The sequence below is a fragment of the Sarcophilus harrisii genome, chromosome 3, assembly GCF_902635505.1.
Source record: "Sarcophilus harrisii chromosome 3, mSarHar1.11, whole genome shotgun sequence".
Lineage (NCBI taxonomy): Eukaryota > Metazoa > Chordata > Mammalia > Dasyuromorphia > Dasyuridae > Sarcophilus > Sarcophilus harrisii.
Genome location: NC_045428.1, coordinates 245,634,314 through 245,922,671, shown reverse-complemented (window position 1 = coordinate 245,922,671; position 288,358 = coordinate 245,634,314). Strand labels below are relative to the sequence as shown.

The 288,358-nt window shown below is 34.6% G+C and overlaps 3 protein-coding genes across 3 annotated transcripts in view; 1 reads left to right on the top strand and 2 right to left on the bottom strand.

Moving 5' to 3' along the window:
- The window catches only part of LOC100929393 (glutamine amidotransferase-like class 1 domain-containing protein 3B, mitochondrial), a 25,004-nt gene extending 5,035 nt beyond the window's left edge, over window positions 1–19,969 (bottom strand). Inside the window, exons 1-5 of the mRNA XM_031959364.1 lie at window positions 19,625–19,969; window positions 17,647–17,699; window positions 16,048–16,161; window positions 10,017–10,136; window positions 5,848–5,940 (exon numbers count right to left, since the gene is read on the bottom strand). Coding sequence (XP_031815224.1) covers window positions 5,848–5,940; window positions 10,017–10,136; window positions 16,048–16,161; window positions 17,647–17,699; window positions 19,625–19,954 — 710 coding nt within the window. The 5' untranslated portion in view covers window positions 19,955–19,969. The remainder of the gene's footprint in view (window positions 1–5,847; window positions 5,941–10,016; window positions 10,137–16,047; window positions 16,162–17,646; window positions 17,700–19,624) is intronic.
- A 10,065-nt stretch (window positions 19,970–30,034) lies between these two features.
- PWP2 (PWP2 small subunit processome component) lies at window positions 30,035–65,251 on the bottom strand. The gene is made up of 21 exons (XM_031959362.1): window positions 65,143–65,251; window positions 63,617–63,729; window positions 61,107–61,201; window positions 59,723–59,822; window positions 55,703–55,846; window positions 53,722–53,857; window positions 50,032–50,267; window positions 48,552–48,695; window positions 47,097–47,167; window positions 43,946–44,082; window positions 42,832–42,980; window positions 41,604–41,748; window positions 40,839–40,989; window positions 39,562–39,742; window positions 38,379–38,526; window positions 36,509–36,617; window positions 34,887–34,952; window positions 33,062–33,280; window positions 32,499–32,649; window positions 30,900–30,974; window positions 30,035–30,467 (listed from the first exon to the last, which is right to left on the bottom strand). The coding sequence occupies exons 1-21, from the start codon at window positions 65,158–65,160 to the stop codon at window positions 30,311–30,313; spliced, it is 2,745 nt and encodes a 914-aa protein (XP_031815222.1). The 5' UTR covers window positions 65,161–65,251; the 3' UTR covers window positions 30,035–30,310.
- A 60,040-nt stretch (window positions 65,252–125,291) lies between these two features.
- Window positions 125,292–254,259, top strand: HUNK (hormonally up-regulated Neu-associated kinase). The gene is made up of 10 exons (XM_031959361.1): window positions 125,292–125,598; window positions 177,719–178,011; window positions 197,056–197,111; window positions 209,985–210,120; window positions 220,376–220,503; window positions 228,634–228,769; window positions 232,430–232,598; window positions 237,704–237,787; window positions 247,913–248,090; window positions 252,489–254,259. Exons 1-10 carry the CDS (start codon window positions 125,326–125,328, stop codon window positions 253,154–253,156), a joined length of 2,121 nt encoding a protein of 706 aa, XP_031815221.1. The 5' UTR covers window positions 125,292–125,325; the 3' UTR covers window positions 253,157–254,259.
- The last annotated feature ends 34,099 nt before the right edge of the window (window positions 254,260–288,358 follow it).

The window sequence follows — 288,358 nt, the reverse complement described above, 5'->3', positions numbered from 1 at the left end:
TTGCCTAGGGTCATATATCTATGAAATGGCAGAACCAGTATTTGAACTTAGGTCCAAATTTATCATCACACTGGCTGGCCACTCCCCAATAAAGCAATTATTGTTGCTATTTGTTTCAGTCAGTCATTAGAAAAGTTTATTTAAATTCCCTCCTCTGAAATCAGAGAATTTGAGTCCTTTAAAGAGGAGCTGACAATTCCCTTCCACGGATATAATCACACAAAACAATTTGCTTTCTAGGTCAAAAATTTTTGCTCCTCATAACTTTCCTTTTACTGTATCTTACCATGATCCACAATTAAGCTTTCAATGAGATCTCATGTTTTCAAAAAAAGTACATAAGGTCAGAAAGGGGATTTTTAAACTCCCTTGCAATTTCACTTCTGGATTTCTCCTTCAAACCCATTTTTGGTCTTTGAGAAGCAAGAAAGTGGGCAAAGCATGTGGTTTTCATTTCAACATCACTTTCTTCTCTATACCAGCAAAGTCCACAGTCAATTTATCAAATTATCAAGTTTTATCAAAATTAACATCAAGTTATACAATAAATCTAATCATGAAAGATATACTAAAGACTCAATGTTTCAAATTATATTAGAATGTCTTGTTCTATGAGCATAAAAAAGATGCTAATGGGAAAATCTTGATAAGTTGAGAAATGGTATATGATATTTTTGAATATTTATAAAAAAGTTTTATTACCATTCCTTACATTATTCTCCAAACACAAAATGACACACTATATCATTCTAGATGACTAAAAACTTAATACAGTTTATAATTTAAGAAATAACAAAACTTCGTTATGCTGATTCATAGGTTCATCTTCAAAGGCTATATAGCAAGTATTTTTCATTACAGTGGATATTATACAAAAGATTCCATACCAAAAAATTTTATTTTGGCTTTTTCAAAGATTCAATCACTAGACCTCTCTGACAACACCAAGAAAACAAGTTTACTTCTTGGCATAAGATTATAATGCATAAAATTCCATACCTACCCAAGACATTCAAATTGCATGCACATTCATGGAATAGAATGAAATTCCACAGTCATAGAATTAATTCCTAAGAAATTTTAAGGTTTAGCCAAATAAGACTAGCAAAAAATGAATGAAAAAGGAAAAAAGTCTTCTACTACACAGTCAATAAACATTTACTAAATGCTAACGAACTTTGAGAAACAGTAATAAGCAATAATACAATAAAACAAACATAAAAACCTCAATATGTGTCATCAAAGACAATTTGCAATCTATAAAAAGGGATTCAAGGTACACAAATATGTGTAACAGAATAGAAAATGAACAGGCCAAAGGCAAAGGAGAGATCCAGACAAAGTACCAAAGGAAATTTTGAGAAAGGAGAGAATACTTATAGCTGGGGACAATCAGGGCTTCAAACAAGTGGACCTTAATTTGAGATTTAAAGGAAAAGAGGCACTTCAAGAGGCATCAAGAAGGAAAAAATGGATCCCAGGCATAAAGTATGTAGCTGTACAAATGTCAAGTCACAAGAAATAGCAAGTTGAGGCAAGAGAACAGCTATTTATCCAATTGTGCTGGAATACAGAATGCATAAGGGAATAAATGAAACTAATAAACCAGAATCTAACACTAACAAAGAACTAATCTCCAACTTAGGGCTAAACTCTTTTTGGAAGATCTAGAAAAAAATGCTAGACTAAGGTGTATATTGTCCAATAGGTCACAGAGAGGCACTGAGGCCAGAATTATGAGTAGTAAGGAATTGCTATAGCAAATTTTTTTTGCCCCTAGACCTGGTAAGTATGTGTGTAAGACACAACAAATATTTATTAGGCATTTGTTTGTATAAACTATCAAGAACCTTTGCTTAAAGAAACCTTAAAGTACATTTAGTCTAAAGCTGTTTTATAACCAGAGGAAACTGAGGCCTAGGCAAGTGAGGTACAAACACTTATAACATAAGTAGCAATCAAAACTAGAAGTCAAGTATCTACCTTCATAATCCCCTGCTCTTTCAACAACTCTCAGCTTCTTATTTGGTCTAGGTATCAGAAAACAAACTCCACATATAGCAGCTTTGACCTAATGGGATCCAAGAAGTGATTACAGGGAGATATACAACTGAGAATTCAGCATGTCCAAATGGGGCAAGGCCCTCAACTAGTGCAGTACAGTGAATTCCCTGTATTGAGGTTTGTGGGAATATGAAATATAAGAAAAAGTAGGTAAACAGCTTAGGATAGGTTCAAGAATGAATAAAAAACAAGTGACACAAAAGTCAAAGTAAGAAGATACTAGGACCGGGGTATATATTTAAAATGAGGGTAGATGGCTAAAACATATGAGGTGCACAATAAGAGCAGAATGAGATGTATCTACTTCAATACTTCAAGTATTATATAGGCAATATTTTAACCAATTCAAACACAACAAACTCTAACACCATCTTAGTTAACTGTCTAAACAATTTACTGCAGTCAAAAAAGGTAATTATGTAGCAATCTACCCATTGACACCAAAGGGTAGGCTACTATATAATTATATAACTATAATCTGACTATATAATCTGACTATAAATATGATGGAATTAGCTTTGTTTCCAGAGAAAACAAATAAATTATCTTTTCCTGTATTACTCTGAATTCTACATGTGCAGCAGTTCTACAGCACAGTAATTTGTTTAGCCCTTCCCAATTAATGTACATCTACTTTGTTTCAAGTTCTTTGCTACTATAGTACAAATTGCTATGAATATGCTGGTATATATCATATGATGGCAAAACTTCACCAAATTAGGCAAACTGATATAAATGTAACATAAACAGACAGAACATGAGTTTTCCCTTTCTGATTGGTTGAACTTTCTAGAACCTCCATACAAATGATATAGTAAGAATCCTTTAAGGTTAGTTCACATCTTCTCTCTTTTCTGTTAAGGTTATATAAAAAGAGGAAGGGGAAATCAATCATACAATCATTTTATGACTAGAAAATTATCTCTGATTTAAATAATCGTAGCAATAAAATGAATATGAGGGGAGGTCATCTGGTCTAACCCATTCCTGAAGAATACACTCTATAGCAACCTTGGTAAGTGGTCATCCAAACTTTACTTTAAGTCTTGAAGGAATGAATAGCCACTACCACTCAACATAATCAGTCTACTTTTGAACAGGTTAATGGATTTTAAAATTTAACTTTTAATAAGTTTTTCCTTACACTGAACTAAAATCAGTCACTCTACACTCTCTACCCACTCCACGTTCTGTTCTCAAGGGCACCATACAAAACAAGGCTAATTTCTCTTCCATAAATGAATTCTTCAAATGCTTAGGGAACAAAAAAAACAAATTTTTCATGAACCTATCTGTTCCGACTCACATTTTCTCTTCTCCAAACTAAACATTTTTAGTTCTTTCCATAGAGATCTGACTCCAGTCTAGGCATTATTTGCTATCATGATCTGGTTCACACTGTCTCCTTCTTCTATCTAGAAAAATCTCAGTCAGAGTACCATGGATAGAACTAAGATGGCAAAGCCTGAGCTCTCCCAAATTTTGCTCCTAATAGCTTTAATTCTAGAGCAACAGAATCCACAAAAGTTTGTGGTGAAACAATTCTCCAGTTCAAGACAACTTAGAAGGTCAGCACAAAAACTCTGTCACATAGGGGTGAGAATGGAATGCAGTCTAGTGCAGATTCAACTAACACAAACCAGGTCCTAGAAAACAGGCAATGAGAGCAAATGAAGCGACAGTGGCAGCAGCTGCTTCCACAGTTGTCAGCCTTCAGACAATAAGGAGGTCAGATCACTGGTGAGAAGACTAACCTTTGCTGCCATTGGGGGCACAACTCTGTTCCATTGCCCATACTTGGATCCAGACTAGAGTCCCCAAGAAAGAGGAATACTAGCACATCTAGTGTGACACAGGGAAGCAAGGACCAGGATCAAAGTTTCAGGACATGAAAGAGAACATGAGTTTACTCACAGACCAAAGCATGGACCAGGAAAGTAATAAACACATTTCTCCTTAGATCATACCACCCTGGAATAACTAAAAGCTTTTACAGACTCCCAACCCAGAGAGTTATCTCTGAAAACTGCTGCACAAAAACTCTAAAGCAGGGGTCCGCAAACTACGGCCGCAGGCAAGATATGACAGCTGAGGACGATTATCCCCCTCACCCAGGGCTATGAAGTTTCTTTATTTAAAGGCCCACAAAACAAAGTTTTTGTTTTTACTATAGTCCAGCCCTCCAACAGTCTGAGGGACAATGAACTGGCCCCCTAGTTAAAAAGTTTGAGGGCCCCTGCCCTAAAGTTTCATCTCAGAAGCAGAGTCCCATCTTAGCATATTATTCAATTCAAAAAATAGGGAAAAACAAGCAAAAAAACAGAAAAAAAATCTCACTATTGAAGTTAATATGGAAACAAGGAAGATCAAAATACAAATTCAGACGAAAACAGCAAAGTCAAAATTGCTACATCCAAAGCCTCAAAGAAAAATGTGAATTGATCTCAGGCCATGGAAGAACTCAAAAAGGACAACTTTTTAAAAAAGGATTTTAAAAATCAAATAAGAGACACAGAGGTAAAATTGGTAAGAGAAATGAGAGTGATACAAGAAAATCATGAAAAAAGAGTCAACAGCTTGGTAAAGGAAGAACAAAAAAAAAAAAAAATACTGATAAAAATAACACCTTAAGAAAAAAAAAAAAAAAACAGGCCAAAAAAGTAATAAGTAAAAAAATCCATTGAAAAAAAGAATGCCTGAAAAAGCAAAATTGGCCAAATAGAAAAAGATATAAAAAATTTCACTGAAGAGAAGAGCGTCTTAAAGAAGCAGAAATGGCCAAATGGATAAATAGGTTTAAAAAATTCACTGGACAAAAAAAACTCCTTAAAAAGTAGACCAGCCACATGGAAAAGGAAGCACAAAAATCTCACTAAAAAAATAATTCCTTAAACATTAGAATTGGCCAAGTGGAAACTAATGACTTTATGAGATATCAAAAAACAATAAAATGAAATCAAAAAAATAAAAAATAGAAGAAAATGTGGTATCTCACTGGAAAAACAACTAACCTGAAAAAAAAGAGCCAGAAGAATTTTAAAATAATTAGACTAGCTGAAAGCCATTGATCAAAAAAAAAGAGCCTAGACAGAGCCTAGACATCATCTTTCAAAAATTTATCAAGAGAAACTTCTTTGATCTTCTAGAATCAGAGGGTAAAATAAAATTTGAAAGAATCCACTGATTAGTTCCTGAAAGACATCTCAAAACAAAAACTCCCAGGAATACTATAGTCAAAATCCAGAGCTCCCAGGTCAAGGAGAAAATATTGCAAGCAACCAGAAAAAAATTCAAATATCAATGGTGCCACAGACAGGAAAACACAAGATTTAGTAGTTTCCACATTAAAGGATCAGAGACTTTATAATATTCTGGAAGGCAAAGGACCTACGATTACAACCAAGAATCACTCAACCAGCAAAAGTGATTATAATTCTTCAAGAGAAAAAAAACAGATATTCAATGAAATAGGAGGCTTTCAAGCATTCCTGATGAAAAGGACAGGGCTGAAAGAGAAGTTTTGTCTTTCAAATATAAAACTCAAGAGAATCATGAAAAGGTAAACAGGAAAGATAAATCATAAGGCTTTTAATAATGTTCCTACATGGGAAAAATGATACTTGTAATTCCTAAAAAATTTTCTCATTACTAAGGCAGTTAGAAAGAATTTATATAGAGAACACTAGTATGAGTTGAACATGATGGGAATTAAACCAGGCCTCCATTCTCACCTCTAAAATAAAATTTTAAAATCCATTAACCTGTCATTAATTACATACATACCCAATTGGTTTCCCTTCTTTATGGAACTGACTTAAGATTCGTTCAACATCTTTATTGACTTTACAATCCTTTCCATCGACTGCAAATGTAGACCTGCCAAAACCAAAAGCATTCCATGAGTACAGTGATGAATATTTATTTTGTAAATCTATGAAGTCAATTTATTCCAGAAATCTCAAGACACTATGCCATAATTTTTTTTTAATTTTTTTTCACAAATTGAATGGTTGCCCATCAATTGGAGAATGGCTGGGTAAATTGTGTTATATAAATGTTATGGAATATTATTGTTCTGTAAGAAATGACCAGCAGGATGAATACAGAGACACTTGGAGAGACTTACATGAACTGATGCTAAGTGAAATGAGCAGAACCAGGAGCTCATTAAACACTTCAACAATACTATATGAGGATCGATTCTGATAGAAGTCGCTATCTTCGGCAATGAGAGGATCCAATTCAGTTCCAATAGATAAGTGATGAACAGAACCAGCTACATCCAGTGAAAGAACACTGGGAAATGAATGTGGACTACTTGCATTTCTGTTTTTCTTCCCAGGTTATTTTTACCTTTCTAAATCCAATTTTTCTGGTGCAACAAGAGAACTATATAAATATGTACACATATATTGTATTTAAGATATACTTTAACATGTTTAACATGTATGATATTGCCTGCCATCTAGAAGAGGGGGTGGAAGGAAGGAGAGGAAAAGTTGGAACAGAAGTGATTGCAAGGGTCAATTTTGAAAAATTACCCCTGCATATGTTCTGTCAATAAAAAGCTATAATTAAAAAAAAAAAAGAAAAGTGAAAAAAAAAATTTTTTTCACATCTTTATTTCCAAATAAGTCCCTCCCCTCCCTTCTTATAATTTAAAAAGAAAATAGGGGGAAAGGGAAAGTAGTTCAGCAAAATTAATTAACATATCCAGAGTCTGACAACACATTCTGGGGGTTGTAAACTTATGGGTTTTTTTTTTCCATATTTTGAGAACTATATTCCAATGCAATTGGTATCCTTCACAATTTCATGTAATTTTGTGTATTTAAAAATTTTCTGAGAATGAGCCCATGAGATTCACCTGATTGCCCAAAGAGTTCTGTTACACAAAAGGGCTAAAAAAAAAAAAAAAAAAAAAAAAAAAAAAAACCCTAAATATAAAAATCCCTTTACCTCTACAAAAGAAAGAGAGTGAGAGGTTCATTTGCTTGATTCTTCCTCAGGACCAAATTCAGGCTTTTAGTTTTATTTCTGTTTCTTGGTTCTATTTATGCTACTTCCCAATTCACATTAAGTCTTATCTAAATGCTATATACACATATGCATCATTTCTTACAGCACGGTTACTTATTTAGTGCTTTCCCAATCAAAGTGCATCTTTTTTTGTTTCAAATTCTTTGCTACCACAAAATGTGTTACTATGAATATAATGGTATTTATGGAATCTTTTTTTTCACTCTCTGACCTCCTTCAAGAACATATAAGAGTAGGATTTCTTGGCCAAAGGGTATAGACATTGTAGTTACTTTTTAAAAATAATTTCAATTCTTTTCTGAACAGCTGTGTTAATGCACTTGTTTTTGACAGTCCCTCCAACATTGACTATTACCATCTTAATCAATTTACTGTGAGGCAAAACCTTAGAATTGTACTGATTTGCATTTCTCTTATATTAGTGATTCAGAGAAAGTTTTCATTTCATCGTTAATGGTAAGCAATTATTTTGAGAACTCTTCATTCATATCATCTGACCACTTGTTCTACAAAGAATGACTCCTGGTCTAATATATTCTTGTTAAATGATCACTGAAAAAATAATTCCTTAAACATTAGAATTGGCCAAGTGGAAACTAAGGACTTAATGAGATATCAAGAAACAATAAAACAAAATCAAAAAAATCAAAAATAGAAAAAAATATGGTATCTCACTGGAAAAACAACTAACCTGAAAAAAACAGATCCAGGAGAGAGAATTTTTAAATTATTGGACTATCTGAAAGCCATGATCAAAAAAAAAAAAAAAAAAAAAAGCCTAGATGTCATCTTTCAAAAATTTATCAAGGGAAACTGCTTTGATATTCTAGAATCAGGGGGTAAAATAAAAATTGAAAGAATCCACTGATCAGTTCCTGAAAGACATCTCAAAACAAAAACTCCCAGGAATACTATAGTTAAATTCCAGAGCTTCCAGACTTTGATATCAGACTTTTATTAGAAATACATGATGCAAAATTTTTTCCTCATCATAAATTTCCAATCATTACCTACCTCTCCCAGTTGCACTAATCTTAATACAAAAGCTTTTCATTTTAATGTAATCAAAATTACTTATTTTATTTAGTTGTCATCTCTGTTCCATCGTTTAGTTATAAACTCCCCTCAGCCAAGTGAAATGTATCTAATCTGATTCTCTTGTAATTTTTCATTTGTGGTATGACTTTTAAAATTCATTCAATGTATACTCATTTTTGACCTTACTGCACTGCAAAAAGGCTTGGCTCTGAAATCAGAGGACCTGATTAACATGGATTTAAATCCTGCCTCTAATGCCTACTACCAGCATGATTTTAGGAAAGTTATTTTATTTTCCTGGGCCTTAATTTCTGTAGCTGTAAAATGAGAGGTTGAACTGGATAACCAGTGAAGTCCCTTCAAACTCTAGAACTAGGATGTATATTCTTCTAAAACTAATTTCTGCCAAACTTCTTCCGATTTTCCCTAGTATCATCAATTTTTAAATCCAAATGTATTCTAAAAGAAATATGATTTTAGGATGCCAAAGCTTATTAGAATGTAAGTTCTTCTATGCCCAAAGGGATATAAAACTATGCATACCTTTTGATTCAGCAATACCAGTTAGTTCTATATTCCAAAGATATTTTTTTAAAAAGGGAAAAGGACCTATTTGTACCAAAAAAAACTTTTTTTTTGGCTGAGGTAATTGGAGTTAAGTGACTTGCCCAGGGTCACACAGCTAGGAAGTGTTAAGTGTCTGAAGTCACATTTGAATTCAGGTCCTCCTGACTTCAGGACTGGTGTTCTATCCACTACGCCACCTAATTGCCCCTGGACAAAAATATTTATACTAGCTCTTTTTGTGAAGACAAAGAATTGGAAATCGAAGGGATGCCCTTTAATAGGGAAATGGCTACACAAGCTGAGGTATATGATTGTGATGAAATATTATTGTGCTAAAAGAAATTACAAGCAGGATGATTTCAGAAAAAAATTGGAAAAATTTACATGAACTGATGCAAAGTAAAGTGAACAGAACCAGGACAATGTTGTACACAGTAGCAGCAATGCTGTTTGATGAAGATCTGTGAACAACTTAGCTAATCTTAGCAATACATCCAAAACCATCCCAAAGGATTAATTGATGAAGCATATTATCTGTCACCAGAGAAATAATTGAATTGTTTGAACAGACGGAAGCATACTATTTTTCACTTTCTTTTTTTTCTTTTATTAGTCTTCTTATATAGAATGACTAATATAGAAATGTTTTACATGATTACACATAGATAAAATACCTATATCAAATTATTTGCCATTTGAGGGAAGAAGAAGAGAGAGGAAGAAAGGAATAGAATTTGGAACTCAAAACGTTAAAAAAAAAAAAAAAGCTTAAAAATTGTTTTAACATGTGATTGGGGAAAAATTATATATGGAAGTGTGTATTTTGAGAAGAAGTCAAAAGAAGTCAAGCTCTCTATAAAGGTAGGGACTTTCTTACTTTTCTATGTGTTTCTACAACACTTAGCAAAGTATTTAGCTCATAAAAAGCATTTAATAAATGCTTTTTGTTCATTCATTTTATTTATCTGATTGGCTCTACTGTACTCTCCACAATAGCTATGCCACTTTTTCTCTTCAAGCTCCCCAAACATTGTTCCACCCTCAGCAGATTTCCTCACTTCCTATTGAGAAAAATAAGTCCATGTTGTCATAAGTTCCCTCATCTCCCCAATCCCATCTTTTTCTCCATTTACCTCATTTTGTCTTAGTTCTCCTTTGCTCCATAACACTTTTCCTTGTATCACATTAACAAGGGGTACATATAGTTTACCTCCTTTGAAATATAAACCCAAGAGAGAGAGAGAGAGCAAGGGCTGATTTTTTTGTCATTCTAACCCCAGTGCCCCCCAAATCAGCAAAATACTCACAGGTTTTTGGCAACTCCAAATCCCCCAGGAAAGATAACAGCATCATAGTCCTTTGAATTAAGTTTTGACAAGTCAGTAACCTTGCCTCGAGCAATCCTTGCTGATTCAACCAAAACATTCCTTGGGGGAAAAAAAAAAAATCACATACAGAAAGAGGTCTGGAAAGTGGCATGATATAAGAAAAATGTCTTATCTATAAATTCCTTTTTCTTAAAAAAAAAAAAATGACAAAAGAACATTATTTTAAACCTAATTTTCCCTGGAAATGCTACCCTAAAAGAAAGAGAGCACTATAAAGAAAACAAAATTTTAATAAAGCCTAAGTGATATATATCTTATTCTAAAAAAAACAAAACAAAAAAACCCCAAACATACAGAAACAATCAGTGTCTGAGGAATTTCTGTAAAAGCAAAATTAGCTAATAATTTAGGTTAAAAACTTCCATTTAATCAATTTCCGATCCCATCTAAAAACAGTTACAAACCAGAGCTGCCTCCATTAAAGTACTCTTCCAAAACCTCACTGTGGCATACATAAAACTGTTTTCTTAAAGGCTAACCAGGCTATCTCCAAGTAAAAACGAAAGATGATTATCAGAGAACCAGTTTAACTAAACACAGACAGGTTGATCACCAATCAGTCACAAGGCTTTTATAAAGCACTTGATATGATCCAGACACAGTAAGTGTTTGGGATATAAATAAAAATTAAAAAGGCATAAATATCCCCTGTCCTAAACAGTAGCTTACAGATACAAACAAGATATCTATAAGGTAGATGGTTAGTAACTTTATCTCCAAAAGCTAGAAGTCCTGGATAGGCTCCTTTAAGCTTATTCTTAAAGGACGTCAGGGATTTTGAGAGATGAAGATGAGGGAAAACATTCCAGTTAACTGGGAAAAGCCAGTAAAGATAGATAAACAGAGAGTCAGATAGATAGACAGACAGACAGACAGACAGACAGATAGATAGATAGATAGATAGCAACAGATAGCAACAGATAAACTAGAAAGGCAGAAAGGAGTCAGGTTGTAAAGTGCTCTGAATGGCAAAAGACTTAAATATATTTGATCCTAAAGGTAGAAGGGAGTCACCAAAGTCTATAGAATAGCATATTTCTAACAATCCTTCAGCAAAGTCATTTTGGCAGATGTGTAAAGGATTGATTAAAGAGAGAAAAGACCAACTAGAAAGCTACTACAAACAGTACAATGTGAATGGCAGTTGTCAGAGTGGAAATGGATGTAGGTGAAAAATGCTGTGAAAGTAGAAATGACAGACTGGCAGCAAACTGGTATGTGGGGAGAGTGAGAGTGGGAAGTCAAGGGTGATGACAAGGTTACAAATCTACGTAACTGAGAGGACAGTGGTTTCCTCAACAGTAACAGGGAAGTTTAGAAAAGGAGTAGCTTACACGCAGCTAAAGAAGTCTGGGAGATGACTATGAACCACTACATAGAATTCCCAATCCCTCTATTTTTGTCCGCCTGCATTTTTGATTTCCTTCTCACAGGCTAAATGTATGTTATTTCAAAGTCCGACTCTTTTTGTACAGCAAAATAACTGTATGGACATGTATACATATATTGTACTTAATTTACATATTTAACATATATTGGTCAATCTGCCATCTGGGGGAGGCGGTAGAAGGAAGCAGGGGAAAAGTTGGAACAAAAGGTTTTACAACTGTCAATGCTGAAAAATTACCCAAGAATATATCTTATAAATAAAAAGCTACAATAAAAAAAAAGAAAGAAAGAAAAGGGGTAGCTTTGGGGAAACATAAGTTCAGTTTTGAAAATGCTGAATTTGAGATACATATGAGACATACAGTTCAAAATGTACAACAGACAGGTGTCAGTCAATAAGCATTTATTAAGCATCTATTACATATCACTCAATAAACATTTATTAAACATCTACTATGTTCCAGGCATTATGCTAACTGCTAGGGATAGAAAAAGAAGCAAAAGACAGTTCCTTCCCTGCTAGGAATTTACAATCTAATGGGAGAAGACAACATGCAAACAAATATATACAAAGTAAACTATATAGAGGATAAATAGGAGGAAAAAATTAACAGGAAGATGACACTATAATTATAAGGAATTGGGAAAAACTTACTGCGGAAGGTGGGATTTTAGTTAGAACTTAAAGCCAGAAAAGTCTAGTGGCACAAGCCTCCTGGCTATCCCATAAGCAAGCTCCAGGTATTTCCTGCATCCCTCATCCTTACTCTACTCTGATCTCAATTTTTTTCCCCTATTTATCCTCAACAGAGATTAAAGGGGGGAAGAGGAGGTAGGAGGGTACAGTTTGGAAGCTTTAACATGATTAGACCTAAGCTTTAGGAAAATCATTTTAGTGGCTGAAAGTAGGACAGATTGCAGTGGGAAGAGACTTAAGGCAGACAGACCTCCTGCTTTTCCTCCTACCCAAGTTAATTATAGCAATTTTCCAGACATAGGTTGATAAGGGCCTGTACAGGCATGATGTCAGTGTCAGAGATAAAAAGAGAACATAAAAGGCACTGTAGAGATAAGAAGAGAGATTAGAGCTAGGTATACTGATCAAAAAATTATCTGCTATAAATATTATCAAGTGAGAGAATATAAAGGAAAAATAAAAGAGAACCAAGGACAAAGGTTTGAGAGACATCCATAGTTAGGTGATATAAAAAGTTTAAAAATAAATAAAAGAAAATTAAGACATTTATTATTCAGATAGGAGAAGAAGCAAAAGAAAGTAATGTCAGAAAAATCCAAAAAATATATGGGAAGAGGTAATCATCAGGGTCAATTTCAGCAGAGTGGTCAAAAAATACAAGGTAAGTGAGAGAGTCTGATAATCAAGGCATTTTGCTAGAAAAGACAGAAAGGAATGGGATCAAGAGTAAAGGACTAGCACCAATTAAAACAGTCCATCTCTTTGTCAGAGACTATAGTGGAAGAGGAGAGAATGAGGGAAGATATCAGAGTGATAAAAGGAAGGAAAAAGAGGAAGCTCTCATTAAATTGCCTTATTTATTTTTGGTGAAGTATAAAGCCCTCAGCTGAGAAAAATTCACGAAGACTTTCAGTCTTTTCAAGATATAGAATTGCTAATGTGGTGAGGAGAATAGCAAATTGATTGGGGAGTATAAAAGGACTGCCTTCCTGCAGGAAGAGCTCAATTGAGATTATATTACATAAATTTTTAACAAGTCAATGAGCAGTGTTGTGATTTTTCTCCAGCTCTGTTCAGCAATACATGAATAAGAGTTGAGAGTGAGAGTAATTCAAGGTTAAGGTTTGGTAACAGCAAGAAGCCAAGGGATTCAAGAGCAGAAGTTAGCATAGAGTTGAAAGGGTCCATAACACAATCAAGATCAGAAAGGGAAGAAAGTGCAGTTGGTGCAGAGATGGTAGCCCAGGAAAGAGCTAAGAGGAAAAGAGATTGGAAGTCCTGGTTGAGGACAAAAAATAGTCAGCAGTCATAAGACATAGGGAAAGATAGAATGATAAAAAGATTATGATCATATAAAAAATTTCTAAAATTTGTGAACATGAAGGAAAACATTTGTGGTAACAGCAAAATTAAAGGTATCATCACCTCTTTGAGTAGCAGAAGTGGAGTGAAAGAGGAAGTCATAGGAATTTTATTAGACAGAGGAACTGGGAAGTTGTAGTATTTGAAGGAATATCAATGTATATGCAGAATTCTCCTGTATTAGGGTAGGAGCTGAGGTAAAGAAAAAGAATATCAAGCACTGAACTCACTGAGAAAAGGGAAAATAACTTGGAAATGAATAGATAATAGCTGCCAGGATTTGGATTAAGTAATAAATCTGGATATAAATATAATATACATATAAATATAATAATAAATATAAATAAATCTGGCAATAAAACTCAAAGAGGGTTAAGGCTGCTTATCTGGAGTCAGAGGTTCAGAATCACTAGGAAGGAGAGAATATAAGGTTCGTTAAGTGTTGGAATCCTAGTGTCAACTCAACTTGAAACAAGGTGAAAACTCAAGGGTGATGTCAGAATCCTGGTGTTAACTCAATAGAATTGATACAGTGCTTATTGGTTCACACCTTAGAGTGAATCCTTACAAGGTGATAAATTGCTAATGCTGATGGAAACAATGCTTGTGTTCATACCTTTAGAGAGCTCATAAGTATCTAAGTACTCAATGGAGTTCACACGTTTGGAAGAGTTAAGGGTTTAGAAAGAAACACCGAATTCACACCTCCCTTAGGGCCAGAGAGCACTCTGGGAGATAACCCAGAATCCCTCTCCCTCCAGAAGGTGGAGTTAACGTTTGGGAGATCATATATATGCAGGAAGCTCATAGAGTTTGGGGTTAGTTACTTGAGAGAGGTTTCTTGGGAGTTTTTCCTGGGAGCTTGAGAGAGTTTTACTTGGAGTCAGAGAGAGCTCTTGGAACCCACAAGCCCTATCTTCGAGGCAAGAGAGATTGCATTGCATCTTCCAACTTGGTGCTGGCTGGAAGCTGAAGAAAGCAGAGGCAGAAGCCAAGGACAAAGCTGCAAGATCTCTTGGAGCCAGGCAGAGAGATAGGCCTGAGCTAACCGGGCTATATTGAAGGACACAATAAAAGATGTAAACTTTTATCACCTGGCTGTGTTTTGGGAAAAGAAACACCAACAATTAAGAAAGACAGGTGATTAGATAGCTCAAGGTTGCTCTAATAAGTCTGATCTATCCTATAAGAGCCAGAAGAGAATAACAAGAAGTGGTGTACACTGTAGAGATGGGAAGCTAGTCAAGAAGCAGGGGATAGCAAAGCAAGTAAGATGTTTGAGAGGCTAATATAAGCAAGACTAGGACTAGGCATGCAGATGAGTCAGGGATCTGCGGGAAACCAGGCTGTTCTGTCTTTAAGGCCTATATCTGCTTGCATTGAAGCAGTCTTTCAACACTAGAAAATTGGCTTATGAAGTAATAACTTTTTGTGGGCACTGCAGCTCTAGAGAGATCCTAATCTACACCTCTGGAGGCCATATGGAGACAATGTCATGGAGTGGAAGGGGCTGAACTTGGCCATCACTGGACCAGAATTCAAACCTTGACTGCCACTTACTCCTGTGACATGCTCAGCAAGCTCTCTAGTTTTAAGTGCCTTCTTTGTAAAATGAAAGGACTTGCTAAGGAACCTTCTAACTTTAGGTTATGATTCTATAACTAGTTTACAAAACAGCTACAAAGTCAAATAGTTTCAATTATTAATACCTTCCTTAAATGCCACAGTGCCACTGCATCATATCCACAAACAAAGCCCCTAGAAATTCTCTAATAATTAGCTACTCTAATGTTTGGAAACATGGTATCCCATGTTTATTGCACCAAGACGTTGGTCAAAGCATCTTTAACAAAACACCTCACAAATCTATACCAAGACTTGAAGAGCAGCAAATCCAGAGATTAAAAGAGATCAGTAGAGAAGACTGGGATTATTAAAATAGAAAACATTAGGAAGATGAAGTAAAACCTCAAGAATGGACAGGAGGAATCTTTGACAACCCAGAGTGAGGGGGGCTCCAGCCTCCATTGGCTGGGGATCTGGCTGCAGCATCATTCATCTTCCCAACAATCCAAAAAAACAGGAGAAAGTGACTCAGGTCTCCCACCTCTGGCTCTGGTCAAGGCACCACTACCTCTCAATCTCATTATCCATATGTTAACCCCAACCATTCTTAGAACTACCAATATCCTACCATGTGTTACTCTTTCCTTTTTCAGTAAATCCAACACCAAGCTCATAATCACATAATCAACCTTTCCTTTTCAACTTCTGCCCTTATATAATAAGGAACTTCTATCCCTAGGGAAATGTTCCTTTCAATTTCCCAACTTCCAAATTCTTCAGTCTCCTTAAATTCCAAAACCTCCTCCCTCCCTCCTTCAGCCAAACACAGGGATAGGCAAACACTGCATCTCATCATAAAGCACAAATGTTTCATCTCCTTAATCAAAAATTCTGATACTTCTCCATATAACCATAACTTTCACTCTCCCTACTTACCGTTTTTCATTCTCTGTTGGTTGCCCCTTGGTATGGTCAATAACATGCATTTGAGAAATATCAGGTGCATACATCTTAACTTCAGCACCTTCACGACTCAAGTGAACCAATATCCTGTGAGAGAGAAACTTGAATAAAGCTAAAAGCCTTAAAAAAAAAAAAATCCTAATATTTACATCTAAGTTTAAACAGTATAGTCAAAAGAGCATAGGACTTAAAAGTCAAGAAGACCTGAATACAAATCAGCTCTGTGACCATGAACATTTTCCTCCCCCACTTTCTGGACTTTGTTATGATACCCAACTGTCATCTCATCCCTAAAACATCCTTCTACCATGCCAGTCTCTTTCTTTCATTGGTGAATTCTCCCCAGGTCCACCATGGGGGGAAATGGGGTTGCTGAGCTATCAAATCTACATTTTCCTCCTCTAGTTTTCCAGAATTAAATACCATGCTCCTAACTCAGGGATCTTCCCAACTGCCACCTCACTTTTTCATATCTTTTTTTAATGCTCTTTGAGGACATGGATTATATTTTTATGCTTTTTTTTTTGTATTCTCCATTCTTAATACAATGCACATTCTTAATAAATGATTGTTGTCTTGTCTTAACTCTCTAAATCTCAGCTTCCTTATCTGTAAAATGAATATGGTACCTATAGTACCTCATAAGCTTGTTCTGAGAATTAAATGATATAACACTTATAAAAGCATTTTTCAAATCTAGAAGTGCTATATAAATGACATTTACCATTATTGTTTTTAAAATTGGCTTTTCACCATATGCTAAGTATGAGTTCTGGAGGCAAACTACTCATCTACTTTGTTTTACTTTTGCTTTCAAAAACATCCTTGCTGAATATATGACTATTTACCTAAGAATGTTCTAACTCTAACAATAATTAGGATTAAGGCTGAGTTTACTAGTAACAATACAAATCCTCACTATCCTAGTCTCTTGAGAAGAAAACCAATGGACACTACAGCTAAACTGAAAATTTATTTGTCCCAGGGTTCTCTAACATTGCATTCATCAAGCAGTACAGGGTAACTAGAAAGTACTTAAGTCATGTGTGTTATGTTAAGTAAGGCTTTTCCCTAATTTTTCCCTTTCCACTCTTCCCACTCACAGATCTGACATATTTTGTACCTATAGTGACCTTTAAGTCACTACTAAACTAGTTCAGCTTTTCTAAATAAGCAGTCTAGTTCTAGACTTTGAAAGTTATTGAAACAGAAGAAAATAATATTGTTTCTGGACTTGGATTATAGTAATAACAACAGCTATAAGTATATAGGGCTTTACAGTCTGCAAAGTACTACAAACTGCACATATACAACATACACATTAGAATATGTACATATATATACCCATATACATACAACCTCTTAGAGTCATATGACATACCTGTAAAGTAGTTATTATTACCACCTAACAAGTGAAGATATTAAAAGTTTACAAAAGTGATTTGTCGATGGCCATAATAAATATTAGAGGCAGGATCTGAAGCTGTGTTTCTTAACTTAGGTCCAGCCCTCTAACCACTCTACCACAGTATTTATTGTCACAAAGAAATTTTATATATAAAGGGGGCTTACGCTGAGGCCTCATGAATTTCTGTGCCATCATAGACACCAGATCCAGACAAAATCTGGAAAGAGAAAAGAAAAGTATTCATTCTACAGAATTTTTTTGACCATCTACTATAGCCAAGAAAGTGGATGTGAAAGTAGTAAGAAAGTTCTTTGGTTTGAGTGTCTTATGGAAATGAAAGGTTGTGAAAGTTACCTTTAATATTTAGAGGGAGAAGAAGATAGGAAAGCAGGCTGGTGTAGTGGAAAGGGCACTAGAAGTAGAACTGAGAAAATCCCTCAATTATAAAAAGGGTTCTGCCACTAGCTTTGTGATTCTCTCTTTTCCCATCAGTAGATTGGCAACCTTTAACCTTACAAAGCCAAGTGGAAAACACTCAACAAAATCCATGCTTGTTATTTTGAGTTGAACATCAATGATTAACAACTGCCAAGCTGCAAATATGTGGGAAGTTAATTAATTTTTCCTTTCTAAACTACATCACTTGGCAAGACTTACATGAACTGATGCTGAGCGAAATGAGCAGAACCAGGAGATCATTATATACCTCAACAACGATACTGTATGAGGATGTATTCTGATCAAAGTGGATTTCTTCAACAAAGAGAAGATCTAACTTAGTTTTAATTGATCAAGGATGGACAGAAGCAGCTACACCCAAAGAAAGAACACTAGGAAATGGATGTAAACTGCTTGCATTTTTGTTCCTTCTTCCCCAGTTATTTATACCTTCTAAATCTAATTCTCCCTGAGCAACAAGAGAACTGTTCAGTTCTGCACACATATATTGTATCCAAGATCTACTGTAACCTATTTAACATGTATAGGACTGCTTGCCATCTGGGGGAGGGAGTGGAGGGAGGAAGGGGAAAAATCGGAACAGAAGTGAGTGCAAGGGATAATGTTGTAAAAAATTACCCTGGCATGGGCTCTGTCAATAAAAAGTTATTATTTAAAAAAAAAAAGTAAAAAATAAAAAATAAAAATAAATAAAAAACTACATCACTGCTCTTCCTGGAACATCAATTCTCCTTGAGGAGAAATAGGGATGTTATACTCAGAAAGTTTACAATTCTCTTCTGCAGCGCTAGTTTTGTTGTTGTTCTTTTCTTTTCATATACCCAGGACTCAGCACAGTAAAGACTGTTGACTTGTTTGGCACTTGGGATCAACACTAAGCTTTTTTTTTTAAACAAGCTATTGCCACTAATTCTGGAGTGGGTGACTTTAAAAATTAACATTTCCTATTGTGCAAAAAAGTTCTCCATTTCACTCATTTCTGCACTTGGCCCCATCTGGTCACATCTGACCATCTTTTATCTCTGGCCATAGCTGATGGTCCTTTGTCTTCGACGACCAGTGACTTGACATTTTTACCTTAGCAAAGGCGCCATAGCGCACACAGTGCTGACCCTGGAGTCAAGGAAGGTTCCTCTTTCAGAATTCAAACCTGACTTCAAAGGCTTAATAGCTGTGTGACCCTGGGCAAGTCACTTAACCCCGTTTCCCTCAGTTTCTTCATCTGTAAAAGGAGCAGGCCAAGGAAATGACAAACCCCTCCAGTATCTTTGCCAAGAAAAGCCCCGAGGGAGTCGGGCACAGCTCAGTGACTGTCCTCCTTTACTTTTGTAAACTGGCGACTCTGAGCGCGATGGCAAGGGAGAACACACCAAAAAGGGCACGGGGGCCGCGCAGGGACTTCGGGGATCCAAGTCTAACTTTGACTCTCACTCACGGGATGGCAGGGAGGCTCAAGGAAGAGAAACGTTTGGCCCGAGTCCAAAGCGCGGCCCAAGGCGGGCCCGAGCCCCGCGTCCTCCCGCGTCCTCCCGCCCACGAAACCCTCGTTTCTGCTCTCTCTACTGCGGGTCCCAGCGCAAGCGCGCCCCCTGCCGAGAAGCCGAGGCGGCGCGCCAGCCTCCCCAATCGGGGACAGCCAGTGAGTGCCCCGGGGCCCGCAGCTCCTCTCTCAGCCTTACTCACTACAGCGACTTTGGCCTTGGCACGCTGCGCGGAGCCGTGAAAGGCGGCCAGGGAAAGGAGCTGCTGTCCGCCGGACCTCAACCAAGGCCGACAGCCGGCGAACACAGGCCCGGAGGCCGCCGCGGACCGCACAGCAAACATTGCCGCGTCTGCTGTCGCAGGAAAGACGGAAGACCAGTAAGTAGGTAGCGGTGACGGCGGTTCCAGAAGGTGTTGAGGAGAGGAGCACCACGTGACCTTTACTTCCGCCCCGACCCTCCCTTCGGGCGAATGAGTAACTAGAGCATAGCCAACTTGGGGCCAGAATCGCTCTCCCTTTAGTTGATTCATAGGCCCAGAAGGCACTTCCTTTCCGGCAGGGAGGCGGGATTAGCACTTTTGAGTGGCAGGGAGGAGAGAAAAGAGAAAACTACCTGTTGGGTGCCCTCTATTGGATGGAAGAACCATAGCAAAGAAAATATTGCAGCTCCCAATATCCGTCCCTAGAGACTAATGTGCAAAATTCCCTTTGTATTAATTGCCTAAAACAATTCCCTCCCACCCCGATAAAACTTTTTGCAAGTTTTATTTCTGTTTTTTCTAATATTACAAACATATACAGATCACTTCCACTCCGTAAAAAGCCTCTTGTAAATAAATAAATAAACAAGCAAACAAACAAGCAAACAAACAAATAAACAAATAAATAAATGAATAAATGAAACTAACAAGTGACTTCTTTGGACAGTACGAGCAACATGCATAGTTTAATCTAAGCATGGGGTTTAAAACTTGAATGACTATGGTGATGATGAAGATTTCCAAATTTGTACGAACAGGTATGGGGACAAAGAGCAACGTTCCATGCTTTGGATAGGCAGAAAGCAAATGGAGATTTGGGGCTGGAGTTCAGGGAAGTGATGAAAACTGGATGTGTAGATTTTGAATCCGTTGGAGTCGATGAGAACACTAGGAGAAAAGGAAGACCCAGAGGAGTGCTTTGGGGGAATGCTAAGCTTTAGGGAGCAAAAAATGTATCATGAACCAGAGCAAAGGAAACTGAATGATCGGGGTTAAAGGAAAAGTCCTGGAAGACAAAAGAATGCTCAGAACAAGATGGTATCAACAATGTCAAAAATTACAAAAGGGGCAGAGAATGAGAAAATGCAATTAGAAAGTAATCAATTAAGAAGTAATTCAATTCTTCATTAGATATAAACACTTCTCAAAGAATTGCAAACTATAAATAATCATATGGGGAAATCCTCTACATCACTAATAAGAAAAAGTGAAATCAAAGTAATTATTGAGGTCTCTCATAGAGAATTGGCTAAGATTGAGAAACAATGTGAATAGTTAATGTTGAAAGAAGTATGAAAAGATGAAATACAATAATGCATTGTTGGTGGAGCTGTGAATTAGTCCATACATTCTAGAAAGCAATTTAGAATGATGCAAAGCAGTTGAAATGTCCACTCAGATCATTATACACGGCAACAAGACTACACGATGTTCAATTCTGATGAATGTAGCTCTTTTCAACAATGAGATGATTCAAACCATTTCCAATTGTGCTGTGATGAAGAGAGCCAGCTACACCCAGAGAGAGGACTATGAGAGCAGAGTGTGGACCACAACATAGCATTTTCATTCTTTCTGTTGTTGTTTGCTTGCATTTTGTTTTCTTTCTCCGATTTTTTTCCTTCTTGATCCGATTTTTCTTGTGTAACAACTCTATAAATATGTATACATATATTGTATTTAACATATATTTTAACATTTTTAACATGTATTGGACTACCTACCATCTAGGGGAGGGAGTGGAGGAAAGGAGGGGATAATTTGGAACAGAAGGCTTTGCAAGGGTCACTGTTGAAAAATTATCCATGCATATGTTTTGTAAATAAAAAGCTTTAATAAAAGAAAAAAAGAAAAAAAAATGTCCACTCAGCTGTTAGCCAGAGGCCATTGATAAGTTCTCACACCAAAATATTTACAGCAACTTTTTTTTGCAATAGCATAGAACTGGAAACAAAGTAGATACCCATCAGCTAGGGATGTCTAAACAAATTGTGTCACATAAATGTAGTGGAATATTAATGGGCTGAGAAATTATGTATTTAATGAATACAGAGCACAGAAAGATATATACGAATGGATACAAGGTAAAGTAAGCAGAGCCAAGAAAATATATACAGTAAATACAACAATGTAAATGGAAAGAACTACATACACAAACCAAAAGTCAATGTTGCCAAAATTATAAAGAATAAGCATGAATTAAAAGAGATGTAAGAACATTCCCAACCCATTTCTTCAAGCTATAACTGTTGTATATTGCATGTTTCCAGACCTTTTCAGTGTTTTTATATAAAAGTTATGCTAAATTTTTCCTTTTATTTTCTTTTTTTTAAGTACTATTACATAGGATGGTTCTACATATATATAACATGCACTTATTTATTATTTAGGAAAGGGGGAAGAATTTTAGAGAAAATTATGGTGATATAAAAATCATCAATAAAAGTTTATTATTTTAAAAAAGAAAAAACCATAAAATAACTCTTCTCCCCAAAACACTAATGTATGAAATTATGACCAAACATGGCCCAAAATTAGAACTATAAAATAACCTCCTTCTCATGGGACCTTGTGCTCAGAGCATTTTTCTTTTTTTGCTAGTTTTGCTGGACTTTTTCCCTCCCTTAATTCTTTATATAGGATAGTGTTCTAGGAGGGGAAAAAAAAGATACTTTGAGAAAAATAGGTAATATGAAAAAGGTATTTTTTTATTTTTTTAAAGAGATGCTTGATAATTTTTAACTATGTCGTTTCACTGGTGTTGCATTTAGAAGTCAGATTGTAAGGTATTGGAATGGATGTTAAGGTATTGGCTGCAACTCATCCAGACTTTCTAAGAGTTTTACAGCAAAGTTAGAATAGATATAGTATGATAGTTTGAGGAAACAACCCTGAGGGGTTTGGGGTTTTTTTTAAGGATAAAGAAGACTTGAGCAACCTTGCAGATATCAGAGAAGAAACTGAAGATAAGGGAGGTGTGAGTGTTAATCAAAAACGAAACAAGTTTCTATATACATGGATGGAGTGAATGTCAAAGAGAAGGATGCCAAGTGACGCTGGTGGAAGGCTAATTGTGATATATAAAGAGTGTGGTGATTCTATGTTGTCAATGATTAAAGAGACTCCTACTGGAGCAGTGGGGTTTGGCACAGTACAATTCAAAAGAGCTAGGTTACAATTCTAGCTCTACCACCCAATATGACCTTGGATACATTACTTAATATTCTATACCAATTTCTTCATGTGCAGAGTAAGACATTTGAAAATAAATGATTTTCAACTGTGAAAGATCAAGTATTCTGATCAAGAAAATTATCCAAAATAATAACAAAGGGTTCAGGATGAAAAAAGGCTAGCCATGTCCAGCAAGAGAACTGATAAATGCTGAATGCAGATCAAGGAATACTTTTTTTTTTTTTTTTACTTTATTTTCCTTGGACTTTTTTATGGTTTTTCTTTTGCAACGTGGCTAATATGGAAATATATTTTGCATGACTTTGTATATATAATTGATATCAATATTGGTTTGCCTTCCCAAGAGGAAAGGGAGAGAAAGGAAGGAGAGAATTTGGAACTCAACATTTACTTTGGGATCTCTTTTTTGAGATGATCAATAGATTCTTTGAATGCCTATTTTGCCCTCTGATTCTAGGATATCATGGCAGTTATCCTTGACAACTTCTTGAAAGATGCTGTCCAGGTCCTCCTTTTAATTATGGCTTTCAGGTACATTTTGTTCATTTTTTTCATTCTTTTGAATTAGACTGATTCTTGATGTTCACAGGCATTGACTTCTACTTGTCCAATTCTAACTTTTAAGGAGTTGTTTTCCTCAGCTAACTTTTGTACTTCCTTTTCCATTTAGCCAATTTTACTTTTTAAGAAGATATCTTTTTCATTAGATTTTTGCATTTTCTTTTCCACTTGGCCAGTACTACTTTTTAAGCAGTTGTTTTCTTTTTCCAAGTATTTCACTCTTTTTTTTTCCTGTTAAGTCTCTTGCATCAGATCCTTATTTCTTTTTTCCATTTTTCTTCTACTTCTTTTAGGTTATTTTTATGCTCCTTTTTGAACTCTTCCATTAGTTCTTTCTGGGCTTGGGACTACTTTCTGTTTTTGAGATTTTGCCCATAAGTTTGTCTTTTTGTGTCTTTGATCTTCCCTATCATCATAACTTTCTATGGTCAGAATTTTTTTTTTTGCTCATCTTTTTTGGCCTTTTTTTTTTTTTTTTTTAATGTGAGCTCCCCTTTTAATAACTGAGACAGATCTTTCTTTCCTAAAGACTGTTTTACCATAGTATGATAGAAACTAGGCATTGACCAATATCTAACACCTAATCAAGATAAGGTTAAAATGGGTTCATGATTTAAACATAAAAGGTGATATATAAGCAAATTAGGAGAACATGGTTTGGTTTACCTTTCAGATCTGTTAGGAAGGAAGGAATTTATGGCCAAAGGAAAATTAGAGAACATTATGAAAGGAAAATGGTCAATTTTGGTTAAATTTAAAAGGTTTTGTACAAACAAAACCAATGCAGCCAAGATTAGAAGGGAAGCAGTAAACTAGGGGGAAAAAATTATATACAAGGGTTAAGGTAAAGTCCTCATTTCTAAAATAGAGAATTAACTCAAATTTATAATACAAGCTATTCTTCCACTGATAGTCAAAGGATATGAACAATTTTCAGAAGAAAAGTTGTTTCTAGTCATATGAAAAAATGTTCTAAATCACTGTTGATTAAAGAAATGCAAATTAACACAACTCTGAGGTACCATTTCATACCTCTTAGACTGGCTAAGATGACAGGAAAACTGGAACACTAATATATTGTTGGTAGAACTGTGAATTGATCCAACCATTCTGGAGAGCAGCAATGTGGAACCCCAAAGGGCTATCATACTGTGCTTATATTTTGATCCAGCAGTGATTCTACTGGGTCTATATCCCAAAGAAATCTTAAAGAAGGGAAAAGGACCCACATGTGCAAAAATGTTTATAGCAGCACTTTTTGTAATATCAGGGAACTGGAAACTGAGTAAATGTCCATCAGTTGGAAAATAGCTGAATAAGTTATGGTATATAAATATTATGGAATATTATTGTTCTATAAGAAACAATCAGCAGGATAATTTCAGAAAGACTTACATGAGAGACTTACATGAACTGATGCTAAGTGAAGTGAATAGAACCAGGAGATCATTGTATATGGCAACAGCAAGATTACACAATGATCAACTGTGATGGATTTGGCTCTTTTCAACAATGAGATTCAAGACTTGTGAAGGAGAGAGCCATCTGCATCCAGAAAGAAGACTATGAACATTGAATGTGAATCATAACATAGTATTTTAACTTTTTTTGTTTGCTTACTTGTTTTTTTCTCATGTTTTTTCCCTTTTGATCTGATTTTTCCTGTGCAGCATGATAAATGTGGAAATATGTTTAGAATTGCACATGGATGTTACACAATCCAATCTGTATTAGATTACTTGGCTATCTAGAAGGGAAAGATGGGGAGTGAGGGAGAAAAATATGGAACACAAGGTTTTGCAAGAGTGAATGTTGAAAACTATCTTTGCATATATTTTAAAAAATAAAAAGCTATTATTAAAAAAATAAACTGTTTCAACCCATCTTTTTGCTGGTTCTGCTATACCAGGATTTGTTTTAGGGTTCTATTTTACGGTTGTTTGGAGTGATTATGGGAGAGTTATGGCAGTTGGCTCCTGGAAATCTAACTGGAACTCAACATTTTTAAAAAGAGATGATGTTAAAATTTTTTTCAAATGTAACTGGGAAATATTTAACAAAATGACAAAAAAAAGTTAATGATCCTCCAGTAAGCTTCTATAAGTCTGTAATTCCTCAAAGTTAAATAAAAGCAGGAAAAAAAAAACCAATATGGAATTCTCCATCTATAATTGTTGCAATCCAGCTGGCAATAGGAAGACCCACCACCATGGAAAGCATCCTAATCTTCCTTCCCTTCCTTTCCTGCCCCCTTTCCCAGGGATAGCTACGATGTGAGAAGATTTACCACCATCCTCCTAATCTATCCCCACTGTCTAGCTACTTTACTAGATTAGTCAACAACTCTATTCCCTCCATCAAATGTCCAAAATTATTTTCCCCAGTTTTTTTACATTTTTCTTGTTTGTCTTGTTTATAGTCATCCCCCAATTTTCATCCTTGAGTGCCCTTGGAATGGCCTTGCTTAGCAGGTTATCTTGGCAAGTTTTCTTTAAACTGGTTTTACCTCCCACAACAGGACCAGTAACCTCTTTCCTTCCTCATAAGATTTTACAAAGGCACATTCTAAACTAGTGTTCTTCTTTCTCCTAAAGAACTTTCTGGACCCCTTTGGTCTCCACTGATTAAACTTATGGATAAAATTATTATGATTGGTATTTATGTAATTTTGGTTGCCCATTTCCCATTTATTTAAAGTATTAGCAGTCAAAATGAAATCTAATAGTATAATACTGTGATGACCCCTGGCCTACCTTCTTTTTTCTTTTCTTTTTGCTGAGGCAATTGGTATTAAGTGACTTGCCCAAGGTCACACAGCTAGGAAGTGTTAAGTGTCTGAGGCCAGATTTGAATTCAGGTCCTCCTGACTTCAGGCTGGTACTCTATCCACTGCGCCACCCAGCTGCCCCGAAGTATCTTTCATTTATAGGATTCCTTGCCATATAGTACTCTGTCTATACTTAGTACAAAATATAACTCAAAAAAGGACATAACTAACTGCCTCTAGTTTAGTAAGGACTGGGACACACTGCACTACAGACAATAGAACAAATATTGTAATTTCATTATGGAATTCTTTTAAAAAAATTTTATTTTGCAACTTCTCACTTAAATATTTTGTCATTCAAATAAAAATCATGTTTAGTCAACTGTACAGGGATTAATTCGGCAGTAGATATTAAATAAGGTGAGAAAGTCCCTGCTACCAAATACCTCCCCTATCTGTTATCTCATCCCTGAAAGTCTATAATTACAGTATATGGGAAGAGGGAGGGGAGTAAGGTTGAGGAGGGGGGGGGGGGAAAGAGGAGAGAAGACAGACACATTGTAGATTTATCCCTTTAAAATAACAAATTGCCTAGGAAGGGCAAAAATATTATCTTGGAGAGGACTTCTGGAGTCATCTGGTTGAACAAAGATGCTTTTCAAACACAAGTTTTGAAAGTGAGGAATATGGAAGACCTGAAAGTGAAAGATAGAGATTAGACTTCATACCACCAGCTCTCTTACATTTTTAATCTTCCTTGATTAAAAAAACAAGGTTTTTTTTTTTTATTATATTCAAATAATTAAGATTTAACAAACACAGACTTTCCTTTCATATTTTAGATTAATCCAGTTAATGTGCTTATAGACTGACATCTCAATTAATTCTCAAAATGTTTCTAGAACCATAGAATCTTCAACACTGAAAGAGACTTCAGAGGTCAACACCATCAACTTTCTAATCATAATAGATGTCACCTCTACAACACAGAATTTAAAATTTCAAAGCTCTAATGGAACTGACATCTTGCCCAACCTTATCTGACACACACACAAAAAAAACAAGGCCTACATAAGAATTGAATTTTTTGCTTAATTTAATTAGTTGATGACATCCATCTAGCTTCTCCTTCAATAATTTCAATGACAGGTTATAGATTTGGAGCATAAGAAATTAATCTTGTCTAAATTCCTTATTTTAAAGATAATAAAACTGAAAACCAGAGAAGTTACTTGCACAAGTTCATAGGTAGCAAATCAGCATCCAGCTTTCTTTACTCGTTCTTTTACACCATGATACTATGGGGAACTCATTACTTAATAAGGTAGTTCATTTTATTTCAAATGTGTAATTTGTTGAATTCCATTGTTAGAAAGCTCTTTCTTAAACTTTCCTATCATTATTTCTTCCCTGAAGAATATGGAAACCATCTTCCACAAAAAGTCAATCCTCAATATATCTTTGAAAACAGTTGTTATGTTACTTCTAAAATATACCTAGTTCCTTGTTGTTTTTCATGCCACATAATATACGAACCCTTATCATTTTCCCCCCCTTTGGATGAGTTCCATTTAATAATAGCATTTAATTAATTAATAAATACCACAAGAGATTTTAAAAAGGGAAAAAAAAAGACCTATATATACAAAAACATTTGTAGCAGCTCTCTTCCCAGGACAAAGAACTGGAAATTGAGAAGATGACCATCAATTGGAAAATGGCTGAATAAACTGTGATTGTCATGGAATTTGTTTTGTGGGAAAAGATGAGCAGGCTGCTTTTGGAAAAAAAATCTATAAAGTCCTCATGAACTCAAGCAAAGTAAAATGTACTTGTACAAAGTAATAAGCAATGTTCTGGGATGACCAGCTGGAAATGACTTTGCTATTCTCAACAGAACAATGATCACAACTATTCTGAAGAACTTATGATGAAAAATCTTATCCATATCCAGAGAAGAAACTGGTTGTGTTTGAATAAAGATTGACTCATTTTTTTTTTTAACATTATTTTTCTTGAGGTATTTTAAAATATTATTAGGGTGAGAGATCCGTTTTTTCTTTCATATTACTTTTATGGAAATGTTTTAAATTATACATGTATTTCTTAATGGGGACTGGCAGTAGGGATAAGGAAGAGAATCTGGAACTCAAAAGTTTAAAAAAAAAATGTAAAAAAATTGTTTTAAATGTAACTGAGGAAAATATTAAATAAATAAATAAGAAAAAAGGGGTTGGGGGGAAGCAGATCTTTCCAAAGCACTTGATATACATCATCTCATTTGAGCCTTAAATCATCATACAGTAGATAACTACCATTCCCATTTTACAACTGAAAAAACTAAGTCTCAGAAAAATTAAGTAATTTGTCCAGGCATACATGGCTACAAAATTTTAGAATTTAAACCCAAATTTTCCTAAGTCCAACATAAGAAATATTTTAAAAAATAAATAAATAAAAGACTCAGAAAATGGCTGATAACTTCAAGCAACTCTGCCTCACTGAAATCCAATTTACAAGAAATGAGTCAAAAAAAAGAAGGCCTAGGTCCAACACTATATCTACTAGGCTATGATCCTTTTTATAAAGTAGCACCCAAAACTATAAGAATATACCACGTCTAGTTGATAGCACAGATTACAGTGAAATTATTACCTCTCTTAATCTACATTTGTATTCATCTATACTAAGCTTGCATTTCAGTCACAATATATTATTAGTTGACTTTACATTCACAGTATAAAGAAAACTAGATAATTATAAAGTCCTCTCAGAAGTAACATGTGATTCCAATAAACTAAAATGACCTCTCAAGTTCACTAGCCTACTACTTCCTTCAGGATATTACTTAACAGATTTTATTTAGTGCTTTAGTTTGCAAAATTTCTGGTCACAAAAATCACTGATCAGCTTTCTGAGAGGTGCTGTGCTATTAGTTACATAGAATAAGCCAAGAAACATCTAAAACAATGATAGATTTTTTTCTTCCTGACCTCACCTCTAAAGAGATATCACCACTCTTAATTCTGATTATCTGGTATTCCCTTCAGCCTGTCAATTTGATTCTGCTTCCTCCCCCCACATACACACTATGAAATAATTAAGTTAAAATTTTTAACTTAATTCTATAATTTTTTTTAACACGAGTAATCTAAAAATATAGCTCTAATACATCTTAAATAACAACACTGAAGAATCAAATTCTAATAAGTTTGAAAAGAAAAACATATATGTATAAAGGCAGATTTTGCAAAGACACAGTTCCAATATTTGGAGGGCAATTGTTTTCAGGGGACTTAATGGTCACTGAGTCAATTTAGAATCTTATTAGAGTTGGATGGAATCTTTAAAATAATCCAGCCCAACCTTTTCATTTTACCATTAATTGTTAAGTGACCTGCTGAAGTCAGAGAGGCAGTAACAATCAATATTCTAATCCAGATCTTCTGGCTCCAAATCCAGTGTTCTTTTTACTACATCACAATTTCTTCGTACTCTCCACTTTCTGATCTTAAGTTTCCAAATTAACCAATTTCTAGCTTAAAAAGACCCCAAACTTCCCAAGTTTGGCTACATATCAAAAAGTATTATCAGGTTTAATGATGTAGGTCCGTGATAAAAATGAAAACTGAATCAAAACTACATTCTTGTAGTTTCAATAATAAACATTCCCAGAAATGTAAAATAGATTTTTGGAAAACAGTATAAGATAGATATGTCTCATATCAAACCCTATATCATAATCTTCTGGACCCTAATTTTCTAATAAAGAGTTAGTCTCTTTTAGTTCTTAAAAAAAAAAAAAAAAAAAAAAAATTAGTCCAAAATTTCAACTATCATAATGTGATTTTATTTCCAGAATGAGAGACTCACGATGATTCTTCTGTCAAGAGTAGCAATCAGACAATATTCCCAAAGCCCTCAAGTTTTATTCCTCATGTCCAGTAAATTTTGATATTGGGATACAAACAAAATGAAGCCACTATAAGGGCCATGTAGTGCCAGTGAAAAATCACTACAAAATCATTTCTTCTTCTCTTTTGGGTGGGTCTTACCCAAAACAGGAAGAATTAAATATGACACAGCTGTACAAAATGCTGCTGCTATATTTGCATCTCTTTTTCTTCCTTCATCAGCTGTAAACTTTCAGTTTCCAAGTCTGAGTCTTCATTACTTCCCAGGGACTCCAAAGGCCGTTTCACACCCTGTTGTTGGGAAACTCCTAAAGCATATTTTATATTATAGCGATTCCAGTCACAGCTGTTGAAAGAAATGATATAGTTATAATCCTATAGGAAATCCGAGCAATCCCTCAAGATCCATATCCTTAACCATTTCTGACAGATGGTTTTTATTTTTAAAACATCCCAGGAAAAAAACAACACATACAGATTTCATTTAGTCCCCTACCAGTATCTTGTTGGACTTCATAGAAAAACAGAAATTAAATCATGAAAACATGACAGGGAAAGGTAATGCATTTAGCATGGAACAGCAACTATCACCTTAATTTAAAGAAAATTAATATGACCTCTGACCCCACATCTCTTAAGACCAAGGATGAGAATTCTAGGTGTTTCAGATTTCCACTTTCCAGAAAGATAGGGTTCCCTATCTTTCTAATCATCTTCATTAAAAGAAAAAAAAAAAAAAAAAAAAGACTCAGTAAAAATAGTAGAAATATGTACATACAGTTTAGAAACATCATCGAAGTGACGCTGAATACTCTTTTGAAGAAACTGAATCAGGGCCAATAACTTTCCTGCTCTAAAAAAGAAGAAACCACTGGATGTGAACAAATACTCCAGGTAACCCTTAATTTTTTTTCCTATTATTTTTTTCTTTATTAAATCTTTTTATTTTTCAACACATAAGCGTGGACAATTCTTCAACATTAGCCCTTGCAAAACCTTGTGCAGGTAATCCTTAATTTAAGTAATTTTTTACTTACAAGTAAAGTTTTTGTTTTTCTGTGTACTTTTATAGATAAATGGAACAAATGCAACAGCTTATTAACTTTCACTAATAAATCTCAGGAATTCTGAGCAATTTTACCACAATATTACAAATAACAATAGCTGACATTTATAGAACTCTATAAAAGTGGTGGTTAAATAGAAACTGGGGCCATTAAACTATACATAAGGATTCCAGCAGACTACAAACATATTAACTTCAAATAACATTATCTATGACATCATATTTTTCATATTTTTGTTAAATATTCCCCAATTAAATCTTAATCCGGTTCAGGCCATATTCAGGAATACTGCAAGGCAAATGTGTTCTATATACTTCTATTCTATAATATACATCTCATTTGATCCTCACATCTACCCATGGAGGGGGGTACTGTTATCATTGCCCCCACTTTATAGCTGCGGACAGTGAGGTTAATTAACTTGCCCAGGGACTCAAAACTTGCTTCAGTCTATGATTAAATTCAAAATTAGATCTTTCTGATTCCAAGGCCAGAGCTCTCTCCATTATATTAGTTGTCTCTCTAGATATAATCAAAAAACAGTTTTTAAGTAATTAACTATATGCCAGGTTCTAGGCTAAGTGCTGAGGATATTTTTAAAAAGTGAAAACAAAGGCCTTCCAAGAAGCTTATGTGCTAATGGAAGAGACAATACCTATGTAAATAGGCTTTATAAGATATAGACAGAACAGATGGAAGATGATCTTAGAGGGGAAAGCAATGGCAGTTCACAGTACCAGGAAAAGATCTGTAGAAAGGGGGATTTTTGAGCTTAGTCTTAAAAAAGGCCAGAAATTCTAAGAGGCTGAGAGAGGAAGGAGAGCATTCTAGGATTGGGAGACAAGTCAATACAAAGGCGCAAAGATAAAGATGGAGCAATATGTGTGAGTAATATGCTATATATATATAACATACATAACAATATATATTACATACATATATAGTTGTGTAACTATATAAAATAAATTACATTAGGCTATGGATACAGAAGGGCAGTAATATGAAAGAAGATTGGACAGGAAGGCATAAGGCTTTGAAGAGTTTACATAGAGTGTATCTATATCAACATATGTAGCCAAACGGAGTTTAACAGGGAGTCACTAGGGTTTACTGAGTAGAGTAGCAAAGGGAACAAGATTTGATTTATTCATTTTGGTAGCAGTGCAAAGGAAAGATTGTCATAGAGAGACATGAAAAAGGAAGACTAATTAATAGGCTATTATAATAATCCAAGTGAGAAATGATAAAGGTCTGAATTAGGATGGTGGTATGTTTGAGCAGAGAAATATTATGGAGATACAGATACTTACCTCAATTTTAATTTTGGACCATGCAACATGAGTAATCGCTGGCTCCAAATGAGGTAAAACTCTAAGTGATGGGATATCTCAAAGGCTGAGGCTAAAAATTCAAGTACTTTTTCTACATATAATTCAGGAAGTGATGATGCAACAACTTCAACTGTAAAAAGAAGGAAAAAAACCTAGTATTAATTCTCTGAAAAACTCAGATTAGAAGAAAATAATCATCCATTTCAATTCCTCATTCTAAAGAAAACCAAGTGTTAGTTATGGTAATTTATGGTTTAGCAAACATTCATTAAATTTAATTTTTTACATCAACTGAAAAGCAAAAAACTGAAGAATTTTTTTTAATTTAGTACAGCTCATTTTTTCCCCTCAACATAAATAAATTACTGCAATGACTGCTTATCTTGACATTACCCAAACAAGTTAAACAGAAGAGTCCAGAAGTAACAATTGTTTTAGGCTTACACAATTTTCTATGCCTTATGAGTGACACTATAGCATTCTGCAAATTTTTAGTAAAAGCATTTAATGACAAGAACTGTGAATTTAAGCTTGTTACTTACTTTCATGACTGGGGACTGATTCAAGGACCTCTTGTATCAACTTCTTCTCATTTAATCGAAAGGCCATCATTATAGCCTTTGTGAATTCTTTCTGTCTCAGTGTTGCACGTACACTGCTGGGAGTGATGCTGATATCCAATTCAAATGGATCAAAGACTAGCCCAGAGTCAAGAGAGAAAATAAGAAGGCCTTCAGTGGTAGTGGCTGCCCAGCATCGCCCTAGGGAAAAAGGAGTCCATTAAATTCCCAAAGAGAAAACAGTTCAGAGAGATTCAGTAGTACAAAGCATAAGCCTTGATGACAGGCACTATCCCCATATAATTTATGACAACTTAGAAGAGGGAAGACTTTTCAGATTCTAAAATGAAAAGGCCTCAAGAGGTATACTTATGCTAGACTACATCTTTTGTCTACTATCCCATAACAAACCAAGGTTGGCTGCCTTGATGAATTTGCCTCTAAATATATGCAAATATAACATGCTGTTATTAGCCTTAAAACTACAACCAAGAATGTCTATCAGCAAATATTTATTTCATAAAAGCCTACAATCCAGATTAAAAAGGGCCACAGGAATTTTCAAAGATCACCTAAGTTCCAGAAGTATTGAATTTTCAGAGGATATACACTGATAAAAATCAAAGAGCTTTGAAGTAAAGTCCAAAACACACATTGGTCACTCAATATCCTGAAAGTCCACTCTCTGTGATACTGCATTTAGGTATGGCAAAAATGAAAACAAAAGTGCCCATCACCCAATGCGTACCATTGGATGAATGTGAATATCCTGTTATATACTAATGTAGTCATAAAAAAAGAAAAATTATCTCAATGAATACATTACTAAGGTGTGCAGAAGGAAGTATTTATTAACAATTATGTAAATTAGTAGCCAAAATTTATAAGATTAAAAAAAATTCCAGCCTCTTTCCTTCAAGAAGGTACCAAAATAAAATCAATAGGCACCCTTATTTATTGAACTCTAATATCTTCTTGGTATAAGAGTGAAGAGGTTGACAAAAAAGCTGAAATCTTGTGGAAAACCAACAAATTCAGAGGAGGCCTTATACAGGAGAGAACATTTAAGCTAGACAGGAATTTAGGAATTCTCTAAGAGGCCGAAGTGAAAAATAAGTACCTGACAGTTTTGGAAAGGGAACAACAAAATTGGAAGAAGATTAAGGAACAGTCCATTTTGGCTGGAATATAGAGTATGTGAAAAGAGAATGAAAGGGTAGGCCTAGCTTTGTACTTTCTCCAAGAGGGGAAGTGGAGTCACTCTTGACTCCATCTGTCCTTTCTAGACTTTTTATAAAATACTGTCCATTACACACACTACAATCCTGCCAAACTGGCCACCTTCTTGTTCTATGTTCCCATCAATATCCAAACAATTTCCAATGGTTTCCAATATCCTCTTTTACAATCTTATTTCATAATATTTTTCCATCACTCTGTATTTGTCCCACTTCCTCCCAGATTCCCAAGGCAATTCCCCATGTTTAAGGATAGACTTTTTCCCACATTTATGTCTCTGCTCATATAACTCCCATAATTCCACCTTCCAAAATCCTGATCAACCAGATCAAAGGCTATTCATGAAGCCTCCTCATCCTATTTAGTAATGATCAAACTCTTTCCCTCATCCCAAATCTTGCTTACCATTTTATTTGTAACTCTCTTATACAATTAACGGGTTTTAGTTTATATTGTCTATGTACCAGTCATATTAGTTTGTGAGTTCCAAAAGTGCAGAGAAAAATTAATCTAATTTCTAACATCTAGTACACTGTTTTGTACATAGGAGGTGCTTTTAAATTCCTACCTGTGGGAGAAAAATGAAGTGAGGTCACCCTAATTTCAGGCTTAAAGCGCCGAGAACTCATATCACCTGCAAAGAAAATAAAATCATTTCAGTTACTGAGCAACACTCCCAATTACTGCATATTCTCATAATACTATATCAGGCCAGGTAAGAATTGACTTGAATGACTTCATTAGTCTGATTACAGGCTCCATTTTCCTCTCAAATGTGGATGGCATAAGGCACAAGTGTGCAGCTAAGTGGCACCATGGATAAAGTATGCTGTGCCTGGAATCAGAAAGACCTGAGTGCAAATCCTGCCTCAAGCACTTACTAGCTGTGTAACCCTGAGCAAGTCACTTAACCCTGGTTGTTTCAGTTTCCTTATCTGTAAAATGGGCTGAAAAAGGAAAGGGCAAAGTGTCTTTTCCAGGAAAATCCCAAATGGAGTGACGAGTTAGCCACGACTAATCTACAAGCATGAGTAATGCCTGCAAGCACAATCTCTACAGTAAAGACACAGTTTAAGCCTCATTGTTGTAGCAACCCCACCAAATTCTGAGTCAGTCTGTCAGAGGTCCTTGCTGTGGCTGCCAAGTGATGGTTTCAGATCCTTCTCATTTCAGTTCCAAGTGACTTTCTCTCTCTCTCCCTGAAACACAGTTAGAACTTTGGAACTAACACCAACATTCATACACTTCTTCTTTGATCCCTTTCCTCTAAGAGTATGTACTTTCTTTCCAGCCCAGGCCTTTGTTCTTATTTTTATTTTTATAAACAAAGGACCCATAGCTGACATTAATATTTTGAGTCAGGCAGCTCACTGTCTTGGAATGAAATGTGTAAAGGAGGCAGAAGCAGTTGATAACAGGGAGTGATGGAGCAAATAAAGATGGGGACAATGATAAATGAGAATGGCCTCTGTTAAGTTTCTCAGCTGGAGTAAGTTCAAATTTCCACATTGGTTTGTCATTCTCAATTTTCCTACTAGTTTTTACTTTAATTATGTAGAGGAAAAATTTACTTTGCCTTTGGGGGAGAAAAAGGTTTCCAAAATAGATTTTAATTTCAGCTAAGATTGGAAAGATATTTAGAAAACAGCCTTCTGTTTCTGTTCAAGTAAAATGTTTAGAGAGCATTGTCAAGATGATGGAAAGCCAAGGTTTGATTATAATTTTGGAGCAGATCACTGAACTTTTAGAAACTGTTAAGAACATATGCCCATCTCAGCACTATATTAAGCACGATAATTGGATAAAATGAAACTGTTTGAAAGCTTTAAAACATTCTATAAATGTCAATGCAATAGCATGGGGAACTCGTGGTGTGGAAACTTGTTTACATCATTAAAGATGGCAACTGTCTATGATTTAATAGCTAAATTTCTAGAGTCATAACAAGGTTAAGTAACTTGGCCAAATTCAGAGATAGGACTTGAATGTGGGTCTCTCTTGACTCCAAACTTCTAGTCCAGGACTATTCACAAAGCCATGCTGCCTCTAAATATATGCAAATATAACATGCTGTTATTAGCCTTAAAACTACAACCAAGAATGTCTATCAGCAAATATTTATTTCATAAAAGCCTACAATCCAGATTAAAAAGGATATCTTCAGAAATCTTAGGTTCCCAAAATTTTTACCTTTTCTTACACCTGGCAATGATATAGCAATGCCTTCTTCGTCCCCAGCATCTTGATCAATCAAAGCCAAATTGCCAAATTCAGTTATTCTCCTTCGATCCAAAAATTCCTTTAAGGAAAAGAAATAAAAGCCATCAAGTCTCAAGTCACAGTAATAGGAAATAAGCATACAATGATGAATAGAATTCCTAAAAGAAATGTGTCTCAGAATCATTCCTTAGTGGAAAGAGACATCAGAGGTCGTCTAGTCACATTTAGTGAGAATCTTCTCTCTGCTTATTCAAAATTAGTGGTCATTTTAGTCTCTGAAGAATTTCTCAGTGGAAAACAAAGTACTTCTCTAAATTTACAGGATCTCCTGACCCGTTGACTCCACTCCTAATTTGTCCAACAAAGCACATTTTCATTCCACTTATTTTAAACTCTATAGATGTTTAATTTTACTCTAAAGGCTTATTCTAATGCCTTATCTTATCACGGAGGTAACCTGGCTTACAAAAGCTTCACCAGTGAAGGACACAGTCTGGTAAGACTTCATAAGCTATAAAGACTCCAAGTATGGGACTTGTGTCAAAATGTAGGTCTGTTGATCAAGAGCCCAGTTACCAAAATTCTGAAAGACACATCACCATATGGCTTTATTTGGATCATGGCAATTCAGGCAAACAAAAGTATGAAATGGATGAAATCACAAATTTTTTGTTAAATATTCCCCAAGTATATTTTAATCTGGTTTGGGCCACACTCAGGAGTGAGGTAGGCCACATGTGTAAAACATCTACTCTTAAGGATGGAAAAATATGTTACATCCATTATTTCATTTGATTCTCACATATCCAGAGAGGTAGTCTCTGCGCTGATTGGTCTCCTTGCCTCAAATTTATCCACAGCAGCCCATCCTCCACTTAGCTGTCAAACTAATCTTCCTAAAGCACAGGTCTGACTTATTTTACCTTCACTCCCACATTATTCAATAAACTCCATATAAAACACAAAATCCCTGTTCCCTAACTTTCCAATCTTCTTTTGCCATCTCCCAACTCTGGACATTTCCACTGACTATACCCTTATGCCCAGAATGTTCTCCCCACTAGTCTAACTCCTTATCTTGAAGGAAAATTCAAGCCTCAGATAAAATACCATCTTCTGCAAGAAGCATTTCCCTTAATGTCATGACATCTCTGAGATTATTTCCAACTTGTCATGTATAAATCTTATTTGTACATAGTTCTTTCCATGTTTTCTTCCCTATTATATTCTAAGAGAGTCCTTGAGCATAAGGAGTAGTTTTGCTTTTCTTTGTATCCCCAGTACTTAACCCAGTGTCTGAGACTTGGAAGTAGCTTGATAAATGTTGATTTGATTTAACTATGCCATGTATATGGTATTTTAAAGTTTTCAAAGCATTTTTAAAAAAAAATGCTATGAGGTAGATAGCATAGGCATCATTAATTATATTTATGAAAAAAAAAAAAAGCACATTTAAGTAAGTTAACAAATCACATAGAAGAGATGTTCAACAATTATGCCAAACTTAATATTCTTCCATTTCACCTTCCCCATCCAGGCACCTTATCTATAAGTAACCAGAAAGAAAAAAGCATGACTTAGCATGACACTACGCTTGTGGTGGTGCTCCAATGGAATTGGGACACTATGTATGTGACATTTATAATCCAGAGTATACTGTGCAGCATTCTTTACTAAACCAACAATTTATTTTCAAACTTATCTGGCAAAGCATCACTTGAATACTCCCTGTAAATCTAGGTCTAAATGATTTTTGTCACCACACAGGGTGAATTTACCTAACTATAATAACCATAACAGGAACAATGAAGACAACAGCATTTTTCCCACTCTGGCTTACCTCCATTGCATCCAAGGAATAATTACAGGATATTTCAAATTTCTTCATGAGAATTTGTTCCTTAATGTGATAAATACAAACAAACTTGGACATTCCTCCTGCCAGAATACACTGGCCATCTGCTGAATAACACAGAGTGGTAAAAGACCTAAATAAAGAAGAGGCAAGTTCTTTAAAATGTTGTACTGTTCCTTCCTCTGGACCAGTGGAACCTTTTGAAAAATGAAACTTTTAGAAAATACATGGGTCACAAATCAAGGCTTTTAAAAGTAAATGTCGAAATCCATTACCCAAATATGCACCATGCTTTGCCCCTTTTGAGGGTTTGTTCATGCCATTCCTTGAGCATGTGCTGCCCTCACTTTCACCTTTATCAGTCCTTCAAGGTTCCTTCAAGATTTCTCTATCATCCAACCTTCTCTCTATCCTTCTCTCTCTTCCTCAAAGGTATCTGTCTATCTGTCTCTCTATCTCTCTTTTATCTCTCTTTTTGCCCACCCCACCCCTTCCATTGTCATGCCTCTGCATATCACCTAGTCAAACCACTGCCTCCCCTTTAAGAGGAGAAAACTAAAAGCCAGAAGTGCAAGTGATTGACCAAATTCATTCAGTTAGTTACAGAACCAGAACTAAGACCCAGGTCCTTTGACTGCAAATCCAAAGATTTTTCACTCTATCATATTTAACATAAAAAAGACTGTAATTTCAGAATACCCCAAAGAATCAAGCAGCACTTTTTTTATCCCCCACAAGGCAAATTTGTATTTTCAAAGTAAAATCATATTTTTTCTTTCTAGTATTAATTGCTCTCAGAAATAAAAGAATGGCTAACAATAAATAAGTTGGCCATTGGGAGCCATTATTTTAAAGCCATTTATCACAAATAAAAAGCCACTTTTACATAGTATTTTAAGACCAGCAAAGTACTTTTCTCACAAAATTGTGAGGTAGATGTTACACATATTATCCCCATTTTACAGATGAGGAAATAAAAGTTCAGCAAAGTTAAGTGGCTTCTGCCCAGTCATGTAACAATTATTAATTCCACCCCAGGTCATTCCGCGACTCTAAGTTTAATCCTCTTTCCATTAGATGAACATTGCCTCCCATAAACCAGCACATCAGGACATTCACTGCATCCCAGTGTTTCCATTCTTCACTCTCCAGGGGAGGATACACTTACTTTCCCTTGGCTGCATGCTTGGCTGTTATCTTGTCCAGCTCTTTTCTACCCACTTTTAGGTCATGCCTGCACTCAATAGACCCTGTCTGCACAGCATTTTCATGATCCCAGAAAGAGATCTGTGAATTCAATGTGGCCACTGCCAATTCAACACCATCTGGCCGAAAAGTCACAGCTAGAGCTGCAAAGAGAAAGAACATAAACTCAGAACAAGGATCCATGCTAATCACACTCTCTGCTGAGAAAAAACAGTCTGTTACGATCTGTTTATCTGTCAGCCTCAAATACTCTACTTCTGGTTATGTGGTAGTAAAGAACTTGTAAGCAAATTCTTGGCCTTTAACTGGGAATTGCCAAACAAATGGTGACAAATGTATTGAAACGTCTATTGTTTTATAACAAATATATATATATATATATATATATATATATATATATATATATATATATATATATTTCAATAAAGATCAGCACAAAAGACATGCAAATTGAAGTAAACTAAAAGAGAATCAGGAAAATAATACACACAATGACCACAAAAATGCAAACAGAGAGGGAAAGATCCCTGCGTGCTAGATAATTATAATGACCAAACTTGGCCCTAATTAAAAGCTATGGGAATGTGCTTCCTTTCCTTCTTTGCAAGGGAGAATGTTGTATATAAAGTTGGATTTGGAACAGTTTTGCTGAACTTTTTTCTCTCTTAAATACCAAAGTGCAGGAAAAATGGAAGCAGGAAACTAGACAAAGAGGATAAATTAGATGTTGGTATGATCAGAGCCTGGAGGCATTGATAACAGACTAGTTATAAGAGATGAAGGTGCTTAGATGATTCTCACCAAGAGTGCTACATTTAAGTGATACTTCAGTATCCAAAGCAAAATTGATTATAATATCCAAAAGCAGAGATCATTACAAATTGTCACTTGTGGTGACTTTCTTCTCACTGCTGCTCAAATATGGAACAGAAAAGCAAGAAAAGCAATGACCAAAACCTAAAACTAAAAAACAGCCTACATTTAGACAGTACTGGCCTCCCTGACCACCATCAACTTTTATTTCTAAAAGGCATTTAAAGCAGAGATAAGCGTATGGTCTCAGCTTTCACTGACCTCTCTGAAATACTATCACCTCAAAAAAAATAAAAATAAAGAAAAGCATAGTCTGATAAAAATATGATCAGTGAAAAAAAATTACAAATTAACACTGTAAATCTGAATCTCCTCCCATGATATACTCTTGTAGTTTATTAAGAAGTAATATAAGATAAAACTTACCATCTGAGGTTAAATTTAATGTTTCCTTGGTTCTCCAACTATCAAACATGTCCCATAATCTTACTGTCTTATCCCAAGAAGCACTAGCAAGGATGGACTTCATTGGATTAAAACACAGACTGCTGATGGGGCCCTCATGGCCTGACAAAACCTAAAGAATTTTTTATTTACAAAGAAATGGGAAGCAAATAGTAAGAGAAGGTAATATGACAAACAAATTTAATCCCACTCCTCTGTGACAAACATAATTTTACCATGGAAATATTCAGATTTTAAAAGATAATTCTTTTTGGCTTTCAGGGAAGCCACACAATTTCTTCTATTATATACTTTTTTCTATTTTTTATCCTCTTTCTCCCTTCTCTCTCCTCCCCCTTGTCCTTGTCCTCTTCCTCAACTTTCTCTTTGTCCTTCATCCTCTAGAATGATAAAAGGTCCTAATTCCATCTGGTGAAGATTCACAGAAAATTAGGTGGTTAATAAAAATAAAGTATACTGTGTTTACCTACAGATTAGGAGCTATTAAAAACATCAGAATTGTCTAAATTTTTGCCTTTTCCATACTACTAGCCAAAATGAATGAGAGAGCAAAAAGTTCCCTCTTGCCATTCTAATGTTATTCTTTCTGTTGTAAATGAGGAAATATTAACGAGACAGGTATGTTATTTTTTATTTACAACAACCACCCCTCCTCAAAAGCCTACACAATATTTACATTGTGCTTCAGTACCAAGTGTTTGATATATGTTAAGTTTTGTTCCTTACATCTAAGAGTCTACCAGTCTGCATAGACCATATAAAGATCTCAAAGGAATCTTGGGACCCAGCAGTAACAATTTCACCACAATCCACAGCCACACAGGAAAACTGGGTTGGGCGTGGAGATGTAAACGTGCGAAAATTTCGGTATCTACAAGAGAGGAAAAAAAAGAAACAGGAGAGGGTGGTATTTAATGGTATTGTTAATTTACAGCTGCATTTTCACAAAAACGAGGTAGGCATCACTATTAGGGATATCAAACATGATATGTAACTGTCAGTATCTAAAGAGGTCTCAACAGGTTAGAAAAGTTGATATTATATAAAATTTAATAGGGGTAGATAGTAAACCCACAAGTGTTCAAAAAAATCAACTTCACAAGTTCAAAAGGGAAGAGAAAAGCCTAGGCAAATTTGTGAGACAAAGATGTAGGGGATTAGTGCTAAAATCATGTAAAATAGTATTCAAAAAGCCCAACTTGACATGGGCATTAAAAGAAGCATAGTATCCCAGAGCAAAGGTTGAAACAGTCCCATTGTACCCTGGGTCATTCACTCCACACTAGCCATACTGTACCCAGCTGTGGAAGCCATGAATAGATAAGGATCAACATCCAAGATAGGGCAATAAAGACAATGAAAGAAAAGAATGAGGATGAGCTGAAGAAACTAGAGCAACAGAATAGTTGCATTCAGGTATTCCTAGGACTTCCACAGAATTATTCTTTTTGTTATAATTTAATTGTTCTATTTGGCCCCAGAAAACAAAACTAGGAATGATATATGATAATCGTAGAGAAGCAAATTTTAGCTTAATATGGAAAAACTTCTCAAAAGGGGCATGTAAACATGAAATAGACTTCCCCAGGAAGTCCTCTTCCATACTGATTTTTCTAATATAGAATGGATGTTCTAGAGGGGATTCCTGTGCTGATATGGAGCAGACGTCCTCTCAAATTTCTTCCAATTCTGAGATTCTATGATATTCTTCTGGCTCTATTCTCAAAGAACTTGTGTTTCAGAAATGATATTTGAGTACCCAAGAATAGTGACAACTTACGGTTTTTTTTCCATCCTAAATTTTAGTCAATGAATAGATAGAATAATTCAGAAAAGATATTCTGGGCCTTGTTTACTTCATCTGTAAAATGAGAGCTAGACGAGGTCACCTTAAGATACCTTCTAGTTCTAAAATTCTGGATCTACATTTTAACATAACATAAGCATTTACTACCTGTGGAGGTCAAAGGCTCGCACTGTTCCATCCAGAGAAGCACTAACAATAACATAGCCTGTGGAGGTAAATGTCACAGCTGTGACTCCACTGGTGTGCTCTGTGAATGTGACAAAGCAGAACCCACTCAAGGTGTTCCATACTTTCACCTGCAACAGAAAGGATTTAAGGAATTATCTCAGTGGACTTTATAATATTCCCACAAGTTCCACTCACACTTCCAAAAAAGCAATTAATATTTAATACTTATTTTAATTAAAATTGGTTACCACATATTTACTATATAGTTAGCTATAACTGCTGTTTAAAAGGAAGCTGAATTCTGTACCTTTATAATCCAATTTCAGAAGACTTCTTTTACATCAGAGTAGAGGAAACAAGCTAGAGAGCATTGAAGAAATGAGTTGACTGAAATAAATTCTCAAATTTCTGTGGCATTAATGTTTTCACACCTCATTCTCTCAAGCTAGTGGCAAGGATTAAAGATGCCCCCTACCATGGACTTCAAGTCAATCAAAATCAGAGCTGACAAAATAGAGTAATATTGTTCCTGACCTCAAACCCCAACTATCTTGTCCTCAGAATCAAATAAAACAGAGAAATAATGGCCAAAAGGTTTAAAAAAAAAAATAGGCATGAGTTTGTTCACATAAATAAAACCCTCCATAATGTTCAGTCTGGAAGCACAAACTATACTTTACCAGTATTGTAGTGTCTTAAATGGTGATGCTGATCATACATAATTAAACACAACAAACACTGATACATAACAAGACTGAATTTTAACAGAAACAAAAATTTCAAAATATATAAATACTTAGTTAAGTTGTTAAATTGTTTCTTTTTTAGAGGGAAGAAAATATAAGGAGTTACTTAATTCTGTGTATGAATTAAACTAAGCTATATGATTTCAGATTCATGAAATGATGGAAGACTATACAAATATTCTCCCTAAGGAGTATCTGTTAATTAGTTATCTATAAATTAGTTAAGGGTCTATGAATTAAATAATAAGAAGTGAAACATTTCTTTCAGAGAAAACATTACCCTGGGGTCTTATAAAAGCAAGTTAATATTTGTTTTAACTACAGTTAATAATAAATCCCCAGCTTACTTTTCCATCAATACCACCAGTCACTATGTACTGTCCATCAGGAGAATAGGCCAAAGACACCATGCTGTTGAAATGACCTTGCTGCTTCAGTACGTAGGACTCACTTTGCCATTCCCACACCAGTAGCTGACCTAGACCTGGGGACCAATACAACATTAGGAAAAAATAAGTATGTGAGTGAATCTACTGTAGTAAAGTATTCCCAATCCCCTACATACTCAAGCACTATTATCATGTACCAGACCTATATGTTTATTCAATACATGCATTCCAAAGGAGACAGGTGCTATACTCTGGGTTACTGAGATGCTGCTTTACTTTAAGTTCTCATAGAAAACATTCTATGGCTGTAAGTGGGGTCTAGGAGCAATTAGAAATATGGAGAATGACCTCACAAAGATAACTGTAGAATTTCCTCCTTTAAAAGAGGGTAGTCCTTAAGAACCATTACATAGAATTCCCAATCTCTATATTTTTGTCCACCTGCATTTTTGATTTCCTTCACAGGATAATTGTATACTATTTCAGAGTCCGATTCTTTTTGTACAGCAAAATAATGGTTTGGACATGTATACTTATTTTGTATTTAATTTATACTTTAACATATTTAACATGTATTGGTCATCCTGCCATTTAGGGGAGAGGGTGGGGGGAAGGAAGAGAAAAATTGGAAGAAAAGGTTTGGCAATTGTCAATGCTGTAAAATTATCCATGCATATAACTTGTAAATAAAAAGCTATTAATAAAAAAAAAATAATAATATAAAAAAAAAGAGGGTAGTCTTCACTTAGTTGACCCCTAAACTGTTGTACCCACTAAAAAGCATGAAGACATAACTATGGAGTAATGATCATCTACTCAACAAAAATTCTTAGGGAAACTGTAAAGCAGTCTGGAAGAAAGTAGGCATAAGTTTAAACAAACAATCTTATAATATGTACCATCAATAATGACAAAATGGCTACATAACATATATGAAAGATCACAAGCATGAATTAGAGAAGGAAAAAAGATATAGCAAAAACGGCAGTTTTCAGTACATAAAACTGAAAAGCTTTTGCATAAAGAAAATCAATGAAAGGGGAAAAAGGTGAAAAATCTCTGAAGCAAATTTCTGAAAGAAATGAAAATAAAAATTGAGGTTCCACTCTCATCTATCATATTGACAAAGATGACAGAAAAGGAAAATGACAAATGTTAGAAAGATTCTGGGAAAACAAGTACACAGATGATAGAATTGGGATTAATTCATCCACTCTGGAAAGCCATTTGGATTCAAAAAGTTGTATATATCCTTTGACTCAAGGTTACCATTGCAAAAGTACAATCCTTATACAGAGAAAAAAGTCCCATACATACAAAAATATTTACGGAAATACTTTTTATTGTTTCAATGACTGAAAACAAAGTAGGCATCCATCAACTGGGGAATGACTAAATTAATTATGATAATATGAATGTAGTAGAATATTATTACTTTTAGAGAATCAAGAAAAAAGGCTACAAATAGGATAGAAAGGGGGAAGCTTTTAGTTCCAAAATGTTTTCCAGAATAGCTAGATTAATTCACAGCTTCACCATCGATGAAATTGTGGGCCTGTTCTCCTGTCTTTGCAATTTCTGCCATTTTCCTTTTTTGTAATGGTTGCTTATCTGATGGTATGATCATATTTTTTTAAACTTTCATTTTTAATATATATATATATATATATGTAATCACACACTCACAATTTAATGTGGTAGTTACAAAACTGCCCTGCTTATCTATCTCCTCTCCTGAACTTCCTTTCTAATTTCTGTATATTTTCAAAATGTTTCAAAGATCTTTCATATTTAATACAACTATTACTACTTTCTTCCACCAATCTCCAATAATTATTTCTTTCTTTAACATATAAATAGATTCTCTCTTTTGCAATCAGTAAGTACAATCAAGAAAAATCATTTCACTCACTATTTGAAAACATGTATGTCATTTAAACTACTCTAGTCTCACTCTCCTAAGAAGTGAGAAACATCATGAGTCTTCTGCAGTTGTGATTAGTTCATGATTTGGTTATTTTTATTTCTAAACTAACATTTCATAATTTTTCTGTGGTTTTTGACTTGATCATGCCACAAATAAGCATATGCCCCAATGAAGTAAAAGAAAAGGACTCGTAAGTACAAAAATATAGCAGCATTTTTTAATTGTAGCAAAGAACTGTTAAAATAGGTGCCCATCAATTGGGGGAATATAAGAGATTATTATATATTCAATGAAACCAAGGAAAATATTTATGAACCCATGGAGAGATGGGCAAAACCAGGAAAACAATTTATATAATAACCATAATAATTTTTTAAAAAAAAATACTACGCTGAAAGAGCTAATTCTGATCAATACAATACCACAAGATTGATGTTAGGAAGCAAGCCTCTTAACTCTTGAAAAGAGGTGATGGAGCAGAGGTGCTGAATGAGATATCAGTCATTGGCAGAACTGGCCCATGTCTATTTTGTTTAACTGTACCTATCATAAGAAAGAACTTTGATTGAGGTTTGGGAGGGACAGGACCATGTAAATGATGCAGGAATTGTGGGTAATGATAGTGATGAAAAGAAAGAAAAGACATCAATGAAACATTTTTTTAAATAGCCAGAAGACAGCCAAAGTCAGAAGTGAACACAGACAAAGGGGGGAGGTCATGTATTAGCATGTAAAATTTACTATATAATGAAAAAACTATAAAATGTACATTAAAAAATTTCAGTTTCACATAAGATCCTCTTTTTTTTCTGTATTTCTTTGTATACTGAATCGTGTTGATATGTTAAGTTGATAACAAAAAAATAATTCTCAAAAGTAACAAAAAAGACAAAACTTAAAACTCTGATTTATGTTCTGTCATATAAAAAACCTCCTATCTAAAGTCAGACACAACTCCCTTCAAGTCCTGTTGCAAAAGAAAGATGGGAAAAGAAGTCACGGGCACCTCTTGGATATTACCTTAATAGTAAGGGGTTTGTAATTTGGCTCATGGTGCGCAAGAAACTACTCTAGCTTCAGTGACCATCTAACTAGAAGCTGCCTCAGCAGTTAAGACCAAGTCTGCTGGGGACAAGAATTAAGTGAATTTTCTGTGTGTTGCTTGACTCGAGAGTCACACACCTGGACATCCAAAGGCGATCCAGTCTCCTGTGCTGTTGATAGAAATAGATGCAATCTTCTGATCTGAAATACTAAAGGAAAGACCAAAATCAAGATAAACAGAGAGAAAAAAGAACAAAGGATAATGCTAACTGAAGTTTTCTGAAATTACTTTTATGGACTGTATACTTTACAAGGCATTTGAGTGGTATAATAGAAAGAACACTGGACCTAGAAAAAGCAAAGCCTGAGTTCCAATCTAGCCTCAGATACTTACCCAGCTGTAAGACACTGGATAAGCAAGTCACTTTACCAGTTCCTTTCTCAGTTTTCTCATTTAAAAATGGGGATACAATCCCTATATTCATGCCCACCTGCATTTTTGATTTCCTTCACAAGCTAATTGTACAATATTTCAGAGTCCGATTCTTTTTGTACAGCAAAATAACAGTTTGGTCATGTATACTTATTGTGTATCTAATTTATATATTAATATATTTAACATCTACTGGTCATCCTGCCATCTGGGGGAGGGGATGGGGGGGGGGGTAAGAGGTGAAAAATTGGAACAAGAGGTCTGGCAATTGTTAATGCTGTAAAGTTACCCATACATATAACCTGTAAATAAAAAGCTATTAAATTAAAAAAAAAAAAAAAATGGGGATAACAAGAGCACTTTCTTCCCAGGGGTTGTGTTAGGATAAAATGATATTATAAAGCACTATGCAAACCTTAAAGTGCTAAATAAATACTAGTTAAACTAATGATAATGATGAGAATTTTGCTACCCCCATATTATTAAATTCAGCAATGATTCAATGAGCATTCAAAAGCAAAATGAATGAGTTGCCATATTGCAATTTGCTTCAGAACCGTCTCCCACCAACAAAAATTTACTAAAAAAGATTTAAGGGGAAAAAATTTTAACTCACTGAAAGACAGTGAGTAAATTTACCAATAAATATTTCTCATCAAACTTCTAAGTCAAAGACCACCTATACCACTTTCACTGTATAAAATAGATGCTCTAACATGGGACATTTTGATTAAAAAAAAAAAAAAAAAAAAGTTACGCAACCTAACAATGTGCAAGCTTTGAAATCTTAATCCTCTTTGGATTTTGCTATAAAATGAAAAATTTGTATATATATATATATATATATATATACACACACACACACACACACATATACATACATACACCCACACACACACACAAACATGCTCACATGTATATGGATTTCATTTTTTTTTTTCATTTCATGGACTAAACAAGCTGGCTTTATTCCCTAATAGTTTCATTAGAGATGTATTCCTTACTAAAGAAATTCTGTCACAGAGAAAAAGGAAAAACACCAATACCAGAACTCTTTCTTTGGACTGAGTACCCAAAGTTCTTTGACTTTACCAATAATGAAGATCGTCACTATAGTAGACTTGCCAATATATACCACCACAGACAGCAAATGAACTCACCTGAGGGAGTGGATCAGATTGAACTCAGGTAGTTCATGCAGATGAAAGATTCCAGAAGCAAAGCCAGTAACTAGAAGATGAATTTTCTTGTGATATGCAGCAGATGTAAGATTATTAAAATCTCCCTCTTTGTTGAAAAAGTATCTAAATAAATGTGAAGGTAAAAAAAAAACCATGGTTTAGTTAGGAAAAATATCAAGTGGCCATGAACACATATAAAAATCCCCAATATAATTGCCTCAATTATTTGGGCATTTCAAATAGAAGTAATTTTTTAATGGATAGAACCCAATAAAACAGTTCAATTTAACAGAAGATGAAAACAATTCTTATGACCAGGCCAAACTACCCTCATTTGTTATTTTCTTCTATACTGTTCATATTTTAAGTGCCGTACTAATGAGATTTCAAATGAATCTGACATCCTATTACAATGTTCATTATATCTCTCATTAGCACCACCACTACGTTATAGCTCAGGTTCAACATGTGACATCAACTTAAAACTAATCTTCCCAGACAAATGCCAGAAACACAAGAAAAAGCATTTCTAATGCCAGGACACCATGACTTCTGGGAGAAGTGAAGTTTCCATTATTGCAAGAAAACATAAGTAAATTGTCTTTTTTTAATAGTAAGGAACTGGAAACTAAGGGGACGCCCATCAGTTTGGGAATGGCTAAATAAAGTTATGGTATATGAATGTAATAAGATATTATTGTTCTATAAGAAATAATTGGCAGAATGATTTCAGAAAGGAGAGACTTACATGAACTGATGCTAAGTGAAGTGAGTAGAATCAAGAGAATTTTGTACACAGCAACAGCAAGATTATACAATGATCAACTGTGATGGACTCAGCTCTTTCCGACAATGAGGTGATTCAGGGCAATTCTAATAAACTTGTGATAGAGAAAGCTATCTGAATCCAGAGAGAGTATTTTCACCTTTTTTGTTGTTTTTTTCTTTATCACTTTTTTTTTTTTGCCTTTTGATCTGATTTTTCTTGTACAGCATGACAAATGTGTAAATGTTTACAAAAATTATACATGTTTCAGCTATACTGGATTACTTACTGTCTAGGAGAGGGGGAGGGTGTAAAAGGTGAAAGAAAAATTTGGAATACAAGATTTTGCAAGGAAGAATATTGAAAACTATGCATGTATTTTGAAAAATAAAAAGTTATTCTTTTTCTAAAAGAAAGAAAACAAAAGTGAAAAACATTTTATTAGGAATAGAATGGAAGTTCCATATGGGACAATGGAAGGGAAGGACAGAGGCTTAATGTTGTACTGAAGTCACCATATGTAAAAAGAACTGAGATATAAGTTACTCCATCCTGGTCTCAGAATATGAAAACCATTAGAAGGCAACCCTCACAAGAGGTGCCTCATATACCAAAGTATTTAACATCTGCTTGAAATATAATTATGGAATTTAATTCTTTAAATAAGAACATGGAAGAAAGAAGATCACCTACTTTGCCACAAGTGAGTATCTCACTTTATCATTTTTTTTCTCATCATCTGGAATGGTTTTTCCATGAATAGTATTGTTCTCTTTTTCAATGTCTTCATCATCGTCATTGTCCTCCTCCTCCTTATCCTTCTGTAGCACATCTGCCTGCCAACCTTTAGGAGCCTTCAACTTCAGGTCATCTAGCTCAGTATCACATTGCCAGACACAGAGCGCCCCATCTTGGCTCAAAGTGTACAGCTGTCAGACCAAAGCATACAGATTAGCAAAAAGATAATGCCTTCCCGCTAGCTGCTTGCTTCCTCCATGGAATACACAAAGAAAGAAAGTAATTATAATAAAAAATCAATTCAATTTATCAAAAATTAAGTGTCTTATTATTAAGTGTATTGCTTTCAATATGTAATGTTGTTTTGTTTTTTTGTTTTTTTAAAGAAATAGTAAAAAGAGAACCTAATCAATTGACACAACAAAACCTTTCCTTGGTAAATAGAATGGCCAGGGAAAACAATGTCTTGAAAACAATTTCATCAACAAAATTTTTGACAATGCTGTTTATATCATAGTAACTTTAGAAACTAAATAACAAAATATAGAAGTATTTGCCCCGAGAAACTATTTTCCACCTTTTTGTCTCTTTCTCACATTGCTTTCATAAATTAGGAATCTGACATTAACATTCTCTCCACACAGGGCAGCTAATTGGTGTAGTGGATAGAGCACCACTCTAAATGTCTGGCCTCACACACTTAACACTTCCTAGTTGTGTGACTTTGGGTAAGTCACTTGACAACAACTGTCTCAGCAAAAAAAATTTCTCTACAATTACAAAACTTTGCAAAACAGGGAGTATCTAAGAATAAAATGAAATACAATTTCCTTTTAGGAGAAAAAGATAAGTTTGAACAGATATTATGGAGAATGGACAGAATAAATAATTGAGGACTAGAAAACAGTATGGCCAAAACTAGGTACAGACCAACATCTTAGTATACCAAATCATAGTAGAACCAAGAGAACATTGTACACAGCAACAAGATTATGTGATGATCAATTTTCTAATGGACATGGCTTTTAAACAATGAGGTGATTCAGGCCAGTTCCAATAGATTTGTGATGGAGAGAGCCATCTGCTCTCAGAGAGAGGTCTGTGGAGAGTGAATCATGAAGCACGATATAGTTTTTTCACCTTTTTTGTTGTTGTTAGTTACTTTTTGTTTTCTTTCTCATTCTTTCTTCCTTTGTGATCTCATTTTGTGTGTGTGTGTGTGTGTGTGTGTGTGTGTGCAGCATGATAAATATAGAAATATGTATAGAAGAGTTGTACATGTTTAACCTATATTGGATGATTTGCTGTCTAAGGGAGGGGGTGAGGAAAAGGGAGGAAGAAAAAATTTGGAATACAAGGTTTTACAAGGATGAATATTGAAAATTATCAAACTATCTTTGCATGTATTTTGAAAATAAAAAACTATTATTTAAAAGAAAAAGAATTCAAGTCACTCCCTAAATGATAAATGGTCAAAGAATATGAACAGGCAGTTTCAGAAAAAGAAAGCAAAGCTATCTGTAGTGATATGAAAAAAATGCCTTAAATCACTATTGATTAGAAAAATTCAAATTAAAACAATCTATCATATTGAATAATATGATAGAATAGAAAAATGACAAATGTTGGAGGGGATGGGGTAAAACTGAGCACTGTTGGCAGAGTTGTGAAATGATCTAATAATTCTGTAGAGCAATATGGAACTATGCACAAAGGGTTATAAAGTCTTTAATCCAACTAGTAATACTGCTATTAATTCTGCATCCCAAAGAGATTTTAAAAAAAAATGAAAACAACCTATTTGTACAAAAATTTTTATAGCAGATCTTTTTGTGGCTAAGAATTGGAAATTGAGGGAATGCCCATCAATTGGGGAATGGCTAAACAAATTGTGGCATATGAATGTAATGGAATGCTATTATGCTAAAAGAAATGATGAGAAGGCAGATTTCAAAAAGATGCATAAAGACTTAGATGAAGTGATACAAAGTAAAGTGAACAGAATGAGGAGAATTATACACAGTAACAGCAGTATTGGGCAAAAAAAAACTGTGAATGACTTAGCTATTCTCAACAATTATCCAAGACAATCTAAAAAGACTCACAATAAAAAATACTATCTGCCCCCAGAGAAAGAACTGATGTCATCTAAATGCAGACCTAAGCATACTATTTTTCATTATTTTCTTTCTTTTTTGTGTTATTTTCCTGTAAAATGCCTATATAAATAGACTATTTACCATTTCAGGGAGAGGGGATGAAGAGAGGGTCAGAATTTGGAATTCAAATTAAAAAAAAAAAGTTTAAATTGTTTTTATGTAACTGAGAAAAATAAAATATTTTTAAAAATAACTGAGAAGGTGGCACAGTGGAGAGAGAACCAGCCCTGAAGTCAGGAGGAACTGAGTTCAAATCTGGACACAGACATTTAACACTTCCTAGGCAAGTCATTTAACCCCTATTGCCTCAGCAAAAAAAACAAAAATAAACTATAAAATAACTGAGAAGTAAAAGATTTGGCAAGGTCTCTTTGAACACAATCTAATAAACTATCTGAGATTTTTGTCAAGGCCAGATTAAATTAGCTTTTGCCTATGTGTGAAATTCTCTTTTTTGGATCCATGCAGTCATGTATTTATCCTTCATGCCTGGAGTTATACTATACTCCTTACCACCTTCCATCTCAGGTTCTATTTACTTTTTGAAGACTTCTTGGTTCCCCTATAGTAATGGAAGCAGTCTCCCTTTCAAAATTACAGGTAATAACAATTTGGAATATCTGAAAAGGCTTCACAGAGGAAGTAGAAACTGAGCTAGATTTTGCAGGAAGTTAAAGATTCTGAGATTCCATTACTCATATCTATGCATTCAAAAGTATCCTTCTTACCGCTTCAAATTAAGAGATGAAGGAATGGATAGATGTAGATAGAAAGACAAAGACATATGTAAACAGATATAAGTATATATAGGCACATATAACTATCAGGGAGAAGGAGATAAAGCAAAGCAGGTAGCTATTACGAAAAAGGATGAGAGATATTCTACCCAACAGTTGAAATATTGACTAGAAAGTCGTTTGACCTTTTTCTACTCCCCTGCTTTTCTAGATCACAATTTTTTCTTTTCTTTTTGTTTTTGAATTAAAGCTTTTCATTTTACAAAACAAATGCAAACATAATTTTTTCAATACTGACTCTTGAAAAACCTTCTGTTCCAAATTTTCCCCTCCTTCCCCCATCCCTCCCCTAGATGGTCCAATACATGTTAAAATATATGTTAAATCCAATTGTATATGTAATATGTATATATAATATACATGTTATGTATAATATACATATTATATGTAATATGTAATGTGTATGAATATTTATAAAGTTATCTTGCTGCAAAAGAAAAATCAGATCAAGAAGGAAAAAAAAACCTGAGAAAGAAAACAAAATGCAAGAAAACAACAACAGAAAGAGTAAAAATGCTATGTTGTGGTTCACACTCCACAGTTCCCACAGCTCTGGGTGTAGATGGCTCTCTTCATCACTGAACAATTGGAACTGGTTTGACTCTAGACCACAATTCTTTAACAAAGGCATTATCTGCATCTATGATTTGAATCAAACTTTTCCAATGAATATTTGTTAGTCTACATACATCCAAACTTGCAGCTTCAAAGAAACAGGCAACAATAGCATCCTTGTGACCTCCTAGTGAATAGTAGATCAAATTATCCCATCGTTCTGCTCCAAACACCCAGGTTGTCATGTCCTTGCTTCCAATCACAAAGCACCTATAAACACAAGAAAACACAATTCAATAGTCTTCTTTTATGATCCCACCACTAAAACTTTTGATCACCACATTACCACAAATAAAATCTCAAGGAAATTTAGAGAGCACAAAAGTCACCATGTTCACATAAGAATGAACATCTCTTCTAGAACCTACCTGAGAAGTGATTATCCAACTCTAGCTTGAAGATTTTAGTGAGAGAGAACTCACCAAAGAAGTCCATTCTACTTTTAGAGAGTTCTACTAGTCAGGAAATTACATGAATCCTAAATTAACATATCTGCAACTGACAACTACTATTCCTATTTCTGCCCTAGTCCCACTATCATATTTGAAGACCTCTGTCATGTTTCCCCTAAGTCTTGTCTTCTCTGTATCACAAAAAACTTTCATATGGCATGACCATAAGGCTCTTTATCATCATGGCTACACTTCTCTGGGTTGTTTCTAATTTATCAGCAATTTTCCTAGAATGAGTAGGGGAAGAAAAAGAAGGTAATAGTGATGTAATGGTGCAAATAAATAAGTTGGGTTTTTTTCTTTTTTTTAAGTCTGAGTAAGTATAAGAAGATTCCAAGGTCAGTATAAAGCAGGAAAAAAAAAACTGAGATAATTTTAGGCTGTAGTAAGAAAGGTGTAGTAACCAAAATAAGGAAGATAGTTAAAAGTGACCAAAGTCACACAGTTAATGTGTAAGGAACAAGATTTGAACTCAACTCTTTCAGATTCCAAGGCCAGTTCACTAACACAACTCTATTTGCTACCCGTCACTTTTTAACATATTGAAAATATACTATCACATAAACCAGCTTCCAACTAAATCAAGAATTAATGTTGACAAACTACATTTGAACATCTCCCTCAAATCTGTAGACTCTGCTGCCCGAAAACTATTATATTACTATATTTAGAAATAAAATATATGTGAAGGTGCAGGTATTGTTTTAAGATCTACATGCCTCTTTTTGTTTTTCTTCCCAGGTTATTTTTACTTTCTGAATCCAATTTTCTCTGTGAAACAAGAGAACCATTCGGTTCTGCACACATATATTGTATCTAGGATATACTATAACATATTTAACATGTATAAGACTGCTTGCCACCTAGGGGAGGGAATGGAGGGAGGGAAGGGAAAAGTGAGAACGGAAGTGAGTGCAAGGGATAATGTTGAAAAAAATTACCTAGACATATGTTCTGTCAATAAAAAGTTATTTAAAAAAAAAAATCTGCATGCCTCATTCTGTATGCTGTACAACACACCTCACTGAAAAATGCTCACACCTCTATGACATGATCTGAACTTGAACAGTATCTGTGTAACACTAGGCAAATCATAACAGCTTTCAGCACCTCAGCTTCTTCATGAGTAAAATAAACAGGTCTTTTCCAATTTTTTAATCTATGTTCTTGTGAAATGTTATTTATAGTATCAATATTTTGAAAGCAACTTTATGACACTTGGGCAACATTTAAATTACAAAACTTATCTAAACATTTCAGGAACCATTCCTGTTGGTCAAACTGCATAGTACCACGTGTAAAATGCAAAGAAAAAGATTCAGGTTTAAATTATATCTATAACCACAAGAGATTAGTTTTTTCCTTACCTAATGCAAAAAAAATTTTTTTCAAGAAAAAATATTGCTGTAACCTACATGTGCTAATTAATTTAATTAGATCCAGATTATTACAGTTTACTTGCTAGGACATTTGCCATCAAAATAAGACTTATAAAGCAACAAATGGAGTGCTAAATAATATATCCTAATCTTCCATCTTTCTTCACCCAACACAAGGTCTCTATCAAATGCATCACCAAAAAACAATACACAAAAATACTTACTTAGAATCATCAGTCCAATCAACGAATGTAGTTTCATCATATGGCCCAAAATAAGTTTTGTCCAAGACAAAAGCATTAAATTCTCGCTTCTTTCCAGGAGCATAATACATTTGGGCAAGGTTGTCTTTTGCCACCACAAATCTCCTGCCAAATGAACAGCAAAAAAGTGATTCAGCAAGTTTAAAACAAAAACCTCAAAGTTACTGCTACTGTTGAGAGGGTTAGAATAGATAACTCAAAAATTTTACCCAATGACTTCAAACGCTTATCAAAATAAGCGTTACATATTTGAATTACTTGACATCTAGGGGAGGATGTGAGGGAAAGGGAGGGGAAAATTTTAGAATACAAGGTTTTGCAAGGATGAATGTTGAAAATTATGGGGGCAACTAGGTGGCGCAATGGATGGAGCACCAGCCCTGAAGCCAGGAGTCTGACTCAAACACTGGCTATGTGACACTGAGCAAGTCACTTAACCCCAATTGCTTCAGTCAAAAAGAAAGAAAGAAAGAAAAAGAAAATTATCTATGCATATGTTTTGAAAATAAAAAGCTTTAATAAAAAAATATTTTTTTTAAATAAGCATGTTACGTATAAGACTATGTGCCATCTAGGGGAGGGGGTGGAGGGAAGGAGGGGAAAAATTGGAATAGAAGTTTTTGCAAGGGTCAGTGTTGAAAAATTATCCATGCATATGTTTTGTCAATAAAAAGCTATTTTTAAAAAAAGGCAGAAGCAAAATAAATAAATAAACATGTTAGTCATAACTAAGAACACAAATAACTTGTTATCAACCATTCCCCAATTCTGTCTATAATCCAGTGCTGACTGACAATGATACAATTTAAAGATATGAAATAAAGCAGAAAAAAATGATAATTCAAACTATTTGATCAATTCCTGAAATACCTGAGTGTACTATATAAAATCAGCACACAAAACCCTCTGAAAGGTGCTTTAAAGTTAGATCATCTGCCTCAATCCCTGTTTTCTTGACTCCACAGACATTACTGGATAGGACATCCTTAATTCTTCTAACATGTTAAGCAACTTGACCTTCTAAGTTATTATTGATGAATACTTCTCTAGATAGTAGACCTACCAACACCAAAGGTAAAACTATACTAAACAGGAGAAAAAGAATTACCAAAGTCATTGAAAATTGGTTAAAATAATAAAAAGTTCATCAGTGGAACAGATCAGCACACTATAGAAGCAAATAAAAATAAGACATAGTATTACATAAACCCAAACACTCAGCTCCTGGGGTAAGAACCCAAAATTGAGAATGGGGGGAGAGGAGTAGGAGGAGAGACACTAAGAAAACCAGAAAATTAGTCATTCAGAAATTAATTTTAGACCAACAGCTCATACCATATTCTACAATAAATTCCAAAGACTCACATGACCTCCATATTAAAGATCATATCACAATCAAACTACAAACAGAGAAGAAGATATCTTTTAGAACTAAGGATAAAGAAAGCGTTCTTGACCAAAGGACAGGGATGATAGATCCTTTTTAGCAATTGATATTTTGATCATCAGTTTAAGAGTTCCTTCCAAGAATGCAGATCATAACTAATCCATTTTTTGCACCTCCAGTCAGATTCTTGTCTATATCCTCTCAAAAGTTCATCTCAGGAAGTCCCTCCAACATAATGGAGAGCTTCCTCAATTTTTACTAAACTCTTGAAGGCCTCCATGGAGCATTCAGTCACATTGCCTCTCCCTCTAACCATGTGAATAGCCAATCTTCTCCTTCTGTCATACAATTCTTAGTGACATCCTTTATTCATGCTCTTTGGAGTTCTTCACTGGTCACACATTGTAAATGGCTCACATCCATTACATACCTTTCCACTGCCTTACAGGATGCTCATTTTTAATTCTTCTGAAGCAGTGGTATTCAGGTCTCACTTACATATCACATAGTGATGTTGTTAATGTATTAAATTGTGTTAACGTATTAAAAATATGGGCTGAGGACTTCTAGCAACAAAATTTACCTGGAAGCAGTCTATAAAGCAGTCTTACAACTCCCCGTCACCTATTATAATAAACACCTGAAATTCAAATCAGACCAAAAAATGATCAAGAAGTCTAACAGGACATTACAGTGACTTTTTCAACCCCAGAACTACACCAAAAGTCAATCATCAGTCCAAGGGCAACAGGTAAAGGGACCACTAAAAAAAGCAGCTTCAGAGCAAGCATAAGACATATAGCTTTCCAATACAACCAGAAAAGGGCTCTTCTCTGTCCTGAGCAGAGGATTCTACAGAGAAAGTCCCAGAGAGAAGTGGCAATCAGTAGCCAGCACAGATCAGACCAGGTCACCCCCCCAGAGCTCCAAAGTCCCTACTACTATGTCATGACATAGTCCTGAGGGTCCTTAAGATTCAGAACTTTAAATTTCAAAGATCCACAGGTGCCTACCCCTAAGAAGTAGAGGGAATTCATTATAGGAACCTAGATCTCTCAAGGCAGTATCAAACAGTACTATTTTATCCAAAAAATCACATCAAGGAAAGCTGTTTAGGAACTAAGGCTAGAAAAATAAACCAAAGAAAACTGACCCCTTTAAAACAAAATCATCATCAAAAAACTATTGCAAATCTAAACATTCCAAAAAGGAAAGTAACTGTAGCAACTATAAGCAGAGACTCAAAGGAAAAAATGCATTTTCCAGGAGGACTACATGGTTACTAAGAAGAAATTAAGCAAGATATTTTTTAAATGAAATAAAAGTTCCAGAGCAGAAGTACTGAAAGAATAAACACGTTATTCGAGAGCTAGTAATAAACCTTTCCAGAAATGGAATCCATGAAAACTAGAACAGATATAATAGAAACCAAAGACTTCTTGAGACAAGAAGTAAGAGCAGAACAAAATAAAAAAATTGAAAAAATAGAAAAAAAAGATCCAAGAAAAGTGGTAACAATAACAATTAACCTGGAAATCAGGGCCTGAAGAGATAATTTAAAGATCTTTGGACTCCCTGATAATCATAATAAAAATAAAACCCAGACATCATATTTTAAAGAAGCCTAAATGAAACTGCCCATATCTTTTACAGCTAGAAGATAGAAAGGATTCACTAATCATTTCCTAAAAAGGAGTCAAGAAAACTCCAGTGTTGTAAAAAGGAGACATTATGGAAATTGGAGTTGTGCCAAAAAAGTCACTGAAGTGTGACCCAAAGTTACTACTATAAGACATATATATTACAAAAATTGAAAGCTGATAAAAGGACCATATGTACAAAAATATTTATGTAAGCACTTTTTGTCATAGCAAAGAATTGTATTCAAAGCACTTGCTTTTCAATTGGGCTAAAAAATTAATAGTATAGGAATATAATGCACTATTATTGAACCAAACCTGAGAAAAAAGAGTAACTTAAAATTTGTATGAATGAATGCAGAATGAATTGAATAGAACAAGGACCACAATATGTTTACTGACTGAAACACCATAAAGGATTAATAACCCTGATCAATACTTCTATCTGATATATGAGGTGATAGAAATGATGACAAGGATGGTTTCAGAAAAACCTGAGAAGACTTATACAAAGTGAAGCAAAGTGAAATGAGCAGAACTAGGAAAATATCATACATATTAACAGCAATATTGTAACAATGATCAACTGCGAAAGACTTAGCTAATCTGACCAATACAATTATCCAAGACAATTTCAAAGAACACATGATGAAAAAATGCTTTTCCTCTCCAGAAAGAGAATTAATGAACTCTGAGGGCAAATTGAAATATAATTTTTTCTTGCCTTTTTTTCTTTTGCAAATGGTTAATATGGAAACAAGTTTTGAATGTTTTCACATGTATAAATGATCTCATTACTTGGAGATGTAAAGTATTTGAAACTCAAAAAAAATTTTTAATGAATGTTTAAAATAATGATTTCTTTTAAAAAGAATATAATAATTTTTAAATATCCAAAGAATAACAAAGAACATATCTTTCTTCCTCGTTCCAAAAAATCTAGCATCTCCTTACCTGCCATCTGGAGAAAAGGAGACACAGTGAACAGAGCCATTGAAGTGGAAATGATGCAGCACAGATTTGCAAACCAAACTGACAAGCAAGGCTGCTCCTTCTGAAATTAAAACAAAGACTAGATGACAGACAGAATATGGAAAAAGAGAATCACAGAAATCTAAAGAGTGGAAAAGAACTCCATAGTCATATCCAATCCACACACAAAATTAATCCCCACTATAACATACCAGACAAATGGTTCAACCATCTTTAAAGATCTCTAAGGACCGCTCCCCCTGCCCCCTCCCCCCCCACCTCTTGAAGCAGCACATTCCACTTTGAGGCAACTCTAATTTTTAGAAAGTTTTTCTTAAAAATCAAACCTAAATTTACCCCCTGTCTAACTTATATCTATTCATCCAATTACATCTTCTATTAATAAAGAACAATCTGATCCCTTCTTCACATTATAAACCTTTCTTCAAATAATGATGTTGATTTTGATGATATGATACAAGCATTTATAGCACTTTAAGGTTTCAAAGCATTTCATAAATATCTCATTTAATACCCTTGGAGATAAGTGTTATTTTTATCGCCATTTTATGAGGAAACTGAGGCAAGCAAAGTGTTTTGCCCAGGGTCATATGACTAGAAATGTCTGGGGAAGGATTTGAATTTAGGTCTTCCTGACTAAAGATATACATCCCAAAGAAGTCAAATAATTTCTCAGTGCCCCCAGGTAAGTTTCAAAGAAACTAATTTGCACATGTGCCAATTTATACTAGTAAAGAAAGTTTTATGTTTAATTTATATCAACAGAATCATATGCCCCGCCCCAAAAAATAGAAGACTTCAAAAATTAACTTTTTCCCTCAACTCCTTTCAAATAAAAGGATATAGCTAATTTTATCAAAGGATAGTGCTCCATGTGGTAATAGATCAAGGAAGGTGTCAATGACATACCATTCTTCTTTATGACATCCACTAGATACTGAAGCCCAAAGCACTATTTAAATGGGATACCCATTGTGTGAAAAAGATAATAACTGAGATACAGAATACTTCCCTGTAATGTGGCACCATGGTACAATAGTAAAAGCTAAGCCACTCCTAGCAGTGTGACCCTAGAAAAGGATTTTTCATCTTTCTGAACCCCAGTTTTCTCAGTTGTAACATGGGTATAATAATTTGCCCTATAGATTTGCTATGAAGTATTTTGTAAACTAATATGTATATAATTATAATATTTATTATAGAAGGACTTTATTTACATATTTCAACTAAGTGTCAAATTACCACAAAGGACAAATGTGGAGTATAAAAGCTTCATCCTAAGACTGGATTTACCAACATTAACTTTCACTGTTTTAAGAAACTGAAACATATACTAAAAGATTACCTTCATCAATGATGATGGCAAAGCAGCCATCTGGAGAAAGTCCCACACATTTAATGTTATACTTGGTCGCCAAAGGCAGGGTTTCAGACTTGTTGCTATAAAAAAGGAGAGAAAGAATACAAGCTTTCTTTAAAGGTCATTATAGAGGTAAATATCAATTAAATATTATTTTCTTTGATTCCAATCCAGAATCTGATCTGAAAGCCTAACCATGTCAATCAAATCAATCAACAAACAATTCTTGAGTAACTTGCATCTACCAGGCACCATGGTAGGTACTAGAGACATCAAACAAAAAGACAACAGTTCCTGTTCTCAAGGACTTTACATTCTCTGGAGAAAGACAACACAATGTACATACAAACAAAACGTATACATGGGTCATTCTGCAGAAAGGACCAAGAAAAGGGTTTAAGGAATTAAGTGATACTTGAAAAGAGTTTGTAAAGAACACAGGGAATATAAGAGGTGGGAAAGGAAATGCATGGGAGCCTATACAAAGGCTAAGATAGAAAATGGGTTGTTGTTGATGAGGAACTGCAAGAAGGCCAATTTGGTTAGTCTGAAAAGTTTGTAAAATGGAACAATGTACAACAAGGCTATAAAATTAGCATGAAACTAAATTGTGAAAGACATTAAATGCCAAATGGAAGGGTCTGGATTTGATCCTGAAGTATTAGAGGGCACTACTTAACAAGACATATAGGAGAGCAAAGATTCTTAAACTGTGGGTTATGACCCCACATGGGGTCACAAAATTGAATGTGGGAGGAAGTGGGAGATCATGAAAAATTTGACAGTAGAAAAGGTATCAAATTTCCCCCCAAGATTTAATTTTTTATGTAAAAATAAAGCAAATCTTCTTTCATCTTTAATAAATGTAAAATTATATGAATACCAAAGAACTGTTTAAAAATAAATTTCTTTACAATTTATAATCAGTAAATGTTTGATTTGTATACCTATTTTAAATTCCTATATACCCAGGGTCATGTAAAATTTCTTGGGTGAAAAAGGGTCAGGAGTGGAAAAAGTTTAAGAAACCCTGGATAAAGCAATCATAAAGATCAAGTTTATAGAATGTTAACTTTAGATATCATTTTATTTATTTTCTTTCCTTTATGGAATAGAAAATTAAGTACAGAACAACTTGGAAGAAAAATGAGACATCAGTCATACCAAAAAATGAATTCCAGTTAATAAATTAAGAGAGGGAAATGTCTTTGAATGAGAATTCAACTATATTTAAAGTTGGGAAAGAAAGAAAGAAAAGAAAGAAGGAAAGGAAAAAGGAAGGGAAAAAGGAAGGGAAAAAGGAAGGGAAAAAGGAAGGGAAAAAGGAAAGGAAAAAGGAAAGGAAAAAGGAAAGGAAAAAGGAAAAAAAAGGAAAAAGGAAAAAGGAAAAAGGAAAGGAAAGGAAAGGGAAGAAAGAAAAACTAGTGACTTCCACAGTAACAGAATTTGGACAAGAATCCAGCTATCAACTCCCTCTGCAACGTGCTTCTGACCACAAAAGGGGATCCTGAATTTCTTTAATTTTAATCTCTATTCCCTATTACAATAAAGTTGTAACTTGGTCCCAGTTGCATGTAACAATACCATGTTGCTTCATCCAATTCACTACCTATTCTGTAACCTTACTTTCTCTCATTTAGCCATAATAAAAGTCAAGTCTAATTAAGTTGCCTCTTTCCTTGCTATATCATCAAGTCTAAATTACCATCCCTATGTGTTTCCCTAAAATTATATATAATGTCCTGCTTTGTATATTCCAAGATCAATACAAAATTACTTTATAAGATGGAATTTTAGTCAAGAGATTAGAATTAGAGGTGCAGTTTAACCTATATTGGATTACTTGTTATCTTGAAGAGGAAGGGGGGAGGAGAAAAAATTGGAACACAAGAGTTTGCAAAGATAAATGTTGACAGCTATTTTTGCATATATTTGGGAAAATAAAATACAATTAAGAATTAAAGGGATGCGAATTCTACTGCCAATTCTGCCCCGAACTTGCTGAACACTGCTCTAAATTTGTGTTGTGTAAAACGCAGGTGAAATATGCTCAGTTCACAACTATGCTGCAAATTAAAGGGAAGACAGCCAAAGAATACTGGGAAATGAATGTGAACCACAACATAACATAGACTCTTTCTGTTATTGTTTGCTTGCATTTTTGTTTTTCTTCCCAGGTTATTTTTACCTTCTTTCTAAATCAGATTTTTCTTGGGCAACAAGATAATTGTATAAATATGTATAAATAAATTGTATTTAACATATACTTTAACATATTTAACATATATGGGACTACCTGCCATCTAGAGGAGAGGGTAGAGGGAAGGAGGGGAAAAGCTGGAACATTAGTTTTTGCAAGGGTCAATGTTGAAAAATTATCCACGCATATGTTTTGTCAATAAAAAGCTATAATAAATAAAAATTAAAGGAAAGAAAAATAGCTTTGAAATCCAGCTATGCCAACAGGTGTTATAGAGGTTTTTCAACATACTCACTTCTTTAGATCAAAGATGGTAACTCTATTTCCCACTGGGCTGATGACGGAATTTCCATCAGGAGTAAAATTCAAGTTCCCACAGCGATAGACCGTACCCAGCAAATTTGAAAACTAAAGGAAACAAAATACATTTCCCTTAAAACCAAGATTATTATCTTGTTACTCCTAAGAGGCAATTGAAATCTTAAGTATTCCAGAAAACAGCAATGAAAAGCCCTGGTACCTTTTAAACACTGGTCTAGCTCACAGAGAAGTTTCTCACTGTCATATCTTCTAAGGATTGGCCCAGTTTAGAAGGTACCACGATGACTGCTGCTGCTATGTATCTAGCATTTATGTTAGATACTGTGCTTTGCAGATTTTACCTCATTTTATCCTCACTGCGACCCTGACAGAAAGATGTCACTATTATCCCCATTTTTTAGGGTCACACAGCTACCAAGTATTTGAGGCCGGATTGTAACACAGATCTTCCGGATTTCCAGTACTTAACACAATATCTGACACAGAGTAGATGCTCAGCCCGTTTCTGATTGATTATTGCAGACCCAGCACCGCCACCCATTTCCTAACGTCCAGATTGCAAGCCATTAGCGCAAACATCTTGACACACAGCAGTATTCCCCAAATTAAAAGAAACTGCAAACTTATCCCCCCCCCCAAAAAAAAAAAAAAAAAAAAAAACAAGAATTTGACCCAAACGCGAGGCTGGGACCGGGACTTTCAGCTTCCCACAGGCCGGCCCTCCCCCTCCTTCGAGACGTGGGGGAGAAGCCTCCGAGCCTCGGACCCTGCCAGCCCGTGGCTCCAATTCCGCGGTTCCGGGCTCCGCAAACCCCAGCAGCCCGATCCCAGCCGCTCTCCAGCACGACCCACGCGCCGTGAGGGGCCACGCTACAGAGTCCCGGGAGTCTCGGATTTCGGTCCCGGATTCCCAACCAGGGGGCCTGGGGTTCCGGTCCTGGGGGCCAATAATTCCTGACCCAGCGGCCTCGGATTCCGGATCCCACGGCCTCTGTTTACGATCACCGGGGCCATTAATTTCTGACCCCGGGGCCAATAATTCCGGACCCGGGGCCCATTAATTTCTGACCCCGGAGCCAATAATTTCTGACCCCGGAGCCAATAATTTCTGACCCCGGGGCCAATAATTCCGGACCCCGGGGCCAATAATTCCGGACCCGGGGCCCGTTAATTTCTGACCCCGGAGCCAATAATTCCGGACCCCGGAGCCAATAATTCCGGACCCGAGGCCCATTAATTTCTGACCCCGGAGCCAATAATTTCGGACCCCGGAGCCAATAATTCCGGACCCGGGGCCCATTAATTTCTGACCCCGGAGCCAATAATTCCGGACCCCGGGGCCAACAATTTCTGACCCCGGAGCCAATAATTCTGGACCCCGGGGCCAACAATTTCTGACCCCGGAGCCAATAATTTCTGACCCCGGGGCCAATAATTCCGCATCAAAGGGCCAACAATTCCGGACCCCGGAGTCAATAATTCCAGCCCTTCCAAGTTTACCCGGTAATTGAACTTCATCTCCGCGGCGTCCACATGGGAGACCCACTGTCACACAGTTCAGCAAGGCTCGCGGAGACTCCGACTTCCAGGGAAGCGGAAAGGAAGGCAATAGAGCAAATGAGTATCCGATTGAGAAAGTGATGCTCCCCCTGTTGGCTTGGAGGAGAGAATGCTCCGTTCCAAATTAAAGGGATGCGCGTCAAGGGGATGGGCAAAAGGGATGCTGAATAAATATAGTGAATATAATATATATAAAGGAATACTGTGCTATGATAATGAACAGGCGGATTTCAGAAAAACCTGGAAAGACATGAATTGATGCAAAATGAAGTGAGCAAAACCAGGTGAACATTGTACACAGTAACAGCAACATGGTATGATGATCAACTATGATAGTCTTTTTGCTCTTCTGAGCAATACAATGATTCAAGACAATTCCAAAAGACTCATGATGTCATTGTGCTCATTCTTCTTTCACAACATGATTAATGGAGAAATATGTTAATATGATTTTACATGTGGAACATATATCAGATTGCCTGCTGTCTTGGGAAGAAGGGAGAGAAGGAGGGAGAAAAAAAATTTGGAACTAAAAATTCTTTTAAGAGTGAAAATCGATATTGTTCTGTAAGAAATGACCAACAGGATGATTTCAGAAAGGCCTGGAGAGACTTACACGAACTGATGCTGAGTGAAACGAGCAGGACCAGGAGATCATTATATACTTCAACAACAATACTATATGATGACCAGTTCTGATGGACCTGGCCATCCTCAGCAAGGAGATCAACCAAATCATTTCCAATGGAGCAGTAATGAACTGAACCAGCTACGCCCAGAGAAAGAACTCTGGGTAATGACTAAAAACCATTACATTGAATTCCCAATCCCTATATTTATGCCCACATGCATTTTTGATTTCCTTCACAAGCTAATTGTACAATATTTCAGAGTCTGATTCTTTTTGTACAGCAAAATAACGTTTTGGTCATGTATACTTATTGTGTATCTAATTTATATTTTAATATATTTAACATCTACTGGTCATCCTGCCATCTGGGGGAGAGGGTGGGGGAAAGAGGGGAAAAATTGGAACAAGAGGTTTGGCAATTGTTAATGCTGTAAAGTTACCCATGCATATATCCTGTAAATAAAAGGCTATTAAAAAAATAAATTTTAAAAAAAGAGTGAAAATTGAAAACTATCTTTACAAGTATTGGAAAAAATAAAATGCTATTAAATGGGGGGGAGGGGAGACAAGAGTGCTCCATTCTTCTCAGTTATTCAACAAAGATGCCAAGAAAGCACTGTGTAAACCTAGGTGCTCTCTCTAAAGAGTTTAAAGCATTTAATAATCACACAAGTTTATTTTTAAGATTTGCAATTCTAATTTGATCCTCACCACAACCCTGGAAGGTAGGAGTTATTGAAACCATTCATGGAATCAGAAAGATTTCAGTTCAAATTCTGTCCTTACTAACTAGCTTATTCCCATTTTACAGATGAGGAAAGGTAAAAAGTTAAATGATTTGCTTAGTCACACTAGTTATGTAGAATTTGAATTCAGATCTTCCTAATTCTATGTCCAGGTTCACTGTGCCATCTAGCTGTCTAATAAGGAAAATAATATATAAAAGCATATCTTCTTTTTAGATCCATCATGATTGTAGTCTTGCTTCTATAAAGGACAGTCCTCAAACTTTTTGGTCTTATACCTATAAAAATTATTGAGAACCTTATGTAGGTTATATTTATTGACATTTACTGCATTTTGGATTGAAATTGTATCTTGTTCTGGTCAATCTGACTCTTTCCCCTTCTAGTTAGTTTAGCAAGTTTATAAGAAGCCAGTCTAAAGTAATAATTGCTATAAATAAGATTGCAAAGGGGAACATAATAATCACTTATAGATTGTGCAATAGATCAAAGGAACATATTTGTAGACTGTAACATGTATTAACTAAAAATCACATCCTAAGATTATGTGCTAAATCAACTAGATCTTGCTGTAAGAACCTTTTGGTCCTGCTAGCTGCCTCTGTAAACCTCAGATAAGTTCCCATTATCTGCAGATAAATCAGTAAAACACCAAATATTGCTGATGACTTTAAGGTGATATGACTATGCTAATGAATTCACCTTAAAGTTGCATGTATAGAGTCTGTATGCCACCAAAAATAACCTATAAAAATGAAATTCCTGGTCCTCCATCCCCTCTGTATCCATCTAGATCCACACTACCAAGTGCTCCCAACTCCATGGTTACATAAGTGACTCCCCACCTTATTCTCTTCCCCACCCTGCCTGCCTTTCTCCACCATCTTATCCTCATCTTCCTCTACTACCCCCCCCAAGCCATTTGTCTCTGTATATTCAATGCCATTTACCTCATATTCTCTGGGTTGTATTAAAGTGTGACTGAAGCATTATTCTCTGCCCCCATAGTTTTTACCAGCAAAAACCCAAAAAACAAGGCATGCTTGCCCCCATGTAATAATTCCATAAATGATAGCAATTCAATTCTAGATAAAAAACTGATGCATTTTAAAATATGTATTAATTCATTTTAAAATGACAATAAGCCCATTAAATTTTAACATTACATGTTTTTATGAAAATTAACTGTTTTACAAAGCAAAAACTGAAAAGAATGGCATTGTTTTACATATTTTTGCAAATCATAATGTCTTACTTAACAGAAGACAGCTGGATTCTCATTTCTGTTACTACATTCAATTTTTTATTGTTATAGCTTTTTATTGACAAAACATATGCATAGGTAATTTTTAAACTTTAACTCTTGCAAAAACTTCTGTTTCCAACTTTTCCCCTCTCCCCCCCCACCTCCTCCCCTAGATGATAAGTAGTCTAATACATGCTACATTCAATCTTGAATCTGTTGTATTACTTCAAGTATATAAAGAAAATCTAGTCTCATGCTGGTATTTAATTGAAATAGAGGAGTATTTTAATAGGCAAGTGATGTCAATTTTATTATGAAAATAGTTTTGACCTAGGGGACCTCCTTAAAGGGTTTCAGGGAATCCCCAGAATCCAAACTTTGAAAGCTATCAGTCTAGGGCATCTTAAAATCTTGGCATAGCCAGTATTAATTGTTTTCTCCAAAGCATAATAGTCTACATATATTTGTGTTTTTCAATTCTTCTTCAATACAACCACTACAAAAGTTCTATAGTGATGGACTCTATGATGATGCCATTAACCAAAAGATTCTTGAAATGATGTCTATCATCTATAAAAAGAATTTCTTAGATGTCTCTCTGAATGTCAATCAATGACCTGTGCCTATGCATTGCTTCTCTAGTATATTCAAAATCTTTGCTGTAATGAGAACATACTTGTCTTTTTGATTTCACTAAAACTTAGGACTCTATTGACACAGGATGATCTGGACACATGAGAACTAGGATGTCCTCTGCTTTGACATTTGTAATTTCTTTCTGAATTTTCTAAATTACTACAATGTATACCAAGGATGGATCATTTGAAACATTTATTCCTCTAAGACCAAATTCTTCTAGCGGCTGTAATGGCACTTTTAAAAAATATCTCCCATTTTAAAAAAAAAAAAGTCTGGAACATAATGTTTACTTGTATTCAACTATATAGGATAATCCCACAGACCACATGCTCAGTATCTTATGTCACCTCTATACAAGATTCTACTAATACAAATAGAAAAGAATTACTGGGAATTGCTGATGTGATCATATTCTTGGGTTGCAAGGAAGAGATAGAAAGAAAAATTCCATTTAAAATACCTATGTACAATATAAAAAACTTGGGGGTCTACTTTCCAAGACACACACAAGAACCATATGAACATAATTACAAAACATTCTTCACACAATTAAAAGAAATCAAAACTAAAAACAAAATAATATTGAATTTTTAAAATGCTTAGCATAAGCATTATATTGTACAAGAGGTCTTTCCTGTTCCTCTTGTGCCTCTCTTGGAATTTTACCTTGTATCTACTTTGTATATGTTTTATATAAGATGTAGGAGTATACAGTGTTTCCCCCACTAGAATGTAAACTCCTTGAAAAGAGGGACAGTTTTGTTTTGTTTTGTTTTGTTTCTTTTGTAGCCTCAGCACTTATCACAGTACTTAGCACTTAGTAAGCTTTTAACAGGGCAGCAAATTGGGCGTGGAGTTAGGAAGATCTGAGTTAAAAATCCAGTCTCAAACAGATATGTGACTCTGGACAAGTCACTTAACTGTGTTTGCTTGGATTTCTTCATCTTTAAAATGAGCAGGAGGGGGAAATGGCAAATCTGTCCAGTATCTTTGCCAAGAAATCCACATATGGGATCACAAAGACTCTGACATTACTAAACAGCAACAACAGTAAACACTTAACAAATATTTGTTGTTTGATTGATTGATTGACAGATTGTTATGAGCCACAATTTGAGTTTGAAATTATCATTAGATACAAAGGAAAATGTATCATCTGAATTTCTCTCTTGGGGTAAAGGTGGAGACTTGCTTGTAGCAAGTGGGAAGTAAGAGGGGCAAACAATGATATTTCTGAAGATGCACACATGCCCAGAAAGATTCAGGTAGTCTACAGACTCTGCTTCATCCTGATCTTTTTGGAAAAGTTTCTAGCTTTATTCCCATTATTCTTGGGGTAAGTATTTGCTCTTGGTTTTAGGTAGTTACTATTTATCATTTTAAGGAAAGCTTTTATCATTTAAGAAAAGAATTTAACTATACTTTCGGGTGGTACATATATTTTGTTAAAAGCTTTTAATGGAAAAGAAAAAGCTTTAATGCATCTATTGAAATAATCAAATGATTGCTGGGGTTTTTGTTAATATAATCAATTATCCTTATAGTTTTTCAAATATTGGACTAGTTTTGCATTTCTGGTATAAAACTAACCTGATCTTAATATATGATCTTTGTGATACATTGCTGTACTCTCCTATCTAGAATTTTATTTAATTTTTGCATCAATATTCATTATAGAAATTGGTCAATGGTTTTTCTTTCTCTGTTTTGACTCTCCCTGGTTTACATACCAAGATCATATTTGTATTATAGAAGGAGAAAGGATCTCTTCTTTACTCATTTACAAAACCAGTTTATATAGTGTTGGAATTAATTATTCTTTAAATGTTTGTTAGAATTCACTTGTCCAACTAAGGTTTTTTTTCCTTTGGGAGTTAACTCCCAAAGTTTGTTCAATTTCTTTTTCTAATATAGTGTTATTTAAGTATTCTATTCCCCATTCTGTTAAATTGGGAAATTTGTATTTTTGTACATATTCATTCATTTCATTTAGATTATCAAGATTTTTATTTGCCTAGTCTTGAGTCATAAAGTTCCAGATAATTGTTTCTTCATTAGTTATGAATTCACCTTTTTCAAATTTTATGCTGGAAATTTGGTTTTCTTCTTGATTTTTCTTAATCAATTTGCTAATGGCTTATCTTTTTTATTGGTTTTTTTCCAAAAAAAAAAAAAAAGCTTCTGATTTTATTTATTATTTCTATTTTTAACTTTCAGTTTTGCTAACTTCTCCTTGGATTTTCAGGATATCCATTTCTCCATTGTTAACTTTTGGTTTTATTTATTTGAATCTGAGAAGAGTAAATTAAGATCCCTAATATAATTGTCTGGCAACCTATTACTTTCTTTTTCTTATTTAACTTTTCTCTAAGAATTTAAATACTCTGCCTTTTGCTAATATATGTCAGTATTGATATTAATAGTTTGGCTATTTTCCAAAGTATGGGCACCTTTTCAATTTCAAATTCTTTTGTCACTAAAAATTGCTATGAGTACTTTTGTGTATTTGGGGTCCTTTAAATTTTTCCTCTCCAGATAGTACTCCAGATCCTCTCTATCTTGCCTCAGAGACAATCCAGGTAACTTCTCTAGTCCTTTTCCACTTCTTATATACTGTCTTCCCCCTATATAAATTCCTTGAGGACAGAAACTACATGTATTTCTGTATTCCCAGCTTAGCATAATGCCTGGTACAATAGTCAGCATTTAATAAAATCTGGTTGACTGATTCAACAGCTTTTTAAGCTAGAGTATAGAAAAATAATCAGAAGTACAACTCTTGTCATTGTTTAAACAAAGGGCAAGGAAAAAATAAAACTGGAGCTCTTAATATAACAAAATCTGGGGATGGAGAAGAGTCAGTTCTTAGCAACAGTCCTTCATCAGGGATAAAGATAGGCATATTGCACCTCACACCACATAAAATGACTAAAGGATGGACTAAATCTAGAAGCTCTTAAGACATATTGCATCACTATGGTTGGATATAGATAATCACAAATATACATCAGCAGGAAAAACAGTAGTGGGAAAAGTTGTGAGAAAACCACTAGGTTTGGAGTGAGAAGATAGATTTGCCACTATTGTGGGCAAATCATTTAGCCTATTTCCCACTGCTTCATCTGTAAAATGAGAAAATTGAAATAGATGGCCTCTTAAATTCCTCCTGACTCTAAATCTATAATCCCAGGAATGCCTGCAATTAAGAAAATAAGGAAACAGCAATCCCTGGGCTAAGAGGAGAAGAAAATACCCTCCCTCCCCATCCCTAAGGATAAAAAGGAACAAGATTAAAGCTATCAAAAGCATCAGAGAAGAAGTAAAGTCAGGACTACAACTCCTAGAATCTTCTTGTAACAATCTGTTCAGGTTTTATTCTAACCAAAATGTTTACCTGACTTGTAGACAAATCACCCAACACACACACACACACACACACACACAGCCATATATATACCTAGTCCAGCAAAACCCTGAAGTTTATACCAGACTAAATAATATCAAGATCCAATGATTAATTACAATAAGTTATTTTTCTATCTTAAAACTGTACCGAGTTCAGTCAGAAGCCCAAGGGCAATAGGAAAAAAGGCTACCAGCAAAACCAGTGCTTAACCCATGGTAAATTTTCCCAATATAACCAAATCAAAGCAAAGGTGATAGGGGATGACCTGGAAGGAACCTGTTCCTCCCCTTTTCCAAAGGGTGAAAGTCATTCTCAGTCAATCGTTGTCCTCTACAAATGTAATCCTGCTGATTACATCTGAGAAGGAATAGAAAAAAAAAAAAAAAAAACAACTACAACTCCCAGCCTGACTTGGTTCAGGAAAAGAGGCATACAGTACCAGTGCTCCCAACAGTCATACAAATAAGTAATTAGCTCCCACAGATTTTTGGGAGTTGTAGTTCTACTTCTATTTTCCCACTTTGCCTAGAAACTTCTAGGAGTTGCTGTCCTTACAGTGGTATATATAGGTAAATGGTGCCATGGATACAGTACTATACCTTCAGTTAGAAATACTCATCTTCTTGAGTTCAAACCTGGCCTCAGACACTATACTTATATGACCCTGGGTAAGTCACTTAATAACTTTGCTGACCTCAGTTTCCTTACCTGTATAAAATGTGCAAGAGAAGTAAATGGCAAACCACAAGAAAAGTCCTCATACCATGTAAGCAGAATACTGAGAATTGTAGTCTTGGTCCTATTTCCCTCTTTTGGTTAACTTTTTACTTTTTTTTTTTGAAAGTTTAAAAATGGATTTTATTTTTATTTTTAGTAATAAATATAATCTTTTTCTTGGCATCTAGATAGGACAAGCTATGTCACTTTGAATTGATGGGAGGAAAAGAAAATTACTTAACTCAAAAGACTAACAAATTGGTTCACGTTCCAGAGCAATCCTTATTCTGCAGCATTTCTGATCCTTCATCACATCTTCAGGACCCAATAGGACTCCTAGCCCTAACCTTCCAACTCAGTATGAACCTTTAAATCAACATGACCTGCATTCTTTCCCCTAAAAGGGCTTTATTCTTTGCTTACCTGGTCAGCCTGAGAGGTGCTGCCACCATTACAAAACACTGAGTGTCTCCTTTTTTACTGCCCTGCCTCCATCAGCTACAGAATCAAATTCAAACTCTGAACTTAACCCTTAAAAAGCTGGAGAAGTCCTCAGAGCTACCCAAAGCTATGCCTGATGATTGCTGAAAATTAACCAATTTATTGACATTAACGGAATCAGCCATCTCAGGATGTCCTTATTTCAAAATGTCCAAATGCTTCTCCCTCCAGGTCAGGATTAATACACAGGACACAGTGGCTTACACTGCTACAATCCATATTGTATTTGTTGTCCACCATTTCTCCAATAACTTTGACCTTCCTCATTTTGTCTAGTCAATAAGTGAGATAACAAGCATTTGTTAAATGCTTATTATGTGCCAATAACTGTGCTAAATTCAGAGGATACAAAAGCAAAAATAGCCCCTGTTCTTAAGGGACTCACATTTTAATAGGGGATACAATACATAAATAACAAGGTATACACAAGCTATATACAGAGTAAATGAGAGACAATCTGGGAGGGAACATTTGCAACTGAAGGAAACTAGGAAAGGACTTTTGAAGAAGTTGGTATTTGAGTTGAAGGAAGCCAGAGAAAATTAGAAGGTAAAGATGGAAAGCATTTTAGGCAATGGATACAAAGACAAGAGATGGAGAGTTTCATATTTGAGGAACTGAAAATAGGACAGAATAATTGGAACATGAGAGGAAGGAAATAAAATATCAAAAGACTGAAATTGTAGGAAAGGACTAAACTATGAAGAGCTTTAAATTCCTAAATGAGCATTTTATATTTAATTGTGAAGGTAATAAAGAGTCACTAAAATTTAATCAGCAGGGGAGTAGGGAGGTAAAGTAACATGGTCAGGCCTTTGTTTCAGAAAAAAAAATCACTTTTTCTAAATCACAATCTAAATTAAAACAACTCTGAGGTACCATTTCACACTTCTCAGATTGACTAAAATAACAGGAAAAGGTAATAGCAAATATTGAAGGGAATCTGGGACACTAATACATTGTTGGTGAAGTTGCAAATTGACTCAAACATTCTGGAGAGTAATTTGGAACTATGACCAAAGACTTTCACACTGTATATACCCTTCGATCCAACAGTGTCTACTGAGTCTGTATCTCAAATAAATCATAAAAAAGGGGAAAAGATCCACATGTACAAAAATATTTGGATCAGCTCTTTTTGTAGTAGTAAGGAACTAGAAACTGAGTGGATGTTCATCTGTTAGAGAATGTTTCAATAAGTTTTGGTATATGAATGTAATGGAATTTTATTGTTCTATAAGAAATGATAAACAAGGGCATCTAGGTAGCGCAATGGCGCAGGAGCACCAGCCCTGAAGTTAGGAGGACCTGAGTTTAAATCTGGTCTCACAACACTCCCTTGCTGTGAAACCCTTAGCAAGTCACTTAACTCCAATTGCCTCAACAAAAGAAAAAAAGAAATGATGAACAAACTGATTTCAGAAAAATCTGGAAAGACTTAGATGAACTGATGCTAAGTAAGAAGAACCAAGAGAACATTGTACACAGTAACAATAAGATGTAATGATCAATTGTAATGGGCTTGGCTCTTTTCAATAATGAGGTAATTCAAGACAATTAATGGACTTGTGATGAAGAGTCACCTGCATCAAGAATGAGATTTGTGGAAATTGAAATGTGGATCAAAGCATAGTATTCTTACCTTTTGGTTGTTATTGTTGTTTGTTTGCTTGGTTTTTTATTTCCTTTATCCTGTTTTTTTCCCCACACCCCATCAGTTTCATTTGCCCATCCAACGGGAAAGTCTTCACACCTTTGGAGTAGACACCCCACTCCATCCCAACTCTCAACCTGGTTTAGCTCATTTACCAAGATGGTTTACTGGGGTGTGGATGCTACATATGCTTCAGCTTTTTGGAGCCACAGGTGTGAGTTGAGGGTTATTTTGTGTGGGGCACTCAAAGTGGAATAATATTTTTAGTATAATTGTCAAGCCCTTTTCAGGGCTACTCAATCCACTTTGTGTCTCTATCTGGCACTCTAGAAGCACCTAAAGTAATGAAAATTCCACCTAAAGGAGGAATTTTCCACTCCTTCTTCTATATATTAGTCAACAACCTGGCACAGGGATAGTCTCAGAGCCTAGTGTAGTTCCTGGCACATAAGAAATATTTAATAAATACTTAATGATTGAGAAAGTAAGGCAATTCTCAGTCAGTCCTCATGATGGCAATAGAACCTTGATTATAGTGGCCTAGTTTGTCCTAAGATTATATCTCCTAGTAAATATGAGGCAAGGATAAAGTCAAGACTACAATTTTCAGTAGCTCTTTGTATTTGGAAAGAGAACAGATAATACTTTCAAGCAGCCCTTGTAAGGATGTTATTGCTGTTGTTGAATCATTGTTCAGTTGTGTCTGACTTTTTGAGACCCCATTTGGGGTTTTCTTGGCAAAGATACTGAAATAGTTTGCCATTTGCTTCTCCAGTTCATTTTGCATATGAGGAACTGAGGTAAAGAGAGCAGAGTGATTTTTCCAGTGTCACACAGCTAGTAAAATGTTTGAAGCCAGATTTGAACTGAGAAAAATGAGTCTTTTTGACTCCAAGCCCAGCGCTCTATATGACAAGGTTAGCACCAAGATTATCTCTTCCAACAATTTTTAATTCAGGAATAGACCCAAGAAGGATGTTTTTTAGTACTCTTTAAATGGCACAACTTCCCAAAATACAGCTTGCAGCAACATTTGGCTGGCAAAGAGGCAGAAGACTACAGGCTTCAGAAGCCCTGAGGTTTCTATGGAGTCAGGACCATATACCTCCAGAACTCTGATTCGATATAGCCCCTTAAAAATTCTATGGGGACTGAAATGAATACTAGTGTAATTTTTTTTTATTTATTGCCTTGTATATTTTCATTTCTAAATAGTAGGATCTGCTTTAAGTTCATTAGTACTTAAACGATTTTTTTTCCTAGCTCCCATTTTTTCTTTTCAAAATCTCCTGCCCTAAACTAGCCAGTATTAATGACATAATTTGTATCACAATAGAGCTAAAAAGAACAATTTATTTAAAATAGAAATACCGGTGTAACTTTTTGGTCCCTGGACTATAGCCCAGTTGTCATAGAAACATCAGACTCCAAAAATGGCTAAATCGCCCCAGCACTAGTTTGGTGATGTTTTTGAACTTGATATGAAGACTTCTAAGTAGGAGAAACATGAACAAAGTATTGAGGCAAAAAATAACCCAACAACATTAGGCTCCCCAGGTCATTGTCATGGGAATGGCAAAAAATTCACAACCTAAGTTTGTTTTTAAGTAGGAGAAGCATGAAGAAAGTATTGAGGCAATTGAGGCAAAAGATACCCCAACAATATTAGGATCCCCAAGTCTGTCATGGGAATGGCAAAAGAATTCACAATCCTAGTTTGCCCCTTAGTTAAAGATTTATTATGCTGCTGATAGGACTAAGTTCCAAGGGAATTTTAGCAAAGAATCAGAAGCAAGAAGATAATTTTATAAGAAAAAGAAAGATTAGGTGTGGTGTTCTCTTCTTTTATATAATATAATCGTTCTCTTTTGTATGATATAATCGTTCTCTCTAGAAGCAGGTTTCTTGAGGCAGCCTTAGTTTGGTTCAGAGTAATAATCACCCCAAAAGCAGCCAGCTGTTAAAATCCAAACGTTTATTTTCTCCTTCCAAGTTTTATCTCTTTCCTTGGGCCCAGGTAGCTTTCTTAGAGGCCTATCTCACTCCTTAGTTCCAAGAGCTCTTGTCTGCCAGCTTCTGCCTCCAGTGCTCTCTGAATCTTCTCAACTGATGCCTCCATTCACTCCTGGCTCTCAATCTCTCAGAGTGCTCTTTGGCCTTGAGAGCTTCTTGCTTATACGCTGTATACTTGAGTACACACCAATCATTATATCATTGGGAAACCATTATTTGTTGTAGGATTAAATCAATTCTAAACTAGATTTAAACATTGTCTCCTCAATTCCATTTAGTACCTTGTTTCAAGTTCTGCCCCTTAATATCTCCTTGTAGGATCAGATAAATCATATTGAACCATGCTAAATTAGATAATTATTGTCTCTATCAATTCTAATGACTTAACACTTTGTAAGGATTCCAATAATCAGGTTTTTTAAAGTCACTGATTTCCTACTTTTATGGCTTAGAGGTAAAATTGAGGAATGATCTCTCAGATCACTATTAGATTCTATGGCTTACCCTTTGACCCAGCAGTGCTACTACTGGGCTTATACCCCAAGGAGATAATAAAGAAGTGAAAGGGACCTGTATGTGCCAAAATGTTTGTGGCAGCCCTGTTTATAGTGGCTAGAAGCTGAAAAATGAATGGATGCCCTTCAATTGGAGAATGGTTGGGTAAATTGTGGTATATGAATGGTATGGAATATTATTGTTCTGTAAGAAATGACCAGCAGGATGAATACAGAGAGTCTTGGAGAGACTTACATGAACTGATGCTAAGTGAAATGAGCAGAACCAGGAGATCATTATATACTTCAACAATGATACTGTATGAAGATGGATTCTGATGGAAATGGATTTCTTTGACAAAGAGACCTAATTCAGTTTCAATTAGATCAATGATGGACAGAAGCAGCTACACCCAAAGAAAGAACACTGGGAAATGAATGTAAACTGTTTGCATTTTTGTCTTTCTTCCCAGGTTATTTTTACCTTTTAAATCCAGTTCTTCCTGTGCAACAAGAGAACTGTTTGGTTCTGCACACATACATTGTATCTAGGACATACTGCAACATATTCAGCATATATAGGACTGCTTGCCATCTAGGGGAGGGGGTGGAGGGAGAGAGGGGAAAAATCGGAAAAGAGGTGAATGCAAGGGATAATGTTGTAAAAAATTATCCTGGCATGGGTTCTGTCAATAAAAAGTTATTATTAAAAAAAAGATTCTATGGCTTAGACATGGTGTTGCACCCCACTATTGAATTCTCAAAAACTTTGTTCTTACTGACCAACAGATTCTTATCTCACAGTCAGAATCGTTTGTGGCATTCCCAAGACTGGGTAGCCTTAGGATTATTGCTATATCCTCCCTAAGATCTAAACCCCATCATTCCTTCCCTCAAGCAATTGGAACCCAAAATCATTTAGAGCAAAGGGACAGAAGTCTTACCTTATGGAGCTGCTTCAGGTTGATCAAAGCCTGCCTAACTGAATCTAGACTGAGGTGGGGAGACTTGATGATGATGGCAGAGGCATCCAGGGGGTGTTGAGTCTCAGGTTGGAAAGGTCATGGCCTGAAGTCTGGAAGATGTAAAGCTTACAAGTAGTATGGGAGAAGAAATTTATGTTGGAGAAAGTGGAGGATAACAACAACAACAAAAGGACAAGATGAGGAAAAGAATGACATAGAGACAAGTTCACTTTTCTCCATCTAGTACATTTCCAATATTTCCAGGAGTTTCTGTGGAACAGTGTTTTCAGATCCTCTATGGGTTCACAGGAATATCCTGTACTTTTAATTCTAGAAACATTAGTCTTGCAGGGAAGGCCCTAAAGTTTAATTGAAGTTGGAGTAGTCAGAATGACCCTATATGGTCCTCTCCATTTTATACCCATAGAGTCAGTATCTTGCGCCTTCCAAGATTTCAAGTACATCCTGTTCCCTGAATTTACTGGGATGACAGTCTGGGCTGAATAACTGTGGGCTTAGGGAGATGTTTATTTGCATTTTCAGAAAGAGCTTTCCAAACTGTGCCAAGCTGTGTGGCAAACTGAGTGACCAGATGCTCTTCTGGATATACAAGAATGTCAGAGGTTAAGAAGAGCCTCCATACAGAAGTTTAAAAGGGCTAAATTTAATGTTCTCCTAAAGGGTTCAGCTGAATGTTTTCCTAAGACTCTAAGTAATGCTAATTGGAGATTCTTCTCCCAGTCTGCAGGAGTCTCCAGGCACAGTTTAGTAAGGACTCCCTTGAAGGTGTGATTTATTTTCTCCACCTTTCCAGAAGACTGAGACTGTCAGGCAGAGTAGAGATAAGTAAACTTAACTGCCTCAGCCACAGCATGGGTTATTTGAGAAGTGAAGGTTGGGCCACTGTCACTCTGTAAAAAGCTGGACAAGCCAACATGAGGTATGATGTCCTTTAGCAAAGATTTTGATACCCTCTGGGCTTTTTTAGTTCTACAAGTGAAGGCTTCTACCCAATTAGTACAGGTGTCAACAAAAACCAAAAGTAGTTTTGAAGTAAATTGTGCAAGGGAGGCCCTGAAACTGTGTTCCATTTAATCTGTAAAAGAAGTGTAATTCAGGTCTCAAGCTCTCCGCTGGGAAAAGCATACCTTTCCCATATAACACCCAGTTAAGTGATCTTATTCATTTGGAGATCTCAGCCTGATAGTCCTACTGAGTAATTCAAACTCCCAAGATAAATAATCTCTTTTCAATTGGAGGTCTAGGCTGGAGGCATTGTCAAAAATTGAGTAATCTTATTCAATTTTAAATTGAATTGAAGCTTCAGACAGCTAATAAAAGACAACTCTGAACCCCAATCTTTGCAGAAGTCCTAAACAGGATTATGCTTGCCAAGGAAGCTCTCTTCTTGGCAAGCTGCCCTGCCAGGACTTTTGCACACTGGCAAAGATATTCTCTTCTCAGTGTTAACCTTTGTTATCTTCCTACCAGGACCTTTTTTACCCACTAAGAAGTCTGTCTTTCTAGAAGGCTGGCTTCTCAGTCCCAATAAATCCCTTTTTGTCACACAGATTTCGGGTTTGAACAGTCTTTTTTACATAAGACCTGCACCTCCAACCAGAGGGGATTTTCCATCCCAATTCTTGCACCTCCTCACTACTACCACTAACCTCATCATTTGTACCTCTTCAGTTTGAAGCCCCTGCAAGGAGGCATCTGTGCAAAATCTATCTTCCAGCCCTCCCCTGGATATGTACCCCTCCTCTGGATGGGCTTTAGAGAGAGGGGGCGGGGTTTGACAGCCCCTTCAATAAATAAATAAATAAATCCTTCAGGATTTATTTGGGCATAAACCAAGCAGACCTGATAGATACGTTGAATTGTTTCTCCCAGCTTGTGACAAGTAAAAATAAATTTCACAAGGGATTGGAGGGCATTTTCTCCCAAGTGAGCAATAGGCCAAAGAGAAGTTTCCCCTGATTTACCTTTGGGATAAGGAAAATTTAACCTTAGGGACATGACTGGGATTTCTATAGGATTTGGCCTGAAGGATTTGAAACCACCAGAAGGAGAAAGTGTCTATCCCCTTTCTTTAGCAAGGGCCTGTTCCTGGGAGCCATATGAAAATGTATTGGAGGATCAAAGGTGCCATGGTCAGGGACAAATGGACAGCATTAAGGACAGCTAAATCTGCAAACTTGTATCCTTTGACCTAAAGTGAGTCCCCCTTTTCTGGTATCCCTTACAAAACATAACAGAAACCTCTCTAGATCCATGGACAGCTAGAATTACTCCTACATACTTAATGAGAGAATTTTGGCTGCCAAAAATCCTCTTTCCTTCTATTTAGCCCCATGAGCATGACCCAGTGGAGACTGGCAGCCATGGGATGGCCCAGAAGTAGGTTTTATAGGGAAAATTCGTTAGACAAGGATGGGCCTCAGTAGAGAAAAAGAACAAACTAGGTCTAGAGAGATTGGAGACTGAGAACAAGATGAATGAGGAAATGTATCAGAATGGTATGAGAGGTTTTCAAAGGATAATGAATAAAAGAGGAAAGATTGTGTAGAATTAACTAAGTGAACATGTTGTCATGGGAATATAGCTTTTTTTTTTTTATTGTAACTTTTTTGTTGACAAAACATATGCCGGGGTAATTTTTTACATTATCCCTTGCATTCACTTCTGTTCTGACTTTTCCCTTCCCTCCCTCCACCCTGTCCCCAGATGGCAAGCTGTCCTATACATGTTAAATATGTCATAGTATATCCTAGATACAATATATGTGTACAGCACCGAACAGTTCTCTTGTTGCACAGGAAGAATTGGATTCAGAAGGTAAAAATAACCTGCAAACAGTTTACACTCATTTCCCAGTGTTCTTTCTTTGGGTATAGCTGCTTCTGTCCATCCTTGATCAATTGGAACTGAATTAGATTTTCTCTTTGTTGAAGAAATCCACTTCCATCAGAATACATCCTCATACAGTATCATTTTTGAATTATATAATGATCTGCTGGTTCTGTTCATTTCACTTAGCATCAGTTCATGTAAGTCTCTCCAAGCCTCTCTGTATTCATCCTGCTGGTCATTTCTTACAAAACAAAAATATTCCATAATATTCATATACCACAATTTACCCAACCATTCTCGAATTGATGGGCATCCATTCATTTTCCAGTTTCTAGTCACTACAAACGGGGCTGCCACAAACATTTTGGCACATACAGGTCCCTTTCCCTTCTTTAGTATCTCCTTGGGGTATAAGCCCAGTAGTAGCACTGCTGGGTCAAAGGGTATGCACAGTTTGATAACTTTTGGGGCATAGTTCCAGATCGTTCTCCAGAATGGTTGGATTCGTTCACAACTCCACTAACAATGCATCAATGTCCCAGTTTTCCCACCTCCCCTCCAACATTCATTATTATTTTTTCCTATCATCTTAGCCAATCTGACAGGTGTGTAGTGGTATCTCAGATTTATCTTAATTTGCATTTCTCTGATCAATAGTGATTTGGAATACTCTTTCATATGAGTAGAAATAGTTTCAATTTCATCATCTGAAAATTATCTGTTCATATCCTTTGACCATTTATCAATTGGAGAATGGCTTGATTTCTTATAGAGTCAATTCTCTCTATATTTTGGCCTTTATCAAAATCTTTAACTGTAAAAATGTTTTCCCAGTTTGTTGCTTCCCTTCTAATTTTGTTTGCATTAGTTTTGTTTGTACAATGGCTTTTTAATTTGATGTAATCAAAATTTTCTATTTTGTGATCAGTAATGATCTCTAGTTCTTGTTTAGTCACAAAGGGAATATAGCTTTAAACTATACCTTAATTGTGACTTGAGACTTTATAATAACAAATAGAGCTATAGCCAAAAAAAGTTGCAGATATTTGTCCCCTCCTGTTTCCTACCATCTTTTAAATAGCATTTAAGTACCTCTTTTAAAGGCAATTTGTTCTTTTATTTCTGGGAAAGATTTCTTTCATTAGGACATAAGCCCAGGATCGCCTAAACCAAGGGAGAAAAGGGCAGGGGGAGGTTTCTGCATTCAACCTATTTAATCTTGTGTTTTGCAGTTTTTATTTTGCACTTCTTTTACTGACAAATACTTTGTCAGATGGGAGATGCCCTTTCTCATGAGATCATAATAAATACCTTTTTTGCTTTGAGAGTCTCTGATTATTTTTGTGGCTGATATTGTTCTATACAACCCTAATTATTTCACTTTGAGAGTCTGTAATCAGACTCCAAAACTCCACAAAAAAAAAAAAAATCAGACACCAAAGATACTAGAAGAATCAGTTCTCTAATTCAGCACCTCAATTAGAAGGGGTTTTGAATCAAGATCATGAGGGAGAGAAAAAGGGATCTGCTTACTTGTATCAGAGGGACTGAGGAATGTGGACCAGAAGGTTTCAGAATCTAGCTTAAGAGGTAAAGGTCCAGGGGACCCATGGGAAGAGGACTGAGTTGAAGAAACATTTTTGGACATAAGGTCCAGACCTTGATAAGGGGTGATACTGGTAGGGATCTTCAGACCTTCTGATAAGGACTGCCTGAAGAAACAGGCCGGTAGAAGGGTAGAAGTGGATTTAAGGGTAGAAGTAGATTGTCCTATCTTTGCCTTAAGGGTAGAAGTGGATTGTCCTATCTTTGCCACAAGCCTTAGAATTCCTAGTTCTATAGTACCTTACCTCCTCTAGCATCCCAGGGAAGAAGAAAAGGTAGCAAAGATTCCCTAGTCAAGAAGGAACTATGCTGAGAATTGCAAGAAATTCCAAGTCCAGAAAAGTTTACTGAGCATGGGGCTCCTAACAACCCAACAAGCCTTCTTAGGTGATGTGATCTATGATGTGGGATTTGTCCCCAAATGATGGCAGGCACCAAAAGTAGGGGTTCAGTCATGAGAAGAATTCACAATGGCCATTCTCTTTGGCAAAAGGTAGATTTATTTAGGGAAAAAGTTACAGATAAAATGAAGGGATACAATAGATACCAGGAATGGTAAATATGAGATAGAGTTGGAGAGCATATGACAAACAAGTTCCTCAGTGGAACTCACAATTACCCAGTAGAAGGGAGCCCTATGAGGTTGGAGCATGCCCTTAGCTGGCAGTCTAAATCCTGAAAGGCTCTTAGTAACTAAAAGAGTTAGTTAGCTGTAAGGAAGAGAAGTAGGATCAAAGAGCATAGTGGAGTTAGGGGAGATACCATGTGGTCTGGGGGAAGAGGAAGGGGAGGCAGAGTCCTAGTGGCTGGTGGGCTGACTCAAAAGAAGGTAGTAGTCATGGGATAGCCCACAAGTAGGTTTTATAAGGAAAATTTAACCTTAGGGACATGACTGGGATTTCTATAGAGGATAGATCTCAGGAATTTGACAGAATTTGGATTTCAGACTGAACCACTTCCCCAAAGGGTGGAGTTATGGAGCTAAACTGATCTCTATCAGAGCCTTCTGCTTGCTTGCTTCAGGAATCAATTTTTATGAATTCCTCTGCTAACCAATCTCTAACATTGAAGATCTCATCACTAGGTGCTTGGAGTATCCCAGCTATGGGATAGGAGTGAAAAGGGGCTTACTTTAACAAGAAGAACATAAAATTTGGGGCTCTCCATATAGGCTACCAATGTTGAGGCAGAAAATACCCCACAATATTAGAGTCCCCAGGTTAGTGTCATGAGTATGGCAAAAGAATTCACAACCTTAGTTTGTCTCTAAGCTAAGGAGCAATGATTTAATATGCTATGCTGTTGATAGGGCTAAGTTTCAAGGGAATTTAGCAAAAAAAAAAAAAAAAATAGGAGCAAGAAAATAATTTAATAGGAAAAAGAAAGATCAAGTTCTTCAAGTCACTGATATACTAATTTTATATCTTAGAGGTAAAATTGAAGAGTGGTTGCATCCATGATTGAATTCTATAGCTTAGAAGTGGAATTGTACCCCACTACTGAATTCTCAGAAACTTTGTTATTAGTGAAATTACTGAAAAATTGTTATCTAATAGCCAGAATTGTTTGTGGCACTCCCAAGACTAGGTAGCCTTAGTGTGATTGCTACCTCCTCTCTAAGAGTTACACCACATCAAGAATACATGAAAAAAACAAAATATTTTACCAAAAACTCCACTGATTCACTTTTTAGTGAGTTAAGAAAAGATTTACTTTACCTTCTTGCAAGAATGGGTGCTAGGTTAGTAAACATACTTTTGGAACTGCAAAGGCAGTGTTTTATTTCCTATCCTGAAGGCCATGTCCCTCCTCCATTTTTCCATTCTCCAAGGGTGTTACAGAAATTACAGAATGTAAATCTACACCTCTCCTTACATAGCCAGTCCCTGCCTCAAAGGAACTTCTATTCTACAAGGGGGAAGGTAACAGGAGGGCTAAGGGCAAAGAACAAAAGATTCTTTTCAAATCTCAGGTCACCCCCTCTCCCCCCCATTACAAAAGCCAGTCCCTGTCTTCAAGGAGCTTATATTCTTTTTTTTTTTCTTTTGTTGTTTTTTTCTTGTGATATATATTTTTTTTCTCTTTCAACATGATTCATAAAGAAATGTATATTTTAAAAATTAATGTTATGAATCATGTTGGAAGAGAAAAATCATGATTATAACTTGCAAAAATGGTATTGACTTGCACTGATAGGAGTTTTCTCACATATGAATTTTATATCTAGTCTTATTCTTATCCCCCTCTCAACTCCAAAAGTTAAGATAAAACCAGGAAGGTATATCTTAAGGGATTCTAGGTCAGCACAGAGCTAGGCATCCTGCTTATATCTGCCCATGGACAAAGATAAAGCCAGGATTACAACATGAAATAGATTGAGGATTAAAAAGAGCCAGGACTAAGTCAGAACTGTACTTCTCAGTAGCCCTTGGGGAGACAGTGGAATAAACCCAGAACTACAGCTTCTAGCTAGCTTTTTTAGCAAGAATGGAGACATGCCCAGAACAAATCCCTCAGGGTTTCTCCATGTTGGGCAATCTGAACCTGTTCTAAAGACAAAGCCCTATTACACAAGGCAAAGCAAGCCCCCATTCTACGATTATTGGCTTCAACACAGGAATGCTGGCATGACAACTGATTTCTAAAGCTCCCCACATGAAATGGGGCAGTTAATTAAAAAACCTCCAGCTCCTAGTGTTAAGGTTGAGAAAGGAGGACCCCAAGAGTCCCAGACCCGTGTTATGCGGTGTCTCAAAATAATTTGCAGATGGGCTTGAACCCATCTCCTAGTCAAGGGGCAAAGTTTTATTGAAAGTAATGTGATGCCATTACTGAGCAGACTGAATTCTAAGAGAATCCAGTAAAGAAACAGAACCAAGGAGACACATTTATACAGTTTTCAATCACAGATATGTTAATTCTATGGCTCAAGGGTAAGGCTAGGAAGTAATCTCCAGATGAATTGAGGGTGGTCTCAGAAATTTGATTATCACTGACCAGATCATCAGTCAACAATGAACTGAAAAGTAGTCTATTCAGAATCAGACAGATTGGGTGTAGGAGTTTCCTGAAGCCAGAAGCTCTCTGACTAAGGAGTGGTTAGAGCCACTTTGCAGCAAACTCTAAAACCAAAAAGTTTTAGGGTTTCATATTACATCACTAGTATCATCTAAAATAGGAATATATATAACCAAAACTTCCAAGAGCTCTAGAATACATATAAAAATACCACTGGAGCTATAGAAGTCAACAGAAAAATAAAGAACTAGGACTCTAGAATTCCAGGAAGAAGATCTATATTTTCTGGTCAGATTTAGATCTGGCCTGCCAAGCCTAGAGCTCCCAAGAGTTGTAGGTAGTCCCTAATGTGTGGGATGAGGTGCTAGAACCCTCCTTCCCCAAAGTGACTACTCAGAGGTATCTCCAGGTACAAATAGAAAATCTTTATTCTTTCTTGCAAGAAGAGGGCCAACACACTCACTAGGCATTGTATAGAAGCAGAAGGTGTGTTATATAGCTGAAAAGCTGCAGATCCCTCTTCTTACCCTGTTAATTTTTAAATTTATTAGTTGGATTGACTTCTTTAGGAACATGGGAGGGACTATTGACTGGGTGGAATTAGCTGAGTGAAGACCTCTCTTGGGAATATAGCCTTAAACCATATCTTAATTGTGACTTGAGACTATATAATAACAAGTAGAGCTATAGCTAAAAAAAAAAGTTGCAGGTGTTTATCCCCTCCTGTTGCCCACCATCTCTTAATCAGCATTTAAGTACCTCTTTTAAAGACAATTTATTCTTTTATTTCTGAGTTAAATTTCCTGCATTAGAATATAAACTTGCGCTCCCCAAACAGTGGAAGAAAAGGTCAGGTCGGGAGGGAGGGTGAGGGGATTTTCTATGTTCTGTTTTGCAGTTTTTACTTTGCACTCCTTTTACTGACAAACACCTTGTCAGATAGGAGATGCCCTTTCTTGCAAGATCATAATAAGCCCTATTTTGCTTTTTCTTACTCTGAGAGTCTCTGATTATTTTTGTGGTCGATACTGTACCACACATTGATCAATGTACAACAATGCATCCTTATTTGTCATGAGCAGTGCTGATGTGGTAGAGGAGATTCCATTATTGGTCACTTGACTTCTAGGAACCCGAAACTTAGGCCTAGGGTCTGATCTATTTTACCCTACAATCTCTGAGAAATCTTCACTTGTCCTACTCACCAACTAGACAAGGCAGAGGTCAGCCATAGATTTAATATTTAAATATCAATCAGATGGCTAAGATGACAGGAAAAAATAATGATGATTGTTGGAGGGGATGCGGGAAAACTGGGACAATAATGCATTGTTGGTGGAGTTGTGAACGAATCCAACCATTTTGGAGAGTAGTTTGGAACTATGCTCAAAAAGTTATCAAACTGTGCATACCCTTTGATCCAGCAGTGTTACTACTGGGATTATATCCCAAAGAGATTATAAAGAAGGGAAAGGGACCTGTATGTGCACGAATGTTTGTGGCAGCCCTTTTTGTAGTGGCTAGAAACTGGAAACTGAATGGATGTCCATCAGTTGGAGAATGGCTGAATAAATTGTGGTATATGAAAATTATGGAATATTACTGTTCTGTAAGAAATGACCAACAGGATGATTTCAGAAAGGCCTGGAGAGACTTACACGAACTGATGCTGAGTGAAATGAGCAGGACCAGGAGATCATTATATACTTCAACAACAATACTATATGATGACCAGTTCTGATGGATCGGGCCACCCTCAGCAATGAGATCAACCAAATCATTTCTAATGGAGCAGTAATGAACTGAACTAGCTTTGCCCAGAAAAAGAACTCTGGTAGATGACTAAAAACCATTACATTGAATTCCCAATCCCTATATTTATGCACACCTGCATTTTTGATTTCCTTCACAAGCTAATTGTACAATATTTCAGAGTCTGATTCTTTTTCTACAGCAAAATAATATTTTGGTCAGGTATACTTATTGTGTATCTAATTTATATTTTAATATATTTAACATCTACTGGTCATCCTGCCATCTAGGGGAGGGGGTGGGGGGGGGTAAGAGGTGAAAAATTGGAACAAGAGGTTTGGCAATTGTTAATGCTGTAAAGTTACCCATGTATATATCCTGTAAATAAAAGGCTATTAAATAAAAAAAATATATATATCAATCAGAACCAGGAGCAGAGAGAGGGAAAGAACTTGGACTACAATGCCAGTATCTCTCAGCAAGAACCAGGGCTATACCTTCCTTGTCCCCAGGACAATTCAATCATACAGAATTCTGGGCTTAGAGTCCAGAAGACCAAAGTTCAAATCCATCTTTAGACATTTAATTGCTATGTGAACCTTGGTCAGTCACTTTCTGTTTATCTCAGTTATAAAATGAGGATAATAAATAGTACCTATCTGCTGGGTTTGTTATAAGCATCAACAAGATAATATTTGTAAAGAACTTAACATGCTGTCTGGCATCAAAGGAGATATATAAATTCTTATTTCTTTCTTCCCTTGCCCACTTTCCTATGGTAAGGACAGAGATAAGACTGGAACTCGTCTATTCCTGAGGTTGGAATAGAGCTCAAAGATCTCTGAGCTAAGGAAATAACTAGAACTAAAGATTCCCTTAAATATTTCAAGTAGGGATATGGTCAGATTAAGGATTATGGTTCCCCAGTAACTACAGTAGGAAGGATAATTCTAGGTCAAAGATAAAGGGAACCTGGACAGGGAAAAGGAAGTAATCTTTTGCTTCTCATCTAGCCAGGGAGAGACTCAGGAATCTAGATTTATTTGATGGACAACATTTATCATGAGGTCATGAGAATGGTAATTTTGAAATAAGATTCTGGGTGAGTGTGGGGTTATTAGAGAAGTTTACCGGGCATAATACACCCTTCACTTCAAACTGAGACCCCTACACTAGCTCTTGTAGACAATGGTGATTTGAACTTGAGAGTTAATCTCCTCCTTCCCCTCCACTCCCACTAGGATCTATGGAAGCAGCTGAGAGTGTGATGAATAGGCAAATTATGCACCCACACTTGACATCTTCCTTTTCCCCTTCCTTTATCCTGGAACTGGCCAGTTGGAAAACTCCTTCCTATCTTTTTACCTCCTTCTTTCCTTCCTTCATTTCCTCCCTCCCTCCTCTTCCTTCATTTCTTCCCACCCTCTCTCCCTTCCTTCATTCCTTCCTTCCTTGTTCCCTTTCTTCTTTCCATCTTCCCATCTTTTCTTCTTCCTTCCTTTTCTTCCTCCTTTCCTTCTTTCCTCTCTTACTCCGTTTTTTCTTTTCCTTCCTTGTCTGCCCTCCCTCTGTTAAGGACCATGCCTAAGTGTAAAGGGACAGATTGATTCTCCAAAAGCCCCCACAGCTGTGAATCATAACACACTTGAAGGAATTGCAAATCAGCCTTTACTGACTCAGACGTTGCTTGAGAATTGGGAATGAAATAAAATGGAGGCAAGAGGGAAGAGAATGCAACTGCCTATCAGTCTCCTTGTATTGTTATCATCCTCTCACATGAAGAGAGCTATTCTGTGGGTCAGAAGTAGACCCCCAGCAACCACAAGCAGGTGGCTCCCCTAACACTTATGTCCACATAGGGTATCATACCCTAACCTATAAGTGTTCTTTAAAGCTTTTTTTTCCCTTTTGGATCATTTGGATCCTCCCAAAATATCTTAAGGTTTACTGGCTAGATTTTTTCTTAAGGACATTGCCTTAAACTAAAAATATAGGGATTCTCATTGATTGGCCACCTATAGGTCCTAGGCCAAGCCTCATTTTGTTATTACTTGGGTATTGATGGACTCATATTGAATGTGACTAGCAATAATTTCTGCTTTGGCCAGAAACTCTTGAGAATCTACCCTTCTTAGATTTATTGATTTAAATATTTAGACTTTTTTTGACTAGATAAGAGAGGACATTCTTTGCTTCAATTACTACCCAGTCTTGATCACCGAATGGGTGCTGCCTCAGTCAAACTGAGACCTGTTGAAGATCTTAGTTTAAAATGACCAAGGCCTCCCATTGCATTCAAGGCCTTCTACAATCCTGATCTATATCTGGTTACTGGACCCAGATGTCCCTGGAGGGGATGACTTTGTATAGCCCTCCTTCTCTGTGAGGAGTATGAAAAGTTAGGTTTCCACAGATATTGTCAAAATAGGATGAAGAGAGGGGTGAAATATCTTGTTAAGATATCTCCAATGAATCACCTTGTGAGTAAAGAAACTGGCTAAACAACAAAGTTCCTGATAAAGGACTTGGCCCAACAGCTATGCAAGACATTGTGAGAGATGTAGAAGACCCTTACCCAAAATGACTGCTCGGAGATCACTCAGTAAAAGGCAGAAAAGTTGTTTATTGAAAACCTCCAGAGGATGAGCCCTTCCATCAAGAAATAAGAAAGAGAAAGCTCGAGGTAGGAGGGCTAAAGAAGTAGTAAAGATATATAGCTTTTATACAAGAAATTACATCACAAGTAAGAGAGCATTGAGAAGGGGAGCGAGAGGCATATAATTGGTTGTTGCTATTTGGGGAGACTGGAATGGAAGGTTTCTGTTTCTCCTAAATCTCCTGATTTCTAGGAAACAGAAAATCGGGCCTTCAGGCTTAATCAAGCAGATAGTGGTCAAGCTAATAGACTAAATATGGATAAATGTCAAATACCAATAAATGTCATCATCTCAGGTTAAGTAAATATGTTTCTAGCTGGCCAAGGCTCAAGTAAATATGGGTCCGCACATATTATACAGGTCATAGGGGAAACACAGAAATAATGAAAATAAAATACAGAAAAAGAATTTAAACATTCCTGTAAGTTCTTCACTTTATCTCTCCATTCCACACATCAACTACCAGAACAGAAAATCTGCAGTTTGAGTGAGAGAATAGAAAAGCTCTTCTCTCCTAACCCAATCCCCTGACCCTGTCAGTCTTGTCATTGGCTGACAAGATTGGCTCACAATTTCCTGTGAGAAGCTAGCTAATTGAAACAAAATGATCCCAGTCCTTCATTTTCATGATTATTCATAATGCCTTTAGTCCATTCATGAAGTGGAGAATTTCCAATCCCTCATTACATATATCCCTATACCATATTTAGAAATATCCAATGAGAAGAAGTCAATGTTATGTATCTTCCTATAGAGACTTATCAGGAAAATGGAGGCCTTAACAAAGAGCCCTTCCTCTCTTACATGGCTAGGATCAGTGACAGGGCAAAACCTTTTTGCAAGTACACATGCTTAATAAAACTCATATATATTAACTGACATACCAAGTGGAAGAAATAGTCAGGATTTCTGACATATGGAATAGGTGAATAAAGGAGGATTGTAACTCTGATTGTAACTCTGAAATCTATCCAATTCTAACTCAGATTGTAAATCTAACCAATTGTAACTCAGAATGTAAATTCAACCAATCCAAATCTTGAAAGGGGGAGAGGTAAAAGAGCAGCACTCACAGTATAAAGCTTGCTCTCATTTCTATATTTGGTATGTGGCTCATTCAGGAGCACACCTGCTTCTCATGAAAATCACTGAATAAAGGATTCTTCTCTTACTTTAAAAGGGCACTGGTTGTATTTCTACTCCTGAATTAGCTTGCAACTGGGGAAGCAGTAGGCAGCAGTAGCTCATCCCAGGTTTACTCCCCAATCCTGCTGAGTTTCATGAGATCTTTTGATAATAATCACTTAAACCCAACTCATTTGCATGTCGTGGTAACATTTCTCTGATATCATGGACTTCTTTGAGAATGAAGGACAAACAATCTTTACTTTTGGTTATCAACCTGACTGTCTCCTTTCCGTCCATCCTCACTTCTGAGTATAGAAAAGGGTTATCAAAGTCTGTAAGACCGGGCTACATTGATTACCCACTTTAAATTATCTAATTAATTATCTTGTTAGGTAATAATACTTTTTATACAGTCAATCAAAGCTGCATGTGAACAAGTCCATACATCTCTCTTAATTAATAAAAGCCACTGTGTGAGAAAGTTGGCTTTAAGAATTGACCTAAAAAGAAGGAACTATCTCAGAACTGGGTAAAGATTCTGAGGAATGGCATTCTAGCACACCTCTGAGGACTAAAAGAAGAAATAAACTATGGACAGAGCTAAAGATACAAGCTAGAGAAAATCTCAAGAAATTAATTTGCCCTTTCTCCAAATTCCGTTTCTTTACAGACATTATACTATAATCTCCTGTCTCATTACTCAAACATTTCTAATAAATTGAATTTCACCTCAACCATAAAGAGGATAAAAGGTAACTAGAGATAGATATAAATGTAAAGTTAGAGAGCCCAACTTCTGTCTAAATATAGACATTTTTCTAACAGGCATTTTGAAGTGATTGTGATTTTACCTAAAATAAATTCCCTGGAACTGAAAAGGAAAGAACCAGGTGGCTCTTGGAGACCATTGTTTTGCTTCCTAGAATTTAAACAAGCTAATTATCCTAGCAAGGTGTTACAGATAAAAAGTTTCATATATTCCTTACTGGCTACAGCATTTCCCCCACTCTAAAGCAGCCCTTGTTCGAGATGAACCATTTTCTCCATAGCTATTATCTTTGTGTGTTACTATGAACTTATTCCTTTTATTTGTATAAAAATATCTAAAATAGCACTAAAAGGTAGAGATAAGGGAATGGAGTTCCTTTTGCTTTTAAAGAGATAGAATGTGGATTTTTTTTCCTAGGAGGGTAATGACTGGGAGTAGAAGGAACCCTTTCTGGACACTCACAAGACAGAAACACCATACCAATCTAAACCGTCCCTTAGACTAGATAGAAAAGGTAATGAAACATATACAAGTGCATTAAGGGAAAAAAAAAAAAAAAAAAAAAAAAAAAAAAACCTTACTCACACTGCTGAGAATGTTAACATTAAAACTGCTGGTGTTCCTTTTATCCACTACCCAGCTGCTAGATATTTTTCCTGCCTTTGTAGCCTGGGGCATATGTGTTGCAATTGCTAAAAGCATTGAGGCTGTGGAGGTGCTGTTTAGTGCACCTGTTCACTAGTTAAGCTCTCCCTACACTTACACAAATGTATATAATTTAGCTCTATTTTGTCTTTACATAAGCTCACATTGCTATCTGTAGAGACTCATCTCTCATGCCACATTTACATGAGAGTTCATTTTATCATTTAAGAAGGAATAATTATAACTCTGAAATAGAACTATAAACACAATTCCCAGTAGTCACTAGGTCAGATTTAAGGAGAGGAAGAGTTACAGCTCTCATTTGTATCTCTTCGAGGCTAGTAGGTGAAGATAAAACTGTATCTACAAATATTGTAAAGTCAAATAATTTTGAAATGCTTACGAACTCTGAGCAGCCACAAGTCTAGACTACAATGAAATATGTTGCCCATTTACTGAGAAGTAAAGAATTTAAAGTGTAGAATTATATACACACATACATACATATATATATATGTGTGTGTGTGTATATATATATTATATATGAATATGTATTGTACAAAGCCAATTTTTTTTCTTAACTATACATGCTTTTAATAGAGTTTTGTTTTTCTTTCTCAATTGAGTGGGGGGAGTAAAAGAGAAAGAAGACAGATATTTGGTGATTTTTTTAAATAAAGGTTTATTTTTTTTTAATCTATACATGTGAGTAAACAACCCATGAGGTGCAAGAACTATAACTCTCAAAAGCACATAGAATTAAGATGCCCAGAAAATTACAAAATATGAGTGGCTTTCTAGACCAACCCACAAACTAAAGGAAACCCCATAATGTAATACTAGAGAAACTGAGGCAAGTAGAACTGATTTAATTTTTTAATTTTTAAAGTGGAGTGTTTAATAAGCTAGCTGACCGATAGGAATATCATCCAAATCATTCGGAGAAGAATAACGAGGCACAGAGCTTATATAGGATTGTAACTAGCAAAGCAAGCAGGTGATAACAGAAGCAAAGGAAGGCAGTTAGGTAATTTCCTTACTTATCATCAGTCAGCTGTTATACAAGAAATATATGACTTTCATAGCCTAAAGCAATAACAGGGTGCATACAATGGTGGGAATAGGCTTGGGCTATATACAATGGTGGGAATGGGCTTAAGGGGACTTTCCAAGGTCAGTATTTTCAGAGAACAATAACTGTTTTTATCTGTAGATGAAGAAGTACCTTACAGTTGTGATGCCCAAGTAAGCAAAAGAACAAAATAGGCAAGGTCACTATGGTCATGCTTGTCACTTTGATCTACTATGTCAGGCTAAGTTCAGGTTATCATGAGAAACTTGAAGGGTCCTTTTTTGATTCAACATTATATCATACATGACAACACATGATTTTCCAGTCTTTGCTTAAAGATCTCTCAGTAAAGGAAATCCATAGGATGTTGAGGCCGGCCATTCCACTTTTTGGACAATTTTAATTGTTAGAAATTTTTCCAGCCATCAGTCTAAAATTTTCCCCTTTCAACTTCCTAGGATCAAACAGATTAATCTCTTCTCTATAGGAGAGCCCTTCAAATACTTGAAGATAGCAAACATGTTTTTAATGTCTTCTCTTCTCTTCTCTAAGCTAAATATCAAATATCACCTGTTCTTTCAACTAATTTTCATCTGACACGTATTTGTGATCCTTCAACATCTTTGTTGCCCTCCAGATACTCTATCTAGATATGGCTCACAAGGAGACATTAGTAAATATTTCTCCCATTTCCTCCCCTTCTCTAAGCAACAGATTAGAGCCAGAGTTTGGCCATTCTGCTTTCCTCAGATCCATGAGTTACTAGTTAATAATTAAATCTATTTAGTGTTATAAATATTATTAGTCTGGGGGAAATAATTTTTAGCTTCAGGCTACGTTTCTGACTACTGTCAGAAACAGAGAAACTCAAGCTATATAGGCAAAGATCTGGCTCCTTTCCCACCAAATATCAGTCTATTAAGTGTTTCCATACTTCTCTGTATTCATCAAATTCATTTCTTATAGGATTTTTTAATCTTATTTTCCTGTTTCTTACAGGACAATAATTTTGCTTTAAATTCATTTGCCACAATTTATTTAGCCATTTTTGGACACCTATATCATTTGCATATTAAGATGAGTATAAATTCAGATAATCCTAAGATTTCACTTTTCACCCAACAAATTGGCAAAAGAGACAAAATACTTAATGTGGGAAAGATTGTGAAAAGATAGGCATTCTAAGACATTATTGATGGTATTATGAACTAGAACTAATACCAAGTGGAATTATGAAAATGAAGTGACCAAAATGTTCGTGCCCTTTGACTCTGAGATTCTGTTGAGGTCAGGAACCGAATGTTGAGGTGTAGACCACATGTTGAGGTCTACATTTGGGGTACCTAAATTAGGGTTTAGTTAAGGTCTAGTGGCAGGTTTGGGGTACAGGGAGTCAAATAGAGTTCCCCTGCAACCCCCTTGGATTCGGCGCAAGGATACGGCGGTATATGAGGTCTAGTAGCGGCGCAGATTCCCAATAAAAGCATTTATTGGCCCAGAGAGCTAGATTAATAAAAGAGGTTTATTACTGAGTTTAGAAGTAGGAGATAGGTGAAGGTAGTGATAAGGAGGGCACTGGACAGAGGGTCCAGTGGACAGAGGGTCCTCACATGGCGACCATGTTTGGAATCTCTGCAAAGAGGGGTTCCCAGTGTGGTCCTTTTAAGTCGGAGACTTAGCTCGAGGGGCTTTGGGGTGTAGCCCCAAAGTTGGCTCAGATCCGGGTGAGGCTGGGACAGGTCTGGACCTTCTATTGGAATTCAAAGGGACCAGGATTTGTGAGTCAAAGGGTAATTTACATTAGCTAGGGGGGTTGGGAATCAAAGATTGGAATCTTTCCCGCATCAATTCCACTACTAGTAATATAACCAAAGGAGGTCATTGACAAAAAGAAATGTTCCATATACACCAAAATGTTCATATAAGTATTTTGGGGGATAGCAAAGAATTGAAAACAATGTAGATGTCAGAAAATGACTAAATAAATTGTGGCAAATGAGTGTAATGCAATATTATTGTCCTGAAAAAAAACAGAAAAATAAAAAGGAACAAGGAAAGGAGAGAGAAGAGTTAAGAGGGAAAATATGTTTGGAGAAGGAATAGTTAGAAGCAAAACAAATTTCACCTTTGGATGATCATAAAGGACGATTAAAAAAAAAAGAAATGGAAGAAAAATGACTGAAGTATATGTAAGGGAAATCAAGAGGATAGTATAATAGAAGCAGAATGTTTCAATTACAAATTCCTGATTGTTAGAGAAGGACTAATGTGATCTTCAATTCTGTTACAAAGTAAGGCACTTCTAAATTATTGTAGAGTTAATAGAAAAGAAGCTTACTTTGTCCTATCAGAGTAAGTACAAGCAATGAGGATACAATTGTAATGTGTTTGTGATACAGCACCAAATGTTGAGATGAATATAGGTTCCAAATATTGGGGTTCAGTCAATTGAAGAATTCACAATGTCATTCTCTTTGCCAAAAGGTCGATTTATTTAAGAGAAGAGATCACAGAAAAAAAAAAAAAAAGAGAGAGAGAGATAACAATAGACACCAGGAATGGTAAGTTAGTAAGGAAATAGTTTCCTTAGAGTTGGTAAGGAAAGAGTTTTTGCAATTAACAATGGAAAAGACAAGTTCCCAACGGAACTTGGAACGCTTAATTAAGCAGGAGAAAAGAAATACTCCATGTGGTGGAATTATACCACTGACAAGCAAGCTAAATCCTAAAAGGGATTAGTTAGCTATAACTAACTAAAAGAGTTAGTTATAAGAAGGAGATACCATGAGGCATGAATGATAGGAGGATGAAAGACCATGAGACAAGAGTGCTATGGTGAATTAACCCAAAAAGACTTCAGCAAAAATGGCAAAGGCCATAGACAGATTTATAGGGGAAATTTAACCTTGGCATTTGACATAACCTGGAATTCTGACTGGATATAGAAAGGTGAGACTACCCACAATTTCCACAGAGCGGTGGGACTATAAGATTAACTTCCCTGCTTGCCTCAAGGAGTAATTTTATCAGTACTTCAGACTTTCTCTTCCAATTCCAGGACCTCCTCAGTAGTACCTATCTTCCCACTTTGGTAGATGAGGCTTCTCTTATTTCTTACTTGTCAGATGTCAACAGGGCAGGTTATGGGTGGCTCACCTGGTCTCAGGCACCCACTAAGACTAAGAGGCAGAATTTCACATGTGAAATTTTTAGTTGACTAGGAAGAACTGGTCAGGGAAGCAGGAGCTAATCAGGTCTCCTTTTTAGGATAAGGACAGAGGGAAGGAAGGAGATCTACACTTAACCTAGGTTGGGAGGAGGGCAGAGCCATAGCCTTAACCCATGTCATAGGAAATACTGGTAGATATTAGCTTTATCACACTAATATTTTTTATATTCCTTTTCCTCTGCCATCTTCTTCTTTTTGGGTAAAGGGTGGCACAAACAGAGAAAAAGGTATAAAAGATTATGATGGAGAGAATTAAATAGTTCACAATCACATCAATGAAGAATACATCAACAAAATGGAAGAGTATAACACAACAGGGAAACTAGATGGCATAGTGGTTTGAGTGCCAGGCCTGGAATGGAGAAGACTCATCTTTCTCAGTTAAAATCTGGCTTCAGATATATATTACTTGTGTGACCCTGGGAAAATTTTAACCTTGTTTGACTCGGGCTCTTCATTTATAATGTGAATTGAAGAATGAAATGAAGAAAGATACTACTCCAGTATCTTTGCCTAAAAAAGCCCCAAGATGAGGTCATACAGAATCAAACATAGCTGAAAATGACTGGACTATAACATAGAGTAGATTGGAAAGCAGAACCCAACAATATGTTGCTTACAAGAAACAAACCTGAAACATAATATTTCACAAAGAGTTAAAATAAAGGACGGAACTGAATTTATTATGCTTTAAATAAAAATTTTAAAAGTGTCTCAGACTGTCATGATCTCAGATAAAGCAACAGTAAAAAGTTAAAAAAAAGAAACTACATTATGCTTGAATAGACATGCACAAAAGACAATGAAATAATCAGTAGTTAATATGTTTGCATTGAATGGTATGAAAATAACCAATAAAAAGGAAAGTTAATTGAATTATAGGGAGAAATAGTAAAAACTATAGTAGTTGGGGTACTCAGTGTACCACTTGAAAAAACTAGGAAGCTCATTGTATAGAGTACTGGGTCCCAAGTCAGAAAGATGCAATTTCAAAACCACCCTCATAAACTTAAAACTGTGTGACACTGGCTAGATCACTTAATCTCTCCCTCAGTTTCCTCAACTGTAAAATGGGGATAATAATAGGACCTTCCTCCCAGGGTTGTTGTGGAAATCAGATTAGATTCCCTTGCCAAAGGAAATTCTTCACATGACCAAACCCCAACATTGATTTCTTTCCTATATCTTATCGTCTGCTGACTACAAACCACATCATTTGCTACCTACCACAACCATATGACTTATTTTCTTCTCTTCTCTCTTTCAGACCTAGATAAACCCAGTAATTTAAATATATTAAGGACCTACATAGAATTTGAGAAAAGCTAGATATGATAAATATCTAGAGATTATTGAATTGGAATAGAAAGGAACTCATATATTTCTAAGATATATTCATATCATGGCTCTTTTGCAACACTTTATCTTGGACTGCAGCATAAGAACTTCATAAACAAAGCCAGGGTGCATAGCTTACACATTGAAGACAACATCAGAACTAAAACTATATAAACAGCTTTAAACTTTGAGTCATATCTAATAAGATAAAATGGGATGAAGATAAATGTAAAGTCCTTCATTTTTTTTTAAACATCAAATTCAGAAATATATAATGGGGAAATTGTAACTAGATAATTTATCTGGTAAAAAAATTGGCTTTTAGTAGACTGCAATTTCAATCAGTCATTATTGTGATATAGCAGTCAAGATGGCTAATTCAATTTTAGGCTGCATTAAAAGAAGACTAGAGTCTAGAACAATAGAAATGAAGACCTATTGAATTCTGGTCAGAATATTTCTAGACTATAGGATTGACTTCTATGGTATGAGTACCGCCACATTTTTGGAAGGCCACTGATCAGCTAATGAGTGTATAAAAAAGGACAATCAGAAGGACTAAGGACCGTGAAATCATGGAGTACAGGCTGAATAGAAAATAAAAATTCCTGAAAATAGGGAAATAAAAATAAAAAAGTATAGACAATAGGGTCTAGGTTTAGGGAACCAAAATGAGATTAGGGTTTCTGGTGGTCAGGGAGTTAAATGATAAGGTCTAATGGCAGGTTCAGGATTCAGGGAACCAAATGGAGAGGTTTGGCTCCCCTGTACCCCCTTGGGACTCAGCACAAGGAATTTTGGGGATTTTCTTCTGGCAGTGCAGAAATTCCCTGTAAAGGAATTTACAGACCTAAAAACCTAGATTGATTTTTAAAAAAGTTTATTATAGGAATTGGGAAATAAAGTTAGAAATCCTGACAGAGAGGCATGAAGTCTGGTTAGGGAAATAGGTGAGGGTAAAGAGAGGGTGGCGCTGAAAAAGAATATCCAGTGGGCAGAGGCCTCCTTGGCATAGCAAGCATGGCATAGCTGGCATGTTTGGAACCTCTGTGAAGAGAGGATTTTAGATTGGCTCTTTTATAATAGGAGTTTCAGCCACAAGCTGAAGGGAACTCATGGGTGGAATTCTACAATCTGGGATTCAGCTTGAGCTGAATTTGAATAGAATTTAATGAGTTTTAGGACTGAACCAACCTGGTAGATAACAAGGGGTCCCTCACTGAGGTAGAGTTGAAGGGATTTTCTCCTTTAAGGATTTTTAGAGTTTCGGGCTCCCCTCTTCATAGATTTGATCCTCAGAAGCTAATATGGGAGCTTGGAGCTATTAAGGTAAAGGGAAAAAGATGTTATTAGAATATGCAAGCCTGGTATATGAATTCAATGCTCACATACCCTAGAAATAAAAAGAAAAGTCATTGAGGCAAACCATACTGACTTAGCTGACTTACATATCTGAACTAATGGTAAGGCATTCTTGGAGGCTACGTTCCCGTTCCTTTCTTCTCCTCAAGAAAGCTGAGAGAAAACATACTTACTGGGAAGAGAGTGTATTGACTGCTTAGGTTGCTTTTATCAGTTTTCCACCCTAGATAAACTATATCTATAACATTTCCCTGATCTACTATAATCTACTAACCCAGTCCAAAAATAAATTATATCAAGGTTACTTTGATCTGCCCAATTCCAGATGAAATCATACTTTATGATCATGTCCTTTCATCTTTGGGTGGAGAAGACCTATAGCCAAAAAGTTTTACTGGGCCATATATATCTGAAAGCTCTGGAAAGCAGTGAGATTGGAGAAAGACAAATATGATCTTTTTATCATTTGTATGAGAAAGCAAACAGATTCTAGATTTAAGAAACTGGTTGGTTTTAAACTCAGAAAGCTGTAAGAAGTTTGCTGCAAGCTTAGACTTAAAAGGATGTTGGATAGATGTAGTTTATCTTATGAAATTAAATTGGTCATTGCATTACTTTTGACATATAGTCAAACAGACTCTCTTAGGAAAGACCTTGTCCTTGTGGACTAAGGAATTAGAAGTGGGAAAAAATGGATTTAAAATTCAAGGCCCCAGAGCTGGACACAACTCAACTCTATGTTCTAAGGAGTTCTAAGGAGTTTAGCACCTGGAGAGAGGAGTTTCCTGGAAAGAAAAGACCATTCTAACTAAAGGTCTTAGAAACTGAAATCCTTATAAAAACAACCCAAGTAGGTTTTTTCCCTTAGTCTGATGACTGGGTGTATTAAGGATTTGACTTTCTAGAAGAACTGTGGCAAAAGGGAAAAAAAATCTTGTGTGCATTTAGTTTTAAGCTAAAAGAGCAATGGCAGATACCAGATATCCTCTTATATCAAGGAATAGGTCTCCAACTGGGGATCCCAAGTAAAGCAAAAAAAAAAAAAAAAAAAAAAAAAATTCCACAACTTTCTATTCAGTGGAACCATCCTGTTAGTGATTATCAGGAACTACCTGCAAAGGAACAGTCATATTTTTTTTTGAATTGATAAATAAAACTAAGTTAGTTTTATTTTTTTTCTTTTTCTTTTTTTTATTAAATAATTTTTTATTGACAGAACCCATGCCAGGGTAATTTTTTACAACATTATCCCTTGCACTCACTTCTGTTCCGATTTTTCCCCTCCCTCCCTCTACCCTCTCCCCAAGATGGCAAGCAGTCCTATACATGTTAAATAGATTACAGTAGATCTTGGATACAATATATGTGTGCAGAACCGAACAGTTTTCTTGTTGCTCAGGGAGAATTGAATTTAGAAGGTATAAATAACCTAGGAAGAAGAACGAAAATGCAAGCAGTTTACATTCATTTCCTAGTGTTCTTTCTTTGGGTGTAGCTGCTTCTGTCCATCCTTGATCAATTGAAACTAAGTTAGATCTTGTCTTTGTTGAAGAAATCCACTTCCTTCAGAATATATCCTCATACAGTATCATTGTTGAGGTATATAATGATTTCTGCTTCTGCTCATTTCGCTCAGCATCAGTTCATGTAAGTCTCGCTAATCCTCTCTGTATTTGTCCTGCTGGTCATTTCTTACAGAACAATAATATTCCATAACATTCATATACCACAATTTACTCAACCATTCTCCAATTGATGGGCATCCATTCATTTTCCAGCTTCTGGCCACTACAAACAGGGCTGCCACAAACATTTTGGCACATACAGGTCCCTTTCTCTTTTTTAGTATCTCTTTGGGGTATAAGCCCAGTAGAGACACTGCTGGATCAAAGGGTATGCACAGTTTGATAACTTTTTGGGCATAGGAACAGTCATATTTGACCAGCAAATAGTGCAAGTCTCACAGATACTGCACTCCTGACAGAAAATGAAGGTACTCAAAATTAGTATTCTACCCAGTGGGAGTAGTGGGATGATAGGACAAGCCATTGGCAATGTAAATATTCCTACTTTGTATGTGGATGGAAAGTCAAGATGTTTGAGCCTTTTCTGCCACTATCTTTGAGTAAATTAGTGACCCTTCTTTTGCCTCAATTTCCTTGTCTGTAAAGTGAGAGTTTGACTAAATGATTCCATCTAGTTCTTAAATTCTATGAATCGGTTCTTTTAGGCAACTGTTACTTGATCATGTGAGCAACCAGGTTATGAGTTGAATGAACACAGATAACAGGAAGCTGGAAATCTGTGTAACTATGAAAGGAAGATCTCTGTTTGGTCACACCAGCTGCCCCCTCTTCCGTTCATATTACCCATCTCCTTTCTCCATATGTTGGAAGACAGAATGTCTTCCTCAACACTAAGTGAACCCAGCTGGAAGCAGTCAGAGACAATTAAATCTAATCATACTGTCATGACCAAAAAATAAGGGCAGGAGGCAGAGTCTGCAAAAGAGCTAAACTGTTTAGAAACCTTGTGGGTCGTGGAGGAGGGACTCCTAAAAAATGAGACTTAGAGAAGGGACATAGTATTATAAAGATATGGAGGGAAAAGCAGAATTGAAGGCTGTAAACCCAGTCTAAAGGAAATTTTATGAACCTTTACAGCACTTATTCTTGGGATAACTTTCTGTGCTATTTACTCATGTATTGTCTTAAAACATCTAATTTTTACTCCTTTCTGTCTCCATTCAATTTTCTCCAAAGATCTACATACCTAACTTTTCTAGTATTCTATTTACCTCCTTAACTTCTTTCTTATTTATTTTGTGGTTTGATTTCTCTAGTTCTGAGAGAGCAAGGTAGAAGAGATCTCTCACTATTATAGTTTTGCTGTCTATTTCTTCTTGCAACTCTCTTAATTTCTCCTTTAGGAATTTAGATGCTATACCACTTAATGCATATATGTTTAATATTGATATTATTTCATTATCTATGGTACCCTTTAGCAAGATATAGCTTCTTTCCTTATCTCTTTTAATTAGATCAATTTTTGCTTTTGCTTGATCTGAGATCAGGATGGCTACCCCTGCTTTTTTTTTTTTACTTCACCTGAAGCATAATAGATTCTGTTCCAGCCTTTTGCCTTTATTCTGAATGTATTGCTCTGCTTTAAATGTATTTCTTGTAAACAGCATATGTAGGATTTTGGCTTTTAATTAATTAAATAAATTATTTTATAGAGCTAGGAAAAATAGTAATAAAATTCTCTGGAAGAACAAAAGGTCAAAAATGTCAAGAAAATCAATGAAAAAAATGAAGGAATGTGGCTTAGCAATACCAGATATCAAATTGTATTACAAAGTGAAAATCATCAAAACAATCTAGTACAAACTAAAAAATAAAATGATAAATCAGTGAAATAGATTAGTCACACAATACATACACACACAATATAATGGCATAGTAATCTAAGGTTTGAAAAAACCAAAGATCCAAGATTTTAGGACAATACATAATTACTTGAGAAAAATTGCTGGGAAAACTGGGAAAAAATTTGGCAGAAACTAGATCTAGAACAACATCTCATACCATATACTGAGATAAGGTAAAAATGGGTACATGATTTAGATATAAAGTGATAATATAAACAAGTTAAGTAAGCATGGAATATTTTACTTGTTAGATTTGTAGATAAAAGAAGAATTTATGAGCAAATAAAGTGATGAGAGTATAATGAGATGTAAAAATGTATAATTTTTATTACACTGTGTTTAAAAGTTTTTTGCACAAATAAAACCTAAGCAGCCAAAATTAAAGGAAGATAGGAAGTTGGGGGAAATTTTGTTCAGCAAATTTCTCTAATAAAGGCTTCATTTATCAAATATATAGAGAATTGAGCCAAATTTATAAGAACATGTGTCATTCCCCAATTGATAGTCAAGGGATATGAACAGGAAGTTTTCAGAAGAAATCAAAGCTGTCTGTATTCATATGAAAAAATGCTCTAAATCACTATTGATCATGAAAATGTAAATTAAAATAACTCTTTAGTTACTTTAGTACTATCTCACACCCATCAGATTGGCTAATATGACAGAAAAGGAAAATGACAATTGTTGCAGGGAATGTGAGAAAATTGGGACATTGATGCATTATTGGTAGAGTTGCAACCTAATCCCATCATTCTGAAGAGCAATTTGTAGCTATACCCAAAGGGCTAATTGCATCTCCCCTTTGTCCCAGAAATACCACTGCTAGATCTGTACCCCAAAGATATTAGAGAAAAAGAAAAAGGACCAAATAAACAAAAATATAGCAACTCTTTTTATGATGACTAAGAATTGGAAATAAAATAGATGCTCATCAATTGAGGAATAGCTGAACAAATTGTAGTTTATGATGATGGTGGAATACTATTGTACTGTGAGAAATAGCAAACAGGATACTTTCAGAAAAAATTTTAAAAGACTTAAATAAAATGATGCAAAGTGAAATGAGCAGAATCAGGTGAACAATGAAACGCTAGGATAATCAACTGTGAATGATTTACCATTCTCAGCAATATAGTAATCTAAGAAAAGTCTGAAGGACTTAGGATAAAAGAATGCTATCCACCTTTCCTTTGGTGCTTTTCATCTTCCTTCCTGAGAAGTCTGGGGGGGGGGGCGGGGAGGGAGTGTGATCACCTCCTTTTCAGTGTTTTCACCTCCTTTCTTGAGAAGTCAGGGAGGGTGTGATCACCTCCCCCTGGGGGCTCTCACCTCCCTGAGAGGTCAGGGATGGCGTGACCACCTGTGTTCTAAAACAAAAGAAAGTGGGAGATGTAATGGGCTGAAGCTAAGTTGATGCACTGAGGTCCAGTCCGAGCACTTATGGCTAATTACCAATTGGACAATATTCTATTAGTATATGCTTGGAGAAAGAATGGACCTGCCCACCACTCTGCAGGCTTGGTGTGTTGTATAGGAGATTGGGTGGAGGATTTGGTGGGTGGAATGAGAAAGCCAGACTCACTCCTGGCCAGATTCATGTTCACCTCCACAAAGAATAAAGATCAAGGACTTTCACTTATCCTGACTCCGGCTGATTCTAAAATATCCTAGGTACTAACCAGGTTTTCACATTCTCCAGAGAAAGAAGTGATGGAGTCTGATTGCATATTGAAACACACTTTTTAAAAACTTTTAAAAAATTATTCTTGCATTTGTTTTTTCTGTTTGTGTTTTCTTTTATAACATGGCTAATAAGGAACTGTTTTGAACTCAGGTCAAAGGGGCAGCTAGGTGGTGCAGTGGATAGACCACCAACATTGAAGTCAGGATGGAGCATCCTCTACCTGATGAAGCCTGAAAAATGAGAGCTACTAGCTCAATCCCACCAGTTTTCAAAATGAAGGAAGCTACTCCATCCCTGTGGTGGGAGATTCATAGGGTCCTGTCTTAAACAAACTGAATATGCTCAAAAATTGGAATGGAGGGAGAGACAGACAGACAGACTGATAAAGACAGAGAGAGACACAGTATATGTACCACACACACACACACACACACATATACACACACACGTGTATGTGTGTGATATGTAATATTCACTATGCCATACTTGCAGAGGCTAAAAACCATTTCCTGTAGAATCCTCACAAGGCTTTCTGCTCAAAAGGTTGCTCATTTGTGTTCTTAGGGTTTTGACTTTTTTTTGTATCTCAGCTCTCAACTATTCTTTTGAGTCTACAGAGGGTTCTGTTTTCTGTTTCCAGGTATTATCTCCTTGAATTGTTTCCAGCCTTTAGTGACTTCATATCTGTATCCATGTCTGTCTAGAATGTACATTTCTACTCCCTTAATTATGCCTCAAATTGACTCTTCAACTATTGATTGTAGTGTCTCTTTTTGGTGTTGTAGATCATGGCTGATAGGGGTGGGGAGAAAGGTGGTATTGGAGGAGGGGGAATGAGGAAATGGGGAAGGTAGAGGAACTAGGGAGAAATTTCCCTTCTTCCAAGTTTTCTCTGCAGTAAATCTACCCTGAATTAACATTCTAGGATTTAGCAATGTATAAAAATCTTTCAAAGATTATTTTTCAAAAGTCTATTTTTTGTTTGTCCAATGAATTGCTCCTTCAGATTCAGAAAAATATTCATATTTTATAAAGAGATAGCAAGATATTAGCATATTGTTACTATGGTAAAACTTCATCTATGAATATACCATGATACTACATCAGTTGAGGTGAGGAGGAGCCTTCCTTACAGTAGTATAATTATTAGAAATGCATTTTATATTATTTTAGTTTGGATTTTTCTTTGTATATCTTTCTCTTAGAGTTTTTTTAACTTTCTCAAATTTTTAATTAATTAATTTTATTTTTAATAGTATTTTATCTTTTCCTACTACATGAAAAGATAATTTTCAATATTCACTTTTTTAAAGATTTTAAATTCTATATTTTTTCCTCCTGCTCTTTCTCCCTCCCTTCCCTCTCTCCTCCCTAAGATGGCAAGCAATCTGATCAGATTATGCATGTACAATCATATTAAACATATTTCTATATTAGTAATATTGTGAAAGAAGAATCAACATAAGAGAAAAACCACAAGAAAGAAAAAAAAGTGAAACTTCTATGCATTGACCTGCAATCAGACTCCATAGTTCTTCCTCTGATTGTAGAAAACATTAGGTTTCTTGGAATTGTCTTTTATTGTTGCATTGCTGAGAACTAAGTCTATCATAGTTGGTTATTGTACAATATTGTTGTTACTATACACAGTGTTCTTCTGCTCACTTGACTCAGCATCAGTTCATATAAGTCTTTCCAGGTTTTTCCAAAATCCAAGGCTTGTCCATTTTACCTTTATATTTTTTCTCCATCTCCTGATACTGGCATTACCCTGATATAACCCTTCATCACTTCACACCTGTTTAGATCTGCCTGCCTTAAATCTTAATCCAGTCTTTCCAATCAATCCCCAAATCAGCCACCAAAGTGATTTTCCCTAAAAGTGCACATCTGATCATGTTATTTCTCTCTGCCTAATGAACTCTAATGATGTCTTTTGGACTCAAGGATCAACTACAAAATCCTCTATTTGGAGTTCAAATCCTTCCATTCATCCTGCCTTTTCAGGTTTCTTATCCATTATGCCTTATCTTTGAATGAGTGATGTTGACCTTCTAACAGTGCTTCAAACAAGATGCTCCATCTCTTGACTACAGGCATTTTCTCTAGCTGTTCCTTATGCCTAGAATGCTCTCTTTTCCCACCTCTACTTTCTGACTTCCTTGGCTTCCTTTAAGTCCCATTTAAAATCTTAACTTTTACAGGAAGCTTTTCCCAAGTCTTCTTAATTCTCTTTTAAATTTTTTCCTATATATAGTTTCCTTATACATATTTATTTACTTATTATAAGGTTTAGATTGTGCCTTTTTTTGTAACCCTGGCATTTATCACAGTGCATGACACATGGTAAGTGCTTAATTAATGTTTGTTAACTGATTGACTAACTTAAATAACCCCAAATTTTCTCCCAGAAACCAAAATTCTGCCAGTGTTTTTGTATTACTGTGAGATTGAAATAATGAGTCTTTGAACAATTAAAATGGAGAAAAACATAGTTATAACAAGGTATGTGGTGGGTATGAGTAGGTTGCAACAAATAATGAGGAATTTCAAAGACTACAGGAATAAAAGATGTCATGAGGGAAATATATGATTAGAAGAGAAAATGATCTAGTTATGTGATAAAGGTAAAGAATGACATAGTTTGGAGAATAATTATGAGCAAATTATTCCAAATACTATAAATATCCAAATCCACTATAAAGGACCTATGAAGGAAGATGCTATCCACTTCCACAGAAAGAACTGAAAAACAGAAGTATACATAGCATGGTTTTACATAAATTTATAAATCTGTGGCAAATGAGGCCTCCCTTTGGAGGGAAAGAGGGACATAATCTGGAATATAAAATGTAACAAAAAAATAAATTAATTTAATTTTTAAAAGGTAAAGAATGATCTTCATCAAGTAAGGGGAAAGCAAGTAAAGTCTCCAGGATAATGGGTGGATTCTCTTTGATGAAGTTATGGGAGTTTAGAGACAAGAGTTACACAGAATAAGTAGACATGGATGGGTAATAAATTATACTGTTGTAGAAATATCCAAATGGACAAGATTAGAGATTTATGACTATTTGAATTATATTTTTTAAATAGCATTTTTACTATTGTATCAAATAATCATGCAATCACAGAATCCCAGAATTGGAAGGGACTTCAAAGGCCATCTGGCCAAACCCCTACCTGAAAAACAATCAGCTCAATAATATTCTAAAAAATGGTTATCCAATCTTTCTTAAAGATTTCTAGTGAAGGATAACTTTAGTTTCCAAAGCAGTCCATTCTTTATAATTGTAAAGTATTTCTTTAAATTCAGACAACAGGGGGCATCCTTGCTTCATCCCTGAATGTAGTGGAAGCATTTCCATGTTCTCTGAAAAATTATGCTGGCTATTGTTTGTAAATAAATGCTTTTTATTATGTTAAGAAAAGGTCATTCCATTCTTGTGTTTTTAAGGTTTTTAGTGTAAATGAGTACTACTTTTTGTTGAAGACTCTGCAATCCATTAATATAATCATATTTTTGTTATTTTTTAAAATAATTAACATACTCTGTTGCTATCTTAAAGTTGAATCATGCGTATATACCTAGTATTGGGCCAATTTGGTCATAATGAATGACCGACTTTTTTGTCTATATGATTCTAGTCTCTTTTCTAAGAATTTGCTTAAAATTTTTGCATCACTGTTTAATGATATTGGGCTAAAATTCATCTTTATATTTTTCTGCTTTTATTCCTAATAAAAGGAATTTAATAGTTTGTCTTCTTTCTCCATTTTTGAGAGATAGGGATTAAATGCTCTTTAAATATTTGATACAATCCAAATGTAAATTTATTTGTTTTAAGAGGTTGTTGTTCCAACAGTTTATATATGGCCTCTGAGTCCCTTAAGAAAAGTATTAACGAAATGCAGATACAAGGCTGCTGTCTTTAGCCTTAATTTTCTCATCTCCCAATATCCCCCTTTGCTTTGGAGTCACTGAGAATTAATGTATATGTTGATTTAATTTAGAGTCCTATTTATTCATTAGATTTGTTTCCTATTTCCTTATCATCTGTGCATAAATGAAAATTATGTGCATGGTTTGCTTCTTTTAATAATACCATGGTCAAGTTTTTTTCCTCTATTAAGTGATGTTTTTGTTATCTAGACTGAAGACAGTATTTATTATGCAGAATTATTTACTTCAAAGAATTTATCAATCAGTACTTGTTGAGTGTTTATAATGTAGACAGCACTGCTCTGACTGTTTCCATTCATTTTAGCCCCAGCAACCAAATACAGTTGCTATGGGTCATCCACTATAACAGAAGCAGCTTTGTTATACAGATTTTTTTTTTTTGTAATATCCACTGTACTAGCAAGCTATATGAATGAAGCTTCGAATGCTATAGATAGTCATAGCTATCAAGTGTGGAGTAGGGGTAAGAGGAGTGGAGTAAAGGAGGGAGACAGACTGAAATAGTAGAGATAATCTCAAAATCTTATTTTAGCACAACCTCAATGACCTTCTGAGGTCCTTTCTCAGCTTTCCAATTCTGCTACCAATTTGGTTTAGATTTAATCTCTTCCTTACTTTCTACCAAATGATATTAAATAACAAAGAATAAAAAGAAAATGCTTCTTGCATTTAATCTGTTTGCTGTCTCCTAATCCATTCAATGAGAGAACAATAGAGCTAGGTAGCTAGAGTTCATCAAAAAAAAAAAAAACAAAAACAAAAAAAAAAAACTACTAAATCAATTACAACATGACAGATATGTATAAAAACGTAGAAATCTAGATAGAAAATCATTTAAAACATAAAAGACTCAGAATGAATACTATAAAGCTAGAAACGTGTATATATATAAAGTAATTTTAGAACTTGAGGCATTTGTGAGTTCCTCAGAAATAGAACTTTGGCCCCTGATTCAAGATATTCTCAGTTCAGCACATACATTGGTCAAACACCAATATGCTGGACATAGTTCAAACAAAAATAATTTTCTCAAAGAGTATAGCAAACAAAGTGACAGGAAATGATCCTTCCCCCCCAGAGCCCTCACTACATACTCTCCCAGAGGTTATCACACAACCAATGTGGAGTTCACATATATACAGAACACACATAACCATGAAGGGTATGTGCATAAGTAACAAATGAGACAAGAGATCCTGGAAGACTCAAATATAGGATTACATGTGACAAGGAAACTTGGGCATGAGACAAATGCCCTGATCCACTGTACTCAGGTCACACACATGGAAGCCATACCCATTGAGCCAGGGCATCTCCCACTTCTGATCCTATAGGGTTGCTGCTAATATACTCTCTGATGCTGTCATCCTGATGATCTTTGTGGAGCACTGAATCTTTGTTCTCCTCTGGTCCCATGGTCACTATTGGGAATGGGGGTTTTGATGAGCATTGTTCTATTGATCTTGTGATTCCTGCTGCTGATAATCCCTGTCACTATTATCTAGGTTTATCTCTTTGGGACTACCAGTAAACCATTTTAGCTTTTATCTGATAGAGAGCAAGCAAAAAAAAAAAAAAAGTCAAATAAAGTCCAAAATAGAGAGATAGCTTTGAACCAGGAAACTCAAACAGGAGAGGCCAGAACTCTCTAGAGATGATAAACCTCAGAATTAAGTCTCCAAAGGAGTTAAGGAGGAGAGGGCTTCTGTCAATCTTAGTCTAGGTTTGTTCCTGTCGAAAGAGCTCTGATACATTCTAGTCAAAAAGGGTACTATAACATTCATCAGAGGCAGAGGTTCAAGGTGATAGAAATTACAGCTATCCATTAAAAAAGGAGTATGGTAAATCAATTCTTAACAGCTACCTCCCAGTGGCCAAATGGCATGCTTAACCCAGTTCAACAGCAGCTTCCTTGTGGCTAAAAAAAGCTATCTATCCTAGTCCTATCTATTCTAACCTATCACAATAGCCCAGCAAGTAACCTACCTGGCCCACCTTCTAGCAAATGAACTGTAGAAGGCCCCTGCTCAGTATCTAAGCTATCTGCTTGACCCAACCTAGTAGAGCATTTACCAGTCCAGTCAATGAAAGGAGCTTGTAAAGCTGAGCTACCTCTCCATTAGAGGTGCCGAGCCCACTGAAAATCCCAACTCATCCTATCAGTAGAACAACTATTCCATGACTAAAACTAATATCCCACCTGCAGGGAACTTCATGAAAATTCTCCAGAGGAAACAAAACAAACAAACAAACAAAAAAAGGACAATGCCCTGATATTTTATTTACCATTGCAAGCTATGTTGTTCATATGTTTTCCTTACATATGTGCCTATCATTATACTTTAAGTTCATGCTTACTCTTTCCCTCACAGACTGTGCTTGTGGGAGAGTATATCTCAGGTATTAAGGGAAATGCTTTGTATTGACTCTTCTTACTCTTCCATTTGAGTGAATGCCTTTTCTAAAAATCTAATTAGGTCTACTGGCTGATTGTTAAGGGGAAGCACATTAATGAAGGCTGATGAACTATACTGCTAAAAGAAAAGCCATCAGCTCTTTCTGTAGTGGCAAGAGATTGGAAACTGAGTGGATGCCCATCAATTGGAGAATGGCTGAATAAGTTATGGTATATGAATGTTATGGACTATTATTGTTCTATAAGAAATGATCAGTAGGATGATTTCAGAGAAACTTGAAAAGATCTACATGAACTGATGCTAAGTGAAATGAGCAGAATCAGGAGATTATTGTCCATGGCAATAACAAGATTGTATGATGATCAATTCTGATGGGACATGGCTCTTTTCAGCAATGAGATGATTCAGATCAGTTACAATGATCTTGTGATGAAGAGAATCATCTACACTCAGAGAGAACTGGGAACTGAATGTGGATCACACTATAGCATTTTCACTTCTGTTGTTTGCTTCATTTTATTTTCTTTTTCATTTTTTCCTTTTTGATTTGATTTTTCTAGTACAGCAAGATAATTGTATAAATATGTATGCATATATTGGATTCAACATGTATTTTTACCATGTTTAACATATATTGAATTACTTGCTATCTAGGGAAGGAGGTGGGAAGAAGGAGGAGAAATTTGAACACGAGGTTTTGCAAGGATTAATGTTGAGAAATTATCCATTCATATCTTTTGAAAATTAAAAACCTTTGATTAAAAAAAAAAAAAAGAAAGGAAAAGCCACTCAGAGGGTTACTCTCAGATCCCAGAGTATAGTAGCAGCTGCCTCTCTTGGGATCTAGCTGCTGGTGCCAATTGGGGGAGTGAGAACAGAGAATTTTATGTTAGCAACTCTTCATTGGTAATATGATACAAGTGACTCCTGACCATAATACAATCTTTATTATCTTTTAAGTGACCCACAATTCTAATTCTTCAAATATTTTCACATTCTGTGCTTTTCATGTGGAAAAAAGCATCACTAAAAAGATATTGGTATTTAAAAGATGAGTCTTTCAGGGAGAAGTTTGGTGTTATTAAAATCCATAAACATTTTTCAAATGCATTAACTTCCATATTCAATTCTGGATCCAATTCATTGTCCCTCTGGTTTGCCTGTCCAAGAGACATGACTGGTGAACTATCTCAGAAGACTGTCTATCCAATTGTGTATATTTGGACAATAAGTATAAGAATAAGAAGAACATTCTTCCACTTGATTTTTCCTATGTGCATAGGAAGAACACATATGATTATGGATCCTATATCAGAATTTTAAAAAACATTTTTTATTGCCAAACTTGATGCAAGCAATACAATATCATTCACAAACATGAGTGTCTTTAGTACCTTTCCATTTTTAGAGAATTACTCTTCCATTCAGACTTTGTGCTGGGCATCACTTAAAATGGTAGCAAATAACTTTGGTGAGCATCTGTCTCTGTTTTATGTCTCTCTTGATATTTAAAGTCAGAGTTGAAAATAAAGTTATCTTTATAGGATTGTTCAATGAATATTATAGAAAGTTAACATATATATATGGGATACACCATGTTGAAAGACAGCCTTTAATGTGAAATTTTGCTTTATTGAATGAAATATTTTTTTTAAGGATTTAAACTGGTATGTATCTTAACATCTTTCAGTCAAATTTCTGCTACAAAAAATATAACCATTTCTTTCTTACATCTTTATCAAGAATGGCCTCAATATATATGTATGTATGTATATATACACATTATTCCCATAAAGAATTTGCAAAGATGGCAAATGATTCATACAGACTTATAATTATTGATGCTTTCTAAATTGCCTTAGTTGTAGTAGCTTCCATATTATTTTCAAGTATTTGAAATACTCTTTTAATATATCTTGAATATTTATTCTCCAACATTCCTTTGGGTTGATGACAATCAACAATAACAAGAATAAAAATATTTCATTCCTTAATAAAATGAATAATGACATAATAAATAAGAAAAACAATTTTAACATTGCAGTGTTAAATATAATTGGATTAAATCCTCTAATAAAGAAGGAAAGAGTTAAAATGTATTTAAAAAACAGAATCTAATGGTAGATTGTTTGTAGAAATTTAGTCTCAAAAGATCTGCATAGATTTAAACTCAATAGATTAAATAAAGTTAAATAAAGATCAACCTAATACAAATTTGGATCTCAAGTTTATCATGAGACATCTAACTCGTGAAAAGCAGGAGTAGCACTGATGTTAGACAAGTCAAATTTAAGACAGAGCCATTAAAAGATTAACAAGGACATTATATTGTACTAAAACATTCTATTCAAAATGAAAGTGTCTTAACTTTAAACATACCTATCTAATAATTCTATAATACAATTTGTAAAGCAAAAAATACAGCCTTGAGAAAAGAAATAGATTTTTAAAATCAACCATACTAGGATATTTTAGCAGCTCTATCAGAATATGACAAATTAAAGAAAAAGATAAATCTAAAATAGTATTGAGTAAATTGTTAAAATCAATCAACAATTGATATTTAATAATATTTATTATTAAATTAAACTTAACACATCAGTTTTTGTCTGCTAGAGATATAGAGATAGTAACGAAATTCAGTATTATTCTCGTCTACTTCTTAGTAGAAGATTCAATATAAAAACAGCTAAATAAATACAAGATAATTTGTGTATAGACCAAACACTAGTGCCTAGGAATATCAGAAAGAGGCAAAATATGTCTGTGAGGCAAATATAGCTTGATATCTAACCATAGACTAATAGAATTACTAATATCAGTAATTAATATTTAGATCAAAACATTAAACTAAATATTTCCTAATATTAAATAGATCATTTTAAAATGATCCATTATGAGCAAGTAAAATTTATAACTAGAAGCAAAGAACCAGGGGGATAAATCAATATGCCAAGTTATACATAAAGTCATTGGCTCAAACTAATTATATGGGACCTCTCATTGATGCAGAGTAGTGTCTTGAACTTATATAAAGGGCAGGGCAGAGTTGGTGAGAATGGAACACAAAAGTCCAATAGTCTCTTCTGCCTTCCAGAGTCAAGAAAAAAGACATGTAGAATTCCAACATCTCTTCAGAGCTATGAAGGGAGATTTTAGGGAGAACATGACATGTTGAAATTCAATTGTGTCTTTACTATCTGCTTATTATATAAGAGACTTTGGAGAATTTCCTTTTGGATGAGATCTAAGGACTCTCTCAGTTGAGCTGAGATGCCTTGCTCCAAATAGGAATCCTCCTTTAATTTGTATTGTCTAGGAGAGTTTCATATGTATAATTACTCTTATTTCTGCTTTCCTATCAACTCAAATGAGTTTCTTTGTTATTTGCTATATGGGTTCATTGTAGTATTTGTATTGTTGAAAAAGGAGTTAAGTTTTGGATATATTGAGCTATCCTTTTACCCATTAATGAATATCAATCAGGAGATTAGCTTAAACCCAAAAAATTAAATCCCCTAGATTATTAATATTTAAAGGAGTAGATAGATTTCATTTTAACTTGATATCCCATCTCTCTGAGGAGAGCAGAGGAGCCAACCTCTGCCCTCAACCTCCTGCTTTCCTTCCTTGCAAGAATTTAAGTTTCCTTTAGAAGAAGAGTCGAATGGGGTAGGGGAGGAGAACATGCTGGAGATGTCTATCTTGCCCCTTTGAGCCACATTAAGGCACATTACATATATTAACAAGATAAATTTAAACTATCTCATTTAATGGCAATAAAATCTTTGATAAAATATTGCATGTATCTGTGATTTTTAAAAAAAATCTGAAGTATTTTCCTGAACATGATTTTTTTTAAAGTATATGTTTTGAATCAGAAAATAGTCTCTTCTGCTTAAAAATTCCCACTTTAAAAAAAAAAGTTGTAAAGCAAAAATGGCCAGTCTTTCCATTCCTATTTGAGGCAGGTAGGAAAATTAGCGAAAGTAATATGACATATCTAGTACTTGTGTATGTTGGAGATAATGTTCAGTTATTGAGGAGATGACTAGTTACTTCTTTTTGGTGCTCAACTCTCTAGTGAGCAGTACCATTCTTTCTAGTTCTTCCCTGTGGCATCCCTTTTCTCTCTCGTTACTTCCTGGGCTTTATTTTTTAAAAGGGAAAGGCTTTCCTTTCTAGTCATCTGTAGAAAAGAGACTATTGGTAGAGATAGAGGCTGCCTCAGCAATACCAACTCCCTACTTGAAATTCAACTAAATTTCTAGTTTGTCTGGGACCAATTCAGATCTATATTTTTTCTTCTGCATACAGATAAACTATAAAAACAAAATCAATACAATTTCTTTTGTTTAAAGCTTTGATAATCTATTGTTCCAGGAAAGATCCCAGAAACAAGGTTTACATTTCATGTATCTCATAGCCTCTGCCCTAGCTAATTTTAACAGTTGAACAGTTTTTAACATTGAACAATAATGCAGTGGCTAGCCACTGTTTTATCTTTGTATTAGCTTAAAAGACTAAATGAATAAGAATTTAAATGATGAAAAAAATAGATAAATTTTGGAACAAACATATACTCTCCCAGAGAGGGAAAAGGGAGAGGAAAAAAGAAATCATCCTGGATCTCAATGGGTGAATTTAGCAATATGAAGGTCTGACCAAAATGTGTATGAAAGTGTATCTCTTGGCCCTGGAATCTGTTACTGGTAACTTCATTTCTGCAACTTTGTTTCTAATTATATCACAACTTCTTTTTTGCTGCTGCTTCTTTCTCCATATTCCATTCTGCTGGTTTTTGGAACTATTGTTTTGGTTGCATCTTGGTCCATGCCACGGTGGTGGCAGCTGCAAGAGTGGCGATAGTGGCAGTTATGGCAGTTTTCATGTCTCTGTCTTTGCTTGTTTTGAAGGAGGCAAAAACCCTGGCTCCATTCCAGGTCCCCCTGGAGACTCACTACAGTATCCCATGCTTATTTCAGCTCTATGCTCTCAGGTCTTGTATTTTCTCACTTCTGGTGTCCCCTATCCCTTAGGATGGGAGACAGACTAGCCTTACAGTCACAGTCTCCATAGTTCTCCAGGGGTTTAATCAGTTAGACAATGGGTAATTTTCTAGTTACCATCTGTTTTTGTATCTTGTTACACATGGTAGAAACTAATATATATGGCACTGGCAATGCCAAAATTAAAACATCTGTTCTCAAATAAAATTATTTTGTAACTTAAAAACTAAGTATATTCAACCAAAAAAATAAAGAGGGAGTAAGATCTTTTTTTAAGTTTGGGGAATAAGATAAATGTACACAAATCATCTGTATTTCTATAGTGTTACCAACAAGAATCAACGGAAATAGATATTTAGAAAGAGAAATACAACTACAATAATGAAAAATTAATAAAATATCTGGCCACTAATCTATACAAATATACAAGAGAATGTATGAATACTTCAAAACAATTTTTTAAAGCAGAAATCAAGGAAAGATTGAACAAGGGGGAAGTAATAATAATAATGTCCTAACATTTACATATTATTTTAAGTTTTATAAAATACTTTACATAAATGATGTCCTTCATTTCTTATAACAACTTTGTTAATTAGATATTGCTAGTATTATTATTCTCAGGAAAGGAGGGATATTATTCTCATTAAACCAAGGCTCAGAAACGCTGAGTTAGTCACAGTCTGAAAAGAATATTCAGTATGGATGCATTCCTGGTTGAGGAAGATGTAATCCCATTTGTTTCCATAAAGAAACACATTGGATCAGCAGGGTGTGTTAATTCACAAGTCAGTGGAACATCCATTTAAATCTCCAGTGACCAGGATGATCATGTCATTGGCTTGAGCCATAGTTCCTTAGAATAATGAATTCCTTAAAGACTGTTTCCCTGCCTTTTAGGAAAAAACTAACTCAGCATTTGTGTCAGGAACCCTAGTAAATATAACCATACTTCTTGGCAGCTCTTCTATCTAGTCGTCCTTCTATTAAATAGCCAGACAGTCATTATTGGACAAATCTAGCCTCAAGAATGTGAGAAACATAGAATAGGCACCATAGGAGGAGAATTGTCATGCAGGTAAAAGAAAGACTATGCAAGAAAGCTAAAGACAGAGGGAAAAAAAGCAAGTAATAAGATCATCTCCTGAAGGAATGTAGTAGTATGATGATTGACTATAGAAGAGAATAAAGATTAGAAAACTCAAGTTTCACTTATTTTTTATAACTTTTTATTTTTCAAAATACATACAAAGATAGCTTCCAACATTCACCCTCGCAAAATCTTGTGTTCCAAATTTTCTTCCTCTTTCCCTTCCTCTCCTCTAGACAGCAAGTAATCCAATACAGGTTAAATATGTGCAATTCTTCTAAACATATTTCCACATTTATCATGCTGCATAAGAAAAATCAAATCAAAAAGGAAAAAAATGAAAAAGAAAAAAGCAAGCAAATAAACAACAACAAAGGTAAAAATACTATGTTGTGATCTGCAGACAGTCCCCATAATCTTCTCTCTGGAGGCAGATGGCTCTCCTCCATCACAAGTCCATTGGAATTGTCAGGCTTCATTTATGTACTTTGGAAGCATCAAGTCCCAGATCTTTGATGAGATGGGAAACTGATCTAATGATATATAGAGCATCAAGGATGGGACATCCCATCAGCCATGTCACTTTTAGCAGATTTAAACTATCCAGTAGTTTAAGAATCTGTTGGTTCAAGAGAGCTTGAGATATAATTCAGGAAGATATACATTCCAGACCAGGGACTTTTAATGCAAAGTCACTGAACTTGTGTTAAAAACAAACAAAAAATTTTTCTGATAACTTTGATAACTATTTTATTATCTTTTTTGTTTCCTTTGTAATCTATTTTGTTTCTTTTGTAATCCTACATATTTAATTTTATGCTTTAAAAAACACTATTCTGGAAAGATAACTCCTGCTCTAGACATATGTGGATATGGAAAGGCAGCATTAAAATCAACTAATTTTTTTTTTAAAGAGCATTTATTATACAAACTTTTTGGAAAATACTGTTGATAAAAATAGAAAAGTAAGACAGTTCCTATTCTCAAGGAATTCGTGTTCTAGTGGGGGAGAATATATGTGAAGAAGGGATGCACTTTTCTTATCCTCACCAACACTAATTTTGTACCAACTACCATTGATAGGCAGGAAAGCCCAAGAGTTGGTATGAAGATTTTAGTGTTGGTGGTGATAAGAAAGGTAAGTCCCTTCTTCACAGTAATTTTTCCATTCTGAAATGACTCTGAGTCCCAGAAGAAAGTAGGAGCAATAATCTTGTAGGTACTACTATTCCTGAGGCATTAGAGTTCAGTTTTGGATTATTTCTGCTGTAATATGAGGGGAGGTTGTGGGTGAGATGGTAGTAATGTAGTGAGTCACATAGCAAAAATGTTCCTGTATCCTCAGTATACCCTGTTGCTTCATCTAGAGTGACTTGACTGTCATTTAGATGTTGGTTGATGGGAATAACTGGCCTCCTTTCTACAGAGGAAAAACTTCATGGAATGGTGCCTGGCAACAGGGAAGAGTGCTAGCAATGGTAAATAGCAGAACATAGAGCTGAATAAGATTCCCAGAAGACAACTTACACCTAAGAGGAGCTTTATGAAGAAAAGACTTCTAGGTCCTGAGCAGCTAGCACAATGGATAGATAGTTGGTCCTGGAATTAGGAAAACCTGAGTTCAAATTCAGCTTTAGACACTTACTGGCAAATTATTTAACCTGTTTCCCTCTTCTTCTCTCCCCCCATCCCTGCCATGTGTATATTATGAATGTGCTTTCCATGAACACTCAGTAGAAAAGAATACTCTAGATTTATGGGGGAAAATTTTTGGAAGCTATTTTCTTACCATGCCTTTGCTAAGAGCCAATTGGGTTTACTGGTTGATTGTTAATGAGACTTGTGAGATATAACTTTCTAAGTGGGTATCCACAGAGTACCTCCTCTAAGGCCCAAGATAGCAGCCACTCTCTGGGAACCAACTTGTAAATGTGAATACAAGTTGGGGAAATAGTTGGGGAATTGTGGGGAGTTGTTTATACTTCCTTTTCTGTTCATAAGAGTTTTCAAGAAAGATATTTTATAGGTGGGTTTGTTTGCAATATTATAATCATTGTAATAATATTTTAAAATATTTTCCAGTATACTGGATGGGGGAAGGATAGTCCTCAGATCATGCACGGCTGGTGGGCCTATGCCTTCGCCGTTTCTGGTGGTTTACATGTGCTCTGGCCTCTTAATAAGGTACATATGTGACTAGACGTTCCTTGTTGGTTCTCATGGTTCCTGTTACTGGGGGCTGTGTTCCAGATGATTGTCATATGAGCAAATATACTCTGTGTGCTTTAAAAAAAGAAATAATTTTTTCACTCTTTCCTTCTCTTTTGATGGTATGGCTTGAGGCTCTCATTGCTCTCCCTTGGATTTCCAGCTAGGGGAGAGGATTCCTATTCTTTCCTTAGCACTCTCTCTGACAGGCATACTCATAATTGCATTAAGTACATGCATTTGTCCAGGTGAGCTTGAAGCTGGCTCTCAATTTCCTAACTAAATCTTCTGCTTTGTATTTCTTTCCCTAAGCATAAGTGACTGAAAAGGAATCCTTAAAATGATATTTCTAGTTTTTATGAGTTTCTCTTGAGTTCAAGAAGTCATGAGTTTCCTGGGTGCAGAATGGAAGCAGGAGATGGCTTCTGAAGTGACACCCTTTTTAGTAAAAAAAGTAAAAAAAAAAAAGTTTTTAGTTAAAAAAAACTGGCTACTTACTTGCAGGAAGATCAGCCAAGCATGATTAAATGACAAGAAGATATAGACCGTGGATTGCTCCTTGGACAGTACAGATCTGAAGTGAATGTGAAATCTATTTGACAGTTCCACAATTCTCCTGAAAGTTTTTATTTCTTGGAAATGATTAGTTATAATTTATGGTCTTAATTTACGTGTGTGTGTGTGTGTGTGTGTGTGTGTGTGTTCATTTAAAGCACTTATTTTGTAGAAGAGAAAATATAAAGGGCAGCTAGGTAGCACAGGGAATAGAGTGCCAGGCTTGGAGTCAGGAAGACTCCTCATCCTGAATTCAAATCTGGACTCACATACCTAATAGCTGTGAGATGCTGAGCAATCTCTTTAACCCTATTTATCTGTAAAAATGAACTAGAGAAAGAAATGGCAAACAACTCCATTATCTGCCAAGAAAACCCCAAATTGGATCATGAAGAGTTGGATATGATTGAAATGAGTGAACAACAAAGAAGAAACATATAGCTGTCCTATTGTAACCCTAATCTGCTCTAGGTATGCCCAGTTCCAGTACCCATGGAAGTGCCTTTGAGAGGACTTTTAAAGTGTATCCCAGTGGCATCTATAGTTCTCTGCATCTCTTACCACAAGGGTGGGGATAACCTTTGATTGTATTCATCTGGTGAGCCCGGGACCAATTATTCTTTTCCACTATCTTTTGCTTGTACTCTTTAGTAACTCCTAGCTGCTGCACTCATGGACAACAAACCTGTGGGAGAAAAAGGGCTTGTTTTCCATTGTTCTTTCTCTTTTACCCAACTTCCAAGAAAATAGTCTAGTGGTGGTTGTTTCATTCCTATACCATTCAGGTACAGGAAGTAATCCTAACAAGACAAGGAGTTTGAACCCCAACTTTGGAGCCAAGAATGCAATGGGGATGGTCAAGTCAATTAGACAGCATGGAAGCCCTAAGAAGCCAGGTTGTCTGGGAGGGTTTTGAGCCCAAAGGTGAGTTTTGGACTTGAAACAGGACTTTATAAAAACTGAACTAAGCTATCAATGACTAATTCCATTCCTCTTCCCAGAGACTAAGGTGCAGTGTATGGGAAGATGGTGAAGGGTTATACCTCCCTAGTATTAGAGTAAGGTTATATATTTGTGATTATACTTTTCAAAGTGAATTTTTTGGGTAAAAGCTCATCGAATTATTAGTGGTTAATGGATCAAAAGTAGTTACTCAAGGAGTACAGGATGCAAAAGTTTCCATGATAGGCAATTTGGACATGTTCTAAAGGCCCCACAAGGGCATCTCCAGGTTACTCAAACTGGACAGGGCCAGACCAACCTGGCCAGATCAGGGTTACATGTACATTTAGTAACTTTCTAGAAGTAATACTGTCAATCCTTTTGGGGAAGATTCTAGACACTTGTTGTTCAGGCATATCCAACTCTTCAGCTCCTCATGAATCATAGCATGTCAGGACTCTCTGTCCAGCACTGTTTCCTGAAATCTGTCCAAGCTTATGTTTGCTTCTTCCATGACACTAGTCAATATTAAACTTTAAGAGAGATCCTTTGAAGTATGGAACTAATGAGTCAGAGAGTTCTAGAAAAAGTTATCTTTTGAAGGTCAGGCTTCTCAGTACTGAACCTAGTCCTGATGACACCAAAACTAGGGTCCCTTGTGGAGGTGATGGGGTGAATCCTGAAACTGTCCTTGAATTTTGGGGTGAGCCCTGAAACTCTCCTGACAGGGATTCACCCTTCAGAGCACTTAAGTGGTTTCATTAAGATTAGCTCAGGACCATTCCCTACTTAGCTCCAATTTAGCTGATCTCATTTCAATGGCGATCCAGACCAATATTTCTATTGAGTAGCTGGCTATACCTTCTATTGAGCTGAAAATTAGTCCAGGACCGATCCTACTTAGCTTAAGTGATCTTATTCAACTGGGAATCTAGGCCTGGGGGCAGAGACATTGATACAATTTCATTCAATTAAAAACTTCAATCTCAGATTTTCTATTAAAGGGCAATTTTGGGCTCATTTCTTTGTAGAGACCCAAAGCAGGACCATGCCTTGTCAAGGAATCTCCCTTTTTGTCATAGCTGCCTGTCAGGACCCTTCCCTGCTGTGTCTCTTCTAAATGGCACCTCTATTTATCTCTCTGTCAGGATTTCTCTGCTAAGACCTTTATCTCTTTGTGAGGACCTTGTCACTCGGAAGTCAGTCTTTCTAGCAAAAACTGACTTCTGTAGTGCCAACAATAAACTTCCTTTTGCCAGTCTAATATTTAGGCTTTGTGAATTCTTTCATGTTGGACCTGCATCGACCAAAGAGGGGTTCCCACGACTCTCTGCCCTTCCCCTAACCGCATAATTTGGTTCCCTAACCGCATCAGAGGGACCTGAACACTTTGCAAAATAGGATCAGCTTCAAAATGTGAACTCCTCCTGAAAGTTAAACTACAATGGTTTTGATAGTAAAATACAGATCAGTCTAGCAAAAGGTAAGAATAAAACTATCCCACTGCTCCTGGAGAAATTAATGTAATAAACATGTGTATTTACATGATACTTTTACCACACATGATATACTTTCATATCCATGGAAACCAAGTATGGTAGTCATGTGATGTATGAAGTAGTCAAATGATGTATTATTATTCTACTTAACAGACATGAAACTGAGGCTGATTATAGATTACTTTGCCAAAGTTAACTCACACAGCTAATATCTTTAGAATGCAGATTTCTTGATTCCTCACAATAATATATGACTTTGTGGAGGTTATCCCTTAATGGAAAGCAAGAAGAAATTTCAAAATTGAATTTAAAAAATAGGAATGTGAAAAAAGTAACTAGATTATTAAGTGAAAAGGGTATGCTTAATTAGTGCCACGTTAATAATATCTAATTATTTATAATTATAATCAGCGATTGATATGGGCATATAAAATGGGCTGCACACTTAAAATTGTTGTAAATTGCGTCCCCTTTGACTTTTGGAGAGCCCTGAGGCTTTGTGCCCTTTTTTTGGGGGGAAGTTCCTGAGTCTCAAACTCTCCTCTGAAAGAGGCCCACCATCAGGGAGCCCAGTTGGGTGGTCTCATTCAGTTAGAGAACAAGACCAGGGCTATGGTGGAACCCTCTATTGAGTTGAAGATTAGTCTGGAACCACTCTCAGTAGCTCAAACTCCCAAGTAATCTCTTTTCAATTCAAGATCGAGGCCCCAGGCCATTGTCAACAATTGAGGGAATTTTTTTCAATTTTGAATGGAAGCCCAACTTCAGATGACTAATAAAAGACAACTCTGAACCCCCAATCTTCACAGAAGTCCTAAACAGGATTAAGCTTGCCAAAGAATATGTCTTTTTGGCAAATTGTCCTTCTAGGACTTTTGCCCACTGGTGAAGATATTCTCTTCTCAGTGTTAACCTTTGCTATCTTCTTAACAGAACTTTGCCCACTAAAGAAGTCTGTCTTTCTAGCAAGCTGGCTTCTCAGTGTCAATAAGTGCCTTTTTTGCCACACAGATTTCAGGTTTGCGAATCTTTTGCATAGGAGGTCTGTGCCTCAGACCAGAGGGGATTTCCCACCCCAATTCTTACCCCTCATCACAACTACCACTGACATCAATATAACAGTGTACTCATTTTTAAGTCTGGGTTACCTTTCAGGTCAAGTAGGTTCCTGAAAAATTGGGTTAATTGATGATGATAATTATTCCGCACTGTGCTCACGTGATAGTACTTTTAGAACTGAAAGGGACCTTAGAAATTATCCAGCCATCTCCTTCATTTTATGTGTGAGGAAAGAAGGGGTTCCAAAATCACACATAGCTAGGCTGTAAGCAGAACCAGGAAACAAATCCAATTCTTTTTACTCCTAACTCAGTGTAGTGGGAATTGGAGCTTCACTTGGTCCTAAGGAAAAGAATAGGAAGACTCACACCTCAATTGTATGTTTGTTTACATTTTGAGTTTTAAGATAACAGAAACATACTACAATCACCTTTGCTTTTCCACTCTTCTTTCCAACCCTTCAGCTCCCTCCAGATCTATGAATCTCTCGGTGCCCTCTGTGCACGCCCAACCCAATCCAGTGTCACAATCGCACGGTTTCTGAGGTTTTCCTCCTTAAGGGTGTGTGAGGCAATCGATATGCGTTCTTAGGTAGTTAGGGTAAGAAAGCAGTACTAAAAAACACAAACAAACCACCAAAAACAAACCAAAACAAAACACTATCACGATCAAAGGACAGAACAGGAAAATCAAATCCTTTGTAAAAAGCAATCACGCCTTGTCTCTCGGTTCTTGAGATAAGAATGTGTAGTCTAATTATAGAGACGTCTCCCCCCCCCCCCCCCACACACACACACCTCTTCCTCTCAAGGTTTTTCTGTCCTGCGTGATTGGGTTTTTGAATGTAAAGCACGAAGTGGAAGGAGGGGCTGGCTACATTTGAAAATGCTCTGGCTGCTGAGTTTAGATCACATTTGTTCCCGCCGACTGGGATCGGATTAAATTACTGCAAATTCCAAAAAAAAAAAAAAAAAAAATCCCTCCCCCTTCCCCCCTTCCTCTTTTTTCTTCTCTGAGAAAGCCTCAGTCAAGCAAACCTCTCAGCACCCCAGCATGGTAGAGGTAGTGGGAGGGGGGAAAAGGTAGACAGAGCCAATACCGAGAGTACCCGGGAAGCAGAGGGAGTTGGGGTGGGGGGAGACCCTGAATAAAAAAGAGAGCAACAACTCTGGCTACTCCGAGGCAGAAAGAAAATCAGTCTAGAGCTGGTTTCTCTGTTTTCTTCTGAATGACAAGCAATTCCTGGCGCGCTGGAGCCAGTGGATTATTGTTGTGACCCAGCCTGTAGGGAAGCCCGGGAGGGGGAATCCTATTCCAGGGAAACAAAACCAGAAAAACCATGAGACCTTCGAAACAGGAACTTAACTGGGGGAAGGGGTAAGAGAGAGGTAATTGAGGTTTGTGTCTTTTCCACCTTGGTCACCAGACTCTGGAGTAGAAGAGACAAGGATTTGGGGTGGGGCCAACTAATCTTTTCATTACGCCCCTATTGTCTCTTTTACTGGGGAGGGGGGTAGACCAAGGGGAGGGGGATCTGGGGGAGGATAGGGTGCATACGTGCTTAGCAGGAGGCTTCCCCGCTGGATGAGTGAAACGCAGGAGGAGCTGGAGAAGCTAGCCTGGGACTGGACAGCTCTGCGGCTAGGGGTTGGGGTGGGAGTCGAGGCCAATAGGAAAGTGTCAGAGGCTGCTGGGTCCCACCCGGGCAGGGGGGAGGAGAAGGGGGAGGAGAAAGAGGAGAGGCGGGGAAAGCCTCGGCGGGCGACGGCGGCGGCGGCGGCGGCGGCAGCAGTAACAGCAGCAGCTGGAACAAGAGAAGGAGAAGGATGCCGGCCGCGGCTGGGGACGGGCTCTTGAGCGAGCCGCCCGCGCCAGGCTCGGCTCTGGGAGGAGGAGACGGCGGCGGGGAAGACGCGAAACCTCCTCTGGCCTCGGCGGGAAGTTTCCTCCCGGCATGGGTGAGCGCGGTATCCAGGGAGCAGCTCCGCGACTTCCAGCACAACAAACGGGTCGGTAACTACCTCATCGGTAGCAGGAAGCTGGGGGAAGGCTCCTTCGCCAAAGTGAGAGAGGGACTGCATGTGCTGACTGGAGAAAAGGTAAGGAGATCCGGTCCGAAAGTTGAAAGGTGGGGTTCCCTACTCCCCAGAAGCTTCCCATTGCCCAGACGTGGAGACAGGTGGTGGACCTAGAGATTGGAGTCGAAAGTTAGGACCACTCACCTCCCTAATAAGGCTGGGGGGTGGGGGTGGGGGGAGGGGGAGAGGAGGCAGGATTCCCTGTACTTTGAATCACAGAGTTGGGCGTCCCTGTATCATAGGTTAACCTGATGGAGCACATAGGGTTAATATAACCCTTGCCTTGCAGCTAATCTTCATTCATTCTTGTCCCTAACTACTGATTTAGGAATCTGAATTGAAAAGGGGTGACTAGGCCGGTGGCTTTAAATAATTTACTAGAGCACCGATTAGAGATGATTTATCTTCCAGCCTTACCCTATGCACCCTAACCCTAACTACCTTGTGGCAGATTGAGCTGGCTTTTTGAGTTGGTGGATCTTTCTACCAAATGATTGGTGAAATTCTCTTTCCCATCCTGTCCCCCTTTTGCTGGGAAAGCTGAGTAGAGGAGGTGGTTGGAGTTCTGGGGAGGGGTAGGGTCCTCTGCTGGACTGGCTAGGGGATTAAACAGATTATCTAAACATTAAGGCTTTCTGAACCTGACACCTCTCTCGGGTAGTAGGAACTGCGGGGTGGGGCGAAGTGGGAATGGTGGCGGAATTGGGGGAAAGCTCCTGGACAGGAAGGAACTATTTCCTTTCTCCACTAGACTGTGTTCTTAGAGAGTCTGAAGACTGGCTCTGAATGTCGTCGAGATAAATTACCAAGACTGGTACTTTATCCTCTCTACTCCCTTTCCCAATCCTCTCAGCCTTGTCCTTGTGAGTTCCATTAGACTGCTTTTTAAGAGGTATTAAGGCTCTGCCTTAACGGTGTTCAACCCCCCCATTCATTCAATATGTGGATATTCTCCATCCCATTTAAGGAGTTATAGAAAAATTTTACTCCAGAACTATTGCAACTCTTCCAGGTAAGGTCTCTTTTGGCTGATATAAGGAGGTAATGACTCACTTAAAAGTGAATTCCAAGTTAGGAGATCGGTTTGGTTCTCCTAAGATTTTTGCTAAATCGGGATCTTTAGAAAAGGAAAAGACTGAGAATCTCAGAAGATCCTTTTCATTACTTCCTGATAGCCAATATATCCTGAATAAAAATCTTCTAGACATCGGAGGTAGTTCCATGAGCAATTTGCTAAAGAAATTCCTGACATATATCGGGGTTTCTGGTCTTGTTGGAGTACTATCCTATAGAAAGTTGAGCTACCCTTTTCCGTTAAAGCATATTAACAATGGTAATTTTTTAAAGCAGTCCAAGGATTCACCCTTGCTTATTTCCATCCCTGCTTTTCAAAACAATCCAATTCCAATTTACTTTGATCTTGTGCCCACTCCATCCAAGTTAATAAAGGTATCTCTGTGGTGCCTGTTGTCTTGCTGAATTCTTATGAGGGATGCCCATTTCTTTTGTGCAGACTAGGCTGGAGTAAGTAATTATTTTAATAGTGGCATTGTGTTCATTGTCCATGCCAAAAAAAAATGTTGAATGATGAGTAACTGAAATGACTATTCCAACAAAAGCAAGAAAAAAAGATTCCAAACCTCATTCTAGTCCTTTCAGAAGTGTGCTAGTTTGTAGTGGGTTTTGTGCTTTATAAATTACAATCTATTTAGCTTAAAGTATACAAATGAATGAAAGTATGCTCTTCCCTAATTATAAGTGGGGATACTTTTGTTGCTCTGGCCAGGGATGTCATCATTTCTTTACAAATTCCTATTTTCAATCTAGTAGTAGGCTTTCTACTTTCTAAATATAGAAAAAAGTAATGAGATTTTTCTATTGATAACAATAGAAGGCACTGCAAGTACACACCTTCCCTGCCACCCACCCTAGTTTTTTGTGTGTGTGTTCTATTTTTACCTGTTTAGCTAGATCTCATTATGACAACCATTAAATACTTGTTGCAGATATACTCTTTTGACTTTTGCACACCTATACAAGATCATAACAAAAACAAGATTATAACAAAAAAAAGTATTTGTGTTCTTGAAATTTGCCATGAGAACAGAAGAGATAGTATGCCAAAAACAGTGTGTATCTATCATTGCATCCCCCTCATCGCTCCTTCCATCCAAGCTAATCATTTTTTTAAATGAAAAATGAATTTCATTCATTTAAATGAAAAATGAAAAAAAATTCAAATGAAAATGTAGTTTTAAAATATTAGGAGTCATAAGACTTGGAGATTAATTAGGCTGTTAAAAATGAAAAATCATTTCATTTTCTCTAGAGACTACTATTCTGATTTTGAGATTTAATACCCTCACTTGTTGACTATAAAGAAATATCTAGTTATTCTATTCATAGGTATTGTCTTCTAAATCTAGCACTTCTGAGGACTTGTCTAATCAATGAAGACTTTGCAGATTTCTCCAGGATCAAAATCGGTGGCTCAGTGGATAGAGCACCAGCCCTGAAGTCTGGAGGATCTAAGTTCACATCTGGTCTCAGACACTTAACACTTCCTAGCTATGTGACCCTGGGCAAGTCACAACCCCAATTGTCTCAGCAAAAAAAAAAAAAAGAAAAGAAAAGAAAAAGAAAAAAAAAAGACAAATCTCACAAATGTATTTAGGACTCTCTCTGAGAATATTAATGAGATTCTTCACTCAAACCTCTCTTTATCAAGGTCCAATCTGAGGCAATTTGTGTCTTAATTTGTCCTTTCCTTCTCCAGAAAACTGAGACAAACATTATTAAGTAAGACAAACTAAGTGACTTGCCCAGGATCACACAACTATCAAGTGTCTGAAGTGTCAAGATTTGAAATCAGGAAGACTCATCTTCCTGATTTCCTGAACTCTCTATCTACTTCACTACTTAGCTGGGTACTAAAGTCACATGTAATATGGTTCCTTAAGCACTGGAAGATGTTTTTAATTTTTCTATTAGAGCCCCTAAATTAGGAGAAGGAAAAAAAAGAGAAAAGGACTTAGAAAAAAGGATGAGTAGAGGGATTAGAGAGTTCATGGGGATAAGCAGGGCTGGGTACACATATCAATTTGAGGAGCGCAAGGAAAATCACTACCCCCATGTATCTCTTCAACCCTTAGCACTTGAAATGACAAAATTGGAGATTATTTTACTTGGGTTCAATATTACTATTTGTCTTTGATCTTTTAAAATTCAGACACTTTATAGAGTATAGGCGTAACTTGAGATTAAATCAATGATGTAGGAGAACCCCTTGGGAGGGGGGAATGTGTGTGTGTGTGTGTGTGTGTGTACATATATATATATATATATATATATATATATATATCTTAAACTATTTATTTGAGTAATTAACTATTTGTCACCAAAGTCCTTTGGTTGGCACTGTCAACTGGTTCAATATCAAAAACTGATATTATTGGTGGAAATGACATTAAAGAAGAAGTATTGATTTTTATTTGTTTTTTGTACTCTAAGGATGATTGCATCTTTGTGTTAGCCCAACTGAAATGTAAGCTTTTTGAAAGTAAGGGTTGTCTTATTTTTTCTATTTGTGTATTTAGTGCACATAATAAGTGCTTAATAAATGCTTTATTCATTCATTCATTCAAGTAAGACACATCGTAGAAGAAATTTATTCAGAAAGAGCTTCCTTGTTCCTTATTCAGAAGGAGCTTTTCTGAAGATCTTTTCCCATGTATTAAAGAATATATTATACTACTATGACATTCAAATTTTAGCTCCTTTTCCAGTCTTCTTATACCTTAAACTTCTTGTAAGATCCAATATCTGGTCTCCATGCTATTCCTTCAATACGAAACTCCAACTCTGGACTCTGAACTATTTAACTGACTGTTAAATACCTGTAATGGGCCTCAATATATATAATTCTCTCTTTATCATTGTCTTCTATATGAAGCCTTACCTTATCCCCCCCATGATAATTAGTGCTGTTCCATCTGTTGATTATTATCTTGTTTTTAGCTTATGTGTACTAGTCTTCAAGCTCCGTGAGAGCAAGACCTTTTGGGGGGAAATATCCTTAGCACTCAGTACAATGCCTGATGTGCAGTAGGCATTTAATATATATTGACTGACTAGTTGAACAACTGTAAGAGAAAGAAGGCTTAATATAATTTTCTTAATAACATAAGTGTTCAGAATCAAATAATGGTAGGGCTAAAAAGTGTCCAGAGGTGTCAAGCAGATGGCTGCTAACACTTCTTTATGTGGGTGGAACCAGATTAAAATATAGTTGGGAAATATTTAGTAAAATAAATAAAAATACAAAGGAACATAGATATTGTTAGCATGTGGTTTTCTAAGTCATCATGTGGCCTGCAGGTAAACATATGTATAGTTTAGTGACCCTCTTTTCTATTTGAGTTATACTGCTGATATGGTTCAATCTCCCTCAGTTGAAGAAACTTAAGGTCAGACTTGGCTGTCTTCAACAATGAGATGATTCAAACCAGTTCTAATTGTTCAGAGAACACAGAGAAGACTGTGGGAACTGAATGTGGTTCATAACGTAGCATTTTCATTCTTTTTGTTATTTGCTTGCTTCTTTTTTTTTTCTTGTGCAGCACAATAATTGTATATTGCATATATTGGATTTAACATATATTTCTACAATTTTTAACATATATTGGACTATTTGCCATCTAGAGGAGAGTGTGAGAGAAGGGGGGAGAAATTAGAACGCAAGATTTTGCATATGTTTTGAAAAATAAAAAGCTTTAATAAAAAAGAAAGAAAGAAAGAAACTAAAGGTCAGAGTGATGAAGTTACTTGCCTAATACCTACCACCAATGAATGTCAGTGCCTCTATTCACATTCAGGTCTTTGGACTCTCAAGTCTGATCGATGTTTAGTTTACCATTTTCTTCACCTATGGTCTGTTAATTCTTCAGGGACAAAGCTGCAAAAAAGACCAAAATTTAAAATCGCCTATATTTTCATTTATGATTAAGCTAGGATAGGGTATAAAGTTGGCCACACGTGTATAGTATGTAGCATGGTTTATTTGAACAAGCACTGGGATTGAAGGCAGAAAGCCTGGGTTTGAATCTGGACTCTGCCACTTTGACCAATCCACAAGCCTTTATTAAACATCAAGTACTGGAATACAAATTAAAGAATGAAACATACCTTATTCTGTTAGCTGACTTTGGGGCAATTCTTTCTTTCTCTTTGCCTCAGTATTCTCATTAGTGACAAAAGATTTTGGGACAGCAAGATGGTGCAGTGGATAGAATGCTGAAACTGGAGTCAGGAAAATTCAACTTCCTGAGTTCAAATCTAACCCCATGCACTTACTATCTATATTATCCTAGGCAAGTCACTTTACCCGGTTTCCCTCAGTTTTCTCATATGTAAAATGAGCTGGAGAAGGAAATGGCAACTCACTCCAATAATAAAGTATCAAATCCAAGTAAAGAACAAAAAATAAGAGGACCGGACCAAATGATCTCAAAAGTCCCTTCCAGTTTTATATTCCCTGAGATATTGATAAAGCAGTTGCTAAAAATTAGTCTTTGTTTAAAAATAAATCTGTTTTCACTTTTTTTACTGCTATTGTTGAACTAAAAAAAGAGTTGCCTGGATTAGTAAATTGCTAGTAGTCATAGATTTGACAAGATAGTGCCAAATACCTGGTGTGAAGAACTTACTAAAAATACAATTTACTATGCTTTGTAATGAAGGAAATGACTAATTTTAGAAGTGACCTTTTGAAAAATCTGTTTTTAGAAAGTATTTCTGGAACAAACAGGTGCTAAATTCTGTATTTGAAAGTGCCAGAAATCCAGGGGTATGATTGCTATGGGAAACAAGTAATCTTTGGAGAACTGGAAATTCCTATTAGTCCTCTGCAGGAACTTCTCATATGTCTGCAAAAGTATTTTGAAAAAGCACCTGCCCAGTGTGCAATGTATAATATGTCAGTGCATATACTTTCCACGATTACATGCAATTGTGGTTGTTGGCAAATTCCTTCCTTTAAATTTCCTCCCCTGCCTCACCTTTTGAGGTACTTGTGAATGATTCAAATAGCACTTGGGGCTGCCTTCTACAATCTTCATTGACATAGCTCCCATTGATTTAAAAGAGCTCTCAGAGACAACCGAACAGAGCTGTGCCTACATAGAGAAGTATAACCTTAAATCTTCTCTGCAGGTATTGAGTGACAGGAACTAGGCTTAGCATCTATGTAGATTGACTATGGAGTTCCATACATGGCTAGACTATTCCAGGGTAGCCTAACTGATCAGCTGTCACAGCAATTTTCCAAACTGAAAGCTTTTTGAGTTGACAGCCATAGAGTGGGGCTGTCACAGAGCTCTCTGAAGCCTGTGAGTTGGGACAGTCATTTCATTAGTTATGTAGCTTATATGGGATTATAAAATCTAACAAACATTTCTTAAGCCTTTATTGAATTTGAGGTCCTGGGCTAAATACTGGCAATATAAAGACAAAAGAAAAATAGTGCCTTCACTCAAAGAGTTTGCTACTGGGGAGATAGAACATGTAAAAAGGAAATTACAAAAGCTTTCCCATAGGAGGTAATACATGGCTTGAGCCTTAAAGGAAGCTAGGGTTTTAAAAGAGGAGGTGAGAAGGCACTGCACAAGGACACAGGTGAAAGAAATGGAATGATGACTAAGGCAACAGCTAGTAGAACAGTTAGACTAAAACAAAAGTCCATAAAGATGTGTAATGCATATGCAATAAGCCCAGAAATGTAGAATGAAGTCAAATTGTATAGGGCTTTAAATTCCAAGCACTGGATTTTATCATAGAGACAATAAAGAGCCACTGAAGATGCTTGAGCAGGGGAATAATAAGATCAGACCTTCACTTAGGAATATCAATTTAATAATTGTAATGGAGGATGGACAATTAGATTCAACTCAGTTCTCTATTTTTGAATAATGAGGTCTTTATCAGAGACACTTGCTGAAAAATATTGTTTCTGAGTTTTCTGCTTTCATTCTAATCTTGGTTGCATTGGTTTTGTTCATGCAAAGAAGTTTTAACTTAATATAATTAAAATTAGAATGGATGATTAAAGAAGTAAAAAACTGGAATTGGGAAACTATGGCAATAGTCTTCTTGGGTTCTCAATAGGGTGTTGGTTACATGATTGAAAAAGGAAAACTTAACCAGTTCTATCCCACGATTTTCCCTTTTTCTTCTTTCCTTTAAAAACTTTTCTTTAAAAAAATATAAGGAGAGAGAGATTTAGTTGGTGAGGGGAGGGATTATATAGAAAATGAAGGTAAATACAAAATCAAATTTTTTAAAGAGAAACTAGCATTCCTCATCTTAACCATTATTTCCTATCATCCATCTCTCCCCGTAAGCTTATTCTTTGCTCTCATCAAGATTTTCATGCTTCTACCCTTCATTACCTTTTCAGATCATTATCTCCACTCTGATTTCATTTTCTCCTTCCAGTCTTGATCATATAGTTAGTCATTTCAACTCTTTTCTCTGACCTCTTTTCTCAAATCTGATCTCTTCATCCTATAGCCACTCATCTTTTGTCAAATATCAGCCTTGGATTACTCCCACCATCAGACTCTTCTAATTCTAGGAGCTGAATGGAGCTGGAAGAAGTCATACAGTGATGTTAACTGGAGAAATTATAAATTCATGTTATCTAACTTCAACTGGGCCATTACTTCATCAAGGCGGTCTTTTTTATTGCTCCCTAGTTAATTCTCTATGTCATTCCCCTCAGAAGCTATTCCAAAATTTCTCTTTTCTGAAATCTCACATTTCTTCCTCCCTCCTCTCAAATTAAGAAAGGGGACAGTATGACTAATTGAAATCCAAAAATAATCCCCAAATTTCCTTTTAGCCAAAGGTTTCAACTCCAGTTTATTTTTTAATTTAGTTATTTCCAAATTCTAAATCAAGTTGATTTAGTTTTATTCCATCAAAAGATGCAAAAGAACAGTTAAATAATAATAAAATTAAGGAGAAAAATGGCACTTAATTTTTATTTAAAAATAACAACAAAAACAACAGTAACAACAACTAAAACTAAACTGGAGTAATAGCATCTGTATAATTGATTAATTTGTAATCACACCATGTTAATTGGGTCAACTACAAATTTATGTATCTGACTTCAGTTGTACCGTTATTACTGCCATGCAATATTTTTATTCCTCCTTAATTGAATCTTTTTATCCTATTCCCTACTGCATCTTTTCCAAACTTTTTTGTCATAGAGTAGATGCTTAATCAGTAGTTATTGATTCTCTCTCACTGACCTTCTCCATATTGTCAGTTTAAGGACTTCATAACATACTTTACCAGAAAGTTGAGTGGACATTCACCATGAGCTCCCTCTTTCCCCCACATCATCAATCTCTAATATCTGTTTACTCAGTAAACATTTATTAAATCCCATTCCAGGCCCTGATTTTAGAGCCAGGGAGACAAAGCAAGACATGACAGCCCTTCCTCTCAAGGAGGAATAGTTTTGAGAGAGACAATATCCAGACAACTGTGTATAGAAAAGAAGTGTGTGTGTGTGTGTGTGTGTGTGTGTGTGTGTGTGTGTGTGTGTGAATGTGTGTGAATGTGTGTGTGTGTGTGTGAATGTGTGTGTATGTGTGTGTATGTATGTGTATGTAGGTGTGTGTAGTGGTGATGGTGGGTGGGGTATCAAGAAAGGCTTTGAATGTAAAACCAGATTTTGTTTCTGAGCCTATAGGTGAAAGAGCAACTGGAATTTATGGAGTAGGAAGGATGATGTGCTTGGACTTATGTTTTAAAAAGATCACTTTGAAAGTTTAGTGGAGGGTGGACTACAGTAGGGAAAGACCTGTAGCAGAAAAAACAACTAGCAGGCTATTAACATAGTCCAGGTGTCATATTTAGGTTCTAGTCTGAGTGACTAGAAGGATGCTAGGAAAAGGGAAGAGTTTAGGATGAAAATTGAATTCAGTTGGACATAATGTGTTTAATATATCTATGGGACATCCAGTTTGAGATGTCCAAAAGGCAAATGGTGATTTTAAAAATATTGTTTTGTTTCATTTTTTTGTGATGGGGGAGACATGGACATGTTTGTAGACAGTGGGAAAGCAGCCAGTGGACAGATTAAAGATAAGTGAGAGAGTGGGGATAATAGGGTAATCTGCTGAAGACAGGATAAAGCGGGATCACTTGTACATGTAGGAGAATTGGCCTTGGCAAGGAGAAGACCTACCTATTCACTTTAGACAGAATTGAAGAAGGAAATAGTGGTAGAAGGCATCTGGGTGATGTAAAATGAGGATGAGAGGGGGAAATGGAATCTTGGCAAATAAGTCTCACTTTTTAAATTTTTTTTTTTTTAGCAAAATATAAGTCACAGTTCTTAACTCAGAGGGTGTGGAAAAGGGAAACTATATTTGAGGAGGGATGAAAAGGGTTTGGAAGGGCTACTTTGGAAAGTAGGATAATTAGTCAATTAGGAAAGTGTAGAAAGATTGCCTTGCTGGAGCTAGGGCACAAGTGATATTACATAAAATAAATTTTCAGTGGATCCAGTCGGCACAGTTCTGTGATTTTTTTTCTCAAACTTCATTTCATTCTCAAACTCAAACTACATGAGTAGGAGTGGAGATCAGTGATAGTACAAGGGAGTAAGGAACTCTAGAGAAAAGGACAATTCACCAAGATGAGGCAAGGAGGACAGTGTTGTAGGTGCAGGAATGATAGCTAGGGAAAACACTGAAGACTAAAGGTCCCTGTGGAGATAATAAACAAGATTTATTACAAGGCAGAAAGAAAGGTGGAATGACAACAGATTGTGATTAGACAGGGCCATTTTTAGAGTTTACAAAGATTGAAGGGGTACATTTGTGGATGCTGAAGGCAAGATCTAGGGTATGATCATCTAGGTAGCTTAGGGGAATGGAGGGAGTAGGTTGTGAGAAATTAGAGTTGAAGAATTGGAAAGATAAGGTGTTTAGGAGAGTATGGAGATATAGATCTGGCAATCATCTACATGGAAATGATATTTGAACCCTTGGGAACTGATGAGATAACCAAGTGAGATAATGCTCTAGAAGAACTGAGACAACCTTGGACACACCTGTGGAACCTAGTAATCAGGATGGATCCCCTAGTTTTGCCTTAGTGTTGAATTTGTATCCTCTGCCCCTGTGGCAGAGATAGCAGTTTTGTCTTAAGACATTTATCCCTTCTACCTCCTGGCCATATCAGGTGCAAAAATAACTAATTGTTTCTATGAACCTAGGACACAAATCCCAAATGCACACTGTCATATATTGGAAAGAAAACCTATTTCCTGGCTAAGAAAAAATACAGAAGGGAAACACCTGTGTGTGATCACTGTGATCTTGAGTTTTATTGGTCATGAGGAGACTCGCCAGGGTTCAAGAGTGTAGTTGACTTTTTTTCCCTCAATAACTGTTTTAATCTCTCCATATGATGCTCATGTTTTTCCTTATATACCTGATATACTTCTAGGTATCATAATGTGATAAGTGAATAACCTAGACTTTTGAAAAATATTTTATATCATTATAGGAATTTTAAAAGGCTTTTGGTTTTGGAAAGTGATCAGTAATGCAACAGATGGGAGAAGTTTGTTATTTGCAAACAGTACATTTTTTTTCTTTTTGCCGTTTCCCATAGCAATAGTAAGGTTTGATTTTTGGTGCTTTGAATATACTCTCCATCATAAGTACATCAGTATCTAAAGCCAAATCAGAGTTTTCCATAATTCTTGTTCTCTTCTCTTGCTTGAAACTTTTGGGGTTTATTTTTTCTAGTGATTCTACCTTGCTTGCCTTTTCTTTTTTATATCCCAATTTTTAAATTATTTGTCAGGCTCTCTTCCTGCTTCCTTCAAGACATTCTTGCTACTGAATCCTTTTAAGTTGATTTCTCCCTGCCTTTTTGGAGAAGCCTATCTATAGAATGTGTTTCCACAGAGTTGTACAACATTGATTGGACATTCACTATGTACAGATCACTAGATTAAGTGGAGAGATATAGAGAAATAGAAAATATAGCATCTCTTCCTGAGGAAAAGAATTACTCTGTTTTACAGATGACTAAAATCAAAGCCCTTAGCAGCTTTGGAAGGCAGCAGGCTAATCTCTTAAATTTGTGCTAGAATTAATGAATGCATACTGTTATGGCATTAATTTTACCTCTATTCTGTATGTTAGTCTCTTGAAAGAACCTCTGCTGAAATGTGATTCTGAGGCTTCATTACAGCATAGAACCAACCAGCCCTGGACTGTCTGAGATTTCTGTCAGCCTAGTGTCTATTTTGTCCAATCTTGACAAACAAAGAGGGTAGGAATTGTTTCATTCTTTGTATCCATATCCCTAGCACCTAGCACCTGGTGCTGAAACATAGGAGGCATTTAATAAGTACTCATTAACTAATGTGCTATAAGAAATAATGACCAGAATGCTTGCAGAAAAAAAACTGGGAGCACTTACAAGAACTTCTGAAAAGGTAAAATGAGCAGAAGCAGGAGAACAATATTGTACAATGATCAAGTATCAATGACTTGGCTATTCTCAGTAATACAGTGATCTAAGACAATCCTGAAGGACTTGTAATGAAAAATGCTATTCACCTCCAGAGAAATAACAGATGATGTATAAATGTGGATTGAAGCATACTGTTTTTAATTTTTAAAAAAGTTGTTATTCTTGGGGTTAGGGGTGGGCTTATTTTCTTTTGTAACATAGCTAATATGGAGATGTTTTGCATGACCACCCATGTAATTACTTGTCAATCTAAGTCAAATTACTTGGCCTTCTCAAGGACTGGGAGGAGAGGAAGAGAACTTGGAACTCAAATTAAAAAAAAAAATGCTAAAAATTTTTTGTATACATGTAATTGAGAAAAAATATTAAATAGAAAACAAAAAAAGTACTCATTACCTGATTACATATGGACTACAGTGACAGATTGTATGTTTGGCACAGTTTATAAAACTCAGATTTACTTAATCTCTGTACAGGTTGTATCCCTCCCAGTAGAATGTTTGCTTCTTGACAACAAGAGCCATTTATCATCTTTTGTATCTCCAGTGACTATATAGTGCCTTGCACACTTATTTATAGAAATCCATTATAAAAATGAAAAAAAAAAAAAAAAACGTACATGATCTGCCTTGAGGAGGGGGAGAGATCAGCCACATTGACCAGTCAAAAATATTACAAGTAAACAAAATGTGGGAAAAGGAACTAATAAACATTAAAGTCAATTAATATATTTTTTCTCTTTGTTAAAACTTTGTTAAAATAAAAAATATTGTTTCTCTTTGTTAAATTACATACTTATGATTAACATTCTTGTGGTCAATTTCCCTTGCATTTCATATGTTAAAGAAATATTGAACTCTATTTTGTACATTCACAATTTTTCACCTATTGTGAAAAGATTTGGAAAGTTTTATAAAGTTTGGCATGGGACATCAGATCACCGCTGTAACCCCTGATGTAGCTCAATCAAATAGATAAATGTTAATGTGTGGGTCATTTACAGAGCTTAATTTTTTACTTGGAACTGCTGGTTATATTATGGAAGAAATCTAGATTTTGAAATAATGCTATTTGTGCTATAATTTAAAAAAATTAAATTAGAAGAACTCATTATGACTCAGTTCTCAATTGAACACTTAAATTTTGCTTGAAAATAAAGCTTCTTTCCAAAACACTTCTCTAAATTTGTACTGTCTGTCCCCTAGGATGACATCTTATATAAAAAGACTGTGAGAAATGTTGCTATTCCAAGCCTTATTTGTTGTAATGAAACTTGAATTGTACTCTGATGGGACTGTACCATGTTCTTAATGTACTCTTCTTTCTGCAGGATGATTTTTCCTAGACATTGTGAAAAATATTTTTAATTATAACTTCTGAAATGCTGAACAAGTACCTAGGAGATGTATGAAAAGAAATCATTTCTGTCCAATAATTGGACTTAGAATAATGATTTCCAGATTTGAAGTTAGTTATGAGTAGACCTCCCCTGAGCTCCAGATTGTAGCAGGCATTTTTTATGAATTACTAGTAATCCTATCTTTCTTTTTTGGGGGGGAAGAGAAATGTGGAATACATTGTTGGCAGAATTTAATGTTATGTGTATAAATATAGATATATAGCACACAAATATATGTGAAAGTTTTTTTTTTTTTAACAATTTTAATTACGTCATGGTGTAATGGAAAGAGCCTTGACTTGTAATCAAAGAATCTAAATTTCAGTGTAACTTTGACATTTACTGGCTGTGTGACTGTCTCAAATAACAACTTTAATTTCTTTAGCTGTGAAATTGGATCAATAACATTTGCAGTCAATCTTGCAAAGTTGTTTTGAAAAAAATAATTTGTAAATTAAGAAACACTATTTAAATGTGCCTAAAGTACATAAGATTATAAGCTACAGAGCAGAAGCTGGTCAATAATCTATCAATAAGCATTTTTAAACATTTACCATATGCTAAGCACTGAACATAACAGTTCCAAGGATGAAAAAAATCTACATCATTAATGGAGTTTCCTCACTGGAAGTTCCCTATATTAATGAAATCTTAGGTCTGGTTGAATTCCAGTGAAGTATGAGATATTGCATGTGTAACATGTAAAGCCTTTTGTAAACTTTAAAGCCCTATATATCACTATTGTTCAGTCATGTTTGATTCTTCCTGATCTCATGGACCACAGAGCCCCAGGCTTTCTGTCTTTTACTATCTCGTAAAGTCTGTCCAAGTTTAAAGTTTGTTGTTCCCATGACACTTTCTATTTATCTCATTCTCTGCTATCCCCTTTTCCTTTTGCCTTCAATCATTTTCAATATTAGGGCCTTTTCCAAGTATATATGTATAGATAGATATGCATACACACATACATGTATAACTTTAATTCTATCAACCAATTGCTATAAGTATGACACACATATATCACTAAAAATGGTTTTTTATATGGAGTGATAGATTTGAATTCTTACCCTGCAGCTTAGTTCTATGGGATCTAAAAGAAGTCATTTGGCTTTTTTGTGCTTTTAATTTCATCAAATAAAAGAAATGCACTGTATCCCAGCTTCTTAAACTGTGGGTCATTACCCCATATGGGATCTCATAACTGAAGGGGGGGGTCACAAAATTGTGATTTATTTAATTTGTATACCTATTTTATATACTTGGGGTCATGTAAACATTTTTCTGGGGAAAATGGGTTATGAATGGGAAAAGTTTAAGAAGAGTTAGGCTAGAGGATTTCTCCAGTCCCTTCTTGCTCTAAAATCTTAGATATGTATAGATAGGTAAAGTTATGATGGCCAGCGAGCAGATTTTCAAAAGAATGTTTTTGCACTATTCTCAAGTTGGTGTAGTGGATTTAGCACTGGATTTAGTTGCGAGCTGAATTTGAATTCTGATTTTAATATCTTCCAGCTGTGTAATCTTGAAGAAATATGTTAACCATTCTGGGTATCAATTTACTCATCTGTAAAATGGATGTGAGATTATAAGGTCCTTTCTACTTCTAAATTCTGTGATCTCTATGAGTTTGAAAATTCTATAAGCTAGTTTAGTCATGGAGCACTTAAAAAGTTTGCTACATTGTTTTAACCTCAATTATTATGTATCTACTATATGCTAGACATTGTGCTACAAAATATCTAAGTACAAGGAGTGGAAGAATATTTATATTATAATGAAAAAGACAACAAGTACATATGGAAAGTATAAATATAAGAGTAAATATAAATATACTCAAAGTAGTTAATTATAAGGTATTTGAGAAGGAGCAACTAGCAATTTAGTGAGGACCAAGAAAGACTTTGGAGAGAAGATGGTACTCTGGATTCATCTTATAAAAAAAAAGAGGGACCCTATGACAGAGAGGAAAGGAGAGGAGGGAGGATATTCTGTTCAGATGGGATAGCCTAAATAATATAAATCATGATAAACTCTGTAATATTGATGTGTAGTTTTCTCTGAGTCATTTCCAATATAATTATTTCTTCTCTGCTATTCGTGATCTATTCGTGATCAAGTAACCAAAAAAAAAAAAAGTTTCAGTGAGGCATGTATAGCTCTAGTATTCAATAGATATCCTTTATAATAGTGTTAAATTGAATAATATTGTAAATATATCAAGACAGGAAATCAACTAAAATGTCAAGTAAAGGCAAAATGACTCCTTGTATTAAAAATCTTTGATTAAAGCCACTATGATTAGTTATATTAATTTGTTACTTTTATGTGCTAAATTTAAAAAAAATTTCATACTTGTCTTAAAACTCAAATATGCTATAAGTCAAATTAAATCTCCAAATTTACTATCTTCAGATGCAATGCATTTATTTGTAATAGAAAAAAAATTCAGTTTTTAAAAGCATCTGCAAAGGAATTATATCAATTATACCTGTACCTTGTAACTCAGAACTCTCAAAACTTTTTAATGAAATATTTGTAGACACATTTTTGTTCATTCATGGACACCGAACAATTTGACCTATACATTCAAGAAAGCTACATTTATATACATACATACATACATATATATGTGTGTTATATGGAAAGTTGGTGCAACACATCAGTATAAGCATGAAGTATATTTTTTCTGCACTTCCATTTGCCATTATATTTCAGATATTATAGTAGATTCCAACTTATGGTTTCTCTGTAATATAAAAGATTGAAAATCTTCCATATGTGGGAAAGTTTATTTACTTTTTAAAGTAGTCTTTGGAAATACTTGGAATTGATTGATCATAGTTAAATTTGGCATCCAGTTTAACAGACAGAATTCACCAGCCTCTTTCAAAATACAAAATATCTTCTTTGATTTATTCCAGGGAGAGATAACTGATATTCATTCTTGAGAATTCCAGTTAGCTGGTTTATAAAGAAACTGTACAAGATTAATTTTTTTCTAATAGTACACATAAGAATCAAGAAATTTCTTGGTTAAATCTGCTTAGAGTGTAATAATTATCTGGCATTTTTTAGGTGTCTAGCATATGCCAGGTTACGTGCTGGCCTAACCCACCATTCTTTCTTGGCGTATTTATCAAAGTAAGGGGTTCTCTATGAATATCATCATATTCACTAACAAAAGTGATAATTTTGTTTCCTCTTTATTTATGCTTATTCTGTTTCATTTTTTGATCTTATTGTTACTGCTTGCATTTCAAACATGTTAATTAATATTATTAGCAAAATTATTACTGCTTTATCTCACATCATAATATATAATGTTATTGAAGGGTTATTGTAGCCTCTTGGGAAATATTTAAATGTTTGAATTGGTATTCATTAAGGATATTGGACTATAGTTTTCTTGCTCTGATTTGCTTTTCTCTGTTAGCTATCAATCTGAGTGTCATAAAAGGATGTGGGTAAGATCCGTTTTCTAATTTTAGCCAACACTTTATATACAATTAATTGTTTTTTGAAGGTTTCATAGAATTCATTTGTAAATCCTAGAATTTTTTTTTAATTTGGGAATTAATTTATGATTTGTTTAATGTCTTTTTCTGATATTTTTATTAATATTTTCATTTAAAATTTTATTCAAATTTCTATTACTTCTAATAATTTTCCATTACAGAATTTTATGTTTGGTTGACATTTGTCTATTCTGTTAAAATAATCATTTCTGTTGCTATTTAGTTGGGCAAAATCATTATTGATAGTATCAACAAATAAAGAAAAAAATTAACTGATTTTTTTTTTAATTTCAGGATATTACTAAGTTGATTTTCCATTTATTTCCCACCATCTCCTTCCCAGCTAAAACCTTGGCTGATCTTTTTGGATTTTGAATTCCTCTCCACTTGTTACTCTGGCTAAACTTGGACTGCTACATAGTTTTATGGGGTTCTCTTCTCCTTTCTTGACCTAATTGTGTCAGTTTTTCAGTGAGATCCTTTGTGCTCTATTTTTAGATTTAAGACTAAAGTCTGGTGTTTTGTTCACTCATTCCAAATTATTCTCTTGTTTTCTGTTTCCTAGGAGGCTAGCTGGGCTTTTTCCCCTTCATATTTTTCTCTCTGGTTTTTCTCCTTTTCAGTCTTCTAGCTTCTTGCTTTCTGCGTGACTTTATAGATTATATCATCACCTGCTGAAATTTGTAATGAATTCTTGGGATTGAAGTTTTCAAAGAGAACATGAAGTCATCCCTAAGCAGAAAGAGGGTATCAAGTTGAAAGTTTAACATAAAATTTATTGCATGCAAAAAAAATTTCCTGATAAATTCATTAAATTAAATTAAATTCATTAAAAGAGACAAAAGGGCTAGAGAAGACATTGTATAACCAATTCCAAAACTCTTGTTAGGCCAGAAGGAGGGAGTACAGTTAAGCAAAACCTGCAGAATCTGGCATACATTTCTGATGAAATATTGAAATTTCATTCTGCACAGAACAGGCATAATGAAGATTTTTTTTTTTTTACAAAGAGCACATTCAGTTGTCTTTGTGTAATTACTGAGGAGATAGAAGACAGGCACAGTCATATGTAACAATTACAGTCTTGGGAAAACACCCTTTCCCTTGGGCCTCAGAAACTGTAAACTTTCTGTCTCCTAAGTCATAATTCAATAGGGCTAAAAGTATCAGGACTCAGATTTCCTGTGTATCCAGAATAGCAGTTGCCTTGGTATGTTAACCGTATGGTCTAATGGAACTATGGAATTATAAACCCAGAGAGACAATTCACACTCACTGATTTTTCTATATCTCACACTATACGTTTTATCACCTAAATGGGTAAAGTCTGAGACAATATAAGAGTTAGCATGTTATATGTAAGTGGAGAAAAAGTAGAGTGGAGAAAAGAAAAAGATCAGGATTTGTTAGAAAAGCGACTTGCTTGTTTGGGCTATCTGCTCTGTATGTTTTAAGTATCTTATGTAATATGAGACCCTCATCCATCTTAGTGTGACAGAAGAAAATTTTAGCATTAGAAAAGCAATTTTTGTTTTATCAGAAACATCTGGGTGAGATATGGCTCATTTGGATCCAGGAATAAGTCATAGTTTCAACTCTTTTAACTCTTCTTTCTCTTTGTAAGGTACTTGAATGTGAAAGTTGTTAAGTTGGTGTCTTTTGTTTTGTGGTAGTTGCTACTGCTTTTTCATCAGTCATTTGCCAATGTGACCTGTTGGGAATGGGAGAGGAATGCTTGTCCCAATTGGTCTGAACTTTGGTCAAAGGCTTAACATATTGCAGTGAGTTAGAATCTCATTTTCACCCAGAGTGAGAACCACAGAGTTGTGCTATGGAATCCTTGATAGATAGATAGACAGACAGATAGATAAATGGGTTAATCTATCTTTAGGAATAGAAAGATTTTCTTTCTTACAAATTTTCCCCTTCCCTTCTTCCCCTCCCCTCTTCTGAAACTGGTCAGTAATTTGATATAGGTTATATATGTGCTATCATGTAAAACATATTTCCATGTTAGTCACTGTTGTGAAAGACAGATAAAAATGTTAAAAAAAAAAAGGAAAAAGAATAAAGTAAGTGGAAAAATATGTTTCAGTCTGTATTCAGAGTCCATTAGTTAGTTTTCAGGATGTGGATAGCATTTTTCATCATGAATACTTTCTACTTGTGTTGGATCATTGTGTTACTGAGATAAGCTGAGCCATCTATAATTGATCATTACTGAGCACTGCTGATACTATGTGCAGTGTTTCCTTGGTTCTGCTCATTTCACTTTGCATCAGTTTCAACAAGTCTTTCCAGGTTTTTTTGAAATCTGCTTGTTCATTATTTTTTACAGTGAAATAGTATTTAATTTACATTCATATACCACAGCTTGTTCAACCATTCCCTACTTGATGGGCATCCTTTTAATTTCCAATATTTTGTCACCACAAAAAAGGACTGCTATAAATATTTATGCATATGTAAGTCCTTTTCCCCTTTTTAAAATGATCTCTTTGGGATACAAACTTAGCAATGGTATTGCTAAATTAAAGGGTATGCACAGTTTGGTTGCCCTTTGGGCATTGTTACAAATTGCTCTAGAATGGTTGGTTCAGTTCACAATTTTATCAACAGTGTGTTAATGTTCCAATTTATCCACATCTTCAATATTTATCATTTTACTTTTTTGTTATTAGCCAATCTGACAGATGAGTTGGTATTTCCCAATTGCTTTAATTTGCATTTCTCCACTCAGAAGTGATTTAGAGCACTTTATATGCCTTTATATTTGGGGGAAAGACTTGTATTCTTATAAATTTGACTCCATTTTCTATTCTTATAAATTTGACTCCATTTTCTATATATTTATATATACTATATATATATATATATATATATATATATACCAGTTAGGACTTTCCTGCACAGGGAGATTGAGTGACTTGCCTAAAAGTCACCCAGAGAGTTTATAAGTTAATTAGCACTCATTTTAAAGTACCTGCTAATTTAGCATTCTGGCGATGACATGGACTAGAGATACTAAGACGAGTTAAAACAAGGAGATTTCAGTCTAGTTGGGAGAGAAAAAGTGTGCTTATATATGTGTGTAGAAATGATGGGCTACAAGGTTGAACCCCCAAAATATATTGGGATTTCAGATGGTGTTAGAAGGTGTCTCAAGAATTTGTAGGCTTAGACCATCTCCAAATCAAGAGGCGAAGATTTTGTTATTACACTATTGACTGGTGTGTTAAGTTCCAAAAAAAAGAGTTAATTATTAACAGGGGGAAGATACCATAAGGAGCCATAACAAGGGGAAAAGATGGGAGTATGCCATGATATGGGCAAAGTTCTTAATTAGCTAGGATGTGACAGTGAATTCCTAAAAGAAGTTAGCAAAGAAAATAAGAGTACTGTAGATTTTTTAATAGGAGAAAAATAACCTAGTGTGAGGGGGGAGGGAAGGGAAAATTGACATTTATCACTTGGACTTCATATTGGATACAGTGACTGTGGAGTCAAGATAATTTTGTCAATATAAGGAATTGTACAAGGAATTCAACTAAGGCCCACTTAAGGACTGCCAAAGGACCACTTTGACTGATTGATTTTTTTTTTTAATCAATGTCTCTCCCTGTTTGCCTCAGGAAGTAGCTTTAGGAGTTCAACTAAGTCCCATAGCAACAAAGACTCACTTAAATTCCACAAAAACCTTCTATCAATGCCTCTTACCTAGCTATCAAGGACCTGGGTTGTTGGGTTTTTTTTTGGGGGGGTGGTGTTATTCATCTCATCAGAGATGGATAGAAAATAGATATAACATAATTGAGGGAGGGGAGAAACACACTGACAAAGAGGAAGGGAGACCTCAAGTAGAATTTGGAGTTAGAGATTCTGAGAGATAATAATAAATATGTTACTACTTATACAAAAAAAATCAGGAAAAAAATAATAGGCTCATGGATTCAAAAGGGATCTCTGAGGCTATCAAATCCAGCCTCTCCTATTTTACAGATAAGGAAACTGTGTTGCTGGGAGGTTGTCACTTGCCCTAAGGAACCCTCTCTCCTTTATCCCCCCACTTCATAGAATCTTAGTTTCTGATAGGTAAGTTCACTTAAACCAAACACATCAACAGATCTATGAAGTCCTGCTTTAGCCACTGCAATAAAATGCTATAATACTTTTAAAGCACTTTGCATAGTGCTTGGCACAAATTAAACACTTAGTAAATGCTTGTTTCCCTTCCTATCCCTTCCAAGTTCTGTGATCTTTTTTTTCTCCCTGCTAAGGAATAAAAGATTATGTTTTCACATTGAAAAAATATGAAAAACATCCTTCTTCACATAAACATGTCATGTAATGCCCATCAGTGTCGCTGGAGAAACTCATGGCTCTTTTTAAAGAGTCTGGCAGTTATCCCTTGGATTCATGCCATTTTTCCCCTTGCTATTTCAGTCTGTTGGTGCCAGTTATTAGTGTAAGTCAACAAAACTCAAAGCCCCCAGAATAGAGAAGGCATATTTCTTTTTTTATTCTGAGGCCATCAAGTAAAAGCTGGTCTTGTTATCCTATAGTTTACTTTTTAAAATTCCAGACTTTTGCTTCATTTCTCCCCTTATCCACACTCTATCACACACACACACTTATAAAACTTTTCCCTGATGACAAAATCCATCATTAAAGTATTAAAAAAAAATACAACTAAACAAGGTTTAAAAGAATAGAAAGATTCCAAAAAAGTTTTCCAGATATCAATAACAAGGAGAGGTCAGAAGGATGGAGAATGGATAAATTCATAAAGTCCCAACATTATCATTGGGTAGGCAATCTATTTAGCAAATTCCATCCAAGCTAACTAATTCATTTACAGAATAAGAACAAGCTCATGCTTATGGTCGTTCCAAAAATATTCTTTTTTAAAAAAATTTTAATAGCATTTTAATTTTCCAAATACCTGCAGAGATGATTTTCAACATTCAACTTTGGCAAAACCTTGTCTTACAAATTTTTGTCTCTCTCTTGCCCCTCCTCCATCCTCCCCAAGACAGCAAGCAGTCTGATATAGGTTAAATATTTACAATTCTTCTTAACATATTTCCATATTTGTCATGCTGCACAAGAAAAATCAGATAAAAAGGGGGAAAAAAACAAATAAATCATCACCACCACAACAAAAAAAGGTGACAATACTGTGATCCACATTCAGTCTGAAGAGAGAGATGGCATGTTCCTTTACAAGTCTGTTGGAATCGATGTGGTTTGAGTGATGTGGGTGATGTAGACACCAGATGATGGTAGACACCAGAAGTTGGGGTTCGATCATGTGCACAATTCACAATGGCCACTCTCTTTGGCAAAAGGTAGATTTATTTAGAGAAGAGGTTACAGACAAAATGAAGAAATACAAAAGTCATCAGGGATGATAAATATGAAGGAGAGGAGGAAAGTTGTTATGTATATCTTTCCCCTATTGAAACACAAGTTCCTCAATGGAACTCAAAATTACCCAGGAGAAAGGAAGCACTCTTGCCTGGCAGGTGAAATTCTGAGAGGGACTGAGCACCCTAAAGAAATTAATTAGCTATAAGGAGTAGAATAGGGGTTGAGAAACATAGTGGAGTTACCATGTTGCATAGGGGAAGGAAAAAGACACAGTACAAGGTAGAATGCTGTGGCAGACTGATTCAAAGGAAAACAACAGCCATGGCATGGTCCATAAGTAGATTTTATGGGGAAAATTTAACTTTCAGGAATATGACTGGGATCTCTGCGGAGGATGGGTCTCAGGGGTTTGACATAACTTTGGATTTCACACTGGATGACCTCCCCAGGGATGGTTCTATGCACTTAAACTGATCTCTAGCAGACCCATCTCCATGTCTGTCTCTAGAATTAATTTTTATCAGTTCCTCTGCTAACTACACCTAACATTGAAGATCTCATCAGAATTGTCCTAAATCACCAAATTGTTGAGAGTCCATCCCAGTTGATTACACAATATTCATTTACTTGTCATTGCATGCTCACCTCTACAACTTGAGCCTTCTGTATCGTACATCAATTCTAGGTTCCCTGACTCCTTATGTTCCTTTTCTTTTCCATATGTTTCTTTTCTTTTTTCCACCTTTGTTCTTGCTCTCTTGTTTATGACCCCATACCCTTAAGAAAGAATGGATGAATGAAAAAGCATCATTAAGCATTTATTATATACAAGGTATTATGCTAAGCCCCATCAGTCCCAGTTCTCCAGGAGTTCACTTCCTTTTTTTTTTAAATTTAATTTTAATTTTATTGAAGTTTTTTATTTTCAAAACATGCAAGGATAACTTTTCAATACTGACCCTTGAAAAACCTTGTGTTCCAATTTTCTCCCCTCATCCCTCCATCCCCTCCCCTAGATAGAAAATAACCTAATATATGTTAAACATGGTAAAAATATATGTTAACTCCAATATAGGTATACATATTTATACAATTGTCATGCTGGACATGAAAAATAAGATCAAAAAGGAAAAAAATAAAGAGAAAGAAAATAAAATTCAATCAAACCACAACAAAAAGTGAAAATGCTATGTTGTGATCCATTCTCAGTCCCCACAGTTCTCTCTCTGGGTGTATCACTGAACAAGTGGAACTGGTTTGAATCATCTCATTGTTGAAGAAAGCCATGTCCATCAGAATTGATCATCGTATAATCTTGTTGTTGCCATATACAATGATCTTATTCTGAGGAGATCACTTTCTAATAGGGGAAAGCTACACATATAATTTCAGCTGCACAATGTGGAAATCCAAAGGGTTATCAAACTGTGCATATCCTTTGATCCAGCAGTGTTTCTACTGGGATTATACCCCAAAGAGATCTTAAAGGAGAGAAAGGGACCCATACATGCAAAAATGATTGTGGCAGCCTTTTTGTAGTAGAAAGAAAGTGGAAACTGAGGGGATGCTCATCAGTTGGAGAATGTCTGAATAAGTTATGGTATATGGATGTAATGGAATATTATTGTTCTGTAAGAAATAATCAGCAGAGTGATTTCAGAGAGGCCTGGAGAGACTTACATGAACTGATGCTAAGTGAAATGAGCAGAACAGGGAGATCATTGTACATGGCAACAAGAATATATGATGATCAATTCTGATGAATGTGGCTCTCTTCAACAATGAGATGATTCAAACCAGTTCTACTTGTTCATTGATACACCCAGAGAGAGAACTATGGGGACTGAGAATGGATCAAACATAGTATTTTCACTTTTTTTGTTTACCTACATTTTGTTTTCTTTCTCTTTTTTTCCTTTTTGATCTGACTTTTCTTGTGCAGCATGATAAATGTAGAAATATATATATATAGAAGAATTGTACATGTTTAATATATATTGGATTACTTGCCATCTAGGAGAGGGGATGGGGAGAAGGGAGAGAGAAAAAAAATTAGAACACAAGGTTTTGCAAGAGTAAATGTTGAAAACTATTCGTATGTTTTGAAAATAAAAAGCTTTCAAAAAATAATTCAGCTCCAAGTTATTTGAAGAAAGCTAATGCTACTTAGGGGATAGCAACCAAGCAGATGGTAATTCAGTAATGCACAATCATTTTCATTGATAAAATTATATCCATTTCTGATGTCTAACCATTTGACAATGCCAAAGATTTGATGGTGAAAATTTTATTTTCTTGATCTTCAGCAGCTACATACTTGAACAGGTCTCTACTAGGTTTGTTTTCTTTAACTGTGGCCTAAGGAACACTAGTTTTTTGCAACTGGCTATTGTAGTATTAGAACTTTGACTACATTTTGAGGCATTAAGTAGGAAAGAATGATGTTGGAGAAAGCCTATTGCATTTGGGTTGAAGATATCTGGATAAGCTCTAGTTCATATCCATATGTGTGACCTGGATCAAGTCATTTCACCCTCCCTATCTGGAAAATGACATGGTGGAACTAAATGTTATCTAAGGTCCCTTCACACCCTAGCATTCTATGTTATATTGAATATGAATACTCGATTATTTTGTTCTAATTGACTAGTCTACTATACATTCTAAGATACATAAAGAACTAGCAAATGTTATGATGGAGAACAAAAGTTATTGAAATATTGGAGAAGGGCACATTTTGTCCTAATTTTCAAAGGGGGGGAGAGAGAGATTGGAATTTTGTGAGCCCAATGAGATTGAATTTGATCTTGGCAAAAATCTAGAAAGTAAAGCAATGATCATCAAAATGTACATCTAGAAAAGAGATTGATAATCACAAAGAGCTAGCATGAATTTATCATATGACAATAACATCATTTCCTTTTTAAACAAAGTTATTAGTGGACCTGGGGAATGCTATGGCTATTTACCCAGATTTTGGCAAAAGATTTGGGAAAGACTCTTAATTCAATTCTTGTGGACAAGATGGTGAAATGTAGGCTAGACTGTAACATCAATCTCAATATGCTTAGGTGACTTATTCCTCAAAAATGTATTTGTAATCTATATTAATAATTTATTATTGAATTATTTAGTGAACTAGAATAGCAGTTATTATAATGGTAATTAAATCTTTCTATATAAAATACTTGTGAAATATTTAATTTACCAAATTACCAAAATCAGTTACAAACCTAAAGACACATATGTAACTACTTGTGATATTTTTGCTCAGCCCAAGATATCTCAATCCCTCATTATATAAGTAGATGATATCAATTGCCTGGAAACTCAGGCTCACTTCATTCAATTCATTCCAGATAATGGTAAAAAAAAATTTAGGCATCTCTTTAATATTTCTTAAGATTTAGTCCTTTATTATGTTATCCTTACAAAATTACAGAAAAGTTTTTCCTTCTCTCAAGTTTTTAATAGAATTCCCTTTACAACTTTCCCTTTATAAGATTTCTGAATAAACACATACATATACAGCATTCTCACAAGAAAGTTCATCTTCACCTTCTTTCTTTTTGTCACATAGATTCTTTGCGGATCCTTATGTATCTTAGGTAAAACACCCCTGTTTTCCTTGACTTTCTAAGGAAAAGCACCTTACTAAACTTACTTCTCAAACTGCCAGCACAAATTGCTTTTTCCTCCTAGCTTTCAATTTGAGCTCTTAAAGTTAGAATAAGTTTTTCTATATTCTATAGAATATGCATTTAAAACAAAGGATACTTTACATCATATATTAAAGTATCTTTCATTTGTTTTCCTGCATGAAAACAATGAAAAATGAAAGGATTATTGCTTACTTTGATTTTGACAACTGAGAACAGTACATTGCATGTAGTAGAAATGTAATAAGGGTTTATCGAATTGCATTTGTTGAATTGACCCCCAAAAGGCTAACTCACTTTGGCTTTGCTTAAATTAATCAGACAATTGCCAGTGTACTATTTCATTTTAGTACTGTGACAGTAGACCTAGCTATCATGTTGCATTACTGTAAAGCTTTGTATTATGAGTTTTCTTTTTTTTTCTTTATTGTTTATATGGTCAGTGTAATTAGACTGACATTCACTGACCTACTTAAAAAACACACACATAATACGCAATATTATAAATTTTTGTGCTTCAGGTTTTTTCTTGCAATAAATGATGTTTTAAGAACAAGACCTCATGAAAAGAACTATTAAATTTTTGACCACCTGCATTTAATATAACAAGACCTCATTAATTTTCATGAAAGAAAAGAGATAACCAAATGTGACCCAGATTCATAGGAAGTGACTTAATAGGATGGGAAGTTTTAAGCTGACCATAATAATGCCAGCAAAATTGCTATCTCCTCTCCCTTTCAGCCCCAAATTGACCACTCCCATCTCAAATTTTAAAAAATGCTTTATAGTCAGAAATAATTTGCTTTCAGCAAGGAAATAAACCACTACTAATATCTGTAATCAATGCCTGCTCCCTTTAAACATTTTTTTTCTAATGTTGGAAGCTGGCTGTATTTTGACTACATCGTTATATATTTCTTTAAATATATTATACATTTGGATTTGTAGTATACAGTTATACTACATGGCTAGGTACTTTACTTGCAACAGTAATATTTGAAAAGAAATTACTTTAAAGTATAAAAAGTCAGTTAATGGTACTAACTTTTGAAGTTGTTTTTCCCTTAATTAAATTGAATAGGTAGTAATTTTACTATTTTAAAAAAAATGTCTTTCCATGTTGCCATTGGCATGATTCAGGTCTTTTTTCTTAAAACTAAGAAGGGTAAAAAAAAAATCATGTATTAAAATCACTGTACATATAGATTGCTATCTTAACTAAAATATCCTTCTTTCCCAATCTTACTTTATTTTCCCAACTATCACATTATTTTAAAGAAAATGAACTGCTATGGAGTCAATAAATGTTCTAAAGAAAACAGGAGAATATATATATATTCTTAAAGAAAAATACAATTAATCTAGATGATGAAAAACATTAGCTGATTTTAATTTCTGTAATGCCTTATGAATTTTACATTTTCCCCTACAATTTTTCTTATTTTATTTCACTTATAAAGCATTTTTTTTCTCAGTCTGACCTCTCCCTTACTGATTGAAAATAAGGAAAGAAATACAGACCCCTCCCCACCTGGTATGACATAAGAATAGTCAAGATAAACAAATTTCCACATTGGTCATATTCATTCTTATTCTGGATATTAGTTCAACCATTTTAGTATTTAAAATATTTGCATCACATATTTAACAGTTTACTTGCTCTCTTAAGAAGAGGGGAGGTAAAAGAGAGAAAGGAAAATTTGGAACATAAAGTCTTAGAAAAAGAAATGTTAGAAACTATCTTTACATGTATTTGGAAAAATAAAATGCTATTGAAAAATTAAAAAAAATAATTTTTTCATTGATATTCATTAGGGAAACTGCTCTATAGTTTTCTCTTTGCTTTTGCTACCTCTTTTAGATTATGAAATCATATTTGTATCATGCAAGGAATTTGGCAGAACTCTGCCAAAAAAAAGTATAAATACTTTTTTTCAGCTTATAAATATTGGGAATTGTCCCTAAATGTTTGGTAAAATTTGCTTGCAAATACATCTCCTGGCTTTTTTTTAAGAAGTTACTTTATAGCTTGTTCAATGTCTTTTTCCAGATGAAGGTTATTTTCTCCTATTAATTTGGGCAATTCATATTTTGGCAAATATTCATTCATTTCATTCATATTTTCCAATTTTTTGACATGTTGAGAAAAAAGCTTCTGACAATTGTTTTAATTTTATCTTTATTGGTTTTGATGCTGGCAATTTTTTAAAGTCAAATTAACCAATGGTTTATTTGTTATTGGTGTTTTCATAAAATCATCTCCTATTTTTTTTTGAGTTCAATTTTATTCTCTTTAGATTTTTAGGATTTCTAATTTGGTGTTTAATTGGAGATTTTTAATTTGTTGTTTTTCTGGTTCTTTGTAGCTGTATGCCAAATTCATTGATGTGTTTTTTCTCATTTTAGATAATGTGAATTTACTTAAGGATGTGGGGAAGGGAGGGAAGCACGAAGAGGGCCAAATCCTCATGGAAATAGGGGGCCAGCACATATTTCAAAAACATGTGGATGCCAGGGACAGAAAATCGAGAACAGAAGGAGAGGAGGAGGAACACACATGGTAGGGGCCAGCTACTATAGCTGAATGCCCCAGAGGAGGAACTCAATTAAGGGCAAAAGAGAAGGCAGATATGTTGGGGCTTGACAGGAACAAAGACTGGAGAGGACAAGTGGGCCTGTGGGATAAGTGGGAAGAGTCAGACAAAAGTGTCCTTTCTGGATACTAAGGGACCCAAATACATGCTCTTGACCCAATAGCAGTTCTTTTGCTTTCACTTGGAGCATGTTTTTGTTGGGGGAGTAAAGGGAGCAACCAAAGCAAGGCACTGTGGGGCAGGAATGGAGAGCTTTTTTTTTTTTTACAATGTGAATTTCTTTCAGAATTCTTTATGTAAAGTCCAATTTGCATAATGTGAATTTACATAGAAGAAGAAAGGTCTCTATAGCTTGGATATGAGACCTTTATCAGGGAAATTTGCTGTAAAAAGTTTTCACAATGAACTATTTCCCTTATACTTGTAAATGACATGAACTTCTTAACTAATAGTTCACTTCCCAATTAGGACTTTATCTATTGAAACCCCTCTATTCATGGCTCAGCAGGAGTAAAATAACCAGCAAAATCACCTCATGTGTCCTTAAAGTCTTCAGTTTCTTATCGAGAATAGCATAATGCTTAACAGAGCTTTTTTTTTTCTTTCATTGTGATAGTTTAATTTGTCCCAATATTGAGTCATTAGAAGTGGGTAGCAGACATTACATTTGACAGATCTCTGGAGATTATCCTTTAAATTCTGGAAATATGCCCAGGGAAAACAGCATAATCTTCCTAATTTTTATGTCAGGTAAAACTATGCCTACTGCAACCACCATGATCACACCAGCAACAGTTCACAATTGTATAGTATTGTAAAGTTTACAAAGTACTTTTCTTACAGCAATGCTATGAAGTAGATAATGGCTTAGTATCTCTTAGTAGAGAGTTTTCAATTGCCCAAAGGGGTCTGGTGGCTAGATTCTGACTGTATATGCTAAATGATAGCTTCTCCCTCAGGTTGCAAAAGTTAACACATGGAATATGCCAGCAGGGAACACTCTATTTTATTTTTTTATTTTTAGCTATTTTTATTAGCTATTTTATTGAGGTAAAGGATCCATACAGAAACAATGTGTCATCTGTGCAGCAGCATCTTGCAACACACTAGGACACTGCTGGTTCCTCAATAGTCCCAAAACATGGAATATAAGAGTATATAAAGGTTATTAGTTTGCACCATGTGGCATATTGTCTAGACATCTCCCTAAGATGACAGAATCTTGAGTGTTGGATTTGCAGTCAGGAAAATGGGTACAGATTTGACTACCAAACTTTGTAATTGGGAAAACAGAATTTGGCATTAGTTTCTTTTCTTTTAAAGGTATAATAATGTCTGTAGTGTCTAATTAACAGTTTTGTTGTGATGTTCAAATATAATAATGAAAACAAAATACCTTGCAAAATTTATATAAAAGTCAGCTATTATATTTTTAAGTTGTCATGTCCTGGGATAGCCCACCAGGAAAAGAACATTATAAGTCAGATGAATGTGAAGTTTATGCAGTTCCACTTGAATCAAGTAAGCAATCTCAGAGATAGATACAGAAATCATACAAGTTGGAACCCTTAAAATAAGGCCTGTCTGTCATATAGATTATAACAACAACAATAGCTAATATTTATTAAGCACCCATTATGTGCCAAGAACTGTACTAATAAGCACAGTTTTTATTTTCATTCACTCCTCACAACAACCCTGGGAGACAGGTGCTATTATATCTACATTTTGTTGAAGAAACTAAGGCAAACAAAGATCACTTGATTTATTTGGGTTTAATCTTTATCCATGAAATCCTCTGAATGAGCAGGCTATTTCATCAGAAGTTGGATAGACTTTTCTGGTGAAGCCTGATCATCAGCTTAATGGAGCATGGGAAGCTGTTTTTTCTGTAGAGAATATAACTCCGTTGTCTATAAGGAAAGTATCAGACTTATATATTCCCTACAGCTTTTTTTTCCTTCTCTTCTTTTTCTGTCACATTCCTCTATTCCCTATTTTAATATAAATTTCTGTCTTCCTCTTCAAATTAATTTTTTTTCACCACTGCTTTCCCCTTTAAGGGAAAAATGAAGGAGAATTCATGTCCCCATGCCAGCTTAGCTGAAATAGGAAGACATCCTGAGGGAGAGACAGAAGGCAGCATGTGCCCAGCAGGTCAAACCTCTGCCTTCACCTTGATGACCATTTTCTGTCAGTCCTGGTTGGTTCCTAGACCCAGGATTCTGAACCCAAAATACTCAGGAAGTAACAGCAGTCCCTAGATCACTAGCTTTCAGCATATTGTCTTTTCTAAACTATTTTATCTCTACTCAGACCTCTCATGCCTTGCCTTCTCACCTCATCAGCTAGGGAACTAAAAACCACATTTCATTGAAAAAAATTTTTTTTTTCTTTTTCATTTCATAACACCAAAAAGATACTTTCCCTTTTATCTCCTCTTTCACCCTTATCAAGACATGGCCCTTGTTTACTTCTCTTCTTCCCTCTATCTGCAGAAATAATATACTATCTTCTCTCCTCTAGCAGATGTCCCTTTATCATTCCCATTCTCAGTAATCTTCAATCTCTTTTTGTCTCCTGGCCTTTTCCCTTTTGCCTACAAACATTCCCACATTCTCAAAAAATTGAAAGCTTGTTGAGGATAGGGACTATTTTTGCCTTTCTTTGTATCACCAGTGTTCTATATAGTGCTGAACACATAGTAGGTGCTCAATTAATGTTTGCTTATTTGATTTCTTCTAGCTTATCTAAAGCTATCACCCAGGGATTTAACTTTATATATAACTTTATATATAACTCTATATATGTTAGTTATCATTCTATATCTCTCCCCTTTCGTGGATAATCTCTTAGAACCCTAGTTACAATTGTTGCCTTTACTTTCTTTGCTCTCATTTCTTAACTCTCAGCAGTTTCTTTTCAACTTATTCAAATGAGTTAGCTCTTTCCACAGTAATCAATGATTTCTTAATTTCCAAATCTAGTGGCCTTTTCTCAATCTATCTTTCTTGATTTCATTGGTAGGCTTTAGCACTTTTGATCACCTTCCTTCTTCCTGATACTCTTTTCTCTTTAGATTTTCATAACAATAACTCTTGATTCTGCTACTTGATGGCTCCTTTCTCCGTGCTCTTCCCCTTTATGCTATTTTGCTTGGTGATCTCGGCTCATTAATTCAGTTATCATTTTTATAGAGATGACTCTCAGATTCAGTTATTAAATCTCTCCTGACTTCCAGCCTTACATTTCAAACTGATGGAAAAGTTTCAAAATGGAAAGTTTCAAAGACATTTTATGATAATCAACAGGTCTAAAACTGAATTCATCATCTGCCCTTACCCCTAAAAAAACTCTCACCTCTTACTCTCTTCCAAACTTTTTTGTTATTGTTGAAGTACCACCATCCTCTCTGCTATCTAGGTTAATTGGAACTCTTGATGCCATCCTAAATGTTTTTCAGCTCCCATAGCCAGTCAAGTGCCAAGTACAGTTAATTCTACATTCTCAAAATCTCTTGTGAAGCCCCAATTTATTGTGTATATATTTTGTTTATGCATAATTATCTTATATATTGTCTTTCCCCCCTTCCTAAATTGAAAGCTTGTTGAGGATAGGGACTATTTTTGCCTTTCTTTGTATCACCAGTGTTCTATATAGTGCTGAACACATAGTAGGTGCTCAATTAATGTTTGCTTATTTGATTTCTTCTAGCTTATCTAAAGCTATCACCCAGGGATTTAACTTTGATAGGCATGGGACATAGCTCCTTCCTCAGTTACCACCGTTACTGGTGACCTAGAAAGTACAGTTCTTACTTTCAAAGTCCTTGGCACTGTTCAGATTCAGCCTCATAAATGGTTGTTTTCATCAGTGGAAATAACATTAAAGATCCTACTTTACTATAATCTTTGCTGCCACATCCTAATGACTCTGGATTTTCAGGTGATCCCTTATGTATTGTTCTTTTATTTGAATGTAAGTTTTTTCAGAATCCTGACTTGTACATGGTAAATGTTTTATATTATTTTTCATCAAGTAATATTTTATTTTCCCCCAGTTACATGTAACAATTTTTAACATTTGTTCTTCAAATTTTTAGTTCCAGATTCTCTCTTCCTCCCTCTCTACTTCTCCTACCATTGAGAAGGCATATGTGAAGTTATGTAAAACATTTCCATTAAAGTCATGTTGTGAAAGAAAAAAATGGATTCCCTTCCCTCCCCAAGAAAAATTCATAAAAAATAAAAGTTTGAAAAGAAAATATGCTTTAATCTATATTCAGACAGTCTTTCTTTCTGTGGGTATGGATAGCATTTTTTCATCGTAAGTTCTTCAGAATTGTCTTGGATCACTGTATTGCTGAGAATGACAAAGTTGTTCACATTGTTCTACAGAATAGTTGAATCAGTTCATAATTCCAGCAACAGTGTATTAATGATTTTCCTCACATTCCCTCCAAAATTTATCTTTTTCCTCTTCTGGCCTATTAGTCAGTCTAATAGATATGAAATAGTACCTCAGAACTGTTTTAATTTGCATTTCTTCAATCAATAGTGAGTTAGAGTATTTTTTTAAAAAAATATGACTATAAATATCTTTGATATCAACTGAAAGCTTTATATTGTTTTGATCATTTATCAATTGAATAGGTTTTTTGTACTTGACTCATTTCCCTTTACATTTGAGAAATGAGGCCTTTATTAAAGAAATTTGCTTCAAAATTATTTTCATAATTAATATTGCTAAAAGTATTTTCCTCTATTCTATTTTCTTTCTCACTTCACCCTGTCCCTCCTCAAAAGTGTTTTGCTTCTGACTATCATCTCCCTCAATATGCCCTCCCTTCTATCATTCCCACCTTTCTTATGACCTCTTACCCTCCTCCTTTCTTACAGAGTAAAATAGATTTCTATACTCAATTGAATGTATGTTATTCCTTCTTTGAGTCAATTCTGGTGAGAATTAGATTTACTATCTCCCCCTGCCTCTTCCTCTTCCCCTCCACTGCAAAAACTTTTTCTTGCCTTTTTTTATGGCAAGTAATTTTTGCCATCCCACTTCTCCCTTTCTATTTCTACCAGTATTTTCTTCTTTCACCCCTTAATTTAATTTTTTATCCTTTCATATTCAATTCACACCTGTACCTTCTTTCTCTATATGCTCCAAAATGTTCTAATAATGAGAAAATTCTTATGAGTTACGAGTATCATTTTCCCATGTAGGAATGTAAATAGATTAACCTTATTAAGTTTCTTATGATTTCTCTTTTTTAATTACCTTTTTACTCGAGTCTTGTATCTAAAAATCAGATTTTTCAATTCAACTCTGGTCTTTTCATCACAAGTACCTAAAACTTCTCTATTTCATTGAATGTCCATTCCCCAGGGGAATGGACATTCAATGAAATAGAGAAGTTATTCTCCCAGCAGAATTATATATTCTTGGTTGAAATCCTAGTTCTTTTGCTCTTCAGCATAACATTTCAAGCTTTCTGATCCTCAAATGCAGCTGCTGCTAAATCTTGTGTTATCCTGACTATGGCTCCATCATACTTTGTTTCTTTCTCGTTGCTTACAATATTTTCTTCTTGACCTAGGAGTTCTGGCATTTGGCTATAGTATTCCTGAGAGTTTTTGTTTTGGGATTTCTTTCTGGAGATATTTAGTAGATTCTTTCAATTTCTATTTTACCCTCTGATTATAGAATATCAGGACAATTTTCCTTGACGAAAACTAGATTCTTTTTTTTTTTTATTATGGCTTTCAGGTTGTCTAATAATTTCAAAATGATATTTTCTGGATCTATTTTCCAGGTCAACTGTTTTTCTGAGATATTTCACGTTTTTCCTATTTTCTTCTTTTTGGGGGGCATGTTTTATTGTTTATTAATTTTTCATAAAGTCATTAGCTTCCATTTTCTAATTTCTAATTTTTAAGGAATTACTTTTTTCAATAAGCTTTTGTAACTTCTCTAGTTGGTCAATTTTGTTTTTTAAGGAATTCTTTTCCTCATTGGCTTTTTGTACTTCATTTTGCATCACTCATTTCTCTATCCAGTTTTTCCTCTCACTTGATTTTCCTTTTGAATTCTTCCATGACCTGAGACTAATTTTTTTTTTGAAGTCTTTGGATGTAGGAGCTTTGATTAAATCTGAGTGATCTTGATCTTCCTTGTCACAATAGTAACTTTCTACTGGCAGATTCTTTTTTCTGTTGTTTGCTCATTTTTTCTAGCCTATTACTTGACTTTTAATTCTTCGCTCTGTTTCCAGGGTGAAGGGTGCATGTCCCAAGCTTCAGAGATTTTGTGCAACTCTTTTCAGAAATCCTTCTAGAAACCTGTATGTTTCCTTTAAAACATTTGCCTTTTTTTTCAAATAATTTTCAATTCTCCCCATAATCTGAAGAATAGAGAAAGTTGTGCCAGTACCTGGTAGATGCTTTTAAAAATATTTGCTAGTTGATTCTTCAAATCTTTTTACCCTTACTTCTAAGGTGTGAACTAATTTGTACTTTGTGCTCAGATAGCTATTATTTGGTAGTAGCAAAAATAATTAGTGTACTCTTTGAAGATCATCATAAATTCCCTATTCTCATCATACTTTCTAGAACTGATATTCTCATTTCCCACGAACTTTTGCTACAAGTGCTTGGGGATCTTTCTCATGGCTTTTCATTGTTCTTATTTATTGGAATCAGAGCTTCTAAATCAGGTTTAATCTAGCAAATCTTTCCCACATTTTTCTGGGTCTTTGCCTGTTTAAAAAAAAGTCCCATATAAAAATTTTTAAATTATTTTAGACATCCAAAGGGATGAAATTCTTTTGTGTGTGTGTTTGTGTGTATACATATATACATACACACACATATAAATAGTCAATCCTCAACATTTGTTGGCTCAACTTTCATGACTTCAAGCATTCATATTTTATCAGTAACATTATTTTCACTTTTGCATTGGCAAATGTATACAATGGCAGCTAAGTATAGTTGAGAAAAAAATAGGAACAAAGAAAGTTCACAGCCACAAAAAGAAGAAAAGTATTTGTAAAACTGTTCATGAATCTGCTTTGGAAAGTGCTAAAGTAACTTCTCAAGTTGATTAGGGAATTGAAAAAAATGGAAAAACAACTACATTGATGGGTAAATATTAAATTTCTTTTTTTCCATAACTCAATAAGATTACATTCAACAAAAGGCTGTACGAGGGTAGATTAAAATTGATTGGAAATTTAAAAATTATATGGGACTTTTTATGAAATTTGATTAGTGTGGAAGACCCAAACTTCTATAAGGTAATTAATACAGATGGATATTCAGTGCTAACACATGGGCTGCTTACTACAAAGAATCTGCTTTTGAAGATTTTGAAGTTTGAAGATATGATAAACTTTACCCTTGGGATTTACTTTAGAAATTCTTTTTTTTTTTAACTCCTCACCTTGAAATCTGTTTGGGCAAATACTGTTTTGACTCCATTGCAATTCTGTTCATCATTTGTTAAACTTTAACCAGTTGAACAAATAGTAAAGCCAGAAAGCAAATGGATCTGACATTTTCTAATCCCAGGAAATATCCTAGTAGATGATTAAAGGAAATTTTTTTTTATGAAAAGAAAAGACTACCTGTGTAATACTACCTGTGTAATACTACCTGTGTAATCTTGAGAAAAGCACAAAATCTTTGAGCCTCAGTTTATTTGCTGTGTGAAGTTATGAAGCACTTCATACACTAATTCAAACAATTAGGGACAGCTAGGTGGTACAGAGCCCTAGGCCTGGAATTAGGAAGGCTCATCTTCCTGAGTTCAGTATGGTCGTAGGCCCAAGACACTTACTAGACAATTCACTTAACCCTGTTTGCCTTAGTTTCCTAATCAGTAAAATGAGCCGGAGAAGGAAATAGCAAGCCACTCTTATTTTTTTTTTTTTTTGCCAAGAAAATCTCAAAAGGGGTCACGAAGAGTTCCAGATATGACTGAAAAACTAATAAAACCCAAAAATCTCATCTAGGTGACCTTTAACAGGTCATTGTAGTTCTAAATCTATGATCCTAAAATCTTAATATGTATTCTTCTTTCCTTCCCCTCTCCCCACCTCACCAAAAATTTCCCCATTACTTGTTCTTGCAGTCTATACCTATTCTTGGTATCATTTTTCCAGTCAGTTTACTGGAATATTGATAATTATCAGCCAAGGGCAAAGAGAGGCTGTAAACCCTTAATGGAGACCACTTTTGGTGATAAAGGTACATAAACTGGGACAGAATGGAAAATGCCTCATTATTTGAAATAACAGCTTCATGATCCAATGGGTAGAGTTCAAATCTTGCCTCAGATATTTAAACTTAAACGGACTAACCCTAAAGCCGTCACTTAATTTCTGTCTGCCCTAGTTTTCCCAGTTATAAAATGGAGATAATACTATTTACCTTACAGATTTTTGGGAGAATCAGATGAGATATTTTTAAAGCGCTTAGCAGTATATGACATAGAGTAAGTGCTAGATAAAGACTCATTTCCTCCCTTCCTCGGTGAGTCACCTCAAAAGAGTGAAGGTGACCTGATAGCACTTGGAATGCATTAGTCTTCAATGTAGTACACTATGGCTTTAATGGAAAATTTTCATTTGGGAAGATTAGATTGAATCAGAATCACAGTGGCATTTTGTTTTAGCAAATAATGAGGATGGTTTTTGTGTGCCTGTGTATGTGTGGTTATTTTGTATGTGTTTTGTTGTTTGAGAATAGCTATCTATATGCCATTAATGGATTGTGTGATTTGAGAACTATTGGACAGCCATCCTGGATCATTCCAGGCCAGCAAAACACAGATTTGAATTAGAAGTGGGGTGTCAAATGAGAGGTTGGGAAGATAAGCTGATAAGCACTGAAGAATATATACATTTATTTTGTCTTCAACAAGTATTGCCAATTAGAAGCAAGGTATTATGTTGTTTCCTTTTGGAAAATAGACACAGTGTCTAGTCTTCAAGGACATTCTTGTAACATATGTAACATCTTTCCCCATTGAACAAAACAAAAACTCTTTTTTCCCTGTACCCCATTTCCCCCTTCCTCCTCATATACCTGAACAGTTTTTTTCATATTTAAATGTTTCTTTTGGTTTATTTTCTGATTAAATCACAGAGACTACATGCTAAGGCCAAATAAAAATTGTTTTAGAATTATCTATGATTTGGGATTCCCAAAAGCTCTTCTGTTCAGAAAACTGAATGTTGCTATTAGAGAATTTTGACTTTAGTGGGCCAGGAACTTGGATGTGTTATAGTAAAAAACTTATGCTATGTGTTGTGAATTCAATACCAAAGGAGACTTTGGTAATTTAAGAAAACAGAATTTGATTTGACAAGACAATAGCCATATATATATATATATATATATATATATATATAGTAAAATCAATATAACACTAAATGTACCTTAATTTCTCAAAGATGTTTCTTTTCCATCTAGTCCTGTGAGAGAACTAAATTATGATTTCCCAACAATGAAATGTTTTTAGGATGCCAAGGTAAAATAAGCTCACTGAAGCAAACTAAATTTAAGTGCAAAGGATAGAAGTAATGTGGTTAGTATAGTGCTACATTAAGAAAAGAACTTTTCAAAAAAAAATAGAACTTTTCCATAATTTGTACCATTTTCATGATCACCAAAGCAGGTCATACAAACTTTGTTCTTCAAACTGGTTTCTACAATTTTTAGAGTATAGCAGCAGCAGGGGTATTTCAGTGGCAAACTGAAGGTCATAAGCAATTTAGCTCTTCTATAAAAAGAACAGCAATTAATAGGTTTTTATAGGAGATAGAGATGTGTGTTTGGTGTTCAGGACCAGACCTCTGTGGATTTGTGCAAAAATGTAAAAGCAAAAGTGACCTACTTTTAATTATGTTATAAAATGGATACTTGGATGCTGCTTCCCTTTTCATTAAAAATAGATGGTCTAAGCTAGTTCTGTCAAAATCAAATAGAAACCTTTGGGGCTCCATGTTAATTAGAAAAACTACAAATTAATGTTATTTTTGTTCTTTATCTATTTTGTTCAACATTTTTCACTTATATTTTAATTTGATTGCATACTCTGGTCTACACAGATATAGTTCCTCTCCTTTCCACAGTAACACATTTACAAACATATACCTGTGGAAGAGGAAAGTGGAACTTTTTTTATTTAATGAAATAGTTTTTAATTTTTCTTTTTTGAAATGTTTACCATAGCTTTTCCTTTTTTGATTAAATTTAACTTTTTTTTATCAAAAAAATCCATAATCTCCCTTCCACTCAATTGAAAAAGAGAAAAAAAATTGCAAACATTTATAGTCAAGCAAAAATTAGCCATATCCAAAAACAAACCAAGAAAAAGGTCTCATTCTGTACTCTTGAATCCATCACTTCTTTATGAGGAAGTGGAAAGAAAGTTTCATTATGAATCCTCTGAAATTGTGGTTTGTCATTACACTGATCATAGTTCTCAAGTCTTTCAAAGTTGTTTGTCTACAATATTTTCATATAAATTGTTTTTTTGGTTCTGCTCACTGAAAGCTGTATTAGTTCAAAGAAGTCTTCCCACATTTCTTTGAAATTATCTCGATTCATAATTTCTTAGAGCACATTAGTATTTCATTGCATACATTCAACTTATCCAATTGCTCCCCAAATTGATGGGTAGTGGTGGTGATCAGTTGTGTCCGACTCTTTGTGACACCATTTGGGGTTTTCTTAACAAAGATACAGATAAGGAAACTGTGACAAACAGGGTTAAGTGAATTGCCCAGAGCATCATAGCTAATAAGTATATGAATCTGTATTTGAACTCAGGTCTTCCTGATTCCTGGCCCAGTGCTCTATTCACTGGCTGTCCCAGTTGATAGCTACCTTGTCAGTTTCCAATTCTTTTTCTGTTGGAATCTTTACAAAGTGTTAAGCCATTAGAGTTGATAGATACAATAATGATCTAATTTAGCATGGTTCAATATGATTGATTTGATCTTAGAAGGAGATATTTTGGGCCAGAACTTGAAACAAGTTGTACTTGTAAAACTGATAGAAACGATGCTCATAGAAGCAAGAAATATTTAAGTACTCATTGGAGTTCACATGTTTGGGAGATTTCAGGGTTCAGAAAGAGATATCGGAATTCACACCTCCCTTGAAGTTCTTAGGGCCAGAGAGCATGCTGGGAGAGATCCCACAATCCCACTCTCAGAGAAGTAGCATAAATACAGCTCCAGTGAGCCACTCAAGAGAATTATTTGGGAACATTCCCAGGGGTTGGAGAAGAGCACTCTGCGAGGAAGCCCACAAGCCCTATCTTCGAGGCAAGAGAGATTCATTGTATCTTCTACCTTGGTGCTGGCTGGAGTCGGAAGGACAAACCTTTGGATTTGGAGACATTTGAGTGGAGCTCTTGGAACCAAGTGGAGAGATAGGCCTCTGGGCTAACCCAGGCTATATTGAAGTACACAATAAAAGATCTGAACTTTTACCAGCTGGCTGCGATTTTGGAGTAATTATTTCAACTGAGACTAAGGCTACCTCCAGAAAAGCTCTCCGAGAAACCTGCTTTTTCCCAAAGAGAATTATTATTTTAAAGAAGAAAAACACCAACATTTTTCACCATAAAAAGAACTAAATATTTTATATATCCTTTGAGGTTTTTGTTGTTGTTTGCTTAGGACTAATTCCTTCCTTAATTTACTCCCCCTCTTACCTTACCTTACATTACCTTTATCTCTTACCTTAATTTACCCTCTTCTCTCCTGTCTCCTCTCTTTCTCCTCCATCCTTTCTGCTTCCCTATTGAATAAAATATATTTCTGTCTCCAACTCTCTTGGCATGGGTATAGGTATGGGTATGTGAATTCTTCCCTCCCTCGACCAATTCTCATGAGAGTGAGGTTCCAGTGTCAGTTATTTTCCTTCCCCTCTCCTCCTTCTAGGGCTAGTCTTCCTTGTTTATTTATATAAACTTCTACTTACTCATCTCACTTATTTGAGATGATTTTACCTAACTCTATTCTCTTTTTTCCCCGTTCTTTTCCCCAGTGTATTCTTCCCTTTTTTTCTTATCCTTTTATGATCATTAAGGCATAACAGAATCACCTGCAGCCCTTCTAATTAGACTCTCTCTCTGATCCTTGATGATAAAAGAGTTCAGAAATTACAAACGTATCATCTTCCCATAATTAAAATGTAAGCAGTTTATCCTTGTTTAATCCCTTAGGATTGTTTGTTCATGTCCACCTGTGCACACTGAGCAAAATGTCCACTTTCTACTAGGATGAGACTCCTCACTGCCTCCTTTCAACTAAACTTTTCTTTGACTACATTAAGCCCAAGAAAAAGCTACTTGTCAATAGTTCAAGGGTTCTCTCTTGACCTAAATGAAAAGGATGAGGCAGCTTCAACTGCTTCTTAGTACCATGTTTAGGATCAGTTGTACTTGGGGACAAATCTCCATAGTTCTAATTTTCACCATTGTCTTCATAGTAAATTCCCCTCCACAGAATGAAATTCCCTATTTTATGGCTTGTGTTATTGCTTATATTCATATTTAACTGGGATAGTGAAATTCATTTGTTTTAACTTTAGGTGTAATTTTTAAATTTTCAGCTAAATTTATATTTAATTGAAAACCTCTGAGAATCATAGTTAGCTTTCATTACTATCAGTATCAAAATGATTTTTAGAATAATTAAGTAAGATAGGTTTTCAGCATACATCTTGGTATTTCATATTCCATAGCATCTACTAAATTCGTAATTTGCTAGTGTGGAGACCTACCTTTGGCAGATAGTATCTAACTTATCACTGGTGTGGAAGTCAATGCTTCCTTTTCACTGATAAGCCATTTCAAAGCTAAGAAATAAAATCTGTATATTGAATGCTAAAATTTTACTGCTATTAAACCCTCTATTTGCAAATGTGAGTTTTTTTTAATGACTCATTTTATTAATATAAAACTGGTCCCAAGATATATCAATAGCTATGTTTGTTGTGTTTTGTAAATGTTTTGTTTGGATCTCTATAGGCCAACACTGGCACTTAAATGAGACAGTTTACCAAATCTTTAAAAGCTTATTCACATTTTTCATTTTGTGTTCTCCAAAGAGTTTCTGGAGGCTTAAAATTTTATCATTCTTATCATGTTTTCAATTTTTTTTTTGTAATCATTTATCTTTAAGATTGTTGAGAAGTTTAGCAATAACAGTATAAATCTTCATATACTTAGCACTGAATTTTAGAAAAAAAATTTATTATAGCTTTTTATTTACAAAACATGGTAATTTTTCAACATTGTCCCTTGCAAAACCTTCTGTTCCAACTTTTTCCCCTCCTTGCCCTTACCCTCTCCCCTAGATGGCAGGGAGTCTAGTACATGTTAAATATGTTAAATATTTACACAGTTATCTTGCTGCACAAGAAAGATTTTACCACTGAATTTTTAAAAAGTTCTTAGTTCACATACATTCTTTGGATGTGGCCACCTAAGTGCTCCCGTTTTTCAGGATCAATACTCATTCCTTTCTGAGATACTATATGAACCCTGTACTTGATAGAGATTTAACAAAACTGACTTTTGTCATGTGTCAACTTTCCCAAACTGGTTTAATGCTTTCATCAGTCTTTTCTCCTCTTGTAATGTTTTTCCAAAAAAACAACAATATTTTCCAAGAATGCAATGTAGTTCATGTCACTAGCTACTTCTTTATAAGCTCTTGCAAAGTGGCAGGTCCTTCTGGGATCCCTTGAGGCATATACTTAAACTAGTAACATTATCATCCTGGTCTTTTGTCTTCCTCTAGCACATCTGTGGTCAATTCCATTACATAGATCTGAAACAAAAAGTCTTTCATGGCCTAAGAAGTTGCTTGATTCATCTTGAATTTTTGCCATGTTCTAGTGGATCACTTCATTCTTTTTGTTTAATGTCTGATCGAGTCCATACACATCTAGATTTTTCCAAGTTATGCTGATAGATGATGCATTCTGTGATGATACTGCTAATGAGTTGTTCTTTTAAGTAGTTTCTGAGATTTTCCATTACAAATAGAGGAAAATTCCTTGACTACTCTTGAAAAGACCTGGAAAAAAGATATAAAAAATCATAAACCTTTTTGACAACCTGGTGAAACCTATGGACCCTTTTTCAGAATAATGACTTTGAATTCATAAAATAAAATGCATAGGATTACAAAGGAAACCAAATGTTGGCAAAAATAAAGATTTCAGTTTCTTACTCCCTTCCAAGTTGAGGGTCCCCTGACATCTAGTAATGCATTTGGTGGATTCCTAGATGCCTGTTTCAGAGACTATGGAATGAATTCTGTGTCACTTTTTCTGGCACATTTCATGTCTCATTTTTGCATAGAGATCATCCTTTATGTTGGAGTGGTGGTGACTCACAGCATGGAAACAGCTTGGCATTGAACATTTCAGCCATCACAAGGAAAAAGGCCATTGCCAAAAAGATCAATGTTGTTTGTTTTATTGATCAATAAGTAATGCAGAGGTGATGCGTGAAAAACTAACTGGCAGAGCTGCCAAATTATATTTTACCTCACTGTAGCTTTCCAGCAGATTGTAATAGTAGTTATAAATAAATTACAAAATTTTGCTCTAATCATTCTGTATTATATTCATGATTTTTAGCATTCCCTCATTTCTATGGGAATAAACTATATTTCATACCAATTTATGTTTGTACATTAGGTACCTTTTATTTTTTTTTTACTATCCTTCTTGAATACTGAGATCTTCAAGCCCTAATTTACTACTATATAATTAGCAACTTTTCCTAGGATAGTGGGATAGGGTTGATGAGGCATAGAATATGGGAATTGGAGTCTAGTTTCCCTATTGAAAAGATAGGTTCTTATAGCAATGAATTTGATCCATAATTATGCCCTGAACTCCACTGAGTCCCAGAAGTAGTTGGCTCTTACCCTAAATTAAGAATGAGATTTGGAAACTGGTTATTTGAGATGAGAAATAGTGAGGATGGGAACTCAGAGAAAAGAAAAATGATTATCATGTAGTTACAAGGATCTGGATGAAAGTACCTACTATAAATTTAAGATAAAAGAACATGTATGGGCCAGGCATTGTGCTTTAGCACAATGGTACAAGTATAGTTATCAAGACAGTCCTTTCCTTCAAGGGACATATTCTAACAGGGTAAAGCCATTCAAATGGGGAGGGGTTTTCAGGGACAGGTTAGTGTGGCTGGCTTTTGGTTACACTGAACACTGATGATTTCTATCATTTTTCATTTTGCCATTTTTATGGATATGACTTGCTTTTATTTGTATTTCTATTCTTAGTGAGCTGAATATTTATATGATTCTTGGTTAGCTTGAATTTTTTCTGCTTAAAACCATTCACATTCCTTGCTCCACTCCACTTAAGTTTTGGATAATGACTCTGAGGTTTAGCTTAGTACCGACACTGTAGGAGGTTGATTTATTGATTGGTGTATTTGAGTCAATGCTAAATATATCTTAAATATCAGAATTTTATCAAAGTCGAAGCAAAATTTTTCTTACCTTCTACAGTTGTGAAAACTTGTCTTCTGCTATTCTCTATTTCCTCCCTCCCCCCCCTTTTTAATGATGTGGTCTTTTTATATTGAATTCCCATATTCTTTTGGAGCTCACTTTATCAAAATAATCAGATACTGATCTAAACCTTTCTTTTATTGGACTATCAATTTCTTCTGCAGGTCTTGTTAAATTTGCCCTTCTATTAACTGTTTTGTTCTTGAGTAAATTCTCAAAAATAAAAGAATTTTTTTTCTGTCTAATTCTTATTTGATGATAAAATTCAATTACTCATAGTGTCATCATTCTCGTCAGGTTTTCAGGTTCAGATTTCAGACTGTAACATTCTCTCTGCAATAGATTCCATTATCTTAAAAATAAAGAAAATAACTGTCTAAAATATAGGAAAAGTTTTTGTAAAATTCAAAATACGCTATTGTTGAAGAAAATGCTATTTAATTATTTTCTAGCTCATTTATGTGATAGATTTCTTTTATATCTGCATTCTTATCCGAGAGATTATGTTTGCTGCCACTGTAACTCCCATTATTTGCGAAGTGCTGGAGTAACAGATTTTTTTTTTTTTTGCCTCTTTATAGGTTTTTTAAATTATGAATTAGACAATCACTTTTAAACAATCCATATTCAAAGAACAGAAAAGAGCTTATCTAAGAAGCTATGAATCTTGTGATAATGGTTTTTTTAAAGATGTATTTGCATTTCATAGTAGTACCCTCTTCACCCTCTGAACTCTCTTCTGGAACAATAGTTTTTATTTTATTTTCTTAAATTTTTATTTTAAGTAACAAACTATCTCCTTCCCTCTCCACCATACATTGAGAAGGCCATTTCATACACATGCACATGTACACATGCATGTCCTTTCTGTCCTATGGACACAGAACATTCTCCTTCACTCTTTAAAGAAGGGATCCCTTAGTAATGATATCATTACCATTTTGAATTTTTTTTTTAATGCAAAGAGCTGTACTTTATAATTCTTTTTGGGTGATTTTTCTATCACTTATGATCATGGGTTAAGTAAATGGGCATTTCTTTTGTTAGAAGTCTTCTTTTCTTTTAAGATTCAATCTTCTGAGGTACTACCTCCTTCATAAATCTGCCCACCTCCTTCCAAAACAAAAGTATCTCTCCATTCTCATAGAACACTTAGCCTACATCATGCCATAAGCTCTGCTACATTCTAATTCCTATACTTTTGTTGCATTCATGTCACATATCTTCCGGGAAGGTGTAAGATTCTTAAGGAACAGTATCTATGTCACTTTGATATTTAGCTAGGTGATGCAGTGCATAGAGCTCTAGGTCTGGAATCATGAAGACCTGGGAGCTAAGATTCATTCTTAGATGCTTCCTAGATGTGTGAGCCTGGGCAAGTTGCTTAATCTGTTTGCCTCAATTTCCTCAATAAGCATATCACCTACCAGGTTTATTATGAAGATGAGACAATTTTTTTTTGTAATAATAGCTTTTTATTTTTCAAAACACATACAAAGATAATTTGCAATATTTACCTTTGCAAAACTCTGTGTTCAAATATTTTTCTCTCCTTCACCTCTCCCATCTCCTAGACAGCAAGTAATCCAACATAGTGCAGTTCTTCTAAACATATTTCCATATTTATAATGTTGCACAAGAGGAATCAGATCAAAAAAGGGAAAAAATGAGAAAGAAAAAACAAGCAAACAACAACAAAAAAGGTGAAAATACTATGCTGTGATCTACATTCAATCCCCAGTCTTCTTTTTGGATGTATATGGCTCTTTCCATCACAACTCTATTGAAATTAGCTTGAATCACTTCATTGTTTTTTTTTAATAACTTTTTATCGACAGAACCCATGTCAGGGTATTTTTTTACAACATTATCCCTTGCACTCACTTCTGTTCCTATTTTTCCTCTTCCTCCCTCCACCAGATGGCAAGCAGTTTTATACATGTTAAATAGGTTACAGCATATCTTAGATAACAATATATGTGTGCAGAACCAAACAGTTCTCTTGTTGCACAGGAATCACTTCATTGTTGAAAAAAGGCAAGTCCATCACAGTTGATCATCATATAGTTTTGTTGTTGCCATGTACAATGATCTCCTGATTCTGCTCATTTCACTTAGCATAAGTTCATGTAAGTTTCTCCAGGCTTCTCTTAATCATCCTGATCATTTCTTATAGAATAATAATATTCCATAACATTCACATACCATAACTTATTTAGCCATTTTCCAACTGATAGGACATTCAGTTTCTAGTTCCTTGCCACTACAAAAAGGGCTGCCACAAACATTTTTGCACATGTGGCTTTTTCCTTTTTTATTATATGAGATAATATTTATAAAGAGCTTAGCACATAATAGGCACTTAGTAAATACTTCTTCCTTCTTGTTATATTTTCAGCACCTAACAAAACTTTGCACATTTACAATAAATATTAAACTGAATTAAGCTTAGATGAATTGGATTTGATTGTTGATTCTGATGATTTTGGGATAGAATTCTTGCCAGTTAGGTTCAGAAAAGAAATTAGTGAGACACACACCATTGAGTACCTTGAACTTTAGGTAGTGAAGTGGATATGAGGACCAGGCCTGGAATCAAGAATTCAAATCCAGGCCCAAACACTAACTTAAACAAGTGTACCTCAGTTTCTTTAACTATAAAATGAAGATTATAACAACACCTACCTCCTATTTTGAGGAACAAATGAGATATTTGTAAAGCATTTAGCAAAGTGCTTGACACCTAATAGGCACTATATAAATACTAGGTATTTTTAGTAAAAGTAGCAGTAATAGGCTAAAATGTCATTCTTGAAATGAATGCTTTCTAAAACAGGTTATATTACATAAAGAGATTCATTATTAGTTTGGGTATCTCATAAATATAATTAGTGGTGAATCTATTTTGCCTGCAAATCTCTGTGTCTTGTCATATTAAGGTGAATCATTTAAGACATAGATCACTGATTGCATTTCCTTTCATTTCTCGTTTTCTTCCCCCCTTATTAGAACAACTGCTTCTAAGTGTCTTCTGTGATTAAGAGCAACTTCCTATGTTTAATTTTACAAACAATTCATAGAGCTTCAGTAAGTAGATTCTTGTAGTAATATAACTGAAAAGAAAAATAATTAAGGTGAAGAAAATGTGGGAAAATTTGAACACTAATGCATTGTTGGTGGAGTTATGAACTGATCAAATCATTCTGGAGAGCAATTTGGAACTATGCCCAAAGGACAATCAAACTGTGCATGCTTTCATCCAGCAATATGACTACTAGATCTATATTCCAAAGAGATCATTAAAAAAGGGGGAAAGAACCTAATTGTACAAAATTATTTATTGCAACTCTTTTTGTAGGCTCAAAGAATTATTAATTGAGAAGAGGTCCATCAATTGAAGTGTAATTGAATATTATTGTGCAGTAATGAGTGTAATTGAATATTATTATGCAATAAGAAATGATGAGCAGGCAGATTTTAGAAAAATTTGGAAAAACAGAACCAGGAGAACATTCTACATAGTAACAGTAACACTGTGTAGTGAAAAACTATGATTGACATAGGTCTTCTCAACAATATGATGATCCAAAATGATTCCATAAGACTCATGATGGAAATGCTATCCACATGCAGAGAAAGAAACATGGAATTTGAATGCACGCTAATGCAAAGTATTTTTTGGTGGTCTTTGCCTTTTATTCTGTTTCTTCTTTCACAACATGACTAATATGGAAATATATTTCCATGATTGCATATGATATGAAATTTCTTGCTGAGGAGAGAGGGAAAGGAGGGAAGGAGAAAAATTTGGAACTCAAAAACTCATAAAAAATGAATGATTGAAAACTTTTGCATGTAATTGGAAAAATAAAATACTATTTATAATTTTTTTAAATAGATGAATATAAATGATGGAGATAATTTCTAGGCTTCAATCTCATCAGTTTGTGTTTTAAGAATCTCATTGCTAGGGCAGCTAAGTGGTGCAGTGGATAGAGCACCAGCCCTAAATTCAGGAGGGCCTGAGTTCAAATCTGATCTCAGATACTTAACACTTCCTAGCTGTGTGACTCTGGTTAAGTCACTTAACCCCAATTGCCTGGGGGGGGTGGAGGGGGGTGGAAATTGCTAGAAGGTGATAAGGTGAAACTTAAAAAAAAAATCATAGCAGATAAATTTAATCCAAATTTTCTTGTTCAGTCATTTTCAGTTGTGTCCAACTCTTCATGATCTCATTTGGGGTTTTCTTGGTAAAGATACTAAAAAGGTTTTCTGTTTCCTTCTCCAGCTTGTTTTATAGTTGAGTTACCTGAGGCAAGTTAAGTGACTTGCTGAGGATCACATAGCTAATAAGTATCTTGACAGATTTGAACTCAGAAAGGTGAGTTTTCCTGATTCCAGGCCCAGCACTTTATCCACTGCACTAAAGAACTGCCCTTGAATTGGTCTAGATCACAATTAAAATCTTCCTAGTATTTCTCCGTATCCTTAACCCCAGTGATTCCCATGTCATGATTCATGTACTTTTTGGAGGGGTTAGAGATGATGGCTATATAGTTTGCACTAATGGAATCTTAGGCAATAAATAATTACAAAGTATTCTGAGAAGCATATAAATTACTCTGTGATTGAAAGGAATACTTGAAACAAACTAATAAAAAAAAATGGGAATTACCACTAAATTTTATCCCTGAGAGACAATATTATTTTTGCACTAAAAAAGTTGCTGTGTCTATTACAATTAAGGACTACTCTATCAAAAGATTGAAAGCAACCTTTTCTTATACTTGTTTGGCTTAATTTAGTGTGGGGTCAGAAAAATATTTTAAAACAAAATAGAATTCTTTATTACTCAATTCCTCTAATGTCCATTTGACTGAGTTGATGTGTGTATACAAAATAATGAGCTATATTTTTTTTTCTTTTTTTTTATAAAATCTTTTTTGCAATTACATGTAAAGCCAAATTTTAATATTGATTTTTAGAAAATTTTGAATTCCAAATTTTCTCCTCCTTAACCCTCTATACTTCTACTCTCCCTTAGATGGTAAACAATTTGATAAAGGTTATTCATGTGCAATAAGATAAAACACATTTCCATGTTAGTCATATTGTAAAAAAAGTAGTCCAAAAGAAATCCGCAAAAATATAAAGTGAGAATAGTATGTTTTGTTTTGCATTCAGATTCCATCCATTTTTATTTTCTATCTTAACTTTAAAATTACCTTGGATCATTTTATAGCTGAATTGAATAGCTAAGTCATTCATGGTTGATCATTATAAAATAATTCAGTTACTATGTACAGTGTTCTCCTGCAGCTGCTGACTTCACTTTGTATCAGGTTTTTCTGAAATTCACATGTTCATTACTTCTTTTTTTTTAATTTTCAGTTCCCTGGACAAAAACAAACAAACAAATATTTCCATAATACGGTGCAATAAAAACAAGATGATTGCACATAAAACTGCAAATCTACCATTACAACTTACTATTCTCTCCATATACACAGCACTATGTAAATTTCTTTTTTTCTTTTGTTTTTTTCCCTTCTAAACTAGATACAACGTCACCAGTAATTGCAAATATATATATATATATATGTGTGTGTGTGTGTGTGTGTGTGTGTGTGTGTGTGTGTATAATATTCTATACATCTATTTATCATTTCTTGTCAAATATGAATATTTGTCAAATATGAACAATTATTTTATACATATTTCCACATTTTTTTATGCTGCACAAGAACAATCGGATCCAAAAGGGGGGAAAAAAGCAAACAATAAAGTGAAAAAAACTTTTGTGATTCACATTCACTTCCAACAATTAGCTCAGAGTCATTCTTAAAACAATATTGCTCTTACTGTATGCAACATTGTCTTGGTTCTATTCACTTCATTCTTTATCACATCATTTAATTCTTTTTGATGTCTTTCTAAGGTCATTGAGCTCATTATTTTCTACAACACAATAGTGTTCCATCGCAACCATACTCCACAATTTGTTCAGTTATTTCTTATAGCATAACAGTGTTTCATTATTATTATATACTACAACTTGTTCATCAATTCCCTAACTTGTGGGCATCAGTGGGATATATTTTTGCAAGGTTTTGTATTTTCTTCCCTGTCCTCCTACTCTCTCAGCCTTTATCTTCCATTTCCCATTCCCAAATCATTATATATAATCCAAGTAATATGAGTTAGTTATTAGTTAACAACAATTTAGCATTAATCATTTAACAAGAATGAAGCTATTGATTGTTTACTATTAAGAATAATTAGTATTTATATAGTAGTAATATAAGTAGTAATATAACCTAATGCATATTAGATTAGTTGTATGAGGGGGGAGCTTGAAGTTGGACCTTCAAGAATTAAGTCATTTGATTTTGATATTGAGGTTTAGGGCAAGGGAGCACCATTCTAAGTGAAGGGACCTAGAACATAAGACTTGGCATATTCAGAGTGTGATATATTCAGGGAACCATGAAGATAATATCCTGGCTGGGGTGGAGATTGAGGAGAAGTGGGAGATTATATTAGAAGAGCTAGGATGAAACCAGATTGAAGGTAGGGAATTTAGAAGCTCACAACTTATGCCATGAGAGAGTTTAAGAATGTTTAGTCTGGAAAAGTGAAAGCTTAGGCTGGGATTGAAGGGGACATGATTGTTATCTTCAAATATATGAAAAGCTGTCATGTGAAAAATGGAATTCACATATTTTGTGGAACTGCCAGATGGCAGAAATAGGACCAGTAGGTGGAAGCTACAGGGAGACACATTTGGGCTTGATAAAATGAAAGACTTTTCAAAAATAAGAACCTTTCCAAAAATAAAATGGATCACCATTGAGGGGGTGAGCTCTCTGTCACTGCAGAGGTGGGTGAAGTAGTAGAAGGCTGTTTCAACATTAAAGGTATCTTTATATATTTAAAAAGCAGAGAAGAAGTCTGGAAAGGAAAAAGACTAAAAATTCAAGAAAGAGGGAAGGAAGGACAGGAGAAATGCAGAAGAACAATATCCCTCAGGAGTGTTGGGAAATGAGGTTAGATAGATTTTTTTTTTAATGGAGTCTGGAGAACAGAAATTTAAAGAGAGTTTAGCTTTAAAAAGAAGTCTTTTGGAACTTGTGATAAGGAAGAAAAAGATGGACATGGTGACAGACGAGTTTATTTTGGCTAGTTTTAGGAGAAATGGTAAAGCCTTTAAAATATTTAGAAATAGAACATAGAAGAGTTAAATTTTGATGGTTTGGGAGGCATGAACAATAGAATAGGGAGGGTAGGCTTGATTAGGACCCTACAATAGAGAGTTCTAGGCAATCTCCCCCAATGAGGAGGAAACACTGATTTTAAGAATCTGTGGAAAGTGGAAAATAGTGTAAGAAAAGGGTGAGAAGAGCCAACTTGGCCTATTACTTACTGGCCCTTGAGTAACTTTTTTATTATGTAATTATTCTAATGGAGCAGTATGACTAAAAATAATAGTAATTATTATTGTAACTCCACCAAAAATTACAATTAAACAACTTTTTTATTTTGTGTAATATTTTTCCAGTGAAATAATGTCACTTGAATTTCAAAAAAACCACATAGACTATTCAGGTTCTTTTATTCCAAATAAAGAAAGCTTTCTATTATACTCAACATCTCCCTCAACACCTCTCTAATTTCACTCTCTTGCCAAGTCTTCAAATGGCAAAAAAGCAGGAAATTAAGTGACCATATAATACCTGAGCCACAGACATTCAATTCCCTCATCCAACTAAGCAGTTCTTGAGGGATCCATACTATTATATTTAAAGGGGAAAGTGACATCAGTACCCATTGCATCATAGGGAATATAGGAGAGAAAAAAGTAAGAATTATTTTTTCCTTTGAAATCTAGAACAAATATATTCTTTCATCTTTCTGAACTCCTGGGAGAGAATCTAGTTAATTATCAGTTACATAAAAACAAATGGGAGCTTATATATTTTCATTAAAAAGTTGCGCACAGAGTCATCAAGACAATTTACTTAAGAAAATTTTATTATTTATCTTAAATTACTGTGCCTTAATTTTTTTTTCTTCTCAAAATAGAAACAAAAATTAGATCTTAGTGAAAGATTTTCTATTGGTACATTTGTAATATCAATAACCGCTTATTTTCCCAGTGTTTGGTGCTATAGCTAGCATTTATATAACACTTGATATTTTATAAAGTGCTATACACTTTTTTTTTTTTACAATAACTAATGTAGGTAGGTCCTATTAAAATCAACATTCTTTTTTGCCGATGAGGAAACTGAAGCTGAGAAAGGTTAAGTGAATTACTCACACAGCTAATAAGTAGCTGAAGTAGAATTTGACTTCAATTTCAGTTCCAAGTCTCATATCTTGAAGTTGTCAACCTCCATAAACCCAGAATAATCTGTGCTTGAACCATATGATAGTAGCTTTATCCTTGATTTCAGGTGGCAGTGAAGATTATTGACAAGAAGAGGGCCAAAAAGGACACTTATGTCACAAAAAACCTAAGGCGAGAGGGGCAGATCCAGCAAATGATCCGGCATCCCAACATCACGCAACTACTTGATATCTTAGAGACAGAAAATAGCTATTACCTGGTCATGGAGCTGTGTCCTGGTGGCAACCTGATGCACAAAATATATGAGAAGAAAAGACTGGAGGAGCACGAAACCCGTAGATACATCAGGCAACTTATTTTAGCAGTAGAGCATCTTCATCGGGCAGGAGTGGTCCACAGGTAAGTGCCATCATTGTTTTAATTATTACCTATAATTATAGATCAAATAAATATAGATCAAATTAAATAGATTACATTATTATTTGAAAGACTTTACACGTATTTTTAAAAGCTTATTAAAATTCCTTTTTTTAAAAAAGTGTTTTAATTTATGTAAAATGGAAAATATTCCCCAAATCTAAAAGACTGGAAATTAAGCAGATTTCCATGTGAACATTTCCACTTGAAGAAAATGAAATTGTTTCATAAATAGAAACTGAAATTTCCTGGGTAGGCAAAATGAATGTATTCAATAGGATTTATATTCCACAGATTTAAATTTGAACTTAATCTATTTTATACTTTTTGTCCTATTTTTAGAGGAAAATGTTAAAAAAAAAAAAAAGCCATTGTCATGTACCCAGAAAAACATCAGAGAGAATTCAAACTATATAACAATAAATTTCCATTTCAAGAAAGCATATAATAATAGAAGAGACTATATTCATTACTATCCATCTTTCCTTTGCTTCCTTGTAGATTATTCTTTTGTTCTTTGCTGTGTACCTTTTACTTTATTCTTATTTTCCCCTTTCATTCCCCTCATTCCCCCAAAGTAGATTACAGTTAAGCACAAATATATGCACATATATATGTGCATATATACATACATATATAACAATATCGATGTGCCTGACATACAATGTAGATTTCTCTTTTGATTTGAGTATTTAAGTTTGAGATCAATTATTACTAGCTCTACTTTTTATTTTCTAATAAATTCTACTCCTAATCCTTGTAGTGTTTTTATATATCTCTTATTTCCCATCTCTGCTAATTCTTCTACTTTAATTCAGCTTCTTGACTTGCCTTCCTATTACTTAACTACCTTCCACCCATGGATCCCTCCCTTATCTTCTCCCCCACACTTTCCTTTCCTCTTCATCCCATTCCCCTTAATCTACACACCTTGTCCTATTCCTGTTAACCTAAACACCCTTCTTTATTCCAACTTATCCTTTGTTCTTCTTCCCCAACCCTGCTTTGATCCTTTTCCCTTAATTTACCCACCTCATCCACTCCCATATCTCTATACACTCTTCTATACCCCCCTTTATTCTTTATCCTTTTCTCATTAATCTACATACCTTGTCCCACTGCCATAAATCTATATATCCTTTTATATTCCATCTTAATCTATTTAATTTCTCTTTCTTTATAGATTTTGGAGGTTGGTCTATAAAATTACCCTTTTTTTAAAAGTTTTGTTTTTATATCAGTCATTTATTCTCATAATATAGAGCCTTCTATTATAAAAAAGCACTAACAGTTAAACAATACTAATCATGATCTGCTTAATAGTACAATGCAAAATTCCATACCCATTGTCCTTGACCTCTCTACCAACAATAGCAAAGTATTTAGTGATTCCTAAACTGTCCTTTTAAACACACCTCTAACTCCTTCATTCTGAAAAACAAACTTGCTTGATCCAGTGAACCAGCTGACTATCATTCTATATCCCTTCTTTTTCTGATAAATGTTTTTAATAAGTCATTCACCATTTTCTTTTAAGTCATATAAGTTCTGCTTTCTAATCTCATTCAACTGAAGTTGCAGCTTTAAAGTTACCAATAATCATTTTTAATTTTTTTTTCCAAATAGATATTTGCCTTCTCTCCCTTCCATCTCTTGCTTTTCCTCTTTCCTCACCATAAAGAAAGTAAGAAAACCCAAATCTTCTATTACAAGCATATATAGTCAAGCAAAACAAATTCCTGCATGGCTATATCCAAAAAAAATTATGTCTCAGCCTGCACTCTGAGTCTATCATTTCTTCTTCAGGATGTTGGTAGCAAGTTTGGTCATAAGTTCTCTGCTGAAATTGTTGCTCATTATGTTGATCATAATGCCTAAGTTTTTCTATTCACTCTGCTCACTTCGCTTTATATCAGTTCATAAAATTCATACAAGTCTAAAACTCCCCTTCATCATTTCTTCCTTTTCTTTTTTTTAAATATTTATTTTAAGCATTCATTTAAAACTTTTTTGAGTTCTAAACTTTCTTCTTCCTCTCCTACCCCAACTCATTGAAAAAATAAAACAAAAATCTATTATTTCTTAAAGTACAGTTTGTATACTGTATCATATTTGTATATTGTTACTTGTTCAATTATTCTGTAAGTGATAGGCATTTGCTTCCAATGATCTCTTAATTGTCAGGTCAAATGACTAATTAATTCTGAGTCTTCATCTTTTTTTGATCTTTCTATAGCATTTGACACTATTCATTATTTTCTACTTCTGGTTACTCTCTCCTCCTTGGGTTTGTGTAATACTCTTCTCTTTAATTCTCCTATCTGTCTGGTTCTTCTCAGTCCTCTGAGAACCAGTTCAAAAATAAAAAAGCAGAGACTGTCATATAGTTCATTAGTAAAATCATGGTATCATCTAAGTCTCTGTCAGAGCTCTCTTCTTTTATCTCTTTTTGATGATATTAACTTTCAGGGATTCAATAATTATCTCTTTGTAGATGATTCCCTTTTTCGGTATTCAGATCTAGTCTTTCTTCTAAACTCCATTCTCATATCTCCAAGTTCTCCCTCTAATTGATTGTTCTCCAGCTCAACTGTCTAAAGCAGAACTTGTTATTTCTTCACCCACTTTCTTGTTACTGTTGTGGGCTCTACTGTACTGGTACTCTGGTATGCAATCTTGATGTCATCCTCGATTCTTCACCCAAAAGACACCCTAAAAAGACTTTGGTCAAAAAATATTGGGGGCAGGAAATGAGGGTGGCTGCATCTACTTTGATTCCAAGGTGTAAGAATTTGGGCAGTTCCCAGCAAGGGCACACATCTCATTAGTAAATTGGTGGTCAGTTGTTTCAATTGTATCCAATTTTTCATGAGCTCATTCTGGACTATTCTTGGCAAAGATATTGGAGTGGTTTACCATTTTCTTCATCTCATTTGACAGACGAAGTAAATAATTAAGTGACTTGGAAAGGGTCACACAGCTAGTAAGTGTCAAAGAGGCCAGATTTGAACTCGAGAACATGAATCTACAGCTAAGTCCAGTTGTGCCATCTAGCTGCCCTTCATTTAAAAAAAAATGGTTATAAGAAGAAAATTATTTTATTTATTATTTATATTTACAATTATATATATAATTTATATTTATTATTATTTTCTCATTTGCTAAGTTATTAGGACTTAGTTTTTTGGACCTAAGTACTTAATAAATAGAATTGTTAGGTATTTCTTTTAGTCAAGGAATGCTTGAAAAAAATTACTGAGTCAATAAGGGAATCATGAAGTGAGAAATTTTGGGAAACTTTTCCAATCTATTTGTCAGAGTTTCAAGACCATGTTTAAAAAAAAAAAAAGAATGTGTTCATCTGCAGTGAATAGAGCACCAGCCCTAAAGTCAGGAGGACCTGAGTTCAAATATGTCCTTAGACAATACTTCCTAGCTGTGTGACCCTAGGCAAGTTACTTAACTCCAATTGCCACAGCAAAGGAAGGAAGGAAGGAAGACAATAAAAAAAAAAGTTTGGTAACAATTTTCTTTTCCTCTAAGTCTTACTCAGACATAGGACAAGAATGAAATATCATGTCCCTGAGATAACTTTCCAAAATTCCATGAAGTTTGGGAAGCATAAATCTTTTGGAAGTATTATTTTCACTTAGACTTAAGAAAATCCTTCTTTGTGGTTTGTGGTGTGTGTGTGTGTGTGTGTGTGTGTGTGTGTATAATTGCAGATTTTGTGAAACCATGCTTTGTTAGAATTTTTTGAGCCCAGGATATTCGAGGAAAAGAACATTCAGAAACATGACATGAATTATACTATATTCGATCATGCCAACAATATCTTCATGTGTAGATAGACTAAACAATCATAGTTCTGCCATTATTTAGGAAATGATAGACTCTTGGATATAACATTCATTTTTTTTCCTTTTTAATTATTAAAATGAGAAAAGCAGAAACCTCAACTATAAACCAGAGCAAAATTACATTACACCGATGATGTTTATTCTCATTGTCAAAAATAAGACAAACATTTAAAAAAAAAAAACTAGTGAAAACTTTGATGTTCAAATTGGAACTACCTGAAGGAAATTCTCAACAACCCTTTTAGAGTAATTTAAGCACAACTTTATCTCGAAGCAATTACTGTCAAAAAGAATGCTGTCTTTTTCTTTGATTCTTAGTTTTCTGCTTCTCCTCCCTACTGTCTTTATATATACATGCATGCGTGTGTAAACATGCACACAATATAATAATGTTAAATATTTTTTAAAAATTTTCAGGGAGGAAACCTCAGAAATATTTCTTCTAGTTAGCAGGGGACTTTTACACTTTTCAATCTTGAAATCATTTTTCAAAAAGTTGGATAGCATCTTGTCACAGCTATTTAGATATCATTTTCCAAAACCCAGGTTAGAATTGACTATTGGTTGCCTATGAGTTGGTTTCTTAGCTTTAATGAGCATATTCTATCATTTTAATTATGAGCAGTCTTACAATAGGTCTAAAATTTATAATAATTCTTTCCTAAAGAAAAGTAAGATCCTTAATATAAATTATTTTATTGCTTTAATATAAGCTTTAAATAAATTGCTAAATTGCTAAAAAATAAATAAATAAATTAAATAAATTTAAATAAATTGCTTTAATATAAGCTTTAAATAAAAGCTGTTTTTCACAAATTATTTTAAAGTTAGGTTTTTTGACCCAGGTGAAGGAAATGGCAAACTAAAAGTGTTCTTGATAGCTGATAGCTTTGGTGAGATTTGTAAATAAAGTAATTGTATAATCAAAATGTACTTAGAAATCATATTTGTAAATATGTTTATAAAAGAATTTTTAGGGCTTTTTAATTTCTTAATTTCAAGGGTCCAGGGAGTAAGCCCTAATTTTGGCCCTTGCTGATGTGTGACTTTGGGCATATAGCATTAGTTTTGTGTCCTTTTTTTCCTTATCTCTGAGATTGGAATGATAATATTTGCATTATGTACTATAAAGGGTTATCATGAAGATCAAATGAGAAAGCTTAAACGTATTTTACTAGAGCATCAAAAATTTTATTAGCTTTTCCATGATCATATAGATAGTAAATTTGAGAAATAAAATTTACTCTAGATCTTCATGCCTTCATATCTAACACAACATCTACTATTTGGAACTGTTTCTTAGATAAACATGTGCTTAATGGATGCATCATGCTTTTGAAGCATTTTGTAAATCATAAAATACTTATACAAATGTGAACTTTTGTTATTATAGGATTTCAAGATATCTATTACCATCTTATCACTAAGTGTTTAATTTTTACCTAAGGTTATCATAATACTAGTTTTTCATTATGTCTGAGTATTAAGTATTCCTAAACTATTTAAATATGACATAAAAGATACTTTCATAGTTATTGTAAAGATACAGATTAAAAATCTGATTTTTGTCATCCTTGCTATGGCAATGCATACTACTACCAATAACTTCATTTGCAGAGCGTTTTAAGGTTTTTAAAGCACTTTACAAATGTGATGACATTTGATTCTCATAATCACCTTGTCAGTAAATGGCATCATTATCCCCATTTAACAATTCAGGAAATTGAGACATTTCACAGATTAAGTGATTTGCCCAGGATTACACAGTGTCTGAAGAAGATTTGAACTCAGGTTTTCATGAATCCTAATTCCAGTGTTCTATTCTCTGTACCATCTAATTGCTTCATATAGAAGTAAAAATATCTAACACCATTTTTAAAATAATAGCTTTTTATTTTAAAAATATATGTAAAGGTAGTTTTCAACATTTATTCTTGCAAAACCTTATGTTCCAAATTTTTCTCCCTCCTTTTCCCCCATCCTTTTTCCCTAGACAGCAAGTAATCCAATATGTTAAACACTTGCAATTCTTCTATACATATCCCCACATTTATCATGCTGCCCAAGAAAAAATCAGTTCAATAAAGGGGGAAAAAAAAGCAAGCAAACAACAACAAAAAAGGTGAAAATACTATGTTGTGATCTACATTCAGTCCCCATGGTCCTCTTTCTGGATGCAGATGGCTCTTTCTATCACAAGTCTATTGGAACTGGTCTGAATCATTTTATTGGCTAACACAATTCTTAATTTAATGGGATATTACATTTGGATTTGTAAGGTTTTTGGTTTAAATTTCACTTCTGTTTTTATTTGGTTGTATGTAACCTTAGACCTTTCTGAGTTTTTGGATTCTCATTTACAAAAGTAGCTATAAGGAAAGTGTTTTGTGAACTGGAAAGTACTATATAAGTGGAAATAATAATTATTATATGGATGTGAGCTCTTATTATTATATCCATCACATTTTGCTGGCATAGAGCCAAAGCTGCTCTATCTTTGATGTATAGCATTTAGGTGTTGTTTGTTCTCACCATTTCATTACTGAATTTAGCACAGATTAAGATGTATAGCTTGTTTCAATGTAGCATCTCTTCCCCCACCCCGTAGTCTAACTTAGGTGGCAGGATGCCAGATTCTAGTCTTTTTCCTCACTGAATCAGAGCTTCTGCCCTTAACGTGCATTAAGAAGAACACTGATTCTGCAGAGAGGATAATTTGAGATTCATTTGTTCACTTAAAAATAACCAAATATACGCAATCGGTATGGAACAAAGATAGCACAGCAGCTTCTATGTCAGAAGAAACTAGTCACAGGACTGTAGGACAGAGGAAAGACATGAGGAAGCATATCCAAGGGAGCCAAACCTTAGACTTCAGTGTGAAACATCACCACCACATCCACCAAATCCCAGGGCACTGACCCTATTCTACCCATATTTTAAAAGGACTCGAAGCTTAAGAACAAAATAAAGGCAAATAAAGAGGACTGAACTGAAAAACCTCTATTTATATAGGGTGTTAGGCTTAGCATTCATTGGTTCATTTAGATTTTTTGGGGGGAGGAGAAGGGGGAACTAGGAGGAAAATATGCCTTTTCAGAAGAGAGTAAGATATGCCGTGTATTCACATTCTAGAGCTAACTAGAAATGTGTTATCTTTTAAGAGAAGAAATATATCCCCAGGGGTAATGATTTAACTGTCAAAAAATATTAATACTATACTCTGTGTTTTAGATACCAGCTTATCAGAAATATTTTTTGTCATTTGTCATTATTCTAAATTCAAACATTGTCTGCCTGAGAGAAAAATGTCCAAACTGGAAGTATACCTTCATGCCACCTTAAGCATGTTTTTAGCAAGACATTTTGAAATAACATTTATAGGAATTTTGAACTAGAATTTTCCAAAAAAAAAAAAAAAAAAAGGATCTAAAAAGGAGTTTTTTCTGGAGAAATAATTATTTCTTAATATTTTCATTCAAACTAAGAATTATATTTTAATATACTTCCATAATGCTGAGTAATTTTCTATTGCTCTTTTTTTTTTAATCTAAAATGTTATGGTAAAATTTGGGATTTTTTTTTCCAATTGCAGTAACAGATTATTCTTTTTTTTTTTTCTTATTCAAGTACTAAATGGATTTGTAGAGGTTCATCACTTTCAACATCAATTTTATTTTGAAAACTACACAGAATCAGGCAAACTGTTTTTCTTGTCACCCTTGTTACATTTTTTTTTAACTAAACTTCAAAATAATGATTAAAATCATTTGTATTTTTGGTATAATACATTTCACATGTAGATATCTTTAAAAAGTTTAGTGATTTTAAACTTTTTATCCTGTTTCTTCATTCAAGTACCATTTATAAAATTCATCTTTTCTTTGTATTCCCAAATAATTTTTTTCTAGTTTTCTGATTATGTATTGTAGCAAATTCTACTGCACTTAGCATCTTTTTTTCTAATTTATTTAAAATGCTGTGGCTTTGTTTGTTTTGTTTTTTTAACCACTTATTGTCAATCATTTCTTTTATGGTTTTTATACTACTCCCTCACTGGTCTGCATTTTTTAACTCTTCAATTATACTTTTGAACCCCTTAGTAGACTTCTTTGATGTTCCTATAAAGTTATTTTATCACTTTAATGTATTCAATAACTTTGTTTTCCTCCTCATCCTTTTTCTTGGTGTCCTCTTCATTATTTTGTATGTTTAAACAATATCTTTGACTTTGCTTACACTGATTGGTTTCCTGTTATATTTTCTCTGCCAACATTGACTTCTTTCATTAGTATCATGAATTTAATGAGGGATGATTGGGAAAGATTGGGGAAAAGAAAATATTTAAAAATTACTAAAGGTAATTGATTACACTGATTTCCTGCTTCTCTATATCCATATTATTTTTTTTAATTCAATAAGATTTTATTTTTCCAGTTACATGTAAAAGTAGGTTTTTGTAATATTTGGACTTCCAAATTTTCTTTTCTTCCTCTCTATCCCACCTCCTCCTTCCCCAAGACAATAAGTAAACTGATCCTTAAGAGTTTGTATTTTATTATTGCATAAGCAAGAGAGCTAGCTAGAGGTAGCTAAGTGATACTGTGAAGCGTACACTAGGTTTGGAATCGGAAAAACTCATTTTTATGAGCTCAAATTTGACTTCAGACTTGTTTGTCCTTTGTTCTTGAAGACAACCATGATATCAGGGAGATTATGTCATGAGACACAGTGAATTAGATTTGAGGGAGGAAGGACTATTTTCACTTTACCTACTAGCTATAAGACCTAATGTAAGTTACTTAATCCTATTTGCCTCAGTTTCTCATCTGTAAAATGAGCTGAAGAAGGAAATGGCAAACTACTCCAGCTTCTTTAGTAAGAAAACCCCAAATAATGTCATGAAGAGTCAGACATGAATCAAATAACTCAAGAACAAGAAAACAACAATAAAAAATTTAGAGCCAGAAAATTACATGGTCAAACCTATGAACTAGCAAGTGGTTATTGTGGTAGCCATGTAAAAGTCAAATTGCAGAGAGGAAGAATTTAGTGCTAGATCATTCAGGAAGGAGATTATCACTATAGTCTAGGCAAGTTGTGATATGAAGGCCCAGAAATAAAGAAAGGGACTAGTTTTGAAGGTGTTATAGAGGCAGAATTGATAGATTTAACAACTGATTGAAAAGAGAAATTCTAATGACTCTGTAATTGATAACTGATTTAAAGATATGAACAGTTTGTTATTTTCTACTTTATAGTATTTTATTTTTTCCAATTACATGTAAATATAGTTTTCAACATTCAGTTTTATAAGATTTTGGGTTCCAGTTTTTTTTTTTTCCTTCCTCCCTTACCTTCCCCCTTCCTAAGACAGTAAGTAATCGCATATAGATTATACACGTATAATCATTTTAAACATCTTTCTATATTAGTTACATAGTAAAAGAATCAGAACAAAAGGGAAAAAACACAAGAAAAAGTAAACAACAACAACAAAAGATGGAAATAGTATGCTTTGATCTGTATTGAATCCATAGTTCTTTGGATGCAGATGGGACTTTTCATCCTACGTTACTGGAATTGTCTTCAAACATCACATTGCTGAGAAGACCTAAATCTATCATAGTTGATCATTACATAGTTTGCTGTTAGTGTGTACAGTGTTCTCCCAACAGATAATTTTTGAGGAAGCAATCCAACCTATCAGTAACCATATGGAAAATGCTCTAAATCACTAATAATAGAGAAATGCAAATTAAAACAACTTTGAGACTCAATCTCACACTCATCAGGCTAACAAAATGGATACAAAGGAAAAATGACAATTTTAAGAAGAGTTTTGGGGATGAGAGTGGGGAAGATACATTAATGCATTGTTGCTGAAATTACTCAGAAGTTACTAAACTGTGCATACTTTTTTGACATAGTGATAACACTAGTAGGCTTGTATATGAAAGATATTAAAGCAAGGGGAAAGGACCCATTTCCACAAAAATATTTATAGCTTCTCTTTTGTAGTGGACAAAGAATTGGAAAGCCAGACTATTTTTAAAAACTTAGGAACTCTGTTCAACAAATATTCACCATAATTCCCAACTAATAAGAATGAAACTACTCACATCTTGATATGAATTCAGAGTAAAGATTCAGATATTCTCCTTCTCCCTCACTTTAGATATGATCAGTGTGAGAATTTGTTTTGCCTGATTGCACGTATTTATAATGAATTTTTAAATTTTTTCTTGCTTTTTCAAAGTGATAGTGGGAGAAGGAAGAGAGAATCCAGATCCAGATTAATTTTAATTAATTTTTAAGTTCAATGAGTCTGAGATTTGAAGCCTAAATGACCTAGAGATTAGTGTCACCTACAAGAAAAATAGAGAAGTTTAGAGGAGGTACAATGAAAGAGAAACCATTAAAAAAATTGATTCTTAAAATAGCAATAAGAATTTTTGCTCAATAAGATTGATAAACTATCAGATATAAATATCAGAGAAACACAAAGTATTTTGATCAGTCAAGAACATTTTAAATTCCTACTATGTGCCAAGCAAGTCAATACTTTTAGTTAATTATCATTTTAGAAAACAAAAAAATGCACAACACAATTTAATCTTTTCTTTTTTCAGAAAGTATTTTAACACCTCAGAACCATCATTCTAAGCATCAGTAATCATTGTAACACAGATGGGTAGGAGGGTCAGAATTAAATTTGCATTTGATTCTACTCGGTGTAAAGTCCAAAAAGATTCAATGAAATCAAATATTTGAATACAATATTTTCCTGAAGTATTCATTTTCAAGGAAAAGAAAAAATAATCTTAAATCAACTTTTTAAAGTTGTCCATAAAGAAGTCTGGTTTGGGGGGGAGAGGAAGTAGTAAATAATTGTGGTTTATAGAGTTGACCATACATTTGTGGGTAATCCTTCAGTCTGTAAGTTGATTTTTTTTCTTGTATTTAATCTTATTTTGAATTTCAGATTAATTCAGAGACATTCTTGGGTATTTTCTTTCTAATAAAAATACAACTTTTCTCATTGATTAATTAGTATGAATTCCCCCAACCTGAGCATATTAAATATTATTTAATAAACAAGAAACACTCTTTCCCAATAATGCTCACTTTTTCTATTTTAAATCCTTTGCTCGGGGTCTTCCAGCCAAGATGGCGGCGAGAAGGCACACAGCTGTGTAAGCTCTGCATTTTCTCTCAGAATCCATCTCATTACAAGCCTCTGAATTAATGCCTGAAAAAAAAAACCCACAAACAGTTACCAAGAGAAGACATCCTTGAGATATGCCAGGAAAGGTCTGTTTTTGCTTGAGGGCGGGACGGTTTTAGATCAGGCACAGGCTGAGGGCAGCGGCAGTGAGAGCTAGGCAGGCAGCTCGCAGCCGAGCAGACTGGAGGGGGTTGGGCTGTGATCTCAGCCATCTCTGCGGGGAGAGCTTCGCTACAGGATTGGATACTTTGCCCTGGCAGCAAGTCAGTAACCCAGCAGAGAAGCTAAAAACACCGGGGTGAAGAATACAACCCCAAACAGCTGAGTTCCTTGAGACGCCACCCTCCCACACAGCCTCAGCACGCCTCAGAGTCTCAGAGTGCAGGCGCAGCACTAGTCCTTAGTGCCTCCGCTGCTCCCCACAGTCTGTAGAGGAAGCTCGCAACGCCACCCAAGCCTCTCCCCAAAAAAAAGCAGATTCCATTTGGCTTTTTTTCCTTTTTTCTTTGTAGTTTGTCTCTGATTCTTCCTGACAAATGAGCAAAAGTTAAAAAGGACTTTAACGATTGACAGCTTTTATACAGACAGAGAACAGACTCTAAACCCTGAGGAGACTAAAAACAGATTATCTTCAGGTGAATCCTAGGAGGAGATCATCTGTCCTCAGCACAGATGAATCTCATAGAAGAATTAAAAAGGCTCTCACACGAGAGCTAGAAGAAAATGGGAAAAGGAGAGGGAGGCTTAGCAAGAGAGTCTGGAGAAGTCATCCCACCACTTAAAGACAGAATGGATAAAGAAATAAAATCCTTGAAAAATAGGATTAGTGAACTGAAACAGAAAATAGCTCGCTAAAGAATAAAATTGATAAATGGAAAACATTCCATAGAACAAATTGGACAATTAGAAAAGATATAAAAAGTGAGTGAAGAAAACACTTCACTGAAAATCAGAATAGGACAAATGGAATTGAATGACTCGAGGAGACAAGAAGAATCAGTCACAAGACCAAAAACCAAACAATGGAGAAAATGTGAAATACCTTCGGGAAAACAGACCTGGAAAACAGGTCTAGAGAGACAATCTGAGAATCATTGACCCCTAGAAAATACGATGAAAAAAAGAGCCTGGACACTATTTTCCAGGAAATTATCAAAGAGAAGTGCCCAGAAGTCATAGAAACCGAGGGTAAAATATTGAAAGGATTCACCGATCACTCACTGAAAGGGATCCTAAAATCAAAACACCAAGAAATATAGTGGCCAAATGCCAGAACCCTCAAACAAAGGAAAAAATACTCCAAGCAGCTAGAAAAACCCAATTCAAAATATAGAGGAGCCACATCAAGGATCACCCAAGATCTAGCAGCATCCACATTAAAAGATCATACCTAGAATATGATATCTCGAAGGCTAGAACCCATATGCAAACCAAAAATAACTTACCCAGCCAGATTGAGCATCTTTTCCAGGGAAGAAGATGGTCATTCAACGAAATAAGTGAATTTCACCTATTTTGGTGAAAAACCAGAACTTAACAAGTTTGATCTGCAAATATAGAACTCAAGAAAACCTAAAAAGTAAAAAGAAATCTTGGGAACTATATTTCTCAAAGATGTATAAAAAATACATGTATACCTTGTTCTAGAAATTAGAGGTGGAAAGGACATTGAATCAGAAAAGGGTAAAGTGGGGGTACTATATCTCACAAAGAGGCAAAGGAAACCTATTATATCTGAGAGAAAGAATGGAGGGGATGAATATAGTGGGTATTTTACTGCCATAAGAATTGGCTTTAAGAGAAAAAATGTTAGACATATCTCAATATATGAGAAACTTCCCATCTCATTGAAAAGTGAGAAGGAAAAGTGAAAAGGGAAGGAATAAACTAAGCAGAAGGGAATACAGGAACTGAGAAGGAAAAGAGTAAGATAGGGGGAGGAACTCTAAGGTGGGGAGGAGGGATACTAAAAAGGGAGGGCTGTGAGAAGCAAGTGAGCTCACAAGTTTAATACTGGGAAGGGGGGTAAGGAGGAAAGAAGGGAGAAAAGCATAAATAGGGGTTAACAAGATGAGAAGTAATACAGAATTGGTAATTTTAACCATAAATGTGAATGGGGTAAACTCCCCCATAAAGAGGAAGCAATTAGCAGAATGGATTAAAAGCCAGAATCCTACAATATGTTGTTTACAGGAAACACAACCTGAATAGGAGATACATGCAGAATAAAGGTAAAAGGATGGAGCAAAATCTACTATGCTCAGGTGAAGTCAAAAGCAGGGTAGCCTCCTGATCTCAGGTCAAGCAAAACAAAATTGATCTAATTAAAAGAGATAAGGAAGAGCACTATATCTTGCTAAAGGGTAGCATAAATAATGAAGCAATATCAATATTAAACATATATGCACCAAGTGGTGTAGCATCTAAATTCTTAAAAGGGAAATTAAGAGAGCTGCAAGAAGAAATAGATAGCAAAACTATAATAGTGGGAGATCTCAACCTTGCACTTTCAGAATTAGATAAATCAAATCACAAAATAAATAAGAAAGAAGTCAAAGAGGTAAATAGAATACTAGAAAAGTTAGACATGATAGACCTCTGGAGAAAACGAAATGGAGACAAAAGGAGTACACTTTCTTTTCAGCAGTTCATGGAACCTATACAAAAATAGACCATATATTAGGACATGAAAACCTCAAACTCAAATGCAGTAAGGCAGAAATAGTGAATGCATCCTTTTCAGACCACGATGCAATAAAAATTACACTCAACAAAAAGCCAGGGGAAAGTAGATCAAAAAATAATTGGAAACTAAATAATATATGATAATAATAATAATAATAATATATTTAGCATTGACTCAAATACACCTTCAAAAATATAGCTTGCCCAGATTAACAGAGGAGGAACTGTCCCCACTGTCCCCACTGTCCCACTGGTGCCCACTGTTACCATTATTATTCAATATTGTATTAGAAACACTAACCTCCGCAATAAGAGTCGAGAAAGAGATTAAAGGAATCGGAATAGGCAGTGAGGAAACCAAACTATCACTCTTTGCAGATGATATGATGGTATACTTAGAGAACCCTAGAGATTCTATGAAAAGCTATTAGAAATAATCCATAACTTTAGCAAAGTTGCAGGTTATAAAATAAATCCCCATAAATCCTCAGCATTTTTATACATCAACAAAATCCAATAGCAAGAGATACAAAGAGAAATTCCATTCAGAATAACTGTCAACAGCATAAAATATTTGGGAACCTATCTACCAAAGGAAAGTCAGGAATTATATGAGCTAAATTACAAAAAACTTTCCACACAAATAAAGTCAGACTTAAACAATTGAAAATATCATGCTCCTGATAGGTTTATAAATGATGACAATACTCCCTAAACTAATCTATTTATTTAGTGCTATACCAATCTGACTTCCAAGAAAATATTTTAATGATCTAGAAAAAATAACAAAATTCATATGGAACAATAAAAGGTCAAGAATCTCAAAAGAATTAATGAAAAAAAAATCAAATGAAGGTGGCCTAGCTGTAACTGATCTAAAACTATATTATAAAACAGCAGTCACCAAAACCATTTGGTATTGGCTAAGAAATAGATTAGTTGATCAGTGGAACAGGTTAGGTTCACAAGACAGAATAGTCAACTATAGCAATTTAGTGTTTGACAAACCCAAAGATCCTCACTTTGGGATAAGAATTCATTATTTGACAAAACTGCTGATAACTGGAAATTAGTATGGCAGAAATTAGGCATGGACCCACACTTAACATCGTATACCAAGATAAGATCAAAATGGGTCCATGATTTAGAAATAAAGAACGAGATTATAAACAAATTGGAGGAACATAGGATAGTTTATCTCTCAGACTTGTGGAAGAGGAAGAAATTTGTGACTAAAGACTAACTACAGACCATTATTGATCACAAAATAGAAAATTTTGATTACATCAAATTAAAAAGCTTCTGTACAAACAAAACTAATGTAAACAAGATTAGAAGGAAGCAACAAATTGCGAAAACATCTTCACAGTTAAAGGTTCTGATAAAGGCCTCATTTCCAAAATATATAGAGAGAAACCAAGCCATTCTGCAATTGATCAAAAATTGAATGGTCAAAGGATATGAACAGACAATTTTCAGATGATGAAATTGAAACTATTTCTACTCATATGAAAAAGTGTTCCAAATCATTATTAATCAGAGAAATGCAAATTAAGACAACTCTGAGATACCACTACACACCTGTCAGATTGGGTAAGATGACAAGAAAAAATGAGTGTTGGAGGGGATGTGGGAAAACTAGGACACTGATACATTGTTGGTGGAGCTGTGAACGAATCCAACCATTCTGAGAGCAATCTGAATTATGCCCAAAAAGTTATCAAACTGTGCATACCCTTTGATCCAGCAGTGTTTCTACTGGGCTTATACCACAAGGAGATACTAAAGAAGGGAAAGGGACCAGTATGTGCCAAAATGTTTGTGGCAGCCCTGTTTGTAGGGGCTAGAAGCTGGAAAATGAATGGATGCCCATCAATTGGAGAATGGTTGGATAAACTGTGGTATGTGAATGTTATGGAATATTATTGTTCTGTAAGAAATGACCAGCAAGATGAATACAGAGAAGCTTGAGAGAATTAATGAACTGATGCTAATGAAATGAGGAACCAAGAGATCATTATATACATCAACAAGATATCTGTATGAAGATGTAATCTGATAGAAGTGGATTTCTTTGACAAAGAGACCTGATTCAGTTTCAATTGATCAATGATGGATGAAGCAGCTACACCCAAAGAAAAACACTGGAAATTAATGTAAACTGTTTGCTTTTTTGTTTTCTTCCCGGTTATTTCTACCTTCTGAATCCAATTCTCCTGTGCAACAAGAAAACTGTTTGGATCTGCACACATACATTGTATCTAGGATATACTAGGACATAATCAACATATATAGGACTACTTGCCATCTAGGGAGGGGTGGAGGGTGGAGGGAAAAATCGAACTGAAGTGAATGTAAGGATAATAAGTAAAAAATTACCCTGGCATGGATTCTGTCAATAAAAAGTTACTATAATAATAATAAATTTAAAAAATCCTTTGCAATATTACTGTTCTGTAAGAAATGACCAACAGGATAATTTCAGAAAGGCCTGGAGAGACTTACACGAACTAATGCTGAGTGAAATGAGCAGGACCAGGAGATCATTATATACTTAACAACAATACTATATGATGACCAGTTCTGATGGTCCAGGCCATCCTCAGCAACAGATCAACCAAATCATTTCTAATGGAAGTAATGAACTGAACTAGCTATGCCTAGAAAAAGAACTCTGGGAGATGACTAAAACCATTATACTGAATTCTAACTCCCTATATTTATGCCCACCTGCATTTTTGATTTCCTTCATAAGCTAATTGTACAATATTTCAGAGTCTGATTCTTTTGTACAGCAAAATAAGCTTTTGTCATGTATACTTATTGTGTATCTAATTTATATTTTAATATATTTAATATCTACTGGTCATCCTGCCATCTAGGGAGGGGTGGGGGTAAGAAGTGAAAAATTGGAACAAGAGGTTTGGCAATTGTTAATGCTGTAAAGTTACCCATGCATATATCCTGTAAATAAAAGGCTATTAAATAAAAATAAATAAATAAAAAATCCTTTGCTCCACTATGATTAAGTAAACATTAAAATAGGTGAATATAATTAAATCTATACAAATCTAAACAAATGAAATAAATAATAACATAAAGACTGATAATTATTTACAATATTTTGGCTATAAGAAATATTATAGCAACTATTGCATCATCTTCACCATAATGATGATAACTTCACTTACATAAATACAGTTCCACCATCATTTAGTTCCTCTCAAGTGCAAAGGTCAGTTTTTTCTTTAAAATGTTTTGTTCAAATGAATTGAAAACAGCTTCATCCAAAAAACTCTCCACCTCTTTTCTTCTTTAGCTCTCCCCACCTCTGACAAAAAAGTCTCTTTAACAGATTTAGTTCTCAGAATTTTCTTTTTAAAATCTCTTCACAGTGTAACAGTTGACAGTTTTATCAAAAAAGAAGTTTCTTCTCACCTTTTTTTTCCCTCTCTCCTCATAGTTCATCTCATAGGTCCTTACAGATAAAGATAAAAATATACACTTTCTCCTTGATTCCATAGGGAAAAAAACCTCATTCAGTGACAGTTAGAATTGTAATTCCAAACTGATAACTTAAATTGCTTAAAAAAATATTTGTTGAATTGAACTAAATCTGGAAGAGCTTTATCTTTAACATACCACATATACTGCATTCCATTTAAGTTTTAGAGATACCATAGTCTCTGTTGCATAGCTTTTGAAACAGGTACTACATAGGGAAATTGCACAAAGTAAAACTGAAGGAAAATATGGAAAGCCAGAAACAATCAAATTTTACTTTTGTGAGAACAGTACATTGACCTGGCTGATAGAGATCAAGTTAACATAGCTTTGAGTCACTAGCACTAGGATTGCTCAACTTTAGTTAAGATTGATTATTTCTTAAGCTTTTGGAGAACATTAAAGTGTGGGCATCAAATTGCTAATTGACCTATATCAACCAGGTCTGTCTGTGCTGTTTATCAATGCACCTATAACATTATTTTTAGTGGGATTATTTTTACTTTTATTTTTAATTCTCATAATGTGATTTTATTACTTATTTCATTGGCCTAAGCCATTTTTTCTTCCTTTTAAAGAAATGCTAACTATTTCTTTTAAATATTCTCTTTTAGTCTAGCATGATGATACATCTTTTATTCATCTCATTGTTTTGTTTTTGTATTAGTATTTGATCCTTTCTGTAGGTCCGTTTTCACCAAATTTCCTCTTTTTTAAATTTATTAAATTTGTTTCTTTTATCTTATTCCATTTACCACCTCTTTTTTGTATGCTAAATATTTCCATCAGTTTTTTAATACTGCAGTCATTCTCAGTTTTCAGCTTGCATATATTTGAAGAAAGCAACTAAAAACTATGCTTCCTTTAGCTTCCTGTAGGACTCCTACTTTATAATAAATTTTAAAAGAATTATTTCTACTAGTGTTTAACTTAATTTTTTTTTTTTTTTTGGTTTGGAGGGGAAATTAAAATTGCCCTTTAAAAAGGAAAGCACATATCTCTCCTCCTCCATAAAGAAATATGTATATAGAGTGAGTAGGGGTGCAGTGATCCTTTCCTATTCACTAGATGCAGATGTAAGCACAGATGTCTGTACCCTTCCAAGTGGCCAATTAGCATATTTGTTCTATGCTGAAAGGAATTTGTTAATCACCCATGGGATTCTAAATTTGAATGTATAATTCTAGAAGGACCACATGAAAGCAGGGCCACCTGCCATTTGGTGGACCACCTTTGGCCTCTGAGCAAGTAAATATTGGGAGAATGATTGGATTAAATGATGCATTTCTAACTTTCTTAACCCTTTGTTCTCATTACTAACCTCCCACAAATATAAAGTTCTTATTTCTATTTCTTTGTTTCTGTTCGATTTTCCTTTCCCTAGAATACCCATTTCTTTTTTTTTTTTTTTTGCCTGTTCAAATCCAGTTATCCAATGGGACACCCTAAGTTTCACCTCGTCCAAAAAAGCCCCTTCCTTCTCCTTTCATTCTCTTGCTTCATAGAAGTCCTAGAGAATATATATAACTTAGCATAAATTTTTATGTTATTTTATGTATATAATATATACAATATAACATAGACAGTGCCTATAATATATATGTAATCTTTGGTGATTGAATAAACTTCAGAAGAAAAATCTAGTGATAGTTAAAAATATTACTGATATAGTTTATTTGTTTTATTAGCAATGCTAATATGTAACTCCATATACTTACCCAAAATACTCTTCAATTTTATTTATTTCAGAGACTTGAAGATAGAAAATTTGCTGCTAGATGAAGACAACAATATCAAGCTGATTGGTACGATTTTTTAAAACATATTTTCATTTATTTCATTAAATATTTCCTAATTGCATGCAAAAAAATTTAACATTCATTTTTATAAACTTTAAGTTCCAAATTCTTTCTTCTGCTTCTGCCTTACCTCTTGAAAAGATAAGCAATATACCAATAATACATATAAATTCATGAAAAGAAATATTTTTACTTCTTTATTTTTCTTGTGTTTTCTTTATCAAAATGACTAATATGGAAATATATTTTTTATGAATTTTTTAAAGCAATATTGTAGTAACAATGTTGTAAATCAACTGTCAATTATTTGTGCATGGATAATAGGATAATTGTGAATTACCCAAAGCACATTGTTAATTTCCAGCCAGTTATCTCTCATTACTGAGATCCACTCCAGGGCCACTTTTCTTTGCCTGAATAATAAGGCCTGAGGGAATTTAAGGCAATTTTAATATTAGTCATTCCTCCTGCATATTAGACAGAAGTAGAGTGATTTATTATAACTCTAATATCAAATCATAACTAGAAGAAAAATACTGTAGAACAATCATATCAAGTACACTATAGCTCAACAGAAACTTCTTTTTTTCTTCTGCATTATTGGATTATCAACACTATGTTCCCCTTTCATAAGTATAGAAAATGAGAGTAGAAATTTTTAGGAGCTATTTTTAAATTCTTTATAGAACTACCTAAAAAACATAGAAAATTAATTGTTCCATAGAGTCTGTAAAATTAATCTCTTTTTTTTCCCCTTCTCATTGGTTATAATAGAGGAGAGATGAAGGAGAATACAGAGCACTGCCTATTTTTAATAGAATCTTATTTCTAGATACTGTAGTTATAAGATTCAAAAGGTAAGGTAAGGAATAAGTCAATTATTGAATATGATGTAATTGTTTTAAAGTTCTTTAATTTAAAAAAATTCATTTACTCATGTTTGATTTTTTTAAAAAAAATTATAGCTTAATCTTTTATAAGAAAAAAGGATGAAATTCAGTTTTGTACCTGCTTTGTAATTACAATATAATTTCTGGGTAGCACTTTTCATAGCTGTCTAATTTCTTTATTCTCCCCCCACAAAAAAAGTACACTTTTCCCTTCACTTTCAATATAATAAAAACTTTATATTTCGAGACACCTCAGAGGAGAATCAGTAGGCTTTTTGTAAACTGAGTTTTTTATATCAGGTGAAAAATAATTGAATTCTTAAAAATTCCTATAGCAATATAATGGAGGCATTTTTAAAAATTCTTTGGTCAGAATGATTTTCTTTGTGTTCATGAAGAGATGATAAAGATTAACCAGTCTTAGACAGTTGCTAGTACAAGTTATAATGCCAAAAACGAACAGTTAACACTATATAAACATAGAGGCCAAGATGATTAATTTAAAAGAAATAGCCCTTACCTATGTGGAAATAAATTGGGGGAAAAAAAAAGACAATTTACTAGACTAGTTTTAAAACCCTAATTCAATATTTATCCATGTTAATTTGTTATTTAGTTCACATCTTTCTTCTCTGTTTACAGGCTTCCTTTTTAATAGATTTTGTTGGCATTTTTTTTTTGTTTTTATATAACATTCAACTTCCTTCTGTATCCTTATGAATATTTAAAAATTGTAATAAGAGAAAAATTTTCAGTAAAACCAACACGTCCCCAAACTTTAAAACTTGCATAGTTCTACATTTGTTGACCCCACCCCCAAGCCCCCCAACTCTGCAAAGAATTGGGAAAATGTCTTCTTAGATTTCTTTTCTGGAGCCAAATTGCGTCATTATAATTTCACAGCATTAAGTTGTGTGGTTGTCCTTTTCATTTGTATAATCAAAGCCATGGCATATATTGTTTTCTGGCCTTTGTAAATTTCCAATTGTGCTGTAGCATAGGAAGGCCCGAAAAGCATTGTTTTAAACAACTTTTTGCTTCAGTTTTGTTCAAAATGTATATACCTCCCTAACTGGGTTGCTTTTACTTAAAAGTAATTTGTTAATTCCTGAAAAATGTATCACTAATGGAACCCCTTGCAAATAAAGCAAAAAATACATTTATGTAGCTGGTATTTGGATGTTTGCCCTTCTCCCCTTTTTCTCACTTGAGATCTTAACATTAGTAGTTGTATGATCCCATCAATATAGACAGAATAGACTATTTGTGTCTACTGCAGGCTTCTTCGTTGCTACTTTAGTGACTTGTTTGGACTTGATGAAAAAGGAGATTCTTTGCCTCAATTGTTATGCAACCATAATCCTTGACCTAAGTCAAACTGAGATCTGTTGAAGATTTTAGTTTAAAAAAGCCAAGGTCTCCCTTTTTATCTTGGGCCATCTCCAGTCGCATATCTGGGTACTGGACTCAGATGACTCTGGAGGGGAAAGTAAGAAAGGTGATCTTGTACAGTCCTCCCTCACTTAAATCCAATTCACTTTACATGTCATGACATCACCTTCCAGATGGTCCTCTTCAAGAACAAAGAACAAATAACAGTGATCTATATCTTTAATTCTTTGGATAGTATGGCATTTTGGGGGGCACTCTTAAATATATAGCATTCCTAGAAAGATATTGTCAAAAAACTTGAACCTTTATTTTAGAGAGAAGGAAAAAGTATTTATTAAGAGGTTACTATGTGTCAAGCACTGTGTCATGCTGGACTCATTAAGTGCACTGAACAGTTTTCCCCCATGCAGTTGATCCTATTATCTGCCTTCTAATTCAGTTTTTGTTCACAATAACTGTTCAAGATATATGTAATACTGAACCAGTTCTTTGGGTTGTCCATACAAATTCAGAGTTTGGGCATAATTCTCCATCTCCTTGGTTTTCCTGTGTGGATAGTTATGCCAAACTCTTGAGAAAATTGCCTGAAAGGTGTTTGGAATACTAGATCCTATTGTGCTTCTATTTTCTGACCATAAAAAGCATTCAGTTCTTAATGAACTGAGATTCTGCCTTAAAGTCTCTCCTCCTTGGTATCTCCTATGCAAATGTTAAAATCATATAAATTTCCCTGAAGGATGTAATTTTTTTTTCCTTTTGAGTAACATAGAAAAATAAAGTCTCTCCTTCAAGGAATATACAAAATGATGAGAGAGTCTTATCTAAGCTGAGAAGAAAGATATTTGGAGACTGAATACTAGCAAATTAAAAGACTAGAGGAAGATAGAGCTGTGGTACATTCTATAATTGGCTTATGACATCCACAGATGACAGTACTCAAACGATAGTTGCTAACTTTGACTTTGAGCTATTGAGTCTTGAAGAAGGGCAGGAAGTTCAAACCTAGGGAGTAGCCAGAAGACTTGAGCCAAGACTGTCACTCTTTAACTGGGCAAAGAACCCACTCATCAGGAAATAAATCTTTATTACTCATGGTAGTTCATTCCAAGATTTCTCTGTAGTCTTCTTCATTTTAATAAACTTTGCCTCTTATGATATCGTTAATTGTGATTATCAATTTTATTATTGTGAATCCCATGCTTGTAAGAGAAGTATTAGTCTCAGTCTATCAAGGGCTAGGCATATATTTCCTAGATTTCTTGAGTTGAAAAGAAAAGAACAGTTAAAAAAAAAAAAAGACAACAATTTTTGATAGGGGAAAGAGAGAAAATTGCATTTGGAGTCAGAGTACTTGAACTCATTCTAGTTTTTCTACCTTTGTGATGGTCACCCCCTCGGGAAGTCAGTTTTCTCATTTGTAAAATTAATGTGCTGGGTTAGGTTGTTCCTTCTAACTGTAGGCCTGTTATCCTAAATGGATAGCTAGGTAGTTCCATAGCCCATAGAGTGCTAAGTCAGGAATCAAGATGACTATAACCCTAGCCAAATCACTTGTTTGCCTCAGATTCTTCATCTGTACGTTGAGTTGGAGAAGGGAGTAGCAAACCATTCCAATATCTTTGTTAAGAAAACCCCAAATGCAGTCACAAAGTTGGACATGACTAAAAATAAGTGAGCATATGATCTTAAATGTCCCTAAAGGTGCCCAATCTTTTTGTCCTGAGAGAACCTCTGGTTTCAGGGTTGGGGTTTTCTTTTGTGTATGTGTGTGGGGGGTGGGAATAGAAGTGCTCATCCAAGCATGGATGGGAATAGGGGTGCACATCTAAGCGGGTATCATCTGTATTTATCATAGTTTATCCTTAATAGAACTAGGTAGTGCAGAATGCAGTGGTATTAAGGTGACTCAAGCAGTTCCCTTAGTAGTTTAGGCTCAGTGTTGGAACAAAAGGAGACAGATGCTTGGAAATAGTTCAACAATTAACAAAAGGAGGTTTACTTAGCCATAACAGAGAAAAAAGGAAGGGAGGATGGAAAGGAAGGGTGGGAAGGGAAAAAGAAATGGGAAAGGAAAACTACTACTCTATGCTAGGCATTGAGCTAGGAACTTTACAAATATTATCTCATTTGATCCTCCAATAATCTGGGAGATAGGCATTATTTTTATTTTCATTTTACAATTGAGAAAACTGAGATCAAGTGACTTGCCCAGGATCTAATTAATTGTTACTCACTCATGGTTTGATTCTTCATGACCCCATTTGGGATTTTCATGGCACAGATACTGGAATGGCTTGTCATTTCCTTCTCCAGCTCATTTCACAGATAAGGAAACTGAGGGTGAAGTGACGTGACAAGAGTCATACGCCTAGGAAGTCTGAGGCTGATTTTGAACTCAGGTCTTCAGTGCTGTATCCACTGTACCATCTCACATAGCTAGTAACTCAAAGCCCAGCACTATTTACTGCACCACTTCAATAATATATCACATGCAGCTCTGCTAAATGTGATGCACATGATTTTCATATAGAAATATATCTGCTCATCAGGATAAGATGTGGTAACTTGTGAGGTTTTGTGACATCCAACACATCTTATGGTCCCCAACTCTCCATGGGAGGGGCAAGGGCTTTTGAATGACCTTATGAAACAACTTGTGAACAGCTTGAGACTAAGCCCCTGGATGAATCAGGTCTTCACAACAGATTCTTTGGCTTTTGGAGAACTGGCTTAACCTACATTGAGAGAATAGTGCAAAACCTTGGGTTTTCACAGTAGGTGAACTAAGGAAAAATTTGAACGAAGGGGAAAAAAAGGTGAACTAAGGAAAACTAAGGAAAATAACATTTTCCATTGTTAGAGAACTTGGAAAATGAAATGCTAGTAAATTATGAAGAAGGTAGCATTGAAAGGGTCCTAGGAGATTGTTTTAGAATCTCCATATAGAAGTTTAGAATATTGGGTCAATCTTCGATGGAGGAAGACAAGGCACATACTACCCTGTTTGCACCTTCTGAATCAGTAGATCCTTCTGCACTTCCTAGAGGGAAACAGAAAGGAAGGTGCATGGAAAACATCAGATCATCTATCAGCTTAGTGATGAAGGCAGTGAAGTGGAAACAGCACTGGATTTGGATAACAAGGACTGATTTCATGTCCCAAGTTTGTTCATCCCTATTTTAGGGAAATTTCCTCTTCTATAAAATGAAGGGCTTTGACTAGACGACAGTTAAGATTCCATTCAGTGATATTATAATCTCATTCTTGAAAGGACTGTTTTTCTTCTTAGGAAAGGGAGAAAACTCTGTAAGATATAGCAAAACTATTGGAGGGGATAAGTTTCCCAGTAGTTCTCAACATGGCTATATCACCAAAATTGGACAGGGGTTGTGGTCCAGGTGCAGAAACAGATATTTTCACACTGTGGATTTCAATAAAAAGTTGCTATTATTTTCAAGAGACACTGTTTCCCTATGTACAATGGGTGAAGTTAAAATTTGGCCTCAGATACTTAGTAGCTGTGCAACTCTGGGCAAGTCACTTAACCCTGTTGGCCTTTTTTCCTCAAATGTAAAATGAGCTGGAGTAGAAAATGGCAAACTACTTCAGTATCTTTGCCAAGAAAACCCAAAATGGGGTCATGAAGAGTCAAACATACCTGAAAAATGTCTGAGCAATAGCTGTTTCTCTGTGAGAGGAAAAAAAAATGATATTGACTGACTTGTTTTTTGATAAGCTGTAAAGAGGCAGATATTAAATATAGTATAACATTTGCCACTAGTAGAGAGCTTTGGAGGGCTTGGGTTTGATATCATCTGCATGGAAAAATGGAAAATACTGTTTATTAAGGTGTATGAATACTTGAAGGCATGAAAGGATCACTTTGGGAATAGAGCTTGTCTTCCTGTTTGGTTTCTAATTACAACTCAAAAGGGGGGGAGTAATTTTTCTTGTTAATGTATAGAGCTTAGGAAAGGTCCTCACAAAGTGGTGACTAAAAATTATAGTTAATTTGTTTAGGAGCCTTAGCTGATGCATAATTATTATGACAACTTTAGTTATCTGGAAAACTGGAATAATAGACCATTTTGTTATGATTTATAAAGGTGATAAGAAAAGAAAGGCAAGTTAGTAAAAGGAATTACTGAAAGAAATTATTAGCCAGAGGCAGCTAGGTGGCATAGTCGATAGAGAACCAGCCCTGAAATCAGGAGAACCTGAGTTCAAATCTGACCTCAGACACTTAACACTTCCTAGCTGTGTAACCCAGGAGAAGTCACTTAGCAAGGAAGGGAGGGAGGGAGGAAGGGAGAGAGGGAAGGAAGGAATTAGCTAAATAAGTCCATGCGTAACCATCTCATATATTAACCATTAATGTGGGGGAGCAACTTCTAGGCAGAAGAGATTCTACTCCACTGCCCTTTACCCCTTCTTTCCCCCCTCCTCTTACCCTTCTCAAGATGCTGTTTGAGCTAAAGGGTCATGGATATAAGCCACTGAAATTATATAGTAATAAGGGAACTCATTGTATGAGGAGTCTACTAGTTTTATGTTTAGTGTGAGATAGACACCCACATGCTAAGTGAATCGAAGAAAAAACAAAAAATTTCAGAATTGGAGGAGATCATATCATCCTATAATCAACTCTTTCTGCTCCCCCAAAGAATCCATTTGTATATGACAAATGGTCATCCACTCATTTTACAGTGACCACCAGCAAAGGGATATCTGAGGCAGTTCATTCCACTTCTGTATAGCTTTAATGTTGGGAAACTTAAATCAAGTCTAACATTACTTCTTTGCAACTACCACCCTATTCCACATTCCACATATTCCTCCTGCTCTGTTTCTGCCTTTTTTTAGGCCAAATAAAGCAAGTCTAATCTCTCTTTAAATGTCAGCCTTTCAAGGTTTTGAAGATAGCTGTCATGGCTCCTGGAGTTTTCTCTAAGCTAAGCACCCTCAATTCCTTCATTATATAGTATGGATTAGAGCAGGAGTGGGAAGCCTTTTTTCTGTCAAGGGATTTTTGAATGTTTATGATATTATTAGCAGGCCATACAAAATAATCACCTTAAAAATTCAAGCAGTGGAAAGTTGTTGTACCTGGCTTTCAGATCATCATCACCTGCAATTGCCTAAGTAGGGCCAGATCAAATAATTTCATGAGCCTTATATGGCCCATTAGCCAGATATTCCTCACATGTTCACTATTTTGGTCAATTTTCCAGCTTATCAGCAATTATTCAATGCTCTTAATTTTTTAAAAAAAAGTTATCTTTTAAATCTAGGTTTGTATATATTTGGAGTTTGTATTTGTGATTTATGGAATCAGATGCTGGTTTACACCTAATTTCTGTCAAATTGTTTTCCAATTTTCTAAGTAGCTTTTTTGAATAGTGACTTCCCCTAGAATTTGATTCATGGATTGGTTTTGGAGTTTGTGAAACACAAATCATATCATATTCCTTCATTTCCCTGTGTTTTTGTTTGTTTTTATTTTGTTTAAATGTAGAAACTGATAATGTTTTTGCAAGCATTTATTGTACCTCTCCTGCTCTTTTGCAGTTATTCAGTGGAATAACTTTAAAATAATAATTTTTTAAAAAGACACTCATAACAATTGTACATAATTTAGGAAAACAAATTCCTACCAAAATTCCTATTTCATTATGCATTTTAAGTCCTCCTCTCATCTTCCAGTTTTATAATCACATAGCTGCCAGAATGGTTTTCCTAAATCTCAGATCTTACTATGTCATTCCTCTACTTAATAAACTCTAATGGCTCCCTATCACCTATAGGAACAAATATAGACTTTATGTAATTTTAAGTTCTTTAAGACATGACTCTTTGCTATTTTTCCAGTTTTCTTTTACATTTCCCTCCTTTTTACAGACTAGCCTACTTGTCTTTTCTTCATATTCAACATATCATCTCCATGTTTGTACTGGCTGTTCCCTATGCCTGGAATATTTTGAAGTCATTCCCCAGCCATCTCAGCAAACAGAATGCTTCCAACATGCCAGAAACCTGCACTTGAAGTATTTAACCTTTTAGTTTCTGTTACTCTTGTATTTGGATGCAGTTGCCAATTGGTAGTTGCTTCAGTTCCTCATTGCATCTACGATTGGTCATGCTTGACTTCACTCCCCAGCTACCATGCCCCTGCATGTATATCGTCCACCTTTCAGTTTCTGAAATTATAATCAGATCAGCTCTTTCATTGTTTCTCCCCCCTGGCTCCAATAACCATTCTCCAATCAATATTCCAAAACAAAATATCTCACTGTGGCCACCATGTTCCCTTAGTACAATGTAAATTCTTTAGAGCAGCTAAAGCTGACCTGGGCACTGGTCCTAAAGATCAAATCCAATCTCAGATTTTAAATATATATGTAATCCTGGGCAAGTCACTTAATCTCTGTTTATCTCAGTTCCTTCAACTGTAAAATATAGACAATAATATCACCTGCTTCCCAGGACTGTTGTGAGGATCAAATGAGATAATATTTGTAAAGTACTTAACATAATGCCTTATACATGGTAGGTGCTTATTTCTTTCCTTCCTCTCTTTGAAGGCAGAGATTGTTTTTGTTTTTGTATTTAATATCCTCACTATTGGCACATAGTAAGCAATTAATGAATAGGTTATTTTTAAAATTCATTTATCTTTGTCTGAATCCCTGAAATTCTTCTAGATGCAATTCAAATACCATCTTCTATAAGCAGCCTTTCCTTATCTGTCAACTGATAGTAAACTTCTCTAAAATTACATTGTTTTTATTCATACATATAGATTACATGTCTACACATAGATACATATTATTTCTCCATTAGAATATAAAGATGGCCTTTTTTTTTGTATTCCCAATGTTAACACACTGACTGACCTAGAATATGTATTTTATCATTACTTGTTGATTGGTTGATACAACCTATAGTTATATTTATAGAATTATATAAAGTTACACAGTATATAGGTATATAGTTCATTTCCCATATATCTCCTCACTCAGAGAAACAAAGGATAAAAAAAAATAAAAGCATATCAGCAAAACTCTGCAACATACCAGTCAAACATCATAGTATATGCTGTGCTCCACCTGCATAGACTCCCAACTCTGCAGAAATGGAGGAAAGTAAATTCTTCTATCTCTTTTTTGGTGACAATTCTGATCAATATAATTCTTTAACATTTACTTTTGTGTATGGTTGTTTTTTCCATTTACAATTTTGTAATTTTTCAAATAATTAGCAAAAATTTATTAAGCACCTACTATGTGCTACATACCAGAACTATAAAGATAAAAAATCAGAGTTTATATTCTAATAGAAGTAGACATGTACCTAAATGAACATATATAAAATATATCTACATATATCAAATAAATTTTACAGGATCAAAGCATTAGTAGTTGAGTATATATGTGGAAGATGGATGCTGTTCCAGAACTGGAAAAGCTTCATGAGCCTAATTTTGAAATAGTGACAGGATTCTTTTAAAAAGAAAAAAAAATTTCATTACTTTATCTCATACTCTGAGCTTATTCTCTCACAGCCTGGCCAGTTAGTCACATATCCTTCCTAAGGTTCTAGGGTCCTCTGGAGAGGTTAGGATATCCTTCCTTCCTTCCGTCCTTCTTTCCTCCCTCCCTCCCTCCCTCTTTTTCTCCCTTCCTCCCTACCTCTTCTTCTCTGTCCCTTTCTCCCTCCTTCTTTCTCTCCCTCCCTCCCTCCCCCTTCTTCTCCATTCCTCTCTCTCCCTCCCTTCCTTCTTCCCCTTCTTCTCTGTTCCTCCCTCTCTTTTTTCCTTCCTTCCATCCTTTTCTCTTTCCCTTCATTTCCTCCCTCCCTTTCTTTCACCCTGTCTATCTGCAAGGCAGTAGAGATTAAGCAACTTGCTTAGAGTCACACAGCTAGTAAGTATTTGGGGCTGGATTTTCCAAATTTCAGAGATAGTATTTTATCCACTGCACCACCTAACTGCCCTGGGATTTCTTTTTCTAATGCCACTGGCTGAAGCTCCCCATTTCATTGTGTTCTCCCAGCATTTAGCTGCAAGTGATTAGCACCCCAGTTTTACTTAGCAAATTAACATCAATAATTTTTACAATGGGTTATTAATTTTGAAATTGTAACAAGAATAGCAATACAAATATTTTCTCCTTCACTACCCTGAACGCTTTCCCCTATAACCATCTTGGTCCCTTGGGAGAGTGGGCTCATACTTAACAGCATTGGTCCCACTAAGTTCATACCCAAAGACACAGGATGGCTCCTTGTCTAACCTACTGCTGGTTTGATTTGGGTCCCGAAGGTCACTCCATGGGGCCTCAAAGCTGTACTAACTGGCTATAAACCCTGGCATAGAATCTGTTCATGGATCTTTTGATAGTTTGTTCTTCTGAGCTTTTGAAACTACAGTTTATGTTGTTTGAACTTTATTTTCGTAAAAGACAATGACATCACAAATGATGTCTTGACTTACATGTGAATTGGATTTCAGTGAGGCAGTTACACAAAATCATCAGCTTCACTCTCTCTTCTTCTTGACTAACCAAAGACTTATGAAAGGAAGAGTCTTTTGAAATGGCAAAACAAAAGTTAAGGTGAGTGGCAATGACCAAGCTCTGCAGCTCCCTTCTTGGCCACTGGAACAAGTCTTCACATGCTTGAGGTGGACATCTGCCTAATTCACCATTAAGTTTGAGGTCTGTCAGTTAGCCTTACATTGGGTTAGTCCATCTGCCAAGATGCTTTTACTGGGGTATGGCTTCTGTATATGCTATTTTTTTGGAGCCATAAGTAAGAGAATGAGATTCAGAAACTTACCAAGATAAGGAACCACAGCATTATTTCTCTTTTTTCATTGAAAAACCAACAGATAGCAAGAAGTTATCTGGAGAAAAGGTGACTAATCAGCCAGTGCCTTTTGAATGTATATTCAGATCTGACTCCATAGCCAATCAAAGAGGCTCCTTACATGCTCAAAGTAACCAGAACCAGTTAGAGAACATTTGTACATACTCCAAATCTCTCTAAAACACATCCAATTACATGAAATTTTACAATCAATCATTTCCCCATTAAAAAAGAGGGGGAAAGAAGGTTGTGTTTTAAATCATGAATCTTGCCTTTATTTGTATATACAGCTAGGTAGAAGATTGGAATAAATATTTATTAAACACTATCCTAAATACTTGATCCTCACCACAATTATGGGAAGAAATGATATTATAATCCCTATTTTACAGTTGAGAAAATGGACAGATAGAGGTCAAATAACTTAGCCCATAGACATATGGCTAGTAAGTACATGAGGTATATTTAATGGCATGGTAATAAAGTCCCAGACTTTGAGTCAAGAAAACCTGAGATAAAATCCTGCCTCAGACACTTACTAGCCAAATCATTTAACCTTTCTGCCCTAGTTTATCCCATCTGAAAAATGAGAATAATGGCAGTCCTTTTCAGGACTACTATCAACTCTTAGAGTTGTTTTAAGGATTAAATGCAATATTTGTAAAGCACTTTGCAGATCTCAAAGTGGTGTATAAATGGTGGTTATTATTATAAAGCATATTTCAAATTTAATATGTTCTAGCACTCTCTTGTTAATCTGTGTCCCCTTCTGAACTTCTTTCTGCTCAGTGTATATTTTTAAAATATTTAATTGATGTTCTTTTTTTCTTCTTTTTTTAAACATTCCCCTAGAGTACAAAAAGCAAAGTAGTGTATAATAAGTTTGGAAAGATAGGCTGGAGCCAGACTGAAGAGCTTTGAAAGTTAACAGAAGAACTGTTAAATGTGATCCCAGGCCCAGAAGGGACGCCTTGGAGTTTATTAAGTAGGGGAGTAACATGGTCAGACCAGCAATTAAAAGAAAATCTTGTTGACATCTGGTAGTGAGACTAAATAGGAGACTATTGCAGCAGTCTAAGCTGAAGATGATTAAGTGCTGAATTAGGATGATAAAGTATTATTGGACTTCTATATTTAGATTGTTTATACATTTGAAGCTTATTATACTATATGGTGTAATATGATAGTCTAAACCTATCTTTCTGTTAGGGATATAGATACATGGTACATGTATATATGCACATAAATATATTCATACACACATATATACATATATATAGGCTGCTCTTTGATCATACCATGTCTCTTCACTTGTATCCCAGATCTCTTGTTCTCATCTTGGGGTCTTGGCCCCTGATTAATGAGAGTTCACCATAATTGGCCTGACTTCAGGATTCAAACCCACCATGTTACTGCCTCCTATGATCCTAGATGGCTCACTTAGAAAAAAGTATTTAATGGAAACGTTCGGTTTATAATATGTTTTTTAGCTTTCAGTGAGTTTTACAATGAAGTCTGATTTTTAAAATGTCATATAATTTGGAAAGAAAATTTGAAGTTCTGGCAAGTTTATGTCATCAATACTTGATTATTCTTCTCTCTTACAGTTTAGAGTTTCCTAAAATTGAATGTTACTGATAGAGAATAAATTTGATTTTATTATTGATTTTGGTGTGTTTTTCACAATCTCTAATGTTGTATCTTTTCTCCCTTCCCCCTCCCATTTTTACAGACTTTGGCTTGAGCAACTATGCAGGCATCTTGGGTTACTCAGATCCTTTCAGTACCCAGTGTGGCAGCCCAGCTTATGCAGCTCCAGAACTTCTTGCCAGGAAAAAATATGGTTCCAAAATAGATGTCTGGTCCATGTGAGTTATTCAACTTACAAAAATGAATATTTTTCCCCTCTCTTTCCCTTTCCCCCACTCATTTAATATTGGTACAAAGTTAGTATATTAAATGAAGAGATATCTTATTGTTGAAAGCTTTGGAGAGAATAATAAATAATTTTTCTACTCTTTGAGGTCCAGAGAGAAATATGGCACCATCAGAATTTTACACCTTACCTCAGAGATGAGGCCTTTTGCCAAAAACATTTAGTCAGTAAATCTGATTTTCCAAGTGTGTTGAATATCTCTATTCTCATTGTTTAGATATATATGTTAGACAAATAAGCATACTTAGCTTACAGTTGCCTCTTTACCATTTCTACCTCAGCAAAACTCTTACCTAGTTAGCTTGGCCATTATAACTCTATTTTATATTGTCTCTGAATCCTTATTTCTTCCAAGTTCTTGGACAATTAGGAGCCTCCTCCCTTTCCTACTTTTTGTGTGTGTGTGTGTGTGTGCTGCTGCTGCAGCCTCAGAATATCACTTATATTTGCTATACCCTGTGCAGTATTTGAAATTTGAGAGCTGGAGGATTGGGTGAGGGTAGGAGAATCTCTTCACATGTTTTTTTTTCCCCCCATTGGACTGAGACATTCTCTACTCCAGGGATGTGAATAGAAGTTTCAGAATGTGTTTTCCCATACATATAACTGTGGTTTAAGTTCTATGGCACTATAGTACAACCGGCATTATTATGATTATCCTACAGTTTCACTGTACTGTGGGTCAAAGGGACTTTTGTGGGCCATTCTGGGAACCAAACTTCATTGTTTTCATGATAAAATACATTCCAATTTCCTCTCCACTAACTTACAAATGAACTTTAGAAATATGACTTACTTGTAAGCCACAAACTATAATTGTTTCCCTTCCTGACAATGGACAAAAAAAGTTATTATGCACATTACTGTAAATGTGAGTGATAATTTTATGATGGGCCAAGAGTTGATTGATGGAAACAGGACTGGGAGGATGTAAACATTGGCAAAGGGAAATGGGCAGTAAAAGAGAATTTGATTGGGGGGTGGCGGAGGTGGGTAGGAGATGTGATTTTGATTCAGAAGATATTCTTCAGATGAGAAGGACTGATTTGAAACAAGAGTTGAAGCTTGAGTAAGCAACCAGAAGTGTAGCAAGTTTTAGAAACTGGAGTCAAGGCTAGATATCAACAAGAGTAGCATTTTAGAAAATCTAATAAGGGAAGAGAGCTCTATAAGGAAAAAAAGTTCAGGGAATAATAGAGGAGCCAACAGATTAACTTGGGGGTCAAGTGACAGTAGAAAATCATTTTTAGCCGCATTAGAAAGGACATAGAATTCTCACGTATTGAAGTTCCAAGTTACTGCCTAACTAATCTAGGATTAAAAAGAAAAGGCTGAGTTTTAAGTATGAATTATGCTAAGTAAAATTTGTGACTATGTTGGGCACCTGTAGTTTATCAGTCCATAGAGAATGCTCCCTGGAAATTGTTATGCCATAGTTATGGTGTATTCCTTATTGAGAAAAGATGATTTGTTAATAATGCAAGTGAAAACTGGGAAAAGGAGTCAGAGTCTGGCAGACCTTATAATTTGCAAAATGATTATCAAGTATAACTTTGGCAGGTAAATAATATTGTAAAGTAACAAATTTTAAAATTATGGCTCATATTTTTCACAGTTGGGAAAAGAAAGGTTGTTCCCTCTTTGAAGTACCACTTTATGATAGGAATATTGAGGAGTCATAGGCAGGAATTGAGTCAACAAAGGCAACAAGCATTTATTACACAATTACTATGTGCCCATCATTGGAAAAAACTCCCTGGAAACAGAATAGAAAAAAGCAGTCAATCTTGAAGATTTGAGGGTCAAAGAGTAAGAAGAAAGATTTTATACATTGGATTTGGGTACTAAAGCAAAAAGAGCAAGTTAGCTAGGAAGTATGGACGTAGAAAGATAGTAATTCCTAAACCAGATGTCTACCCAGAGACAGGGGAAAGGCAAAGAAAATTTTAAAACATTACTTTGCTTTTTGCCTGAGAAAGAGTGGAGTTTTTGTGTTTTAATGAACATCTGGGATTGAATTGGAACTAATAAAACAAGCTGCAATGTACTTTGTCCTGATAAAATCAAGCACTATGACAAAAAAATGATAGACAGGAAAAATATAATTTAATAATTATAAATTTAGATAGAAATTGATTAAACTGACATTAAAAAAAGATTTGTAGCCTGGATCTTTAATAATCTTAAATAATATGTCATCTTAAGAAAATGTACCTAAAACAGAGGCATACATGCAAATTTAAAGTAAAAGGCTAAATAAAATTTGTTATGCTGACTTCTCAAAAAAAAAAAAAAAATTCCACAAACTCAGAAACTGCAATCATGATTTTTGATAAGACAGAAGTAAAAATGGAAAGAGTCATGAAAAGGAAAAAAATGGAAAAATAAGTCTTTGGTTTTAAAAACTCCCCATACAATGAAATTATATAGATATTTATACATCTACATATACCCACGGATAATACATCCATACACACATATATATAATACATCCATACACACATATATACACATACATGAAATAGTACCTAAGTAAGGTCTTTAAGGAAAAGTCAACTGAAATCAACAAAGAAAAAAAACTCCTACATAGTAAAGAAATTAATCATAAACTTTTAATATTCTTCTATCAAAACTTGGCAAATCAAACAGAAATAAGAAGAAAACTGCAACCAAACAAAACTTTAGGAAGAAATGGATTTGAAAGAATATGGAAATAATTCTATGTGAGCTTAGAGGTGTTTTTCTTTTTTCTGGTACAATATAATACTTCTATAAAAATTATGATATAAGGGATTAAGAATTCAAGTAAATTAAGAAAGGCAGAAATATCAATCAAATGTTTTATGCCATGTAAACTCCTTGAAAGCAGGAACTGTGTTTTTTTGTCCTTTTTTGTAGCCAAAGACCTCAACACTGTCTCTGGATCATATTGAACACTCAATAAATTCTTAATTACTTGTTTTTTTCTAGACCATCACATAATAAAACAATAAATAATCAAGAAGGTATTTAAATAAATTCAACAAGCATTATTAAGCACCTGCTATGAGCGAGACACTTTGCTAGATTCTGGAGATAAAAACACACTCATCAAAAATATTTTTTGCTGAAGAAGAGCCAAGATGGTAAAGAATAGACACGTCTTTATTTGAGCTCCTCTTAGTGTCCCTCAGATCAACACCAGTTAAAGCCTCTGAACTGATTTTGGAGTGACAGGACTTACAAATATTTGGAATGTAACAAATTTCCAGAAGATACTTTGGAAGAACTTGAGAAAAAGTCTGTTTCACTCAGGCAGGGGGAGAGGCTGCTGAATGTGGATGCAGCACAAGAAACCCAGAGGAGGGAGCAAAAGCTTTGCTGTATCCAACACCAGGAAATCTACTGGAAGGCTCTTAGGCTACTCTGTCCTGGTAACATGCCAGTGCATCAACAGATGAACTGTGAGACATCCAGAGTAAATTCAAAAGCAACAAGTGAGCCTCTGAACCCCAATAAATAAAACACATCATTTAAAAGTTGGCCAGATGCAAAAGGAAATTAAAAAAAAAAACTAACTGAAGAAAACAATTCACTAAAAATTAGAATTGGACAAATGGAAGTGAATGACTCAATGAGACTTCAAGAACAAGTCAAATAAAACCTAAAGAAAAAAAAATATAAATATAATTTGGAAGAATTTATATATAGAAGAAAATATAAAATACCTCATTGAAAAAACAACTGACTAGGAAACTAGACCTAGGAGAGACAATCTAAGAATTATTGGACTTCCTGAAAACCATGATTTAAAAAAAAAAAAAGCCTATATATCATCTTTCAGAAAATCATCAAGGAAAACTGCCCCAGTGTCCTAGAACCACAGGGTAAAATAGCCATTGAATGAATTCACCAATCACTTCCTGAAAGAGATCCTAAAATGGAAACTCCAAGGAAGCTAAATTTCAGAATTATCAAATCAAGGAGATTTTAAAAGATCAAAGAGCATGAAATCTGACATTCTGAAAGGCAAAGGAACTTGGATTGCAACCAAGAATCAACTATCCACCAAAATCAAGCATCATCTTTCAGGGGAAAAGATGAACATTCAATGAAACAGGTGAATTTCATTTATTTCTGATGAAAAAACCAGAGCTGAATAGAAAATTTTATCTTCAAATACAGAACTCAAGAGAAGCATAAAAAAGGTTTTTAAAAAAAAGGGAAAAAATGTTTCTTTTAAAAGTTAAAAAGCTTATATCCCTATATGAGAAGATGATATGTTTAACTCTTGAGATCTGTATCTCTTTATGGGTATACTTAGAGGATACAGGTATAATTTGATTTTATTATGATGATAGAAAAAAGAAACTAGAGGAGGAAAGATGATTCTACTGGAAGAATTGGAAAATGGAGTTAAAATGAGGTAAATTACAAAATGAGGTAAATTACATCTCATGAAGAGGCAAAAAAGACAATAAATCTCTACAATTGAAGAAAAAAAGGAAGGGGGGATGAGCATTGTATGAATGTTACTTTCATTAGATTTGGCTCAAAGAGAATATCATACACATTTAGCTTCCCAGAGAAGCTTGTGTCACCCTATAGGGAAGTAGTTGGGGAAAGGAAAAGGGGAGGCTAATAGATGGGAGACCAGAAGTCAAAGGGGAAAGGCATAAGAAATGGAGAGGGGCTGTAAAGGGGGAGAGCTATTTGATGGAAGGGGTGGTCAGAAGCAAAATACTGGGGAAGAAGGGAAGAGGGAAAGGGAAGAGAAAACTATAACGGGGGAAAATAAGATGGCGGGAAATACAGAGTTAGTAATTTTAACTGGGAATGTGAATGGAATGAACTCTCCCATAAAAAGGAAATGGATAGCAGACTGGATAAAAGTCAGAATTCTACAGTTTGTTGTTTACAAGAAACACATTTAAAGCAGAATGATACATTAAGAGTAAAGGTAAAAGACTGGAGCAGAATCTATTATGCTGCAGCTGAAATTTAAAAAAAGCAGGGATAGCACCCTGATCTCAGATCAAGTAAAAGCAAAAATAGTTCTAATTTAAAAAGATAAGGAAGGAAACTTCATTCTACTTAAAGATACCACAGATATCTTTTTCTTTTATTAGTAATATTAATACTAAACATATATGCGCCAAGTGGTATAGCATCCAAAAATATTTTGTGCCATGAAGGAGAAATTATATAAAGGAATGACACCTAAAAACACAAAACACAAGAAAATTTGAGAAGGGAAAGAAAGCCTTTCTGTAGGAAGAGGTGCTTGAGTTGATTCTTAGAAATAGCTAGGATTTTAAGATGAAAGGGGGATGTATTTTGTGCATGAAGAAACTTATTCAAAGGCATTTAGAATGGAAAGTCAGATTCAGGAAACAGTAAGTAGTCTACTTTGACTGTAATGTAGATTACATGAATGGGAATAAAGGAAAATATGCTTTAAAAGACAGACTGATTGTGAAGTCTTTAAATGCCAAGCTGAATAGTCTATAAGACTATAAGACAATAAGAGAGGGCATAAAAAGGGCCAAAAGAGGACAGGGAAAGAAGTCGATAACTAGGTAGGACATGATTTCAATTAAATAAAGGTGTCCAAAGCCAAAATGCCATTTAAAAACTATATGGTGACTTTAACATATTTAACAGATATGGGACTATCTGCCATTTAGGGGAGGGAGGTGGAAAGGGGAGGAAAAGTTGGAAAGTTTTTGCAAGGGTCAGTGTTGAAAAATTATCCATGCATATGTTTTGCCAACAAAAAGTATAATTAAAAAAAAAGAAAGGAAAAAAAAGTTTATGGTGAAAAATGGAGTTGATGAGAATGAACACCTCTGGGGTTATGTAACTAAAGATGTGAACAAAGATGCAATATTAAATAGATACTTTAAAAAAATAACCTAAGTGATGAGTTAGTAATAAATATTAATAACCCTAAGTAAATAATATAAATAATTACTAATCATACTAATGTAATGACAAGTGATACAATGTGCCAAAATGAGGGGAATGCTGGACACTCACTCTTCAGAGACAACATTTAAAAATGTAAAAAATTAATGACAATAAATTTCAAAAAATTATGAGAAGAAAATAAGAAATGGTCTTTTAAATTCATAACTAAAGAGCATTTTAAAATGCCAATAAAACTAAAAAGCTATTACCTAATTTAATGATTAATAAAAATGAAGAGAGATAAAAATCATGAGAGCAAATAAAACTTTTTCAGAAACTATTATAAAACAAAACAAAATAAGAAATTTTCTATGAAATGGATGCTATCTGCAAAAAAATATTTAAAAATTAACTAATCGAATGGGTAGGCTATACAAACTAATTTTATAAAGAGAAATTGAACAAGCCATAAAGCTATAAATGCCATGGAAGTGAAAACAACCTAGAATCAATTGATTGATAAATGGATTTTACTGATTATTTAAAGAGTAATTCCCATCCCGCATACATTTCTTACTATGGAGAATATCACTCCATTATGAGTCAAATGTGTCTCTGATGATAAATCAGACAATGGGTATGTCATAGAATGAGAACTATAGACTAATATTTCTAAATATTGATGCAAAAAAATTAAATGCTAGCAGAAAGAATACAGCAACATATCAAAAATTATAACCAAAGAGTATTTAATTCAAGAATAGAAAGATTATGTATAGCTAGGAAAAGAATTCACATACTAAATATCATTTAAAACAAAATTCCAAAAAAAAAAGAAATAATACAGTTTTAATTTGTGTTTTTTAAAAAGCCCTAAGCATAGGAGTCAAAGAACATTTCCATAATTTATTCAATATTTTTTAAATGGCTTTCTACAACTAAGAGCTTATGTTATTTATTGTGGCGAAATATTGGAAGCTTCACACTAAAATCAGGGTCTGCAAGAATGTTCACTAAAACTAGTATTATTTGACTTAAAAATAAAAAGAAACATTGACAATAAGGAGACAAAAATATCTTTGCAAATGATAAGGTGGTTTACTTAAACTTAAGAATCAACAAAATTAATTAATAAATAGTTTCTCAAAAGGTAGGATACAAAATGAATTTATAAAAATCACCAGCATTTTTATATATTAGTAACAAAGAGAAAAGAGATGGAAAGATAATTATTTTTTATTTTTTAAAATTTTATTAATTTTTTTTAAACAAAGTTATCATTTCCTAATACCAATCACCCAATTAGAATGTTTTTTTTTTTAAGTTAAGGGAAAAGAAGGTGCCATACCAATCATGTTTGGTAGCATATACCTTAACAAATGACAAATTATAAAAATGTATTATTGCGTATTCTGAAAAAAGTTCAACAGCCAATATATAATGTGCCATTTGGCCTTTAAAGCCCTTCACAATTGGAGTTCAACCTATTTTTTTCCAAAGTCCTTGGACAACATTTCCCCTTCAACACTCTTTGATCCAGCCCAATTGGCCTTCTCTTTGTTCCTTATACATGATGTTCCATCTCCCATTCTCAGTGTTTGGCATCCCACATACCTAGAATACATTTCTTTACCTCTACCTTAGAGTCCCTGTCCTACTGTGAGCAGTTCAAATTACATCTATGGAAAGCCTTCCTGATCTGACATTTAACTGCTTAATGCTTTCCTTCCCAAATTACTTCGTATTTTACAACTCTGCATAGATTTTTTATGTACCCATTTGCTATCCTTGCATAACTATTTTTTATGTTTCCCTATTAAGAGTGTAAGTCCTTTGAGAGTCAAAACTGCTTCATTCTTTGATTTGTATTCCTAGTGCCTAATAAACAGTGGTGCTTAATAAATGCTTTTTGATTAATTGCTGAAGGTTTATGAAGAGGGATCTGCGTTATAGAACAAAAATATGGGCTGGTCTTTGATTTCCAAAACTAAATGTTACTCTTATTCATTTTTTTGGTAGTCATCGAAGAAAGTACTAATAGTTAATGTAAGGAACATTTTGGTTTTTAAGTTATTCTTGGTTTTATCATATTCGGCTCTTGTTCTCCAGGCTTGTGAAAACTCAAGTGGCAGTGGTGCATAATGAAGGAATTTATGCATCAAAGGTTATAGAGTGGGTGGATCAGTAGAATCTAAGATATTTAGGTTTAAAATATTGCATGTTACTAGGGAAATCTAGAAATGGATATAGAAAAAGGGATCTGGGGAATGCAAGAGCAAACATTAGAATTTTGATATACTTCGCCCTCACCCCCACCCCCACTGGGATCTCTGTTTGAGTAAAACTTAGCCCTAATGAAAAGAGCATTGGATCTGGAGCCAGATGACCTCTGTAATCTTTGGCTAGTTTTACCTCTTAGGACCTCAATTTTCTCATATGTAAAATTAGTGGGATTAGGATAAATGATATACATCTATAAATCTTGATATAGGAAAGAGAGAAATTATTGCCTCAGAGTTTACAGTCTAATGGGGATGGGACCAGTCTTAGGGAAAACCAAATAAGTAACAAGGAGATCAAGGCAAAAAAATTTTTTGGTTGAGGAAGGAGAAGGAAGATTCAGATGTACTTCCTTTATCCTCCCAAAAGAAACAGCTCCTCACTGCCCTTATAGATTTGAATTATTAAATTGCTATGCCAGTTTTATCTTCAGAAATGTTCAGTGGAATCTCAGTAAAACTGGGCTTCAGTAATCTTATTTAAATCTTCTTTTTATGGTTTGTTTTACTGGAAATCCTCTTGTACATTCTAAACTCATCTTTCTTTGGGCTTTCCAAAGTTCTTTAAGCATTCTGGCAGTCAAAATTTTCCTTCCCATCAAGACAATCTTCAGTACTATATTTAGTGTGCACTTTAGGGGGGAAAAATCCTCCAAAGACACATCAGCTTTTAATCTTAAGAGCCAGGTTCATTGCGATGGCCTTTCAGCCACATCTAGAAAATAAGATTGGGCATTGTTGGCTAAGAGCCATCTAATTATATTATGTGGGATAGAGCTATTAAAGAGATAGTGTGGCATAGTGAATAGTGTTTTGGCCTGGAATTAGGACATGATCAAATACGTATTCTAATGTATTAATTATATGAGCCTGGTTAAGTCATCTAAACACTAAATACTTGAAGCAAATCCCTAAGACTTCTAATTTATAATGTAGGGGAATCATGGGGGATACACTAAGCATTGTTAGAAAAAGTTTTCACACTATGAGTTCTACCTCATCAATGTAATTTTTCTTCTTCTTCCTCCTCTTCCTTCTTTTCCTTCTCCTTTTCTCCTCCTTTTTCTTCCTTCTTCCTTCTTATTCTTCTTCCTTCTTTCTTCTTCTCCTTCTTCCTTCTTCTCCTTCTTCCTTCTTCCTGCTGCTTCCTTCTGTTACTTCTTCCTGCTGCTGCTTCTGCTTCTTCTGCGTTTGTTTCTCTTCATTATTTGTATATTATGCACTATCTATCATTCAACAAGTTATTAAACGGTAAGTATGTGCTAGTATTTATATAAGAAATAAGAAGTTGATAAGAGAACATCCAAAAGAAATGTCTTTGATTGTTAGCAAAGTACTGAGATTAGTAGTCCCTAGGAGGCCCCACTGACTCTGTGGTTACATACTGTTTTATGAGGTATTGTGATGCAAGATGGCTATAGAGTCAGAGTATTTGGGTCTTGATTCTAGCTCTACTACTTAATACCCACAATGACCGAGGGCAAGTCATTTAACATGCTTCTTTTTCTGCTTCTGTAAAATGAGGGACCCAGACTACATAAATTCTTAAGTTCAATTCTAGTTTAAACTTTAGAATTCTATGATTCTTAGTTATAATCTTGAACTATAACATTTGAAAATAGATGAACAAATGTTCATAAAAAATATAAATATAAATTTTATAAAAAATATAAATATAAAGAAATAAATCTTTATATTTAAGATTCCAAAAAATCTTTCAAATAATCCCCTCAATTTGAAGGATAAAAAAGGAAAATTTACTTACTTTTTTCATCATCCTGTAGTTTATTGCCCAAGGCTTCTTTTCAGTGATTCCATGGAGTCTTTTGTTTTGGGGGCTCTCGGCTAATACAGACAATGTTTCACTATGAGTGAAGTTACTGTTTCTTTCCTAATGCAGAATACTATGCAAATAGTATTGACCTTAAGTCAACACTTCCCCATCATGTACTTACTTCTCTCCAAAGAGAATCATTCTGCTCCAATAACTATCATTCTTTCTTTTTTTTTCTTCTGCAGAGGTGTGAATATGTTTGCTATGTTAACTGGAACACTGCCTTTCACTGTGGAGCCCTTCAGTCTGAGAGCTTTATACCAAAAGATGGTGGATAAAGAAATGAATCCCCTTCCTACTCAACTTTCTACTGGTAATCTCTATTTATCTTTTCAAATCCAGCACATTATCATTCTGTCTTTGACCAGATTTTGTTTACTTGTGTGAGTGTGCATATGTGTGTGTGTATAGAAAGAGGGGAGTTTTTTTTTAATTAAATTTTTTCATTAAAATTTTGAGTTCCAAATTCCCTCTCTCTTCAAACTCTTATCCACCCATTGAGAAGACAAGCAATATGATACTCATTATAGTTGTGAAGTCACGCAATACATATATTGTGATAAGGTTTTTAAAGTATCAGTCTCAATATTCATAGAATCTTAGTATCAGAAGGGACCTCATATACTACCCATTTTAGTCCCTACTCAAAATATGAATCTATGTCTTCAGATATCTAGTATCTAGATAACTTTTAGTGACAGATACGACCACTTTACTTATTTAATCTAAAAAAGACTTCCTTAGTATTGTATTGGAATTTTTCTCCTTTTAATTTCCACTCGGTTCTTAGTTCTCCTTTTTTTGCCCTAGTGCACATCAACCGATTGCTAAATCTCTTCCCTCATAAATAGCCCTTTGAATTTTTGGATATAACTGTTATTTTCTTCTATGTCTTTGCTTCCCTAAGCTAAAATTCTTTGACTCATTTTCTTATAGACTACTTTCTAGCATCTTTACCATTGGGTCACTTTTGGACAGTGGGTTAATATCTCTGTTCTGAAGGTGACTTCCAGAATCAAACAAAATATTTCATATGTGTCCTAACTAGAAGAAATTAATTATAAATCTCTTCTTTCTCTCTTCTCCCAGTCTGGTGCTCTGTATTTCTCTTCTGGATTACTATAACTTTTCTCTTTAGAATTTTGTGCTGCTTAACTGTAATGCCAGAAAAATTGAGGCAAGATAGAGATTAGAGAGTTTTTAATATTTTATTTGGATTTCTGAGAGGGAGAGATTTTCTGGGACCAAAGGATTCATTTTGGTTCCAGGGCTTATGTCTCAAAGCATTCAGCAGCTTCAGCTTCAGCATCAGCATCGAATGTGAGATTCCAGTTGTTTTTATAGACATTTCCGTAGATCAGGGTAGACAAGGGGATAGAGTCTGAACATTGGTAAATGGTGGGAATTTCCAAGGATGGACCATCAATCCAGTTATGATGGGGTATAGGATCATAAATTCTTTTTTTTCCCCATTTATTTATTTTTTTATTTAGCTATTCATTCATTTATTTGTTATTTATAAAATATCACATTTCTTTTTTTTTTATTATAGCTTTTTATTGACAAAACATATACATGGGTAATTTTTCAACATAAATCCTTGCAAAAACTTCTGTTCTAACTTTTCCCCTCCTTCCCTTCACCCCTTCCCCTAGATGGCAGGTAGTCCTATACATGTTAAATATGTTAAAGTATATGTTAAATATAATATATGTATACATATTTATAAAGTTGTCTTGCTACACAAGAAAAATCGGATTTAGAAAAAAGATAAAAATAATCTGGGAAGAAAAACGAAAACGCAAGCAAACAATAACAGAAAGAGTGTAAATGCTATGTTGTGGTCCACACTCATTTCCCAGTGTTCTTTCGCTGTGTATAGATGGTTCTGTTCATTACTGATCAATTGGAACTAATTTGGATCCTTTCATTGTTGAAGAGAGCCACTTCCTTCAGAATTGATCCTTATATAGTATTGTTGTTAAAATGTATAATGATCTCCTGGTTCTGCTCATTTCACTCAGCATCAGTTCATGTAAGTCTCTCCAAGCCTCTCTGTATTCATCCTGCTGGTCATTTCTTACAGAACAATAATATTCCATAACATTCATATACCACAATTTACTCAGCCATTCTCCAATTGATGGGCATCCATTCAATTTCCAGTTTCTAGCCACTACAAAGAGGGCTGCTACAAACATTCTTGCACATACAGGTCCCTTTCCCTTCTTTAATATCTCTTTGGAATATAAGCCTAGTAGTAACACTGCTGGATGAAAGGGTATGCACAGTTTGACAACTTTTTGAGTATAGTTCCAAATGGCTTTCCAGAATGGTTGGATCCGTTCACAACTCCACCAACAATGCATTATTAGTAGGACAATAAATTCTTGATAACTTAGGAGGACTTAGGAAGCCAGGATGCTGGATCTCCCCCTTATCTTGAGTTTAAACATTTACAGTTTATAATCTTAAAGTAGCTAGCCCTAAGTTATGGCTTAGGTCTTCTGTCATTAAATGTGCTATGGAAAACAAAACTTGAGCTTGGTTCAGTGAATGATACTGTGTTGTTTAGATTTTATGATTCAAAGAAGTAACGCAGTTTCATTTTTAAGTGTCAGTTCAGTCAGTCAGTCAGAGTTTTATTTTGGATTTCAATTCTATTCAGATTAAGTTCAGCTTTAATGGAAATAGTAAATTCATGGCAATTTATTGCACATTAAAAAAATAATACTAATATAATTTTTAAAATTATAAGTATAAAATTTATGAATTTAATATTAACAATAATAATAATACTGTTGAGGTTTTTCCCTACAGTTTGTAATTTATCCATAAAAAATAAAAGTGTACTTGCAAAAAAAAAAAAAAAAAAAAAAAAAGCTAACCTTAAGATGGACACTTAAAGGAAGAAGAAAGGGTGCTACTTGGATTAAAAAGAGGCCTGGATTAAAATTCTACCTTTGATGAGTAGTGATTTTGTGACTATGGACTAAGTCCTCTTTGGCCTCAGTTTTCCCATCTGTAAGAAAAAGTTCCACACTACCTGCCTCATAGCTGTGTAGACCAACTGAAGTAATGAACCTGAAGTACTTTGTAAACCTTTCTTTGTACAGAACAACCCATAATGTGTCAATTATTGGGGCAGCCAAGTGGCGCAGTGGATAGAGCACTAATCCTGAAATCGGGAGGATCAGAGTTCAAATCTGGTCCACTTCCTAGCTGTGTGACCCTGGGCAAGTCACTTAACCCCAATTTACCTCAGCCAAAAAAAAAAAAAAAAAAGGAAAAAATATGCCAGTTATTAAGCTTTTAGCACTTTAATCCAGAACTAGATGTGGAATCATGGAAATTATGAAAATTAAATATGTACTTTATAAGTCATATGTTACATTTTTGTTACTTTCTTCAAGTGGCAGCTCTATCACATATAATTGTAGACAAGCAAAAGCTTCATCAGACTTTCAAATTTTATTTTCTAAGGCTTTTGTTAAGCAGCAAGGCAAAATGAAACATGACTATATAGTAGAAACTACTTAAATATTACAAAATTTGCTCATTTTTATTGGTGTTAAAGCTTAGCAATTACTTAGCAGGCTTCAAGCTGAACTCTATCTACTATGCCATGATGTATCTCCTTTTCTTTCTTTCTCTCTTTTTTTTTTTTTTTTTGGTAATACCAATTTAAATTGAAGTTATGTCACATTTTTACTAGCTTTACAAACATCTTAATTAAGCTAGTAATAATGTGAATGATGTAATTTGTTGTTGTTTTAGAAATGAGTAATGGGCCGACACTTTTTCTTCAATACTCTTTCAGGGGAGTATTTTCCAGAAAAGTTTTCAATAGACTTTATCATCAGGATTATTTAAATGATGGAATCACAATGTTCCTGTAACATTGGAACCTCCCTATTATGTAGATGTAGATTAATAAATTTAGCCTATTTAACTTTTCTACTGGATTCTTTCTTCTCTGCTTACTAGAACTTCCTAGAACTGTTGCATCATGGAATAACAGATGTCTTTCATGGCTGATGAATTTCTCTCAGAGTATCTTTTAATGACTACAACCCAGCAATAGCATTTGTAACACATTCTGAGCAATGACTTGAGGTTACTTGAAGGTTTGTGAAATGAAGTAGAAAATGAGATGTTTGTGTTTATGAGGGTCAAACAAATGCTAATTAAAATTTCAGGAAAATGCTGGACTAGCCAATAACTTGTACAGATGCTTCAGTCTTAGAGTCAAGAAGGAGAGGGTTGTTGGGTTTGGACAGGACTCAGCTTGTTCTGTCTAACTTTCATTGTTACAGTGAAATGATCTTGATAGTCTTCATATATTTCCTGAAGTCATTTCTTTTGGCACATTTTCAGTGTATTCCAAACAAGCTAGGACAAATATTGGAAAGTTAATAAAACATTGTGCCAGCAATAGGAGTTGGGGGCAAGTGCCTTCAGGATAGAAAATGTGGGTTGTGCATAGTAGGTATACCTGTCTTGTGTTGAGAGAAATATAGTGCAAGAATAAACACAGTGCTTCTCCTTTATGTATGGCTTATCTTGAAGCTCAGGGCTGTAATAGTAGGAAAAAGGCAACATAGTGGGGGAAAAAAAGACTGTTCCTATTGCTTTTTTGGAGAGGAGATTTTAAATTCTAAGAAAGTTGCCTTGATATGCAAGAGAGTTGATGGAATAACTAATAATAATAAGATAATAATCAAAATATTCAAAATTTCTCCTGTGATGCAGATCAAAACTCATCCATGTCTGTCCATTCAGTGTATCTTTTATCTATGAGTTCACCAGAGGCGACCATCCAATATAGTGGAAACCTTTTGACATTGTGAAGGTGCCAATGGAATATTCTGGCTGTTCACTTGTAATCCCTCTCTCTTGCCTCATGACAGACTATTCTTTGAAGCAAATTTTTACATTTTTTGCATTATTTATATGTTGCACATTGTACTTCTCCCCATTGCCTTCTATGTTGTATTGATCTTTAGATCTTTTGGAAACAGCTTATTTAGGTCTCACTGCCATTTGGCAACACTACTGAAATGTTAATAATGAAAAGATGGGCCTTTGCTTTCACAGGGCTCTTGATATATTCTTCCTGTATGTTTGGTCTTTCCAGAATGAACAGACAGATCAAATTCCTTTGCATAATTACAGATCTCTTCCAGGAAACTTTCTATTGTCCTAGGGAATAATGGAATTAACACAATGATATTTTTAAACAGGAAGACCTCACCATCCATAGGGATTGCTCCTTTGATCTGTATGCTTTTCTGTCTTCTTTATTACACTGGCAAATGCCTTTTTCCAGCATACATCTTGTTTTTATGCTTTGACTGATATTTATTATAAGAAAGTTATGAAACAGATTTATTTGTATTGTCTTGGTTTCCTCATTTATAAAATGAGCTAGAGAAGGCAATGGCAAACCACTCCACTATTTTTGCCAAGAAAACTCTGAGAAGGGTCACTAGAAGTCAAAAATGCTTGAAAAATGACCGAATAACAAACAAAAGTATTTATATTATTTCATCTTCCAAAGAGTCTTTGATCTTGGTGTCAAAGAGCCTATATAAGGTGGTATTTGGTTAATGGGTTCTTACATTTTTAACATAATTCAGTTAATTGTGAGATGATGAAAGTGTCTATTGTTTTAATATTGTTTTGAAGGTCTACTTCTTGCTGTTGTTGAGAACAGATAGGCAGTGTAATGGATAGAATACTGAAATTGCACTTAAGAAGACCCCAATTCAAATTTGGTTGCAAAACACTTAACTGACTGTGAGATTCTAGGCAAATCACTTAACCTTGTTTGTCTCAATTTCTTCATCTATAAAAATGCACCAAAGGAAATGACAAAACTCTCCAGTATCTTTGCCAAGAAAACCTCCCAAAATGGAGTCATGAAGAATCAGACATGATTGAAAAATAACTAAACAATTACTGAATTGATGAATATATCAATATTAGTTCAATTAATTATGATATTGCAAAATTTATTTAATTTTTAATATTTATTTAATAATGCTAATACCCTCATCAAGTAATGCCCTTATGTCTGGATGACACTAGTTAATAGGTATTGATAGCCTCTCAGCACTGTTATGTTTAGGGTTTTCTTGGCAAAGATATGGGGAGTGGTTTGCCATTTTCTTCTTCAGCTCATTTTACAAATGAACAAAATGAGGTAAACAGGGTTTACATAGGGTCACAAAAGTAGTAAGTGTATGAAGCCAGATTTGAACCCAGAAAGATAAGGTTTCCTAACTCCAAGTCTGGTGCTCTATCCACGGGCCACTTAGCTGTCCCCCATAGTGTGGGGACATGACATTCAGACACTCTTTCTTCTCTCTCTTCTCCCTTAGCTGACTCGTCCACCCAGCCTATACTTGTGCTGGAAGGTTGGAAGGTCCACATACAACCCTTTAGTCCTGACTAGTGCTCATTTAAATAAATTAACCACAATGACAATTTTCATCATGAAACATTTATGATAAGCAAAATATGAATAATCATAACACAATAGTATGCCCAAGGGGCAGCTAAGTGGTACAGTGGATAAAGTACTGGGCCTGAAGCCAAGAAGACTTGATTCAGCCTCAGATACTTTCTGGCTGTGTGAACCTCGGACAAGGCCTCATTTTGTTCATCTGTAAAATGAGCTGGAAAAAAAATGGGGGAGAATGAGCACAAACTTATAGAAACCTAGCAAGGAAACGCGTTAGTATGGAAAACCCATTTCTCTGGGGCAACTTAAAACTGGTTGTTGTTCAGTCATTTTTTTAGTCATGTTTGACTCTTGATCCTATAGGGCGTTTTCTTGGCAAAGATACTGTTTGCCATTTCCTTCTTCAGGTAATTAGTTTTTCCTTTCTCCAAGTCTAGCATTCTATCCACTCTCTGAAAATAAATAAGAAATCAAATGAACAAGCATTTATTAATCTCTTAATATGTTCCAAGTATTATACTAAATGCTGGGGATACAAATAAAAGCAAAAATGTGTTCATTTTGCATCTAATATATTACAAGGACACCCTTTCTAAATTTTTTACTAAAGATCCATAACTGATGTTATGCACCTTGAAACGGTCTGCTATGGAATTTAAATATATACTTTCTCTTTCACATCAAATGAGGAAATTATTGTCTTTGGAATTTCTCAGTTATGTAGGGCTGATCTTATGACACCAATATTTGTAAATCCATAAAAATCTGATGTTTTTTGGCTTTCTTGTGTCTCATGTAAGAGCCACTCCCTTCTTTGGTGACATGTCTCTTTCCTTGTGGAAAGCTCCAAGTATACTGAAACAAAGACCCATCATTTCTAAAAGGAAAAATTTCTGTTCATTCTGCAGTCAAATGTCAGACATAATATAGATCAACTTTTCCTGACTATTTTTTGTCTCCATGCTAAATCTTGAAAAGTTGAAAAAATATATATTAGTAGAGGGGTATTCAAAAAGTATTTGTTCAAGTAAAATTATAGTCAAGTAAAATTTTATTATTATTTTGAAGACAAATATGTGATGCCTTCAGGTAAATTTCTTTGTGCATTTTTGCAGAGTATTTGGCTTGTTGGTTTGACCAAATATAATAGCCATTTTACAATGCAGAAAATTGTGCCTATTTAATAACTGAATAAAGAGGCAATAGATAAAACTCTTGTAGGGATACAATATTCAGTAACATCTTCAAAATGTGGTATTAGAAGCTAAATAAATACTTCTCTTAGGATTGACATATATATATATATATATATATATATATATATATATATATATATATATATGACTTAAATGTTTAATGATTGGGGCAGGGAGATGGCACAGTGGATAAAACACCAGGCCTGAACTCAAATGTAATATCTAAAGACATTTATTTAGGCTCAAGGAATTGCAATTTAGAACAATGCACTGTCTTGTTCAGATAAGGAATTTCAGTGAGGCTAGTTACAAACAGAGGTTATATACACTCAGAAACAGAGCACCTAGCTAGATAGATGGAATAGCTATTCACAAGGTTTTTTGTTGTTGTTGTTGTTTTTCGGTGTGTGTGGTTTTTTTTTTTGTTTGTTTTGTTTGTTTGTGTTTTGATTTCAGGGTGATAGCACTTTCCTATAAAAACCACAGATTGATTGATTAAACCACTTCTAGCCATCAGAGGTAGTCCATTGACTGGACCCCAAGCCAGGATAACCTGTAGAGTAACCAGAACAACTGAACTGCATAAAGTGTCTTTGGAGCTATCTCTGTCCAAAAATATAAGTTCTTAGAAACATGTCAGCAGAAATTCCCAAATGTTTCCCTTGGAATTAAGTAGAAGATGATTAGAAATTATTAGTCAAAACAAGGTAGGAGTCCCAGAGTTTCTCAAGAATTGAAAAGTCTATGATATTGATATTTTCTTTTTCTGTTGTTTTCACAGCAGCCACAAATTTCCTGCGGTCTCTACTTGAACCAGATCCTGCAAAGAGACCAAACATTCAGCAAGCTCTGGCAAATCGTTGGCTTAATGAGAATTGTCCTGGGAAAGCTCCATATAACATTACATATCCAAACAGGTACTTCAGTAAATACAGATCTCTAATGAAATAGGATTTTTATGTAAGACCACTTTGGAACATGCTATAAGATTCAATTCAATCAAATAAACATTTAATAAACACCTATTATGTTCTAGGCATTGTGCTAGGGAGAAAAAAAAGAAAAAGTAGTCCTTTTACTTTTACAGTATATTGGGAAAAGACAACACATTAAAAAAAGCTGAAAAATAAGGGGTGGGTTAGAGAGGGAGAGAAACCAGCTGAGAGGTGTAATGTTCCTTAGAGGCAAAGCCAAAGAGAGTAGGTGATAGAAAATAGACTTACCAGGAAAGTTTTGAGATAGGAAATAGTCATAATGGATATCATGAGTGAATGCTGAGAAAAAAATCTCCAAAGAATAGTTTATTATTTTAACACCTAGTAGGGGAGGGACTATTGGGAATTTCATTGAAGTGATAACTGTTGGTATGGAGCAGTGGATTTTCCTCATTCCTCATAACTACTTTCCATAAAAGTTCAACTTAAAAGTTTACTTCTGCATGATGCCTTTTTTGATTTCCCTCCTCTCCCCAGCTGCTAGTACTTGCATCCCCTAAATTCATCATTTATCTTGTTTGTACTTAATAAAAATCCAAGGTCCTTGAAATTAAGGACTAATTCATCTTTGTGTTTGTATCTCTAGCATTTAGAAACTAGGAACAGAGATTTAGAGCTGAAAGGGTCTTTAAAAATCATCAAGTCCAACATTTTACCGCTGAAGAACATTAAATGACTTGCCTCAAGGTCACACACCTATAATCTGAGGCAGAATTTGAACAGAATTCAGGCTTTTAAATTCTGTCCAACATACCACTTTTTTGCCATCTTGATTATTAATTACGTGAGATCAGAGTCCTCTCATATAAAGTAAGTGGAGTCTAGTCCTTTGGGAAGCTCCATACTGCTGGTGATTGGACAGCCAATAGGGCTCTTGCTGTTATTTAAAAAATGACTAAGATTCTCATATTCCCATCAACCCCCAAATTCTCAAGTCTTCAACAAATATATAAACTCATCCAGTCAGCCCTTTTTGTGACCTTTCTTATCCTGGGTTGTTGTTCTTCATTTTAGCCTGTTCTTAATGATACAAAAATGTTTGGATGGGTAGGTGGATGAGATAAGGATCTCCCAGAGATAAGAGGCATTACTCTATTAGCCTTCTAAAGGGGAAGAATTTTTCATTTAAGCTTGCAAGTAAGTATTGAAGTATTGAAGACTCACTGGTTCTTACATGCAATATATTAATTTATTCCACCTGAAAAAATACTGAGGGTAAAGTGAGTGCAAATCCACATCTTTTCTTCTCAGCTGACTCAGATTTTTGCCTTTCTTATGTAAATACCATGTAGATGGCCAACATTACTCTAAAGCTGAAGTAAAAGCAATTATGGATGTAGTCTTGCCAAGACTAGAACTCATCTCAAATACTTCCATGCTTGACATGACAGCAGGCTGGGCAATTGACCAAGATTAAATGTTGCTTAAATAGAAAAAATATGAAGAGGGAGCCACAGAGGGAAGGAGGAATAGGGAGAAAATGGATACAGTCAAAAAAGAAGGGTGACTCTCCACTTTGGAGAGATACAGAATTACAATATTAGCCTTTTGAAATTCTTAAATAAAAGTTATTGGCTAGAATTAGAAGGCCTTTCATTGTAGAGAAGAGGTTCCAGTAGAAAGTAACAGATATATAAATCATGATTTTTCAGGTCTACTGATAAGTCCAAGTTGGTACTTTTTGTATTTCAGGTAAATATGTGGTGGTTCCATTCAATCATTGCCCTAAGTTCTAGCACATGAGAAATAATTTAAATGATGACAGAAAGATTTCAGAAGGAATCTTGAAATAGATTACTTACTGCCTTCTGACTGTCCTGTTCCAGTACCAAAAGAACAAAACTGAAACAGATTCTTCTAAAAGCAAAACCAAAGGCCTATAACTCCTTAACTTTGTAATACTATATAGCATATAGGTATGTTTTCTGTTAAAGGAAGGGAAAATTAGTGAAAATGGAATGGGTCATTAAGTGAATGTAATCACTATCTAAATGAGTCTAATCAATCCACTAAACATGACATCTGTTAAGTAAATAGGGCTAAAACGAAGAAGCAGTTCTCTCCCTGTGTTGGCCTGATTTCCATTTTTAAAAAAATATGATTTGGCATATAATTCTCTTACATGTTACTCTCATGAATTAAGAACAAGTTCCAGATAGTTTGTGCTATTAGTTCAGATTTTTCTTTGAGGTTTCATCAGAAGTAAAACTGGTCACATCTCACTAGTCGGGTACAATAGAGAATAGACTAGAACATGTATATTAAAGAACACAGCAGTGTTATGTCTTTTGCAGTGGGGGGACCTATCACTTAATGTATGCTGAAGTTAAATATTTTAAGATAGAATGAAAACAAAACTTCTAGTTAATATGGCAGCATGAGAAATATCAGCAAGAATTTCATTACTCCAGAAAATATCTAAAAATGTCAACAGATCAAATAATAATCAAGAAAATCCAGAGAGAAACAGTACTAAGCTCCTTCATCTCAGAATTAAACAAAAACATCTGAAGGCATTGAGAGAAGTACTACTAGGGAAGCTGACAGGAAATGAGATATGATTATAACATAACCACAAGATATTAATGAGGTATTTTGCTAAATGTAAAAGATATATCCCGATCTTTTTAAAGTTAACTTTGAGTTAAAAAAGGAATAATGTAATTGGCTGAGCAAAAAAATGAGCCAGACTTCAAGGGGCTTTAAATTTTTAAATCTTTGGACAAATTTCAACAGTTAAAGAGCTGAGGAGTTGAAAACATTACAAGCCATCAGTTACCTGTGAAAGAGATGATACATTCTATAGTTATTGTGAATGGGATTTTTTTCGCTATCTTTTCCTACTGGGTTTCAGAAATAATATATAGAAAGCCTGATAATTTTTTGTGTTCTATACTATGCTACTTTAAAAGAATTATTGTCTAATGCCATTTCTAATAGCATCCCCATTATAGTAATGACAATCGTCTAATAACTGATTTTTAATAATAGCTGATATTGGCCTAATATATGTGTTGCAAGGAACTTTCCTGTAGGTTTTATAATTTAGAGTTTTGCAGTGTCCTTCTGGAGGTTCCTGTTCGGGCAACTCTTTATCACCCTATTATAAGACAATAACAAATATTTATTAAATGGTTACTATGTTCTAGATGCTATCTTGGTCTTGACAGAATTTACATTCTGAAGGGAGAATAAACAAGGATAGATAGATAGATAAATGTGTATATGGAAAAAACAAAAGAAAGGTTTCATGAGGAAGGTGGTATCTGACCTGCATCCTAAAGGGAAAGAAATACTGAGAGCCTACCAGGTAACAGACACTGTGCTAGGAACTTTGCAAATATTATCTCATTTGATCCTCACAACAGAACTCGGTTCCATGTACCAACTAGCTGCATGTGTTAGCTAAAATAGTATATTCAAATAGTTTTTAATAAATAGCAAATATTTCATTTGTAAACCAGTGCTATTTGAATTTATGTGGATCTATTTGTTTTTATTACTAATGGACTTTCTAAGGTTCCTTTTAGGAAAGATTTCAAAAATCACTATATAATTTTCTTTTTTTCTCTTTTGGCATAGAATTCACCTAGAAGACTTGAGCCAAAGTGTGGTACTTCACATGACTGAAAAACTTGGGTACAAAAATAGTGACGTGATCAACACCGTCTTGTCCAATAGGGCCTGCCACATACTTGCTATCTACTTCCTGCTGAACAAGAAGCTTGAACGCTATCTCTCAGGCCTCAGAGTAAGTTTGGCATTGTTGACAGATTTCTTTGCTCTTGGTGAGGAAAAAAAAAAACCTTTCTTTTCCTTTTCCATAAATGCTTTCTAAATCGCTGACATTTGATCATCAGCTGTTAATTTAGCCTGATGTGTTGCTGAATCTCTGGAATGTGAGATAAAATAGTATCCAAACCTGGGTCACATATCACACTCTCAGTTAGAGGAAAGTCAAGATGTTTTAAAAATAACCCTCTTACAAAGTTAGACCCTAGGCAAAGTATTCAAGCTTCTTTGTATTTTTTTTTAACTTTTCCTTTAAGCATCTCTCCTTTTTCTTCTATTCCTTTAACTCTAGTTTCATGACCTGTCATCTTCTATCCCTATGCTAGAATATGTCATCTAGACTTACTCACTGAACAGAAAATTCATTAAAATTGATTATTTTTAGTTTGATTATAGAATTAAGCTCTCTTCTTTAGAAAGAGCTAGCTCAAACAATTAGGACAGACTAACAGAGATAGTCTCTTAAGTTTAGGTTACCATAGATTTAGTGAATAAATAGATTATGAAAATTTTATCATTTAGAAGCCGATACTTTAGATTGACATATGTTTTATATTTTAACATATTTAACATGTTTTGGACAACCTGCCATCTAGAGGAGGAGGGTGTGAAGAAGGAGGGAAAAATTTGGACAGAAGGTTTTGCAAGGGTCAGTGTTGAAAAATTATCCATACATATGTTTTGTAAATAAAAAGCATTAATAAAATAAAATTTTCAAAAATATGATCAAAACAAAAAGATATATATGTTTGTAGGAATAAAATCATATGAATATGACTCTTTTAAAGAGCTAAGTTCCCCTTTCTACCAGCTAGAGAAATAAGGTTTGTTGAGGGCTAAATGTCCCTCTTTCCAGTTTTAGTGGATAAGCTCCCTCTTTTTTTGAGCTAGAGTCTAAGTTGAGTAATTGAATTTCTAAGGCTGGCAACTAGAAGAATAGGGGTGATGGCTAACTCCATACCACAAGTATTTGTTACCTACTGTGCTTTCTAATTATAAAAGTTATCACCTAGAGGGCAAGGACTTCTGGACTAATTTCATTTTGACAGCTGGATGTTACTTGTTGGATTATGAAAGTACTTTGGTCAGATGACCTGTCCAATTGTATTATGTTCAAAACAAGTTTCTGTAATTTTTTTTAACTTCTCATTTCTGTTATAAAAATTGCCCCTGTAAATTATCCCTTGTCTCTGACATCTGTCAGGTAACCTAGTTTAATATGTAAATACTAGCTTTGCAAATTAAATCATATGTAATCAGTAACTTTTCACCTCAATTTATTTTTATTTCAGATAATTAATTTTAACATTGTTCTCTTCAGCCAGGTTACATACTGTCCCTGTTTAAATTTGCTTATCTCTAGTGCCCTTATTGTTGTTCACTAGAAAACTGATTTTAAAAAATTCATAATTATATTTTAATAGGTGTACTTTTAAAAAATCATATGGAAAATATTTTCCTTTTAAATGCTCTTTGGTTTGGATCATTTCATTTCTTAATCCTGATAACATCACTAGGAAACCCCCTTAAGCAGAAGGTAACCTTGGAAAGATGAGGCTGAAGTAGTGGCCAATCCATTCCTCCTAACACAGTGTCAAGAAAGAAATGTTGTAAGACTCTAGGCACATATATATTTTTTGTTCTTGTCCCACTCCTGAGATGAAATCAATTTTAAGTGAATATTGAAGGCATCTCTGAATAAAGGGAGGCAAGGGAATCAAAAAATTGATCTACATCGCTTGAAGGGTGTAGATCAGGGGTCCTCAACCTATGGCCACAGGCCAGATGCGGCAGCTGAGGACGTTTATCCCCCTCACCCAAGGCTATGAAGTTTCTTTATTTAAAGGCCCATAAAATAAAGTTTTTGTTTTTACTATAGTCCGGCCCTCCAACAGTGTGAAGGACACTGAACTGGCCCCCTATTTTAAAAGTTTGAGGACCCCTGGTGTAGATGATGGCGAAGATGAATTCTACCCACTTGGTCCTTTGTAGTAGTTGAAAGGAGAAAAGACTGACTGCAAGTATGTGAACCCCAAGTCTTTATTTTATTTTATTATTATTTAGAGACAACTAGAGAAGCTTTATTCTTTTTTGGTTTAGTGGCTGTCTCTGAGTTGTTAACCCAAAAAGCCTAGGGATTCATCAAACAATTCTGCTCATAGATGAATGTGGAGAAAGAACCTTTGATCTCTGCATGGGGAACCTGCACCAGGTCATAGAGCTAGTGCTTTCTTGACTCCAGGTCCAACACTCCATCTATTATACCAACTAGCAGAAAAAGGAAAGCCATTACAGCAAAAGGAAGTATAATGGGGCTAATCATACAAATTTTATTAGAGGGTGAGAATTTTTGAAAGGATTTTTGCCATGTTTATTACAGGTACTGAATTTAGTTTGTCATAACTTTTCTATGTGGATCCCAGTGGATTTAAACTTATTTCAGAGTAGGAAACAAAACTTTCTTATGTTGGTCAAGTGACACTCCTTGGACAGATCTGTTGGCCATAGTTGCCTTGTGTGTAATATGAAGGCTTTGATCTAAATGATCTCTTAGATTTCTTCCAACTTTATGTTATGCTAATCAGTTGTGAAGACTTTTCTAGTAATTTGCACAAATTATGTTGAGTTCTAATTTGTCATGAACCATGATGGGTATAGGTCCAAGTAAGCAATTTTTAATTGCTACATTAAGGAGTAGTGTTGCTGATTCTGTCTTTAGTCCTATTCTATTTGATATTTTAATTAGTACTTTAGATGAATATATTTAGATAGATACTTATCAAATTTCTAGGTAACAAAGCTGACAGAGATGACTAGATTGGATGACAGAATCAGAATCACAAAAGGTTGTAAAGCCTAAAACAGTGAGCTAGGGAGAATGAGCTGAAATTTAATAGGAATAAATTGATTTTTTAAGATAATTCATAAGTTCAAGATGGGGAAGCCTTTATAGATAAGCAATCATTCAAAAATTTCCTAAATGTATTAGTGAACATTCAGGACTTGCAAAATAATTCAATAATGTTGCGTGATAGCCAGAAAAACTTGCTGTCCTAGGTGGCATAAAGTAAAAATTATAGTTTTAAGAACAAGAGCTATTTAGACCACAATAGGAGGAGGGTGTTCAATTTGGGACCCCATATTTTAGAAATAACATCTATAAATTAGGGTTTTATTCAGAGGACAATGATAGTGAAGAACCTCAAAAACAAAAATAAAAATAATCTGCCTTACAAGGATCAGTGGGATGCTTTGGGAATGTTTATGCTGGAATAGAAGAGATTTAAATGAGACTTAACTATTTTTAAGTAGTTAAAGGATTAACATGTTGAAATAGGGATCAAGATTTTTCTACTTGAGGGCAAAACCAGAAAAATTTATTATGATTTAGTCAAACTTTTGTTTATAGCTCAATGTTAGTCATTGCTGTATCCCGTTAAGCAAGGTGTCATGGGCTACTTTAAGGAGTGTGCCTTATACTGGTTCCTTTAAACTTGAAACAAGTTTTAAGGGCATTCTCACCGGGTTGCGGAAACTTGCATGTGTAGGTCTAATAAAAATTAACAGTAAGACTAGGATCAAACTTTTGTGCTTGTGGGACTCATTAAAGCCCATCTAAGCATTTTCAGTGCTTTGCTTTAGACTAAGCTACACAAACTAATAAATAATGTTTGGTCCTAATTTAAATTTGCATACTATGTCAGTATTAAATTTTTTACATTTCTTTCCAGTTTTTTTCAAAACGTATTAAAAAAGTGAACCTATTGGTTTAAAAGATGGTACATTCATCTAGTTTTTACAAATAAGCTTGCGGATATATTTCATAATATCCTATAATATCCTTTAAAAAATTAGAAAAAAAATGTGTAGAAGCTGCAGAATTTATCTCATAAGAAAAAACTTTCTATCATAGCTATTAAAGGAATGGGCTGTCTTGCAAGGTAGTGGGTTGAGCAGTGTGATCTCAAGCAAGCCACTTATCCTCTCTGGGCCTGTTTCCTTATCTGTAAAATGGGAATAATACCATCTGTTTGTTGTACATGGTTATTATGAGCCTCAAATGAGATAATGTATGTGGCATGTTTTGTAAATTTTATATAGTACTTTACTAAAAGTACTACATAAATATGAGTTAGTATTATCTGCAAAATTCAGAGGTTGGACTAAGCTGCTAATATCAAATCCAATTCTAAAACTCTAACCCTATGTTTTTAAATCTTTTCAGACAAACTAATTTCTATAAAGAAAATATATACCAATATATACAAAAGATTGGAAGTCAGTATTAGAGGTGCTATGGAAAGAGAGATAACATTAATGTAATATTGGTGGATCTGTGACCTATTCCAACCATTCGGGAAATTGGTTTAGAATAAGGCAATTAAAGGGACTAAATTTCCCATGCCATTTGACTTAGTGTTGTGGATGTATGCCTCAAAAAAGGCAAAGACAAAGTACAATTTTAATCTATCCCAAAATAATCATCTTTATAGTAACCAAGAACTAGAAACAGAATGAGTAACCACAGATGGAGTAAAAGCTGATAAAATTAGGGCATGAATTTAATGAAATATTATTGTGCAATAAGAATTATAAGCTACTTAAGGGAAACATGGGAAGATTTATTTAAAAACGAGAAACAAGAATTATAACAATAACTAAAACATTGTGAACAAAAAGATTCTTAAAAAGAAATTGAATTCTGAGTAATTGAAAGACTAATTCAGATGCCAGAGAAGTAATAATGAAACATACTTCCCCTTCTTAAAAGGGCAGATACAATCAGATGCATGGTATAATACTAAATCAAATACATGGTATAGTGTCACATATATCATTGTGTAGAATGTTTTTGCTTAATTGTTTTTCAGTGTTATAAAGGAGGGTTCTTTCTGGAGAGAGAGGTAAGATAGAGATTAGAATGACTAATTTATAGACAAAAGGCATGACAGAAATATGTTTTAAATAAATACAATTCAAATATTCTCTGGAGGGAAAGGATTAGTGATATAATGGAAACTAATAATTCCTAATGGTAAGATTTATTTATTTTTCCTCTGGCAGAAGTCAAACACTCAAGACAACATTTTCTACAAGAACCAACTTTATCAAATAGAAAAATACAACATGAATAAAGAATCTTATGAGGTAAGGACGTAAGCAATATTTGCAACTCTGTTAAGACTAGAATTTTGTCATTTCCATTGTTATGTATAGTAAGAGAAGGAAAATTTAATTATTTTAGCTTCTAAAATAGCAAACTTTAATTATGGAGCAAAATCTGTTAAATGACTTTTGTTGAATTATGCCCATGAAAAATGGAGTATAGGGATCCATTGATTTGCAGAGCTTAAAGGAATTTATTAAAAGCCAAAATTATAGTCATACATAAATGAATAGAAGACTTGACATGAAGAAAGGAAAACATAATAAAGGATCAGGAAAAATTTTACAAAAGGACCAAAATAATTTTTTTTTTGTCAACTATCCTTATCTGAAAAGTCAAGGATTGACTAACTTGCCTCAGAAATTGCCAAAAGATTTTCACAATTTTTCAAGGATAGAAACAAATCGTCACCTACGTAGGTATAGAACTCCTTTGGAGAATTTTCAGTAGTATACCTTAATTTCAAAAGTTCAGCAGAGAAGAATTGGGATGTAGCTATTCTTACTTCTGAGTCACTTTTCCTTACTGGATAGTCCCATACCTCTTTTACTCCATCTTTAGGGTGTCTTTTTCCATTCCTTTCTCATAGCATGTTTCATGTTTCAAGAAACACTTTCAGCTTTGCTTATCTTTCTCTATGGAAAATTCCTTCTTTTGAAGACAAAGCAAGAACTGACCCTTCTTTTCCCTTGAGAAAGAAGGATCTATTTGAAAAGAACCTATTCAATCCATCTATAATTTTTTTAATTTTAAGATTTCCTTAATTGGTATAATAAGAGTATGATAATAATTATCATTTATATAGCATTTTAAGGTTTTGCAAAGTGTTCCATACCTTGTGAATAGTTTAAGGTATTAATGCTTAAAACTTTACTTGTACTTTGGAGATGTCCTGTATCATTTCATTTGATCCTCACATCAACCTTATGAGGTAGATACTCCAAGTATTATTATACCCATTATACAGACAAGATTTGATCAAGCCTCGAGCTAATAGATACTGAAGTCCTTTAAGTCCATTAATTTTAGCCTTTCACATTGCTACCTCTAATTTGACTATTCCTTGGAACATTGTGTCTTTTTCTCTTAGGTGAGAGGTTAATATTTCTATTGTACAAATATTTCTATTGTAAAGAATGCCCAAAAAACTTATGCCTAATGTAGACACTCTCTAGCTGTAAACAGAGGCATGTCAGCCTCATTTTCTATTTTTAGATTATTTTATTGTTTTTTTTTGTTTACATTATTGTCACTTCTCATTAGTAATCCTCTTCCCTTATAGAAGCCATCCTTTTAACAAAAAATTGTTGAGCAAAAGATTGTTTCTGAGAATATATACTTCATTTGTACCTTCTCTTCTGTGAGGAGAGGCAGGTACATTTAATCTTCATTCTCAGAATTAAGACTGGTCATCAAAATTTATATCAGTGGAAGAATACTTAATCTAGACTGACATACAGTTGAATGGGTAGCTTGTTGAGTTAATCCCTCATGACATCTGTCTAGTTTAGGCACTACAGTGGACAGTAAGCTATATCTAGAACTGGACAAGAGGAGGGGGAATGAGCTGAATTACATTTGGGAACACAAAGAACACTTTCAACATCTTAATTCCTTAACTATTTGAAGATAGTTATTAAGTTTTTATTAACTGGATCTAATACAGCATGAGAATAGAATTCTTAATGGGAAAATAACACTTAAATCACAGGTTATTTTTAGATTAACAAACTTGTCTCATTGTAATGTAGGAGGATAAATAAAAATAGCTCCAAATAGTCAAAATAAAATAATTAATGGGAGAGCCTAAACTCTATAGGTAAAAGCTTTTCTGATTTTAGTTTGAACTGCATTGATATCAAAGAAAGGAATCTGTGTTCCTGATAGAGTAGGTTATTGGCCATGATAGAGGAAGGAGGGAGTGTCTTGATGATTAATAAAAGACTATTCCTAGCTCATATTCCTCTGGATGCTCATAAAAATGCTTTCTATTCATCAAATATGGTCAATTGCCATTTTGTTCTTCATGTTCTCATTCTTTTTTTCTTTCCTTTTGAAGAGCTGAGATGAAGAAAAAGAAAATTAAATCCAGAGATCAGAGCCCTATAATTTCAAGGCTTTATTATTTTCCTCTCCATACCCAAATCCACCCCCCACTCCCACCCCTTTTTGGCTTAAAAGCCAAAGATTGAATCAATGGAGATGGATTACAAATTTCAAATAACTGCACCTGTATTAAATTAAATTAATTTGAATCTAATGACTTTTATTTATTCTCAGAAAAAATCTTATAAACAGTAGTGACCCTTGTAGAAGCAATGTTCATTTAAAACTTTCCCTCAACTCAGCCCAAACTTATTTTGATTTGATCTTGATATAAAAAAGGGGAAAAAAGACAGTTTTAGTTCTATTTGTAAAATATAAAATATAGCCAAGAGGTAAGGCTTCTCTATACAAGGCAATATGATAATGATAGTTATTAAATACACATTTAAAGGTAAAACATTAGAAGGTTGGCTTTTTTGGGGGAGGGGGGAGCTACTTTTGCTGCTATCAGTCACCTCTCCTTCCTAGATACTCTCATCTATCTTGCCTTTTATGGTGATATACTTTCTTGGTTTCCTTCCTTTCTGTCTTGGTTATTTCTCATTTTCCTTTGAAAGTTCAACACCTCCTGTCTCCTAAACCACTTTCTCTGCTCTGTGTCTATACTTTTCCCCTTGGTAATCTTATCTGCTTCCATGATAATAAGTATCATCTCTTTGCAGATATGTGCCAAGTGTGTATGTAGCTTTAAACTCAGTCTTACCTTACTAATCTCAATATTCCTTCCTTAGCACATACTAAGCCCTTAACAAAATGCATTTTCATCCATTCATTAGCATCTCAAACTCCAAAGCTCAAAGTGAAAAGGAGCTTGATGCTCCTACTTGCCAACCTTGAACTCTGCAGAATCCATTAGTAGATCACAGTGATGATATCTCTATACTGCTATCCTGGAACTCACTTGATACATTTAAGATCGGAAGATTTAGAATGGAAAGTACCAAAGGAAAATTTAATAATATTTTGTTTTTTCCAAATACATGCAAAGACAAGTTTTCAACATTAATTTTTGCAAAGCCTTGTATCCCCGCCCCCTCCCCAAGTCAATAAGCAATTCGACAAAGGTTAAATGTGCAATTCTTCTAAACATATTTCCATATTTGTCATGCTGTGCAAAATAATAATAATATCAAAAGGAAAAAAACAAAGCAAATACAACAATGATGAAAATACTATGCTTTGATAGAAATTCAGTCTCCATAGTTTTCTCTCTAGTTGTGGGTGGCAGAAAATACCAAAATTATGAATAAAAAAATGAAAACTGAATATCCTATGAATCCCACACTCAAAGCAAGAGGATAATTTCTTAATGAATGCTTCTGAGACAGAATTTTTGGCCCTTTTTTGTGTTATGGGTCTCTTTTATAATAACATTTTAAAATCTTTTAAATAAAATTTACAGGTTTATAAAGAATTTTATAGAATTACATTGACACAGTTATCAATATATATGTACGTGTGGGGGGTGGGGTGGGTGTGTTTTCAATTTCATGGGGGAGGAGAAGGGAATAAACATGTATTAAGTACCTACTAACCCCAAGTTAAGAATTTCTGTTATAAGGAAAGTGGTCAACAGAGTTTGGGATCAAGAGAAGCAGCAGCTTCTTAAATCAACACTGTAGTAGCTAAAAATGCTTACTTCTAAAAGATTATTCTGGACACCTGAACAAAAGACCTTAAATCACACAGTGTTCAGTTGAGAACCAGTCTGTTCCTTCCTGGAACTTGTAAAGTCTAGTAAGGAAATGACATGCAAACATAGATAACCCTTATGCATAATACTATATAAATGCACAGATAACTTAGATAGTTGGGTTAGAATTTGTTTCAGTAAACCCAATAAATCTCTGTACACTTCTGAGCCCAGAAATGTTTGCAAATCCCCAAAGCTTCAAGGTCCAGATCCCACTTTGTGCGAAGATTTATTCAGTATTACTCTTCCATTTAATTTAAAGTTTTCCCACAATTAACATTCCAACACTTAAGTTCTTTGAAAAGTAATGTAAAGCCATCTCATATTTTGATCTTTATTGATGATTTTTATATTTATAATACTGTTTACATAAAGCCATCTCATTAAAGTGGTTAAGCATAAGGTCTTTCTGCCCAAGTAAAAAGTATATTTTGTCAAGTGTTCCCAAGCTAGATTAATAACCATAAGCTAGTTTTTTTTTTTTCTGTAGGACTGCCTATTAAATCACCAAAACTGTGTTTATTAGCTATTTTGTTATGAAAATCAGCCTCTAAAAATAAGAGAAAAAAAACTCCCCACTGACTTTTCTTTATGAAATTGGCAGTCCAGGGATTAAAACAAACAAACAAAAAACATCAACTCAGAGTGAGAAAATTATCTCTGCAGTCTGGAAGAAATCTGAGATATCTGATTAGTTTCTTCTCTCCTCATCACAGTTGTCACCATCTTCAGTATTTTACCACTATCAAATATGCATGGATTGAGGCAAGCTAGGATACAGAAGAGACTCTTTCTGCTCTCTCCAAGCCCTTGGGCCCATCTTGTACAAGAAATGCTTATGATCCTTTAATGTCATTCAGTGCATTATAGATTAAGTTTTTACAAACAGAACTTTCTCCTGCAAAATGAAGTGACTATGTAAGAAGAAGGAGGAAATTGGTTATTTGTTAAATGTTATAAGAAGAAAAAGCTTAAGTGAAGCAATTAAGTTATGTAGATTTAGAGGTTTACTGTAAATAACTTAGGAAACAACCTGGGCATGATGTAAATTTGAGAACTATAAATAGAATTAAAGACTGACACAAGATTTTATTGCATTTGGTAGAGGATTGGCAGGTACTATAAATGGTAAGGGAATTCAACAAAACTGGATTTCAGTCCTAGCTCTGCCACTTACTACTTATATTATCTGATCTGTATGCCTCGGTTCTCCTTGCATCTAAAATGAAAGTATAGGACTAGATGTTCCCTGAAGTTCCTTTTAGCTCTAAATTCTACAAAATCTAAATCAATGGTAAATGTTTCTATATTAACATGAGCACCTTTGCTGAACATAAGCTTTTCCTGTGTCATGATTGATATGGTTCCAAGTAAGCAACTGTAAACACATGTACATTGTTATTCTCCAATTTATGGGCACGCACTTTGTTTCCAGATGTTTGCCATAACAAAAGTTTGTCTAAAACATTTTTCTACATATATGATTATATGATATAAGATTATTCCTAGGCAAATCACTTTAGTCTCTGTTTAGACTTGAATCTTTCCTTTATAAATTACTATTTTCTTTCCTTCGAAAATTTTACCTTTTTTTGATAGCCTATTACACATTTTAAATTGTCAGATCTATCTTTGCTGTTGGACTTTTGCCTTTTCATTTTTGAAATTCTGAAAGTTTAATGGTCATTTGGGGGATCTAGTGGAGGAATGCAGTTAAATTCTGAATATGTTAAAAAGAATACTGTATAATCAAAACATTTTGAGATAAGGTGAATTTGTCACCTCATTTCCTATCTCCCCCCCTCCAATTTTTTTCTCCATTTTAGTTCCATGTTGGGTTTTTTTTATTATTATTTGGACTGACTTTTTTTTAAAACAAGTCCCTGAAATTGGTATTGATTATTTTAATGTTCACAAATACATAGGGAAGATTTGATCTACTTTTCAGTGAAATATAAAAAAATGGGAAGAACTAAAAGCCTTTTATAAACATGACTGGCCTTTTCAGAAAAGGCCAAAAATAGACCTTGCAAAGCAAAAATGAGAGCTTTTTCCTCAAAGGACATGGAAGTATATCCACAGAAGGGGGCAGAAACAAGACTGAGAAATGATGCTTTAATCTATTTTGGCTTTCACTTGAGACACCTTGGAAGATAGGAAGGATCATTTTGGGGAGGGGAGGGTGTTGAGCAGCTCAATGGAAATGAAAAAAAAATTATCTTGCAGTAGGCTCTATCTCTGTTTTTATCCCTATATATTTGGGCTTCGTGTAAATATTCAAAGATAATGCCATGACTACCATCAGACATTTTCTATGATCTTGCCCCCAAAGTTTTTTGGAAGGCCCACCTCTTCTCCTAACCATGCATTTTAGGGTCAAGAATGGTAAACCTTCTGGGGACCAAGGATCTTGACTTCCATTTCTTTTTTTTCCCCCATCAAGTACCATTGTTAACTTTTCATATCAGAACAAAGGGCAGGTTGCCAAAGGAAAGATACAATGTGCAATTTGGGAAAAATGGAACAAATTTAAGATTTTGTGCAGATTGGTTTTAGAGATCATCCCAGTCTGAGGACTGTCAGGAAAATAAGGAGATCAAAACCCCCCAAAATAGTGCCTCTACTGCTCCCTTTCTTTGAGACTATGTACAAGTTACTTAAACTCTAAAAGTTTCAGTTTCTTGACTTGTATAATAAAGATAACTCTAAGTGTAGTACATATTTATGGATCATAAAAGTATATCTTGAAGGGCTATCAAAGTGCACCTAATTGAAAACCCCTCATTACTAGATGGAGAAACTGAGACCCTGAAAGGTCAAATGACTTAGTCATATAGTAAGTATTTGTGCCAAGATTTAAAACTAAATCCAGCACTTTGCATTTTACCAAGTTGCCTCTAATCCCTTGAAAGTCCATTGTGAGGACCATCTGAAATAATCTATGTGCTTTGAAAATTTTTAAGTTTTCTACTAACACTAATATTGTATGTCATATTCCACACTCATAGTCACCATCTATTGGAATATGGAGGATGGGCATTGCATTTAATCTCCATTCAGTTTTGTTTTCTCTATTGGATGACTTTGAACTAATTAGCATATCTTTCTTGAAATCACTTCACATAAAACATAGGAATAATAAAACTCCAATTATTTTCAAAGTACTTTGAAATTTTTATTAGGAAGGAATTATGAAAGTACATGAGGTTATTTTCTTGAAAAGCTTTTGAACAGTATCTATAAAATAAATCACAAGTGTTTTTGAACTTTAGGCAAAAATATAAAAATCAGAATCCCCTTTTTCTCCCTTTTGTGAGGTTAGGTATATGGCTACCCACAATTTTAAACATTATAAAAAAAATTTTAAGGGCAGGAAAAATATTTCCTCTTACGACTATTAATATCCCACACACACACACATATACACACAACTTCAAATAATTTCAATTCAGTTCAGTTTCCATTAACAATAATCTTTATTCATGTTAATATATGTAACCATCTGTTCAAATAGGTCTTGGGTTGAGTGATTTGCTAATGGGATAAAGCGTTCAATTTCTCACTGAGGAATCAAGGAATTTGTGGTCCTCTTACTCTTGGAAAGGGATCTATAGGGTCTTCAGGGAGGACTAATACTTTGGGTATGAGGGCTTGCTGAGCTCTTTTCAGAATTGATCATTCACTTGGTATCCACTCGTCTCTCAACTCTCACCTGTAACTCCAAGAAGCATGTACAGCAGTGATGAGCTTAATCAACATAGCATTTCCTAAAATATATAGAGAAATGAGTCAAATTTATAAGAATACAAGTCATTTACCAATTGTTAATTTACCCATGAACAAATAACTTTTGATGAAGAAATTAAGGCCATTTATAATTATAGAGAAAATGCTCTAAATCTTTTTTGATTAGAGAATTGCAAATTAAAACAACTCTGCGGTACCACCATACACCTATCAGATTGGCTACAAAGTCCAGAAAAGATAATGTTGGAAGGGATGTGGGAAAACCAAGGCACCATGCATTGTTGGTGGAATTAGGAACTGATCCAGCCCTTCTGTAGAGCAATTTGGAACTATGCCCAAAGGACTATAAAATTGTACATACACTTTGATCCAGCAGTATCTCTACTGGGGTCTATATTCCAAAGAGATCATAAAAGAGGGGTAAGGAACCACATGTGCAAAACTGTTCAGCTCTTTTTGTGGTGGAAAGAAATTGGAAATTGAGTGGATGCCCATCTGTTGGGGAATGGTTGAATAAAGTTAAACTACTTGAAGGTAAAGGAATATTGTTATTCTATAAAGAAATGATGAGCAAGTTGATTTTAGAAAAGCCCCAAAAGACTTAAATGAACTGATGCTAAGTGAAATGAGTAGAACCAAAGAGAACATAGTACATAGTAACAATAAGATTATGTGATGATCACTGTGATGAACTTGGTTCTTCTCAACACTGCAATAATTCAAGACAATTCCAACAGACTTGGGATAGAAAATGCCATCCACATCCAGCAAGAGAACTATGGAGATTGAATGTGGATTGAAGCATACTATTTTCACCAATTTTTTGGTTCACTTTTTTCTCTTGTGGTTTTTCCTTTTGTTCTGATTTTTCTTTCACAAACATGACTAATATAGCAATGTCTTGCAAATGATTGTACATGTATAACCTATATCATATTGCTTGTTGTCTTTGGGAGGAGGGAAGGAGAAAAAATTAGAAGTAAAAATCTTACAAAAATGAATGTTTACATGTATTCTAAGATTAAAAGATTTTATTAATAACTCGATTTTCTAAAAGTCTCTAGAAACATAAAGGAAAGGAGCTTGTATTTTAACTTAAAGGTTAAATAAAACTAATTGTAAAAAGATGACTTGCTATGATATTTGACAGATGAAAATACTCAATACTTGATTTTTTAAAAGTGATTTAAATTCACTGGTTTTGTTTAATTACTATAGCAAAAAACAATATGACATTTGCTTATAAACAGCTTACTGCTGACCAAAAAAAAAACACCCAGGTAAAATCTCCAGCCTCTGACAGAGTGAAAGAATTCAGTGTGGAAAGGGCAGTCAATCAATAAATACTTAAATATCTACTATTTAGCAGTCACTGTGCTAAGGGCTGGAGATACAAAGAAAGGCAAAGGACATTCTCTGCCTACTGCTGCTGGAAGAAGGTGATAGATGATGCCTGAAGCCAAACGCAATTAAATAAAACAGGTACAATTTGGGAGGAATCTGTCAAACTTTGTTCTTCATAGCAAAACTTTATTAGAAGTACATAGGATCCCCTAAAGAATGGTTCTGTACATGGGATTAGAAATTCGTAAATTAAAATGTAAATGTACATGTGCCCACTTAAATATATATATATATATATATTTATTATATATATATAATATATATATTATATAATATAATATTATATAATATATATATAATATTATATTATATAATATATATATTTTATATATATAATATATATATATATATATATATTATATGCCTCTAATAATAGAAAGGTCTAGTCTTTCTACCCAAACCAAACTCTAATATCCAATATCTTCTTGTTGAGTTGTTCCAATCATGTTCAATTCTTCATGGCTCCATTTGAGATTTTCTTGACAAAAATATTGGAATACCTTACCATTTTCTTCTCTAGCTTATTTTATAAATGAGAAAACTTGAAGCAAATAGGGTTAAATGACTTGCCCAGAGTGCACACAGCAAGTAAGTATCTGGATTTGAACACAAATCTTCCTCACTCTACACCTGGCATTTTGTCCGCTGTATTATTTAGCTTCTATCCAGGATCTTACAGAGCAACTAATTTGTAGTCATAATTCTGCTGTTCACTTCCTTGATTCTCCTAAATGCATGTTGTTTTAAAATAAATTAGAAGCTTTTAAATTTAGTGCTGCCCTTGCAAAGGAATTGCTATAAGCAAAATCTCAGGGTATCATTTTAAAGACAGATGGTAAATTTGGGATAGCCTAGATTTACATGTCCTTATTTCAGTTAGCATGACCCAGAATAAATGACTTCACAAGAATGACCTTGCCTTTATATGGAATTCTTGAAACACCAGAGTATCCAGAAGTCCTCAAATCCTGGGAATACAGGATAGCAAAATTTGAAGGGACATTTAATTCCCTGGATTAACTGTGATTTCTTTTTCTTTCTTTAAATACAGCCTTTAGTGTGATGCTCAGATAGTCTGACATTTCTCATTTGTTTTTGTTTTAAAGAGGAGTCAAATTGATTTTCTGCATGTGTTTTTCTCTTTCTTTATTTAAAGGATAAAAAGCTTAAAGAGCAAGAGAAGAAAGGGGATTTTCTTCATCGACCATTTCCAAAAACATTAGATAAGAACTTGAGTTCATACAAACAGCCATCTGCTTGTCTCATCACACAGATGCAAAACACCAAAGCCAGAAAGGACCAGAAAACTACCAAACCTAGTTTCCTGGAAAAAGGTTAGTCAAAAGCAAATTGCTCCATCAGTCAACCTAGGTGTATTTATTGAGTGCTTTCCATATGTCCAGTGTCCTATTAAGATATAGAAATATAATATATAGTTCTCACCCTCACAGTTTACGGCATTGAAGAGACAAGGTTAAGGCACATAGAATAGAGAACAAGTACGTATCTAACTGTGTTGCCAATTATATGCACAACAGAAGGTCAAAGAAGAGAGATATCTGTGTGGGCTGGAGAAGTTAGAGGCTGTATGGGGAGGCAGAACTTGAAGGATTAGGGAGGAGGACCTTAAGTAAAAAAAAAAAACAGCATGAGCAAAAGCAAAGAGGTAGGAATGAACATGGGGTGTTGGGAACAGGGAGATTGGTCTACAAAGGAGATATTTTTCAGCTGGGAGATTTGCCAGAGCCCCTAAATCACTTCTATATCACACCACTTAGGCAGCTGCCTACACTGGGCCATTAAAATAAACCATTTATACCTACAATATGGTAGGAAAAAAATAGAAATGCATCGTTGCAAATTAAACTTGAAATCTAATTTTTTTTTTATTAAAAGCAACCCTTTCTTTTCTGAGACAAATTGCAAACTAGAAATTTGACAATTAAATATTAATGATTTATATGCCACTTTAAGCTTGTTTTAAAAATACTATTTTACCTTTATCTCATTCTTTTTGTTTATTTTTAGCTTTTAAAATGCTTTATTAATACTTTTTTATCTGTTACAATTACCTACTTTTCTTTCTATAGGAAAGGCCTCCTTTGTTCCAAATATGTATAGTGAAGCTAAACAAATCAACATATTAGCTATATCTGAGAATGTATGTCTGATTCTGTACCTCTAGTCTATTAGCTTTCTATAAGACATGCAATATGTTTCATTTTTTATCTTTTGAAATCATAAGAGGGAGAGAAATGTGACAAATAGGTGGTTTTCAGTTACACAAAAGTTCCTCACATCTAATGTTTAATGGTTTATCTCTGGGTGGAATAAGAACTTCCATAAAGCTTACAAAACTTTCCTTTTGCTGGATCCCAGTGAAGTGAAAGTCAAAATCACACAGTACTTGGGAGTACTATTGCATCAAGTTACCTTGCTGGTTTTCTGCTCATTCACAATTCTACTTGAAAACAAGAATTATTTCACCTCATTTTCCATTATAAAAGAAATCTTAAATGCTGGAAGCAGGATTTGATAATAAAAGAAATGACTGGTTAGTCAAATACAATTCTGAGGTACAATTCCAGAATCAACTTTTGTTTAAAATTCCAAGAAATGAGTAAATACTGTATTTAACAAAGAATTTACAACTTAAGTGTGTATAATTTTTTTTTATTTTTTTTGGAACTTGTCTAAGTTCCAAATACCCCTGCAAAACACCCTATACTATTTAAATATTTTGCCATTTTATGGAAATTATTTTGCTGAATTCACAAATAGAATTAATTTAAGAGAAAAAAATTATGATTGGTTGCTCCTATAATCAAAAGTCTTTTAGAGTTATTTTTCCTCACAATTATAATCAAAAATAAATTCTTCCCTGGCTTTGCTTACATCATTATACATCAGTTGATACATGACTGTCCATATATCTCGGAATATCATAACCTTCATTTCTATTATATTCATGTTACAGCAGTTTAAGTTTTCCCTTAAATAATAAGCATCTCATATTATTTAAAATTATTCACTGCAATAAACTATTGTTGTATACATAAATTCTTTATTTTTTTTGCTGAGGCAATTGGGGTTAAGTAACTGCCCAGGTCACACAGCTAGGAAGTATTAAGTGTCTAAGATCAGATTTGAACTCAGGTCCTGCTAATTTCAGGGTTGGTGCTCTATCCACTGCACCACCTAGCTGCCCCCTTTCCTCTATTTCTTCCCTTGTATGATAGTGATAAGGATGAGACTATATCTCCAGTTTCAAAGGTATAGGGAATTCCCAGGTGAAGAAGTTCAAATTAATTCTTTCTGTGAAATGCAGATCATTCCCTACTGTGTAATACTCAGGGAGATAACTTAAAAATTAAAGCAATTTTATGTCTTATTTGGGTATTTTATATAAATTTATACGGAATTTGTTAAGTAGTTATCTATTTTGTTGTCAGGTAATTAAGCAAAATGATGTGTAAATTCTTTTATTTACTCATTGTTAGTTGTAGATTCTCCTTTTATATAAAAATGTATAATTTGATATTTGATATTATTTAATATTACCTTCTTTAAAAGTCATAGTTAAGTAAAGGTTTTCCTACTTTGTTAGTCCCTTTAAAAACTTCAAAATTTTATTTATTCATCAAAACAATTTTATGTGGCTTTTTTAGCTTCTCTCTTGTTGATTAATATGTTGTGAGATATAATTTTCCCCCTTAAACTGCTTTGGTTTTATCTCACAGGTTTCTTAATGTTCATTATATTTTCTTTCATGAAAATTTCTATCATATCTATAATTTGTTTTCTGACCCTCACACTTTTTTTTTTCCAATTAGGTCTTTTTCTTTTTTTAAAATATCTTATTGATTATGATTTTGTATTATAATCAGGAATGGATATGTTTGATTTTCCTACATTTATTTAGGTTGATTGCTATGCAGATCTTAGAAATATGTATGTTCCTTTTAATTCCCATTCAGTAATTGCCAAAGAATCATTATATTCAGCCTTTCTAAAATGCTAATCAGGTTTTAAACTCTTTTGATATTTAATTTTATTTAAATATAGCTAAATAAGAAAGGAGCAGATTAAGATTCTTCAAAATTTCAGTCTTGTATGCTTTTCCCTGAAGTTCAGTGCTGGAGATAAAATAAAAACAAAAACAAAAATATTTCCTGTCCTCATGGAATTTATATTCTAATGGAATGTAGGAGGAAGATTACTCACAAAAAAGAAGCTGAAAAGCACCCAGTATGGGAGATGGGATAAAGCTACTTAGCAAGTTGGAGGGGGTGGGTGATTTTGAAATCTGAGAAATCATCTTTGGGACTGAAAGGTGAATGAAAGCAGGTCCACCTGTTCTTTCTTCCCCCACCCCCCCACCTTTACTTTAAAGAGTATGTGTATTGGAATTTCGATTTAGAAGAAAGAAATTAGTCTGATAAAGGGGATATTGGAGAAAAACTACGGGGGAAAAAAGTAAAGAATATAGAGAGTGCTTCTCTGATGAAGATGTTTTCATCTTTATTTTGAGGACCTTTTTGAGAAGAATGTTATCTAGAGAGAAAATGAATGATGTAGAATTTTATTTTCACATGTGTTTCCCCCTCTATTTTCTTTTGTGAAAAGATATTTTTGTATTCTGTCATACAAATTAAAAAAAAAATAGATTGCCACCGAAGTAGAAATTCTGAAAATCAAAGAGATAAACAAAATTGAAAGCAAATTAAAAGCCTTTTCCATTGTTAATAATACTGGGAGCTAGAATTTTTTTTAACTAATAAACATACTATTTGCTAACCTAATTTAAAAAAAAAAAAAGAAAAAACAGATTTCTTTTTCTCAATAGTATTTAATTTTTCCACTTATTTGTAAAGATGGTTTTCAACACTTATTTTTGTAAGATTTTGAGTTCCAAATTTTTTCTCCCTCCCTTCCTTACCTCCCTTTCCCCCAGGTCAACAAGCAATATAATATAGGTTATACATGTACAATCAGAAAAATCAAATGGGTTACTATAAAAAATGATGAAAGAGAACTTATAATAGATCTAAGAGGAAATAAAAGGAAATCATTAAAAATTATTTTGTCCAATTAAATGCCAGCAAAAAAAAAAGGATTTTTAAACCAACTTTATTGGTACATAAATGATTTATAATCATAATTACAGAAGACCAGTGATGAAGTGTATCTTCTACCTTTTAGATGAGAGATAATAGAATATAGGTGAAATGTAAATTTGTTTTGCTCAACTATAATTATTTGTTAAAGAGAATCCTTTTATTTGGGAGGGTTGATAATGAGACAAAGAAAAAAAGGATAGAGCAGTACACAAACATTTTTAAAATATGCAAAAGAGATCAGAAAGAAGTTCAGATGGAGATCCCAGAAAAGACAGCCATATACTATATATAGTAAAATTTCTATTGAAATTATTTTTGCAATAATATATAATTGTTATGATTGATATACTATGTGTTTTAAAAGGGAGGGGTGTGTGTATAAATATATAACATTCATGTTTTTTTATGTAATCATATTTTTCTGGACTTGATATGTGAAAAATGTTCATTTTTGTTTGCTAACCTACTATATATATATATAGATAGATAGATAGATAGATAGACAGATAAATCCATTACTTCTTTTCTTCTTTTCCCATTTTCTTATTGATATCAGAAGTTATACCAGATACTTAATGGTTTTTTCAGCAATTTGATTTTTTTTTATTGCAGATTCATTTCGTGGCCTTAGCCCCTTCCATGAAACTGCTATAGGAGCCAAGACTGGGTGCATAGCTTCTTGTTCCTTGGAATATCTTGAAATTCAGCATCCCAGGACCCCAAGAATTATGAAGAAGCAAGAGCTTCATCAGCAAGAATCTACAAGCATGGGGATGCAGTCAAAAGAAGCTCATTTAATCCTAGATGTTGTGCGATCCTTTGAATCTGTTGATCGAGAGGACCAAATAGAACTGCTCTCTCCAACTCATCATTATAGGATTTTGAGTTCACCAGTGAACGTTTTACGAAGAAACTCTAATGAGAGAACATTGTCCCCAGTCTTACCATTGGGGAGTATCTCCCCTAGCAAAGTTCCCACTCATACTACTCCAGTCTCTTTTGCCTATGAAGAAAAAAATAGCCCTTCAAGGGAAGAGGGTATGTGTTCTCCTCCAGCAGTTCCTCCTAATGGCACCACACATCCTCTGGGGAGTCCAAATTGTGTGAAAAGTAGAGGCAGATTTCCTATGATGGGAGTTGGACAAATGTTGAGAAAGAGAAATCAGACTATTCAGTCTTCCACTGACAAGCCTTTGGAGGCCCGGCTGCCTCCACTACATCAGATTAATCCAGGAAACATTTCATTTGATACCAATGACAATGTGAAAGGCCAATGTTAATTTAGGTCATCAGAATTCTAGCATCATCTAGCATTTGGAAGTTTCACCACAAAGGGAAAGTATTGTTCTACAGCTCCATATATCTGCCAGAGTGTTATGTCTGAGGAATCTTTTCTTTCACAGGCTTACTTTATGATATGAGATAGATAAGTTCTTCATATATTTTGTGTTTAAAAAATGAAACACAACTTTATAGCTGAAGTTCATTAGTCTTTGAAGCCTGTACAGTGAAAACTATTTCCCTGAACATCAGAAAAGTATACATATTTATGTGTAAACACACATATATGTGTATATATGTATAATATATATTTGGTGGGAGTGGGGGGAATTTGATATAAATAATTACCAATCTAGATCATTCAACCTTCTCTCTTCATTACTGGGATCCCCTTTGGGAATAAGAATTTCTGTGTGTTGACAGATTTCTCCTTAATTTTATGTTATGTAGACAATGCCAACATTTATGTGTTTCTGAGTGGAATCTTTTCATTCTACTATATCATAATTATGTGTAAAACAAATATCAAAAGAGCATTCAGTTGGCAGAAAAGTTTGATTCACAAAAGCTTTTGCAATGGAGTAAATCTATTAAGATAATCATGGCATATTCTAGTAAGATAAGAACTAGTGTTCATTGCTCCAGTTTATTGACAAAGAATATCAAAATTAAGAGATATGGGCAACTTTGATGCACTATTGAACCACAGACAAAAGATAGAGCCACCTTCCCAAAGGATAAAGGGTTTTTGGACTGAGAACAAACTGAATTTCAAGAATTAAGATGAAAAAGAAGACAGGAACTCTGCTCTCTGGAGCAGGGTTTTGCCAAAGGTTTCTGCAATTGTTGTTTGGTCAGAGGTGTTTGAGCTTCCTCTCATTCCTACTTGAAACTAATTAATGGGCAAGTCATTTCTCTTTCCTTTAAATTTTTTAAAAAAATTATTATCAGCAAACATAGACAAAGAACAGAAGAGGATTCTATATGTAACTGTAAACTTCTGTTTTTATGGTTTTTGTTTTAAGTTGAACATAATAAGTTTAAATGCCCCATTTGTGTCCTTTTTTGAAATTCTATTTGCTTTTATGTGTATTTTTTACTTTTCATTGTTAGTCCATTCTTTTTTTTTTTTTTTTTTTTTTTTTTTTTGGCATATTCCTATCGCTATTCACTATCACTATTAACTGATCTTCTCGCTAACTTAGCTTCCAAAATAGCAAATCATTCTTTCACAAAGGGAATTTTCATTATGAGATACTGAACACAAATGAAGTCATTTGGTAAGTGAAAAAATTATTCTCTTAAGCTCATGGTTTCATTGGGAACTTTAAAAAGGTTAGTGGAGGTTATCATAGTCTTAGGGATGGAAGAGATTCTTAGCAGTCATCTTAAAGAAGACAAAATCGGTTGTAAGCCATGCAGGAGTAAAAAGGAGAGCTGGAATTCAGTCTTCTCTTGGCTGGGCAACTGGATGGTGCAATATGTAATAAGAGTCCTGGGCCTAGGATCAGAAAGACTCAGAGTTCAAATCTGGCCTTAAAGATTTAAAGAGTTGTGTGACCCTGATTGAGTCATTTAATATATTTGTGTCTGTTTCCTCAGTTGTAAAATAGGAATAAAGAGCATTGCCTTCCTCCTGGAATTATTGTGAGATCAAACAAAATTTGTAAAGTATCTGGCATACAGTCCATTTTTTTAGTCTATGTCTACCGATTTTACATGTGTGTTTTTTGCAAAGGTTGGGAGTTGGGGAGGTGGGGAACAGAGTTAATCTCCTGCACTTATGTGTTCTGACACACCCATCTTCTAACAAGCTAGGTTGCGACACTCCGGATGTTTCTCAGACATTTGCAGTTGGTTCCCTCAAAAGGAGCATTAAAATGGAATTCTTATAGCCAGAAGGCTATGAATGAATCTCCATAGCAGTGTTATTTCTGGCCTGCCAAGGAAGGTAGCACATTCTAGAATAAAGTTGTCTGTTATGAACTGTGAAAACAAATTTACCAGGCATATGCCATATTTAAAGGCATTGTCTCCTTTAAGTACTGCTGTTGACTGAGGATGGGGGTTGGGGATGGAGGGGAAGAAAAGGCTAAGAGAAAGGGAAGAGAACAGGTTTTTAGCTCTCTTCCCCCACACAGATTTGCTAAGGATTTTTAAAAAATTGAACTAAAGCTGTGTGCATTGAGAATTTTTGTCTAGACTGTATCTAGTCTTCACTGCATCTGATTATTTCCAGCTTAAACTCCATGCTTTAGTTGTTTTCTCTTCTTAGCCATTGATTTTACTTGCTGCTACATTGAATCATGAATGGACCTTGACACATAGGAAAAAACAATTGGTAATCAAAGGAAAATGAGCAGAGTTGGAACACAAATGTGATTAGCTTAACATAGGTGTTGGATAACTTAGAGATATGGGTCACAGGCTCAGGGAAAGTTCTTTACCTATTGAATAATGTAATCGTGAACCAGAATCCCATCTGTGAGTACTCTACTGAAAACAAGTCAGAACCTCCTCATCTTTTAGTAAACAGGTAAATAATCCCTAAAACAATATGGGAAGAGGGGGAGAGTGAGAATTAAGATATTGTTCCCATCCCATTAACCTTCAAAGAATTTACATTCTACTGTAGAGATACAAGTTTTTGTGTAATGCAGGAAATAGAGAAAATAAGTACTAAATTCTATGGGAAGAATACAAATACCTGGGGAAATCACAAAAGCCCTCTGAGCCTAGAAGGAAATTAAAAGTTGTAATAAGTGTAGGTGAGTACATGCAGGTCCAAGATAGCTTGTGCAAAAGCATGGAGGTGGGAGAATGAATGTTGTTTACAAGAATCTGCAATTAAGTTAAATTGATTGGAGAGTACATATATATGAAGGGAAATATAACATTTAACATGCTTTCTGAATTTAATTGAATAAAAGATTTAAAAAATTGTAGTTAAGGTTGTGCATTGGTAATATTTGGCATCTTACTGATTCATTAGATTACTGAAACATACCATCCCCTATCCTTCCCCATATTTCTGGCCACCAGACAGTAATAAATAGTATTAAAAAAGCATAATTTACTTCTTCCTCATGTGAGTCTTACTAACATACTCCGTAAATTTTCAGGTGACATGAAACTGAGAAGTATAGTTAACATGCTTTTGACAGACTCTGTATCAAAAGGAATTTTTAATGAGTTAAAACAATGCACCAAAACTTGTAAGATAAAATATTACAGAAATAAATATAAAGTTCTGCCTTTGGCTCCAAAAAATCACAGATATAGCATGGGGAATATGGCCACAATGGTTCATATGAAAAAGATATGGGAATTTACAAATTGCAAACTCAAACTGAGGTAATGTGGAATGACGACCAAAAATGTTAATACTATACTAAGGTATTAAGAGGCATATTATCAAAATAAAAGGAGTTAGTATTCTCACTGTACTGTACCCTGGGTGGACCAGTTCTTGAGGATTTTATTTATATTCAAGCACCGAACTTTAGGGAGAACAAGAAAATGGAGCTTTCCAGAGAAAAATGACCAAGAAGATAAGGAGATTGCAGACTGTGCCCTAGCAGAAAATAAACTACTGAAGAGGTTCAAAGCATCATAGATTGAAAGGTGGAAGGGATGGATCTTAGTGACTGTCAAAGTCAACCCTTTCAGTTTACAGATTAGTAAGTTGAAGCACAGAGAGATGTATTTATAAAACAAAAGGAGAAAAAAAACCTTTCCCAGGATCAGGCATTAAACTTTGTGATTCCTACAATAATATTTTGTCCATATTAAAAGATATTCAGGGCCATTGTGTAGAAGGGAGAATACGTTTTATTTTTCTTTGATTTAGGCAAAAATAATACTTGGTAGAAATTGAAGAAAACCCTCTAATAATGATTACTGTCCAAAAGGAAATGGGCTGCTATGAAAAGAAATGGTGTTCCTATCATTAGAGGATTTTCAGGATGCAGTTGGTATTGTATTGTATTGTATCTGTATTGTAGAAAGAACTGTTGTTTAGTTAGAGATTGGATTAAATGGCCCCTGAAGTCCTTTCCAGCTTTCACATCTTGTGATTCTAAACTACATTTTGGGAAAGGGGAATTATACTTACATTATTTTGTTATTTCTAGTATACTAATTCAAAATGATCTCCAGAACTTCCAACTTGACACTGATTTTTTTTTTTTGAGAAGAGAAAAAAGTTAGTAATAGGGAAACTGATATAAGGAACTCCTGGGTGATGGAAAATTCCTTTATCATTCTAGATAAGCATCTGCTTTGCAAGCTATTATCTTGACAGTGGTTTAGAAAATACTGGGAGTCTATGAAATCCTTTCAGAAGATCTACAAATGCAAATTAGTTTTTATTTCTAATAACGGCAAATACCTATAAATATAACCCATATGAACAAAATCTCTTTAAACAGATTCGCAATAATTTGCAATAGTATAAAGATATACTGAGCACAAAAGTTTGAAAACCACTCATCTATAGCACTGAAAATTTAAGTGATTTGCCTAGAGATAATTACACTGGAGGTGTCAGAAGCAGACTTAAATCCATCTTCCTGAGTCTCTGGGACCACATTACGAAACATAATAACATCCTTCCATCTGACTTGGAGTATTTGCAAAACATGAAGAAACTTTAATTTTAGCTATTTCTAGTTGTGACCATAATTACATTCATATAGGATTCTAAGACTTACAAAAACTGCTTTTATTTTTAATTTGTTATACATACATATATATATATATATATATATATATTGCTCATGACCACCTTGCAAAATAGGGAGAGTAAGTATTCTAATTTTACATCAAGGAAAAGTGAGGCTCAGAGAGTTTAAAAAAAAAGACTTGCCTATGGTTATACAGCAACTATATAATAGGGTGTTACCCTAAAATATAGGTCTCCTGAGTCCAAATCTTTCATCCCTAACCCAATACTGCCTCTATTACTTTTTTTAATAAGTGTGCAACATGTGCCAGTAAATTCTGTGAATTCCTTTTCTCCCTTAAATGTAACGTAGTAGGTCTGCTTTTTTATACTTCATAAAAACTTGTTCCTAAAAAACTGTGTTGTCGGTATAAAAAGAACATTCCATACATACTTCAGAAACAAGCCTAGATTCCTGTGTAAAGGACTGTTACAAAAGATAACTTCATTTGAACTTAATTTTATTGTGAATTCTATGAAAAGTGGTGGGGTTAGGAGGAAGGAGGTACAACTATGTTGTTTGAGTACATGGCAAATAAATGTAATTGAAGGAAAGATCACATCTTTCATTTTATTATATTTACATAGAACATTTGACCTTCCCATGCAATCTACTCAATAAACATACAAATGTAACCTACTTCACCAACACTTAGCTATTTTCTATCTATCTATACTTTGACCCTATTTGTCATTGTATAAGAAATTGCTGAAATGTAATTTTATGAAGTACAAGAAAAAAAATGGAAGTTTTAGTTCTGTGAGCTGTTCATTAGTAAGGACTGTATTTTTGCCTCTATCATTAAATGTATGTCCTTTTTCAAAGTCTTTGTGAAATACATGTTTCTTTTACTTGTTTTATTTACTTTTTAAAAATCCAACAAAATAGCAAGCACATGAGATAAATGGCATATTTTGGTGTTGTCAGCAGCACAAAAGATCTCATCTCAGGCACTGATTTGTACACTTTACCTGTCAAATTTACTTAGAAAATTTCACTTACTACTTTGAGTCAAATTCTAAGGTATTTTCTTCCAGAAATTTCTCTCTCATTCTAGATTTCTGTTTCTTTCCTACCAGGACAAATGTTCAATTCAACTCAACAAACTTAGTAAAGTTCCTGTTTTATGGGACAGATACTAAGAAAGACTGGGGTTAGAGAGATGAAAGATGCCAACATAGAATTACCTTTTCTCCCTAAAGAGAAGAATTTACCAGTAAAGAATTTACAATCTTATAATACAGAAAAGTACTGGGCATTACATGATAAAAACAAAGAATGTGTTCATAACTGTTTTTGATTAATGTGCCATGGGTGATGTTAATTTATAATAATAGGTCACATATATATCTTATGTTTTCAAAGCCACATTCATTTTCACATCTAATCGAGATAAAATAGGATTTTTTTTTTCTCTTTTCTTCAATGTAACGATCTGAGGCTGGGATTCCAAGAGGGTAGGATGTCTTAGATCACCTTATCTGTGAATTGGTGACAAGAGATTGGTCATGGTGTTATCTGAGAAGATGATCTCTTCCAATTCCTTCAGTGTGGTCCCCCCTGAAGTCCAAAAAAACCAAAAGGGCAAAAGCTCATGTGGGATTGGTAGAAAACGAATCTAGTTATACAAAGATGACTTTTCTCCTTCCCCCCACACCTAAGTTCACTTAATACCATTTTCAAGATGAAATTTAACTCCTGGTTAATCTTATGGCCTGTTTTGTTCAAATAAATAATTTTCTGTGAAGAAATTACTATGTGTGGTAAAATCATAAAATATTGGAGGCCAGGTTAGAGTTTTTTGGGTTTTTGGAGGGTTTTTTTGCTTGTTTGTTTTGCTTTGGGATTTTTTTTGGGGGGGGCTGGGTATAGTAGGGAATGAGATCTAGAAGTTCCTTGGTTTTAATATTTATTTTCTTTGTAGGAACCTCAGCATACTGAAGGCACAGTAAGAATAATTCAGAGCAATACTGGGAGTTGGTTCAATTTAATGTCATCACTTTTCAATGAGAGAAACTTATCCCTCAAGTAGCAAATCAACGTATTATTTGTGGCAACTTTTCTATAAAAGGAGTTTTTAGACACCTGATCCTAAAAACAAATAAGTTATACATCTTTCTATGGACCTATTTTTACTACACACAATTGCCTTAAAGCTGTGATGAGGAAAATTATTTCAAACTTCAGCAGCAAGACCTCTTTAGACTTAACTATATCCACACCACAATTGATGTTTAAATATTTGGGGAGTATGTGGATCACTATACAAGGTGAAGCCTAGAATAGCTTGATTCCCTCTGAGTTTAAGATTCATTTTAAACTAAATGGTTTTCATCTAAAGATGATGATAAAATCCAGAAGAGGACAAAGGCAGAAAATGGCAATATTAAGTGGGAATAAAACTGTAAGGTTTTCAACAATAATAAATTAATCTAGCTGGAGAGCCTGAGCTAGTAAACACATTTCCTACTTTCAATATAACACATAAACTCTTAAAAGCTAAATCTTTGATTTATATTCCAAACCCTTATGAATCATGTATCAGAATTTAACTTTTTTTCTAGGTCTTGGTCATTATAGGTACTTGGAACTAGTTTCCCAAGCAAGCTCTGTATATAGAAGAGAAGAAAAAGACTTTTTCAATACAATTGGTAAAAGTCAAGCCTGGCCAAAAAGAGAAGCCAGAATTCACCAGCATTGATAAAGGACCCCAAATTTTATTTCTTAAAATTCCAGTGTAACTAAAAATAGTATTATATTTTGAAAATGACTGGTTGGTTGGAATCCTTTTCAGATGGCTACATTAAAATATCCTCTTGGATCTTTCAAAGGGCATAATGATACTTTTAAACATGCTATTATGGCAACATAGTTTTCCTTCTTATTGGCTTATGAGGGAACTGGGGAGAGGAAAGAGGTCCTATGAAAAAAAATTTTTTTTTTGTTTTCCAACAGTTACCTATGTTACCTATGAGTTACTTATGAAGTTCTAAAATGAAACATTTTATCCCCCAATCCTATTTCCTCATTTTGGTCCAGAAAGAGTAATCAAATCAATACAGTGTTACCATTTCTGAAAAGGATTATATGAATCATTTGCTCTATGATTCTACCCACTACCCTGTGACCTCTGAAATCAAAATGCCCCTCTTTGACCATGAGTCTCTTATTGCCTTATCCTATTAGAAGATAAGTTCCTAGAAGGTAGGGACTATCTTTTCTTTATATATATATTTTTTCTTTCTTTCACTATATATATATATAGTGGGTCAAGATATAAAATATTTTCTACTGTAGTTCAAGGTAAAATGGTATGATGAACCAGCCTTTAGGATTTGTCATAAAATTGACCTCAATTTCTGGATTTGTTTGGATCTTCTGTTCTTTGAAAATAGAGAGAATCCCACTTTGGTTGTCATGAGTCAACTAAATCTTTAAAGAGTCTTTGCAAAATGAGACAGGACTAGGATTTGGGTCCAAGGCTCAGAGTAGACGCAGATGACAGACACACTGGAGGATCTATTTCATGCCTATACCAATGATCTCACCTAAGTTCTTGGTCTTCATTTTCCTTAGAAAAAGAGAAAATTCCAGAAAAGATTCTGCTACCCTCTGTGTACAAAAACTCCTGATGTGAAGATCAAAATAGGTATAATAATATTTTAAATTTCCTGCAAGTGTTTTTTTTAAAGAAATTCAAAGTCTTTAGCATATATAATAGAGACATAGGCCTTTGGTATGGTTACATGAATGTTTACAGAGGTCACTAGTTTTATTTCTTCCCTCCCTAGAGTTTTCTTGAATCACATTGGAACCTCAAGGCAATTGGCATGATCACCAAAATGAATGGAAGGAATTAGAAAGACAAACAGAAAAAGGTCTGTTTTTTTTCCTTAATAAGATATTCAATTGGAGGTGTTGACTGAGTGTGAGGCACGCCATTTGCATCTTTTTTTCCCTGTTAAATCATATTTTATTTTTCCAAATATATGTAAAGATAGTTTTCAACATTCATTTTTGTAAGAGTTTGTTTTCCAAATTTTTCTCCCTCCCTCACTTACCTTCCCCATCTCCAGGACAACAAGCAATCTGATATTGATTAAATATGTGCAATTGTTTTAAACATATTTCTATATTTGTCATGTTGTGAAGAATAAACCAAAAGGGGAAAACATGAGAAAGAAAGAAAAAAACAAATAAAAAGGTGGAAATACCATGCTTTCATCCATATTCAGTCTCCAAAGTACTCCCTGGATATGGATGGCATTTTCTATCCCGAGTCTGTTGGAATTTTCTTGATTCACTGCAGTGTTGTGAAAAGCCAAGTCCATCATAGTTAATCACCCCATAATCTTCTTGTTACTGGGTACAATGTTCTCTTGGTTCTGCGCACTTCACACAGCATCAATTCATGTAAGTATTTCCAGGCTTTTCTGAAGTCATAGTGCTAATCATTTCTTATAGAACAATAATTTGCACTACATTTATATGCCTTAACTTATTCAACTATTCCCCAACAAATGGACATCCATTCAATTTCTAATTCCTTGCCACTACAAAAAGGGCTGCTACAAACAGTTTTCCACATGTGGATTCTTTCCCCAACAACTTAAGTCCTAAGGTAGGAAATTGGCAAGCAGAATTTAGTTGCTCCAAGTTAACTAGAAATTAAGACCAAAAAACCTTGAGAAGAGTGTCTAGAGGTTTTGACAGATGTCTGAGTTACTTTCCTTTTCATAATAGTATAGAACTGCTCATTATTAGCAACAGTTCTGAAAATTCATTGATCAGTCCTAAGGATAGTTGGCTAGTTCATCTCATTCTCTTTAAAAAAAAAAAAAAAAAAAAAAAAAAAAAAAAAAAAAAAAAAAAAAAAAAAGGGCAGCACCTGCTTTGAAAAGCAAATGGCAGCTATGGATCAGAACACAGAATAGCAGCAGACAAAAGGAGTTTCCAGCCACAGTGAGAAAATGGAGCCAAGTCACAGGAGCACAATGTAGAGGAATAAATCTAGACATTACTAGACCATTACAATTGGTCTTGGGCCAAGTAAGTCCCAAAGGAAGGTAGGGACATGTTAGAAGAGGGTTTCCAGAATCTTGAACAACCTTGACTTCTTTCCTACTTTGTCTAGGGGCCTCCTCTCTAGCCAAGGACCATGAGCTTGGAATGAGGACCCTCTAGAGTCCTTTCCAGTTCAATATCTAATATCTTATTTGTGATCCTAAGGTTCTCTGGGACAGCTAGGTAGAGCAGTGGATAGAAATCTGTCCACAGAAACTTACTAGCTTGTGTGATTCTGGGCCAGTCACTTCATTCTATTTGCCTCAGTTACTTCATCTGTAAAATGTGCCGGAGAAGGAAATGGCCAACTGCTCCCTCCAGTATCTGTGCCCCAAAAAGGAGTACTAAAAGTCAGACATGACTGGGAAAAAAAAAAAAACTAAAAAGATTACATAACTATTTCCAAGTACTATTCTTCCTGGGATAAGGAGGGAAAATCAAACACAGACACACAAGGCAGCATCTCAGAGTGGTGTTATATATCTGAAGGAACTGTCCTTGGGAGAGATTGGATTCATCCAAAGGGAAAATTTCCTTGAGTGCTTATAGGCCTCAGTAAAAATCCTTGTATGCTTTGTTGCGTGTAATAAAATTGTTCTGTGCTTCATATTTCATTAATTTAATCCTAACAAAACACCTAGATGAGAGCAAAATGAAGTATATTTGCTAGAGAAGACCCTCCTGAATACAAGCTTAAATCTCTGAGGGATTGATTCTAACTGGGATCAGAGTGACAAATATAGTGTGTTACTTCATCTATTCTTATAACATCAGTGGAAAGGAGGTCATAATATCGATTAAAGATTCATTTTTTGGAGAAGGAAAAAGACAAGGAGAGATTAAAAGTAATATGACCATTATCACACAATTATAATTCCATAATAGAATCATGTCCAGGTACTTATAATCTTTCTGGTATTTTTTTTCTATAAACTATAATGTGATGATTACCATGGATACAGAAAATTTCCATTTAGGATTCTATGTGAAATTGAGTTGATCATTTCTATTACCATATCAAGACAGGGCAAAAATTGGAAAATATCAAAAAATGGACATATCAGAAAATTGTTCAATATTGATTTTTTGTTTCTTTCTAAATACAGGAGGAGAAGAAAGAGAAACAGTAGCAGTGTTGGCAGTGACGTGCAAATTTTTTCTCAATATCTATTAAGCTACGTGCTGAATTACAACTGTTTTTGTGCAGTGAGACTTTAAAGTCAATACTTTACCATAGTTCACAGTCTCAAACACCAGCCCAAGTTCCAGGTCTAATTACATATCCTTCCAAAATTCTGTCTTTCTCAAACTTTCCACTAAACAAACCACCTGCTAAAATTAAATTCTCTTTGAATTCTCTTTCTTCAGAGAATATAAAAGAATCCTAGGAATCATCATACCTATGTCAGGTATAAAAGAGCTTCTTACATTTAGCATTGCCCATCTCTATTATATGCTCAGGAAATATCAAGTGATATTAGAGATTATTTAGTGGTGGTTCTCATGGGAGAATATGACCTATAAGCCTATTGGATGCTTTCTTATGCTTTTTTTTAAAGGGTGACTTACTATATTTCTTTTCTTAATGATAGTTGGTTTTGACACTAGTCAATTTCCATCAACAATTCTCTATCCTAGAATATCTTTTTATTTTAAAAATTGAACAAAACTACATAAAATAATGATTGTTGCTAACAGAACATATCTATTAAACTTTCTATTTCTTTTCTAATTTCCATTTTTAGTTTATCACACACTTTAAAAAAAAAGAGATTTGTGGTTTAAATTTAATAATTTAGAACATCATTCATTGTATTTGACCCGAGTTTTATTGTCTTAACTATTGTTTTCATTTATATTGTTGTAGTCTTATGGGGAAATTAGATAGGATGCCCAGCCTGTAGACAGAAGACTCATCTTCCTGAATTCAAATCTGGCTTCAAACACTTCCTAATTATGTGACCCTGGACAAGGCATTTTATTCTATGCCTCAGTTTACTCATCTGTAACAAAGAATTCCAGTATCTTTGCCAAGAAAACCCTAAATGGGGTCACAAAGAGTCAGAATTGATTGAAAACAATCGAATAATCTTCATCTTCTTTTGATTCTTTTTTTCTTCATTCTGTATTGGTTCGCATAAGACTTTTCATGTTTCTTTTAATTCTTGCATTATAATAATAATATGCTGTTATATTCATGTACCACAATTTGTTTAGCCATTCCTCAATCACTGGGTAATGGGAATAGGTAGAAACAATCATAGTTGTTTCTAGCTATTCTCTTACAAATAGTTCTATTTTTAAAAATTTTTGTTGAATATAAATGTTTGCTTATTTTGTAAATATACTTAAATTAAGTCAAGAGTGGATCAATCAAGAGATTAATGAGTGACATGATTAATAATTGATTTGATTATTGGCATGATTAATAATTGATTTGATGATTGATATGAATAATTGATTTGATGATTGATTAATGATTGATATGATTAATGATTGATATAAAGATTTTTTTCTTACCTAATTTTAAAACTTTTATATTTCGAAACTATTTTGTCTTTTATAGTTTTTCCTATCCCATCTCTGATTATGAGTTCTTTCACAATTTCCAAAGTTATAATCTTCTATATTCTTCTAATTTTGGTGGCACAGGTTTTTATTTAGATTGAATATACATTTGGAATTAATTGTGATATATGGTATAGCTGGTGGTATAAAACCTATTTCCTAGTAAACAGCATTCTCAGCAGCTTATGTTGAATAAAGGTCCTTTCCAACCTCCACACTAACATTCAGTACTTTGTGTTTTGTACTTATCAAACACTGAAATACTGCATATATTTGTTTTTAATTCTTGCTTAAGTCATCTATTCTAATTTTTTATCTAGAAATCAGCTGTTTTTATTACTGTTTTACAATGTAATTTCACATTTAGTACTGCTTTATCCCTCTTATATCTGCTTTTTAAAAATTAGCTCTCTTGATATTTGGGGGAGGGGCAGGTTATGTGAATTTTGTTTCTATGTTGTCTAATTTAAAATTTTTTGATCATTCAATTGGTATAGGGCTAAAGCCATAGATTAATTTGGGTATTACGGTAATTTTTCTGAATATAACATGCATAGTTGGTACATTATCTCCAGGCTAAAATGAACAAATAATATGCTAAACTTTTTGAAACTTGTAACTACTGAGTTTTCTGGCCAACAGTATGGAGGATTTACCTAGTAGGAAGTTTGATTGAGTCAGAGAATATGGGGAGGAATGGAGTTGGACTTGTGGCTTGAAGTAGTAATGCTGGTGTTTGAGATTCTAACTGCATTGCAAAAGAATACCAATAATGGTTTTTTTGGGGGGGGAATCTGGACAAGTCCAGCACAGGTTATTTTTTTTATCATAGCTTTTTATTTACAAGATATATGCATGGATAATTTTTCAGCATTGACCCTTGCAACAGCTTCTGTTCCAACTTTTCCCCTCCTTCCCCCTCGCTGTCCCCTAGATGGCAGGTACATGTTAAATACATGTTAAATATGTTAAAGTATATGTTAAATACAATATATGTATACATATCCATACAGCTGCTGCACAAGAAAAATCAGGCTTAGAAATAAGGTAAAATTAACCCGAGAAGGAAATAAAAAATGCAAGCGGACAAAAATAGAGGGAGTAGAAATGTTATGTTGTGGTTCACACTCATTTCCCAGAGTTCTTTCGCTGAGTGTAGCTGGTTCAATTCATTACTGCTCTATTGGAACTGATTTGGTTCATCTCATTGTTGAAGAGAGCCATGTCCATCAGAATTGATCATCAGATAGTATTGTTGTTGAAGTGTATAATGATCACCTGGTCCTGCTTATTTCACTCAGCATCAGTTCATTTAAGTTTCTCCAGGCCTTTCTGAAATCCTCCTGCTGGTCATTTCTTATAGAACAATAATAATATTCCATAACATTCATATCACAGATTTTTTTTTAACTCCCTTCCTTTCTTCATCCACCTGTTTACTGTGTCTACCAAACTTTCATAATCTGTTGTCTAGGTCTTATCTATTTTTTTTTCTGATTGTGACTTCACACAAACATATATAGTTGATCTTAAGCAAGTATATCTCATTGTGTAGAATTTTTAAAGTTTGCACAGCATGAAAAGAATATAACTCCTTAGGGCATATGTACTACAACTTTTCTTTCTCCAGCAAAGACAATTTATTAAAAATCACCTTTGGGGAATATTAAGCCAACCTTTGTTTTTACTTTCTTTTTATTAATAATCCTGTTAATGTCATAAAAACATAGTAAGTCTTCAAATGGAATTCAGCACCTCTTCTTCCTAGCTTTGCACTTCCCCTCCTCCCCCTTAGGAGAGAAAGAAAAGAAAAAAACAGACAGATTCAGACAGAAAGACACAGAGAGACACAGAGACAGAGAGACAAAGAACAGAATGGAGACAGTGGCAAGGATTAGAGGAGAAAGTTCTACTCTGAGCTGGCTAAGAAGATAAGATAGGTAGAGATTTTCAATTCCTTCCCTCTGGTTATGAGAGGTACAAATAAGGGCCACTAATTTTCATTTCCTATATATAGGAATTTAACATCATTGTCATAATGCAGATGATTACTAAATATCTCTTTAATTATTTTTGTTATTCAGTCTTTTTCAGTCATGCCCAAATCTTTATTACCCTATTTAGCATTTCCTTGGCAAAGAAACTGTAGTGGTTTGCCATTTTTTTCTCCAGCTCATTTTATAAATAAGGAAGCTGAGGCAAATAAAGTGAATTCACTTGCTTAGGGTCCTTAAGCTAGTAAATTTGTGTAAACATTATAATTGTATTTCTATACATGCAATTTTTATTATTTTTTCTTCTTGGCTTTCCTTTTTTTCATATTTTATTTTTTTTTATTTTTTTTATTTTTTTTGGTTTTTATTTAATAGCCTTTTATTTACAGGATATATGCATGGGTTCTTCTTGGCTTTCCTTTAAAAATATATAGAATTGTTATTATTATTATATGAAAAATTTATTTTGAATCTATTGCTTTAATGAAGCTATTTCTTTTCCTGATTTTTTAAGTGATTCTCTTGGTTCACTTAAGTGAACATTCATATTCAGAAATAGAGGTTTTTACCATCCTTTTCACCAGTGTTTACTCCCTTAACTTCTTTTGCTGATATAATTGCTATAGCTAGAATTTCTAATACTGTGTTAAATAATAATAAGAATAGAGTAAATCCTTGCTTCATCCCTTATCTTAACAAGGAAATTCCCAGGGTATTGTCTTTATAAGTAATGCAAAGATGATTTTTCTTATTTTTAGAAAGATGGTTTTTATCCCTTTAAGAAAAGATCCTTTTTATTTCTATTTTTAAGGTTTATTTTTTCTCAAAGACTTTTTGTGCATATATTTATATAAGCATACTTTTTTATTATTTTGATTTTCATTTATTATGTAAATTTTAGAGATTCTAAAATGGTGTCTTAAGATGGTTTTGATTTGCATTTCTCTGATTAATAGAGAATGTGATTATCTTTTCATGCTCTTACTAATAGCTTATTTTACCTCTTTCAAAAATTGCTCATTTCCTTTTATGATTATTTCAATGGAAATGGGGAATTATTAGTCCTATGCATCATCAGTTCTTTCAAATTTTGAATATCAGACTTTTATTTATTTATTTATTTTTTTATTTAATAGCCTTTTATTTACAGGATATATGCATGGGTAACTTTACAGCATTAACAATTGCCAAACCTCTTGTTCCAATTTTTCACCTCTTACCCCCCCACCCCCTCCCCTAGATGGCAGGATGACCAGTAGATGTTAAATATATTAAAATATAAATTAGATATACAATAAGTATACATGACCAAAACGTTATTTTGCTGTACAAAAAGAATCAGACTCTGAAATATTGTACAATTAGCTTGTGAAGGAAATCAAAAATGCAGGTGTGCATAAATATAGGGATTGGGAATTCAATGTAATGGTTTTTAGTCATCTCCCAGAGTTCTTTTTTCTGGGCATAGCTGGTTCAGTTCATTACTGCTCCATTGGAAATGATTTGGTTGATCTCGTTGCTGAGGATGGCCTGGTCCATCAGAACTGGTCATCATATAGTATTGTTGTTGAAGTATATAATGATCTCCTGGTCCTGCTCATTTTACTCAGCATCAGTTCGTGTAAGTCTCTCCAGGCCTTTCTGAAATTAATCTGTTGGTCATTTCTTACAGAACAGTAATATTCCATAATATTCATATACCACAATTGAATATCAGACTTTTAGCAGATATTTTCTGCAAATATCTTTCCCAATCTGTTTCGTTTCTATTAATTTTAGAGATGTTGGTTTTTGATAGGCAAAATTTTTATCTTTGTACAATCAAGATAAAAATTGTATAACCAAATTCACTGATTTTGTTACCAATAATTTTTTATTTGTTGATACTATTTTCTCTCCTGAATCCTCCTTAGCACATGATTCTTCTTGTAGTTTTCTAGAGCACCCATGTTGTGGTTCTGGTGTCACATCTAACTACGCTCTTATTTTAGTTCTTCTCAGTTTCCAGGAAATAGTTGCCCAGTGTCAAGTTCTTTACAAGATAAAATCCCTCAGTGTCATGGTCTCTTTGCTACATGGAATATAAAAAACTCCCAAGTTTCTTTGATAAGCAAGAAATACAGCCCTTCTGTGTATAATGGAAACTCAGTGACCAAAGATGGGCCCTCCACTTCAAATTCTCCCTTTCATTCCAGTTTTGAAGCCAATGTTTCTAATGTCTCTATCCTCCTGGATATTCCTCTCAAAAAAAAAAAACAAAACAAAAACAAAACAAAACAAAACAAAACAAAAAACCCTCTGTCTCCCAATTCCAAGCATTTTCACCTGCTGTCTTCTGTGCCTGGAATTCTCTCTTTCTTATTTCCTTTTTTCCTTACAATTTTCACTTTTCTGAATTCCTTCAAATCTCAGTATCATCTACAAGAATACTCTTCCAGGTTCCTTTAATGCTAATGTTTTCCCTCTGTTGTCTCCATTTTATTCTGAAATATAGTTTTCGTACATGGTAGTTTGCATGCTGTGTCCTCCACTAAAATATAGACTTCTTGAGAAAAAAAAAAAGTCTTTTTTTTTTCAGCCTTTGTATCCCAACACTTAGCACAGTGCTTTGCATAAAGAAAGTGCTTAATAAATGCTCATTAATTTGATCCCCATGGAAATTCAACCAGCAGTCAGGAACTGACTATTCTTTTTGTTTTAATGGCTCGATTGTAAAATAGATAGAGTGATGGACTTGGAGACAGGAAGGTCTGAGTTCAAATTCTGCCTCAAATCTTTATTAGCTGTGTGATCCTAGACAAGTCATATAACCTGTTTTGCCTCAGTTTCTTCAAATTTAAAATAAAGAAAATAATAACATAGGGTTATTGTAACATAGGATCAAATAAGATAACATATGTAAAGAGCTTTGCAAAACTTAGAACAATATGTAAATGGTAGCTAGGGTTATTATTATCTTCAAGTGGGTCTTTGTCAACTGTACCAAATAGGGCATAACTGACTAATGTCTTCTTTTTTCTACACACTGATAAGGTATATTTCTTGCCCAAGCAAATGTATCTCATGGGTCTAAAAATTTAATAAAATACACTTTTATTAGCTTTAAAATAAAATTCATTTCAAATACACATGTGTCCATTGTAGGAATAACTGGACAAAACTGTTCAAAATATCCAGAACTCACTTTTTCTTAAATTCAGAGAATTATATGGGTGGGGGAAGTGTTGTGCTTGATGACACAGTCAAAGAAAGAAAGAAAAATAGCTCCTGCTAGATTATTGTTGCTGTTATAGTACCACCAGCAGCAATAGTACGTGTAGTGATGATGGTGGTGGTAGTGAAGGAAGAGGAAGAGGAAAAAAAGAAGAAATGCAGTAAGAGGAAGGAGAAGAAAGAAGATGATTAAAAAAGGAAAGGGAGTTTTGAAAGAGAAGGGAGGGAGAAAAAAGAAAGGGAAGAAAAGAGAATGGAAAAGGTCAGGAGGAGAGAAAGAAGGAGGGGGAAAGAGAGAAGAGAAGAAAGAGGAGAAGGAAGATGGGGACAAAAGTAGGAAAATCAGAAGGAGGAAGAGGAAAAGGAGGGAAAAAATTATTAACCCCTTTGTAATTTCTGATGGTAGTGAGTTGATCCTGAATTGCCGCCATGAATGCCTCCCATATCCACACATAAATTCATATGACTCAGTCATTTATTCAATACTTCTTTGTTAATGTATTGTTGATTGAATTCATGCATGTATATATTGCCTATAAGAAAGTTATTTTATTCCAACCTTGGATTTTAGGTGTTTCACAGACTGAATCTAGATTTTAGTTATATTTAACAAAGTCAAAAGCATATAGTTATTTTAAATCTTTTCAATTGCTCAATGTAGTGACCTTAACTGCTTGATTCCATTCTCTTGTTCTAAAAGTATTTCTGTAGCTTTTTAACTGATTTCTCATGTGTTCTAACAATGTCTATCAATTTTTTTTCTTCAAATTTGGAAAGGAAATATTAACTCCTTTATATTTGCCTAAGATTGATGGTCCCTGTATTTCATTAATATTAATAGGTTTTTGTTAGGATAATTTCTAAATTTATTATGGTCCACTTTACATTTCTAAAAGTGTACATTCTGATTTATTTAGATAGGAGCTAATTGCTTTACATGTTTTCTTCTAGATGAATTATGAATAGTAATTTAGTAATAATGATGGTATTGATGATGATGGTGGTGGTGACGACAGCTACAAAATCTGTAAAACAGAAGAAAAAGATAAGAGATATGGGAGCAAATGGAATTTTTTCTAATATTGTTAAAAACAATTTGCATATTACAAGCAAAATTTTAAACAAAATTTTGTTTATTTTTTGATTTATTCTTTTTTGTCTTTCAATATTTACTTTTTAGATTAGATTTTTCTAAAACTGCTCACTAGACCCTCCTAAGTGATTAGTCTGTTTTTTGTCATCACAGTTTCCTTTACTGGCCGTAGCTTCCTTTCTCTCGTGATTTCCCAGAGGGGGAAATGTTAAAATGCCAAACAATTGCAATGTCACTGAATGCTTTCAAATCCTCTATGTACAGACTCCACAGATGGCAGAGCTTCTGTCTCACTCCCCGTCTACTGAAGCCAGATGCTTGTGATCCAGATTTGAAATTTAATCTTCAGGGGCCTTCAAGCAGCAACCAGTACAATTCAAAGGCTGGGAAAATATCTAGCAAATCACAGGATTTGGAGCCCAAAAGGCCTTAAACATTCTCTAGTCAAATCCTCTCTTTTTTACAGATGAGGAAGTGGAGAAGTGAAATAACTGGCCAGAGGTCACACAGGTAAACAAGTATAGCTCTAGGTCTTTGGATTCCAGATAATTTTTGAATGTCTGATACTTAGAAGGATTCACAGAACCTTTTGCTAAGTGGGAGTAGAAAGATCAATCTTGGAAATAGAATCACATAAGAGTCACTGTCTACATTCTGGTGTTTCTTGGCTCAAAACGTTTCCTGCATGGGAGTAGAAGATGAATGAATAGATTTCTAATCAAAAAATGTTTTCCAAAATACTTGTCACTCTTTTCATAGACTTCTGAAGCTTGGTTAAAAATTTATATTGAAATATATTTGAAATTTTCATATCTAGAACTTTCTAATTAATGACTGACATTCAAAGTTATTATTATGGTACTTGCTTCAACTGAAGTCTAAAAGATGACTTCCATTACTAATCAGAGAAGTGCAAATTAAGACAACTCTAAGATACCACTACACACCTGTCAGATTGGCTAAGATGACAGGAAAAAATAATGATGATTGTTGGAGGGGATGCGGGAAAACTGGGACATTGATGCATTGTTGGTGGAGTTGTGAACGAATCCAACCATTTTGGAGAGTAGTTTGGAACTATGCTCAAAAAGTTATCAAACTGTGCATATCCTTTGATCCAGCAGTGTTACTACTGGGATTATATCCTAAAGAGATTATAAAGAAGGGAAAGGGACCTGTATGTGCACGAATGTTTGTGGCAGCCCTTTTTGTAGTGGCTAGAAACTGGAAACTGAATGGATGTCCATCAGTTGGAGAATGGCTGAATAAATTGTGGTATATGAATATTATGGAATATTACTGTTCTGTAAGAAATGACCAACAGGATGATTTCAGAAAGGCCTGGAGAGACTTACACGAACTGATGCTGAGTGAAATGAGCAGGACCAGGAGATCATTATATACTTCAACAACAATACTATATGATGACCAGTTCTGATGGACCTGGCCATCCTCAGTAAGGAGATCAACCAAATCATTTCCAATGGAACAGTAATGAACGGAACCAGCTATGCCCAGAAAAAGAACTTTGGGAGATGACTAAAAACCATTACATTGAATTCCCAATCCCTATATTTATGCACACATGCATTTTTGATTTCCTTCACAAGCTAATTGTACAATATTTCAGAGTCTGATTCTTTTTGTACAGCAAAATAACGTTTTGGTCATGTATACTTATTGTGTATCTAATTTGTATTTTAATGTATTTAACATCTACTGGTCATCCTGTCATCTGGGGGAAGGGGTGGAGGGGTAAGAGGTAAAAAATTGGAACAAGAGGTTTGGCAATTGTTAATGCTGTAAAGTTACCCATGCATATATCCTGTAAATAAAAGGCTATTTAAAAAAAAATTAAGTATATGTAAGAAAAGAGCATTTCAAGCACAGCTAACAATCTATGCACATATACAAGAAGGATGGAGAAAATATGTTAAGTTCAGAAAATAATTAGTAGTCCATTATTACTCAATTGTTATCTGTTAATATGAAAAGAAAATACTTGAAAAATTACTTAATATAAAATTAATGTAAATTATAGTTCATATGTATAATCTAAGTAAAAATAAAATTTAATGTAAAAAGTCCAAAAAAAAATAAAAGATAACTTCTCTGAATAATATCACTAATTTAATACAATTACAATCCAACTTACTAGATCCAAATAAACTCTATTAGAAAGCAGTAAAAGAGCTGGTAGATGGGACTGCTGTCTTTGAGAAGTCATTTAATTTCACTGACTCTCAGTTCAGTGACACTGAAGAAATAAGACTAGATGTCTCCAAGGTCAATTCTGGCTTTAAACCTGTGACTAGTTAAACCCTTTCATCTTACAAACAAAAGTAGTTCATTCAGGAAAGGTAAAACTTTCCCAGAATTTCACATCTAGTGAGTGGAAGTGGTATAATTTTAATCCAAGACTCCAGAATCCAAGTCTAGGTTACATTTTACCATAGCCCATTCTCATTTTCTATCATTAAGCCTCCATATAGCCACTATTTATTTGAGTTATATTTTTGGTTTAAGAGGAACTAGTGGAATTCTCAGGCTCATCTAAACCATATAAATATCATTAGCCAATAAGCCAGGAACTGTACAAAATGCTGGGATTACAAACACAAGTAGAAAAATGGTCCCTGCCCTCAAGCAATTTACATTCTAACAGGAGAAGATAACACTTATAAAAGGAAGCTGATCTTTTTGTGGTGGCAAGGAATTGGATATTGAATGGATGTCCATCAATTAGGGAATGGCTGAATAAATTATGGTATATGAATGTAATGGAATATTATTGCTCTATAAGAAATGATGAGCAGGCTGATTTCAGAAAAGCTAGGAAAAATTTACATGAACTGATGCTGAGTGAAGTGAACAGAACCAGGAGATCATTGTACACACTAACAACTCTTTTATTTTCTTTGCCTATACTCTATATATATACTATATATACTATATACGGGTCAGGACCAATGGAGAGGCAACTAAAATGTTAGGACGAATTTTTCTTTATTTACAAGATTACACATGAGATAATATTTAATACACTCCCAATCCCATATTGTGTTAGTTTTACCTAATATTTTCTGCCTATTCTTAAATGAATGCTCAGTAGAATGACAAGTTGTCCCAATTTTTAGTTTGTGATCAAATTACTTACATGCAATTAGCTCCTTCTCCTCATGCCAATGTATGTATCTCACTTTCGGCTAAAGTAGATCCAATTTTTGTAATTTAATTCCTCTTTTTCACTAATATATACTTAAAACCAAACATAAGTTACTTGAAATACTTGAGTGAATCTTGTGCTCTTTGGCTTGGAAGACAAGGAGAAATATATTCTTCTAGATGCTCACTCTCCTTATGTTTGGGGTTATCTGATCAGAAGAGGTACATTGTCTAAGAGAGGAAGCCCAGTCATGTGAGATCAATAGAACTAGTAGCAAAAATTACTCTAAAAAGAAAAAGTATAAAAAGCAATATATTTAAACAAATCTTACTGGGTAAGGCAGAAAAGAAAAAAAGGGAAAGAGAAAGGTTAAAATTTCCATTTTGATTTGTTTTTTCCATTTTTGGAGGAACAAATGATTTGATTTTAAATTGTTTTTATGTTTTATCCTATTTTTTTCCTTTCTCCTCTATTCCTCTCCAATATTATATATGTTGCCTATACTACATTAGTTTACAGTAGTCATTCAAGGATCAACTTTTAGGCATTGATCATATAGGATAATTTCTAGTTAAATGGTACTTATAGACATCAAAGCACTTTTATATATGCACATAAATATATGTGCACATATATATTTTTTATTTTTATTTTTTTAATAGACTTGTTTTTTAAATATATATAACTTTTTATTGACAGAATCCATGCCAGGGTAATTTTTTACAACATTATCCCCTGCACTCACTTCTGTTCTGATTTTTCCCCTCCCTCCCTCCACCCCTTCCCCTAGATGGCAAGCAGTTTTATACATGTGACTCAAACTTTTGCTACATTCTAGTAGGAACTGGAGAAATAGAAAAGAGAGGTGTTTATCCCCCTTGCACATCCCCCCCTTGAGGGTATATAAAGTATAAGAAGACATAAAGGGACAGGTTATAAAGGACTTTGAATGCCAAACAGAAAATTTTTATATTTGATGTTGAAGGAAACAGATTCATGATTCATCTAAGGTGAGAGAATATCACTTTCTTGTATATGTCTCCTCCAGTTATTTCCAAGATTAGAATGCTAGAGATAGATTTTTGGTGGTTTGGGACAAAAGCCTTCCAGTCTCCTCTTTCTCTTTAACTTGTCCCTCCCACTCATCTAAATCTAATTTATGTCAGAGAGCTTTCCAGTTTTCCCAGCAGTTTTTGTCAGTTTTTACTCTAATACTTGGTGTCCTTAGATTAAATGAACACAATGTTTAATTGCTTCTGGGTTTTGTCTATCTAAACTGTTTGACTGATTTTTAAAAACATTTTTAACAAGTATCAAATTGGTATAAGGTTTGACAAATCTCTTTTTTTTCCTTACAATTTATTTTAAGATTCTTGACCTTTTGTTTTCCAGTTGAATTTCAGTTTTAATTTGCATAAATCTATTTGGTAGTTGAATGGCACTAAATATATATTAATTTAGATACTTATGTCACTTTTATTACATTGGCACAGACTAGCCATGAGCAATTAATTACTCTCCAATACTTTATCTTTCTTTACTTCTTTAAAAAAGTGTTTTGTAGTATTTTAGTATTCTCCTTTAGAGAAGAAACTTACCTACCATTCTAATACAACCAAAAACAACTACTGATCAACTACCATGGATAGAAAAGTAAACTCCTGATACAGACCTTCATCCTATGATACCTGGATTATTGCAATTGCCTTCTGGTTGATTTCCTTGCTTGAAATTTCTTCCCATTCTGGACCATTTTCCACTCAACTGTCAAACTGATCTTCTTAAACTGAAGATCTTACTAGTCCCCCTCAATTACCTAACCAATTATCTCTAGTGGTTATCTGTTTCCTTCAACATCAAATATAAAAATCTTCTATTTGGCATTCAAAGTCCTTTACAAATTGTCCCTTTATGTCTTCTTATACTTTATATATCCTCAAAGAAGTATGTGCAGTGTTCAACGGAGATAAATGCCTCTGGCATGAGGGGTTTTCCCAGCCCTTCTCAGGGCTGCTCATCTACCTTTGATGTTCACCTTCACCCAGCTCTTAACTTGTGGCTCCAAAAAGCTGTAGCACACACAGGCTATCACAGCTCAGTAAAATCACCTTGGCAGACAAGTTAAACCAGTTGAGGGTAACTAACAGGCCTTAAACACTTTAATGTGTTAGAGGGAATATAACCCCAAACATGTAAAGACTTCCCCTGCACAATGGGTAGATGAGAATAATTTATTCCAATGGCCCTTAAGACAGCTGAAGTAGGCACTGTGGAGTGCTTAGAGGTCAGTCATATATGGTGGGCACTAATGTCATCCACTTAATCTGAAGCCATTACCAGTCATCCTGACTTTTGTCTTGATACCAGACTTCAATGACACTAGAAGAAAGAGACTGACAATTTTGCACAAGTCTGCTTCACTTAAGTACAATTCATAGATGAGTTAAAACATCACATCTTTATGTCATTGATCTTCTTCAAATCAAAAGATAAACATTTTTTACATATACTATAATCCAGTCACATTAGTCTTCTTTTTTATGTATATGTATTTTTACTTTAACTTATGGAATAAAACAAGCATTTTTGTAACATAATATAATTGCACATGAAACTGTAAATCTATTATGCATTGTAGAGGGCCAGAACTCTGGAGAAGTATACTTGAAACAAGGCGTTAACTCAGTGGAACTGATGAGATGATTGTTCTGTAGTTCACATATATACTTAGTACTTAGTATGGTGATGTAATGGTTCTCTGGTCCACACATATTCAGTATACTGTAATGATGTAATTATAATAGGGTATTTAAACTGGGGACAAAGTCAGACTCGGAGGAAATCTGGTTGAGACTGGCAGACTGGCAGACTGTTAGGAGGAGACGGGGTCAGACTGAGAATGGGTCTGACTATGACAGAAAGCTAGCTTGGACATTACAATGCACAACGTATTTTCTTTTTAAATATATAATAAAATTATCATGCAAATTATTTCCTTTTTTTTCCCTCTCTCCCCTCCACCTTACTCTAGAGATGGCCACCAATAGACACAAATATGTATATTTATGTAGTATTGTCCTATATATATACATACTTCTATTTATCAGTTCTTTCTCTGGATACAGAGTATTTTTTCATATGTCCTTTATAATTAATTTTGGTATTTATAATAATCAAAATATCCCCAGCAGTGATCATATAGGATATGAACAGGCAGTTTTCTGATGAAGAAATTAAAGCTATCTATAGGCATATGAAGTGCTCTAAATTACTTTTGATTAGAAGAAAGCTAATTAAAACAACTCTTAGATACCACCTCACCCAGATTGGCCAATATGATAAAAAAGGAAAGTGGTAAATTTTGGAAAGGATATAGGAAAGTGGAATCGCTAATATATTATTGGTGGAATCATGAACTGATCCAGCCATTCTGGAAAGTTATTTAGAACTATGCCTAAAGAACAACCAAACTGTGTGTATCCTTTGACACAGCACTACCACTACTAGGTCTCTATTCCAGATCATAAAAAAGGGAAAAGGACATACATGTGAAAAAGTATTCATAGCAGCCCTTTTCATGATAGCAGAATATTAGAAATTGAGGAAATGCCCCTCAATTGGGGTATGGCTGAATAAGTTGTGTTATATAAATGTAACAATACTATTGTGCAAGAAGAAATGATGAGGCAATCGATTTCAGAAAAACCTGGAAAGACTTGTACAAACAGATGCAAAGCAAAATGAAGAGAACCAGGAAAACATTATAAACAACATCAGCAATATTGTATAATGATCGGCTATGATTAACTCCCTCTTCTTAGCAACACAATGGTCCAAGACAAAGGAAAATGCTATACATTACCAGATAAAAACTGATGGACTCAGAATATAGATTGAATATTTTTTCACTTTATTCTTTCTCATGTTTTTTTTTTCTTTTTGATCTGTTACTTTTTTTTTTTTACAACTATGACTAATATAAAAATATGTTTTATATGACAGCACACGTATAAACTCAAAGTACCTATCTTCTTTGAAAGCGGGGAGGAGAGAGAGGGAGAGAGAAAACTTTGGAACTCAAAATTTCATAAAAATGAATGCTAAAGGGGCAGCTAGATGACACAGTGGATAGAGAACTGGCTCTAAATTCAGAAAGACCTGAGTCCAAATTCTGCCTCAGACACTTAACATGTCTTAGCTGTATGACCTTGGACAAGTCATTTACCCCCAACTGTCTCACTTCTCCATACCCCCCAAAAAAGAATGTTTAAAATTTTCATGGCATGTATTTGGAAAAAATAAAATACTATTATATTTTAACATATAATAATCAAAATAACAAATTTGCTCAAAGTCAATCTTATACCAGTATTGCTATTACAATATATGATGTTCTTTTGGTTCAATTCATGTTTCTGAGAAGGGCTAAGTCAATTTTAATTGATCATCACACAATGTAACTGTTACTATGTACAATGTTCTCTGTAAGTCTTTCTAGGATTTTTTTTAAAAATCTGCCAGCTCATCATTTCTTATTGCACAATAGCATTCCATTACATTCATATATCACAACTTGTTCATCTATTGCCCAAAGTGTTAAGCATTCCCTCAGTTTCCAATTCTTTTCCACTACAAAAAGAGCTGCTACAAATATATTTGCACATGTAGGTCCTTTTCCTTTTATTATGATCTCTTTCAGATACAGACCCAGATCAAAGGTATACACAATTTGATTGCCCTTTGGTATAGTTCCAATCTGCTCTCCAGCATGGTTGGATCAATTGTTATTAGTGTTCTATTTTACCCATATTTTCTCCAATATTTACCATTTTCCTTTTATGTCATATTAACTAATCTGATAGGTATGAGTTCATACCACAGAGTTGTTTTACTTTGCATTTCTCTAATCAATAGTAATTTAGAGCATTTTTTCATATGATTATAGATAGTTTTCATTTCTTCATTTGAAAACTGCCCGTTCCTATCCTTTGACTATTTATTAATTGGAAAATGGCTAGTATTCTTATAAATTTAAGGCAATGATCAGAAAAACTAGTTGTAAAAATTATTTCCCACCTTTCTGCTTTCCTTCTCATCTTGATTGCATTGCTTTTGTTTGTGCAAAATATTTTTAATTTAAATTAATATAGTTATACATTTTGCATTTCATAATGTTCTCTATCTCTTGTTTGGCCATGAATTCTTCCTTCTTCATAGATCTGACAGGTAAACTATTCTTTGTTCTTCTAATTTGCTAATGGCATCATGCTTTATATCACCCATTTTGACCTTATCTTGGATTATGGTATGAGATATTGGCCTTTATCTAATCTCTGCCATACTATTTTCCAGTTTTCCTAGCATCTTTTGTCAAATAGTGAGTTACTATCCAAAAAGCTGGAGTTTTTAGGTTTATCCAACAGTAGATTGCTATAGTCATTGATTACTGTACCTTGTGTAGCTAATCTATTCTACAGATCCACCATTCTATGTCTTATATCTTATCCAATAACAAATAGTTTTGATGATTTGTATAGCCAAGCACCTACCTTTGCATTTTTTCCCATTAATTCTCTTAATATTTTTGATCCTTTGTTCTTCCAGATGAATTTTGTTATTATTTTTTCTACCTCTATAAATTATATATATGTAGCTTGATTGATAAGGTACAGAATAAGTAAATTAATTTAGGTAGAATTGTCATTTTTATTATATTAGCTTAGCCTACCCATGAACAATTGATATTTTCCCAATTGTTTAGCTTTTATTTGTATAAAGTGTTTTGTATTCTGTGTATATAGTTGCTGAGTTTGTCTTGGCAAGTACTCTCCCAAATATTTTATATTGTCTACAGTTATTTTAGAAGGAATTTCTCCTTCTATATTTTGCTATTGGGCTTTGTTGATAATATATAGAAATGCTGATGATTTATATGGATTTATTATATATTCTTTTAATTTGTTAGAAGTTGTTAATTATTTTAAGTGATGTGCTATTTTAAGTAATATTTAATTGATTCTCTAGTCTTCTCTAAGTGTATCACCAAATCATCTGCAAAAAAATGATATTTTCATTTCTTCATTGCCTATTCTAATTCCTTCAATTTTTTTCCTGCTCTTCTTGCTAACATTTCTAGTACAATATTTAATAATAACAATGTGGTTTTTATACTCTAATACATAGTTCACAGTTTTGCTTCTATTTCTATCTGTAATTCATTTAACTTCTCTAAGAATTTGGATGTTATACTGCTTGGAGAATTTATGTTTTGTTTTGACTTTGAGATCAGGATTGCTCCCCCTGACTTTTTTTTTTTAACTTCAACTCATGGATTTCACTCTGTGTCTATTCTTCAAATGTAAACAACATATTGTAGAATTATGTTTTTAATTTACTCTGCTATCCACTTCCATTTTATGGGAGAATTTATCCCATTCACATTCACAGTTATGATTACTATGTATTTCCCTCTATCCTATTTTTCACCTTCTATTCCTTTTCTCTCTCTCTCTCCTTTCACCTGTCTGTCTTAACTAGTATTTTGATTCTGACCACTGCCTCCCTGAAGCTGTGCTCCCTTCTGTCATTCTCGCCTTTCATTCCTACCTCCCTATAGGATAAGTTATATTCATGGAATATAATTTACCCCTTTCCTCTTTTCCCACTATAATCTTTTTTCACCCTTTTAATAATTTTTTTATCATAATGTCAAAGTCAATTTACACCCACACCCTCTGTTTAAGTATTTCCCTTTTAACTGTCCTAAAAGAGTTCTTAAGTGTTACAAGTATCATCTTTCTATGTAAGGATGTAAACAGTTTAACCTTATGAATATCATAGTTTTTTTTCCTTTCCTCCTTACTTTTTTATGCTTCTCCTAAGTGTTGTTTTTGAAAATCAGATTTTCTGTTCAGCTCTGGTCTTTTTATCAGGGAAGTTTGAAAGTCTCCTATTTCAATAAATATGCATATATTTTTAATCTGGAATATTATACTCAATGTTGCTGAGTAGTTGATTTTTGTTTGTAATCCAAGCTTCTTTGCCTTTTGGAATATCATAATCCAAGCCCTTTCATCCTGTAATGTAGAAGTTACTAACTTCTGTGTCATCCTGACTATAGCTCCTAGATTTAAGTTGATTCTTTCTTGTTGTTTGTAATATTTTCTCCTGATAGTTCTAGAATTTAGCTAGAATATTACTTGGAGTTTTTGTTTTGGGATCTGATTCAGGAAGTGATTGATAGAGTCTTTCAATGAAAATTTTTACCTTCTGATTCTAGGCTATCAGGATAGTTTTCTTTTGTTGAAAAATGTTGTCCAGGTGCGCTCTCTCTCTCTCTCTCTCAATCTCTCTCTGTCTCTTTTTTTTTTATCATAGCTTTCAGGTAGTTTAATCATTCTTCAATTCTTTCTCCTAGATCTATTTTCCAGTTTTTTCCCAGTGGGTTATTTTATGTTTTCTTCTATTTTTTTCATTCTTTTGATTTTGTTTGATTGATTCTTGATGTTTCATAAAATCATTAGCTTCTGATTGCCTAGTTCAATTTTTTTCAATATTTTGTTTATCCAAATACACATGAAGATAATTTTCAATATTCATTTTCATAAGATTTTCTGTTCCAATTTTTTCCCTTCCCTCCCCCCCCTCCCCAAGACAATCTGATATAGGTTAAACATATACAATTTTTTAAAACATATTTACGTATTTGTCATGTTGTAGAAGGAAAATCAGACCAAAAGGAGAAAGAAACCATAAGAAAAAGTAAGCAAACAAACAAACAAAAAAAAGGTGAAAATACTATGTTTTGAATCATATTCAATCTCCATAGTTCTCTCTCTGAATGCAAATGGCATTTTCCATCCCAAGTCTATTGGAATTGTCTTGAATCAACACACTGCTGAAAAGAGCTAAGTCCATCACAATTGATCATTGTGTAATCTTACTATTACTATGTACAGTGTTCTCTTGGTTCTTCTCACTTCACTCAGCATTAGTTCATGAAGTCTTTCCAGGCTTTTCTGAAATCAGCTTGCTCATCATTTTTTATAGAACTATAATATTCCATTACATATATAGAACATAACTTATTCTGCCATTTTCCAATTGATGAGCATCCATTCCGTTTCCAGTTCCTTGTCATTACAAAAAGAACTGCTACAGACATTTTTGCACCCAACTTTAATTTTTAAGGAATTATTTTCCTTCAGTTAGCTTTTGGCCAATTCTTTTTTTTAAAGAATTGTTTTCCTGGGACACTGATACATTGTTGATGGAGTTGTGAAGTGATTCAACCATTCTGGATAGCAGTTTGGAACTATCCCCAAAGAGCTATCAAACTATGCATACCCTTTGATCCAGCAATGTTTCTACTGAGCTTGTATCCCAAAGAGATCATAAAAGAGGGAAAAGGACCCACATGTGCAAAAATATTTTTGGCAGCCATTTTTGTAGTGGCAAGAGACTGGAAATTGAATGGATACCCATCAATTGGAGAATGGCTGAATAAATTATGGTATATAAATATTATGAAGAGACGATTAACAGGATGATTTCAGAGAGTCTGGAAAGACTTACATGGATTAATGCTAAGTGAAGTGAGCATAACTAAGAGATCATTGTCTAAGGCAACAACAAGATTATACGATAATCAATTCTAATGGATTTTCAACAGCGAGATGATTCAGGACACTTCCAGTGGTCTTGTGATGAAGAGAGCCATCTGCACCCTGAGAGAGGACTGTGGGAATTGAGTATGGATGACAGCATAGTATCTTCACTCTTTTTGTTGTTATTTCCTTGCATTTTGTTTTCTTTCTCATTTTTTCCTTTTTGATCTGATTTTTCTTGTACAGTACAATAATTGTAGAAATATGTATAGAAGAATTGTACATGTCTAACATATATTGGATTACTTGCCATGGGGCAGAAGGGGAAGAGAAGAAAGGGAAAATTTGGAACACAAGGTTTTCCAAGTGTCAGTGTTGAAGAATTATCCATGCATATGTTTTGAAAATAAAAAGTTTTAATTAAAAGAAGAGTTGTTTTCTTCAGTGGGTATTTTTCCATTTCATCAATTCTATTTTTTAAGGAATTATTTTTTTCACTTTTTGTGTTTTCTTTTCCAAGCTGTTGACCCTTTTTTTGCATAATTCCTTTGCAAATTTTCCCCAGTTTTTCTTCTAGTGCTCTTAATTGATTTTTTAAAATTCTTTTTGAGCTCTTCCAAGAGAACTTTTTGGACTTGGAAACAATTTATATTTCCCTTCAAGGCTTTACAAGTAAGCAATATGACACTGCTGTCCTTTTCTGAGTTTGTGTTTGAATCTTCCCTGTTGCCATAATAGTTTTCTATAATCAGGGCTCTTTTTTGGTTATTGTTCATTTTTTTTAAATTAAGTTTTATCCCTGAGGGCCCTGTCCCAAACTTCTTCTTTTGGGCTTGGTCACTGGCTTTCTGTGCCAAGATCTCTGGAGCTGGCAGCTTGCTCACTGCACTAAGGTGGCCCAACTTAGTCATGAGTTTTGGGACTGGCAGTTTGCCTTCTGCCCTGGGGTTAGAGGCTTCAATCTGACCTTCTATAACACTGGTCTGCTGAGCCAAGACTGTGGGGTTTGGGATGCTGGTTGATGTGTGCTGTGGCTAAGAGCCTCAACTGGCTTACTCAGATACTACCCATACTAGGCTCTACTCCCTTTTTACTAAGTGAGATGAACTCTCCTGAAATCAGTTAGCTTAGGTGGAAAATTGTTTCAATTTGTATTTTTGTGGATTCTGTTGCTCCAGAAGTTTTTTAGAAGTTTGATTTGATTTCTGAGGAAAACTGGGGAGATCTCAGACAACTTCCTGAGTTCTCTCCATCATGTTGGCTTCCCTCCTGAACTCATCATTTCTTATAGCATAGTAGTATCCTATCACAATCATATACCACAACGTGTTCAGCCATTTTCCAATAAATAGACATGTCTGCAATTTCCAATTCTTTGCCACCTTAATGAGAGCTATATAAACATTTGCACACAACATTCTATCTTCTGATACTGGGCCTTATCACTGACTATACCTCATGCCTGGAACATTTTCTTTTCTTGCTACCACTTGTTTGTTTCTCCAGCTTACCTCAAGACGACTCAAATTCCACTTTCTATAAGAGGCCTTTCATGGGATTCATCCATTATGAGCTAATGCCTTCCTTCTGAATTACAGAGATGCCATATTCAGCAATAGTCCAGCATAGCATGAATAAGTTCAGTTTAAGTGTAGCAGAAGCATTTGTTTGCCTGGAAGCTAGCTCCTTAAGGAATTTTTATGGACAGTTGCTGAGTTAGGAGGAATACATCAAAGATCTAGAGTTATGAATTATTCTGGCCAACTCCTTTCATTTTAAAAATATGTTTTCCTACTAACACTATGTGCATTGGGGGAAGAGTTTAATGGATGGAATGTATATAAATATTGTGTGTTTGCTTTGTATTTCATTCAATGTTTTGGTTAAGCTTAATTGAGTGTTAGTGGCTGATTTATTAATGGGAAATCCAGCATCAGGGGCTCATGACCTACAGTTTTAATAGGAATAGTCACCCAAAAAGGTTAACCCTAGGATCCCAAGAGTAGTGAATTGTAGCAACTGCCTTCCTCTGGGGAAACCCTGACCTGTCAGTGTGAAAACAAGCCAAAGGAAAATGATATAGAAAGAGAAAGAATTAATGCCTCTGGGGGAAGAGGTGAGAGTAAGAGGGGCCTTACACATAGAATTGTATTCATTTGCTAGGCAGATTGAAAATACCAGATCTATCATTGCTAGAGGAAAAAAAATGTTTTCCACCAGCTGTAAAGACACAGCCTGTTTCCATGTTTCCTTTCTCTTTTTATCTATTTCCATTTAGCATGGACTCAAGAGTTCCATGCTCCCAAATAAAGGTTTTTGAAAGTTAAAAGGTACACACACATATCTCTGTCTCTGTATTTCTCTCTGTGTTTCTCTTTGACTCTGTCTCTGTCTCTCTTTACTCTGTCTCTATCTCTGTCTCTGTCTCTTTGTCTCTTTTTGTCTCTCTGTCTCTCTTGCTAATTATGTTTACTCTAAATTCTGTCTTTTTCATCATTACAGTAGATAGAACTGGTTTCCATTCCCTTGACTAGAATAATCCCTGGTGATTAAAGACTACTGAAATTGTATGAGTCTTTCTAAACTCATTAAGTAAAATCAATCTCTTCTCCTCCATTGCCTACAATATTCTTTTGCCTTTAAGTCTAACTTTTTAATATGCACACACATATACATATATACATATCTATATATATGTCTGTCTGCATGTATGTATATAGACTTAGGTTACATTCCCCTTTTCAGATTCACAGAAATTTCACTAACCATTTCTAGCAGGGTTAGTAACCCTAGGCATGAAGTCAAAATTCATCTGCTCCAGCAAGACTGTTGCCTGAGGGTGAAATAATTTCTGCTTCATCTAATATTCTCCTCACACAGTGAGCACTGCTCAGCACTAAGTTGAATGTCCCTGATGCTCTCTCTGCTTTTCTTTCACTTAATAAAATGACAGATAAGACAACTGTCTGTCTGACACTAAAATAATGAATGTTGCTGATTTGATATCTTAGAAACTAGGGCTAGAAACAGAACTAGGAATTTCTGGCACTGGGACAAGCATCTCAAAGCACATCTTCAGTGTGGAGAGAGAGATTCTGTTCCAAGACAAAGGAGGCAGAAATCCCAGAACATCAAGATAAGGGAGCTCTTGGGTGACCACAGCAGAGTTGTTGTTCAATTGTGTCCAACTTTTTATGATCCTATTTAGTGTTTTCTCAGCAAAGATACTGGATACTGGAGTGGTTTGCCATTTCCTTCTCTAATTAATTTTATACATGCAGAAAGTGAGGCAAGCAGGGTTAAGCAACTTGCCTAGAGTCACACAGCTAGCAAGTGTCTAAGACCAGATTTGAACTCAGGAAAATGAGTCTTAGTGATACCAGGTAACACTCTTATTCACTATACCACCTAGTTACCCTCCTACATGATAGGGAGGAACAAAGAAGGGAGAAGAAAGAACTCAATTGACATCTGCTGACTTTCATTGTTAATTAATTATCCTTATTAAATGAATGCTAAATTACTTTGTTTCTATGCTACTGAGATGTACTCAGAGTTGGGATAGGCACTGGACCTCTAATCTCATTGTTATAGGGAGCTCCCAGGTAAGGAAGCTCAGTCTAGGTTAGCACCTTCTCCATAATTTATACTCTTAGTGAGCTGCCAAGAACATTGAGAAGCTGAGTAATTTGCCTATAGTCATACAGCCAGTTTATATCAAAAGGTGGGACTTGAATCCAGTTGTAACTGGCTTTAAGACCAGCTCTCTGTCCACTACCACACTGGCTCCTTTAGTATTTTTATCAATCTCTAAATTCTGCTCCCAGAAACAAAGCCCGGGTCACCTTACCCTAAAGCTTTAAGCAAGGTTTTAGTAAAAATAAGCAGCGTGATCCAGTCTTATGAATATAGGGAGTAGGTAAGTTTAGGGCCTCTAGCAAGGTCTCTCCTGCTTTGCACTAACTTTTCGGCTCAGATACCAGAGTATCTAAAATGCCACCATTAATGATTTATTACCTTCCCAGGCATCCTCTTTTAAATTACAAACACTTTCAAGAAAAATAGCATAAGACACCAGCAAATAATTATGAATTGGTTGATTGTGTTATTCTTTACAGATTACAGGGGACAGTTTAGGGATATTATTGTGAAGAGGGAAAACCTTGCAATTAGGGGAAGGAATGTAACAAGTAACAAGAACTTCCTCTAGACACAACTTTATTTTTTTTATTTGTTATCTATTTTTGTTTTTTTTTATGAAAGCTTTTTATTTACAAAACATATGCATGGGTAATTTTTCAACATTGACCCTTGCAAAACTTTTTGTTCCAAATTTTTCCCTCCTTCCCCTTACTTCCTCCCCTAGTTGGCAGGTAGTCCAATACATGTTAAATATGTCAAAATACATGTTAAATCCAATATATGTATACATAGCTCTACAGTTATCTTGCTGCACAAGAAAAATCAGATCAAGAAGGAAGAAAAAGAAAAACTGAGAAAGAAAACAAAATGCAAGCAAATAACAGAGAGACTGAGAATGTGATGTTGTGGTCCACATTCAGTTCCCATGGTTCTCTTTCTGAGTGTAGATGGCTCTCTTCACCACTGAACAAGTGGAACCGGTTTGAATCATCTCATTGTTAAAAAGAGCCATGTCCATCAGAATTGACTGTTGTATGATCTTGTTGCCATGTATAACGATCTCTTGGTTCTGCTCATTTCACTAAGCATCAGTTCATGCAAGTCTCTCCAAGCCTTTCTGTATTCATCCTG

What these genes read in the sequence shown, in the direction of transcription:
- PWP2 (XM_031959362.1), bottom strand. An exon ending in AGACTGGTAGACTCTTAGAT is followed by an intron (nt 40,990 to 41,603) that starts GTAAGGAACAAA and finishes AAAATTCTTTAG; the next exon opens with GTTTTGTCAGGCCATGAGGG. An exon ending in TTCGATGATGTTTCTAAACT is followed by an intron (nt 30,468 to 30,899) that starts GTATGTACATAT and finishes TTCTTTCAACAG; the next exon opens with CTGTGACTGGAATCGCTATA.
- HUNK (XM_031959361.1), top strand. Translation starts at nt 125,326, where the DNA reads ATGCCGGCCGCGGCTGGGGACGGGCTCTTGAGCGAGCCGCCCGCGCCA. An exon ending in TGAATAAAGAATCTTATGAG is followed by an intron (nt 237,788 to 247,912) that starts GTAAGGACGTAA and finishes CTTTATTTAAAG; the next exon opens with GATAAAAAGCTTAAAGAGCA. An exon ending in ACCTAGTTTCCTGGAAAAAG is followed by an intron (nt 248,091 to 252,488) that starts GTTAGTCAAAAG and finishes TTTTTATTGCAG; the next exon opens with ATTCATTTCGTGGCCTTAGC.